This window comes from Leucopleurus acutus (genome assembly GCF_964270905.1).
Source record: "Leucopleurus acutus genome assembly, chromosome: 13".
Lineage (NCBI taxonomy): Eukaryota > Metazoa > Chordata > Mammalia > Artiodactyla > Delphinidae > Leucopleurus > Leucopleurus acutus.
The window spans coordinates 55,645,275-55,933,632 of NC_139155.1; the positions used below are offsets into that span (position 1 = coordinate 55,645,275).

At 40.8% G+C, this 288,358-nt stretch overlaps 4 protein-coding genes and 1 pseudogene across 5 annotated transcripts; 3 read left to right on the plus strand and 2 right to left on the minus strand.

Moving 5' to 3' along the window:
• Positions 1-20,636: 20,636 nt before the first annotated feature.
• Positions 20,637-181,814, minus strand: MYOM1 (myomesin 1). The gene is made up of 41 exons (XM_082852834.1): positions 181,046-181,814; positions 173,678-173,762; positions 165,063-165,309; positions 163,814-163,993; positions 156,685-157,009; positions 135,621-135,761; positions 132,402-132,630; positions 131,593-131,750; positions 120,703-120,795; positions 118,681-118,769; positions 118,506-118,568; positions 114,743-114,907; positions 112,527-112,688; positions 106,036-106,177; positions 103,347-103,546; positions 101,147-101,203; positions 88,265-88,389; positions 83,550-83,733; positions 82,903-83,077; positions 79,194-79,315; positions 77,730-78,017; positions 75,354-75,550; positions 65,165-65,291; positions 61,537-61,721; positions 57,473-57,587; positions 48,012-48,168; positions 45,901-46,007; positions 45,739-45,783; positions 40,399-40,535; positions 38,068-38,212; positions 37,248-37,307; positions 36,881-36,948; positions 33,533-33,646; positions 32,771-32,858; positions 31,748-31,786; positions 31,561-31,666; positions 28,270-28,433; positions 26,098-26,134; positions 25,845-25,867; positions 23,776-23,831; positions 20,637-20,948 (listed from the first exon to the last, which is right to left on the minus strand). Exons 5-41 carry the CDS (start codon positions 156,984-156,986, stop codon positions 20,655-20,657), a joined length of 4,959 nt encoding a protein of 1,652 aa, XP_082708960.1. The 5' UTR covers positions 156,987-157,009; positions 163,814-163,993; positions 165,063-165,309; positions 173,678-173,762; positions 181,046-181,814; the 3' UTR covers positions 20,637-20,654.
• On the minus strand, positions 122,011-123,465 carry LOC309970306 (BTB/POZ domain-containing protein 10-like; annotated as a pseudogene). The gene has a single exon. The product of its transcript is annotated as a BTB/POZ domain-containing protein 10-like (transcript).
• A 475-nt stretch (positions 181,815-182,289) lies between the features above and the next one.
• Positions 182,290-192,364, plus strand: LOC309970719 (myosin regulatory light polypeptide 9). The gene is made up of 4 exons (XM_082853275.1): positions 182,290-182,401; positions 188,260-188,458; positions 188,949-189,110; positions 191,865-192,364. The coding sequence occupies exons 2-4, from the start codon at positions 188,275-188,277 to the stop codon at positions 192,035-192,037; spliced, it is 519 nt and encodes a 172-aa protein (XP_082709401.1). The 5' UTR covers positions 182,290-182,401; positions 188,260-188,274; the 3' UTR covers positions 192,038-192,364.
• Positions 192,365-197,848: 5,484 nt separating this feature from the next.
• Positions 197,849-212,049, plus strand: LOC309970789 (myosin regulatory light chain 12B). Its single transcript, XM_082853407.1, has 4 exons — positions 197,849-197,974; positions 206,846-207,041; positions 210,508-210,669; positions 211,541-212,049. The coding sequence occupies exons 2-4, from the start codon at positions 206,861-206,863 to the stop codon at positions 211,711-211,713; spliced, it is 516 nt and encodes a 171-aa protein (XP_082709533.1). The 5' UTR covers positions 197,849-197,974; positions 206,846-206,860; the 3' UTR covers positions 211,714-212,049.
• A 7,897-nt stretch (positions 212,050-219,946) lies between these two features.
• LOC309970521 (large ribosomal subunit protein eL31-like) lies at positions 219,947-220,252 on the plus strand (the record flags this gene model as incomplete). The annotated part of the gene is made up of 1 exon (XM_082852957.1): positions 219,947-220,252. One exon carries the CDS (start codon positions 219,947-219,949, stop codon positions 220,250-220,252), a length of 306 nt encoding a protein of 101 aa, XP_082709083.1.
• Positions 220,253-288,358: the final 68,106 nt, after the last annotated feature.

Genomic DNA, 288,358 nt, shown 5'->3' on the forward strand with positions numbered 1-288,358 from the left:
TCCATTATATTACTCTCTCTACATTTATGTACGATTGAGAAGCTCCATAATAAACATTTTAAAAAGTTAACGAATAAAGAAAGAAATGAAAGCATGAATGGATGTACATTTTCCCACTTCTGTGCATTTGTTCATTCTATTCACTCCATCTGTTATGTCCTCTTTGTCTCCACAAGTCCAAATACTACAACTTTCAAGATCCACCTGTCTTCTATGAAGTAATCTCCAATTCTCCTAGTTTTAGGTTGATCTTTCTCTACTCTACTCTACTCCTAAAGCATCTTGTTTGCTATTTGTGGCTGAGAAGCAAGGTCTCCTACAATATCTGTTCTCTCCTTCTTTCATAGAAAGACCCTCAATTTTTAGCTGGGCTCATGGTCACTCAGAAAAGATTCCATTTTCTAGGCTTGTTTATGGCTTGGAGTAATCAGGTGATTACAACTCCTCTCACTAAGGAGTTGTAATCATGATTGTCCTGTTGTTCTGGGAAACTTCCTCAAAAGACAACTGACCTATATTCCTTGTCTCTTCTTTTTGCCCTGACCTCTCTCATGCTGTCTGGAATGGGGACCTGATGGCAGGAGCTCTAGCGGCTATCTTGGATCATGAAGACTATGGTCACACCCTAGAAACGACAGAGCAATGAGCTGGAAGGAGCTGGGTTCCTGGGAATTTCATGAAGTAGCTCCTGGACTGGACTCCTTCCTGTGGAATCTTATGCAAGAGGGAAATAGGACTCTATTTTGTTTAAGTCACTGTTATTTTTGGTTTTTATTTTTAAGAGCCAGAGTTATTGCTAACAAACACCACTTTTTCAATAACATTTCTTCTTTGAATTCTATTTAGCTGTGGATATATTGCAGGACAGGACTTTTCTCCTCCTTTGTCACCCCCCCTTACTACCTTGGTCACAGATTACAGAGATGGTGTCAATATTAGCAAGAGCAAGGTCTGTTTGCCAGTGGGGGCCTATGGCTGTCCTGGCACCATGGAACCTGGGACAATGTCCAGTGTTTCAGGGATCCTGCAGAAGGGGGCAAAGGGGTAGGAAAGACCTCAGAGATGTAAAGGAAGAAGAAAAGGGCGGGAGACTAGAAGTTGAAGGGACTCGTAGTGAACACCTGAATGGAATGGGCTCTGTGTGAACTGCAGGATGACTGAACGGGAAAATGAAGATACCTTTCTGTAGTCTCTAGAGCAGGGTGCGTTTGCGTCGGGTTACTGGTAAGATTGTCTTCTCTCGGTGATGGTCACCCGCACAACCCTCTGGACACTGCCAGCAAACTTGCAGGTGACGTTCTTCTCTCTCTCCACCTGAGCTCCTCCTGGGCAGGGTTGATGTTCCACTCTCTTCACATGTAGCCCAGTTCACAGTTCACAGAGATGCTAAATACGTGTTTGACGTTGATGAGTCTGATGATGATTAGCTTTAGTTTTGAAATATCACTACCTGTGGGATATTTTTCCCGTGTTAGAATCTGAAAAGAAAAAGATACCTTGTCCTTTCTAGCTCCCCTCCCCTCCAGGCACTTAAGGTACTTCTTGGAATTTGCCTAAATAAATATACACCCCAAATATGTGTGTTTGTGCAGAAGGTGCCATTCGTAGCCAAGGGGGGCTTTAGCCAAGTATTCATCAGCTTACTTGCTTGATCTTTGTCTATTCCATTCGGAATTTTACTCCCCTCTTTTGGTTAAAAGCAAAACAACCAGAAAACGAGGGACTGTATCTTCCTAATGATTGAATGTTTAATAAATATTATTGAATGAATAAATAAATGAATGAATATCCTAGAGTAATGGAAATAAAAACAAAAATAAACAAATGGGACCTAATGAAACTTCAAAGCTTTTGCACAGCAAAGGAAACCATAAACAAGACCAAAAGACAACCCTCAGAATGGGAGAAAATATTTGCAAATGAAGCAACCGACAAAGGATTAATCTCCAAACTTTACAAGCAGCTCATGCAGCTCAATAACAAAAAAACAAACAACCCAATCCAAAAATGGGCAGAAGACCTAAATAGACATTTCTCCAAAGAAGATATACAGACTGCCAACAAACACATGAAAGGATGCTCAACATCATTAATCATTAGAGAAATGCAAATCAAAACTACAATGAGACATCATCTCACACCAGTCAGAATGGCCATCATCAAAAAATCTAGAAACAATAAATGCTGGAGAGGGTGTGGAGAAAAGGGAACACTCTTGCATTGCTGGTGGGAATGTGAATTGGTTCAGTCACTATGGAGAACAGTAGGGAGGTTCCTTAAAAAACTACAAATAGAACTACCATATGACCCAGCAATCCCACTACTGGGCATGTACCTTGAGAAAACCAAAATTCAAAAAGAGTCATGTACCAAAATGTTCATTGCAGCTCTATTTACAATAGCCCGGAGATGGAAACAACCTAAGTGCCCATCATCGGATGAATGGATAAAGAAGATGTGGCACATATATACAATGGAATATTACTCAGCCATAAAAAGAAATGAAATTGAGCTATTTGTAATGAGGTGGATAGACCTAGAGTCTGTCATACAGAGTGAAGTAAGTCAGAAAGGAAAAGACAAATACCGTATGCTAACACATATGTATGGAATTTAAGAAGAAAAAAAATGTCATGAAGAACCTAGGGGTAAGACAGGAATAAAGACACAGACCTACTGGAGAACGGACTTGAGGATATGGGGAGGGGGAAGGGTGAGCTGTGACAGGGCGAGAGAGAGTCATGGACATATACACACTAACAAACGTAAGGTAGATAGCTAGTGGGAAGCAGCCGCATGGCACAGGGATATCGGCTCGGTGCTTTGTGACCGCCTGGAGGGGTGGGATAGGGAGGGTGGGAGGGAGGGAGACACAAGAGGGAAGAGATATGGGAACATATGTATATGTATAACTGATTCACTTTGTTATGGGGCAGAAACTAACACACCATTGTAAAGCAATTATACCCCAATAAAGATGTTTAAAAAAAATGCAAAAATAAATAAATAAATAAAAAATAAATGAATGAATAAATGATAATAAATCAACACATTTCTATAAATCCTTTCTATATAACCAAGTGATCATAACCTGCTCTGTGTTATTTCTCAGTTACCAAAGGACAAACTGAATGTTTAATCATAATGGTGTATTTATCAATCAGTATTGACCGTATGTCAATTTCAGTGTTAATTAGCGTGAGGAACACCCAAGATTCACCTTACAAACTGAGTAGAAAACACACAACAAAAGAGAATGATTTCTTCTAACATGGAAACATAGTACCATTATAAATGAAATAGGAGCTCAAGGAAGAAATAGCCACATGGCCTGGAGGGAAAAGTTAAGGATTACTTCATGGAACAGATCAACAGCAAAGAACAATTCAGATTGGCTAGGGAACATGGAGGAAACAGTGCTTTCAGGGGTCGGAAAATCAGGAGCCAAGCTCATGGATCTAGGTAATGAGCCGAGGTCATGAGGTTCTTGAGCAGAGGATTAACTGAAAGCACATTCTAGACTACTGGTCTGGTTGTGTTCCCCGAGACTAAAAAGATGCCTTTCTTTCTTGTCATAACTTGGGGCCTGGGCCATTGTGGGGGCCTAATCAGTGTTTGCTGAGAGGATGAATGAATAAATGAATGTCTCATTAAAATAAATGTAATCACCCTCCCTCCTTTATTCCAAGGGGGATACAATAAGTGACATGGTCTCACCTCTCTACCTCCTGTTTTTCTTTCTTTTAAAATCTTCTCTACTTTTCCACCTTCGGATTCATTGCCCACCTTTCTCTCCATCCTTCCCTTTCTTGGTCTGTTGTGAGTCTAAAGTGGAAGCCCAGGAAATGGGATAAAAGGCAGCACAGCACAGGCAGCCTGCTGATTCCTGAGTCCAGCAGGATGGATGGTGGTCATTGCAGTTGTCACCTGGCATTTCCTCCCACTCTGACTCCAGGAAGATGCCAGAGCTATGTTTGCCAAGCCTTACAATACTGCATGTCCTCAAGGTCGGCCTGCATTAATGACATTTTCCAAAGTAGCATCATTTAGTTATCAGAAAAAACATACATTAGGAAAAGAATGTTGTGGCTTCTTCTCTATTCATAGGCATCGTTATTTTCTGACAAGAATCATTTCTTTTTTTACAATCAGTTAATTCAGTTTGCATCAACTGCTTCTTTGTGATAGATGCTGTCAGAATAAATATTGTGAATTAAAAGCTTTGTTAAAGTTAATTAAGTCTTACGATAGAAGACTTAATTTGGTATATATATATCGCACATTAGGAAATGTGCATATATATATTTGGTATATATATATATTTGGTATATATATATATTGCACATTAGGAAATAAAATCAAGTTGGACATTTCCTTTGATGATTAAATACGCTCACATTTATTTTTGCTTTCGTACAAAAACACAGTAAAGCACAAAGGCAAAAAACAGTACAAACTAAGACTCACCCAAAATCCATTAACAGTTTGATATATGTGTTTTTTATCTTTTTTCCTCTGCAATTTGTTTGTATGATTTTAGATTTAAAAAAAGAAGATAAAAAAGGAAGATGCATTTGCTTTTCCAATTACGCAATATATCAATCAATATTGCCACAAAGTGTTCCCTCAGTGGATTACTATAGTTTTCTTAAGTGATCTCCAATTTTTAGTATGAACAATGCTTTTTCATGTTTTGATATTATAAATAATATTGTGATGCACATTCTTAACTCAAACATCTTAGTACATCATCTCTATTTCCTTCTGACAAATTGTTGAATTTCTGTGTCTAAGGTTATATGCATTTGTAAGATTTTCAATCTGTATTTCTGCTTTTTATTCCTTTTTTACAAAACTTTCAGTTATGCTGTAACTTTAGGGAAATAATGCCAGGTCCAGGCAAACTCTGAAGGACCAAACCTTCTGTTTTGGGTGCTCAATATGTCTGCTCTTTCCCACGTAAAAACCTGTTCTCTGGAAATAATCTGAAAAATTAATTCTCCCCTGAGGATGAAGTTTGCGAGGACCTCAGTTGCATAGAGTTGGGAGCAGGGCTGGTCTTGTCCCAGGCTGTGCACTGGTGGGTTGGCCGCACAGGGCCTTTGGCTGAGAGGTGCTCCCTACACACTTACGGAGAGAGATGAGGATGAGGTGTCCCTGCCTGGCTTGGAATAAATCATCTTTCCCGTAGGGTTTACATTTTAATAGGAAGTCCCTTGATGATGGAGTAATGGCTCTCTACTTGCGTGATTTTAGACAGCTCTGAGCAAGTGAGGCGATACATTCTGGGCAAGGTGAGGACAACAACACTTTCTTAATTCTGGAATCTCATTTCACAGATTGTTATCTATTCTATCTACTCACAAGGGGAGGTTAGCAGGAAAAAAACCAGTCTTTGAAATCCCGGATTTAAGGATTCCACTCTCTGAATAATGTGTTGTCCTCTGGCCTACTTACTAAAATGCTTCAATTCCAAATTGTTCTATCTCATTGGGACCCACTGCCCATTGAACACCATTTTCCAAATGTTCTTCTCACCCTTCTTGCCCAGCTCCATGGTCCAACTTGATCACTTCCTGTGAACCCCCACACCTCCATCTCCATTCTTTCTCCAGTTACTCACTGGGCAAAGCTGCTCCATCATAACTACACTTGTGCAACTGAATATTGCAGAAGTTGCACAACTGTGCTGACAGTGTCATCTTAAATATGCGACACATATTTCAAATGGGCCCTTGACACCTCCTGGAAACCCTGCCACATTTTCTGCTAAGATATTTATTTTTTTAAATGCTTTCTCCATGCCCCAAACTGAACTCTCTCTTTAAAAAAATATTTATTTGGGTGCATTGGGCCTTAGCTGTGGCACATGGGCTCCTTAGTTGCAGCAGGAGGGCTCCTTAGTTGCGGCTCACCGGCTCCTTAGTTGTGGCATGTGAACTCTTAGTTGCAGCATGCATGTGGGATCTAGTTCCTGGATCAGGGATCGAACCTGGGCCCCCTGCTTTGAGAGTGCAGAGTCTTAACCACTGCGCCACCAGGGAATTCCCAGTCAGCTAAGATATTTATATCCTACCTTTTTCTCTCTTCAGTCACTAACCCAACCCTCCACCTTCCTCCCGCAGCTTCACTTTCAACTGATGACTTAGCCTCACAATTCGTGAAGAAGATGGAAACGATTAGATGGGAACTTCCTCATCATTTCACCGTTAACTACCTACCTCCGTGCTCGTATTTTCTGCCTTCTGTCCTATTAAGGCCGAGGGGATGTGTCCCTATCCAAGCAGAGCCACACACCTGCTCATGTGGACGTCATCCCGTCTTGTCTACTCAAGGGCATCAGTCTGCACCTTCACTTCCTCCCTCTCTACTCAACCAGCCTCATCAGAATCTTTCCATCTCTGATCTATCATCTTAGCTAACTCCCCCTTTACTCCAAGCCCCCTTCAGCTACCATCTCATTTCTTCACTCCCCCTGCAGAATAACTATGTACTTGACATAATTATCTGTACTCCGTGTCCCCATGTTTTATCTTCCATTCTCTCTGAAACCCACTCCAAGGCTTCTGACACTAAAGCTGAACTCATGCCGACTCTCTGCGCATCTGATACAGTTGACCACTCCGTTTGGGATGAGCAAATGTTCTTTTCTTTTGCCTCCCTGAGGCTCCCAAGTTACTCCTTCCTGGTTGCCTTGGCTGGTTCCTCCTCCTCTTCTGGAACTTACGTGTGGGCATGTGCCAAGGCTCTCTGTTTTTCACTTCCTTCTTTGCTGAGGTGGTTCTCTCTTGGAAGCCCACGGCCGTTGGTAGCATCTGTAGTCCAACAAATCTAAATAGCCTTCTCTTCTATGACCTCTCCTGAACCACAGACTTCATTTGACTTCTTACCCGGCATATCCGTTTGTGGGTCTAATAGGTGTCTCAAAATTAACATGCCCGATATGGGATGATTGATTTCCCTGTTTTCCCCGTTTTTCCTGTCTCGAACAGTCATACCGCCACTCTCCCAGGGGACAGGCCGAAAGCCTTGGAGTTATGCTTGATTTTTCTCTATTTCCCTTAATTCACTACATCCATTGCATCAACAAAACCTTGTCCTCGAAGTATATCTCAGATCTGTGTGCCTCTCTCCATCTCTGTTGCCAACTATAGTCAGAGCTGTCATCAATTCTCTCTTGAGTTGGTGGGAGAACAATTTAACTCCTTTTCCTTCTTTCATTTTTGTCCCTCCTCAATCCGTTCTCCACTAAGCACCCAGAGTGATCATTTAAAAAAAAAATAACTCATGTTGTTTCTTTGCTTAAAATCTTCTGGTGGGGGACTTCCCTGGTGGCACAGTGGTTAAGAATCTGCCTGCCAATGCAGGGGACACGGGTTTGAGCCCTGGTCCAGGAAGATCCCACATGCCACGGAGCAACTAAGCCTGTGTGCCACAACTACTGAGCCTGCGCTCTAGAGCCTGCAAACCACAACTACTGAAGCCCTCACGCCTAGAGCCTGTGCTCCTCAACAAGAGAAGCCACCTCAGTGAGAAGCCCGTGTACCACAACAAAGAGTAGCCCCCGCTCCCCAAAACTAGAGAAAGCCCATGCGCAGCAGTGAAGACCCAACGCAGCCTAAATAAACAAATAAATAAAATCCTCTGGTGGGTTCCCATTGGATTAAGAATAAAGTCCAAACTCCTAACCCCATTCTATATGGCCTGATTCCTACTTCCCTTGCCGACCTTATACTACCCTTCTCCTCAATCACTGTATTCCAGGAACATTGGCATATTTTCTGTTATTCAAACATGGTAAGTGCCAACCTGCCCCAGGGCCTTTGCACTTGCTGAACCCTCTGCCTGGATCATCATATCTAAACCAGTTCAAACCCATTATTCATTGTCCTGTTGTATGTCTTCATGCCTCATTTTTTTCCTTTTCTTTTTTTCATAATTCTTAACTCTAAAATTTCTAACAAAGTATCTTACTCTTAGTAGATAATCAATAATTTTTTTTTTGGAATAAACAAGTGATGCTGCTCAGTGAAACTTGTTCACTGATTGATGCATTCTTTAATATACCTTTGATAAAGAACATGCTTGGGCATCTATCCAAAACTGAGCAGGCTTAAATTTGAGAGAAACGTGAACTGAATTACAAATAATAGACTGGCATCACTTCAGAGTCAGTCCTTTTAAACGCTATATTTGAGATAGTTTCTGCGACTGTAATAAAATGGTAATTGAACTGTCTTCCTCCTAATCTATCCACCTCCCACTGTTGACAAGGCAGAGCTCTGATTCCCCTGTCAAACCAGGGTCCTCTTCGCCCACTGAAATGAAAATTCGTGAAGAATGGGCAAGAACGAAGCATAGACTGGCCACTTACCTGCTCTCTACACCTACTGCCATTTTCTCAATAGCCTGGTTTTATTCACACATGTAGTTCTAATATTTTCCCTTTGTCTTTGATATTCTGAGGGGTCTAGGTGTGGATTTATTTTTTACTTATTTTGCTCATGATACAGGGAGCTTCATCACATATCTTTAGTTATGGAAAAAATTTCCATGCTTTTTCAATAATGTTATTTTGTGTTCTTCTTACTCTCTTCTCTGGAACTCTAGTTCGATGTATTTGGTATTTCTCATTTTAGTCTCTGGGTCTCTTAAAGGATTTTTATGGTTTTCTTCCTTACATCTCTAGTCTGAATTCTGAAGTATTTCTTCCACTTCATTAATTCTCTTTTTAGTTAACTGAGTTTTTTTTAATAGTTCCAATAGATAATCTACTTTTCATGTGTAGGATTTCTATTTGTTCTTTCCTAAATTCATCTGTTCTTTTCCCCATAATATCCTGTTCCTGCTTTCTACGTTGTATTTCTTCCTTTACCTCTTTCAACATTTCAAACTCAATTATTTTAAAGATTCTTTCAGATTGTTCTATTGCCTCTAGTTCTTGGATGGGAATTATCTCTTTTGTTGTTCTTCCCTGGGGTGGTTCATTTCCTGGATGGTTTGTAATTTTCACCTGTGAGCTCATCTGAGGTGGGCGTTGTGTTCCATAAGAGTCCACCTTCCTTGGGTTTTGTAGACAAATTACAGAGAGAGCAGGTCAGCCTCCTGTGGCTTCTCAAGACTGGTTGCCCAGTTGGAATGTCCTGGTCTCTGTTTTACAGATGGGACAACTCCTCAGCCTTATACAGGGAGTCCTTCTTACAGAGGTTAGTGGCTTCATCTTTTGACATGTGTGAAAATCACAGGTTTGATCAATGAACATCTGATGTATGAACATCAAAACCCTGGCTCTCAAATCCTAAAGCTTGTGTCAGGTTCCAGGATCTCCTTTATCCATTCAGCTTTACTCTTGCACACTACTTTGGCTTTGAGTTTTCTGTTCATTTCCAGCCCTTAAAATCTTTTTTTCATTCAACAGATATTTATCGAGTGTGCCAGGCACCGTTCTAAACCCTAGAGAATCAGAAATGAAGAAAATAATGTCTTCGTCTTCAAGGATTTTACATTCCAGAGATTTCTCTTTCTTCTCCCATGCTCTAAATGTATTAAAAACATATTTGTTGCATTATATCCATCATTTCCATGTGTCTGGAGTGTGTGTGTCTATGGGGTGGTGTGGGGAGGGTGTCTTTCTGCAGCAGGTCAGCCTGCTGGAATGCCCAGGTGCCACCCCTCTCCTACCTGTGCCCCTGCAAAGTTGAGAGGATGGTGAGGCTTCTAGCCTACCTTGAAGACAGTGGAAATATCTCTATCCACATTTAACCTGAGAGGCAGCTGAGTATAATTAACAATTAAAAACATGGACTTTGGAGCCTAAATACCTACATTCAAAACCCAGCTTAACCTCTTACTAGTTATGTGGCCTTGGGCAGAAATTTCTCCTGGTGCTTCAGTTTGCTCATCTGGAAAAGAAGTCCAATAATAGTATTTTCCTTATATGCTTATTGGGAGGATTCAATGTGTAAAGTGCTTGGAACAGTTTCTGACATGTTGTGAGTACTTATTAATTGGTAGCTACCATGCAAACATCAGGGACTATTATGGACTGAATTGTGCTCCCCTCCAAATTCACATGTTTAAGCCCTAAGCCCCCAATGTGACTGTATTTGGAGATAGAGCTTTTAGGAGGTAATGAAGGATCATAAGGGTGGGATCCTAATCCAATAGGATTGGTGGCCTTATAAAAAGAGGAAGATAGTCTCTCTCTCTTTCTCTCTCTCTCTCTGTGTGTGTGTGTGTGTGTGTGTGTGTGTGTGTGTATACACACACACACCAAAGAAGGGCCCTGTGAGCACACAGTGATCAGGCAGCCATCTGCAAGCCAGGAAGAAAGCTCTCACAAGAAATTGAATCAGCTGCAACATTGACCCGGGACTTCCAGCCTCCAGAATTGTGAGAAAATAAATATCCTCTGTGTATGCCACCCAGCCAGTGGTGTTTTGTTATGGCAGCCTGAGAAGGCGAATACAGTGATCCAGAGCTAAACCCAGTGCTCTGTGACTAGTAGGTCTTCAAGAGATCTTTATTGTTGCCTGTTTGTTGTATTTTGCTTGCCACCATCTGCGTGCGTCATGGGCCAGGGCACGCTGGTGAGATCCAGTCACCGGTATGGCTGGGCTGAGCTGTAAGCTGGAGCGAGGTAGGGAGCCCGGAAACCAAACCCGGTCTGTTACCCAAAAACTGGGTTCACTTCTTGGTGGGTATGGAGCCAAAAGACACAACCGAGCCAAAGAGTGGGAGAAGGAAGGGTTCATTACCTGCAGCGAGTAAGGGGAACACCGGGGATCTTTCCCAAAGCAGTGTCTCCCCAAACAGCAAACTTGGAGAAGTTTTAAGCTAAGGGTACATGCACATTCATGAAGGACTTGAGCAAAGGAGAATTCAGCATAGAATTAGGGCAAAGGTTGGCAGAGTCCAAGCTTTAGTTGATTGAAATCATGAAGGTCAGAAAAAGTCAACATCATCCCTTGGGTTCCAGTTGATCTAGTGGTTTGAGCCCTTGAAAGGGGTTTAAATTCTGCAAAACAGCTCAGAAAGTGCTTCAGGCTAATCTTTACCATTCAGAACTGGGAGTCTTTACAACTGATTTATTATCTTTGCTATTATAACAGCCTTTGTTCTTTTGTCCCCATGAGAGCATTATTACTGAGACATGTTCAAGGGCGAGCATTATGGCCGGGCTTAGATCACACAATGGCTTAGGCCTAAAATGGCTTCTCTTCTGTCCAAAGTTACATTTGGTTCTTTTCCTGTGCCAACCCCCCACCCTATCTGCTTACAGGTCCAAACCAGGGGATGTCTAAAGTCTCTATGGGGACTATATTAGTTTGTTGGGGCTGCCAACAAAGTACCATAGACTGGGTGGCTTAAACAACAGAAATTTATTTCCTCACAGTTCTGGAGGCTGGAAATCCAAGATCAAGGTATCAGTAGGGTTGGTTTCTCCTGAGGCCTTTCTTCCCGGCTTGTAGATGGCTTGTCTCCTTCCTGTGTCTTTACACGGTCTTTCCTCTGTACCTGTCTGTGTCCTAATGTCTTCTGAAAAGACCACCAGTTATGGGACTTCCCTGGAGGTCCAGTGGGTAGGACTCTGCACTCCCAATGCGGGGGGTCCGGGTTTGATCCCTGGTCGGGGAACTAGATCCTGCATGCCTCAACTAAGGAATCCCCGTGCCTCAACTAAGACCTGGCACAGCATAAATAAATAAAATAAATAAAAATATTTTTAAAAACACACAGCACCAGTTATATTGGATGAGGACTCACCCCAATGACCTATTTTAACTTATTGGCCTCTTTAAAGGCCCTATCTCCAAATGCAGTCACATTCTGAGGTACTGGGGCTTCGGACTTCAACAAATAAATTTTAGGGGAAACAATTCAGCTTGTAATAAGGACAGGATGAACTCTGCTGGACATCTTCTTTCTCTGGGAGCGTGTATTCCAGCTCACTTCTGTGCAGACTTGTCTCCTTCTGGGATGCCTTCACAGTACTGAGTGATTTCTACTCAGTCTCAAAATGGCTAAACCCACCTGCTCATCAAAGCTCAGATAAAAAGCTTCTACTTCTACAAAGCCTTTTCTGAATTTGGTATCTCACCTTCTTCCTATGCTCACCTCACGCTACAGCAAGTATTGCATCCCTCCTCTGAACTCGGATAATAATAGCGTGTTGTCTATACTTTCCTCACGAACTTGTGGCTTGTATTATGGCTTTTCACGTTCCTGTCACTGCATCAGTTAGAAGTAAGCATCCTGAGGGCACATCTCCTGCTGGTTCATCTTTGTATCCTCACAGTCTGTGCTCAATAAATACGTGTGGAAGGAATAAATGAGTAATAAAAATAACAACTAGATTGACCTCTATGTCATATATGGAGTCAAGTATTGAGAAGTTCTTCCAAAACCTCTGATCAATATTTGACTCATTTGAAGACCTTACCTGCTTAGCACAACTTTTGCCACTTACTCAAGGTGAGCACTTTGAAAGCCTGGGTGGAAGAGGCATGAAATTAAGGTGTACCTTTGTACAGGCTGAGGGCTACCTTTAGCAAGAGAGAAGGTCATGCCGTTGTGGTGTGAAATCCTCAAGGACTCATGCAAGAGGTCCACAGTAGAAGTGAACCGGATTAGTTTTTGTGTTTTTTTTTTGCAGTGACTTGTCTAATTTCTGCATAAAACACTTTAAAGGTTAGAGAAGTAAACGCTTTCTTATTTTTTCCCCCATTTCATCTTAAAGGGAGTTTCCAGAGTTTGACTCTTCTTTTGAATGATGTCTTTGTAACAAACTTCCTGTGTTGACAAGGAACGCATTGCATTTCTGTAGCTGTGGCTACCATAGAAATGAGGCGTGGTTCCAAATGTCTTACTATTTTAAGGTCTTTACGCAATTTTCTGAGAGTTCAAGTCCCCTAATTTTTATCATGGGTGTATCTTGATGATATACAACTATAATACAGTACAATACAACTATAATACAATAATAATATACAACTACATCTCTAAATATAAATATATACAAATAATACAATAATAATAATATACAACTACATCTCTAAATATAAATATATAATATACAAATAATACAATAATAATAATATACAACTATATCACTATACTATACTGCGGTAATAAGCATATCAAGTAATGTTTTGTCTTTTGTTTTTTTTTTAACTTCGCCTAGTGTCTTGATTTGTTTTGCTTTAAATTATCTATCAGCAGAGGCCTGAACACTTACTTCAGCCTTGCGGAGGTAAACCGTCCCCTTTATTTTGGTTTTGTATTATTAGGGTGGAAATGGAACCAGTTACCTCTGCATCTCGGCTGTGTCGGAGATCAACCTGCCGCCACTTCATAAAAGTGGTTCAAATGTCATTGACTCCGATTCTAGCAGAACTGGGGACATCCAAGTGTCTCTATTTTATAGGATAGAGTGATTTTAGCATGAGCCTGTTTTAAAACACAAATAAAAATTTTCTATTACTCAAGCTAAATGGTTTATCGTTACACTTTTACGTACAGCTTTTATCTTTCTTTGGTGCCTTGTATTTTAAGGCAATGACCTCCTTTAATACAGCATTAGGAGAGCACAGCAATTTGTTTGAAATGTTAACAAGCATAATGTGGCCTAGATAAGAAACAAAAGTAATATTAAAAGCCTGAGGAGATGTAAAGTGGAGGAAAAGTCCATCAAAAAACGTTTACACAAAATAGTCTATAATTCTTTATAGATATGAAGTTATGCATACAAACTCATAAGAATTCCCTCTCCTTCTGTCTTCTCTCCCCTCCCCTCCCAGCCACCTACACAGCTCCCATCTTGACCTCACCCTCCATCCAGGGAGACAGAAAAAAACCCAATTCTCACCCCAGTTTAATTCTGTGACTTCCGGGAGTGCCCGTGCAGAGGCCAAAGCTGCCTGTGATTTTCCATTTACATCAACATGAACCTGGAGAGAAGGCAGGGGATTCAAAGGCTGAGGGGCAGCCTGGCCACTGGTGTGTGTGTGTTGGGGGGTGGCTGTGAGGAGGAGGGTCTGATCCAGACCTTTGCTAAGTCGATACTTGTTGGATGAGTGAATGAGCAGAAAAGGCGATGTCTTGCATTTTTATTAGTATAAGATAGAGGTAATTGCCTTCGCTTCCAGTTTCGAGAAGAAAACCGTTTATTTTTTTCATTTTCATCATTCTTATCTTTATGTCAACACGGCTGAAACCTCCTCCTAAGATTCTGCCCTAGCAAGGAGTTGATCTCTCCTCTCTCTGCACAGTTTTCTTCTCAGTGAAGTAAAAAGATCCTCTTGGGAATGTGGTCCTGGTTTGTGGTACGGAGGAAGGGGCACTTTTCCCGTGGCGTTCTGGGGAGCGGGGACTGGATGGTGGGGAAGCTCACCAGCTGGTGGGGTCTGTGCTGAAGCCGTCTGAGAGCAGAGGGGGTCCTGAGGCCTGGCTGGAGCGTCGCAGCGGGAATATGAGGCTGTGAAGAGCAGAGGGCAGTGGAGTGGGGTCGATAGTCTATGTGCTGCAGCTGGCCTGGAGGCTTCTGTGGGCAGCTGTGGGCCAGGTGTGTTTGGATCACTGAGATCAACCCAGGAGCAACCAAAATAGAATCTACATAAGAAAACACTGTGATTCTGGGACAGGGCTCCTGGTCTCTGAAAGGAAGCTCTTCCCTCTGACCAGTCCCAGGGATGAGGTGTCAGCGGTGCCACCTTCTCACCCAGCTTAGAACTAGGTCAGGGCAGGCAGGATAGGAGGCTTTCCTGTGATATCATTGCACCCTTCAGGCTGTAGTCCTGCTCCTATAGGTTATGCCCTCCGCCCTTCTTCAAATAGGGAGGAGAGGGAAGGGGGAAACCACAGAAACTTGAGACCAGGGGAGGGGAAAGCTACTTTCATGACTTATTCAAAGCAGGGCGTATTTTGTTGCCAAAGTGTTTTAAATGCAGCTTGGTTGTGTGTTGCTCCATACCTTTTCCAGAATGTAGAAATTTGCCCCTAAGTGGGGACAGCAGGGCGTGTGTACTGTCTCTGGGTGCCCCCAGAACGTGAATGAGCTTTGTCACAAGTATTGTCTTATTATCTCTAATAATAAGACAATAGTAGTAGTCTATTGCCACTAGATTACAATAAAGTATGTAAAGAAATAGTGTGAAACATCACTTAGATCTTAATAACTATGAGCTAGGTCATTTTGGAAACTTTCATGTTAATTTTTTGAAATTTTCATGTACATATATCAGTTGATTCTTCAGAAGCGTATTAAATCATCTAAGACTTTTCTTACATAACTTCATTTCTAAAGCCCTGAGGTAGAGGTCAAAATGCAAACACCTGAAGACATGACATAATAGTCATTGTGTTTCAAGCATGTAATCTTCCATAAAATCTGTGTATTTTATCTAAACGTCTTGCTGTGGGTAAGAGAGCTGGGCCACAGAGTTGGACATAATAAACACTTTGAGACGGCGCCAGTGGTACTATTAATCCATAAATCTTTTTTTTTTTTCACTTGATAGCGGTGGATACTTAGAAGTAGCAAGAACATACTGTTTGAGCAATAACAATGCAATGATACTTTGCAACACAAATGCTATAGTTCCTGTAACTGCCAAAACAGTAAAGAAAATTCCTGATTCTATGATTCAACAGGAGCGTAATTCCTCTATTGTACAAGATTTGCTTTCCTGAGGTAGATATATTGATGCACCACAAAGATGGGAAAGTTTTTGTTTTGTTTTAACGTACAGTATAAGGATTCGTAGTTCCCAGTACTTTAACTCACACTTTCTCTTTTATTTGTTCTGAGAATGCAAGCCCAGTAATCATTTAAGCATCATCCTCTGCTGCTTTCTGGTCATTCATCTCATACTGCTTCCTTCTCTTTCAGTCAAGGCTTTTTGTACCTAATATCTTCTAAAAGCAGTAATTTCTTACCCTACCCGAGCTTTTAGGAAACTCACAATTTTGCCGTAAAGCAACCCTCCCCCCCGCCCCCCCCCCCCCCGCCTCACATGGCTCCTTCTATCTCTGGGCTGCTCCCCTGTCAGAGGACACACCACCCATCCAGCTACTCAAGGCAGAGGGTAGGTAGGTGAGTCCTCCTGAGCAATTCCACCCCAGCCCTGCCCATTTACCTCCGAAACATCTCTCTGGTCAGTGCATCCTCATCTCCTCGGCCGCTGCTCTCATGCAGACACTGCAGGAACCTCCCGAGTGGTCCAGCCCTGGGTAAGGTTGGACTTCTTGAGACTAGAGGGATGAAGGGTTGGCACATTATCCTGGCGGGACTGCATCTATCCCTAAGCAGCGCCTCTGATGGTACTGATGCTGAGGCCTGGGAACCCTAGGGCTGGCCAGGGCCCGGGTGGAGGGAGTACAGGTGCTGGGTACCAGGCCAGGCCAGGGTGCCTCTGGCAGAGGTGCATTAGGAGCAAGAAGAAAATATAAATGAGAAAAATGTACTTCATATTTGCCCACGTATTTGCCACTTCCTCTACGTTTCATTCTTTGTTGATCTGAATTTCCATCTGATGCCACTTGCCTTCTGTCCGAAGAACTTCCTTGAACATTTCTTACAGTGCAGATCTGCTGGTGGCGGACCTCTCCACTTTAGTTTGACAGATACTGTAAAGTATTTTGCCTTAGTTTTTAAAAAAATAAATTTATTTATTTATATTTGGCTGTGTTGGGTCTTCGTTGCTGCGCACGGGTTTTCTCTGGTTGTGTCCAGCGGGGGCTACTCTTTGTTGCGGTGTGCAGGCTTCTCATTGTGGTGGCTTCTTTTGTTGTAGAGTACGGGCTCTAGGCGCGCGGGCTTCAGTAGTTGCAGCACGTGGGCTCAGTAGTTGTGGCTTGCAGGCTCTAGAGCACAGGCTCAGTCACTGTGGCGCGTGGGCTTCGTTGCTCCGCAGCACGTGGGATCTTCCCGGACCAGGGCTCGAACCCGTGTCTCCTGCATTGGTAGGCCGATTCTTAACCACTGCGCCACCAGGGAAGTCCTTGCCTTAATTTTTAAATAATATTTTCAGTCGGTAGAGAATGCTAGGTTGAGAGTTTTTGGTTTGCTTTTTACTTGGCACTTTAAAGATCTCACTCCATGGTCCTCTGGCTTTTATAGCTTCTCATGAGAAGTCTTGCGTTGGTCTCACTTTTGTTCCTCTGTACATAATTTGTCTTTTTCCCTCTGGCTGCTTTTAAGATTTTCTCTTTACCAATGTTTTTCAGCAAATTCATTATGATATGCCTTGGTATTCTTCCACGTCTCTACTTAACATATTCAGTATTTCCTCTGGCTTCTTGAAAATATAGAATATAGTTATAACAGATGTTTTAAGGTCCATGTCTGCTAATTCAATCATCTCTGTCATTTCTGGCTTTGTTTTTATTAATATACTTTTTTTCCTCATGTATCATTTTATTAGATTGTGGACTTCTGCTAACTTAGATTAATGATCATAAAACTATAGCAATGCCATTTCAAGTTACATACCTATAAGCTACCAACAAATAACTTATATACACATAGCTCATCATATTTCAAGCATCTTTTATTGAAATTATGATTACATTTGCTGTTGGGATTGCACTGTGTTAAAAATGACTAAAAATTATTTTGAATTTTCATTATCTGCTCAAATTGCATTAAATTAATAATGAATTATTCTTGATACTTCCATAAAACTTGTGTATAAAGTATTTTTCCCAGTTTTATTGAGATATATGGACATATAACATTGTATTAGTTTTAGGTATACAACATGATGATTTGACATATGTATATATTGTGAAATGATTACCACAATAAGTTAACAACACCTCACATAGTTACAAATTTCTTTTTCTTGTGATGAGAACTTCTACCATCTACTCTCTTAGGAACTTGTAAATATGCAGTACAGTATTATTAACTATTGTAATAATATTTACATGCTGTACATTACATCCACAGAACTTATCTTTAATGTACTTTTCTCCTGGTTATCAATCATATTTTCTTGCTTCTTTGCACACCTGCTGATTTTGATTGGATGCCAGCTGTTATGAATTTCACACTGCTGGATGATGCATTCATTTAAAGTGTGCTGCACTTTGTCCTGACACACTATTAGGTGATCATAGATATTTGATCCTCTGGAGGCCTGCTTTCAAGCTTTGTGAGGGTGTGTCCAGGGCAGCTTTCAGTTAGAGTTAATTTAGCCCCACTACTAAGGTGAGCAACTTCTGAAGCCTCTACCCAATATTCCGTGTATTACATTGAACATTTTCATTCCGGCTGGTGGGGAGGAGAACTGCTCCCAGTCTGTGTGAGCTCCCAGGACTCCTTGTCCCCCCACCTCCCAGGGTTCTCCCGCACTCACAGAGCAGCGCTCAGCCAGAGACCTGTCTGCTGCAGCCCGTGCTCCTCTCTGGGCAACTCTTCCCAGAGCACGGGCTCTAGGAGCGCAGGCTTCAGTAGTTGCAGCACGTGGGCTCAGTAGTTGTGGCTCCTCTCTGTGCAACTCTTCCCTCCATTGCCCTTTCCTATGAATCCCAGCCACTTCAGCCTCCTTGAACTTCAGTCTCTAACTCCTCAACTCAGTGAGACTGACAGGTTCTCTCTTGGTCCCCCTGGCTGGACTGCAGCCTGAACGCTCTGTCCAGGCACCAAGTTGGAGAAATCACAGGTCTTTCGTTACTGTTTCCCTTTCTCTGGGGCATCACAGCCCTGCATGTTCACTAGCCAAACAGTTTTTTTCCACATATATTGTGCCTGGTTTTCTAGTTGTTTATGGTGGGAGGATAATGTCCATAACAGCGATCCTTTGTGGGCAGACACAGAAGTTTCTTGTAGTGTCGTTTTACATTTGCTTCTCTGGGGCCCAGACACTGGCCATTTTTATGGGAACCCTTGGCTTGGGATACCTATACCATGTGGTGCTTGTTGTAAACGTGGACCCCACGAGTGTGCAGTACTGGCTTGAGGAACCCGTTAACTTTGTTTTTCTCCCCAGAACCACTCCCAGGCAGATGGCGAGCTTCAGTAGAGCTTCTCCATGTCAGCTGGTGATATTTTTACTCTCCTTTTTTATTTTTTGTCTAAACCACCTTTTGTGCATCCCAGTGCTGTGCTGAGGTCTTGGTGTGCAGTTCCCCATCACAAACGATCCGAATCCATGCCTCTCATTCTGGCCTGGGTATTAGAACTCCAGCCTCAGGCTCTAGGGGCTACATCTAGGTAAAATGAGCATTTTTGCATTATGGAGTCTGTGCATATTTGATTTTTATGTACTTGTAATGTTCTAGATAATTAAACACTTTCCTTCTGGGTCCACTCGTCCTAGGAGGAGAAGGTCAGCCTGCTCAGGCCGGCACTTTCTGCAGGGTCCAGGGGACCCCGGGAAACATCCACCTGCTGTGTCTGACAGTGGGAGGGCAGCAGCTCACTCCTGCCGGTGGTTGGCGTCAGGGCGATAGTGGGGGCTACAGTCAGGTGAGAGGCAAGTTGCAGTCCTGGTCTTTGCAAAGGAGAGGATGTGTAGGTGCCCCTCCAAACTGTGTGAGGGACTCTGTCGTCCCATCCCTGACCCTTGACAGGACGAAGGCAGGGGTGGCCTTCACAGTTACTCTTTTCCTCCTGTGTTGTGTGTGTGTGTGTGTGTGTTTGTGTGTGTGTGTGTGGTGGTTGGGGGTTAGGGGTAGGGGTGGGGAAGGCCCAAATTCCCTCAAGCAGAAACGCTGCCGCAAGGGGCAGGCCCCAGACCTGGCAGTTCTCTGAACTTAGAGTGACCATCCTGTAGTGTCTTTTATTCTCAGCTGTGGCCTTAGTCGCCAATTCTGGTGCTAGACGCCCCACGCTGTCTTATTATCCTCTGTTGACACATTACATTCGGTGACTCCGGGTATCTTAACAATGGAGGAGACCTGACAGATCGCCTGGTGAGCTACCAGATGCACAGTGACGGAGCAAGTTCACACCTCTGAACTTCAACCGACCTGGGATGCCTTATGTGATTGTGTTGTGAAGGCACTGCTTCAACCAAAAGGAATTTAAAATTCAGAAGACGTGTTACAAGAAGAGGCCAGAAAGGTCACCCAGCGGAGGCCACCCAGCTGGGCAGCTAAACCAGTAAGAAGGAGAGAAGCACTGACGGGGGAGTGGAGGGGTGTGAACTGTTTATTAGGACCCAGAGCTTCCAAATCGCCAGGCCGCCCACAGAACGCACACGGCTCTTGTTACAACACACGACACAGGCTGACTGACTTAATAGCTTGTCTCGTCTGACTGGATGCTGCCGCCTCACTGCGAACCAGGAGAACTGACTGCTGAGAGGCTGGCAGGTCCAGACGGCTCCACAGAACGTGTCTCCCGCCCCCGTTCAACGGCCCTCTGACTTTACCCTGCTCTTTGCCTTAAAACTGTTTCCTAATATTTGCGCTACCAATGTTATTTTCTTAACACAATTTGTAGGTAAAGAAAAACGATTAAAATGTCGTTAGTTGGTGCTTTCTTATATGAATAAAGATTTGACAATCCCCCCCGACCCCCAAAGCCAGCACAAAAATAGGGAGTAGGAAGCACGGAGAGTTCCTCGCGCTCAGCTCGAACCCTTCGCACACATGTAGCCCGAGGCAGTGCGGGGTGGCTCGCCCCCCTCGGCCCACTCGCCCTCCGGTCACTTGGCCTTCTTGTTGCCCTTCGGGCGCTCCTCGGCGACTGTCCTCGCCTCCTCCTCCGGGATGAACACGCTGACGGTGAAGTCGCTGGTCTCCGAGCCGTACTTGTTCTTCACGACCAGCCCATACTTGCCCGAGTCGGACGTTCTGACCCCGCTGATGGTGAAGTAGGCGGTCTTGCCGGCCTCGAACCTGAGGTTGCAGTGCTCGTCCGAGGCCAAGATCTTCTCGTTCTTCAGCCAGGAGACCTCCGGAGTCGGGTCTCCCCACACTATGCAGGTGAGGTTAAGCGCCTGGAAAACAGGTTTCATGAGAGGGGAGGAGATGTATCAGATTAACGATCCAACTTGAAGCGTCCTTCTGGGGGTCGGCCTGACCGGACGGAGGATAAACCTAAACCTCCCGGGCTGGGCTGCGTGTACCTGTGTGAGTTACAGTCTGAAATCACACCTCAGTAGGTTTCTTTGGGGCCTTGGCTTTCTGGCTTTGGGAACATTTATCGTCAAAGCCCCACAAAGGCATTTGCTTCCAGTTCCCATAAACACACAGATGCCTTTTTGCTCTAATGTGGCGTTTTGGACTCTGTCTCAGTAGAGAAATCTCCTCGTTGCCATGATCTCCACCTGCTTGCTTTTGCATTTCATTTGTGTCACTGGGCCCAGCAGCAGAATCCTAACAGCTGCTTCAGATAATGTGACTCATTTTCATATCCCATCTTCCTCATTTTATTTCTCCCCCCAAACCCACTCGAGCTGTTGCAGTTGCAGAGGTGCCCTGCCAGCATGTATTTGTAGTTCCTAATATTTTATTATATTACCAACTGTGCTGAAACCCTCTTATTTTAAAAGATCAATGTTTAGGCCTATAATTTTACTTTATATTTTTGTTGAAATATTTTTTAGATAATCATAGATTCATATACAGTATAAGAAATAACAGATTTTGTATATTCTTTACCCAGTTTCCCCCAATAGTAACATTTTACAAAACTACAGTATAATACCACAACCAGTACACTGACATTGACATAACAGATTTCCCCAGTTTTTCTTGTATTTGTGTGTGTTTAGTTCTATTCAATTCTATCACCTGTCTAGGTTCATGTATCCACAACCTCAGTCAAGATACAGAACCTTTCCATCCCCACAAGGATCCCTCCCGCTGTCCCTTTATAACCACGCCCACTTCTCCCTCCCAAGCTGTTCCTAACTCCTGGCAACCACTAATCTGTTTTCCATTTCTAAAACTTTATAATTTCCAAAGCATTATATAAATAGCATCATACAGTAATGTAACGTTTTGAGAGTGCCTTTTACACTGAGCATAATTCCTTGCAGATTCATCCAAGTTATTGCAGGTATCAATAGTTTGTCCCTTTCTATTGCTGAGAAGTGTGCCATGGTATGTATGTACCTGTAAGGGTCATCTGGGCTGTTTCCAGTGGGGGGCTATTATGAATAAAGCTGCTATGAACATTTGTGTACAGATTTTTATGTGAACATAAGTTTTAATTTCTCTGAGATAAATGCCCAGGAGTACAACTGCTGGGTCATATGGTAAATGTATATTTCATTTGTTTAAGAGATTGCCAAACTGTTTTCCCAAGTAGCTGTATAATTTTGGTCTACATTTCCACCAGCAATGTAGGACTGATGCAGTCTCTCTGCATCTTCACCAGCATTTGTTGTTGTCACTGTCTTTTTATTTTAGCAATTCTGATAGGTGTGTCATGATATTTCATTGTGGTTTTAATTTGCATTTTCCTGATGACCAAAGATGTTAAATTTACTTCACATTTTAAATTCCATTCTTGCATTTTTTTTCTTACCGAAGTCCAGAAATTATAAGGAAAAGAGCTAGGGCTCACCATATACAGGGAAAAGGACAGCCTTCTATCTAGAAGGACCTTATATGATCACTTGTTACCTCTTCTGTAAGAGTATCATTTAGAATTGGGTAGATATTAAGAAATTTGTTTTCTTCCCATGATTAATTAGCACTTCTGACTGAATTATTCTGCAAACACATTTCTGCAAGAAAAATATGACATTGAATTTATTTGAATCAAACTATCGACATTGAATTTATCCAAGCAGACCACGTGTATGTTCCGGGAAACTGTGATTTCGTGCATATTAAAACTTTTATCAAAACTAAACAAAACTCCCATGCACCTTAGGTGTCCAGGAAAACTCTTACCTGTACTATATATTTGAGTTATAGATCACGGGATGCTTTCACATACATTCTCTCTCTTAATTCTCACTACCACCCAGTGAGTTGAATATTTTGAACCTCATTAGGTGAAGAAAATGGAAAATAGAGTTTCAAAACAAAAGCAACCCTGTAGCAGTTGAGCTTAAAGTCAACTGTGGTCCTATTTTCCAGGCACGAAGAAACATAGCTGGATGAACTGACCTCTCATTTAAAGCATTAGATGTGCCCTGTTTATCATCATAGTCCCAGTCACCCATCATACATCTTCATTGCCCTTTGGAGGTGGGAAAAGATGTTGTTCCACTACAAACACCCCTCCTCCTGTGATTGGCATATTAAATTTGTTTTAATGAAACACAGGGATGAAGAAAGTGAATCCAGGTTAGAAATTACGTTCACTGCTCTTCAGAGAGATTCTTATGGATCCAAGAAATACCAGTTTAAAACCAAATGGAAATAAATCAGTTTTCAGCTGAGAAGGGGCCTGTAGAAATTCACAGAGCAGCACGTTTCCCTCCAAAGGTGAGGAATCTCATAGGTCAGCCCATTTTCTACTAGTGTGAGAGGTTGCTTCTTCAATTATGTTCATCACATAGTTATGACTGAACATTTTCTGCTTCTCCTGATGTTAAAGGGAAATCACTTCTGGAAAGAGACTAAGAGGTCTACATATACCCACATCAGACAAACGTGCATCCTGATGCTTGACCTATGAAACATTAAGCTGAGTGGAAAACTGACTGCATTTTGAACCTTGTGTGTGGCTATTCTGAAGTCAGGCGTAAGCAGCCGTGGCATGTGATGAAGATGGTAGGACGCATCTTAAAAGAAGGAACAAAGTCTGGGGCACTGGAACCCCTTCCTAGCGTGGTAGAATTGGGGACAGGAGTGCTCCATGCTTACCTTGCCCTCCTGGATGGTGACCACATCGGGGAGACCTCCCACTACCCGGGCGCGATCTGCAAGCACAGGCATCTCTGGTTAATCACTGAAACGACGAGCGCCAGCAATCACACGCACAAAGCCTCCCAGCGGGACTCATTTTCCCGTTTAGCTTCCCTCTCCTTGCAGTTATTTTATGCCTGCTTTCAATATGCAAAATAAGAAAATGATCCAGTAATTCTGAATGTTCTTCTTCTTCACACACGGGTGCCTCTATCTGTACCTGAAATATCAACTTGAGGTCACTCTGTTGTATCGAGATCTGCTCTGTAACTTTCCCGGCTATTCTCAGCCCTGGCTCTCCTGGAGGCAGAGCAGATCTTGGCCTCTTTCATGGGCTTCTCTCTGATTTGAAAAGGTTGCATAACCGGAGGCTGTGTGCCAGGGAGATCTGGAGGCTGGAGAAGATGTGGGCTTTCCTTGGGGCCTTCCCTAGAGAGCTCCCCTTCCTCATCTCCCGGGAGTTCTTGAGATGCTCTGCAGAGCTCCTGTCTATGGCTGAGGGGACAGGGGGTGGGAAGGGTGCTGAAATCCAGGGCTGACACCCCCCCTCCCCCGCAAGCCTTGTGCTGTGGGTGTGACTGCCTCGGCCCCGGGGACGGATACCTTTCTGTCACTCAGTCAACACTAACGCAGTAGCCGCCACCCTCTCATTTTCAGCCTACGTCAATGAATGTGTAACTCTACCTCCTTATTTCTATCAATACAATCCCTTCTCCAGTAAGTCAGGCCGAATCTTTGAATGAGTCTTAACTGCCTTCTCCTGCCGACTCCATTGCCCTTACACCACTTGTGGGCCCAGCCCATCACCTGGCCCCCTGCACCACCTGCCGTGTGGTATTAGGTGAGTCACGTCGCTGTGTGGACCTCAGTGTCCTCATCGGTGGGGCGGGGGGCTTGCGTTAAACCCATGGACATGAAGCTTCTAAACTCTGCTCCGTGGCATTGCTGGGATTCATCCTGACTCCACCGAAGATAATTCAGCTCTTACCTATTTTATATATTGGGAAGATTTTGTTTGAACTAAGTGTTCTATGCAAATGTTTAAGAACATGGAGCTAGAAGGGCTCTCAGGTCTCTTCCGGCTCTGAGCTGCTGTGGTCCAGAGACCTCTGGAAGGAGCATATGAAGCAGAGGGAGGGTCAGGCTCCTTGTCCACAAGAGAGTTCAAGAACGGGCGAGGCCTGGCTCTGGCTCTGACACGCTCCCATTGTGCCCGGTGCTGGCCTCGGCCTCACAAGCCCCGGGCAGGAGCAGGAGGGAGGAAGGAGGGGGAAGGAGGGAGGAAGGCCTTGCAGGTCAAAGGTGAAAAGTTCCCTTCTGAGTGACCAGGAGCCACTGACAGGTGGACAACTCCACTTCTCACTCTTCCTCCTGGTTCCCTTCCACCCAGCTCAGGGCCAACCCTACAACTTTAACCCTCATCAGTTTTCAGGTTCTGCTCCCACACTGAGAAAGAACCTGAGTTATCACGATGATTCGTCTGTGACTCCTGGGATCCTGTAGACTGAGTTCTAGAAATTTCTGTGTGAAGCACGGTTGAGAGAGGTCAGGAGTCAGCACAGTTTTAGGGACACAGGCTTGACTGCTGGGTCAGGGTCACTCAGCCTTATTTGGCCCCTCAGGAAAATGGGACTACTTGCTGGGGGACCAGCTATAGCGATTCACCTGATACCAAACCTACAAAGTTTCCTATTTTTTCTTCTCTTTAACATATATACATTTTTCTGACACCCGGCACCTGCTGCAAGCGATTAAAATCCTACTGTGTGATTTGCAGCCCAGAGGTGTTTCAAGTCAAGGCTGGGTGCCATTCTCACAGTGTAACCTGAGACCTTCTTTTCACAGACATTCTACTGAAGAGACTAAATGAAAACACATGCAGAACACCTAAGATTTAAAATATAGAGAGAGAAATGAAAGAAAAGGAAAAAAAATGCTTTCACTCTCCTACATCTGCAGTCATAACAGAAAAACAAAAGTTTTATTTTGAAACCACATCAGGAATAAACACGAAGGGGTTTACTTACTTTTCTCCACGATGGCAGCTTGTCTGTGGTTGAGAGAAACAAACACACACACAAACAAAGAAGGATTTTGTTTTAGTGTGACTTCAAAGTAGCCAACCTCGACTGCATTTCATGTTTTTGCTGCTCAACAAAGCGGCAGGAAATGCTGCTCAGACTGCGCTTGCCCGAATGAAAGACCCTCTGACAGCCAATGGGGAGCAGCGCGCATCAGAGACAGGAGTGCCCGTGGCATCGCTGGGAAAGAGGGACTTACTTTAATCTCTGGAATTCTTCAAAGGCTTCGTCGTACGCTTGAAGAGACAAAAAAGAGAAGTTAGAATTTTCTCTCCCAGAACTGGCCACACACAGGGGTCTATTAAAGCTCACATCCTTTAATAGACCAGTGTAGGGCAGTGTAAGCGGTCCAGACAAAATTCAGCTGGCTTTGAATGAGGCTGCGCCCGAGCGGTCCCTCTACAACTTGATGGGCTTAACAAGAGGAGCAAACACTTTCTAGGCAGAAAGCATGAAATAGTGGATTTTAGAAGCTCTCAATTCAGTGAGAAGCCTTCAACCCTCCAAATAGAAAGGGAAAGATTTGCTCTGCCGAAGATGAAGTGGAAAGAAAGGTCTGTTTCAAAAAATGATTGGTTGTCTATTAAGCATCCTGAGCATCAGAAAAGCTTTTCTCTCATTAAATCATCCCTCACGTCACAGCCTCCTAGCCGGACAGTTCTGTGGTCCTGCCCGTGCGTTTGCGGTAAAGGGCACGAGGAATTACTACGATCACAGTGCGGGCCAGTGTGGGCCTGAAGCGATGCTTGTACACTGTGCAGCAGACGAAAAATAAGACAGGGAGACAAGGAAATGAGAGCTATGGAGCTCTAAGATAATTATTTTTTTCCTGAGCCTGCGAGTAAGGCACTTGGAAGACTTCAGGCCATAAAGCTTCACTTTTAAATTTCTCTCACCTGATCTTTAAGCTCCTCTGTGGTCTGGGAATCACAACATTTTATGTCTAGAAAATATGTCCATAATACTAGTTTGCTCTCTTCTTTACAGAAGGGAAAAATAAGCGTAAAGCCAGGCTTAAAGTCTCTAGACCAGCTGGGCTAAGGCAGGCTAGTTGGGGCTGCTTTTCCTGCTCAGGCCACACTAGAAGGCGATGGGCACAGCTGAGCCAGTGTGTTTGGTGCCAGTGGCAACGCTGGTCAGACAATCCAGGACCTTTTTGCTTAAGGGGGATTTGAGGGCGGGGTAGTTAAATGAAGCAAATTTTAAATAAGTTTTGAATGTATCTGCCCACGTCTTGTCTCCCTTTTCTATTGTGTCTCCAAGTGTCAGATGGATCGCAGAAGCAATTCCCCATCACAATCTCTGCAGGCTGTGACTTGGGCACAGTGTGGCTGGGGGACCAAGTCCCTGGGGAGCTGCTCATCCCCACAGAGATCCTTCAGGGAGCCTTTCCAGTCATAAAGGGTGGGGGGGGGGGGAGGAGAGGGGTACTCAGCCCAAAACAACCCGGGGCAGGGTTGAAAGGCTGCTCTCTAAGTTGTGAATCTACTCTGAGGATGAAAACAGGAAGAGTCTTTGCACTTTAATATACGAAGCCGTAGAGGAAAAGTCAGCCCACAGTCTCCTTTGGTAACTTCATACAAACTCCTTCTTTCTTTAGGAAAGAGTAAGATGAGCAAAGTACCAGAAGAGGGAGAAATGGCACAGGGTTTTTAACTTTTTATTTGTGATTGTACATTTTTTAACTTTTAAAATTCTAATTCATAGCTGCATATCACCTTTCCTGTCTGTTCTTAGATGGAAAACTGCCTTCTGCATCTCATTACTTTCTTCTCCATGTCCCTATTCTTTCCAGAGCCCCTCATTCTCCCAAAAGGCTGAGAAATCTGAGGCCACTTACTAACTTCCCTCTGTTCCCCTCAATATTTACCTTTGCTTATTCACATTTACTCCTTTCTGGTTTCTGAAGAACAGGTATCCCTGCTCCTTCCCAAAGCCATTGCATTCACCTCTGCCCCGCAACTCCAAGCTTCTGTTCTTCAGAACCCTGAGACATCAATTATTCCCCATCATTCACATCTCCAATCCTTCCAAATCAACCGATTTCTTGGACTCTATGAACATGCTCGCTTTTCAGTCACCATAAAATGATCCTTTCTCAGTGTTTGTTCTTGCTCAATTGATTGTAAACCAACCTGCCCTTCTCTGTAAGCAGTGCTTTCTCTCCACGTTCACTGTCTCCACTTTACTTTTTACTGATTCTCCACTCATTGAATTTTTGCTTCTACCACCGTGGCTGAATTTAAACTGCTTTATTAAAATCTCCCATCATCTTCCAATAGTCAAGCGTAATGCCCTCTTATCACACTTCATTCTTTTTAAAATGCCCTCATCTCCACAGGAGGTTCCAACCTGCAGAATATCCGTTTACCTTGTCCAGAAAGATCCACTGTCTTCTGGTGTCCAGTTTTGCCATCAAAGAGCTCCATCACGTATTTCCCTTTGTCATTCGGAGTGGGCTCGTTGATCTGCAGCCAGATTTGCTCCCCGGTGACCCCACTCTTAACTCTGTCTGTGTACTTAATAGCAGTCCCGCTGTTTTTATCAAAAGAAAACATCGTAATCATTGGCTTTCATCCAGAGCTTATCTTTACTTTGTCTCTTCTTACTGAAGGTCTTACCATAAAGTTGTACAGACTTTGAAATAACATGGGATCGGCATATGTTCTTCTGCTTCAGAGAAATTATGGGCCCTGAATCACAGAGCGTGGATTCCAAGGCCTGGGGTGGGGGTCTGGCAGTCTGCATATTTCACTCCCAACAGCAGTCTGGGGCCCAGATTGTAGCACCAATACTTCTCAGGGGTATTAATTATCTTTGCTTCCACTCAGGTTTATCTGTAGGACTAAGGGAATCTTTAAAGTGAGAAGGGCAAAGTCCATATTATATTACTGCATATTTCATGCAGATGGTCCGTGGCTATAAATGGGATTTTACAGGCTAGTTAAAAACAGACCTAAAGAGGTTCATTTGGGGCTGACATCTATTGACACACATGGTTACAAAGCTATTTAAAACAAAAGTAAACGTGCACTCAGTAGTACAGCCAAGAATAAATGAAAAGTAGAGCTGCTGTCAGAATGAATGAGGCACTTTCTCTGACCCTGGATGTGAGTTTCCCCATATTCTATAGTAGGTCACCAGCATACCCATGCATTGTATTCTTTACAAGAGAATAAAAGCAAATAGAACCCTTTCATCTGACAGTCTAGAAATGCTACTGTTACAGATGAAGTAAGAGGAAGGCAGAGGTAGTGTACTCTCAATGATGTTAAAATAAACTCTATGAAGAGTTTGTAAACGTGAGGAAGTAAGAAAAAAAAAGCAGTATACAAAACTACTTTATTATGGTAACAATTATGCATAAAGACCGGAAGGAAGTACCCCAAAATGTTCATACTATGGCTAGGAAAACCATGGATGATACCATAGTATAAACTCTTTCTAAGTTGTAATATGATATTAAATATATTTTCTAAAACATGTATTATGTTTGTGGTTGTAATAAACAAAATGAACTTAAAAAAATAAAACCCAAAAAATCTCCACCAAAAAAATTTCAGACTTCAAATAAATATTCAGCATTTTTCTTATATACTACATTCTTTAAAAGATATTAAAATTAAAATGCCATAAAATGTAGGGTAAAGGAACCCATCTGTACACATAGACGTTAGCCTGAGCAATACAGTATATGTCTTAGAGAGTTAGAAAGACAGATAGTCCTCAGCTTTGCTAATGGTAAGTCTGTCTGAGTTCTTTCATCTCTAGCTAATATGCATAGTAGTACCTTTAATAGGTGCTAGGTTTGTAAAGCACTTCACGGTTCACAAAATGCCATTCATTCTCTCATTGGGTCCATCAGTGTTATGAGCTAGAACAGGTATTATTGCTCCTATTTTATATGAGAGAAACCTGGGATTCAGAAAATTAGATGACTTATCTAAGATCCAAGGGAAGACAGGAGCAAAGTGAAGATCCAAACCCGTTTCAAGGTTTTTTTCCTCATCACACCACACACTTACATAAAGACAGGGAAGACAACCAGTCCTTGGTTCCTGACCTTTTAACAGGCACACATGTGTGTGCACACAAAACACGCATTTAGCTGACTAGACCAAACAAAGTTTATGTCTTGTTACTCTGGGAGCAGTTTCCTCAAAACCCAATGTTCTAATTTTTTTGAACATGTATTCTTTTAGAGATGATGTAAAGCCTTTTGATTGATGATTCAATTAATTTATCATCTCATTCTTCAGAGGGATATATTAGAATGTCCTAGATGTCACGGAGGAATTTCCTAGAATTTGATCTATTTTAACTTATAATTACTTTCCTAAAATGTATTCTGAAAGAAATAGAACAAAGGCATGAAACTCCAAGCATTCAAAGTGGAATTTCACTTGTTCTCATTTTTTTTTAAAGAACTCAGGGAATTATTAGTAATGATAATAAATGTAATAAAATACTATTCTAAAACAGTGAAGTCATTTTAGAGAAAACACAAATGACTGTTTTGTGGGACCCAGCTCTGCTTAAATGTTCAGTCTAGACTTTTAATGCAACTTGAACCCGGGGTACTGCCGTGATGGGGCAGGGGCTCTGGAGCCAGGCTGCCTGGGCTCAGCCCTCCACCTGTCACATAGCTGTGTGACCTCAGGCAAGTCACCTCCCTGAGTCTGAGCTTCCTAGTCGCTAAAGTGAGAAGAACCTACTTCGTAGAGTTTGAATATTAAATGAATTCACACATCTAAAGGGCCTGGAGCAGTGCCCAGCGTATTGTAAATGTCCACTGAAGGGAAGATCCTCCCAGGGATGCCACGGCGACCTCCTCCTCAGTGAGGCTCACAAGGACTTCGGGAACTGGCATCTGCTGCATCCCAAGAGTGGACTAAAGGGACATGTTTCTTTGGCAGACTGCTGTCCTCTTTCAGCTCAGGAAATTTCAAGGAAGCACAGAGATCAAGGACCCTGGTGACGGTATAAGTGGGAGACCTGGTTTGACTAAGAAACCTACTTTAGCTCTTGGAATCCCCAAGGAAAGCTTGAGTGAAATCCCTCTATAACTGCGCGAAGGAAGCCTGGATTAGAACAGATCTTCAGGCCCAATCCAGTTCAAATACACATTCCCAAAGTCATCTTGAGATCTCCAAAACCTTCCAAGGAAACATGCTAGTACCCACTCTGCCAACTGCTATGAACAACAACGATGATAAACTCGGGCACTGCTCTAGATCAGGCTTGTTGGGTCATTGGCCATTAATTCATACAACAGGAAATCTGGTGCAATGCTGCCTCAGTTTTGTTCCAGAGCACAGCGTGGCGTAGGAGTGTGTAGAAAGATGGAATAAGAATCTGGCAAAGCATGACTGTACGGAGACAGAGGTCACGTTACTGAGGCGTCTACGAGTTATGATACGTCCCAGATCACAAAGACAGAGGCTTTAAGCCATCGCTGGCCTCACCATGTACGTGCTGAGGGAGAGTGCTAACCTCACACTAAAGGGATGGGCTGGTGCTTCTGTCCTACACTCATCAACACCAGACCCGAGAAGTAAGAAGACGCCTTACCTGAGAGGAACAGAGGGTTGTTGTTTTTCCCAGTCCTTCCCCTGAGTGGAGAAAGAATTTCTACACAGCATTTACGTTGTTATTTACTTACTTGTGGGACCAGTTAACTTTCAGATCATCCACGTAGTAAGTAACAAGAGAGTACAGCCGGATGCCCTCAACTGTGCTCTGGATCTTCAGGTCTGTTGCAGACAAAGCTGCAAGAAGAAAACACATTATTTCAAACACCTGTAAGCCCATCCTGGAGAAGAATGAAGCACTGCCCTGTGAGAACTTACCTATTGTTTTACATACTTCAGCCATCAGTTCTTTAAAGGCTGTGGATAGAGATTCACAAACAAAGTTTTAGCATAAAAATGCTCAATGTCAAGTCACATCTCAAACTGTTAGTCACACTTGCTCTCAAAAACATCCAGTCACAAGGTGAATTTATTGACCAATTGGTAACAAAGAACTTAATTTTTATCAAGTTTCAAAAGATTCCTGCTCTTATTTTGATATTTTTGCTCCCTTGAATTCTTTGTAACTGTCACCATGTTTACATTCTAGAGAAAGAGCCACAATGAGATTTCCAGGAAGCTTCTTGGATTTCGGATTCTCATCTTCCTAAGTCCCAGGAAGGCTTCATTTACATTAGAGGAAGTGTTCTTATCTGTGTCATCAATTCATGATGAATAACCATCTAGGTCCCCTGGTATTTCTCAGCCAATAAACACATTTAGTCCTGCCTCCACAAGGAGTAGGAAGGGAAATCAAAGGCATACTTCTGCTGTTCGTTATCAACGTTGTTAAAGATCTTGTTCAGGAACAAAACTGGAAATGTGGGCATCCCATGTAGGTTTTCGTTATCATGATAGAATTGTCCTCAGTAGTCTCTGGAAAATGGAAGTTGCTTTCTTGCTCTGCTATTAACTGAGAGGCTTCGAGTTTCATATATAATCTTTCTTGCCACCTTTTAGAGAGTGGACTCTTTTGAGACATGCTTTCATGGTAGTTTTTGATCCTGGAACATTTTTCATAGGGTTGAAATAAAAATGATGATTTATATTGAAAACAGACCTCTCGTGGATTGTGGACTATAAATTCTCTGAGGATCAAAACTATACTTCCGATTTCAAGGAAGACTAAAAGTGAAGTATTTTTTAATAAAACAGTAGTTCGCTCAGCTGGAAGGGCAATTAAAACAAAATCTGTGGGCAAAAGATCAACATGACTTCAATCATTCAGCTCAGCCTCACTCAGAATTCTGGTCACCTGTATACAGAACACACAGAATGGACCCCAGCAGTGGGTGGACTGACCTTCATCCACAAGCTTCAATCTGCTCTTATCTTTTCCTCTGTCGTCTTTCAGGATAACTTCATAAATCCCAGCATCTTTCTTTGAAAACTAAGGGGGGAATAGATATACCACATTACAACTTATTGTAGCCTCAGAATATGGTGTTTGCCTCTTTCAGGCCCTGAGATTTATAGAACTGCCATCAAAACACACTGAACAAGCATCCAGCCATGAGAGCAACGAACAGTTCGCACGTGAACTATCCATCATAACCTGACCAGCCAGCAGTCCTGAGTTTTCACCCTCTAAGGCTACAATTGATTTGAGGCTTAAAGTCCTTATCTTTTACTCTGCCTTCATATTAAAAACTAATGAGCACATGTATTTGAAAGGCATGCTCTTTTAGACAAAAAGTAGATAAAAATCTATACTTAAGTGAATACTATGATCGTCTCTGTGCCTTTAGGGAACAAGTTATCATGAGGCTTAAGAGCAAACAAAGAAGGATCCACTTAACTGTCCTGCCACTCACCCATCCATGAAAAAAACTAGCTCAGAGAGGCAAGAATTGTGGTGTCCAGCCAACATTGTTTGGATATCTGACAAATCCTTGCCTATCACAAGGTGAGAGAAGCCTTTGTGTCCTTACAGCTGGCTTTTGGGATGACATCAGGGCAGGGATCTTTGCCCGGGGCTAAGGAACACATAATCTAGTCTCTGTATTTTAGAAGAATGTAGGGTACAGAACTAATACATTACATTTTATACTTATAGTCACCTACCTCTGTTATAAGGAGGGTACATATACCGTCCTTAAAGTCATGCTTTTCATCCACTGATATCTCCCTTTCATCTTTATACCACACAATATGAGTCTCCTTCTTAATATTTGCCACCTAGAAGAAAAACTGTAGTTATACTTCTCGAAATAAGGGAATGCTACTCTTATGAAACTAAATAATTCTCAGTGTAGCACTGGATATAAGAAAAAGCATAGATTTCTAGAGGAATCAATTGAAAGCTATTTTAACTGATAAAGAGTTTAAAATAAAATGGATACAAAAGAATAAACCTAAATCAATAGCATCTTTATTTCCAGCAGAAAAAAAGTTGTCTTTAAAATCACCTGGTGGACAAGAAAACATAGAAACATACATACTAACATACAGAATTAAGTAAAAATAAAAATTTGAAAACCAAAGGAAGATAAATCCCATCAGATTAAAATATAGTCTGTGTCACAAAAACAAATGACTTTATCAAAGTATCAGAATGAGTAAGCCCCAATCTATGGCTAAATATATTTTAAAAGGTAAATGAAGCTTTGTAAATAAATGTGGAAAGGAAATATGTTTAAAATTATTTAATTAAAAAATTTTCCAGTTTTATTGAGATATAATTGATATAATATTGTATAAGTTTAGGGTATACAACATAATGATTTGATATATGCATATATTGTGAAATGATTAACACAGTGAGTTCAGTTAGCAGCCATCAAGTATGGTTTAATAAATTAATTGCTTGGCAATTTTTAGAAACTCATTTAGATCCAATATCCACACATCGTATCATAAATTTCAAATGGGCAAAATGACTTCATACGATTAAAGGGATTTTAAGCTTTATCTACAATGCTTGAACTTTCTATGAAGAAGAGTATATTCATGTATTTCTTGTGTAATTAAAATTATATGAAAAAGTAAAGACTTCATACAAATCAAGAAAACAATCTCAAAGACCCCACTACATAATTGGACAAATGTATGTATGATTTCCCAAAGAGAAAATATAATTACAGAACAAACACATGAAGAAAATGTCTGATCTCATTAAAGACAAGGAAATGTAAGTTTCAAAAAAGAAAAAAAAAATCTCAGCTAATACATCAACATAAGAACTAACACTGGTAACTGCAGTGAAACCAGAACACACAAACGTTCTTTATAATCCTGTAAACTGGTTCCTGGGTTGTAACTGTGTTACTAGGCAACATTGCTTATGATAAACATGCCCCGCAGATGGGAAAGCTACCACTGGACTGGGCGGGACTAGAAATGGACTCCGTGGCTTTGGGCTTCCCTGAATATACTCTTGTTATTCGGACATGATCCCTGCGGGGACCCTGGAAGCTCTGCTTGGGGTGTTGTTACAAGAGGTATTGGCCCCTTGGGGCACGAGGGATTTTTTTTCTTTAAAGCCATGGCATTTCCTGCACCTGCCCAAAGTGGAGCTTGTCTCCTTGCACCTGAGCTGTCACCTGTGGGTGGTGAAGGGAGTGATTCCTGATGTGGACTCCTGCAGGACAGGAGTGCCCAGCATGGCCCTGTAGGCAAGCTGGGGTTCTTGTCCATATTCTTTTGAGTAGACTAGCTCCAAGTGGGGCCCATGGTAGTCTCAGAGTCTGAATGTTTGGCTGCACATACTCCATCAACTCTAATGCAATATGTAAATTGCTAAATGTACATAAATTGCTATAATAATGAAACAAAGAACTGTGGGAGGACAGAGGAAGGTTCATTTTACCCAGACTGAGAAGGGGGAGGCTTTACAGAGGAGATGACTGAGTTGGGCCTTGAAAAAGGATCGTGTCAGAGAAGCTGAAAGAAGAAGGCCATTCGAAGTCATGAATACATAACGAATGAATATTCAGAACCTACTTCTAGGCTCCTGTGGTTGGTCAGGATCTGGGTAAGGGGCTGATTCTCTTGAGGAAAACCTTCAAAATAGGGCTGCAGAACTCACTTCCCAGAAGCCTAGTGCAATAGGAAGCACAGAAAGAAGGACGCACGGACGTGGGGGCCCCTGAGGAAGGGATGGTTTCTGGGGAGGGCAGTGTGAGGAAAAAGTAAGTAGAGGCATGCAGCTGTGGACAGTCAGGAGGAGAGAGAGGCGCTGCGGGTTTTAGCTGCTGCCTGAGAAAGTGTTTTTCAAGAAGCTCTGCCATTTCCTACGAGGCTAAAATCCAGCACTGGTTTTTCCTATACATTTCTGGTAGACCGCTGTTTCTTTGAATTTGTCAGATTTAGCAAAGACTGGAGTATTTGCGTTCTGGCTTTTATAATGACAGCTACGTGCGAAACGCCAAATCTGTGCATCTGCTTTGGGGTCACTGTCCACCACCACAGCCTTCACACTCCAACCTCACCCAGCAGTTCTTATCCAAAAACGTTTGATGACTCACGGAGCTGCACACCATACACTCAGGTACATGATAATTTAGAATGTGATGTGGAACTTTTTTTTCCTAAATGTTTCAAAGGCCTAATAAGATAATTGGTTGTGAGCTGCAAACTCTTTACCAGACCTCTCCCCTCAAGGGAGCACAGGGGTTTCAGAAGCAGCAGCAGAGCTGCCCAAGACTCGAAGGTACTGTTGTGCAAGTCACACAATTTAGATTTTAAAAAATTGCCAAACTTCCACAGAAACACAGTGTGGCTGGAATGATTCTGGAATAGATCTACCACTTAGAATGCAACGAAGATGATGAGAGATTCTCCTGAGATTAATAACTGAAAAAGAGTTGGTGGGTGTGGTTAGTGAGGGACGAGCAAGCAGAGCACAGAGGCTTTTCAGGGCAGTGAAAACGCTCTGTATGATACTATAAGGACAGGTACATGTTTTTACACGCTTGTCCAAACTCATGGAATGTACAACTCCAAGAGTGCACGCTAATGTAAGCTATGGATTTTGGGTAATGATGTGTCCATGTAGGTTCATCAGTTGTAACAAATGTACCACTTTGGTGGGAATGTTGATAATGAGCGAGGCTATGTGTATATAGGGACAGGGGTGTATGGGAAATCTCTGCACCTTCCCTTCAAATTTGCTGTGAACATAAAACTGCTCTAAAAAAAGTGGTCTTAATTTAAAAAAAAAGGAGACTCTGTCCTTATTAAATAGGGCATGAGTAATGAATAAAAACTATCATCTTGACTTCCCATATTTTTATGTTGTTTTATTTTAAATATTTCTTACCAACCAACAGTAACATTGAACAGTAAAGGCACGTCACTTATCATTTTGGTGCAAATAGAGGAGATAAAAAGTTGATCTTCCTTTTCTTCTCACATTCTATTTTATCTTTATTTCCCTTGTATCAAATTATTAGAAATTTATCTACTTCTTACCTTGCATTTCAATAGTACATTACATTCACCAGTCACTTCCCAGCTCAAATACTCAGCGAAATGTGGACCTATAAAATTTTAATAATATCAGCAATCAGCAATATTAATCATGAATGCAAAATTCCAAGCTCATTCTTAAATTCTAAGGTGATTTACATCTAAAGGGAAATTTTAAAAATTCAAGATTTAGTTTTTAAATATTTTAAACGGATACATATTTAATAATAAATATTTTTTCAATTATTTTTATTAACCAGGGCATTATTAACATAAGCAATAATATTCATTTAATTTGTTACGGAAATAATCTTGGAATATTTTGTTCAAGAAATTGAAGCTTTTCTCTTTATTCACTGCCTATGTTTACCTTGTTTCCTGATAAATTCTTGACGCTGGAATTCAGCTTCTTTCTGGAGCTTTTTATAAACTGAAAATTGAAAAATGAGGAAATATGAAATTGAGTTGAGTGGTATACACGTACATGCCAGTCACTGCGTTAAGTGATTTATATTCGTTGTTATAACACTCATACACCATGACCACCCTATTTGTTTTCAGTATTCATAGATGAAGAAAAAGGCTTAGAAAGGTTAAGAAACTTGTTCAAGGTCATGAAGTCAGGAAATAGTGAAACAGCTTTGGCGATTGCAAATGTAGAGACCTGGCCAGCCTTTCCATTGCTTTACCAAATATCACATTTTAAATCTTGGTGATTTCCACACCGGCTTATGACAGCTGTCATACAACCTAGTTCTAATGGATAATCCTCCATTAGATTTGGCATCCTCTACTCTTGCATGTTTATCTTCTTCATTTAAGTAATTTAAAGTAGGTACACATTATAAGATAGTATCGTAGTTTTGTTTCTGAGACATAATACTGTCTTGGTTGTATTGCAATATCCTTCACTGGAGAATTTTAGTAATAAATACTTGTTTATATATGAGATAATTTAAGTGCGGTATTGCCTGTGGGCCAGTGATAACTTTGGTGTCCTTTTAAATCAACTTTCAATTTTATGAAATGAAATACTATGGAAAGTATTAATTGCAAATTGCACTTTGAACATTGGAATCTAATCAAGAAATAATTTTTACTTCCTCCCACATGGTCACTTTCGTGCGATGGCGTATTTGCATTGAAGGGAGTAGCAAAATCTTCCAGATAATGTTTCACAGAACACTTACCATCTCCAATGAGAACAAGAGTAGAATGGCCAGTTGCTCTTCCATCTTGAACCTGGAAAGTATATGTGCCCTCATCCTCATCCTGCAGCTTTTCCATAAACATCTCAATTATACCAGTGTTTCGGTCAATATGCATCTTATATTTCTTCAATGTGACAAGTAAAAGAGAGAAATAAGTGAGATAGATAGGATGACAATAAGCCATATAAAATAAACACACAAACTCCAAAGTATCATAATTTAATAGTTTCTTGTTAACATTATTTTAAGTGAGCAAAGTTTCAAAATCTTGTACACAGAAAAAGGAAAATATTATGTGGAATATATGATGTTGACCAGAACTGATTACTAAAAGTCTGACGTTTAGTTCTTTAAACATAAACTTTTGTTACCCCAAATCACAAAATGTTATCAAAAAGTTGATTTTAGATTCTCATTTTTCTTTCCAGATTACATTATTTTCAATTAACAGAATAATGCAACAACTATAAGCAACATGAGAGAAGTGTTTGTCTCAATCATTGCTATACCCCTGGCATGTAGCACAAGCATGGCTGCATATAGCAGCCAATGTAGCACAAGCATGTAGCACAAGCATGGCTGCATATAGCAGCCAATTAATAAACATCTGCTGAATTAATACACGGATAAAAATGCTTCTAAAGCACTGGAAGCCCATTTGCTCTTAATGAACAGAAATTGCCCTGCTAGACTGTGCTTATTTTATCATCTTCCTCAAGCAACATTTTTTTCAATGTAAAGATAAGTCTTAGTCCTTGGGCTTCCAAGCTCAAGTTCCATAACAGATCTGAACAATGAAGTTTTCCTATAAAATGCCACAGAATGAAGGCTCAGGTCTGGGATCAACTCTGTGGTACAATTCATGCCCTGGAGTTTCCCCTGCAGGGAGCCAGTCTTCAACAGAGACCCCGTTTTGGATTAGCTTGCCCCATACCTTGGCTTGTGTCCCTCATTCCTACCCCTGAGAGTAACCCCATAAACCACTTGAAGGAGAAACTCTATTTCAGACTCTCCTAGGGAACCTGACCTAAGACGGTAATTTCCACCCAGTGAAATAGTATGATTAGAACCAATTGCAATGACAATAAACTGCTCTTCAAGTTCTGTGTGTGTGTGTATGTGTGTGTGTGTGTGCATGCGCCACATGCGTGTGTGAACACATGAAGGGGAGTGCCTCTACACACTTGGGCACAAGTGTTCCCTCAATGGCTGTGGTGGCAGTGATGCCAGCAAGGCTCTTCCTTCCTCTCCACTGGCCAGATGGTGATCATCACTGTGGATGAGAACATTTTGAAAACAGGGAGATGGGCCACAGTGGACCCATGTGTGACTTGTTCCTGCTCTCACACAGTTACTACATGAGTTGAAAAGTAATATACTGCGTATTCTTCTGCTATTCATGTTACTCATTCTCCCTCTAACTAATGAATCCTCAAATATTTTTTAAAAACACATTTTGATGAAAGGGGAACAGGTTGTTAATCATGGCCACAAACCACACCTCTCCCCCATCTTTTTAGTCTCCCATTTACACCCATGAGAAGACAGGTATGAGACAGGGCCCCTAAACCCAAGTTCTTCAGTACCACCAGGCACAAGCCTGATGCTGGCTCTACTGATGTCTGGGGAAGACAGATAAAGTGCACATGTTGTAACTCTAACTATAGAAACTATGTTTACATTAAAAGCAAAGAAATAGTAAATATGATATACATAATCACCTATGTAAATAATACACAAACTGACATACACACATAGAAGTATAGAAAAAGACCAAAAGTATATATTAATATGTATATCAAAAAGTTGTAAGAATTTGTGGTTTGTCTCTTCTGAGTCTTTAAAGTTTTTACAATAAGGATGAATTGTATTTTTAATCAGAAAAGCAATAAGATTTTTTTTTACACTTTTTTCTGAGCCATTAGAACAATTCTTCCATATGAAGAACCAAGACGCCACTGGAGTCTCTGGTGTGAGTATCTGTGTTCAGGCAAGGGTTCTGGCCCCTCTGCCTTCAGTTTTTTTCATAGGTGACCAACTTCCTGATTTGCCTGAGACAGTTTTGTTTGATGACTGTTATCCTGGAAAAATTATTACTAGCATCTTCTTTCATTCTCAAAAGTATCCTAGTTTTGGATAATATGATATAATCAATCTATATTTTCTTCCACACTTTTCACATGTGAAATGATTTAAACCCCCTCACCCCACGTCCAGTGGTTTTCTTAACAACTTATCTGCATTCTAATAGGGGTTTCCCAGCACATTCTACAATGATATGTTTAGAAATCTAAAAAGTGTAAAACCTACCGGCCCTTCAAAAATTTCCTTGTCGTTAAATATGTAGTTGACTTTGGCGTTGCCAGACAGCTTCTCAGCCTGCATCCAAAACCGGACCTGGCCTTTCTCCAAAATTTCAACTGCCAACTCTGATTTAACTGGGACAGCTATGAAAAATAAAAATAAGAGTAGTAGTTATATTGGTAACCATTTGTACTGATACAGACTTTTCCAACAAAGGAAAAACAATGGAAGTGCTGATGTAGCACCTTGCTTCTTTCAGTGAGAGCACTGTAGGGAAAGTTTGATTTTGAGGGACGGTAGAACTGTGTTCTAATCCTGACTGTCATAGATGTCTTAACTATAAAAGTGAGGAAGATGAACTGACCTCCCACGGTCCTTCAGCTAACCTCTGTGACTCTCTACTGTGGCTTTGGTTAGCTTTATTTAGGGACAATAACAAAGTATGATGAAAAGAGTCTTGAGCTGGCCCCAGTAGTTCAAGGTCAGCTACTAACAAACTGTGATGTGAGGCAGTTCACTTTGCATCTCTAGGTCTCACTTGACTCATAGTAAATGGATGGAATTGAACTGAATGTCCTAATTGACCAGGATATTTTCCTGCTCTAATATTCTAAGATTTAATTACTTCAAAATATTTTGAAAAAGAGTTCAATTTGATTTTTTTCCAACAATTTAACTCACTTTGGAGGTTTTTAAAAATGTTTTTAAAAATGAATCTTAAGGGCTTCCCTGGTGGCGCAGTGGTTGAGAGTCCGCCTGCCGATGCAGGGGACACGGGTTTGTGCCCCGGTCCGGGAAGATCCCACATGCCGCAGAGCGGCTGGTCCCGTGAGCCGTGGCCGCTGAGCCTGCGCGTCCGGAACCTGTGCTCCGCAACGGGAGAGGCCACAACAGTGAGAGGTCTACGTACCGCAAAAAAAAAAAAAAAAAAAAAAAGAACCTTAAGAAAGAATTAATTTTGACTACATATATAAGATGAACCAGCTTGTCATTTAAACCCTATCCATCCCAATGGTATACCTGTTGATTTAAGTTCTTAGATCAAGCAAAATTTTTCAGATGCAAATAAGCAAGTCATTATCAAGAAGCTATATTAAAATATAGCGTGGCTTGCTTCACATAGAAAGTAAGGAACCGTGTGATATCTCTGATTTACACCTGTATCACTTAAGCCATTTGAACATGAGTGAAATTTTTTAAAAGTTGGCTGACATCTCTCGAAGCCTGTTTCTAAATTTCTTGTAACTTGAAAATGTTCTCTACAAAGCCTCCTCCAAGCCAACAGATCTGTATCAGAGGTGGCTCCTGGGCATCCTCTGTGGAACAAGATGCTTGTTTCTCAAAGTTCTGTAGTCCTTCACTTCTGTTAGGGGAAATCACCCTTTGCTTTCTCTCAACTATTCTTAAATATATCTCAAAATTTTAGCTATGCTACATTTTAAATTAGAAGCTTTAATTATAAGCTTGGTATAAAGTTGTATGAAATGTACATTAATGTTTTTTGTATTTATCCTAAAACTACCCTTTTCAAACTTCAAGGGATGCCTTTCCTTTGCACTATTCCATATTCATTGTGAAACTCAGTTATAGAGTCATTCCATGCAGAGCTGAAAGGAGGCTCAGACATCACCTACTGAGGGTGTCCCCTGTGAACAGAGAAGGGCCACACCTTGATCAAGGACAGTTATCTACCCCTAAAACCTTGTGCTCCTCACCTGCTAACAAGGCCACCAGAAGTGAATATGGTACCAGAATACACTGAGCCCCTGTGAATAATGACCGCTGCTCGAGAAAGGAGTTCTCTTTCTCCCCTGATTTTACTGATGATGAAACTCAGCCTCGGGAAAGCTTAGTAACATATCTGGGTAGCAGAGCTGAGACCAGGGTTGTTCCCTCTATTCTGTGCTCTTATGGTCCTGGCCATCCACTCTGAAGAACACTAGTGGTTTTCTAGTAAGAGCAGATCAGCAACAGACCCCAGGGCAGTGACAGCAGAGGCTAAGTTTTCTCCCTACAGGATGTTCCTGCTTGCTACAAGTTAAGTCTTGAGGGGAATAGAGAGTAGGATCTCTTCCAGAAACATCTGGAAATCTCACTCTAGGGAATCTAATACCTGAGTGACGCAGTTACTAAGAAGCTCAGCGTGGCGGCAGTGGGGAGGGGACACACTCCCACGCTCTCCTGGAAGCCTCCAGATCCCTTAATGTTCACGGTCCTCTCTGAGTAATGGGGCCATTGTCCGGGGAGCACTGGCCACCAGGATGCACACACAGAAACAGCCCATGTCCTGTCAGACCACCTGGGCTTATGCCCAGGTACCAGCTGTGTACATCTGGTCTAATTACTTAACCTCTCTGTGCCTCACTTGCTTCATCTCTCAAATTAAATCACCATAGTAGTGACCCTGTTAAGGTCATTGTGGAGTTTGATGACATTCTGTTTAAGCACCCTATAAACAGCATATAATAAATTAATATTTTGGTGACTCTTCCTTCAGTTGTTTAAACAACACCCTACAACCACCAATTGTATGTTATATTTACACCTAAGAGGACATACCAGATAGATATAATTTATGTATACGTGCTTGTGTGTGTCTGTACTCATAGAGTATAATATATACAAGTGCGATAATAACCAATGTCTACAAATAAAAAGATATATTATGCAGGATGTTTTTGTTTCTGTTTTTTTTTAGGTGAGAAGTGTATTTATTTAGAGAGATACACATTCCGTAGACAGAATGTGGTCCATCTCAAAAGGCGAGAGGCCTGCAGGATGTTGTTGATACTGAAGTATATCTCCCACCATCCCCCCCATATACCTTGAATTTTAGATATATATATATACACACACACACACACACACAGACATATATATTCAAATAAACTGCCTCTCTACACTGCAATTTAGTATCACTACTGGCAACACAGACTAGGTTATTTTCTATTTTTAGCTTTAGATATTTTTATTTTTTCCTTCTGCTCAGCCCTAAATTTCCTTAGGCTCTTTTCTCTGGCAGTTAATTTGCTCCAGCAAAATATCTGGTATTTGTAGGTTTAAGGCATATGTTTAGTGGTTTTCAAAATATTTTTGAAAACAGGAGAATTTACTGTGCCAAGGGATGAAGGAACAGCACACTCTTTATTATACTCTGTAAGAGACGAGACCAGTTAAGACCTTACAAAATCTCAAGAAAATGGCTTATGTGTCCACATATGCTAAAAGGAAGTGGGTATAAATTGAGAAATTGGATATGCTGCTTTGACCCTATCATCAGATCTCTGAAAATATTCACACAGTGACCTGGCTGATCCAACAGTGGTTGGGGAGAGAAAAGTACTGGAGCTGTGATACTTTAAACATTGCTTCAACGGGTTCACGGGAGCTACCTCCCGTTGGGAGAGTCATACCTGCGCATCAGAGTTTTCAACACATTTTTGGGTTCTCTCTGTGCTGACCCAAATGCCACACCTGATCTCTAATAGTAGGGCACCTGAGTTTGCTGCTACCCCTTCTCCTAGAACCAACAACTAAAGTGATTATGCTCATGCAGAATGAAATATCTCAGCATAAATGACAGTGACAGCGGGCAATTACTACTGGCAAGTCCATATGATCATTGAACTTCAGGGAGGCTGGGCACCTCCAATTCAACAGTAACACCCCAACTTCTCTCATCTCCATCCTCTAAGCTAAATGTAAATGTGTTTGGACCAGCTGTTGCCTAGACACTTTGTCAGTGTTTACTGTCTGACTAGATTAGATTAGTAGGTGCTGCTGTTTCTGTTTCACGTTGTAGACAGTGCGAGCATTCACAGGGTCCAGCTGTGCTCGGCACGGTGACCCTCTCCTCCACTCCCCTCTTCATGGCCCCGGGAACAGGAAGGGAGGACATCAGTGTGACTGGCAGACAGCTCTTCTGCAAGTGGGTTTTTCTAGGTCACTCTTCTGTTTCAATTAACATTTATATTTTCCCTGAAGAGTTCAGGATTAACCAACGCCCTGTTGATTGTCTCTCACAGCCCCTCTATGTCGTGGGTGCTGTGAACAATTACAACAGCCGTTCCTGGAAAAGAAACCAGGCAATGGGGAAATTGGGATGAGGTGCTCAGGTTCACAGAGTACAGAAGAAGGACAGTCCAGGCCAAACCTCTGCCTTCCATACAATTTTAAAAAGAATAACTTTTAAGATACTATTCTTGGTGTAACTTTTCCAGTTTGATGCTGAATAAGCTTACAGACGAGAAACATTTCTCCCCTAGAATTCAGAAAGCCTGCTTTCTGCATTCACACTCCACAGGCACCCCCACTGTGCTTTGTTGAATAAAGTTGGTTTTGAGAACATTCCAGCTGAGGCCAATAGTCACCAACACCCAGCCTCACCATCAAACATGCATTCCTTGGGAATGTGAGAGAGGTCAGACCACTAGTTTTAAGCAGTGTTTATTTTTTAATCACAGCTCTGCTGAGAATTTCAGGAAAGCTGTAGACCTTCGCCCTAGAAAAATGCACATCTACAAACACACAACGTTTTGCCTATAGTTTGGGGTCATAGTTCCCTGGGTTCCTGAAACTCCTGTATTAGTGAAGAAGCTATATTTTAGGGATTAAGGAATGAAAAAAATTCCTGATTTAAAAGAATGAGTGATGCTATCACTCTTTGTTTTTTCAAACTCTAAGGTGTAACTTTCTGGATGCTTCACTGCTTTGGCCAGTGGGTACCAATGGGCAAGAGATCCTATCAGGCCAGTGGAACTTTCTGAGTATCGTTTCAGACTTCTTTCTCTTCTCTTAGGTGACAACTCTGGAATTTAATCTTTTATGTAGAAGGTACCTCATTGAAGGGTTTTTAGATAGTTCATAGGGATTCTTTTTCTGATCAAGGCATCTTTACCTTATTTTCCAGGAGTTTAAAATGTTAGGTACTGTCTTTATTTAGAGGTATGGTTCTTCTATTAAATGTTAACATTAAATTGCTTAGGAAGAGATCAGTTCGCCTAAAAGACATACAAATTAATGTATCCAGGAGATGTGTGTGTGTGTGTGTGTGTGTGTATAAAGTTCCAAAATATGTAGGCAAAAGGTTAAGAATGTAATTGGTCAGCTGTTACACCTATGTAACCCGATAGTGTTCTATGTAACAGAGCATGGGATGTATCTTCTATGTTAGTGTTCTTTGTATCTCTGGAGAACAATGACAAAGATAAAGGCAGCCCTTCGGAAAGTGCATCTGCAGCTACCGATATATGCTCCATTATATGTTCTCAAGAGCCTCTTCTCTCGATCCTGTCAGAAGTGTGTAGCGGGATGGCTAAACTCTGTGAATGTATTGTGGACACTTACTTGGGAACTTGTGTTCTTGGCTGAGAGCAAGTAAACGTTTCAATTCTGTAGGGAGAAAAAGAGAACAATTAGAGCTTGAACTACTAAAACAAAAGTCACTTGATCCTTGGGAATCACTGAGAAATCAAAGCAGACTCGTGAATGAACTGATTTTTCACTTACCTTCCTCATCTATCAAGTAGCTTGACGCTATTCCATCAGTGTCTGTTACATCGCAGGAGTAGATGCCCAAGTCTTCCATCCCGAGGTCTTTGAAGGTCATTTTCGTCCTTCAGAACAGAATAATTTTATAAGAAGAGAGGCCGTGTGGGGTCTGAGGGCCTGCACCCTGCCGGTCTCTAGGCATTTGCACGTCCGCTCCCTTCACGTGGAGCACTTGTTCTGTCCCCCTTGCTGACCTAAAGCCCACTCATTCTTGCTGCTTCTGGGAAGACTTTCCTGACCTCCTCCTATGGGCTGATGGTAACGGGAGGGGGAGCTGGTACAAATCTCCCATCCCCAAGCTATGATGCGTATCGATGCACATCCCAAATAAAGATATTTTTAGCTGATCAACCCTTGCTGGGCAGCCTGAAATTTTTCTTCTTCACAGGGCAGAACCTCCCAATGCCTCTCTTATGTCAACCCTGCACTTCCTGTTTTGGTGGTTATCACATGGCATCAGTATTGCCTAGTTCATTAACTATATACCTCCACTGAATGCCTTTTGGGACGAGATCTGTTTTGTTCACTGTTGTGTCCTCCGGCCTCCATACCTTGTCTAGCACATAATATGGGCCTAATAAATACTTGTGGAATGAATGAATGAATGGGTCAGTGGTCTAGTTCTCTTTGTTTTCTAACTTTGGTGAGTCACATTGCTGGTCAGGGTCTAAGATCACCCAAACATTTATAGGTTAATCAAGGAAAAAAAATTTATAGTTTGATTGTCTTTCCTTTGACCAAAATTATGTTTCACTTCAAGGACCTTACAGCATAGTTACAGCAGAACGTTTTTTAATTATTAACATATTCAGTATTTCCTTGCTGTTTTCCAACAAAATTACTATTTCTTTCTTTTATTTTTGAGTTATATTGGGCTTTTGTAATAGAAATAATACTTAGGAATATTTTGCTTTACTAAATATAATCCAATCTGGTTGGCACTATAAAGATATGAAGCTTGACAAGTAAGGTGAAATAAAAAGAAATCTTGAGGCTGAAAGGAAGTAACAGATCATAAAATTAATCTCCTTCACTGTCTTCTATTTTACAGAAAAAGAAATCCAAGGTCCATGTAATTAAAAGCTGCCCCAGGTCACACAGCCGGCTCCAGGTAGAGCCGGGACTAGAGCTCATCTCTCCTGTGCTTCCCATACAGAGTTCTTTCCAGTACAGTAAGTATTGTGTCACTCACAAGTGGTGGTGAAAAAGCAGAACAGATTATACCCAATCCATTGAATTTACCATAACTTGAATCAGCAAGTTCTTCCTTAACCCCTCCCCATAAGCATCCTCACCATTACTTAAGATTTCAAAATTCTGTAGAATAATGAGAATCATCTTTGAAGTTCACTTTTGTGCCAGTTAAAGCTTTTCTTACATCATAAACGATGCCAACTAAAAACTGCTGCTCGCCATCTGCTTCTACAAGGATGAAGTCATGAGCCACTGCAGTCGCTGACCTTCAACACACCCTGAAAGGAGTTCAGGGTGGAGATCAGGAATGAGGCGCTCTGTGCTCTGGAAAAACTGGCAGAACAGGCCTTCTAGTTAGGTATTTTTCAGGAGAAGATTTTATGAGCCCAGTTTCTTGTATCTTCTCATATCTAGAAAAGCACTAAAATCATTGATGGAGACATCGGCTCCTTGTGACTAGCAGCAAGCTTCTGCCGAAATGTGTGCTTTGATTGCACGTTTCCCCCTTCACCAAAATCACTTCTATACTGACTTTCCTCCTTACCTTTTCGGAGCAGTTCCTCAGAGCTGTCTGAGATGCTGTCTCCTGGGCTATTGTCCTCATTTTGCCCCAAATAAAACTTAGGTCATAACTCTCACATTGCGCTTTTTTTTTCAGTTGACAGTGAGACACATATGAGAAAATACTTTAAATGGACTAATGTGAAAAGTATTTTATAAGGATTGTTATTTTTTAAGGTTTATACTGGTTTTCACTTTTTACATTTCCAGTTATAAAATATTTGTGATTTCATTCTCTTATTTGAAATGGAAAGCGTACTTCATCCTCCTTTCATGAAAAGGAGACCCATAGTTAGGATTGAAACGGTGCGTACTTGTTGCCTTTGCTTTCAACCTCTAATCTTGGAGACTCCTCTGTGGGGACATAATCTCTGGACCAGGTGAACTCAGAATTTGGAGCCATCTGATCACATTCGAAGTTCAAGGAAATGACTCCATCATCATCCACATTTACAACAACTTCTTTGGTTCCTAGAAGATCAAAAACAAGGCACTGATAGTTCCTGGTAGAAGTCAATCACGTAAGAATTCCTTACCTTGGGATCCCTTACTGTAGCCTTAAAGCAGGGCCTTGAGCCTGTGCAAGCAAAAAGCCCCAACTGCTCGCTGCAACTGACAATCCTGCTACAATTCAACTTTTGTGTTGTGACAGAATTAAATGAATGTACCATGTTTCTTAGGTAGTGCTAACACCATGGACAGTACTGTTTGTTCAGGGCTGAAGAAAATTGGTTGATGTGACCCCTGGGACAGTTACTGGATTATGTTGACCATAATAAGAAGGACAAGGCAGCCTTGGGAGAAAGGAAAGTTGAATGGTCCTTATCAGGGCCTAATTCATGACTTTTGCTTCAATATTACCCATATCTAACTAGTCATCAAGAAAGGATAGATAAGAGATAAAGAAACCAAAGGGAAATTGAAGGGGAGAAAGTAGAGGTAGTAAGAACTGCCTATATTCACATGTTCAAAGTTTGTAAATCATTTAAGAATGAAAAAAAACTCCATGGAAACAAATTCTGCTGATCAGGTAATCATAAATTAATCTAAAGATGCCATTCTAGATTAGAACAATAGAAACCTAGAAATGACTGTTATTGAACTTTATGGAAATGAATTTCAAGAGATTCAAATGTTTCAAGATTAGTTTTTGGATTTTAAAAGAAAACAATAAGAATGTTTTGAGGGATTTTTTTTGAGGGTTATAATAAATTACATCTGCATTCAATATAGCAATTCAGAGTGTGTATAGCATATAAAATGTTCACATCTCTGCCTAAATCCAATTTAAAAGGTAAAATGCTCTTCTCAAATTGCCATTCATTCAATTACCAGTCTACACTTAGTTTGTTTCCATACATTAGGAAAAATATATTTAATTTCAGAAAGGTATAGTTTTATTTTTTTTAAAGTATAAAAAAAAATCTTTCAGTAGATACTTCCCAAGTATGTAAGATTTTCTCTTCTAGATTGCATCATTCAATAAAACTTGTCAGGAGAAAAACAATTGCAAGACTCCTCCCAGGCGAAGGGCAAAACAAAACGAGTGCCTAAAGAGTGATTGGTGACATTAGGATGTTGGTTCCTAAGCCTGGCAGTTGGTCTAATTTGTGTCCTTATTGATAGTAGTGTGTGTTTCAACTATAAACCTCCAAAAAGTGATTTTTGACACATAGAAAACTTAGAGAAGACTAATTCTAGGAGATTTAAAAAAATTACTTTTTAAAAAATAAAGGGTTATTTTCACATTTGGCTATATAGATAAACAGAAATAAAGATCAATTAAAGATTTAATTTTTCCTAAGTGAAATGTCTCCCATGTATTACTTTATTGGAAGTCACAGACCATGTTTTATTTCTATTCCCAGTAACACATGACTAATCCTTACATTAGGATTAATGTATAACATTGCTGTATAACAAATAACGAACAAGTTACTTAAGAAAAGACTGACACCTAAGAATGCTGAGGTTTAGATGGTATTATAATACACAGTTAGCATAACTGAATCACAGAGAGTATAAATGGAAAATTTTCTGAATATCTGTATTGTTATAAAGAGGAAAGGAGAAGTAATGAAGTTGACTAAACCTTTCTTGCTATTTACATAATATCTATTTTGGAGGCATGACAGATTGTTCATATTAATCATTCATTGGTTTATTTGTAATCTCTTTAAAAAGGAAGTGAATCATCCATATGCCTGCTGTTTATTATGTTGGAGGTATGACTTAAGTTTACAGCAGAAAAAAATATTGCTTAGCTTAAGAGTCTTGATTTTTATTAAAGTGAAAGATTTGACGTTTCTACAAAGGAGTCATAAAACGGAAAGCATGTGAACAATATAATTAGCTTGGCTTTTCTCTCAATTACATGGATAACCTTTGTACCGTAACACTTCACTCATTTGGAATCTTGCCCAAGACCAAGAAGTAATGAAAACAAGTCTCTAAGAGCCAGTGCTGATGTGACAAAGTCCATGCACTAGTATTCTTGAACACTCACTGGTGAATTCCATAGACCGTCACTTGGAATCTCTACTTAGCTTGAGATGATTCTAACAAGCTTAGTTGGTCAGTTTCTCTCAGTAGATTGAACCCAAAAAAGAGAGGAAAGTAAGAAGCTACTATCATCAGGAAAATGACAGCAGGAGAGGAAGCAGAAAACTAAAAAGCAGGCACAAAGACATTATTTAGTAGAGGGACAAACAGCTCCTCACCCCATAAGACGTCACTATATTGTAACACTGGGCAATAAATAAGGTGGATACTTATGGCTCTGAGTCATTCAGAAAAAGGTAAATGAGATTAAGTATATTGCATCCAAGAAGTATGAAAGGTAGGTACTGAAATGTGTAATCTATTTTACGAGAATTTTCATCAAAGAGTCTTAGAATGAAATTTTAAATAATTGATGCTCTAGCAGTAAATTCTCAGGTAAATGGAACTACTGGGTATTTAAAACAATACCTTTTTCAGGTTTCTGAATGACCAGATTTGGTCCCAAACCCATGCAACTTAGAGAATAGAAAAACCCTGCTTAGTTGTTGTCTCAATTGCCTCAGCTATTAAGAGGAGGATATAGAGCTGCCTCACTGAATTATTCTGGGCAATTAATTTTTGTAAAGTACTTGGAGATCTTTTGTGACATATGAAATGAAACAAAAGATGTTATTTTTAAGTCCCAGGCAATATGTGTGTTTCCACTTTAACCTATGAGTTTTACATCATTACTTTGTAGCTGGGTTCTAATGTAAAAAAATGTAATAATTTATACTTTTAGAAAACAACATGGTATTTTTTGAAAGTCTTAGATCAAAATTTGTGATTTGAAATTAAGTAATTGTCTGGAGGGGCAAAATAAAAAGTAGGGATTAGATGTAAAGTCAACTAGTATCTGAGTGTGCTCATCTGTGCAGCTTTTCTTGATTAATCATATCAAATCAGGACATGGTAGACAATACCTGTAGTGGATAAAAGAGAGGCATGAACATTTCCTCCATTTATGCTCACATAATTGTGGCTATGATGGGTGCTATTTGTTGATTTATTTAAATAAAGGGAAAAAAAGTTAAAACTCTCTTCCATACTTCTGTTTTAAAAATCAAATACTCATTAAGATGAGTATTTGATTAATTTTCAGTTTTCAAAAAGTTGCACTGGTTGTTTATTTTATCAAGAACAGGGTTACATTCTACAAGGGCAGGGCTTTTGTCTTTCATATTTTCCATACATATTTACACATGCCAGGCACTGGACTGAAAAAACAGATTTAAATGAGAAATGTCAGTTTATCATTGCAATGTTTATTTTATTGGAACTAGTCTTATTAAAGCTTAAGCATAACACCAATATTTTGATAAACAGACAAGATAAAAAAAAAAAACCAACAAAGAAAACATTCTAGTCGCAGTGGGTTTCCTACTTATGCTCAGAATTTAAAGCTTGATCTCTTTCCTGACAAACAGTGATGCTGTCAACTGGCTGAAAGTGTCACTCTGAAAGTGATCATAATCACAAGATTTTGAAAAGTAAAATTTACTGAAAATAATTGAAATACTAGTTTTCTAGGCATATTTCTTACACTCCACAAAAATTCTCTTTAGAAAATAATGTTTAGTCAAAATAACTTACTATTACAAAGAAAGAACACAGTTTCAACTGTATAAATATAAAACAAGGTTATTGTCTTAAAATGATTATGGCAACAAGTTATCTTGTTCCCTCTTTGTCACATGAATTACAATGCTAATGCTCTCATATTCTTTCAACATGGCTTTTGAAATTCAAAGCCTTCTGTTACTGTTCAGCTTTAATTAATTGGTTAACATAGTTCTTTGAATAAAAGTGTTTTTGGAGAGTGACTTAGTAGACCAAGTATTTTATAATAATACCTATAATGGGAAATGGAATTGAAGTTGCCTTGGAAAAAAGGTAGACTCTTCCTGCATTCTGGGTTTATATATAGAGGAAGTCATTTTTGGAAAATACATAGATTCATAGATTCCTCTCTGTGTAATAAAGAAGGTAATTATGTTAATCTGGAAAGGACATTTTTTCCACATATTAAAATCTAAGAGGAATTAATAGTGGCGTTCCTTAAATGAAGGGATCCTGGATACATCATGGGCAAAAAATTCTAGTGAGATTTTACAAAAGATACATGACACTGAAATGGATGATTCTTTTTATAAGTGCTCTAGGAACACCAAGAGCAATGTAATGACAGCATTTCTAAGAGGCCCCAGGCTAGTCCACAGCTACACCTGTGGAGATTAACCTGGTGCAGCGTCAGAGTGAAAGGGGTGCAGCTACAACACCCTCAAATTTTCTTTTTAGAATGTCCCACGGCCTGAGTTTTTGCCAAGCACTGAGCTGCTGTCAATCCATGGTTGAACTCATAAATGTCTAAAGAGACACATTCACTAAATTTGACTGAAACATGAGCAGAATGGTTCCGATAGTTAACAGGCAGGCAGCAAGTTTGATGTTCTGCTGTCAAAGTAATGGAATCCCTATGGATATTCTCATCTAGATGAAAGGCCATCTCACTTTCCTGCAGAGTTGAGCTGGGAAAGTGGACCAAAGTTTGTCAGGACTTAGATTTTTCTCAAAAACAACCTTTGAATCTTTTCAAGAATATGAAGAATTCAGTTAAGAGCAGAGGAGATTTGGCTATAGAAAATGAAGGAGATAATTCTGGTCTGAAAAGGAATTAAGAAGAGTTGTCTCTAGTCAGCTGCCCCAACCCTAAACAAATCCTTAATGAGGACATAGAGGAATACTGGATTGCGTGGAATGGCATTTTAATAGTCCCTCCAGGCTTGCCACTACCCCCAGTAAGTGAATGGGTTAAAGTACGGCCCAGGGCTAAAATGAACTTTTGGGAAATTAACTCCAGCCCATAATAATAAAACTCCAGCAAATAATGATTTTAAAAAGAGATAAAATTTAAAAGTGGGAATTCATCTCACACATTTCATAATCTAATGTGAGAATTTTCTCGTATAATTTAGTCTTTTATATCTGCATTAATAGGACACTTTTATAAGTTTTATTCTTTGCCCTTCTCCATGGTGTGCGCGAGTGTGTGTGTGTGTGTGTGTGTGTGTGTGTGTGTGGTGTTTAAAAAAACTGGAGAGTAGGACAGAACAGAAGCAGACAGAAGTGAACAAATGTAATCGGCTGCGTGTAACGCTGAGGTCCCCTATGTGGAAGACAGGACCGCTGGCTGACCCACCAGCGGTCCTGGTGCTACATCAGGGCCTCCACTGGACCTCTCCCAACTCACCCTTCATAACCAGGGCGTTCATTACGAGATATTAGGGTTAGGTTTACACACTGTGGCTGCAAAACAGAGTCACACTCTCTCGCCAAAACATGGTAGCCATTCATTATTTTTTTCATCTATAAACCAGGTACTAGGCTATCGACATATAGAGAGAAAATAAAGTTCCTATTTTGAAGGAGCCCACAATCTAATGCACAGTTCACAAACCTTGAATTTCATACTTGAATTACCCAAGGAGTTAAACAAACAAACAGAAATGAACCTATGCCCAGGCTCAGTCCTGGAGACTCCGATTTAATTGGTCTGGAGTAGTCTAGAATGGAGTCAGAATTTTCAGAAAGTTCCTGGCATGATTCTAATGCAATGTACTGTCAAGGTTGAAAACTACTTTGCTAATGGGTGAAAGAGAGCAGATAGTGAGCAAATATAAGTGAAGTTTTCTAAATTAGCCAGTTGAGCTAATCTTTAATAGTCAGCCTGGCTTCCTGCTTCAGAATCCTTCAAAGCTCCACCTCAAGGCCACTGAGCCTTCTCAGCCCTACCAGGTTCTATAACCTATCAATTTTCAGAAACTGGGATTGGTTAGTAGGTTGTCAACTCAATCCCAGCTCATTATTCCTTCTGGAGCTCCGTTCTTCTAACCTGCCTTGCTCTTGGTGAGAAGTCCTAACTTCCAATAACTCAGTTCCTGCCCGGGACTCTGCCTGGGTCTGGGTTCTCCTGCCCCTCACCTCAGTTCTCCTGCCTGCTGCTGGGTCTCTGGTAAGAACACCTGCAGCCTGTTCTGCCAGTTATTTGTTGCCCTCCAGATCACCTGCCACACCTTGGCAGGTCTCTCTCTTGCCTCCCGTCTGATCTGGTTCACTTTGTCTCCACCTACAGCCCAGACCTGATACAATCAACATAGATACTGTTTGAAAAATATCAAATATCAAGACTAGAAGTGCCTCTCATGTACCAACAAATCTACTCTAAATATTTTCCAGCTTATTCTTCTTACAGGCTTGTTTAGCTACTAGATTTCTTGGTAAGGCACAGCACACTTAGTCCATTTTGATCCTCATTACCAGCACGATCAGACTTTGCAGTAGTGGCTGAGCTACATCTGCTGGCATTTTCGTCAACTTCAAAGGGAGATCGTCACCCTACCAACCCCAGTGGATTAGGTTAACTTTTAACTGGAATTCAAATTGCACTTGAGGTATCTTGTTAGGTGTATTTGAGGTTTGCTGTTACATGATAAGCTTTATTCTCTATCTGAAATTTTAGTAATGTGTTCCAAAAGGAGTTGTTCTTCTGAAATAGCAATCCAAGTTTCATGTTCCAAACCTTGAAACTGATAACAGATCCCATCCCCCCTCCAACCCCGGCCCCAAACATTTTAGCATAAAGTAAATACATGATTAAAAGTAATATATTGGTATTTAATCAAGTTAATAAATACAGACAACCTTAGGCTACATACAAGTTTTTACAGGGATTTTTGAAGCCCTAACACCTGTTTATAGCCTATTCATCTATGGGAAATATTTTGTGAACCTCTAAGCTCTCATCATGCCATGCTGTAAACTGTTTTTCCACCAGCTCATAAGCCCAGTGGGCGGTGACAATGTCACATTACTCTACTTGCAGTGCCCACACAGCACCTGGCATGAAGCAGGTGTTCAGGAAACACATAGTGCAGGAATGAATGTGTCTGTTGCATATGGAACCAGCCTCAGTGTCCTGGGTTTGGGCTCCTTCATGGCGATGCTTCAAGTCAAGCATCTTGACTCTGTGCCTCCCGGGATTTTTTCCTAGGCTTGAGCCAGTGTTTCCCGAGCGGGTTAATCTGCTGCTGTTTAGTCTGCAGCTGCTGCTTGTAGTTATATTCTGGGAATGGAACGGCCACAGAATGACTTTAGGTGCCTTGTTCCAAACGAGTGAAACAAAACTCTCCCCCAGGAGCTCACCAGCAGACTCCTTTCTGATGGTAAAGTTTCCACCGTGGTGGCTTTACTAACATCCTGACTGGCCACCTGCCATTCCAGGGGTTATTGATGAGAAAACAGGAAATCAATTTAAGCTTTCTTTAGTCAATCAGATTTGGGTTCCACTGCTTAAAGGGTGCTTTTAACCTATCAATGACTAGATAGTTTATTTGTGTAATAATCTAAATGTTCTTACAAGGGCAGCCTCACAGTTGGGCTCTTCTGCATGTCTATTGGCACCCTAGATATCTGCACAGTTGGCACCTGAAGGGTCTGATTTCTATAGGAATGTGTGTCCTCATGTCTTCGTGTGTCACCTTTTACCTGGCATTTGGGCTCCTAGCATTTTTCTATTTTCTCATGAAGTTTTGCAAAGAGTACTTATATGAGGTATGGCACTCTCTCCAGACACACGTACCACACTTTGGTACAAGAAGGTCACTGCTGTCGTACCCGGTGCTAGAGGGTAGTTACAGGAATAGATGAAAGCAGTTTATGAAGTAATAGGATGAAAGGGGCAGGTACTTCCTCAAAGGATACATTAGATATTCTTTTCAAGCATCATTAAGTGAGAGCAGAGTTTTCTATGTTTACATTCTTTGCTCATCCTAAAAACAAATATTACATTATATATCTGCTCTTATTTCAGTCTGAAAATAGGAATGGATTAAAGTGAGAGTGCTTGGACTAGAATGAATATAAACTTAAAATAACTGGTTAATACTTTTTTTAAATCTTTTTTCATTTCCAGTGATTTCTTTCATGTAACTTTAATGAACTGAAATTTATAACTTTGAAAAGGAGATTAAATGACAAAATAAGTATTATATAATGATCTGAAACTACTTGCACAGCGAACACTATAAACTTTGTTCACATAACAAAGGGAAAGACTGTCTTTCCTAGTTCAATCATGGCATCTTGAAACTGGGAAGTGAGACTGCCTCAACTCTACAGATCATTCAATTAGGACCGCTGTTAGTTTAATCCAGGGGTCAGCAAACTATGGCTTGTGGGCTAAATCTGGCCCATTGCCTCTTTTCGTACGGCCTGCAAGCTAAGAATGGTTTTTACGTTTTTAAACAGCTTTTACAAATAAAAAGAAGAGGGCTTCCCTGGTGGCGCAGTGGTTGAGAGTCCGCCTGCCGATGCAGGGGACATGGGTTCGTGCCCCGGTCCGGGAAGATCCCACATGCCACGGAGTGGCTGGGCCCGTGAGCCATGGCCGCTGAGCCTGCGCGTCTGAAGCCTGTGCTCCGCAGCAGGAGAGGCCACAGCAGTGAGAGGCCCGTGTACCACAAAAAAAAAATAATAATAATAAAAAAATAAAAAGAAGATTAATATTTCAAGACCTGAAAACTAGTTATAATTCAAATTTCATAATGCATGTAATGTATCATATTACATAATGCATATATCAAGCACAATAAAGTTTTATTGGCACATAGTCATGCTCACTAATTTATGTATTGTCTGTGGCTGCTTTTGTGCCACAGCAGAGTTGGGGATTCTTACAGGGACCATATAACCATAGAGTTGAAAATATTTACTATCTAGCCCTTCACAGAAAAAATTTTCTGTCCTCTGGTTTAATTTAGTAGCTACAATTATATAAACCCTACTTTTGTTTAAGGATCATGCTTGCTACCTGGGCTGTTCCAGCTTCCTCTGTGATGGGAAAATATTCTTGTGGGAATTAATGGCCGTAGTATAATAGGAATAACGTCCCAGGAATGTATGCTTTAAACAGTTGGTCCAGGAAGCATAACTTGATCAAGAACTTCCCTGTTTTTAAGTATGAACCAGAGTAGCCCTGGACCACTACAAACGTGGCTCACCCCTGCCCTAAGGTCCTGGGATGGGGTAAATGATTGTCATGTCCTACGCTCATTCTTATCAATCATTCGTCTAGCATACAGTGATGATTTTGAAAATGAGGAAAAGCATAGAAGTAAGGTTGAATGTTACTTTGGTATCTTACACAGATGAGACTAACGAAAAAGTAAAAGCCTACCTGGACGGGTTTCTGCCACAACAGGCCCAGCAAGGTCAGACGGCTTCCCGACACCTGCCTGGTTTACGGCTCGGACTCGGAACACATAGCTGACACCCTCTTTGAGGCCTTGCACCTGGAAGAAGCAGGTATAGCAGTGATGGGTGCTTTGTGTCATTTGAACAGAAGTGCCCTTCCTCTGTGGTGGCAATTCAATTATACAGCACAAAGGGCACAGGACTTGGGTTCTGAACGTCATTATGTCAAAGACTGTGTGGCTTCAGCTAAGACTTTCTTCTCTCTGGACCATGTGTAAGTAGAGATTTCCAAGATCCGTCGAAACTCAGATGCTGTTTCTTTTTTAGATAATTTAATGGCCACCAGCATCAGAAACAGAAGACTAATACAGGTATGCTTTAAAGGAGTTAGCCACCTTATTCTTTGGTCAAAAGACAAATTACAAAGTGCTCAGGAGAGCTTATATGCTGCCCTTTTTTTCCTGATCCTTTTGAGACGTTCCATGAATAATTTCACATAAAATTTCTGACAAGAGAGGGGAATTACAAGCACGGATCACAGATCATGGATCACTTTCTGTTTAAAAGCATGTTAAAGCACTAGAACAAAAACAAACAAAAATTGTCCCTATAAATATAATACAGCTATTTCTCACTAAACAGACAAGCAGGGACTTCCCTGGTGGCACAGTGGTTGGGAATCCGCCTGCCAATGCAGGGGACACGGGTTTGAGCCCTGGTCCGGGAGGATCCCACATGCCATGGAGCAACTGAGCCCATGCTCCACAACTACTGAGCCTGCACTCTGGAGCCCACAAGCCACAACTACTGAGCCTGTATGCCACAACTACTGAAGCCCATGTGCCTAGAGCCCGTGCTCTGCAACAAGAGAAGCCACCACAATGAGAAGCCTGCACACTGCAATGAAGAGTAGCCCCCGCTCACTGCAACTAGAGAAAGCCCACGTGCACCAATGAAGACCCAACGCAACCAAAAATAAATACATAAATAAATAAATTTTTTAAAACGATAAAATCTTAATAAATAAATAGACAAGCAGTTAACATGATTGTGAATTTTAGTAATTTGTGAATAGTCAAATATATTCAAATTCCAAATCCTCACATTTTCAATCATCAAGAAGATGTTTGCTGAGGACCTATATTATATGTGTACCACCAAGCTAGAGTTACAAGAGCATATGAGAAGTAAAAAACATATATAGTATGTTTTTATACAACAGTCCCACTTCATAATTTTTTGTGACTTTCTTTGGGTTCAGCACAGTCTCATTAGTATTACAAATACTGTCAATATTTTACAAAAATTATGTTTTCCTTTTTAGAACATGTGACTTTTAAAAGCTATATGTATTTTAAGAAGGAGTTTATTACACACAAAGGGCACAATTTTTTCCCATAGTGTTGTGATGGAGATTAACAGCCAAAATGGGATTTAAATCAAACAAAGCTAGAATATACTTATTCAACTAAGCGAAGTGTTTGTGACCATGTATTTAGATGAGCTATGTATTAAATTGTTGGGTTTTTAATCTACTTATTTAATTGTATTGTGTTTATGGTAACAGAATGTCACTACTTATATAGTGATAGCTTTCACTGGAGCTAATGGATTTTTGAAATGAATTTTAATCCGTAAATGAATTTAGGCACAGGCTAAATGCATAAGAGTTTGATGTATTTAAATTCTATGCTTAGAAATAATGCCAGGCAACTGTGGATCTACAGAAAGGAACAGAAACATTTCCTTGTCGTGATAAAAACAGACCAGTTGCCAGGTACCTGCCACATCTGCACCTGCCACTTAGGTAATATGTGGCCGTGAGTCAGATTTCTGCCAACACGGCACAGGAAGTGAATCCACTTCCTAGTGTCTAGTCACTGAGGTGACAGGCACACCCCTCCACTCTTCCATCACCGCAGGGGCAATGACTGCTGGCTTAAAGCACTAGAGATGCATAATCTATATCCCCCACCCCTTCCAATTATTCAGTCCCTCTCACCACATTGTCTCAGCAGATTGTAATTACCAATCAAGAAGGAAGCATGAGCTCTGTTGGTTAAACCTTTTGGTGGATAGTAATGCATCTTTCACTCTCTAGGAACCCCTAGACACTCAGTGCTAATGTGAATGGGGGTGCTTCTGGCAGAAACCGGTTAGGCCATTATGTTCCAGTGCCATGGTGCTAAAATCTCCTGTTCCTGGAGGTATATGTCCTTTCCTCACTTAAATTTGACAGATTAAACTTTTTAACATGCACATTTTTCCTCCATTTCAGGGCTGAAACTTTTCTGAATATGAAACATCTGGAAAAGTGACTCCACATCAAAATGGGTATGGGGCTATAGGACATCTCTACTTTTCTTCTTTATGCCTTTACTGCTTGAATTTGTCATCATAAGCATGCATCTGTTTTATAATCAGAAAAATCAGTAATTCTATTTTTGCTTTAAAAATTGTGGCCAAACTCTAAGGTCATTTCCTTACAGAAAGTTCGTCTCCTGGTTTGTGAGGGGCACTCAACCTCAGTCTCTCTTTCCCCTAAATTTGCCTTTCTTCTTCTTCTTTTTTAAAAAACTGAGTGACATTAACCATTCTTTGATGTGTTTAAACTCCATTATTTTCTCTTCCTACTCATTTTTCCTGGGCTCTTGGTCCCCTTTGCTTGGCTTCTCACTCTCGCTTGGTTTCCCGTGAGTCGGGCTCCTGGGATCCTGTGCTATGGCAGATGGAGGATTTGGAAGTCATGCTGGCCATAAGCACACACCACCATCATCTAGGATGTGTCCGACCTTTGTTTTACATTGGCCTTTGGGGATGTCTTTGTATCTAGGGGCCTCCTGACTTCTCTGGACAGCCAAACAGCACCCTAGGCTCCAGACCTTCCTTGACCTTTTCTCTTCCCCACGAAATGTGACCTTCCTTATCTCCTCATGGTATTGTAAGGGGCTGGAGAGCTTACTGGCACATGGGAAGCTGAGTTAATGGCATGTTGGATATAATGGTTTAAGGGTCATCTCTCCTGGAGGGTACATTTACATCTTTTTATAGGGACCCCAGAGAGTGGCTGCCCTAACCCCAGAGAGTGGCTGACAAATGGTATGGACTTTAGTGGCAGGTTGACAAGAGAAATCTCTTAAACCAGGTATGCTCTGAAAATCCTCCAAGGCCCACGCCCTGGGTGGTGGCATATTCTGCCAACAGATAAGACTGCACACTGAATGCACTGTGAAGCTTCCTGTTTGACTGTGGTCATACAGTCGCACTTCGTTGTACGTAACAAGAACTGGAGTCATATTCCCCACAGTTTCTGAGGCCTTGTTGTAGATTCAGGGTCTCCAGATGCCACTGCTGATAATAGGGGGAAACATTCTTTTGAGATTTCTATTTGGTACTAGTGAGAGAGTCAGTGGCTAGAGCAGAACAGTCTCTGGCAGATAGAGTTAGAAACTGGTTCGGTTGGAACACTCTAGAGGAACCTGGAAGGCAGTGACATGGAGAAGGGTGAGAACAAGGTCAAGAGTTGAGGCAACTCATTCCTCTGGTCCCTGAGAGCTCACGTGAGCACAGGGGTGAGGGGGCAGGGGAGGTAAGGCCAACCACGACTCAAAAGGATCAGCAGTTAAAGGCGTACAGGCATGAACTCTATGAAAATAACACCCTCAAATCAAAAACCACCGGCAAAAAAATTCGAGGTAGGAATGAGAAAGTCACCTTTTGGAGATGGTAACATTTAAGACTGTGAGTAACAAAAATGTGAGGTGGGTAAGTGGAGGCGAGGAGGGACAGAAGAGGGAGGAGGGATCTTTCCTAAAGCCAGGCAAAGGGATTTGGGTCAAATTACAAGCAAATTGTTTTAAGTATCAGAAACATCCCCAAAACCTCACCGACTGCCAAATGGAATCCTACCAGGATCCCAACACATGACACAGGCCAATGCTGAGATGCTCTGCTTTATCTCACTGACTTTAAAGTTAACTTCGTTAGAAGAACCGTTTTTCTTTAAAAAAAAAAAAAGATTTTCTCAAACTGTGAGCATCCTCTTACCTTCAGGTATGTGTTTTTCAGAGCCGCCTCATTGAGTCCTCGCCACTGGTCCTCTTTGGCACTGGTCTCCTTCATGTCCACAAAGTAGCCAGTGACCGGAGTCCGTCCTGAGTGGATTGGAGGCTTCCACTGCAGAACCAGGGAGGTTTTTCTGACTTCACTGTACTTGAGACTGTGCGGTGGTCCTGAGAGGGAAAGAGAGACTGATGCGTAACAATCATAATGGAGATAAGAAAACTCCAATGTGTGTAAACCTAGAACCACATTTAAGGTCTTAAAGCTGAAGCTAATGCTGGTGTTCTTCTTCTGTAAAATCTACTACTCCCATGGAAACAGGTATTCTGTGCTCATTTCATATCAAGTTTCCTCAACATCTCTGTATCAGCCTATTAAGACCCTTTACGGGCAGCAAGTGGTTAAGGCCAGTTCAAGGTGCCCTCCAGCAGCTGGATGAAGCCTTGCCCTCAGGCTGTCCTCAGGCCTGTGTTCCTCACCTTTTATCATAACAGTTTAATTTGGTTGCAGATTCAGTTTCAGATTATTTTTGGATGACAATCTGAAAATACCCCGCAATCTCAATTATGACGAAGAAAGCAACTCTCTTTGATGGCTTATGAATATAGAAAAAAATATATATTGCAAAATATATATCCCTCCCTCACTGGAGGGATACCTTTCTCGTAAAGCATATATCCCATATAGGGGTAAAAACAAACTACAATTGTGGTTACAAAGAACTTTCACCAAAACAAATACAATCAATCCCATGGGCCCTGAATCTATGCTAAACCCTATCAGGTATTTTACATTCTTTTATCTCACCCATCCCTAAAACAATTAACAGAAAGCTCAGAGACACCAAGGAACTTGATCAACCTGTTCAGGAAGGAAGCCAAATACTTCCTGTGTGTGCTCTTTGCACTCTTGGGCGAGTCCCATCTACTCACTGATGGCCTGCATCTTTGCATGACTACCAGCTGCTATGAAGGTGATATAGTTATTTATTTTCTTTCTTTTTTTTTTTAAAGGATATAGTCAGATTTGCAATTTATTTATTTATTTAAATTTATTTATTTATTGGCTGCGTTGGGTCCTCGTTGCTGTGCGCGGGCTTTCTCTAGTTGCGGCGAGCGGGGGCTACTCTTCGTTGCGGTGTTCAGGCTTCTCATTGCGGTGGCTTCTCTTTGTTATGGAGCACAGGCTCTAGGCACGTGGGCTGCAGTAGTTGTGGCTTGCAGGCTCTAGAGCGCAGGCTCAGTAGTTGTGGCGCACAGGCTTAGTTGCTCTGCAGCATATGGCACCTTCCTGGACCAGGGCTTGAACCCGTGTCTCCTGCATTGGCAGGTGGATTCTTAACCACTGCACCACTAGGGAAGTCCCTTTATTTTCTTTTCTCTTTCCTCTTTTTTTTTTTTTTTTAAATAACAACTGGTTTCTAACCAACCATCAAAAGCACCTGAACTGACTCACAGTGGCCTGAGAGCCAACTACAAGCGCAGACTCCATCATGCTATGCTTTGGCATTTTGCAATTGATCACTGTGTTTTTTGGGCCCTTTTCCTCAGCTTAATGGTCACTGGCAATGAGTCATCCTTGTCTCCTGATGATGCCTTCTGTGGAAATAGGTTTAAATAACACCAGTACCTTACCCTGGTGTGGAGTGCTCTGTTTTGCAAAGGGCTTTTATGACCATTGTCCTGTGTCATCCTTAGGAGCCAGAGAGGCATCCCAACAGGTAGCACCAGCACTTTCTTCCAGAGAAGGACCACTGTGCTGCTGCTTCCTACCCCCTCGTGTCTTGGAATGAGCAGACTTAGTTTCCAACCCTAACTGCCACTTATTGCCTGTGTGACCTCCTGGGTATCATTTAACCTGAGTCTGTTTCTTCATCCAACAAAATGTCCTAAATGCTCTCACCTATCATAAAGCTTTCTTGACTCATGGCTTTCCCAACACTTCTCAGTGAGTCAAGGGTGAATCTGGGAAAAGAGAGGCCGTGGGCATGGAGGACTGCCCCGTTCACTTTTCCTCTGAGTTGGGAGCACTCACCCTGCAACCTCTTTTGCTAACTATATCTCTGTCTATCAAACCATTTTCCACAGGTCTGCTCAGAATTTCTTGGTCTGTCGTCATTCACATTTTAACTTTATTCAGGAACTGCAGTAATTTAAAAACAGACCCACTTTTGTGTAGGTGGCAGAAAGAACTTAAGAAATACCGCCAGCTTCAAGAAGGCGAAAGGAAAGCCACTGTGTTTGCCTCTTGTATTAACTGAAGGTGAGTGAACTCTTGAACTTCTCTTGAGTTTCTCTTGTAATCTTTTTATTCACACCTGATAGAGATGTGATGCAGATGGACACTCACTAAGTGAAGGCAAAAAAGATGGTCCTCCAAATGCACTAAGGTTTCAAATAGAGGAAGTGGGTGGCACTGGGGGCATGGCTGGATCCACCCAGGGTGCCCAGTGTGGCCTGGTGTTCTAACATGGTTGGAGCCAGTGCTGTAGCTGTTGTTATACAAGCTGAATATCCAACCCAAGTGGGAGAATTTAGTCATTCTGTGGCACTAAAGTATTTGGGTGTTTGAAGTTAGTGCCACTGGAAGCACAATAAAACCATCCACTAGGGACTTCCCTGGCAGTCCAGTGGTTAAGACTCCGCCTTCCAATGCAGGGGGCGCAGGTTCAATCCCTGGTCGGGGAATTAAGGCCCCCCATGCCGTGTGGTAAGGTCAAAAATTAAAAAACAAAAAGCAAACAAAAATAAAACCCCATCCACTGACTATGTTGCTAGTCTGACTCTTAATGACTTAGTAAATTTGTTAGTATTCAGTCTTTACATTTGTTCACTGTTGTAACTGTGTAAGAGTTAAAAGCATAGGTAATTGTTTCTGGCTTCTCCCCACTTTCATTCCTGCCCCATCAACCACCCTCTATGACAACCTCCAAAGGAGAGCATTTCCAGTCCGGTTCCAGGATCTTTATTGTGATGCAGAGTTGAGAAAAAGCTGACATAGACAGAAAGGACTCAAGAGCTAAGTGGAGAGATATAAGAGGCAGGAGGCCAGGACTGAAGCCCTAGGCAGGCATGTTAGGTCCCCTGTATGTACAGTGAAGAGCTGGGAGCAAGGGAGGAGGAGACCACAGGGAGGAGGCCACAGAGGCTGGGGCTGAGGAGACAGGGGAGGGAGGCTGATAAATGAAATGCTCCAGAGCAGTGGGAGAATGCACAACCTGGGAGTGCCAGAGGACATTTTTAAGAAATTTTGCTGGCGGATGTGAATTGGATGCCCTTTAATGGCCTTGAAGAAGACAAGCAAAGATTAGAATTCCTTTTAAATAATCAAGTGGCATTCAAACTGTGTGCTTCCGTCCATCCTACTCCATGCAGAGGCTGAGCTATGGGGACTCTAGGATTTATTTGGAATATAAGAAATTTATACTCAGTTTTATATTGGTACCTATTGTTTCATAGTACTGTAGAAATATTTAATGTAAACACAAGGGGCTGAGAGAATTTGTCTCCCTTAGAAGCTGTATATATATACCACTTAAATTTAGTTCCAGGCTGTAGGTTCCATTGGAAGAAACTCTGAGCCTTAGTGCTGAGACACGGTCTTCCCGGTTTACCTGGAACAGCAATGGTCCACTCTTCACATGTGAAGCTTGCGCTTACTGCCGAGGGTGCTCCCAAGCCAGCGATGTTCATGGCTGCCACTTGGAACTGATATACCATGTTCTCCTTCAAGTTGCTAATCTGCAACATGGACAATATCATGGATAGTGAACGTTTCAGGTTTGTTTTTCTAGTGGTTCAACGTCTTATTTATTTATCTCCTGTGTTGGACATACTCTAGGGTGACCCCCCAATGAGTCACACCCTTTTGTAATCTCCCCTCGCATTGGGGTGAAACCTGAGACTTGCTTCTAGCCAACAGAACATGGCAGGGGTATTGGAATATGAGTCCTGTGATTGTATTATATCATATGGCAAAGGAGGAGGGATATTTCAGATGTAATTAAGATCCCTAATCAGTTGATTTTGAGTTAATCAAAAGGGAGACAGATTATCCTGGGCGCACCTGACTATGATGTTGTGATTTATAATAAGACATATATATTTGGTTTTTGTCCCCATTCCTGGCACAGAGCTCCTAAAACACTTGGAATTTCCTAAGTGATGAGAGTTATAAAGTATCTTTTGTTGTGTTAATGAGGTGACTTTTGGAAAGCACCTAAGGATGGGGACTGGTTGCCAAGGGAACAAATCATGTGATTAGAGGGTGGGAACTTTTGGCCTCATCCCAGACCTCTGGACCTCCGGGGAGGGAAGATGGGCTGGAGATTGTGTTCAATCACCAATGGCCAATGATTTAATCAAGCGAGTCCATGTAATGAAGCCTCCATAAAACCCCAAAAGAGCAGGGTTCAGACAGCTTCCAGGTTGGTGAATACATGGAGGTGCTGGGACAGTGGTGGTCTGGAGAAAGGATGGAAGCTCCATGCCCATTCCCCATATCTTGACCTATCAATCCCTTCTATCAGGCTGTTCCTGATTTATACCTTTTATAATAAACTGATAATCTGGTAAGTAAAATGTTTCTCTGAGTTCTGTGAGCCACTCTAGTGAATTAATCAAACTCAAGGAGGAGGTTTTGGGAAATTGATTTATAGTCTGTTGGTCAGAAGCACAGGTGACATCTTGGACTTTCAACTGGCATCTGAAGTGGGGGCAGGGTTATTCTTGAGGGACTGAACCCTTTACATGTGAGACCTGAGTCTATCTTCAGGGAGACAGTGTCAGAATTTAGTTAAATTGTAGGACACCCAGCTGGTGTCTGAGAAGTGTTGTGAGTGTGAAGTAGTGTAAGAGCAAAGGAGAAACACACAGGAGGGAAAGTGAGTTTTTCCAAAGGACTGACTTAATCAGATAGAAACTCTTAAAATGGGGTTTGGGCCCTGCCTAAAGAGAAACACTGTCATGATGGCCTTGAAGAAGCAAATACTGTTTTTCAAACTGCTTAGCCACTCACATTTGGAGAAGGACAGCCTCTAGGAGCTGAGGGTCTCAGACCTACAGCTGCAAGGAACTGAATTTTGCCAACAACAGTGAGCTTAGAAGAGGAACTCGAGTTCCAGATGAGAACGCAGTCCAGCTGAAACCTGGTTGCAGCCTTGTGAGACCCTGAGCAGAAGACCCAGCTAAGCCGTGCCTAGACTCCTGACTCAAGAAAACTGTGATACCACAAACAGGGACAGTTTGTGGTAGTTTGTTACACAGCAACAGAAAACGAATGCATGTACAGATGAAAATTAAATGAATTCTAATCTTGGAATCAAAATACTCAAATTCTTGTAATATTTCTGCTCTTTACTGAGTGATCTCATATTTTCTATATCCCTCAGTATGAACTGGGTTGTTGTGGGGGGAAATATATGTAGTAAAATAATAAATGTGAAAACATTTGCAAAATAGAAATGATGGAATGTACTAATGTGAAAAAAATCCATGAACTAGGCTTTAAAAGAGGAGACAATGAGTAGAAGGATGTGCTCTCACTCCCTCTTGCAAGAACACCAGAATGACAACTAACTGCTGAACAATCATCGACAGGAAGACACTGGAACTCACCGAAAAGATACCCCATATCCAAAGACAAAGGAGAAGCCACAGTGAGATGGTAGGAGGGGCGCAATCACAATAAAATCAAATCCCATAACTGCTGGGTGGGTGACTCACAAACTGGAGAACACTTATACCACAGAAGTCCACCCACTGGAGTGAAGGTTCTGAGCCCCACGTCAGGCTTCCCAATCTGGGGGTCCGGCAATGGGAGGAGGAATTCCTAGAGAATCAGACTTTGAAGGCATGCGGGATTTGATTGCAGGACGTCAACAGGACTAGCGGAAACAGAGACTCCACTCTTGGAGGGCAAACACAAAGTAGTGTGCACATCGGGACCCAGGGGAAGGAGCAGTGAGCCCATAGGAGACTGAACCAGACCTACCTGCTAGAGTTGGAGGGTCTCCTTCATAGGCGGAGTGTGGCTATGTGTCACCGTGAGGACAAGGACACTGGCAGCAGAAGTTCTGGGATGTACTCCTTGGTGTAAGCCCTCCCAGAGTCTGCCATTGGCCCCACCAAAGAGCCTGGGTAGGCTCCAGTGTTGGGAGCCTCAGGCCAAACAACCAACAGGGAGGGAACCCAGCCCCATCCATCAGCAGACAGGTGGATTAAAGTTTTACTGAGCTCTGCCCACCAAAGCAACAGCCAGCTCTACCCACCACCAGTCCTGGCCATCAGGAAACTTGCACAAGCCTCTTAGATAGCCTCATCCACCAAAGGGCAGACAGCAGAAGCAAGAAGAACTACAATCCTGCAGCCTGTGGAACAAAAACCACATTCACAGAAATATAAACAAGATGAAAAAGGCAGAGGTCTATGCACCAGATGAAGGAACAAGATAAAACCGCAGAAAAACAACTAAATGAAATGGAGATAGGCAACCTTCCAGAAAAAGAATTCAGAATAATGATAGTGAAGATAATCCAGGACCTTGTAAAAAGAATGGAGGCAAAGTTCAAGAAGATGCAAGCAATGTTTAAGACCTAGAAGAATTAAAGAACAAACAAACAGAGATGAACAACACAATAACTGAAATGAAAAGTACACTAGAAGGAATCAATAGCAGAATAACTGAGGCAGAAGAATGGATAAGTGACCTGGAACACAGAATGGTGGAATTCACTGCTGTGGAACAGAATAAAGAAAAAAGAATGAGAAGAAATGAAGACAGCCTAAGAGACCTCTGGGACTACATTAAACAAAACAACATTTGCATTATAGGGGTCCCAGAAGGAGAAGAGAGAAAGAAAGGACCCGAGAAAATATTTGAAGAGATTATAGTCAAAATTTTCCATAACATGGGAAAGGAAATAGTCAACCTAGTCCAGGAAGTGCAGACAGTCCCATAGAGGATAAACCCAAGGAGAAACACGCCGAGACACATAGTAATCAAACTGGCAAAAATTAAAGACAAAGAAAAATCATTGAAAGCAGCAAGGGAAAAACAACAAATAACATACAAGGGAACTCCCATAAGGTTAACAGCTGATTTCTCAGCAGAAACTCTACAAGTCAGAAAGGAGTAACATGATATACTTAAAGTGATGAAAGAGACGAACCTACAACCAAGATTACTCTACCCGGCAAGGATCTCATTCAGATTCGATGGAGAAATCAAAAGCTTTACAGACGAGCAAAAGCTAAGAGAATTCAGCACCACCAAACCAGCTCTACAACAAATGCTAAAGGAACTTCTCTAAGTGGGAAACACAAGAGAAGAAAAGGAACTGCAAAAACAAACCCAAAACAATTAATAAAATTGTAATAGGAACATACATATCGATAATTACCTTAAACGTGAATGGATTAAATGCTCCAACCAAAAGACACAGGCTTGCTGAATGGAAACAAAAACAAGACCCATACATATGCTGTCTACAAGAGACCCACTTCAGACCTAGGGACACATTCAGACTGAAAGTGAGGGGATGGAAAAAGATATTCCATGAAAATGGAAATCAAAAGAAAGCTGGAGTAGCAATGCTCATATCAGATAAAATAGACTTTAAAATAAAGAATGTTACAAGAGACAAGGAAGGACACTACATAATGATCAAGGGATCAATTCAAGAAGAAGATATAACAATTATAAATATATATGCACCCAACATAGGAGCACCTCAATACATAAGGCAACTGCTAACAGCTAGAAAAGAGGAAACTGGGCTTCCCTGGTGGCGCAGTGGTTAAGAATCTGCCTGCCAATGCAGGGACGCGGGTTCGTGCCCCGGTCCAGGAAGATCCCACATGCTGCAGAGCGGCTGGGCCCATGAGCCGTGGCCTCTGAGCCTGCGCGTCCGGAGCCTGTGCTCTGCAACGGGAGAGGCCGCATCAGTGAGAGGCCTGCGTACCGCAAAAAAAAAAAAAAAAAAAAAAAAAAGAGGAAATTGACACTAATACAATAATAGTGGGGGACTTTAACACCTCACTTACACCAATGGACAGATCATCCAAAATGAAAATTAATAAGGAAACACGAGCTTTAAATGACACAATAGACCAGATAGATTTAATTGACATTTATAGAACATTCCATCCAAAAACAGCAGATTATACTTTCTTCTCAAGTGTGCACAGAACATTCTCCAGGATAGATCACATTTGGGTCACAAATCAAGCCTCAGTAAATTTAAGAAAACTGAAATCATATCAAGCATCTTTTTTGACCACAGCGCTATGAGATTAGAATTCAATTACAGGGAAAAAAAACACGGACACATGGAGGCTAAACAGTATTTAACTAAATAACCAAGAGATCACTGAAGAAATCAAAGAGGAAATCAAAAAATACCTAGAGACAAATGATAATGAAAACAAAACGATCCAAAACCTATGAGATTCAGCAAAAGCAGTTCTAAGAGGGAAGTTTATAGCTATACAAGCCTACCTCAAGAAACAAGAAAAATCTCAAATAAACAATCTAACCTTACACCTAAAGGAACTAGAGAAAGAAGAACAAACAAACCCAAAGTTAGCAGAAGGAAAGAAATCATAAAGATCACAGCAGAAATAAATGAAATAGAAACAAAGAAAACAAGAGCAAAGATCAATAAAACTAAAAGCTGGTTTTTTGAGAAGATAAACAAAATTGATAAACCAGTAGCCAGATGCGCCAAGAAAAAGAGGGAGAGGACTCAAATCAACAAAATTAGAAATGAAAAAGGAGAAGTTACAACAGACACCGCAGAAATACAAAGCATCCTAAGAGACTACTACAAGCAACTCTATGCCAATAAAATAGACAACCTGGAAGAAATGGACAAATTCTTAGAAAGGTATAACATTCCAAGACTGAACCAGGAAGAAATAGAAAATATGAACAGACCAATCACAAGTAATGAAATTGAAACTGTGATTAAAAATCTTCCAACAGGGCTTCGCGGGTGGTGCAGTGGTTGAGAGTCCACCTGTCGATTCAGGGGACACGGGTTCGTGCCCCAGTCCGGGAAGATCCCACATGCTGCACAGCGGCTAGGCCTGTGCGCCATGGCCGCTGGGTCTGCGTGTCTGGAGCCTGTGCTCCGCAACGGGAGAGGCCACAACAGTGAGAGGCCCGCGTACCGCAAAAAAAAAAAAAAAAAAAAAGATTTTCCAACAAACAAAAGTCCAGGACCAGATGGCTTCACAGGTGAATCCTATCAAACATTTAGAGAAGAGCTAACACCCATCCTTCTCAAACTCTTCCAAAAAATTGCAGAGGAGGGAACACTCCCAAACTCATTCTATGAGGCCACCATCACCCTGATACCAAAACCAGATAAAGATACTACAAAAAAAGAAAATTACAGAAAATTCACTGATGAATATAGATGCAAGAACCCTCAACAAAATACTTGCAAACAGAATCCAACAACACATTAAAAGGATCATACACCATGATCAAGTGGGATTTATCCCAGGGATGCAAGGATTCTTCAACATATGCAAATCAATCAATGTGATACACCATATTAACAAACTGAAGAATAAAAACCATATGATCATCTCAATAGATGCAGAAAAACGTTTTGACAAAATTCAACATCCATTTATGATAAAAACTCTCCAGAAAGTGGGCATAGAGGGAACCTACCTCAACATAATAAAGGCCATATATGACAAACCCACAGCAAACATCATTCTCAGTGGTGCAAAACTGAAAACATTTCCTCTAAGATCAGGAACAAGACAAGGATGTCCACTCTCGCCACTATTATTCAACACAGTTTTGGAAGTCCTAGCCACAGCAATCAGAGAAGAAAAAGAAATAAAAGGAATACAAATTGGAAAAGAAATAAAACGGTCACTGTTTGCAGATGACATGATACTATACATAGAGAATACTAAAGATGCCACCAGAAAACTACTAGAGCTAATCAATGAATTTGGTAAAGTTGCAGGATACAAAATTAAAGCACAGGAATGTCTTGCATTCCTATACCCTAATGATGAAAACTCTGAAAGAGAAATTAAGGATACACTCCCATTTAACACTGCAACAAAAAGAATAAAATCCCTAGGAATAAACCTACCTAGGGAGACAAAAGACCTGTATGCAGAAAACTATATGACACTGTTGAAAGAAATTAAAGATGATACCAACAGATGGAGAGATACACCATGTTCTTGGATTGGAAGAATCAATAGTGTGAAAATGACTATACTACCCAAAGCAATCTACAGATTCAATGTAATCCCTATCAAATCACCAACGGCATTTTTTACGGAACTAGAACAAAAAATCTTAAAATTTGTATGGAAACACAAAAGACCCCGAATAGCCAAAGCAGTCTTGAGGGAAAAAAGCAGAGCTGGAGGTATCAGACTCCCTGACTTCAGACTATACTACAAAGCTACAGTAATCAAGAAAATATGGTACTGGCACTAAAACAGAAACATACATCAATGGAACAGGATAAAAAGCCCGAAGATAAACCCATGCACCTATGGTCAACTAATCTATGACAAAGGAGGTAAGGATATACGGTGGAGAAGAGACAGTCTCTTCAATAAGTGGTGCTGGGAAAACTGGACAGCTACATGTAAAAGAATGAAATTAGAACACTCCCTAACACCATATACAAAAATAAACTCAAAATGGATTAAAGACCTAAATGTAAGACTGGACACCATAAAACTCTTAAAGGAAAACACAGGAAGAACACTCTTTGACATAAATCACAGTAAGATCTTTTTTGATCCATCTCCTAGAGTAATGGAAATAAAAACAAAAATAAACAAATGGGACCTAATGAAACTTAAAAGCTTTTGCAAGCAAAGGAAACTACAAACAAGACAAAAAGACAACCCTCAGAATGGGAGAAAATATTTGCAAACGAATCAACGGACAAAGGATTAATCTCCAAAGTCTATAAACAGCTCATGCAGCTCAATATTAAAAAAACAAACAACCCAATCCAAAAGTGGGCAGAAGACCTAAATAGACTTTTCTCCAAAGAAGACATATAGATGGCCAAGAAGCACATGAAAAGCTGCTCAACATCACTAATTATTAGAGAAATGCAAATCAAAACTACAATGAGGTATCACCTCACACCAGTCAGAGTGGGCATCATCAGAAAATCTACACACAACAAATGCTGGAGAAGGTGCGGAGAAAAGGGAACGCTCTTGCGCTGTTGGTGGGAATGTAAATTGATACAGCCACTATGGAGAGCAGTATGGAGGTTCCTTAAAAAACTAAAAATAGAATTACCACATGAGCCAGCAATCCCACTACTGAGCATATACCCAGAGAAAACCGTAATTCAAAAAGACACATGCACCCCAATGTTCATTGCAGCACTATTTACAATAGCCAGGTCATGGAAGCAACCTAAATGCCCATCAACAGACGAATGGATAAGGAAGATGTGGTACATATACACAATGGACTATTGCTCAGCCATAAATAGGAATGACATTGGGTCATTTGTAGAGACGTGGCTGAATCTAGAGACTGTCATACAGAGTGAAGTAAGTCAGAAAGAGAAAAACAAATATCGCATATTAACGCATATATGTGGAACCTAGAAAAATGGTAAAGATGAAGCGGTTTGCAGGGCAGAAATTGAGACACAGATGTAGAGAACAAACGTATGGACACCAAGGGAGGAAGCAGTGGGGGTGGGGTGGGATGAACTGGGAGACTGGGATTGACATGTATACACTAATATGTATAAAATGGTCAACTAATAAGAACCTGCTGTATGAAAAAATAAATAAAACAAAATTCAAAAAAAAATCCATGAACGATAAATAATCCTTTGAACATTAAAAATGCTTAATAAATGGAGGTACTGATGGAACCAGCTGAGTTAACAAACTTTACCTACTGTATGATTTAAGCTAAGACAAATCTGTATCCATGATCCAGTCTACACCTGATTTTATCATGAAGCTGGGTATCCATAAAGGGAAAAATAATTTGACCCTTATTTCACATCATACACAACATTTATAGGGGAATTAATAACTTAAATGTAAGTGGCCAACTGTAAAGCCTTTAGAATATAATCTATATAGCATGGTCCCAGCTGGGGTCATGGCTTTCAGGATTCCTGAACTAGAAGGCATTTCTTAAAAAAAAAAAGGCACAGAAATCGCTAATGACAAAGCAAATGTTGGTAAATCTGACTACAATAAATTTGACAAGAAAATAGGTGTAGTTCACCGTAAGGAGAGGAAAAGTCTAGCCAATGAGACGATATAGGCGACTTACATAGCCAACAAGGATTTATGCTCAAAATATTTAAAGAACTTCACAAGGCAATAAGAAAACCCATTAGAAAAATGGGCAAAAACCTTGTTAGGCATGCTATGAAAGATTTCAAAATGGACCATAAACACAGGAAAAGATGTTCAGACTCATTTGACACCCAGATTGTCGAAACAGGAAAAGTGTGAACACACCAAGTGCTGGAAGGATGTGCAGCATTGGGAATTCTCATACTCTTCAGAAACACAGCAGAGAATTATGTGGTGAAGTTGGAGATAAACAAGACTCTCTGGCCTAGCAATTTCACTTGTGGGTAATAACCTAGAGAAACTAGTGCACATATGTGCCAGCAGGCATGTACAAAAATGTTCATAGCTAAATTGTTTGATATGGCTTACAATGCCCCATGTCAATCAATAATTGAATGGGAAGGTCTACTGTGAGATGGTCATATAATGGAATACACAGCAATAAAGTCAGAGCTACTTGTACCAACATGGAAGAATCTTAAAAATAAAATTTTGGGGCTTCCCTGGTGGCACAGTGGTTGAGAGTCCGCCTGCCGATGCAGGTTGGGGAAGATCCCACATGCCGCGGAGCGGTTGGGCCTGTGAGCCGTGGCTGCTGGGCCTGCGTGTCCGGAGCCTGTGCTCCGCAACGGGAGAGGCCACAACAGTGAGAGGCCCGTGTACCGCAAAAATAAATAAAATAAAATTTTGTTTTATGTATTCTCAGTATGCGTGTGATATTTCATAAATATTATATGTTAAGTTAAAAGAATGTGACATTCAGTTGGGGAAAGCACCATTCCCCGGGCCTCACCCTGCTCTTGCTCTCACAGCTTGGGGTTCTGTGAGGGAGGGGTGGTGACTTGGGTCTAGCTGACGATGCTGCAAAGAGGGGAGCCAGTAGCTATGGTAATAGTGAGACCCCTCAGGTGCTCTGAGGTGGGCCGAGCAGTGAAGGCCCACGTGTAGCAGGGAAACTCGTGGGTGGACACGTGAAGTGCCCCTTTGTGGCTATCAGAGCACTATGACAGGGGCCACTTCGCAGAGGGCAAGCTGAGTCTGGCCATCGGGTCCATGTCCCTTTATTCTTCGTGATTTGGACATTGAAAGTTAAAAATCCAGTCATTTGGATTCCGGGACTCTTTAAAACTAGTTGCATATTGTTACAGATACTTTGTGAGTTAATTTTTGTAAAAAACATAAGTTTTCATAAAAAGTATATATTCCATACTAAATATTTGAAGAAATTATGTTTATGTGTATAAATCAGAAAATACACATACTGCCTGGTTAGCCAAAATATTTCTATTCAGCTTTGTATATTTGTCACAAAAGTCATGTCACTGCAGGCAAAGGACACTGGAGAAATGACAGGAATCATTGACAAGGTGCTGAGCATGTGCATGTATGTGCATGTGTGTGCATTGTGTGCATGTGGTGTGTCAACAGACATATGACACCCCGCACTACTGAGGGTCACACACTTACCTTATATGCCTCATCACTGACAGCTTTGATGTTGGCTTCTCTCCATCTTCCTGGTACCCCGTCAATTACTTCTCGATAGTTCACATAATAGCCCGTAATTTCAGCCCCTCCAGTCTTATCTGGTTGCTTCCATCCAAGAACCATTGAGTCACGAAAACTTTCAAGACAAGTGATATCATAGGGTGGAGATGGTGCCGCTGTTGCAATATGAAGAGCTCATGAGTGGACAGAAATGCTTCTATGATTCTACCTGCATCAAACTGTCTCATTGGTGACACGCATGAGGGCACTAGGTCCTGTGGTGTAAAACTAAAACGTGACACCAGTAAGTAACTTAGCATCGATTTGGTATGTGAGGAAAAAAACTGACACACAGTAAAAACTGCACCACAATAATTATTCCAAAGATAAAAAGAACCTGCCCCCTCCACTCCCAAGGAGGAATAAGTTTTGAGATACTAACAGCAAAATGTTAGTATTTCTAACAATATCCTGAAAATATAACTAACAATATCCTGAAAAATGATCTGTTCCCCATAAGAAGAAATATTTTTCCCAAGATATATATTTTTGTTTCTTTTTTCAATACTTTATGTATCTTTATTGATTATTTTTCATCCTACTTTGTATATCTCAACTCTAAATTTTAGGACAGAGGTACACGCTACCTCTTCATCCCTAAAGCAATAGCATGAAAAAGTAAGATATTTTTGTTTCTTTATGTGGTTTTGTTTTCATTTGCTCCCTGAGGAAAATGACATATGTATATCAATTTCTGCCTTGATTTGCTTATTAAGAATTTCTATATATTTCCAAACAGTTAGCATTTCACCACTCAGGTACATGTACCCTTGTGAGACCTTACAACTATATAGGTTCTGTCTATACACAGAAAAAAAATCATATACTGGAGCTCAGCTAAATGCCATGTTAAAAATCTTTTTTAAAAAACAGGAACGATCAGCCATGTGATTTTTCTCTTAGTATAATACATTTTGCTGCATTATTTTAAACCTGATGCTGGATTATTATTCATACGGCACAAAATACTACACAGCTGCCACTGTGTCTATTAGTGCTTAATCAGAAAAATATTTGGATGTTGTTTTAAAAGTCTTTCTTCATTTATGTGGATTTGTTGATGAAACTTTCACTCAACTACTGAAATTATGTTTTTTTGACAAAGAAAGAGAGGGTGGGGTGGTGGAAAGAAATCCACTAGATGTGCAATAACATTAAAAAGAATTTTCTGAATATTTATTTGGATTATCAGAGATAAAGGAACTATCTCATTCTTATTCAAAAAGATTCTCAGAACAATAAAGATTTTAAAAAATAAAATACGTTTTTTCTCTCTTTACCCCATCACCAACCTCCTTCATTCTTTACATTTTAAAGAAAAGCTTTCTTACTCTCTCTCTCTATTTCAGAGCAATGTTGAATATAAACTCTCAAATGAATACCCTATCTCATCTTGAGTTGAAGAGGCAAATAAAGGTGTCAAAAAAGTAGAGAAGGGCTTCCCTGGTGGCGCAGGAAAAAAAAAAAAAGTAGAGAAGGTTACAGAAGTTAGGGATGGGATATACATAGGGGATGGGTGAGAGGCAAGATATGATTTACCAGTATATGCTTAGCATTTCATTATTATTTGATAAGAAAAACATTGCCTCCTAGAATATATAAACCACAAATACCAAATATCCTAATCAGAAAATTCTGATTACTGATAATTAGTCTTTCTATTCTAATTCTAATTAGGTAATTAGCCTTACTGATAAATAGTCTTAAGTAAATCAGTTCTGGGAATGTGGATCATATATAATAGAATATGTGATTATAATGCCCTGTTAAACTTTTCATGACAACTCAAAGAGATATTGTTTCTTATGTTTATTTGAATTAAATGTGAAGGTAATTTGAAAACCTGAGGATGAAAAACAGAAGTTAATAACTATGATCCTGATAAAATGTTACTTTTTTGTGAAATATTTTTCCTATCCATTTATTAACAAACAGATATTTTGAAAGACCTCCCATAGGCTATGAGTATCAAATCCTTCCCCTCTCATATCTAACTCTCTCAGCAAAATGAGGCCAAAGGTGTGTCTGCTTGTTAAACCAAAGAGACTCTATAACCAAATTACTTTAAATATTCTATTGTCATTAAGCACAATGAATTATGTGTCAAAGCCAAACCCCTATAAAATTACTTTCACAACTCATTAAACAAAAGTATTACAAATGGATAACTGAAAACATAAAATTAAGAATGAACACTGATGAAAGTGAACACAGATGGAAGAAGGTGATCTGGACAACGAGTGGTGAGGACACTCATGGAAACAGACAGGATGCTTTTACTGTTTCAACTCTCACCTAGATCCTTCTTCTTTTTCAAAGGGTCGGACTTACTTTTCCCCTTAACAGCTGCTTTCTGTAGTGGTGGGAAAAGCTCTTCCTGAACTGTTTCACTTACTTTACTCACTTCTGTTTGGCCCAGGTTGTGAGAGCTACTGGGTAGTGAAGGTTTGTTAAGTTTGCTACCAAGCAAAGCATCTTTCTTAAAAGTTGGCTGGGAGGTGTCATGCATGCCTCCCCTGGAGTCTGTTAGTCCACCTGGTGTATCACTCAGTTCAGGCCACACAGCTGGAGACACTCCTCCCCCTACAATTGCCAGATAACAACAGAAACACTTTGAACCAGGACACAGTACAGAGTGCTCTTACTTCATAGAACAAACGAGAAAAACATTAGCACCACAAACAGAACAAAAGCAATCTTGGTTTAACGGAAATCACTTGGCTTTGCAAGAAATATGGAAAGCATACATTTCACATAATTACACCAAGGAAGCATTTCAACATTTCCATATTTTCAAAATAGAAGAAATGAGAACAAAAAAACCACAGACAGAACAGGAACCATTCTGATTTGCAGGACCCAAGTAAATATAAGAACAAGCACTTCTCAGACATTTCTTGAGAGAGCTCCATTATTCAACAGAATGGGGGAAAAAAGGACCATAAAGTGCACAGGAGACAAACATTGAAGATCTTGATTATATAACAATTAGAGTTATGTACCTTACTGATATAGTAATGGTCTGTACCTCCCAACTTCAAAGATGCATGTTCACTATGTCCTTATAATACAAACATATTCTAAGGAATGTTAAGAAGTAATATGGGGTGCTAACTGAAGATAACTGATATTAAATAATCTTTCTCTTTAAATACATGCTACTACAGCACAGATTTCAATTTAATTGCCCTGAAATACCTGGGTCCCTTTCCCACCTTGAGATTGGAAGGTACATCACTGTACATACATATAATTACTTTATTACTGGTTTTATTCTGTTGGTTACTTTGCCAGCAGAGATGAAACATATCAAGCAACCACACACGTCTCGCACAAATTTTAGCAGTTTATAAAAAGCAGGTTAATGTGCTGTTACTGAGAACAAGCCAGGCTGTGCCACAGATGAAACGGCTTTTAGGTGTGAGATGCCCTGTGTTACGGGTGATGCACCGCCTCATGGAATCGGGTGGCACTTCATACTCCCGGATGAGCACGAAGTTAGAATGGAGATTCACACAATGGGAAATATCTGAGGAAACTTGGACTGGTGAAGATGAAAGGCTACAGATGCACAGAATCTGGATAAGTGATGAAGATCTGTAAAATGACAGCTATGGAAGGTTAGAGGTCACCTGGAGTCAGAGACAATGATCATCTGAGGATGGAATCATCGAGCAATACTAGAAGTTTTACACAATTTCTGAAGAGGATGGTACCTTTCGCTGTAACTTAGAAAAATTCATTTTTCTAAGGACTTACCAATAGCAGCTTTTACTTTGATTGCTTCTGAATCTTGTGAATATTCACTAAGTCCAGCTGCGTTAACTGCTCTGACCCGGAAAATATAACTCTGACCGGTAGTCAATCCATGACAAGTAAACCTGAAAGGAAAGAAAGTTTTAAAAAAACTTTCCCAGGAGGAAGGTTAGGGAAGTTGATTGTTAGCTTAATGGAATCATCTGGCTTTATGAGAATGATTCATTTTTTAAAAGGAAGAAGAAGACGTAGAGAGATGCAGGTAACATATGTACATTAAACAAGAAGGCACCTCAGGCAATTTTCTAAACTCACTCTGTCAGACGATGAGGAGTCTTGGTTATCCCCTGCACAAACACCTACCCTTTTGAGCCTACGTGTGCTTATCAGTAAAATGGAGGTAATAACGCCTACACGTTAATTTTTGTGTGAAGATTGACCATAAAGTATATATAGCACCGGGGGGCGGGGAGGGATAAATTAGGAATTTGGGATTAACAGATACACACTACTATATATAAAACAGATAAACAACGCTTGTTTATCTATTTGTACTGTATAGCACAGGGAACTATATTCAATATCTTGTAATAACCTATGACAGAAAAGAATTCAGAAAAGAATATATATTAAACAGAATCACTTTGCTGTATACCTGAAACATTGTAAATCAACTATACTTTAGTTAAAAATAAATTTAAAAACTTTAGCAAAAAAGTATATATAGTACCTATTACGGGGCCTGGCTATAGGAGGCATTTAATAAATAATAGGTGGTATTAATAACACGATTAATGACTATTTCAGGGATATACTTATAGCTGTAAGGCACTGGCTGCCTTAGTCATAGAGGCCTACTCACTGCCTCCCTGCATGCCATGGAAGGTACAGTTACTTGAGAAATTGACTCCAGAATTGTCATTTGCATTTAAGGGTCCAATAATGAGGTGCGAATCCATGGGCAGTTTGACACATAAAACAACCCCACTCTTTAATAGCTATTATGGCTATAAAGAAAAACTGTCTCATGAATCACTGTAACATTCTAATGCATCCTGAGGACTGTAAGCAGAGGAAATAACTGGTCTGCTAATGACTCTATCACTATTAGCATGTTGAAATACTTAATAAGGGCAGTCATAATGTAGGCCAGCTCAGTTCAGTAAACATTTATTAAGCACTTCAGTGTTCCAGACACTGAGCTAGGTACTGAGGATACAAAGATGAATAAAAAATGGTGCCGGCCCTTGAGCAGCTCCGTTCTATTTATGGAAAGGCAGACTCTGCCTTACCCTCCATGAAAATTTCTAAATAGTCCCCAGAAAATGTGGGGAACTCAGAGTAAACGTGAAGTACACAAACAGGCTAAATGAATCTCTTGCAAAACATATTGCCTTCTCCTGTTAACTGGTTTGTCTTCATTCTCTCCTGTTCTACAAAAGGAACGACTCATCCTCTGGGGGTCCTTGGACATAGAAGTGGCCAAGTCAGAAGCTGCCTAACAAGCCTGCTTGACAATTGGGATGGGGTGAGTCTCCTCTGAGATTGGTCCTAAATCAAAAGAGACTCAGAATTTGGATGCAGGCCAGAATCCATCATCAACTTGCAAAGCTGGTTGATAAAATATTCAAAAGCAAGAAAAAATAACCCTCCTCACATTAGAAACAGACACAAGGAGACAGTAAAGTATTCTGAATGTCTTTATTTTGGTGTTTATATCTCCTCAGCACTGGATTTAACCATATTGATGTTCAAAATTTGTAAAATGTTGATACTTTTTTCTGCTCATTTAAAATGTCTGCATAATTTATGACACTGGACAGCTACATGAACAAGAATCAAACTGGACTACTTTCTCACACCATATACAAATACAAACTCAAAATGGATTAGACTTAAATGCAAGATCTGAGACCATGAAAGTCCTAGAAGATAGCATAGGCAATATGCTCTCTGACATTGGTCTTATAATATTTTTTTGGCTCTGTCTCCTCAGGCAAGGGAAACAAAAGCAAAAATAAACAAATGGGACTACAGCAAATGAAAAAGCGTTTGTACAGTAAAGGAAACTATCAACAAAATGAAAAAGCCACTTACTGAATGGAAGACGTAAGCAAATGATATATCTGATAAGGGGTGAATATCCCAAATATAAAAAAAAAACCTCATAAAACTTAACATCAAAAATCCCCCAAACAACCCAATTAAAAGATGGGCAGAGGATCTGAATAGATATTTTCCCAAAGAAGACATACAGATGGCCAAAAAGCACATGAAAATATGCTCAACATCAGTAGCCATCAGGGAAATGCAAATCAAAACCACAATGAGCTATCACCTCACACCTGTCAGAATGCATATTCTCAAAAAGACAAGAAACAACAAGCGGTGGCAAGGATGTGGAGGAAAGGGAACGCTCACGCACTGCTGGTGGGATGTAAATTGGTACAAACACTATGGAAAAGAGAATGGTGGTTCCTCAAAAAATTAAAAATAGAACTACCATACCATCCAGCAATTCCACTTCTGGGTATTTTTCTGAAGAAAACAGAAACACTAATTCAAAAAGATACATGTGTCCCTATATTCACTGCAGCATTATTTACAATAGCCAAGATATGGAAGCAACCTAAGTTTCCACTGATAGATGAATGGATAAAGAAGATGTGGCATATATATACAATGGACCATTACTCAGCCATAAAAAGAACGAAGGCTTGTCATTTGCAACATGGATGAACCTAGAGGGTATTATGCTAAGTGAAATAAGTCAAAAAGAGAAAGACAAATACCATATGATTTCATTTCACTTCTATGTGGAATCTAAAAAACAAAACAAATGAACAAACGTTAACAAAACAGAAACAGACTCATTGATGTAGAGAACAAACAGTTGTTTGACAGAGGGGAGCAGGGTCAGGGGTGAGTGAAATAGGTGAAGGGGATTAAGGGTTACAAACTTCCAGCTACAAAATAAATGAGTCATGGGGATGAAATTATAGCACAGGGAATATAGCCAATAATATTGTAATAGCTTTGCAATGCTGGCAGATGGTAATTAGACTTATCGTGGAGATAATTTTGTAATGTATAGAAATATTGAATCACTATGATGTGCACCTGTAACTAACATAGTGTTGTAGATCAATTATACTTGAATTTAAAAAATAATAATAAGGGACTTGCCTGGTGGTCCAGTGGTTAAGACTCTGTGCTTCCAATGCAGGGGGCACAGGTTTGATCCCTGGTCAGGGAACTAAGATCCCACATGCCACGCAGCATGGCCAAAAAAAAGTAATAAATAAAAATAAAATAAAATGTCTGGTTAATTTACGTTCGCTAGAGCCTATTAGATCCTTGAAATCTAGTATCACACTAGGTATTAAAACACGAACAGAGGGTTAAAAAGGACAAACAGCATACAGGGAAAGAATCAGAAAAGAGCTATGAAATGATCTCTTACCATAGCTGGCATTGTGTGTTTCTAAGTGTTTAATATCACTAGTAATCCTTTTTTCAAATGTATGGCTGTAGACATGTTCAATTTTAAGTTCATCTGGATATTCAGAGCATAATGTTTTTAATAATCTCCCTGTGTTTGGTGCTTGTGCTGCTGTTTGGGTCCATGTCTGTGGTCCTTTCCTCAGCCCCTGTGGCTCCAGTGTCATACCCCCACTCCCCCCCCCCCACCCATCCTGCATATTGCGGTTACCTTGTGCCCTTCACGGGGTTGTTGTTGCAGGGCTCCCACTTGCCAGAGCCAACAATACTTGACTCTATGTAGTATCCGACCAGCTCCTTAGCATCTTTGGATTCCTCCCACGTAACAACAACTGATGTGTCTGTATTTCTGCTTGGGATGATATTGCTCGGGGGCTTGGGGATGTCTGAGAAAAGAGGGAAATGATGGTCCAGCCCAATGTGGTTTAGAAATTCATTCTTATCACATGTGCACAGACATGCACACACATATATAAATTTTACACTAGTAGTCACGTCAAACACACAGTTCTTTTATAATATATTTGTTAAAGCAGAAAGTTTTTAAAAATATGCTAGTTTGGGAGTACAATGAGAAACTAAACACCCAGGAACATACCAACCCCTTCCAGAAAAAAATACATTAGCAATACTGTTGAAACTCCTGGAGAAGTGTACTTTTCATAATAATTCATAATAATGAAAAATTTTAATGTATCAGTCAAGTACAGTCATCAATTACATTAATAATATGAAAAAAGGATGTCATGATTTTTACTTTTGAATATATACATATTCCAATAAGATTCTTGCTTTGGAATCCTCTCTTGAATTGAAGTTAAATAAGTTTACAGTGGCTCAAGCAAACTCTATACTTACCAAGTTTGTCCTCGACCATGGTCACTTCCGTTGCCTCGGAGGGCTCACCAATTCCTGCTGAATTGGAGCAGCGGACTCGGAACCGGTAGGATTTCCCCTCAGTCAAGTCAAACAGAGCAAAGCGGGGAGACTTCACAGGGAGCTCCATGTTCACCTGCTGCCAGTTTTCTGTTCCTGCATCACACTGTAGCCAGAACAGTGGAATCCATTGAAAGCACAGAAAGAATAAACTGGAACTCTAAGCCAGGCATCTTGAAGTTCGTTTATCTGCCAACAAACTACTACCTGTTATGCAAGCTGGACTGCAAAAGAGATTTGGGGGAAATGGGGTATGAAACATCTGAAGTACACAGGATTATCTAAATCAAATATGGCTGTATTGTTGAACAAATATGCTGCTTTAATACTTCACTTCCTTTTTAACTAAATAAGATCATTGGTCTACTTACAAAAGTCCTTAATTTATTTAGATGATAGTTTGGGGTCAGATACTTTTCTAATTCTTAGGGTAGGTAATTAAATTTAATATGCTATGTTAGATACTTATACTTAAATTTCCATTATGTTGTTATGAACTGTGTTATTTTAATTGTGTTTTATTTAATGTCTTATAACATCATGCAGGTCTGTGCTCATATACCATCTCCTCAGAAAGGCCCACTTGATCACCCTCCTTCCATTACCAATCTGAAAGCTTTATTTGCTCCTTTCCTATCTCTCTGTATCCCTTACTTACTCTGCTTTATTTTTCACCAAGACACTTAGCAACACTTGAAATTAAATTATTTATTTGTCGTCTCCTTCATTGGAAAGTAAATTCCAGTGAAACAAGTTCAGGGAGCTGTCTTGTTCACTGCTATACCCTGGAATTGTTATCTAGCACATAGTAGATAATCAACCATTTTTGTTTCTGAATTAATAAATTTTTCTGAATTCTGAATGCATAAAGTTAGTGTAAGATAAAGAAAATGTTATTTTTTTGCCCATATTTTAGAATAAATAATGGGGAAAACCAATTTAAAGATATTTTATCCTTGAAATTAAATTGATCTACAGTGACTTTGAAATCCCTGAAAGAAGGATGTGGTGTGTATTTGAGCTTAGGTACAGAATACAGTAAGAAAACTATCAGCAGTCTTCAGTAATCCTTTTTCCCTACTATTATAACTTTCAGCTCTGCCCAAGGTAGCAGAAGTGACTTTGCTCCAGAACTTCTGAACAGTTTTAAGAGACTTTTCTGGAAATCCAAACCTTGTGATAGACTGACCAGTTGTCAAGAATGATAAATCTGGGGGACAATAAGTTTATTGGTACATCACTCAGCATAATCTTCATTGACTTGAAATGAGAGGCAATACGGTATGGTGAAAAGAACTCAGAGGCACCGATTCTGGTCCTAGCTTTGGTAACAATGAGATATGTGATCCTGGGAAAGTCACATTAGTGTCATCATCTGTAAAATAAGCAAATTTGACAAGCTAACCTCTGAAGTCCCTTGCAGTGCCTTTTATGATAATGTGTCAGTTGTGTGTGGGAGGGTAGAGAGGATAAATTCCCCCGAACAGTCAATCTGCTCCCCACTGATGGACAGAATTCTCCCAGACTTTTTATCCTTTAGTTTATGGCTTTGACTCATTTTGACATTTTCTCCCTTAGGGAACACATAAACATTTATCAGTCATTTACACTTTCATAATAAAAATAGTAGCCGCATTTCAGTGTCCTAAGAACTTTACCCCATTGTAACTCTTTAATCCCCTCAACTGTGCTCTGAAGTAGGTACTGTGGAGGTAATACTGTGTGATTACTGAGGTTTTCCAGAGGAGACTTAGGCTTGGGAAGGTTGAAAGGCAGCAATGTATAAGAGCTGGATATATGGACCTGAGCCAGACTGCTAGGGTTCAAATCCTAGCTCTGTCTCTTCCTAGTTGTGTGATCTTGGGCAAATTATATACCCCATCTATGCTTCAGTTTCCTCATCTACAAAATAGACATAATGTAAATGAAAGTATTTCCCTCATAGAATTACAGTAAGAATTAAGTGAGTTAACACATGCAGAGCTTAGAACAGTATCTGGTCCTTGTAAACATTAGCTATTTTTATTCCTTTGATAGAAACAGAGCTACCAAGTAATACAATCCTTGCCTCTGACATGACCAGACTTCTGATAGGGGAATGAGAGAAAGAGCTGAAAACAATTTTTCTGGAGAAAAATTGGGGGGCTGAAAAGAACATAGTAGGATGGAAAGGTTGGGAGTGCTGAGACCCGATTTATCTAATTCCTCTCAATATCAACCATTTCAGAGCTCACAGACATGGCATAACTGGTTGCAAGCCTGTCACCATGACAGGCAAGTTCGTCCTTTATGTGCAAATCCCAGGTAAAGAGTTCCATGAAGAAATGCAAGCCCAGGGGTAACCAAAGAGGCAGCACTGCTGTAGGCGTGAACATCCTGGGGATGGAAACTCGCCACAGAACGAGAGCATGGGAACATCTCCCTTAAGAAAGGTCAACGTATTAGATAGAAGTGGTTCATCAGAGATAATCTGAGACTTGGCTCAGGAGAATGGTCTAGCATTTGGACAGTTCCTCTGTAAATGTGCCCCAGGTCTCTGGATGTGTGCTGCTCCCTTACTACCTCAATGTCCTGTCCCTTTTGTCTGTCTGTGGTGCCTGTACAGGCCTCTTTACCCATGCCGCACTCATAAATGTCCCTTCTGTTCCATACGAACAGGTGCAGTGCTGGAAGAACATTTAAATTTTAACCTGGCTCACGTATTTAGGCCTGGAAAAGTGACAGACTTTCGTGGAGAAATTCATGTTTATGTGACCAGAGGAGATGCTCAACAGAAGCTAAAAGCTGACTCATCTCAAGAAAAGGCCTCGGTAGTAGGTTCTTACTGTCCCATTATTCTAAGAAAGATGGTAATTGCTGTCACAGAGCTTATTCAGAACCGTCTTCATGTGGAGCATTTCAAAAGGATTCACTGGGGAGGGTGTATTAAACACCACAGGAAGTGAATATTTATCACTCTTAGTCTTGTCCTCTATTAAAAAAAAATAAGGGAAAAAATTTTAAATCAAGAATGCTACTCAAGTTATGTTTTATTTGAAGCTAATATCTAGAAAATATAAAAATTAATAAAAATATAAATTTTTAGTATTATTTTGGTAAAATCAGAATTTCTTTGAAGACGTCCATATTACACGTTGAAGAGATGATACGCTTATTGTTACCAATTTGTTAGGGATAAGAAGCAAGTGAGGAAAGCTCCTAAAGATGTGAGTTAAATGTCCTCATCAAAGAAAAGTATAATAATTAATAAAGGGAAACCACAGACCCTAGTGTTTTTAGCTCCAGTATAATTTTCTCAAGAGCTGCTAATTAGAAATAATTAAAAGGCCATAAAGATAGTCGAATATTGCTTTTACGTTGTTACCTAATTTGCAGATGTTTGCCTACGCCTATATTCCTATGATATCTATTCTCTTGTAATAATTGTCAGGGAAGGTGATCTAATAGGTGTTCTGAAACTGAATGATCAGAGTAGCATTAAAGGTAAAAGAGAGGACTTTAGGAAAATTAATTGAGCTCCATAACATTTTTGCAAAAAAAAATGACCTTTTCTATGATTTTTCTATGAAAGCAAAATGTAAATGATACCTTAACATGCTATCACAGAATTTTATAAAAATAAAATATAACAAAAAAGTACAAACAGTTGTTTCATTCATTGTTATTCTAAGAAGTGGTGCATAACTGCCAATAAAAATGTTCTTACAGACAAGATAAGATAAACTTATTTTAATTTTTTTCAATTATATCCTAATCAAAACCTTCTTAACAATGGATTTGGAACCTCAGTTTCAGCACATTCTCTTTAAATGCCCTTTTCCAGTACCAATGACCCCTTTAGGCGCGGACTTCCTCCGCCCACCCCGGGCCCTGTGCCTTGCCTGGCAGGTGCTCCCCTGTGCACTTGCAGCTGGGGTAGCTCCCCCAGATAATGTCTTGTCCAGGTCTTGCTTTTCTCCATTTTCTCAGCATAAATACTTATTAGAACTCCTCTCCAATATGGGTATAGGATAGATTCACATGTAATTCTCATCATTCCACCCATTTTAGGCCTTCATTGTATGCTGCCCTCTCCAAGATAACTACAATATAATTGTAAGATATTTGAGGGAAAGAACTAGCCCATATCTTTCTTGATTGTAACCCCTGACCCCACCCTCCCACCGGCACTTAGAGTAGTGCCAGCCAAGCTTGAGGGAGCATGTAAGGACTTTCTGTCTTCACTCTCGCAGCCATTTGAAAGTATTGTAACTTCTATTCCTCTCGCCCATCTACCCTTCCTGCAGAAGGACAAGTGCAGAGAGATGAAAAGGCATTTCTAGGGCAAGGGAGACAGAAAAAGTGTCGAGAAAACAGTGTCACAGAGGCAATCTACAGTTTCAGGAACATTTCTCTTCTTAGAAGGCTTATGAGTTGGGGTCTGTGGACCTTGTAGGAGTCTATGGGTAACCCTCAGGGATCCATAAACCCCCTGAACTTTAAGGCAAAGTTCTGTGTGATACACATTTTTCTATAGAAATTGTTTACAGTTTATAAGAGTTTAAAAAGTTCAGGACACAATAGAAATTTAATCTCTACTTCCTTAAAGAAATCTTGAAGAAGTGTTAAGAGGTATAATGTCGATCCCAGAGTCTTACCTTTTCTACAAAGTAGAGGATGCCCTCATGGCCACGCTGACGGGGGGGCTTCCAGCTCAGCACCACGTAGCTCTGTGTGGCCTCGATGACAGAGAGGTCTGTGGGGGGCCCGGGAACAATACCCTCTGAAAAACAACAGGGAATAGTGAGGGGCACACACTTGGGAAGCCCAGGGGACTCAAGAGTCACAGAGGGAGGAAGAGCTAATTACTGCTCCACAGTAAAAAGAAGTACCTTGTCTCTAAAATTCTTCCTAAAACTTTCATTCATTCATTCATTCATTCAAAGCCACAATTTTACTTTCTTTGCTTGACAATTTTAATTTCCTTACAGTCCTGAAAAACAGTAGCAATGACACAAGTTATGTTTTCTGCACATCTTACTTTTTTAAAATAAATTTATTTTATTTTTGGCTGCGTTGGGTCTTTGTTGCTGCATGCAGGCTTTCTCTAGTTGTGGTGAGTGGGGGCTACTCTTCATTGTGGGGCGTGGGCTTCTCATAGCGGTGGCTTCTCTTGTTGTGGCTGGCAGGCTCTAGAGCACAGGCTCAGTAGTTGTGGCACACGGGCTTAGTTGCTCTGTGGCATGTGGGATCTTCCCAGACCACGGCTCAAACCTGTGTCCCCTGCACTGGCAGGTGGATTCTTATCCACTGCGCCACCAGGGAAGCCCTTCTGCATATCTTAAATCAGCTTTTTGACAGAATATCTTTTCAAGTATGCTTGGGTGGCAAACAACCTTGGAATATAGAAACAGTATATCCTCTAGGTCAGAGAGTTGTTTCTGACCAGAATAGTAAAGATAATGTCTTTCTCCAAGAAACTTTGAGTAGGTTGGTGAGCAGCTCCCTTGTAAGACTGGGGTTTCCTAAGGGCAAGCTTTCTCAGCTGTGACGCAGATCTCTGCATGGGCAGCGTCCACATGTGTGGCTCCACATCGCCCTGTGGGGCTCAGGGAAGCAGGGGGACCAGTGAAAACATGAAGCTCATGCTGTCTGCTGTGCTGTGGGTAACAGAGCCCTTTCTCTCTGACCCGGGAGTCTCATGCCTTTTGTCAGCATCTATGAAACTGCTATGAAACTTGATGGCTCGTAAGTAGGGTGAAGTTTTAGACCCTCCACAGTTCTTGACATTGGAGTGGCCCTTCCATGTGAAACAAGTAAAATAATGAGGAAAATATATGAAATGACCATTTATAGACATTGGACATCAGTCATCATAGGACAATGATACCCCATAGCTGGAAAATTAGATGAGCCCTACCACTGTCCCAGCTTACTGTCTGGAGGGAGTTTCAAGGCAGCAGCTCAGGAAGAGAAACCCAGGTGGAGCCTGGAAGTCTCCCTGAGTGGAGAAGAAGCTGTAATTCCAGGGAGGGCAAAGTGTGCACAGAGAGAGTCATGGGGAGGAAAAGGCTGCACAGAGAGAAAGGCTTCAGAGACTTGAGAGGGTCCCTTTGGAATATTCACCTTAGTATTGATCAGCACATGCATACAAGGAAAGCACCTGAGGCCGGGAACACCCACACAAAAGAACTGGAGAGAAAAATTCTCAAAGCTCTCAAAGGACCTGGGAGAGTTCACCCTCCCACCAGCCAGACTGGAAATCTCCTAACTCATGGGGCATCCGGTAGAGTACTCAGAAAAGTACTACCTCTGTAATTCAGCCAAATTACGGCTACACTAAAGGCTGCTCTGATTCCACCAAACAAAAGCAAACCTTGAAAGAATCAAATTGTTTCCCCAGAGCAAAGCTCAAGAATATTTATAGACATAAAAAAATATCCAGCACCACACAACATAAATTCAAAATGTCTGACATGTCATTAAAAAAAAAAAAAGGAGGATCTAGGGGAAGATGGCGGAAGAGTAAGATGCGGAGATCACCTTCCTCCCCACAGATACACCAGAAGTACATCTACACGTGGAACAACTCCTACAGAACACCTACTGAATGCTGGCAGAAGACCTCAGACCTCCCAAAAGGCAAGAAACTCCCCACGTACCTGGGTAGGGCAAAAGAAAAAAGAATAAACAGAGACAAAAAGATAGGGACGGGACCTGCACCAGTGGGAGGGAGCCGTGAAGGAGGAAAGGTTTCCACACACTAGAAGCCCCTTTGCGGGTGGAGACTGCGGGTGGTGGAGGAGGGAAGCTTCGGAGCCGTGGAGGAGAACGCAGCAACAGGGATGCGGAGGGCAAAGCGGTGAGATTCTCGCACAGAGGATCGGGGCCGACCGGCACTCACCAGCCCGAGAGGCTTGTCTGCTCACGCACCCGGGTGGGCGGGACTGGGAGCAGAAACTCGGGCTTCGGTCGGAGCGCAGGGAGAGGACTGGCGGAGTGAACACAGCCTGAAGGGGTTAGTGCACCACGGCTAGCCGGGAGGGAGTCAGGGAAAAAGTCTGGACCTGCCGAAGAGGCAAGGGACTTTTTCTTCCCTCTTTGTTTCCTGGTGTGCGAGGAGAGGGAATTAAGAGCGCTGCTTAAAGGAGCTCCAGAGATGGGCACGAGCCGCGGCTAAAAGCGCGGACCCCAGAGACGGGCATGAGACGCTAAGGCTGCTGTTGCCGTCACCAAGAAGCCTGTGTGCGAGCACAGGTCACTATCCACACCCCCCTTCCGGGGAGCCTGTGCAGCCCACCACTGCCAGGGTCCTGGGATCCAGGGACAACTTCCCCAGGAGAACGCACGGCGCCTCAGGCTGGTGCAACATCATGCCAGCCTCTGCCACTGCAGGCTCGCCGCGCACTCCGTGCCCCTCCCTCCCCCTGGCCTGAGTGAGCTAGAGCCCCAGAATCAGAGGCTCCTTTAACCCCGTCCTGTCTGAGCGAAGAACAGATGCCCTCCGCCGACCTACAAGCAGAGGTGGGGTCAAATCCAAAGTTGGAACCCCGGGAGCTGTGAGAACAAAGAAGAGAAAGGGAAATCTCTCCCAGCAGCCTCAGGAGCAGCGGATTAAATCTCCACAATCAACTTGATGTACCCTGCATCTGTGGAATACCTGAATAGACAAGGAATCATCCCAAATTGAGGAGGTGGACTTTGAGAGCAAGATTTAGGATTTTTTCCCCTTTTCCTCTTTTTGTGAGTGTGTATGTGTATGATTCTGTGTGAGATTTTGTCTGTATAGCTTTGCTTTCACCATTTGTCCTAGGGTTTTATCCGTCCTTTTTTTGTTTGTTTTTTTGGGGGGTTTTTTTACTTAAAAAAATTTTTTTTTCTTAATAATTATTTTTTTATTTTAATAACTTTATTTTACTTTATTTTATCTTCTTTCTTTTTTTCTTTCTTTCTTTCTTTCTACTTTTTCTCCCTTTTATTCTGAGCCGTGTGGATGTAAGGCTCTTGGTGCTGCAGACAGGAGTCAGTGCTGTGCCTCTGAGGTGAGAGAGCCAACTTCAGGACACTGGTCCACAAGACACCTCCCAGCTCCACGTAATATCAAATGGCGAAAATCTCCCAGAGATCTCCATCTCAACACCAGCACCCAGCTTCACTCAACGACCAGCAAGCTACAGTGCTGGACACCCTATGCCAAACAACTAGCAAGACAGGAACACAACCCCACCCATTAGCAGAGAGGCTGCCTAAAATCGTAATAAGTCCACAGACATCCCAAAACACACCACCAGACGTGGACCTGCCCACCAGAAAGACAAGATCCAGCCTCATCCACCAGAACACAGGCACTAGTCCCCTCCACCAGGAAGCCTACACAACCCACTGAACCAACTTTAGCCACTGGGGAGAGACACCAAAAACAACGGGAACTATGAACCTGCAGCCTGCAAAAAGGAGACCCCAAACACAGTAAGATAAGCAAAATGAGAAGACAGAAAAACACACAGCAGATGAAGGAGCAAGATAAAAACCCACCAGACCTAACAAATGAAGAGGAAATAGGCAGTCTACCTGAAAAAGAATTCAGAATAATGATAGTAAAGATGATCCAAAAACTTGGAAATAGAATAGAGAAAATGCAAGAAACATTTAACAAGGACCTAGAAGAACTAAAGATGAAACAAGCAACGATGAACAACACAATAAATGAAATTAAAAATACTCTAGAAGGGATCAATAGCAGAATAACTGAGGCAGAAGAACGGATAAGTGACGTGGAAGATAAAATAGTGGAAATAACTACTGCAGAGCAGAATAAAGAAGAAAGAATGAAAAGAACTGAACACAGTCTCAGAGACCTCTGGGACAACATTAAACACATGAACATTCGAATTATAGCGGTTCCAGAAGAAGAAGAGAAAAAGAAAGGGACTGAGAAAATATTTGAAGAGATTATAGTTGAAAACTTCCCTAATATGGGAAAGAAAATAATCAAGTCTAGGAAGCATAGAGAGTCCCATAAAGGATAAATCCAAGGAGAAACACTCCAACACACATATTAATCAAAACACATATTAATCTCCAAGGAGAAACACTCCAAGACACATATTGTCAAAAATTAAATACAAAGAAAACATATTAAAAGCAGCAAGGGAAAAACAACAAATAACACACAAGGGAATCCCCATAAGGTTAACAGCTGATCTTTCAGCAGAAACTCTGCAAGCCAGAAGGGACTGGCAGGACATATTTAAAGTGATGAAGGAGAAAAACCTACAACCAAGATTACTCTACCAGCAAGGATCTCATTCAGATTTGATGGAGAAATAAAAACCTTTACAGACAAGCAAAAGCTGAGAGAGTTCAGCACCACCAAACCAGCTTTACAACAAATGCTAAAGGATCTTCTCTAGGCAAGAAACACAAGAAAAGGAAAAGACCTACAATAACAAACCCGAAACAATTAAGAAAATGGTAATGGGAACATACATATCAATAATTACCTTAAATGTAAATGGATTAAATGCTCCCACCAAAAGACACAGACTGGCTGAATGGATACAAAAACAAGACCCATATATATGCTGTCTACAAGAGACCCAGTTCAGACCTAGAGACACATACAGACTGAAAGTGAGGGGATGGAAAAAGATATTCCATGCAAATGGAAACCAAAAGAAAGCTGGAGTAGCAATTCTCATATCAGACAAAATAGACTTTCAAATAAAGACTATTAGAAGAGACAAAGAAGGACACTACATAATGATCAAGGGATTGATCCAAGAAGATATAACAATTGGAAATATTTATGCACCCAACATAGGAGCACCTCAATACATAAGGCAAATACTAACAGCCATAAAAGGGGAAATCGACAGTAACACATTCATAGTAGGGGACTTTAACACCCCACTTTCACCAATGGACAGATCATCCAAAATGAAAATCAATAAGGAAACACAAGCTTTAAATGATACATTAAACAAGATGGATTTAATTGATATTTATAGGACATTCCATCCAAAAACAACAGAATACACATTCTTTTCCAGTGCTCATGGAACATTCTCCAGGATAGATCATATCTTGGGTCACAAATCAAGCCTTGGTGAATTTAAGAAAATTGAAATTGTATCAAGTATCTTTTCTGACCACAACGCTATGAGACTAGATATCAATTACAGATCTGTAAAAAATACAAACACATGGAGGCTAAACAATACACTACTTAATAACGAAGTGATCACTGAAGAAATCAAAGAGGAGATCAAAAAATACCTAGAAACAAATGACAATGAAGACACAACGACCCAAAACCTATGGGATGCAGCAAAAGCAGCTCTAAGAGGGAAGTTTATAGCAATACAATCCTACCTTAAGAAACAGGAAACATCTTGAATAAACAACCTAACCTTGCAGCTAAAGCAATTAGAGAAGGAAGAACAAAAAAACTCCAAAGTTAGCAGAAGGAAAGAAACCAAGATCAGATCAGAAATAAATGAAAAAGAAATGAAGGAAACGATAGCAAAGATCAATAAAACTAAAAGCTGTTTCTTTGAGAAGATATACAAAATTATAAACCATTAGCTAGACTCATCAAGAAAAAAAGGGAGAAGACTCAAATCAATAGAATTAGAAATGAAAAAGGAGAAGTAACAACTGACACTGCAGAAATACAAAATATCATGAGAGATTACTACAAGCGACTCTATGCCAATAAAATGGACAACCTGGAAGAAATGGACAAATTCTTAGAAATGCACAACATGCCAAGACTGAATCAGGAAGAAATAGAAAATATGAACAGACCAATCACAAGCACTGAAATTGAAAATGTGATTAAAAATCTTCCAACAAACAAAAGCCCAGGACCAGATGGCTTCACAGGCGAATTCTATCCAACATTTAGAGAAGAGCTAACACCTATCCTTCTCAAACTCTTCCAAAATATAGCAGAGGGAGGAACACTCCCAAACTCATTCTACGAGGCCACCATCACCCTGATACCAAAACCAGACAAGGATGTCACAAAGAAAGAAAACTACAGGCCAGTATCACTGATGAACATAGATGCAAAAATCCTCAACAAAATACTAGCAAACAGAATCCAACAGCACATTAAAAGGATCATACACCATGATCAAGTGGGGTTTATTCCAGGAATGCAAGGATTCTTCAGTATATGCAAATCAATCAATGTGATGCACCATATTAACAAACTGAAGGAGAAAACCATATGGTCATCTCAATAGATGCAGAAAAAGCTTTCAACAAAATTCAACACCCATTTATGATAAAAACCCTCCAGAAAGTAGATATAGAGGGAACTTTCCTCAACGTAATAAAGGCCACATATGACAAACCCACAGCCAACATCGTCCTCAATGGTGAAAAACTGAAAGCATTTCCACTAAGATCAGGAACAAGACAAGGTTGCCCACTCTCACCACTCTTATTCAACATAGTTTTGGAAGTTTTAGCCATAGCAATCAGAGAAGAAAAGGAAATAAAAGGAATCCAAATCGGAAAAGAAGTAAAGCTGTCACTGTTTGCAGATGACATGATAGTATACATAGAGAATCCTAAAGATGCCACCAGAAAACTACTAGAGCTAATCAATCAATTTGGTAAAGTAGCAGGATACAAAATTCATGCAGAGAAATCTCTGGCATTCCTATGCACTAATGATGAAAAATCTGAAAGTGAAATCAAGAAAACACTCCCATTTACCGTTGCAACAAAAAGAATAAAATATCTAGGAATAAACCTACCTAAGGAGACAAAAGACCTGTATGCAGAAAATTATAAGACACTGATGAAAGAAATTAAAGATGATACAAATAGATGGAGAGATATACCATTTTCTTGGATTGGAAGAACCAACATTGTGAAAATGACTCTACTACCCAAAGCAATCTACAGATTCAATGCAATCCCTATCAAACTACCACTGGCATTTTTCACAGAACTAGAACAAAAAATTTCACAATTTGTATGGAAACACAAAAGACCCCAGATAGCCAAAGCAATCTTGAGAACGAAAAATGGAGCTGGAGGAATCAGGCTCCCTGACTTCAGACTATACTACAAAGCTACAGTAATCAAGACGGTATGGTAGTGGCACAAAAACAGAAAGATCAATGGAACAGGATAGAAACCCCAGAGATAAACCCACACACATATGGTCACCTTATCTTTGATAAAGGAGGCAGGAATGTACAATGGAGGAAGGACAGCCGCTTCAATAAGTGGTGCTGGGAAACCTGGACAGGTACATGTAAAAGTATGAGTTAGATCACTCCCTAACACCATACACAAAAATAAGCTCAAAATGGATTAAAGACCTAAATGTAAGGCCAGAAACTATCAAACTCTTAGAGGAAAACATAGGCAGAACACTCAATGACATAAACCACAAAAGATCCTTTTTGACCCACCTCCTAGAGAAATGGAAATAAAAACAAAAATAAACAAGTGGGACCTAATGAAACTTCAAAGCTTTTGAACAGCAAAGGAAACCATAAACAAGACCAAAAGACAACCCTCAGAATGGGATAAAATATTTGCAAATGAAGCAACTGACAAAGGATTACTCTACAAAATTTACAAGCAGCTCATGCAGCTCAATAACAAAAAAACAAACAACCCAATCCAAAAATGGGCAGAAGACTTAAATAGACATTTCTCCAAAGAAGATATACAGACTGCCAACAAACACATGAAAGAATGCTCAACATCATTAATCATTAGAGAAATGCAAATCAAAACTACAATGAGATATCATCTCACACCAGTCAGAATGGCCATCATCAAAAAATCTAGAAACACGGGCCTTCCCTGGTGGCGCAGTGGTTGAGAGTCCGCCTGCCGATGCAGGGGACACAGGTTCGTGCCCTGGTCCTGGAAGATCCCACATGCCGCGGAGCGGCTGGGCCTGTGAGCCATGGCAAAAAAAAAAAAAAAAAAAATCTAGAAACAATAAATGCTGGAGAGGGTGTTGAGAAAAGGGAACACTCTTGCACTGCTGGTGGAAATGTGAATTGGTACAGCCACTATGGAGAACAGTATGGAGGTTCCTTACAAAACTAAAAATAGAACTACCATATGACCCAGCAATCCCACTACTGGGCATATACCCTGAGAAAACCAAAATTCAAAAAGAGTCATGTACCAAAATGTTCATTGCAGCTCTATTTACAATAGCCAGGAGATGGAAACAACCTAAGTGTCCATCATCAGATGAATGGATAAAGAAGATGTGGCACATATATACAATGGAATATTACTCAGCCATAAAAAGAAACGAAATTGAGCTATTTGTAATGAGGTGGATGGACCTAGAGTCTGTCACACAGAGTGAAGTAAGTCAGAAAGAGAAAGACAAATACCATATGCTAACACATATATATGGAATTTAAGAAAAAAAATGTCATGAAGAACCTAGGGGTAAGACAGGAATAAAGACACAGACCTACTAGAGAATGGACTTGAGGATATGGGGAGGGAGAAGGGTAAGCTGTGACAAAGTGAGAGAGTGGCATGGACATATATACACTACCAAACGTAAAATAGCTAGCTAGTGGGAAGCAGCCGCATAGCACAGGGAGATCAGCTCGGTGCTTTGTGACCACCTAGAGGGGTGGAATAGGGAGGGTGGGAGGGAGAAAGATGCAAGAGGGAAGAGATATGGGAACATATGTATATGTATAACTGATTCACTTTGTTATAAGGCAGAAACTAACACACCATTGTAAAGCAATTATACTCCAATAAAGATGTTTAAAAAAAAAATGACCAGGGAATTCCCTGGTGGTCCATTGGTTAGTGTTCTCACTGCTGAGGGCCTGGGTTCAATCCCTGGTCAGGGAACTAAGATCCCAACAGCCATGAGGCACAGCCAAAAAAAAAAAAAAAAAATCACCAAGTATGCAAAGAAGCAAGAAAATACAACCCATGATGAGGAGAAATATCAATGATACAGAACCAGAAATGTCACAAATGATAGAATTAGTAAACAAGGACGTAAAGACGGTTATTATAAATGTATTCCATATGTTCAAGAGGCTAAAGATTAAAGATGATAATTAAAGACATGGAAAATATAAAAATAATACATATTAATTTCTAAGATGAAAACTACAAAGTCTTTTACAAAGAATACATTGCCTGGAATTCACAATAGGTTAGAAGCTAAAGAGGAGAAGAATAATAAAATTAATGACATAGCAGTAGAAAGTAACACAGAAAGAAATGAAACACGGAAAGAAAAAAAGACTGATAGGAAAAATGAGCACAGCATCACTGAGCTTTGGTTTCAAGAGGCATGTAATTGGAGTTCCTGAAGAAGAGAAGAGAGAGGGGAGTATAGAAAAAAAATATTTGAAGAAATAATGTGAAAAACAATTTCCAAATCTGATGAAAACCATAAATGCACAGATTCAAGGAACTTGCAAACGCCAAGCACAAGATATGAAGGAAACTACACAAATGCACATCATAATCAAATTTCTAAAGCCAGTGATAAAGGGAATATCTTAAAAGCAGACATGGGAAAAAAATACATTACATACAGAAAAACACAAATAAGAATGACAGGAAAAAAAATGATAGCAGTCATTCTTACAGTGCAGACCTATATTACAATGGACCAACCTCTAAAGAAAGACTGTCAACCTAGAATTCTATAGCTGGTGGATATAGTCCAAAAATGAAGACAAAATACAGACTCTCGCAAACATACAAAAAATAAAATAATTCATAACCAGCAGGACTGCACTACAAGAAATATTAAAGGAAATGCCTAAAAAAAAAAAAAGGAAATGCCTTAGGTGGAAAGAAAATCACATCAGATGGAAGTCCACATCTACACAAAGAAATAAAGAACAACAGAAATGGTAAAAATGTGAGTGAATACTGAAAACTTTCTTCATACTTTTAAAATTTCTTTGAAAGCTTTGTGACTGTTTGAACCAAAATAATAACATCGTATCGTAGAGTTTATAATATATAAACAAATAAAATACATAACAACACCACCATGGCTAGGAGGGGTAAATGGAATGATACTGCTGTAAGTTCTTATACTACATGTGAAGTAGGATAATATTACTTGAAGGTACATTGTCATATGATGTATATTATAAATTCCAAACTACTATAAAAGAAAAAAATAACTATAGCTAATAAGATAACATAGATAAAATGGAATAACAAAAGATATTTAATCCAAAAGAATGTAGAAAGAGGGAAAAGAAAGCAAACAAATAGATGGAACGGATAGAAAACAACTAGCAAGATGGTAGATTTAAATGCAGCCATATCAATAATCACATGAAATGTAAATAGCTCAAACACCCCAATTAAAAGGTAAAGATTACCAGACTGCATAAAAAGGCAAGGCCCAACTATATGCTGCCTACAAGAAACATGATTTAAATACAAAGACACATAGGTTAAAAGTAAAAGGAAGGAAATCATATGTCATGCTAACACTAATCAAAAGAAAGCTGGGGTCATTATATTCATACCAGACAAAACAGATTTCCAAGCAAAAATGTATTACCGTGGATAAAATGAGTCACTTCCTAATATTAAAGTGGTCAGTGCATAAGAGGATATGACAATAAAAATGTTTATGCATCTAATAACAGAGCTTCAAAACACATGAAACCAAACCTGATAAAACTACAAGAAGCATTTAAATCCACCATTTAGTTGGAGATGTCACCACTATTTTAACAATAATTGATAGAGGGGCTTCCTGGTGGTACAGTGGTTAAGAATCTGCCTGCCAAAGCAGGGTACACAGGTTCAAGCCCTGGTCCGGGAAGATCCCACATGCCGCGGAGCAACTAAGCCCGTGCACCACAACTACTGAGCCTGCACGCCACAACTACTGAAGCCCGCATGCCTAGAGACCATGCTCTGCAACAAGAGAAGTCACCGCAATGAGGAACCCACGCACCACAACGAAGAGTAGCCTCCGCTGGCCACAACTAGAGAAAGCCTGCGTAGCAACGAAGACCCGACGCAGCCAAAAATAAATAAATAAAATAAAATAATTAAATAAAATAATTGATAGAATGAGTAGATAGAAAATCACGAAGAATAAAAGACTCAAATGAAATCCCAGCAGGGTTTTTTTTTTTTTTTTAGAAATTGATAAGCTGATTTTAAATTCTACATGGAAATGCAAAGACTTAGAACAGCCAAAACAACTGTAGGGAAAAAAAAAAGATTAGAGGACTTATACTACCTGATTGCAAAACTGTGAAGCTTTAAAAAAAACATGAAGCTTATAAAAGCTACAGTAATCAAGACAGTGTGGTACTGGTGTAGAGAAAATAAAATTGACCAATAAAGATTCCAGAAATAGATCCACAAATATACAATCAATTGATTTGGACAATGGTGACAAGGCAATTCGATGGGAAGAAAATAATCTTTTCAACAGATATTGCTGAAATAACTGGAGAGCCATATGCAAAATAATAATAATAACTTAGACCCTTAATCCACACAATAGACAAATAATTAATTTGAAATGGATCATAGATTGAAATATAAGAGCTAATGCTATAACATGTCTAGAAAAAAAGGGAGAATATCTGAATGAACTTGGATTTGACAAAGATGTCAAATATGATGCAAAAATGGCAAATAAGCACATGAAAAGGTGCTCAACAGTATTAGGGAAGTGCAAATTAAGACCACTATACACCTACTATGAAATACCACCATGGTACAAAACACCACTATGCACCAATTAGAAAGGCTAAAATTAAAAAGACTGACCATACCACGAACTGGTTACAGTGTGGAGCAGCTGAAACTCTGGACTACTGCAGATGGGAATGTAAAATGGTACAACCATTTTGGAAAACAGTTGGCAATTTCTTTAAAAATTAAACAAACATCTATCAGATGACCTATCCATTCAAACCCTGGGTACTTATCCAAGAGAAATGAAAGTGTATGTCCACAAAAACACTTAACAAGGAGGTTCATAGAAGGTTTCAATGGTGAAGGTATAAATAAGTTGGAATAAACTGATACATGCATCAATATGGATAAATCTCAGAATAATTATGCTGAGTGAAAGAAACCAGACAAAAATGAGTATGATTCCATTGATCTAAAATTGTGGACAACACAAACGATAGTGACAGAAAGCATGTCAGTGATGGCCTGGAGATGAGGAAGGGGCAGGAGGGAGGTATTACAGAGGGGTATGAGGAAATTTAGGGGTGATGTATATGTTCATTATTTTGATCACGGTGATGGTTTCACAGGTGTTTGCACATGTAAAATTTATCACATTGCTCATTTTACAGACATGCAGTTTAGTGTATGTCATTATACCTCAATTAAGCTTTAAAAAAAAAGCGATTCTCTGACAACATAAGTTACTTCATGATCTCCAAATATTTCAGAATGTTCTTTCCAAAACACTTAAATAATATACACTGTAGCCTCATAACAAAAGCCAAACTGCATAGCAGAGCACTGGCAATACTATCTGGGGAAAACGTGGTTTTTACCTGTCGGTTCCTCCTCAGTGACAATGATCTGTCCAGTCCAGGGTGCTGAAGGGCGACCTGACAGAGATAAATACAAAAATCAGAAACATTCACAAATGCAGTTCAGCTGCACTGAGAAATTGGTAAACTGGCCAGATTAGTCCCCAATGGGTTTGTTACTAGTTTACTTATGTACCTTCTTGGTGAGTCTTAATCAAGCACGCACATGGTATTTTGGGGAGAGGGGGCATAGTCTCTGTTCTCAAACAACTCACAGTCTGCTAGATTCCACGTTTCCGGAACTGTACTGACACAGGCGAGGTAAGCAGACTGTGTTCATACACTGTTCCCCATGTATCTCCTGAAACACATAGGCTCTCTCACCCTTCTTGAGAGATAGCATTTAATTGGGAGAAACCTTTCAGGAACAACTGTAAGCCGGGCTGTTATTTATGTCATAATGAAGATGAAAGGGGAGAGGGGCGCTGATCCTGCAGTAAAGCTCAACGAAAGAGATTTCTTTCCATTAATTTTGAAAGTGTTATTTACAAAGGAAAGCAGTTTAGATCCCGAGTAAGGAAAATGAGTGAGACAGGCAGTATAAAGTTAAAGAGGAAATTCATTTCTGTGATATCAGAAAGACATCAGAAAGAGAGAATGATTCAACTCCTGCTTCAAGTGAGGGACTTTTCACCAAACTGTGTGCAAAAACAGAAAGGTGATAAGCAAGATAATTCATTTCCAATCCCAACAAATCTTACTTTCATTGACATTTATTAAAGAGGAGTAAATGAAAGTATGAGATGGAATTAGGAAAGAGGGAGAGAAGTTGGACAGTGGGTGAAAAGTGACTGGAGAGTAATCAGGGAGCCTGATTAGAAAAGTCTCCAGAGAGAAGGTGACATTATTTTACTTAGATTTTTATGATGCCACTACATGTACTTAAGGTCAAGAATAACACTGAAAATGTTATAAATGGCATAGACCAGTAGTCCTTAACTAGGGTGATTTTGCCCCCCAGGGACATGTGATAATGTCTGGAGACAATTTTGATTGTCATGATGGGGATTGGGGGGGAGGGGGGGGTGGGGGGACCATAGGCATCTAGCGAGTAGAGGCCAGGGATGCTGCTAAACATCTTACAATGCACAGGACAGCCCCCTACAACATAGAATTACCTGGCCTAAAATGTCAATAGGGCCAAGGTTGAGAAATCTGGTATAGACTGAAATGTGAAATTCCAACAATTCTTTTAATGCCACTTTAAGGTCCCTATTATTAAGGATGCTGTATTGGTTCCTATGAAACAAATGCAGAGCATAATTCATGTACCACAATATTTTTTTTTAAAAGAAGATGTTGGGGGTAGGAGTTTATTAATTTATTTTATTTATTTTTGCTGTGTTGGGTCTTCGTTTCTGTGCGAGGGCTTTCTCTAGTTGTGGCAAGCGGGGGCCACTCTTCATCGTGGTGTGCGGGCCTCTCACTATCGCGGCCTCTCTTGTTGCAGAGCACAGGCTCCAGACGCGCAGGCTCAGTAGTTGTGGCTCACGGGCCTAGTTGCTCCGCGGCATGTGGGATTTTCCCAGACCAGGGCTCGAACCTCTGTCCCCTGCATTAGCAGGCAGATTCTCAACCACTGCGCCACCAGGGAAGCCCCATGTACCACAATTTTGACATTGAGACTTGGAGGCTAAATATATGAAAAGATTATTTTTGACTCTAACACAGAAACCCGAGTACAGATCAGACACGATGTGTCGTAAATGTGTTTTTCCTTTGACATAAAGAAATTCACAGTGTTGAGTATTAATGCTCTAAGGGATAAATTCAAGATTAAGAAAACTACCTTACAATTTTAAGAAAATGAACCAGAAAGAAAAGTATATTTGAACTGTGCTAATAAAGTGAAAAAAAAGCTCTCCAGCCTTTTGGTTTTCATATTTCATTTCAAACACAATGCCTGTAACTCAGTCAAATAAGGCAAACTTTTCTGAATCAAATAAAAATAACATAAAATAAAGCCCTTAGTGAACAGATGAGTCAAAAAACAAATACTTTTTTGTTTTTGTCTTTTTTTCCCCTGGATTTTTCTGATCAGTAAAGGATTTCTTATTCTCTTCTCCCTCTAGTGGAGGGTGGAGAAATAACTTTGCAATAGGATCTATTTCAGGCATATAAAAAATATTCAAGATGATCCTGAAAAATGAAAAATGCTTACTTTTAAGTCTAGCTTTCTCAGCTGGATCCAGAGCAGCCACAGGCTCGGAAACACGAGAGGGGAGACCTATTCCAGTTTTGTTCACAGCTCGAACTCGGAATATGTAAGAACGACCTTCTATCAATCCAGTGACTGGGAAACGAGCAAACTTCACAGGTGTGTCATTGCACTGAGACCAGCTGTCTGTGCCCACCTCACACCTAAGGGAGAGAGAGTGATGGACAAAACAGAGAAAAACAGAGCTGGAGGAATCAGACTCCCTGACTTCAGACTATACCACAAAGCTACAGTAATCAAGATAATATGGTACTGGCACAAAAACAGAAATATAGATCAATGGAACAGGATAGAAAGCCCAGAGACAAACCCATGCACCTATGGTCAACTAATCTATGACAAAGGAGGCAAGGATACACAATGGAGAAAAGACAGTCTCTTCAATAAGTGGTGCTGGGAAAACTGGACAGCTACATGTATAAGAATGAAATTAGAACACTCCCTAACACCATACACAAAAATAAACTCAAAATGGATTAAAGACCTAAATGTAAGACCGGACACTATAAAACTCTTAGAGGAAAACATAGGAAGGACACTCTTTGACATAAATCACAGTAAGATCTTTTTTGATCCATCTCCTAAAGTAATGGAAATAAAAACAAAAATAAACAAATGGGACCTAATGAAACTTAAAAGCTTCTGCAAAGCAAAGGAAACTACAAACAAGACGAAAAGACAGCCCTCAGAATGGGAGAAAATATTTGCAAACGAATCAACGGACAAAGGGTTAATCTCCAAAATCTATAAACAGCTCATGCAGCTCAATATTAAAAAAACAAACAACCCAATCCAAAAATGGGCAGAAGTCCTAAACAGACATTTCTCCAAAGAAGACATACAGATGGCCAAGAAGCACATGAAAAGCTGCTCAACATCACTAATTATTAGAGAAATGCACATCAAAACTACAATGAGGTATCACCTCACACGAGTTAGAATGGGCATCATCAGAAAATCTACAAATAACAAATGCTGGAGAGGGTGTGGAGAAAAGGGAACCCTCTTGTGCTGTTGGTGGGAATGTAAATTGATACAGCCACTATGGAGAACAGTATGGAGGTTCCTTAAAAAACGAAAAATATCATTATCATATGACCCAGCAATCCCACTACTGGGCGTATACCCAGAGAAAACCATCATTCAAAAAGACACATGCACCCCAATGTTCACTGTAGCCCTATTTACAATAGCCAGGTCATGGAAGCAACCTAAATGCCCATCGACAGACGAATGGATAAGGAAGATGTGGTACATATATACATTGGAATATGACTCAGCCATAAAAAGGAACGAAATTGGGTCATTTGTAGAGACGTGGATGGACCTAGAGACTGTCATACAGAGTGAAGTAAGTCAGAAAGGGACAAACAAATACCGTATATTAACGCATATATGTGGAACCTAGAAAAATGGTACAGATAAACCAGTTTGCAGGGCATAAATAGAGACACAGATGCAGAGAACAAACATATGGACACCAAAGGGGGAAAATGGCGGGGTGGGTGGTGGTGTTGGGATGAATTGGGAGATTGGGATTGACATATATACATTAATATGTACAAAATAGAGAACTAATAAGAACCTGCTGTATAAAAAATAAATAAAATAAAATTCAAAAAAAAAAGAATCTTACTAGATTTGTAAAGAACGGTGCATTTACATAGAGGGATACTTTTACAAAGGTAGATAGTTATGTTTTTAATTAAAATACAGATGCATATTTTTTTTTAAAGAATATATCTAAAACTTCACAGTTCATCATTATTCAATGATGAAATAACTTGGAAACATTTAGTGTACAGTTAAATAAAGTATAATCTATCATAAATATTTCTCTGGTTGGTACTGAGCCCAGTAGGCATATACTAACTTACTGCTATAAATATTAAGTTTAATCCACCTTGGTACAAACCTGTCATACTACAGCGGCATAGATTATCTGCCCCTAGTGGTTTTTACAGTCAGGGTTTATTACTCAAAAACGGAAGAGAATTGGAGCAACTATCTGAAAAGAAACTAAGTCAGACAATAATGTATTTAGGTCAATAATCTAAATTTGTTTCTAAATTGGCCAAGCTCACTGGATAATTCATATGTAAGACCCATTTACTATAAATATAAAGCCCCTAAGCTTTGGAGAATGTAAACAGCAACGATTTGTAGATAAAACAGTTTAATACTATGGATATTTGTTATTTCTTTGTCAAACTTGAATCCTGTGATGTAAATGAGATTTTCTTAGTATTCTTAGAGTACTATTCTTTAAATTACTTAATATTCTTAAATTACTGACATACTAATAATATGGACATTAAGCATATTGAATACCAGCTATTTCATTTCTAAAGTGGCCTCTATTAGGTGAACAAATTCATAATATTCTCGCCAAATTACTGACTTGGGTTGGTAGTACAATTCAAGGATTATCTTTGGAATTTAGGTAAACAGGTAGGTATGTGTATATACATATATATATATATATACATACACACCAGACAGAGACAGAGACACAGAGAAAAGAGGGAGAGGAGACCAGTAAAGAAAACACTTCACCTAGAAATGGTGGGAGAAATCAAGCATGTGTCTCTATGGCCAAATCACTCTAACTGAAGTTAGACTAAGTACTAACTTATCAATAAAATATCCCAGAATAGGACTCCCTCCATCCACAGCCGGCTGTTTCCAAGAGATGATGATATAATCTTTGTTGGCATCCAAGGACACCACATCCAAGGGAGAGGCTGGGGCTCCTTCAATCTCTGCATCAGCATCTGTGGGGATACAGAAGGATCCTGTTAACCCTCTCAGATGTGCTCTGTCAGCCCCAAAGGCCAAGGTCTTAGTGCAGACATTTCTTACCACACCACCGCAGTGGCTATATCTTTGGCCCCAGTCGAGCAATCTTCAATTTTGTAATTTGCTTACCAAAATAACAATGTGTGCTTTTCACCATCAGTACAAGGAACATTACACTAGGAAGGGCTCTGAAAAGGACCCATGACCTCTGCCTCATGGCCCTTGCCTGCCCAAAATGTTCTAAAAGAAAATAAATAAGGACATGTTGAGGACTGCTATCAGAAAAGTCTGATGTAAGTTATGTCAGGAAGTCTGTTCTTAAGATAATTATTGTGCAGTGTTACTCGGAAACTATGAACGGCTCCAAAGGGGAACAAACAGCCCCTTCTGTTACCTTCTAGATACATCCACAAGAGAAGAAGAACCAAGAAGCTTTGCCCATCCCTATGCTGGGACCACCATTTTGGAAGAGAAACAAAAACATTCATTTTAATTAAATGTTTGTTCCCAAGCTGAAGATCCTTGCGAAAGTAACTCTGATGAAATAGCCACATGTGAGCTTAGTTTATCTGAGTTTAGTAAAAGTCCAAGACTATACAAGAAACAGAGTTCAGTGACTGTTCATGAAACGGGATCCTCTGACAGTGGGTCCCCTCAGCAGTGTATGCACAGATAAATTAGTAACACAGGGGTGTTTTTAGGAGGAAAGGAAGGGGAATGAAAATAACCCCATAGTAGCCTTTTAAGTGAAAATGATTAAGATAAGAGTCACAGTCCCAAGGGGAGGGGAACCACATTTGCCAATTCCACTTGACATCTGGTCAACCCTTTAACAACCGGAATTAGTAGGAGAGGAGGCTGAGACATGTAGGAGCCACTCACCCAGCGAATACACTCTTGTTGACTGAATAATAAACACTTTCTTTTCCTATGATCTACTCTTCTGTAACTCTTATAAGTTACTGAAACATTTGCTAACAGGGCTGTGCATTGTCTGTGAAGATCTTAAATCAGTTTGGTTTTGAACATTCTGTTTCTTGCCCCATGAACCGGCATGAACCCATGAACCTGCAGGATAATATCTCCTGCATAAGTGCTATAGGAGAGTGTAACCAAATCATCATGCCTAAAACAATGCAGAATTCCTGCATGCCACACAACGGCAAATGGGCATTTTGGTGGGGAGAAACTTTTTTCCTTTTAGGCTTTCAGAGCACTGGATGGTGGGGAAAAGGTCTGCTGATGGTGAAGGTGGAGCAGAGCTAGGATGGAGGTGGAGATGCTGAAGTTAACAGACCTAGTAGCTGCTCAGCTGCGAGGGGGACAGCTGGCAACCTCTAGCCATGTCCCTTTTTAGCAAAAAGCCCATAATGTAACAACCAGCAACGTTGGTGTTGATAGATAAATCCATTGTATGTAACAGAGCCTGGCAGAGAGCAGACATTTAGGGAGCCATTTCTCAGCATTTCTATAAAATTGCTTGGAATATGCCATTTGCCATGTGGACTTGACAATCTTTCAAAACACGGTTCTGTATAGCAGCTGCTGGAAGCCAAATCCAAATACCATGCTGTATTGCTTCACACTTGTGCTCTTGGCTCCCAGCAGCTGCTACAGAGCGTCTGGCCCACAGTACCCACGTGGGCAACGTCAATCCTCTTCTTAGCCTCTGCCCTTCTCCCAACCCTCCAAATAGTCAAACTTTTTGTATCTTTGATTAATTAGGCCAAAGATTAGCCTGCTACTCTTTATATTCTGACGTCTGACACAGGCTATTTAATAACTTTTATCAAAATGTAAGTAATTTTATTGTTTATCTTTATTATAAAAGTAGTGTCTTCTTGTAACATATATGTAATAAAAAATACATGTTAGAATCCCTCTTAATTCCATAACTCAGAGATTACTAATACTAAGAATTTGCCTAGATTTTTTTCCCTATATTTATAAACTCAAAAGTAATGTTTTTCACAACAATGTAAATCAACTATACTCCAATTTTTTAAAAAAGTGATTGTTTTTTAAATAAAAGTGGGATTGGACTATATAGTTTCACGTAAACTGGGTTTTTTTTAATATATTTTCATATTAGTAAGTATACATCATTAGTTTTCATTACTGTGCAGTATTTGTGTGTTTATATGGAATATCTATTATACTTTATTTTCAGTTCCCATTGGTGGATATCTAGATTCCTTCCATATTTTCCCCCAAACAAACATTTTTTTCAGCTTTGTCCACTTAAATTCCCAGAACGAGAATCGTTGGGAAATGCGCACTGTTGATACATAGTGGCAAAACACCCTGAGCAAAGCTAAACCGATCTACACTCACCAGCAATGTGTGGGAGTGCTGGCCCCTCCATTCCTTCATCCCAGTGGATTTTAAAACCTTGTAAATCTTTTCAGTGTGATAGATTAATTTTATTGCTTTGATTACTAGTGAAAACTTTTTCATAATTTATTTTTCATTTGTAATTCTTTTTTCATGACATTTATATTCCATCCTTTATCACTGTATCATCTTTCTTTCCTCCCTGCCATGTGTGTAGGAAGGGCAGGAAAGAATATATAAAAGTCTAGAAGAATATGTGATAAAATGATAACTTCAGGTATCTCTGGATGTTAGACTTACGATGGCTTTTCTTTTTTTCTTATTTATATTATCTAGTTTTTCAGAAAGAACACATATTATGTATGTAATAAAAAACTGGCCAAATATGTACAGCTCTGGAATGTGTTTCTGCAGACATATGGTGCTTTCTACACTGATCATTCTGGTTCAGAAGCTATTTTCTAAGCAGCAAAATACCAGAGCTCTAAAAAATGCATTGAAATGGCCTCATGCAGCTCAAAGTTTAAAATAAAAAACACCATAAAATGTCACTTAAAACACTTTGGCGGTTTCTCAAAAAGTTAAACACAAAGTTAACATACGACCCAGCAGTTCCACTCGTAGCTATCTACCCAAGAGAAGTGAAAACCTAGGTCCATGAATAGGAACACAAATGTTCATAGCAGCATTATTCGTAGCAGTCAGAGAGTGGAAACAATCCAACTGTCCATCAACTGGTGAATGGACACACAAAATGAGGCATATCCATACAGTGCAATATTAGTCAGCAATAAAAAGGAACAAAGTACCAACATAAAAACCTCAAAACATAGGCTCAATGAAAAAAGACAAAAGTAGAAGATCACATATTATATCCAGAAATGTTCAGAAAAGACAGTTTATAGAGGCAGGGAGTAGATTAGTGGCTGTCTGGGGGCTAGACTGGGGATGGGAGTGGGGAAGGGGCACAAGAAGTCTCTTTGGGGTGAAGGGGATGTACTAAGCTGGATTGTAGATGGTGGGTGCACAGCTCTGAATATTCTGAAAAGCACTGTCCACTTAGCATGGTTGACTCTTATGGTGTGTAATTATATCTCAATAAAGATTTTTTTAAAAGAATCTAAAATATATCATTTAAAATAAACTTACAGGGGAAATCTTTTTCTAAAAGTTAAATTCACAACTCGATTTCTGAAATTTGTCTTTGCAATTTTGTCTTCCCCATGAATCTTTTCAATCTTCTCACATCAATATCTGATACATTTTAGAATCTTCCCTTATTTGTGGATATGAAAACTGGCTTAATGATAAATTTCAATCCCTTCCCCCTGTCTGTGGTTGGTCATCTGAAGTCTGGCCTCAACCTGCAGAGAGCCACGACTCTGGAGGTGGGCACTGAGAAATGTTGCTGAGGAAACCCTGGACTGTGTCAGAGTTCCCAGAAAAAGTCCACAAAGGGAATTCTCAAGACATAACTTAAGTGTTTCTTGAGTCATCAGAGATACTCTTTGGTTCAGGTCAGACAGAGCAGAGGCAAAGACTCTGTTTGCTTTCAGTTATCATCTGGCCAGGTCTATCCAGGTGCTTTGTTTAAACAAACATACTTGCTGATAACTTCCAGGGTGTCCATTTTTACTGCAACTGACCCAGAGGGCTACCCCTCTTTTCCCCTCACAAGATCCAATTTTTCCCAAATGCTTTTGTGCAAGAGGAAGTCTGCCCCATTTATCAGCTGGCATAGATATTCGTGCATCTTTATCAGTTGCGAACCTGTAGCAGAATTCAATGATCATTTGTTATTGTTCAGTACTGGTGTGGTATATAGACTGCTGTCTCTCCCCAGTATCCATTTCTCCTGTTTCCTTTTAGTACCAGAACCCCTGAGCTTCTGCAGGTAACATGTTGCCCAGCTTCCCTCCCTGTGGATGTGTGGTAGAGTGTTCACCATGCAGAAGTGATGTGTGCGTCCCTGCATCTCTGCCCTTCCCACAGGCTGGAACAGGAACACAGGACAGCACCACGGGGGCAGTGGAGCAACAACATAGATGGGAGCCAGGACTCTGAATGACTGAGTTGAGCAGAACCACCTGGACCACCTTCCTACCTCTGGATTGATGGACATAAGACAGAAATAAACTTTTTTAAAAAATTTCATTTCAGCAGCTTAACCTATTCCCTAATTAAAATCCTGGGTTAGCCATCAGAAGGCCTGTATCCTAGTCCCACTTCTGCTTCTAACTGTGAGGCTTTTGGTAAATCATGTTACTTTCCTGAGCTTTAGTTTTTGCATCTTAAAATTAAGGGGAGGAATTTCCCTGGTGGCGCAGTGGTTAAGAACCCGCCTGCCAATGCAGGGGACATGGGTTTGAGCCCTGGTCCGGGAAGATCCCACATGCTGCAGAGCAAATAAGCCTGTGCGCCACAACTACTGAGGCTGTGTGGCACAATTACTGAAGCCCGCGCGCCTAGAGCCCGTGCTCTGCAACAAGAGAATCCACTGCAATGAGAAGCCCATGCACCGCAATGAAGAGTAGCCCCCACTCACTGAAACTAGAGAAAGCCCGCGCACAGCAACGAAGACCCAATGCAGCCAAAAATAAAAAAGTAAATAAATAAATTTATTAAAAAAAAATTAAGGGGAATCCTAACATTTTTGTGTGCCTTAGACTCCTTTGGCAAAGTGGTAAAGAAAACCTAGAGGGCCCTTCTCAGAACAATGTTTTTAAATGCATAAAGTAAAATAAAATACATGAGCTTACCAAAGAAACTAATTATACTGAAGTACAGTTATAATCACAGACCCCTTGGGAGTCTGTGGACCCCAGTTAAGGACACCTACATGACCTCTAAATTTCCACCCTCATCAAAACACCTAGGAGTTTATGGTTCTATTTAATGCACAAGAGATAAAAAATTAGCAAGTCTACTTGTATTGTTTATGTGTTTATTTTCTGTATATTGTGACGTTTTGACATCTTAAAAGCCTTTCTGGGTGGGGAGAGATTTTCTGCCCCCATCTCTGGGGGCTAGCCAATTTTAACCCGTCCAGAGCTCACCTCCTCCATCTGGCCCATGTACCCCAGGAGGAAATATTCCTCTGCCTTAATCATCTCAGCACCAGGGACCAGACAACTAAGCACGACCCCTGTAGCTTAGGGTCTGCTGAAGTTGTTCACACCAGCCAATCCTGAACTGTTTACCCCACCCTGCCATGCCTTTTCCACGGGAACTCCAATACAGACTGCGGTCTAAGCTCTCCCTCTGCCTCTTCTGCCTCCTGACCAACCAGTAGTGCCTTTGCTTCCCCATGTGGCCCTGGGTGGTTCTCTAGCACCTATGAGTATAATACACTCTTTTCCTGAGCCCCTCCTCTGTCTCCTCGTGTGGCCACACCTGACTGACCATCACGTAAAAGAACACAGAGCACTGCCTTTGTGGCCTGGAAGTGTTCATCGTCTTCCAGATGTGCTAGTATCTCATGTAGAAATAACATTCCCACTTGTACATGTCTGACCTGTTAGAGACATGGCTGAGAAAAGAAAGACTCCTAAAACCAACAGTTATAGTTTGTCTTAAGGATTCAGTTGTAGCATCTTGTTTCCTAGTTCATTAAAACTAAAGCTATAAAGAAAAGGCCTAGAATGAAGTAATAAATTTGCTCTCCAAAACAGATATTCAAGAGTGAGTCCCCATCACTCTTTTATTGTAGCTTCTTCAAACTGAGATGGCTTTTTGCATCACTAGGATCTAGCCTCTCTACTCAGACACCTACAGAGCACTGCTCTGGAGGCTCATTGAAGATGAGGAAAGTACTGACACTAGTGACAGTAACATAGTCTGGAAACTGGTCACCTTCCATTCCAACTGGTGCCTTCAGGGTTAAATTTTTACATTGGCTCTTTCATCTTTACCAAAAATATGTTTGGATAGATTGACATGGCCTCGGTGTTTTAAATATTCTCAGATGTTCTGCTTTTTGCTAGGTCTTACCTCGAACAAAGACGTAAGCGCTGTATTGTTCATAATATTCTCCCATTCGTACGTGGATTGTGTAGAGACCTTCATCTTCCTTGTTGAGATGAGAAAATGTTAGTGTTGCCCGATCTCCACTCCAGTGTGTTTGCACCCATTTTGATGGAGAAACAGGAGCCCCTGGGGAACAAAAGTAAGCAAATTAACTGATTTCTTTCTCTATTACTCTCTTCTTCCTCCTTCCCCTCCACTCTTCCCTCCCCCCAATTCTCTTTCTCTCCTCTTCTTCTATATTGAAAGCTATCTGAATATTAGAGGACGTCTGTAGGGCTTTGAGTCATTCTGCCATGTTTATATTGGTTAAAATGTTAGAGCAGAAGTGAGGGGACCAGGGCCAGATACATAATCTGCAGGGCCCAGTGCAAAATGAAATTACAAGACCCCTTGCTCAAAAAGCAGAGGAAAAAAACACAGTCAACGTACTAAAATATAAGGCTTTGTCCTCTAAAAATAGTTTATTACTTATAAAACATAATAGGGTAATACAAATTGCAAAAACTAATATTTTCATGCCATAATTTTACATACAAAAATAATACTTTATTAATGTGATACGTTGATTGATAATACGATATTTTTTACTTAATTTTCTGCAAATTCAGTTATTTTTAGTAACTTCATTTTAAATTGATATAACTGAAAGCAACATCAGTTACTCTTTGCAAATGCAAGATCATAAATTAGTTTTGATTTTTTTAATTTTAAGAAGGATCTTTCTGCTGATGCAACTATTAATGCAGCTGTTAGGAGTATTACATAGTCATAGTAATATACAGCTTTATACGTTATAGTATTATATGGTTATGGTGCTATAAAGTTAACATTGGGTTAATCTTATGATAAACTATTTCAAAATATAAATTTTAGTACTCTAGAGCTGACGATTCTTTTTTTTTTTTAAACATCTTTATTGGAGTATAATTGCTTTACAATGGTGTGTTAGTTTCTGCTTTATAACAAAGTGAATCAGAGCTGACAATTCTTGAGGAACAATTTTTTCTAAAAAGATTTAACTCTTTATACAAATAGTTTCATGTAAGTCTGAATTTAATTTTAAATGTAAATTTACATAATTGCATCCTAATGTTTTCTCTTACATGTCCTGTAACTTGTGGTCATACAAGAAACTGAAAATGACTTCATGATATGTATATAATTCAAATGCCTGTTTATGCATTCTCTCACTGTATCTTTGATTATGAGGAAAATTTAATTTAAAAATTATCTTTCTTGTTAATAACTGCTTCATCCAAAGTTTCATATGAAAATAGTGTTCTTTTTCATTGAATGTGACAATCTTTAAACTTAATTTTTATTTCCAAGCCTGTGAATGTTTGCTTTGCAATGTTGTGGCAGTTTTCATAACCAGAGAGTCTAAACTCTGAAGAATACTAACTGCCTTATGTGCCTTACTGCAATGTCTATGTACATGCTTTTATTCTATAATATCTTACGGACAAAGTTTACTGCGTGATTGCTGGCAGTTCCTGTCACGGTGCTCAGGCGAGGAAGCTCATATCTGTGCAGATGCCACAAATATGCATTCTGGGGGCGGATGGGCAATCTTGGCTCCCACGGTGGGCGCCCACACTGCCCCACGTGGGACCCCTCTTCTCCTCTAGGGCCACGCCGTCCAGCAATGTTGCTGCTGCTGCTGCTGCCATGACTGGTTTCACTCTGGGCCCAGGTCCTGGTCTCAGCCATGGTCTTGGGATGGCCCAGACTGCCCGGTGCCCACACATGCACTGAAGTTCAGGCCAACTGCATGGTGAGCATGCTGACCACCACCCACCGTGCCTGGGGACCAATGGGCCTGCTCCATAGTCCCATTGGACTTCACTGGACTCCGCTTTATTTTACCAAATAAAATTAACTTACAAAATGGATATACATCCACCTTGCAAAATGAGAATACAATTTTTTGTAATCCTTTCCCTATATTACTTGGTGATAAGAAATTATAATCTCCACAAATATATTGCGAAAGTTCTGCTACTCTGATATATGTATAAAAGCTTTTGTAACATCCAAAAGGTTATGTCCTCTAACGTTCAGATTCTGCCAGCTCTGATAAAGAGAACTGCAGTCTTATGGACATTCATGCTCTGGGGCCAAGCCTGGGCTGTGACCGTCTCCAAATAAGAACCTAGTGAGAATTCATTAGTAAGGCTCACCATTTCGGTACCACTGGATCTCCGGCTGGAAATGTTTAATTTCAGGAGTGATAACTACACGGCAGCCTAGACTCAACGTCTCGCCTTCTCTCCCGAAAGACACATCAAACTTGTCATCAAAGTGGATCTCAAACTTGGACGCATAACCGTAAGGGGTCACAGCAACTGGGCACAACAAAAACAAACATCAGTAATTTACTTTTTGTCATCAAAGAGACACAAGCATTTTAATAAGCACAGGCAGAAAGCAATCACAACAAACCTATCAAGTGACTTATCTGGGCAAAAATTAAGTCTTATAAAAGAAGTATGTAGCATATTCACATATATCATTATATTGAAATGGAAATTCTGTGTATGGAAATTCTTGCTTCATTGGTCAGATAAGCTAAATGCTTATTTTTACTATTATAATTAATAGAATTTAAAAGGTCAGGTTTAACGCCTTACATAAAATGTAAATGAACACCACATTTAGCTTCGACTTAAATATAGCTGCAATATATGCACATTAAAATGTTAGATTCTGAGTTCGTTTAAACTTTACTGCTTGTACTCTTGCAACAAATAGCCATATCGATTTCTCATAAAAATAGAGTTTTTTAGTAAGTGGCTTCAGCTTCTTGGATGATCTGGGTTAAAAAAATACAAGAAATATCAATGGGAGAAAACAAAGTTTAAAATACCATTCTTAGAAATATCTTATTTATAGATCGAGTCAATACCTGCACCATAAACTCTCCTAGGTTTTATTTTCTCTTTTCTCAAAGGAAAGGGCCTGGGAAAATAATGACTATTTTTTGATGGCTTCCTGCATGCCAGGAACTTCACATTTGACATGTCATCTAATCCTTGCAAAAACTCCATGGCATAGTTACTAGTTTTTCCTCTCTTTCAGGTGGGGATATAGAAGTTCACAAATATATATAGCTAATGCAAAGGTTTCAAAGGCATCATGTGTGAAACTGAAATTCAAATGTATAACTGCCCAACTCTAAAACTTAGGCCCTTTTTCTCCTATTTCAATTCTCTTCCTAAGACCTCTTCGAATTAATTTGAAAATGCAAGCTAACATTTATTGAGTTCACCTTGTGCCAAGTATTGTTCCAAGTGTTTAATATCTATCAACTCAATTAAGTCTCATAATAACCCTATCAGGTAAGTACCATTATTATTCCCATGTTATCGATGAGAAAACAGCAGCACAAGGAGACTAAATAACTGCCCATATGCACCCTGCAGACCCAGGATTTACACTGGCAGGCTGTTTCCAGAGTCTGTGCTCTCAACCAATACACGGGGTTGACTTGACTTTGTGTGTCCCCAGGCAACCACTCACCAACAGGGAAATGACTTCTCTTTGAAGTGTGTGTCCCATCTGCCCCATTTTTATATGATGATGTCCCACTGAGATCAAAACGCAAAACAACTTGAACAGATCTTGTTTATTTGGAAGTGGGGCTGGTTCCAAAGCTGCCTCAGGGAGTAGAGATAAGGGTTATAGGGAGGGCCTGGTTTAGGTCAGGGGTTGGCATATCTGTGAGCCAACTCTGGATTGCCTCCTGTTTTGTACCATGAAGAATGGTTTTTAAATTTTTTAATGGCTGAAAAAAATCAAAAGAAGGATAATATATTGTGACATGGGAGAAGTCATAGGAAATTCAAATTTCAGTGTTCATAAATAAGGTTTTATCTGGATACAGCCATGCTCATTCATCTATCTATTGCTGATGGCTGCTTTTGTGTTACAGTGATAGAGTGGAATAGTTGTGACACAGACCCACACAGCCTAAACTATTTACAATCTAGTCCTTTACAGAAAATGTTTGCCAATCCCTGGTTTAGAATATGGTTGGTATTAGAAAGACCAGGTTACAAGTCGCTATTCTACCATTATGCGTGGTCTTGACCCATGACTTAATCTCTCTAAATTGTTTCCTCATCTGCATAGCACAGATAAAAAGGCACCCAGTTCATAAGCTTTGGAGAGCATTAAATGAATCAATGCATATAAAAAAATGTCCTAGGGGACTTCCCCAGAGGTTCAGTGGTTAAGACTCTGAGCTTCCACTGCAGGGGCATGGGTTCGATCCCTGGTCAGGGAACTAAGGTCCCACATGCCGCACGGAGCAACCAAAAAAAACAAAACAAAACTGCAAATCACCAGTAAAGCTGGCGGTGCTGTCTCCCAGCTCAAAAAAAAAAAAAAGTCCTAGTACGGAGTCTGGCACAACTGATCAATACATATTAACTACTAGAGCAGAACCAAGGGCACCTAAACTGATACCTGGCACACGGTAGATGTTCAATAAATACTAGTTGAATTAATGAATAAGAGCCCTCCGTTCTCTATGTTGGGAACAACTGCACTCAGTTCAGAAGCCAGAGGAGGCTCTGAAAGATTAAGAAGTCAGAGAGGTTAGATTGAGCTGGGCTTTCAGACTTTGGCTTGATGGAGAAGAGGGGAATGGAAAAAACATGGATGATGATATAAAAGTGGGACTAAACAGGATACGTGTGGAGGATTGTAGAACGACCAATAGGGCAATCTTGGGGACATTGGGGATAAGTCATAGTTTCAAATTTCCCAGTTATTCTATCTCAATATAAATCAAATGATAGAGAAGGACATGATTTGGGATATGTTCCTTCTTCACTCTCACCCATCATCCCCTCTTGCCCAGGGGATTGATACCAATGATTACAATTTAGAATATTAAAATTAGGAGGCATTCCATGAAGTCGATGGAGTAGGTCATCTATAGACATCAAACTAACTAGTTAGGTGAAAAATTGAACCATGGGAAAGTATTTTCATCAACCATTTTTAAAATTACCACTTATTTTTTAATGTTTGGAAAATAAGAAGTTCGGGCTTGACTACTGTTTTCAGTCTGAACAGTGTAAGCATCCAATTACTTGAACAACAATAAGGATTTTACTTTTATTGCCACCCATGAAAAGAAGTTCTGATATAGATGAAATGATTGAAGTTCACAAATTTACAAATTACTATGGATCAGAATATTGTTAATAATTTGTTATTAAACAACATTTAGACCTCATTAAATTGCATTTCATAAATTAATGTATTTATTCATTCATCATCAAATACTACTCTACATCAGGTGCTGGGTTTAAAGATAAAAGGTCCAGCCTTGCCTTCAAGTGTCTCATGGGTCAGTGGGAGAGAACAGTTAACAGTGTCCAGTGAGATAGATGCTCTTATGAAGGTGCCACAGCTTCACTGGGGGCACCAAACCCTGAGTGGGTGGGGCCTGGGGTGGCAGTGGGGTCAGACATGGATTTCTCAAGGAGTTGATACTGAACTAGATATTTAAAAATGAGTAAAACTGCTCTGATATAGTCCAGACTGTGTGTCTGTGTGTCTGTGTGTCTGTGTGTGTGTGTGTGTGTGTGTGTGTGTGTGTGTGTGTGGTTAAATCACTCTGCACAGATTTGTATAATGATCTTTCTCAATTTAAACACAGAAAGACTTAAAAGCATTTTAAATGCTTTTAAGACTTAAAACCATTTTTAGCCTGTCACATCTGGGCATTAATAAGACCAGAACAAAGCAATTATATGCAGAAAGAGAATATAGTAACCAAAGAATCTGAAAAAATAAAACCAATCACAGGTAGCATTACACACATACTAGCATATATTATAATATAGACTATATATTTATTTCAGCATTATGGAATAGCTTATTATGCAGTATTGTACAGAGATGACACAGCAAATATACTTTTAAACTTACAGCTGAGGGGCAAGGTGGAGGCCCCCGCATGGAAGCGAGTCTCATCAAACTCTCCCTTATATCCTAGAAGAGAAAGCAGAAAAGCATGCCAACTGTTCCTTGACTTTATTTTTTAGCAGTGAGAATAAATTTTTTTTAAAATACACTTTGAATAAAACAAGTTCAGCAAACCTACTCTTTACCACAACCGAAGCATATGCTGAAAGCTCTCCTTTAACATTCATCGCCGAGGCCCGGTACTGAGCGGTGTCTTCAAAATCACATCTGAAAGAACGGATGGAAATGAGTGCCCAGTGCAGTGACACTCCTGGTACAGTCGTCACTCAGCATCCGCGAGGGATTGGTTCCAGGACCCCCATGGATATTAAAATCCGTGGATGCTCAAGTCCCTTAAGTAAAATGGTGTAAAATAGTCGGCCCTCAGTATCTGCGGGTTCCGCCTCCTCAGATACGGAAGGCCGATGTAATTGCTAGCTGTTTCATCAAGGATCTCTTTGCTAACAAGCCACAGGGCAAACCACTGACTGACACATAGCTCTTTGGCACTCCTGATAAAGCTACTCTCTCTGACCCAGCACCCTGTGGTGTGTTATACAGGCCAACAGATCTATCTACCAACAGCTATAGTCCACCGTGACCCTAGCCTGGGTTCATTTAAAATGTCCCCCCCCAAAAAAGTCAACAAAGTGTCAAGCATATAAATTACAGTGTGAACAGTGTGATGAAAAATTGTTCTAAGGTTGTATCAGGAGCAGAAAACGTCCAGCCATGTACCTTTGGAGAAGGTAACACCCTGAACACCTTGGGGCCTCCCTCAGGGTGGGTTTCAGTCTGGGGGGCTACAGGGTGATGAAAAGACAAAGAAATAGCCTCTCCTTATAGACGCCCACAGACTCCCTGAGCCACAAAACGGATCCCGGTTAGTCTAATGTGCTCTAGCCTCAAAGTACAAATAAGTTATTTAACTTTCAGTCCTCCTAAGGTTCAGGCCCACAGAACAACGCAAGAAGTGCCATTTGGAAGTTCCTCTAAGTTATAATGCAGATTGGGATGCTGTTAATGGAGTAGAGAGAGAAGGACCTCACACAGAGATGAACAGGCTAAGATTTCAAAGAAGGCTGTTCTGTGTCTTCTCACTGCCAGTGTTCGTGCTCTTCATTGTTCCTCTGGGTTTAGTTTCATTTGCAATATCTTAATTCTTGTTGAAATCTACAGACATCAATAGAACCCCAGGAGGGTCAATACAGTTGCCTTTCCCATAGCTATTTAATTATAAAGCAACCACATAGCTCACTGCCGCCTCAGTAGAATCTCCGACTGGCAGAATGGATGTAACTTTAGGAAGGGGTCAATGCTTGGCAAAAGCCCCAGAGTCCCAGGGTTCTTTCTGCTTGAAGCCCAGCATCACCTGTGTCAACTGCTCTGACCTGAGAAGGCTATGAATCTCTTGAGATCAGAATGACGTAATTTATTTTTACTTTGACATCTCAGCATGTCATGGTTTTATTTGAACCGAAAATGCTGGCAGCTTGTTTAACTTTTCCATCCACATAACTAGGCTTGGATTTCAAAACCACATTAGGAGACACGATAAACCTTTGAAAACTTGGAAATTTTGATATGGATTCTGCTTTCAAATTTTGCTTTTGATTTTGCTTTATAAACATCCCAATGTCAGGCTCTGCGTCCATCTACAGGCTGACAGGGTGGGCACATAGTTTCCCACAGTTCCTGGTGAGCTGAAGGAAAGAACAATTTCTCTAAGTACAGCTTACTTTCAATGTCACCCACCCCAAACTTCATTGGCCTTTACTGATTAAAGGCAAAAGTGTATAGTGATGGCATAGATTTGGAACTCTGAAAGGATAACTGAATATAAATGCCTATTTATGTAACTTATTTTCTTACTAATGTCTAAGAAAACCTCTCCAGTATATAAAAGGATAAATAGATACAAATGAATTTTTCCTCATCGTCTTTGACTAAATTCAAGTAAGATCACTTTGGGAGGTAACGTGGGCTTGGTAAGAGTGTCATGCTTATCGCTCTTCGGTGTGCACCAAGAAGCAACGTATGGGACTGTCCCCTATCCTGATTGCGCTGCATTGGGAGGAAAAGGGGACAGTCGTTAACTGGAGCGCAAATTGCCACCCTAAGCAACTGCTGGGCAACACACACAGACCCTGATGTCTCTTACGCGTTTATCTCCAGAGTGTGCATTCCATATCGGCTTTCGATAATATACTTTCCAGGGTTTGCATGGACGTCTATTGGCACCTGGTTTTTATACCTGTGAGACAATGGAAACAAGGTGAAGTAAGTTGAGGTGTAAATAGATTCATGATTAAAAGCAACACACACACCACTGTTGTTCTTGAAGGAACACCTGTAAACACAGCACTGAGGTCGGTAGTGGGGTCTGCTCAATAAATGCAAATAAAACACATTATAAATATTATAAAACTTCTTTTTCTTAACATTAAAACAATGGAATTTTATTTTGATGAAAAATGAGTTTACAATCATTTAGTAAATGAAGAGCAAACATTTCATTTTCCTATCCCATAACTCGAAAAAAATCATTAGTGAATAAATATCTGTGAACAGATTAAGGGTAAGGCAGACTGGATAATAAACCACCTGAAGTTCACATTCTCTGCATGCGACTCACTTGAAAAGGATGAAAACGGCACTGGAGATAACTGATAAGATATGGCCATTGAATCTCATCCTAATCATTCAAATAAGCCCAATGATACTCATTTTTTGCTCATCACGGGCAGCAAACTATACACATTTTACTGAAAGAATACTTTGATAGAAGCACTTATTTAGATTATATTGTGCATCACAATTATTAAAATGGCTTGAACAGTTCCACTCAACCACCATATATAAAGTGCAACTACATAATATTCTACATTTTATCTGGGGTGTGATGAATATCAATCTAGACTGAAAGTACCCCAGCTGCCAATTTCCACCACTTCTGAAAAGATCTAGATGTGTGAAAAAGGACTGTTCCCCCATACAAAGAACCAATTTCACAAACCTACTGGTAAACCAATACACTTATATAACTGGAACCTCAAGATGCTAGAATTGTAGTCATTTAAAAAAACATTCAGGGCTTCCCTGGTGGCTCAGTGGTTGAGTCCACCTGCCGATGCAGGGGACGCGGGTTCGTGCCCCGGTCCGGGAAGATCCCACATGCCGTGGAGTGGCTGGGCCCGTGAGCCATGGCCGCTGAGCCTGCGCGTCCGGAGCCTGTGCTCCGCAACGGGAGAGGCCACAACAGTGAGGGGCCCGCATACCACAAAAAAAACAACCAACCAACCAACCAAACAAAAAAACCATTCAGCCATCCAACCATTTTAAAAACCATGGTCTTTGAAAAAGTTTACACTGCAATATCCTAAACACTGTTCTGTGCATCTCACAATGAAGAGAGTGGCCTTGCAGTGCAGGATGAGGAGAGTGCAGCGTCATTGTGAAGAGTAGCACGCTATGGTTTCAAGGAACATTACCATCACAGCATCGGATTCTGTGCGTCAGGATCGAGGTCATTGTTGCTAGAAGGGGGATGGATAGGGAAAATATCGAGCTCATCCACTTGAGGAGTTGGGTGCATGACTACCAGCTGGTCCTGGGGAATGTCAGCTGCAGCTGCTGCAAGGTTGGTGATAGATTTACTTTTTACACACTGAAAGTCTACACACCACCGCTCTTTCCTTCTTCCTTCTCCCAAGACATTCGAATAAAGGGTCTTTGGACATAGTTGTAAATCACTCCTGGGCAGCCCCCAGGCCTTTTCTTTTACTTTTTTCTTTGTAGGTTGGACAACCTTTTATTCCCAATCTAATCTTCTTAAGACCCCTCTCCGTCAAAACTGATTTGGCCACAACTCTGTTTTCAATGTACTTGAAAAATCTATATAATTTTGTGCTATAAATAATTTGTGAATATTATTCTCCCATCTGTGGTGAATACTCTTCAACCCAATCAACCACATCATCACCTGTAAGCACCACTATGTGGCATTCATGGTCCCCACTCTGGGCACTAGCTACCATGAAAGGCAGAGTCATTTCTTCCAGGTAAAATTCGAACTGTCTACGGGCACCATCATTTGATAACTCATGCATTAGGGCACTGAGATCTCTACATTTAATAGTAGTATATTCAAAAGAGATACAAAGAGAGTCGCATGGTTCTCTCAGTTCAGGAATAGATATGCCATCGGGACAATGGATTATTCCTGTTTTATAGTAATCCAGAATAGCTGGAAACACAGTAGAGCCAATCCCCTCTGCCACCTCGTACGCTCCCTTCCCGCTGGGACATGTAGAGTTATGTTCCCTGCAGACCCAAACATCCTGCCCAGCACTGCGTAGGGCTGAGCAGTAAAAATGGATGGGGCTACAACAAATTTAGCGTTATCCACTATTAGTGTCACTCGTTCTGACGTTCTTATATTCCGACCTCCTTCTTTTGCATGTTCATACACAAACACCATTTCCCCAGATGTCTTACAGCTACCATCTGAACTTGACTGCCTACTGTTTCTGCTGCTGTTCCCAGCACTGCTCCTGGAACCATTTGGAGATGCTTTTTGAGGATGAGGACTGCTTGGACGAGAGGAACTGTGATCTTTTTCACGTTCAACATGGTGCTGTCGTGTTGAAGTAACATTTCTAATACAAGGAATGAGCTGAGATTCTGTTCTTTCGTGAGATGAATCTTGTGATCTGTCACTTGACCTTCGTCTATCTCTTGATCTCTCGTTGAGAGAGATCAAGTCACCATGTAGACTCATTTTGGTGTGGGCAACAACTCCTTTGGCAACATGTGGGGGAGTACTTGAATGTTTATAAAGTTTACGATGTCTACTATTCAATTTCCAATCCCAGTTCTCTGGATCACTGGAGTTACTGTCAAAAGGATGAGGCCATCCTGCCATCCCACTTCAAGCTTCCTCACATTGCTGCTCTGAAAGCACACATGTAGCACCCATAACCTGTAGTCCCCCTTGAGTGTCCAGGCACAGGCCTGGGCTGGCGACACCTCCGCTTCCTCCCCAGCTGGATCCCTCCGGAGGTGTCTGTGGCCGCGGATGCTCTGGTGGCTGCGGCTACAAGAGCCTCCCCAACGGGTTGCAGGCCGGCTCCCAGGCTGCTTCTCGCCTAAAACTTCTTGACGAATGTGCTTTCCTCTCCTCCATTACAAAAATTACGTTCAAGAAGTTGGCCATTCACAGCAATGTGGTTGAATCTTGCATGTGTAATGTCGAGTGAAAAGAGCCAGACACAAAAGAGTATAATGATTGCTTTTATGTAAAGTAGAAAACCAGAAAAGATTAATTAATGCTTCTAGAAGTCAGGAGAGTGATCCCCCCGGAGCGGGGCAGGGGGGATTAAGGAGACATCCTGGGCGCTGAAATTGCTTGGTTTCTTGATTTAGGTGCTGGTTACCTGCGTGTATGCAGTCTACAAAAATTCATCAGAGTTCTACATTTATATGGGATACGCACTTTTTAATGTGCATATGATACTTCAATAGAAGATCTAAAAAAAAAGAAAACAAAAACTTGCCTATTGTTGACACAACAGAGAGGAAGGCTTTGAGTGTTTTTTTTGTTGGCTGTCTGTGTAGGATGAAAGCAAAACATTCTTCCCACTAACATTCTTGCATGTTGTTCAAAACCTTGTCATTGCATTGAAAGCTCATTATATTTGTTTTACTCTTTTGTGAGTAAGCATAGCTCTCCTCTTGGAAGAACTTAAAATATCAATCATGAAAGAAAACTACTGACAAATAGGAGCTGAACGATTCCCTTTCTCTGACTGGCCATCCTTGGTGAAGCCTCTCAGCCATGAGAGGCTGGCGCTCCACGGAGGGGCCCCTCCTGAGACACTGTCTCCTGAGTCTGCAAGGGGCACCTTCTTCACCACGTCCTCAGGCTCTCAGTAGCCAGTGGCTATGGTGCTGGACCAGGCTTTTCTGCTTAAGCCATTTTCTGTCCCAAAGAGGAGCTGGACTTCATTTGATTCCCTTTAGGACACCCCACTTCACTTGTGCAGACATCGCAAATAACGCTAGTAACCATAACGGACACAGAGTGTTTACTGTGAGCCAGGCAAGTGCTTTAAATTCAATCCTCACAACAACCGCACGAGATGGTACTACTTTTAACATAGTAAAGTAGTAGCATTTTCCAGAGGAAGAAACCCAGGCATGGAGAGGTTAAGTGTCTTGCTCCGGCTCTCACGGCTAGAACAGCAGATCTGGGATTTGCACCCAGGCAGTCTGGCTCCTGACAACATGGGATGCTTCCACTTTCCAGCTGTTCTCTATTTAGCTGCATTTTATTTCTTCAGATTTCTGGACATGGTTATAAGGAGGTTTTGGAGCAGGGAAAGTTGTGGAAAGGGAGAGAAAGAAAGGAAATAATCTTCAGCCAGTCCCTACCTCTTCCCAGCTTGTACACTCATACACACACACACACACACACACACACTCACACACACACACACACACGTGCATCCTATGTCCCTAAAATGCATCATTTTTTATACTTTAAAAAATGTACCATTCTCCTTCTCCACCTAGCAAAATCCCAACTCGTCCTTCAAGGCTCTGATCAAATGTCACTTCTTCAATAATCTCTCCCTTGAAATCCCGTACGATATCATTCCTGCCTGTCCGCATTGGTGTTACTTGGTTCAAATGGAAATATATAACATTTATCAAATTATGGTTGGACAAGTGTCACTTCTACTAAGGTGTGCGTGCCTTGAAGCTGGGGATTGTGTCTGATCCCTACTTACTTCTATTGCCACTCTCAAGGAAGTAGGCATCACAGGCAAATATTAGGCACTCAGTGTTTGCTAAATTGGATTGAACAGAGTTATCGGGTAACACCATAGATTTAACTGTGCTTCCTGATTTGGGGCCGAAGGAACGGAGTTCTGATAAATCCATCCTTCATGATATGGATAATTTAAAATAAGTGCATGTGAAGAAGGTGTGTTGAGGCTCTTTGTGTCCTGGTTCCCTAGGATGTGAAACGGCAGGGTGGACTGGCTTAGGAATCGCAGCTGCATAGCAGGTGTAGGGGCACAGCCTTCTGCCCCACCCTTGGGAGCCATCCCTAGCTGTTTCTGACAGCTCAGAAGCAGCCTCAGTTAGCTCTCTCCCCACAGGGCTCCAGGCAGAGAGGACTGTTTGATCAGAGATGGCATGTAAAAAGAAATCTGCGGCCGCTCCTAATCTGGAACATTCCTTGCTTTGATGAATGACAGGGTAGAACATGTTAATCAGCATGTTCTCCTGACTGAATTGGTTTAGGTCATTTCACACTTGACTCAGAAGCTCCCTCTTGCTCAGTTTTCTCCTTTGCTGTGGTGTTTTCAGTATTTCCTTCTAACATAAGAAGAGAAATATGACACCCAATTCTGTGTGGCAGGTGCTACTTGACCAAACAACTGAGTGACACTCTATTTGGCTTCTGACCAAAAATGTTGTTCATATTTCTATAAAGTTTGAATTAAAACAGCATTTGCAGCTCCCAGGCTTTCTTCACTTTCCTTGTCCTTCTGTCCAATCCAACTTAGCACCTCAATGCCTTCCCCCCATCCCCTGACCCCCAGCTAAACAGCCATGGCTTCTCTGTCTCTGTCTCTCTCTCTGTCTCTGTCTCTGTCTCTGTCTCTCTCTCTCTCTCTCTCTCACACACACACAAACACACACACACACTTTGAGAAGCTTCCATTCTCTCCACTGGAACGCCAATGTCAGTGTAAGAAGCATCTGTTTTAAAGCTGCAGACATGGATTAAATGAGGAAGTGATTCAATTCTATTCTCCAAGGAGTTCACCTAGCTAGGCGCTCAGGTTCAGAGTCATTTGCGATTGGCTGTCTTCACCATCAAGTCAGGGGAAGAAAGGAGGATTTGAGGCCTGCTCTGTATATGCTTCGCAGTTCGTTACTTCTGGAAAATGAAATTCCAAACTGGTCAGTCACCAGCTAACTTTGGAGAGTTAGCTACACCCTGGGGTTATTTGTCAGAGGGTTTCTGAAATTCCTGTGAACATTGAGCTGTACACCATTTTCCTTGTCATTTTCATGTAGAGTCTATGAACTAGTTAATGAGCTTCTGTTACAAGTATTTCTAGAATAATACTCTTTATGTATGTGTGTAAAATACACACTTAATTCCTCCAGACAAATGTCTGTTTGGACATTGGGCTGACTTTGATAAGAAGGGATTACAGTGAAAGCTCTTTGGCAGTGTAAAGCATGGTCAAACAAAAGGGCTTCACTCTAACTTTTCTCTATCAGCAAATAATGCCTGCCAAAATGATCTTTTCATGTTGAATGCCCCTACAAGTGTGGTTGCTACTTAAAATGCAATCCTACTGTTTTGAATAAATAGCTGTTACTTTAAAAACCAATTAGCTGAGAGAGAGCTATTCCATTAGCATAGAATTTGGACTTAAATAAATAAGAAAAATCTAACATAAAATCCCAAACCCTTATACCTGGGAAGTAATTATAAATAATTTTTAACTATTTTAAATGCAGGCTGTTTTCCTAAGATAATATGATAGTAATTGCTAAATTTAAATACATTGTGAATAACTCTAATCTTGTAAACAAATTCAATACATGATTCTATCATGGAATTTGTGAATTCACATAATTTGCAAAAATAGATTAAGGTGTTTCCAAATCTCTGGACTCTTCCTAAGATAGTACTATTTTATTCCCAGGTTTTGAACTCTTATCATGCTTAATGACAAATATGTTTGTCTATTTGACAGTGACTTCAGGGATAATGTGAAGAATTTCAAATATGTATTTTTAAGTGTCTTGCGTGAGGATCTAGCCCAGTAACCACATACACATCTGAAAACTTGGGTATTGAGTGACCATTAGATTAATACTAATCCTCAATAACACTAACACATTGCTCCAGGGAGTTTGTGTGAGTCTCCCTGCAGATTACAATCCAGGCTTCCATTGAAAAAACTGATTTAGACTCTGGGCTCGAAATGCAATTAAATCTGGCTCTTTTTTAAAAAAAGGAAGTGTAAAATTAATGCAATTCTCTCCTTCTCTTAAAGAGAACTTTTCTCCCTCATTTCACATAGTTTTTACAATTTGACTGGGCAATACAGGCATATGGTTCAAGGACCAGAAAATATCAGGGTGCCCAGGAAACATTCTCCTTCCTCAAACCTGTCTGCTTTCTGCCCAGCTCCTTCCCACAGCTAACTCTTCTCCTTAGATTCTTACATAGCCTTCCAGAGCTTCCTTATGCAAGTAATATGGATACAAACATAAATGTTTTTCCTCCCCTTTTAAACCAATATATAGCCTATTAAACAAGTTATTATATAAATATAGCCTATTAAGTAAAACAGCTTTGGTTTTTCACCACATATATATTTCTCCTTCTCTGTTGACAAGCCCTCCTCCAGGATGGCCTGCTTCACTGTGGTGGTGCAGCAGCGTCATCTACAGCTAACTTTTCTACTGGACGCAAAGCCCACAGGCTTCCTTCTGCTCGGAAAGTGAGCTCAGCGCCTCCACACCGGGCCCTGATGAATGATGGGCGCGCCTGTCAGTGAGCGCTCCCTGGCTACCCTCTAGATTCCATCCAGACGGATTTAGTCAGTACGCGGGGTTGGCCAAAGAGCAGCTGCTGTGTGTTGATATCATTTGTTAGACCTCAGGGGCTTCCATGACCTGAGGCTGCCCAGTGGAAACTTGGAACTGAACCCTCTTTGGAAAGGAGTCTGAGGGAGCCAGGTTCCAGGCACACATGCCTTCGAGAGCTAAAGGCTTCAAGCGGAGGCATCACAACTGCCCGCAGCAACATCACACACTTATTTCTGTACTTTCCCTTCTTCTATTCAGTAAGGTCATTCTCAATTATTTCTTTCATACTTATACTCAGTGTCAGGCCCAGGAAGCTGCAGCTGGGTACCAAAGAGGCATAAATGCCAGCAAATTAGTCACCACCAACCGTGGTTCTTGCTAGGTCGTGGATTCCCTGCTCATTGAGGGGAAGGATGCTCACTGAAGATGGCACACTCTGGACCAGCAGCTTGCAAAGTAAATTAGAGCTTCATTTCATGATTATTTTTAAAAAGGCAACGTACCCAGCAAGCTATAATCAATCCGACATGGAAGTTTACTCTCACAGATGGATTTACCTTGAAACCAGTGAAGCTCAAGTTTCAGGGTCTCTCATCAGCATGCGTCCCCACAAGGCTCTGTGCCTAATGCATATGACTTAACTTTATATTCTTTTTTGTAAAAGTGCTCCTCAAATTGTATAACTCTTATGCCCCACAAAACCTGGATCTGACCTTATTTATTGCCACAGCCAATTTTCAGTTATCTGCTAGCTGATTGTCCAAATTTCAGCTTTACCCAGGGGCAAATCTTGCTTGCTAAATAAGGTGAACTATTTTCTTAGTGGTCCACTGGTTCTTTTGTTTTCATATTTACTTCTCACTTGACTTGCAAGGCAACAGGACTTTCTGTGAAATGGTCTGATCCGTCCCTACTGGGAGAATTCTTGATACAGAATGGATTTGACTTCTCCAAGCACAAAAGGGGTCACGAGAACTAGAGAAGGTTTGTTCCAGTCAACGGACAGCCTCCCAAACAGCCTCCCAATCGTTCCTGAGACAAATCTTGCCTCTGTGCCTTTGTTTTTGATTCAAATGAACCCCTAGGCCATAAAATTCATACGTTAAGGAAATAAATACTTCAAAGCTAAAGGTGCAAGATTTGAGGGATCAATCATACTTCTTCTCAGCCCCATTAGTGAAGATAACAAAAAACTGACAGTATGGGCTTCCCTGGTGGCACAGTGGTTGAGAATCCACCTGCCAATGAAGGGGACACAGGTTCGAGCCCTGGTCCGGGAAGATCCCACATGCCACGGAGCAACTAAGCCCGTGCGCCACAACTACTGAGCCTGCGCTCTACAGCCCGCGAGCCACAACTACTGATCCCGTGTGCCACAACTACTGAAGCCCACGTGCCTAGAACCCGAGCTCTGCAACAAGAGAAGCCACCGCAATGAGAAGGCCGCGCACTGCAATGAAGAGTAGCCCCTGCTCGCCACAACTAGAGAAAGCCCGCACGCAGCAACAAAGACCCAACGCAGCCAAAAAAAAAAAAAACCAAAAACTGACAGTATTTCTATTTTCCAATTTGACTGGAGTTTTACGGGTTGACAATTTAGTCATCTCATATTTTTTCTGTGGCGTTTTAATATTTTTTGTTTGTTTTTTTTTAACATCAACATATTTACTCATTTGCTTATTTTTGTTTGTTTTTAAATCGCTCCTTTTTCAGCCCACAAAGCACTATGTAAGGAGTTTAATCTCTAACAGAATTAGAGCTCTGCCTTTGTAGAACCCTATTACTCTGGCTTAGTAACACCATCAGTGGTACATGGCATGTTTGTATTCTAGTTGCTGAGTATTTAACGGAATAAATAAATGCTTAAGAAATTAATATTTACCTCCTAGAGATTACTTTGTATTCTTTTGAAAATCATCTTTAACTCTGATGTTTAAAAATCAGGAAAACAGAGATAGGACACTGTGTAATAAATATATCTACTTAAGGACTCCAATGATTCGTTTATTGGTAGTACATTTTAATTCATGAAAGATGAGAATTTTTTTTACTCATCAAGTAATTTTTTTTTTTAAACATCTTTACTGGAGTATAATTGCTTTACAATGGTGTGTTAGTTTCTGCTTTATAACAAAGTGAATCTCAAGTAATATTTCTTGGAGCTAAAAATTTGTTATTCTTTACGTATTTCTATAGGAAAGTTTGGATTTTTTCTGAGGTGGGAAATAATCAGTTTTTTAAGAGGAAATGTCCCTTTGATAGGCCAATTTGTGCAACTCTATAGGTAGAGAGAAAGGTAGGCAAAGATGGACTGATTCCTAACTTACTATAGTATACTCTTATGCTTTTAAAGCTTGGAAATTGATTTTTTAAACTTCATTTTCATCTAAATATGTTCCTACATTTCTCATCTTTGTTTACTATAAATTATTTGCCTTGGTAATATAGAGCTGGCTTTGGTTTCATTCTCTGGTTTTCAAACTCAAGAACCCTAGAAAGAGTTTACATACAAGAAAAACTGTAAGTAAATCCAATATTACCACAGGCAGATTGATATCACGGGTGAATTTTTAAAAAACACAACTCACCACCTGCTCCTTAAGAATAACCTTAGCTAGCAGTTTATCTTGTCAGCCACCTCCATTATGCTAGCCAGGTGTCCAAAGAACATTAGAAATAACAGAAAAGAGAGGAAGAGACAGGCGCTCTTTGGGTGACAGTGTTATTCTATGAAGTGTTTATACTGTGACATAGGGCATATTTACCACCACTCCCGAGGATAAGGGAACTGCATGCAAAATACCCCTGTCGGAGAAGAAGACGGAAAACACCTTTTAAAACTGGCTCACAATCCTCTTCAGACTTCTGCTCTCTGTGGCAGACATTCATGCCGTATGATGGGAGAGTTCTGAGTTTAGGGATCACAAAGTCATTGACAATTGCAATAGGATATATAATGGACGGAAAAAAGGGGAGCTTATTCGTTATGGAACAAAAATTTCTTCAGGCCCCATAGTCGTAACAGCTCCCTCTATTTTTTGGCTTTAGAAAACACATTAAGACCTCCACTCATGTGAGGAGTAGAGATGGAGCCCTCTGGGTCTTAATTACGTTTAAAAAGGCAGTATCGCTTCTCATCACAAAATGATACCAAATAAATATGCTGACTAAATTTTAACACTTTATATAAGATAAAGATCCATTTGTATAATAGGATTATAAAGCATCATAATAAATCGTAATGGATGCAAGACTCTTCTTTCCTTCCATACATGTATTTTTTCTTCACTATTTAAAAAATCTACTCAAATTTGTAGATGCTTTCACTGACTCTTGCATATTCACAATGTCACATGTTTTCATAAGAGGTAAAATTAACTTTGAGTAATCGATTCTATGAGAAATTTTCATAACGATAGCATACCATGTGAGACGAGGTTCTGGCCAGCCGGCTACAGAGCAGTGTAATTTTACATTTTCTTTCTCCCAAACAGTGTGGGAACGAGGTTTAATGACAAATTCAGGAGCATGGAGAAGACTATCTTCATTCAACTTTTTATGATATGCCTCAGTTTCTTCTAACTGAAAAAAAAATCAACATATTATGAAATCAAAGTAACATGTGCTACAAAAATGTAATGTAGAAATCAAAATGATCATTTTTTTCATTTGCAGCCTTACTTTTGCATTCATTTCAAACGAATTCCCCTCACCCCTTTTGAAAACAGACACATCACTTAATTTTTAACATTGTAAGCCTGAGCAACATATTTTACTTCTCTAAGGTGGATTTCTTAAGGTTCTTCAAGAACTTTAATTTCTATAGAAACTAAAATTTCACAGAATTTAAATATTAAGTGTGTCTTTCTTTGACCTATACATTTTGATGTCTTTTTCCTTCTTTTGTTTCTCCGCAAGACCACATATTTCTTCATTTGAAGCTAATTAATCTATATTAACACACACATATACAATGTTACATGCATTTCTACTTTTTAAAATTAATATTTATTGGAGTATAGTTGATTTACAATGTTGTATTAGTTTCTGCTGTGCAGCAAAGTGAATCAGTTATACATATACATATATCCACTCTTTTTTAGATTCTATTCCCATATAGGCCATTACAGAGTATTGAGCAGAGTTCCCCCTGCTATACAGTAGGTCCTTACTAGTTATCTACTTTATACATAATGGTAGCATTTCTACTTTTGTAAGTTATCTTTTTTTTACCGTTTTTTTCAGTGACAGGTGTTCTGCCTTTTCTCGAATTGCAACTTTCCTCGACTTCTCAAAACCTTCCTCCTGGTGAAGCATGGACGTGGACTGTTCGGATACTGTGAACTGCTTGGCTGCCGTGACTCCTTCCTCTCTAGCAAGGAGATTCCTCTGGGCTATGTAAGCAGCAGCTTCTTTAATTCTTTCTTCTTCCGTGTCTGTAATTCCACTGACATGCACTTGGCTAAAATATAATAACAGCGAAATATGGATATTGCGGATGGCAGTGATGAGATAGCCCAAGTTTACCAAGTTCAAGGTGCCCGACCTCAGATGCTGTACACTGTGCCCAAAGAAAACCTGACATAGAAAGACCTGGTAAATAGGAGCTAACTCTTCACACATGGCAGTGATCTTCACCTTAACCAACAATGATAACCACAATAATACTACCTATTCCGGCTGTGGTGCCTTGACAAGTGCTTTTTACATACATTGTCTCATTTTTCCCCACAACAACCCTTTGAAGTAGACTGTACCCTCTCTACTTTAGAAATACGGCAACAAGACACGGAGAAGTTAGATAACTTGCCCAACGTCATTTCTTCGGTTTCCTTAGTGTGTTTAAATACGATTTAGTCTATAAAAAAAGATTAAGTTACGACTTCCTTCCAGAAAAGACGATATTGTGAAATGACAGACAGTTGTGTGGCTGTGATTCTGATTTTCGACCATGTGCTTGATCTGGATTCTGTAACTCAGATGATGTAATGCATTGCCCAGAGGTGCTGCACGCAGAAATAAGTTGTACATTTACGTGAGATCCTTAAGCCTAGTGGGTTTCCTTTCCATGATAATAAAGGTTGTGTGTGTGTATCTACATATTTAATATGACAGCCTTACTTTGTGCTTACACACAGCCCTGTTGTAAAGAAATGATCAAACTCACAGCTGAAGTGTCGATGCTGACAAAAGTGACTTGTTTTTACTCATAATTGATGATGATGATGGCAAGTGAGTGGTTACATCCCAAAGTGCTGTGCCTAATATAGTAGTTTATGATAGAATTTGTGCTGTGATTTAGTAATGTTTAAAATATTTGGATTATTTTAAAACTCCTTCAATACCTTTGTTGTCAATCCTATTACATGTTTCAGTGAGGAGTATGTTGATTATATTGAAGATTCTCTCAAAATTGAGTCTCCTGAGACCTCTTAAGACAGAATTGTACATTTGTTTTCCTTATAAGAAAAATTACTTCAAACTTCAAGCAAACACTGCCATTGTGTTTGCAAGTCCCTGGCACCTGAATCTATATAGTTTGCTGACGAGTAGGACGCAACATTTGCACAAGTTTGGAATTTCTCATGGAATATTACTAAAACATCTGGTAGACAAATTAGTCCGCCTTGCGTTTTACTCAACTTAACGAGTAAATTTTAATTTCTTTTCCCTTCTCTCTATCTCTCCAAATATTAAAAAGTAGTCTCTACCAAGGAAGTTATCTGCTATAATTTAGGGGGAGAAAAAGGAAGATGGAACATTTTTAGCTTAGTATTCTGACATAATTACCTCTAACTTTTCTTTTTGAATGAGATAGGAAGTGAATGAATTAATAAGTGAATACAAAACAAACGTCATGAGAATCTACTTGGAATTCTCTATAGAGGCTAATATACAATATAGAGATTTGAAATGAGGTTTGTAATATGATTCAATATGTATAGTAATGGATTATATTCAATGATAGTCCGGCCCCAAGTTGAGACAACTCTAAGTGAAGTTCACATACCCTTTAACAGTGGATGTGCTAACATAGCTCTAGAGGGCAGAATGGAGTCATGGTTTCCCTGCCTTTTCCATTTGTAAATAAGGTAAACCTTGGGGAAAAAAACTGTAATTATTTCACAGGAAAACTCAAGTACACTTAAAAATATATTTTTGACCCAGGACAGCAGGCACATTTGCCTTTAAGTAAATATAAGTGCATGTCAGTGGTAACCCTGCTATAATTTGTGTACAAGAGCAAGAATATGATACTAACATCAAAAACACACTACTGGGCTTCCCTGGTGGCGCAGTGGTTGAGGGTCCGCCTGCCGATGCAGGGGACGCGGGTTCGTGCCCCGGTCCGGGAAGATCCCACATGCCACAGAGTGGCTGGGCCCGTGAGCCATGCCGCTGAGCCTGCGCATCCGGAGCCTGTGCTCCACAACGGGAGAGGCCACAACAGTGAGAGGCCCACGTACCGCAAAAAAAAACAGTCAAAGGTATAAAATGAAAAGCTAAAAATAGAATATTGTTTACCCCCTTACCTTCCTAAGTAGGTTCAGAGCAATTATGACATTAGCCTCCAAAACAATTCAGAAAGGAACCATCACAAAGCAGTAGAAAGAAAAAATGGAGGGAAACAGAAGTTGGTTGCCCAAAATTACACCCGCATTATTGCCTAGTGATTTTCCTGAGAGCACTTGCCTGGAGAAGATGACCTCATTCTGAACCATCTTAGCTCTGTGAATAATTCTCCATTCAAAGGAAAATAAACAGGGAAGACTCAGAAAGTTCCTGTTAAACTTTAAGTTGGTGTCTTGGACAAGTCTCCTTTCAAGATTCCTTTGTATATATTATCATTCAAAAAAATGTTTATATTATAAACAAATTTGGCATTACACAGACTGGTGATTTAGTGATTATTTTGTTTGAACTTTACCTCAAAATAAATAGTAATCTATTTTACATTTAACAAACATAAGCCAGGCATTATTATGGTGCAATTCTTTTACTTAGTCTACGTTATCTAAGACCTTTTTTTTCTTCATAATGAATATTAATTAAAACCACACTGGCAACCAATCTACCTAAACATATCCTCTGATTTTTTTTTTTAGTTCACCCAATATTTTATAGTTTTAACCTTTCTTTCTACTCTAAACATAGTGACTATATATAGAGTCGAAAAACTAGCATCCAATACTCAGCTTCTAATTTCAACTAGTTACATAATTAGAAATAAATTGCTGATCATCCTCTTTTGTCATATAGCCATCCTATGTGATGGCAAACAGTTTTACAATGAACACATCTCCCTCCGTGCATGGTTCTGAGGTTCCACAGACCTTTCTCAACCAGTACATAGTAAGTGCTCAATAAATGACAGCTGCTATTGTTATTACTACCTGACAGCATTTACTCTCCACTTTCTAATAATCAGATCGGGAGAAAATCCGTACATACCGTCCTGAGAAAATGGGCACCATGTAGTCACTTGGCAGATTTTCTTTCTTCTCTGCAGAGAGAAGGCTTTTCTTGGCTCTCTTTGTCTGGGGGCTCAACTTGGATGAATAATCTTCTAACATCAGACTGGAATCTGTAAGTCTGAAAAAAAACACCCTAATGTTAGTCTATAATTTAGAAAAATGCTTATAAAAGGAAGTTTTAAGTTTGAGGACGTTTTACAGAAACCTAGACGGCTAATGTTATAATCATCTTTTATCTTTAGAGCTAGCGTGAGAATGACCTCATATAATGCACTCTATCTAGACACAAGAGAAAAATAAGTCTATAGCAATTTTTAAAAATTGCAGTATAACTGCTTTACAATGCTGTGTTAGTTTCTGCCGCACAGTGAAGTGAATCAGCCATATGCATACACACATCCCCTCCCTCTTGGACCTCCGCCCGCCATCCCACCATCCCACCCAAGTAGCCCATCACAGAGCACCGAGCTGAGCTCCCTGTGCTATACAGCAGGTTCCCACTAGCTATCTATTTTACACATGGTAGTGTATTTATGTCAAATTTCATGGCTTTTTCCCCCTTAAAATTTCGAGGGAAAGTGGCAGTGCTTTGGTAATAGTTCCAAATACCCTTTGCTGTTAAGTTAATGTTGGAAATTTAGGTGGTCTACATAAACGTTTTGGATACATTGTGTATCCAAATGCTTTCAGGGGATTGATACAAAAGCAGATTTTCTGTATTGGGAGCCCAGGCAATTCTGATGCAGGGCCTCTAGGTTCAACTTGAGGCCTTTATGTAGTATAGACAGACTCCGTCTGAAAGGACACTGGGTTCATCAAACAATAGAGTTAATACACCTTGTGTGAACACACAGCGTCGAGTGACTCAGAAAATTACAGGTTTGATAAAGAACACTTTCCTAGTGCTGTTGCACACAAAAATCCACCCACCCATGCACACTGGTGCAAGTGTACACTTGGAGGTAGTTATTGTTCTAATAAACCAAAAAATGTGTTAGCAGAGTGGAAAACATGACAGCAGAGATTGCACCTAAAGAAAAGAATTGATGAAATTAAAAGGACAACCTTAATCTATATAGTTCTTGAATGAAATGAAGTGCATTTTCTTTCAAATGTATAGAATTTGGCATAAATTTCAGAAGTTCATGGACTCTGAAGAATCCATGGGCTCAGGCTAAAAGCCTCTCGTCTACATTGTAATGAAAGATAGTCACAATAGGAAGCTGTACAGGAACTCTCTGTACTATCCTTGTCATTTTTCTACAGACTTGAACTGATTCTAAAATTAAAAGTTAATATTAAAAAGGTCCCTGGTGTAGAGAAAATTTGAAGAGAAAGTGAAGCGTGTGAGTGGTGTGGCATGGAAAAAGCCAGCTGCCCAGTTAAAACAGCAAAACCTTCCAAAGTGTCCAAACCTTGATCGTTTCCAGTCTTTAAAAAGCATTAGCAAAAGCAAAGAGATTACCTAAATCAAAAGAAGACAGCACATATACAGAGTACAAAATGGATACATAATAATGCAAATAATCTTATCTCCTGCTAAGCAAGTAACACAGACCTGCAGGGCTTCTAGGAAGTACAGGGGGTGCAAACGTAGCCTGAGAGTATAGGGTGGGCTACTGTTTTTAATTCCTGGAGTGGAGTTGTAGCACAGAAATGGCAAACCTTTTCCTCTCCCACTAACTACCCCCTCCCCCAGGGTGAATATCTAGCTCTTATTCTATGATCAGCATTAATGCCAAAGGTTAGAACCTTGAAATCAAACTTGTGGATTGGTTACCAATTGGAAGGCTTAGTGAAATTTGTTCCTGGCTGGCTGTTCCAGGCAGCAGCAAAATGATTGCATTCTATACCCCTAGCAGGTTACAAAGTACAGGCTGTGCTAATACAGGTCTAAGTTTAAAGTGGTATTTTCCTTCACTCCTTTAATTCCATTACTATACAAAATAAAATTAATTATGGAGTCTGTTTCATTTTTTTCTATTTATAGAACATTTGCATTTTCTAATTTTTCTCCTGTTTTTCTGTTTTTGCTCTTTTTACTTTCATTCTACTATCTGCAGTCATATTCTCATAAGCTCATATTTTCAATGTTTATTTATATCAAAACAGCTGTGATCTGTCATTCTTTTTCTTGTACTGTCGTTCCTTTTTTTCTGTCATTTTCCCTTTAAGATAAACCTTTAAAATGATTCACTTATGACATAGAATGTGTCAGAATGTGATTATTCCATTCTCACAAGTAAGTCACAGCAGATGATTTTTAATAGTTAAACTTTATGGTAAAGATTCATGGTACTATCATCAGTTTTCAAATAATATTTCATTTGGAACAAAAGCCTTCAAAAAAAAGCATTATGATTTATATATTATATAGTATTATTTAGAAAATCCAAAGTATTTAGAAAATATCAAACACTTGTTATGCTCTCTAAAGTTTCTTCAAGCTTTTGAATCCTAACAAAAAAAGAGTGTGTGAAGGATTAGATGTTAAAATACTGTGCCAACAGACTATTTGGTAATGCTAAGTCATTTATCGAAGTTAACAAACAAAACTAAATCAGAGAAACAAAGTTTTAAGGAACTGACTATGCAATAATCAGTGTAACTAATTATTTGAAGGAAAGCCATGTCTATTTTGTTATGACCCAGGAACATTGAAGTCTAACATCTTACTCTATTGAATTTTAAAGTCAAATAATGTTTTTAGAGGAGTTCAATAGAATATGTAAAATTTTAATTTCTTTTTTTAAATTTAAATTTCTTTGAAGTTACATCAAAGAACTAAATAAGGGCTTGCTAACCTCTTGGGCTTTTAGTTGTATCTAAATTTTGAAAATAATACTCTGTCTTATAAGTCAGTTTCTGAGTAGACACTTAACTTGATATGTATGGATCAATTTGGGTCTTTTAACTATTAAAACTATATTTAACAGGACTTCCGTGGTGGTGCAGTGGTTAAGAATGGTTAAGAATCCTCCTGTCAATGCAGGGGACACGGCCTCGACCCCTGGTCCAGGAAGATCCCACATGCCACAGAGCAACTAAACCCATGTGCCACAACTACTGAGCCTGTGCTCTAGAGCCGGCGCACCACAACTATTGAGCCCACGTGCTGCAACTGCTGAAGCCCATGCACTCGGTGGCTCCGCAACAAGAGAAGCCACCGCATTGAGAAGCCCGTGCATTGCAACGAAGAGTAGCCCCCACTCGCAGCAACTAGAGAAAGCCCATGTGTGGCAACGAAGACCCAACGCACCCAAAAATAAATAAAAAATTTTTAAAAACCCTAAATTTAATGTTCTTTATGTCTTGAATCTTTCTGAACTTCAATTTATGAAGGCAGGGAAACTAAGCTATAGGTAAGGATTGATTTGCGTGTGCATGGGTGCACCCATGTGTCTGTAACTGTGTCTAAGTACATCTACCTGTACTCTGCTACTAATTGTGGTATGTCCTCTTAATATGTCTAAAGTTAGCAGAATTTAAAGAAATATCATGGTGTGTATGACATCATCACACCTATGACCAGCAGCACCACAGAGAAGGGATGTAGCTCAGGTACAGAAAGCTCTTTCTGGAAATGTTCCAGGGACTCAGAAATAGACTTGCACCTCCATCCAGTTCAAATACTGAACAACAACAACAACAAAAACAACATAACCTTCCGCTCTTACAACTTCATAATTATTCTTAACAGGAATAGCAAGAACAAAACTAATTATAGAATCACAGAACTGGAAGAGATCTCAGGGATATTTATACCACACTCAGTTTATAGATGTGGAAGACCTGGAATATCTTTGTAACTTGCCCAGGTTCATACAGCAAGTTGGTAGGTGAGCTAGGACTAGCATCCACCTAGGTTAGTGCTCTTTCCACTACAGCAGTAGTCTCTAACTTTTGTGACTGAGTCCTCTCAATCCAAAAATATTGGGGCATGCCACCTGTTTATTTATAAATTCTACACATACACTGCTGTATAAATATTCTCACTTTATGAAATATTCACTCAACAGAAAAATTTTATGGGCCAAATTTGACTTTTTAAAAAATACAGAAGTGCTCATATTTCTTCCTACACTTCCATGGCTTGCCTTCATGGATTCGCCACTTTGGAAACCACAACACCATGTCACACTTCCCATACTGACTCTGATGTTGATTTGCTATTCCTGAATTTATTCACATCCATTGATTTATTCACATCACAGTTCAATTAAAGATAAAGCATTAAAAAACTCATTAAACTTTACATGAAGTAAAATGCTAGTTCTTTAAAGTTATGTTGTCCTAGTTCCCCAGGATGAGTAACTTTATTCACACTTATGTTAAGTATGGATCTACTTAATGGCTATACTATTTTCTAAAAAAATTATGACAACCTATCAGCATGTTTCAGAAAAAATCATCGGTTGTAGACACCCATCCCTATATGCCTACGGTTATATTGTATTATTGGTTTCCCTCTCTATCTTTCCCATTGCCTATGACTATTCAAGGAGGGGGATGGCCTAAGTTACCTTTGTATACTCAGTACTGTGTGCACTGCCTGATAGTGTTCAATAAACTTACTGAATGAAGTGAAATCAAGATTCATCCACCTGTAATCATATGCTATCTCAGTGATTCTCAACCCTGACTTGCCATCAGAATCAGCTGGGGAGCTAATAAAAATGACCAATGCAGAGGTGGGACTTCTAGTATGGTGGAGTGAGCAGTTCAGCAGTTTCTCTCCCCAAAAAGCCATGATAAAATTGGATACAATTGCCAAAACCAACCCATTCAGGGCTCTGAAAATCAACCAAAGGCATACACTACACTGACAAGTGGTTATTCATAAAAAGATACTGAACTTCAGGTATGAATAAGTGGGAGTCTGTGTGACATTCTTGCCTAGTCTTTCACCACCCCCTAGCTCCCAGCTCAATCCATAAGGTAGTTCTACCAAGGTGGGAAAAGGTGAGAAAATCATAATGTTCACTGCCAGAGGGGTTGACTTGATTTGGAGCAGAGCATGATAAACCTCCACAACCAGCAACATTGTAACATGAGCCACCTAAGTGGCAAACAAACAAGGGAAGACCAGCAGCTCAATCAATCTCAGGATGCAATCACGGTTGGAGCAAGCAGAAGACTGGCAGGTCAGCCTGAAATTTAACAGGAAGATTTGAAAAATAAGACCACCATGGAGGGACTTCCCTGGTGGTGCAGTGGTTAAGAATCCACCTGCCAATGCAGGGGACAGGGGTTCAAGCCCTTTTCCGGGAATCCCACATGCCACGGAGCTACTAAGCCCATGTGCCACAACTACTGAGCCTGTGCTCTAGAGCCCACATGCCACAACCACTGAACCCGTGTGCTACAACTACTGAAGCCCACGCGCCTAGAGCCTGTGCTCCACAGCAAAGACAAGCCACTGCAATGAGAAGCCCACACACCACAACAAAGAGTAGCCCCTGCTCGCGGCAACCAGAGAAAGCCAGCGCACAACAACGAAGACCAACGTAGCCAAAAAAAAAAACGACCACCATGGGGGCCATCATAAGCTCTCCATGTGCCTGAATAGAAAAAAACTGGAGAGGGCTCAGGTTATCCACACATCATTGGTTAACTGTAAACCTGTGTACATGTGCAGAGGAGAAACAAGAGAGTCTAGAGGTAAGCAAATCCAGGGCATACATACTTTAAAATTACCTGAATTTCAAATGTGCTCCCCAACACACATACAGATCTATTGCCAGAAGATGGAACCTTTACTGTCTTGAGATGTTTGAGCACAGTGTCTGACCATTCATTTATTGGCCATTAATCTATGCAAATACAAGGTGATCCCTATGAATTCAGGCTTAAAAATGAGAATGACAATTTTTTTAAAAAACTAAAACAGAGACATCAGCAGTGCTAAGTAAACAGATTCTATAAATGTGTTTAGGCAAGTAATTAAACAAAAACAAAACAGAGCAACAACACATTTAAGGAAAAATTCAGAATCCAGAATTACTACAGTATATTATCTAACGGGTCCCATTTTCTTTTTTGGCTGTGCTGGGTCTTTGTTGCTGTGTGTGGGTTTTCTCTAGTTGTGGCGAGCGGGGGCTACTCTTTGTTGCGGTACATGGGCTTCTCATTGCGGAGGCTTTTCTTGTTGCGGAACCCAGGCTCTAGGCACGTGGGCTTCAGTAGTTGTGGCTCGTGGGCTCTAGAGCGCAGGCTCAGTAGTTGTGGCACACAGGCTTAGTTGTTCCGTGGCATGTGGGATCTTCCTGGGCCAGGGATTGAACCTGTGCCCCCTGCACTGGCAGGCAGATTCTTAACCACTGTGCCACCAGGGAAGCCCCCAACATGTCCCATTTTCAATTACAACAAAAATTATGAAACATGACAAGAAATAGGAAAGTGTGACACACACCAGCAGAAAAAATCAGTAAATAAAAATTGTCTCCAGGTGCAGCCTGATGTTCGATTTAGCAAACAAAGACTTCAAAGCAGTAATAAGAAATAAGTTCAAAGGCCAATAAAGGAAACTGTGTTTAAAGAATTAAAGGAAAGTATTATAATAATGACCCAAAAAGAGAGAATGTCAACAAAGAGATAAGAATTATAAAATAGAAGCAAATGAATATTTTGGAGTTTAAAAGTACAATAACTTAAATGAAAAATTTATTAAAGGGACTCAACAGATTTTATATAGAAGAATTTAAAAAATCAGTGAATCTGAAGATAGAAATAATCTAATAAAAAAACAGAAAAAGAATAAAGAAAAAATCTTAAAGCCTCAGAGATCTGTTCGACAACATCAAACATACCAATATATGAGTCATGGTAGTACTGGAAAGAGGAGAGAGAGAGAAAAGGTAGGAAAACATATTTGAAGAAATAATGGACGAAAATTCCCCAAACTTGATGAAAATATTAATCTATGGATCCAAGATACTCAACAAACCCAAGTATGATACTCACAAAGAGATACACATGTAGATATATCATATATAGTCAAACTGTTGAAAGCCAAAGTCAGAGAGAAAACTTCAAAGCACCAAGAGTAAAATGATTCATCACATACAAGAGAACAATGTATTAATGATTCACTTCACATCAGAAATGATACAACCCACAGGCATTCGTATGACATATTTAAGTGCTGGGGGAAAAAATAAATCAAGAATTCTATATTCAGCAAAACTATTACTCAAAACTGAAAGCAAAGACATTGCCAGACAAAGAGCGAGAGAATCCATTGCTAGCAGACCTGTCATATAAGAAATGCTAAAGCAAATCCCTCAGGTTTAAAGGAAATGACACCAGACAGTAATTTGAATCCACACCATAAAATAAAGAGCACCAGGAAGTAAATAACTGGATAACTATATAAGCATATTTCTATTTTCTTAAATTCTTTGAAAGACATAAGATTACATAAAACAATACTTATCACACTGCACTGTTGGGTTTATAACATATATAGTTGTAAGGCATATGATAATAGTACAAAGGATAAGGGAGGAAATGGAACTATATTGGAGCAAAGTTTCTAAATTTTACTGGTATGAAGTTAATATAAATCTGAAGTAGATTGTGATTAGTTAATATGTATATTATAATTTCTAAAGCAATCCCTTAAGAAAATAATAAAAAATAGAGGAAAGAAAGAAAGGAATTAAACGGTACACTAAAAATATCTATTTAACACAAAACAAGGCAGTAAAGGAGAAACAAATGAACAAAAGAGATATGAGATATGCAGAAAAAAATTTAAAAACTGGTAAACATAAGTCCAACCATAGCAGTAATTTTATTAAATGTGAATGGATTAAAAACTCCAAGGAACAGCAGAGATTGTCAGAATGGATTTTTTAAAATCCAACTATATGCTGCTACAAGAGCCACATTCTAAATTCAAAGACACATATTGTTAAAGTAAAAGGATGAAAAAGATATACCATGCAAATAATAACCATAAGGAGCTGGAGTGGCTATATTAATATCAAACAAAATATACTTTTAACTAGGAAATATTACTAGAGACAAAGAGGGACATTTCATAATGATAGGAAGGTCAATTCCTCAAAAAAATATAACAATTATACATGTACATGCATCTACCAACAGAGCCCTAAAATATATGAAGCAAAAAATGACAGAATTGAAAGAAAAAATAGAAAATTGAAAATAGCTGGAGATTTCAATACTCCACTTTCAATAACTGATAGAACGACTAGACAAAAATCAGCAAGGACATAGGAGACTTGAATAACACTCTCAATCAGCTTGATACAACTGACCTTTCTAGAATACTTTACCCAATGACAACAAAGTACATATTCTTTTAAACATTCTCCAGGAGAATTTATATGCTAACTCACAAAACAATCTCAATCCATTTAAATGAATTTAAACCATACAAAATATATTCTCTGATAACAGAAAAATTAAGTAAAAATCTACAACAGTAAGAAATTTAGAAAATCCTCATATATCAGGAAACTAACAACATACTTCTAAATTACCCACAAGGGAAAAGAAATCACAAGGGAAATTAGAAAGTATTTTGAACTACATGAAAACAAAAACACAACATATCAAAATTTATGGGATAAAGCTAAAGCAGTTATTAGAGGTAAGTTTATAGCTTTAAGTGTCTATATTAAAAAAAGAAGAAAAGTCTCAAATTAATAACTTAAGCTTTCATTGTAAGTTAGAAAAAAATTAAATATGAAGCAAGTAGAAGGTAGATATAATAAGATTAGGGAGGAAATCAATAAAATAGAAAACAGAACAACAATAGATAAAATCAGTGAAACAAAAGTTGGTTCATTGAAAAGATCAAGAAAATTGACAAACCTTTCACTAGATTAACCATGAAGAAAGAGAGAAGACACAAATTATCAAGAACAAGAATAAAAGAGGAGACCACTACCAACCCCACATAAATTAAAAGGCTCACAAGGAAGTATGATAAATGCACTTATGCCAAAAATTTAGACAACTTAAATGAAATGGAAAAATTCCCATAAAGATTCAAACTACAAAAACTAACTCAAGAAGAAATTAAAAATCAGAACAGATCAATAACAAGTAAAGAAACTGAATTAGTAATTTAAAATCTTTGCACAATGAAAAGCCCAGGCCCATATGGTTTCACAGATGAATTCCATGGAATATATAAAGAAGAAACAAACAAATCATTTACATGTATTTTCAAAAACAGAAGAGAAGGGAACACTTCCCAACTTATTCTATAAGGCCAGTATTACCTGATATCAAAGCCAAACAAAAACATTATAATAAACAAACAAACAAAAAAAACACAGACCAATAGCCTTCAAGAACACAGGTACAAAAATCCTTCACAAAATATTAGTAAACTGAATCCAGCAACATATAGCCAAGTGGTATTTATTCCAGGAATGCAAGGTCGATTTAACATTTGAAAATCAATCAGTGTAATATACCATATTAGCAGAATAAAAAACAAAAAAATGATCACCTCAATAGAGGCAAAAGAAGTATTTGACAAAATTCAGCATTCCTTCATGTTAAAAACTCTCAACAAAAGAGGAATAGAAGGGAAGTTCCTCAGTCTGATAAGGACCATCTATGAAAAATCTAGAGCTAGTATCATATCTAATAGTAAAAAATTAAATCCTTTCTTCCTAAGACAGTAAGGGAACAAGGGTGTGATATTTGCTCTTGCCAATTCTCTTCAACATTGTACTGAAGTTCACATTATACTGAAGAATAGCCAAGGCAATTATTAAAAATAAAATTGAAAAAATTGGATAGCAAGTCTACCTTTAGTTATGGATGATATAATCCTATATGTAAAAAATGCTAAGGAATACACACACACACACACGCACACACACACAAATGCTACTACTAATAAATGAGTTCAGCAAGGTAACAGGATACAGAATCAAAACACAAAATCAATTATACTTCTGTTTACTAGCAATGGACAATACAAAAATAAAATTAAGATAACTCCATTCACAATACTATCAAAAAGAATAAAATATTTAGGAATAACTTTAATATAGAAGTATAACACTTCTACATTGAAAATTACAAAACATTATGATAAGTGAAAGAAAATCTAAATAAATAAATATCCCATGTTCATAGATTGAAAGAGTCAACATTGTTAAAACACACATTTTTCAAAATTGATTTACAGTTTCAACATAATTCTTATCATATTGCCAGCAGACTTTTCTCTTTGTAGAAATTAACAAGGTGATCTTAAAATTTATATGGGAATATGAAGGAATTACATAGGCAAGATCTTTTATTTTATTTTTTTGTAGAAGAGGAACTAAGTTTGAGAACTTACATCTACCAATTTCAAAACTCTTTATAAGGCAATAATAATTAAGAAAGTGTGGTGCTGGCATAAGGACAGGCATACAGATCCATGCAACAGAATTGAGAGTCCATATATAAACCTTTTTACTTATGATCAGTTAATTTTTGATAAAGGTGCTAAGGAATTTAAGGGTGAAAGGATAGTCTTTTCAACAAATGGTGCTGGGACAATTGTATATCCATAAGTGAAGGGATAGATTTAGAACTTTACTCAACATCACATACAAAAAATTACTTCAAGCAGCCGCATAGCACAGGGAGATCAGCTCGGTGCTTTGTGACCACCTAGAGGGGTGGGATAGGGAGGGTGGGAGGGAGGGAGACGCAAGAGGGAAGAGATATGGGAACATATGTATATGTATAACTGATTCACTTTGTTATAAAGCAGAAACTAACACACCATTGCAAAGCAATTATACTCCAATAAAGATGTAAAAAAAATTTTTTAAAAATTAATTCAAAATGGATTATTTCTAAATGTAAAGTAAAATTACAAAACTCAGAAGATAAGGGAAATTCTTTATGATATTGAGTTAGAGTTCGTAGATATAACATGAAAAGCATGATTAAAAAAGGAAAAAAAGTGATGAACTGAATTTCATCAAATGTAAAAGTTCTGGTCTTTGAAGGACACTGTTAAAAGAATGAAAAGAAGTCACAGAATGCGAGAAAATATTTGCAAACATTAATAAAGGAATTGTATATAAAATATTTAAATAACTCTAATGATTCAATAATAAGTAGAAAAAAATCCAATTTAAAAATGGGCAAAAGATTTGAGCAGGCATTTCACCAAAGAAGATACACAAATGGCTACCATGCACATTAAAAAGATGGTCAGTGGGCTTCCCTGGTGGCGCAGTGGTTGAGAGTCCGCCTGCCGATGCAGGGGACGCAGGTTTGTGCCCCGGTCCAGGAAGATCCCACATGACACGGAGTGGCTGGGCCCGTGAGCCATGGCCACTGAGCCTGCACGTCCGGAGCCTGTGCTCCGCAACGGGAGAGGCCACAGCAGTGAGGGGCCCGCGTACCACAAAAAAAAAAAAAAAGATGGTCAACATCGTTAGCCATTAAGAAAGCACAAGTTAAAACCACAATGAGACCCCACTACACACCCAAAAGAATGGCTATAAAAAATAAGACAGAAAATAACTAATGTGGATAAACTGGAATCCTTGTACCTTAGTATGTGAATGTAAAACGGTATAGCTGCTTTGGAAAAGAGTAGTTTCTTGTAATGTTAAACATAAACTTAGCACACAACCCAGCTGATATTTTAGAATGTGCAAGAGAAGGTTCACTTCAAACAGAAAGCCTTAACTTTCTGTCATAATTTCATTTATTCAACAGAAAACTTATTTAGTATCCACTGTGTGCACAATAGCGTGCTTGAAGCTGGGGTGGGAGGGGGATATGAAGATAAATTAGATAAATTAATGACCCCTGTTAGGACTTCTCTGGTGGTGCAATGGTTAAGAATCTGCTTGCCAATGCAGGGGACATGGGTTCGAGCCCTGGTCCGGGAAGATCCCACATGTCACAGAGCAACTAAGCCTGTGCGCCACAACTACTGAGCCTGTGCTCTAGAGCCTGTGAGCCACAACTACTGAAGCCCGCACGCCTATAGCCCATGCTCCGCAACAAGAGAAGCCACCACAATGAGAAGCCTGTGCACCACAGCGAAGCATATCTCCCGCTCTCCCGCAACTAGAGAAAGCCCGCGCGCAGCAACGAAGACCCAACGCAGCCAAAAGTAAATAATAAAATAAAATTAATTAATTAAAATTAAAAAAGACTCTTGTTTTCTGAGAGCTTTACCATCTAGTAGGGGAGTAAATGCTACCAGGCCTGATGTGTTGAATTATGTCAATCATGGAAGAACTGATGGAAGGACAGAAGGAAAGCAGGCAGATAAACAGAAAGATTAGAGCAAACAAAAGCTGAATTCACAGGCTTGGAGGCAATTTCTGTCTGGGGTTATCAGGGAATCCTTTGTGGAAGAGCTGGACATTAAAAGATGGGTAGGTCATCCCAGGATGACACAGAGATATGTGCAAAAGCTTGAAAACAGAAGTTCCATTTTCATTGCTGACTTATCTATGTGTTGCCATTAGACTTTACCGAGTCGCCACAAAGGAGCTGAACTCATTTTTATTATTCTAACAATTTTCCTTTAAAACTACCTCTTCATATATATTTACAACCTAGCACTGCTGCGTATAAACAAAATGCTCAGCTGTTTCCCAGAAGGGAGGAAAGGGTGGTGGTTTTACTGAACTATGGGTCAGCTTCTAGAAAACTGTCCTTCTTGACTGTCTTTGGTCATTTGGTCAGCCCCTCCTCCTCAGGGCTTCTGGGATCTGAGGGTCCATCTCTTTCATCTTCAGAACCCCCTGGAGGGTCAGAAACAAGCACTTGGAGTTTGCAGTCTCTTTTCTCATTTCTGTCTTTCTATCAGCTGCATTTTTCCCTGTTGCAAAACTTGAAAGACTGTATTTTCCCTGGGTTTTGTGAAAGGTTGTTTTGGGTCTACTTTTGATATACAGCAGCTTCGTCCTATGCTCCTCCTTTGGTATGGGTATCATGTCAGCCTCAACACTTTCTACTGACCTTTTGATTCTCCTGTTTCCCAATCTAAACACTTAAGGAACTGTCAGGAGAACATCAAATTAGTGGATAAGCAGGAGGCTTTGAGTCCTTTTTTCCCTAGTATACTTTCCAGAAAAGGTCTCTTATAAGATACAAGCACGAATTTAGTTTGATCAACATCATCCTTGAAATTTACTGACATGCAGTATCATAATAAATAACAGTCCCTTGGCCTTTCTTTCTGTCTTTGCATTATTTACCTTATAGTTATCCTGTTTTCCTCTCTATTTCAGTCTCTCGGCATAAAAATATCTTTTTTATTTTTATTTATTTTTAATTTATTTATTTAATGTATTTATTTTTGGCTTTTTTGGGTCTTCGTTGCTGCATGAGGGCTTTCTCTAGTTACGGAGAGCGGGGGCTTCTCTTCATTACAGTGTGCAGGCTTCTCATTGTGGTGGCTTCTCTTGTTGCAGAGCATGGACTCTAGGCACGCAGGCTTCAGTAGTTGTGGCTTGCGGGCTCTAGAGCACAGGCTCAGGAGTTGTGGCGCACGGGCTTAGTTGCTCTGTGGCATGTGGGATCTTCCTAGACCAGGGCTTGAACCTGTGTCCCCTGCATTGGCAGGCGGATTCTTAACCACTGTGCCACCAGGGAAGCCAAAATATCTCATTTTTAGTTTTTAAAAAATTTTAGTTACTTAAATAGTAATATAACCACAATTTTTCTTCTATTTATTGCCTTATTGTTTTCATTATTTAAATTTCCGCTGACAAGTAACATTTTACTCTCCTTTTTAGTAATTTGCCACAGCTAATGTATAGATAGACATGATCTAAAAACAAATACCGGGGGCTTCCCTGGTGGCGCAGTGGTTGAGAGTTCGCCTGCCGATGCAGGGGACACGGGTTCGTGCCCCAGTCCGGGAAGATCCCACATGCCGCGGAGCGGCTGGGCCCGTGAGCCATGGCCGCTGAGCCTGCGCGTCCGGAGGCTGTGCTCCACAACGGGAGAGGCCACAATAGTGAGAGGCCCGCGTACCGCAAAAAAAAAAAAAAAAAAAACAAATACCGGGGGGTCTGAACCACTTCTCAACATGAATGTTAGAATAGTCATGCTCTAGAAAAAGCTAATGGGTTAAACACTGAGAGACAAATCTTTATGGTTATCACATACACCCTTCAGTTTCTATCCATTCCTGGCTATTTTAGAAATTAATTTAACCCGACTGAGTGAGTATGGCCCATTTTTAAGCAGAAGTGAAAGAGTCCACTCTATATTTCCTAGATATATTATGCAGGACACTTGACCATAATATCAGGAGATGCCTTATAGAGTCTAGGTCTGTGGACTGAAAATTGTCCAGGGTTAGTAAAAGTTAGCCTTATTAACTTATTTATAAGGCAGCCCAGAAACCCATATTCCACCCCACTCTGAGGATGGTCGCTAGGGTTGACTAGACTTTGCATGAAGGTTAGCTTCCTCATTTGAGGTGCTCCTGCTATGTCCTGTTTCATCTAGAAAGGCTGCTGTGGAAAAGGTCAAGCCTGCAGCAAGGGCTCCTTGGGCTCCCACAGCTCGGAGAGCTCTGCGGGGAAGCTCAGTTACACTCACTGCTCGGCCAGCAGTGGACCGAGTTAACATGTTACCTCTGAGCGATGGGAGGTAACTGCATGGCCCTTCCTCCACCTCTGGCTGCTCATTCTATTCCCACTCCATGAGGGGACATGTCTTCCTTCTCACAGCCTGATTCACCTGCCTATGGAAGATTAATGCCATTCTGGGGGTATCTTGTATCATCTAAACTTTAATTTGACCTGCAAAAGAGCCTGATGAATAGTATTTTCAGTGTAGAAACAAAGCAAATGAAGCAGAGAATGAATCACGTCTTTCTGGGCCTCAGTGTATGTTATCTGTGGAAGGAGGGGCTTGAATTAGATGAGCTTGTGGTCTCTTCCTGCCATTCCCCAATTCTATGGATCTACAAATTGCCAATTGTAGGAAACTGGTATCACCAGGAATGATACTCCCAGTCCTCTCTCCGCAAACAAGTTGCAGGTTTACAGCAATGAGAGTCGGAGATTGATGCGTGGTGAAGGCTTCTCTCTTTGGACGCAGCGTTTATTTTGGGGATTCAGAACACAACTCAGTAGTTGCCTTTTAAAGAAGGAACTGGCAATAAACCTGTCCATTTCTGGGCAGAATAAAAAAGAATAACTGGTTTCTGCTTTCATTAGATGTTTCCCCTGATCTTCTCCTGTCATATAGGAAGTAATATGACTCATCATTTTCTTAGTACTTAAATTCTGGAAGACAAATCCCAGAATGTTCTATTTGCTACCCAGAAACTTATGGTGCCTTTTCCTTATATATAATAGTTAAATCTTTCTTTAGAGAAGAGGATATATCTTAATCCTTCTTACCTATTCTATTTTTTATTGCTTCCATAACATTTATTACCTTTTAGCATGATTTAAATTCATTGTCCTTTTTATTATGTTTATTGTTTACGACCTATCTCTCCATGCTCCAAGAGGGCAGGAATCTTTGTCAGATTTATTCAGTAATTTATCCCAAGCACCTAGAGCAGTGCTTAGCACACAGGAAGCACTCAGTAAATATTTACTGAATGAATGAACAATACCTAAACCTCACTAAACGGTCCCTATGTGCCTGCTATTATACTACACACCTTACATGATTATCTCTTTTAAGGCTGCCAACATGAACAACAATCATTTTCCTCGTTTTACAGATGAAGAAACTGAGAGTTTACAGGCATATCCAAAGTCGCAAGTGTAATTGCATGTAAGTAAAGGCTTGTTTGACCCCAAAGACTATCCACTTGCCATTACGTTAGAACATCTAGAAATGGAGATATAGAAAATGGACACTAATCCGATACCCATAGCTGAGGTCAAGACACACAAATGTCCACAAGGCAGCAGACTTCTTTGGTAGCATCTTTTGAAACCACACTGGGGTGGGAAAGGGAGCAAGTCTTCAGGTCCCCCTCAGTCCCTGCTGTAATCAGATCCATCAATAAAAGACAGGGGTTTGTGTTTTGTGGTCTCTGTTTTTAGCATTGGTATCTTCTGTGAGAATTACAACTGGTTTGAACATTAGCACGTTCTTTGCAAAGTCTAGAAGTTTCAAAAGAGGTTATGATCTGGGTAACAACCAAGGGTCAATCAATGTGACAATGTGACATGAGTGTAGGTAAGGGGCACAATTTAAGGTTAGGCACGGTGCCCAGGGCAAGTCACTCATGTTTCAGTTTTCTTATCCCCAAACTGGTGTCTTCCAGAGCCCTTGTGAGTCTCAGGTCTGATTCTAAGTGACAGTTAAAGAGTGTGTAAGGTTCCAGGTTTGGCATTCATAATGCCCCTGGGATTTTCTAGCTATTGTTTCTACCTATTGTTCCCTGCTCTAAATCTTGGTTTCTCCAGGAGAAGCAGGGGAAAGAAAAGGAAGCATAATGCAAAACTACACATTGATGCTTCAAGAAAAATATGGTAGCCATGTAGTCAAGGGGAGTTACTGGGAACTTGTAGAAAGGGTGGGGGACTTGGGGTAGGTTGGGGCGCTCAAGTCACTCTTCCACTATTTGTTAGTGTAAGGTAGAAAAGTCATTTAATCTCTTTGGTCTCCAATTCTCTCATTTTTTTTAAAAAATATTTTTTTATTCTTTGTACATTTTTTGTGCTATTTTTAAAATTTGTTTATTTATTTATTTATTTGGCTGCGTTGGGTCTTTGTTGCTGCGCACAGGCTTTCTTTAGTTGCGGCAAGCAGGGGCTACTCTTCGTTGCAGTACACAGGCTTGTCATTGTGGTGGCTTCTCTTGATGAGGAGCACAGGCTCTAGGCACGCGGGCTTCAGTAGTTGTGGCTCGCGGGCTCAGTGGTTGTGGCTCATGGGCTCTAGAGCACAGGCTCAGTAGTTGTGGCACACGGGCTTAGTTGTTCCGCAGCATGTGGGATCTTCTCAGACCAGGGCTCGAACCCATGTCCCCTGCATTGGCAGGCAGAGATTCTTAACCACTGCACCACCAGGGAAGTCCCTCCAATTCTCTCATTTTAAAAATGAGGATAATAATTTCTACTTCTCAGAGTTACTGTAAAGTGGTATAGAGAATGCTATGCTGAATGGTATCATATGGGCTGGATTTTAATCTGTTTAGAATCAGACAATCTGATGCCTACCATTACCACAGAGGGTTGAGGGGCCCATCACCCAAGAACTGTGCTGTGTTGTTGTCTGGTTTCTGGAAGTTATTCATTTCTACTTATCAAGTATAACAAAATATTTCTTTTTTACTCCCATCTTACTCAAAAGAAAGGATGGCACCCTGATTTCCATATACCACATTCCCTGTAAACATCTTCCTTATTTCATCCTAATTCCTTAGAAAGGGATCCTCAGGTCACACACTGGGCTGTCTGATATTTATATGTAGACTTTTTAGTGCAGTGGTTGTGACCTTTGTTGAACCACAGAGTTCTCTGAGAATCTGATAAAAGCTAGGGTCCTTCTCAGCAAAAAAAAAAAAAAAAAAAAATTTCATCTGCGCCTAATTTTGCATATAATTTGAGATCATCCAAAACTCTGTTGAAACCTACTCATGGACAGAGGCTAAAAACCCTTGCCTAATCGTTACGAAGTGGTCATGAGTACCATTTCTCCCTTCATCTCTAATAGTATTTGTGAATTACTAACATAAAACAATAGTCTTGTATCATTTTGTTTTCCTGAATTACTTTCTTTAATTTAGTTTTTTTTTCTCACTGTGACTAAGAACAAAAGCATTTAGAATAAGCCTTCCAGAATTTATTTTATAACCCTTGGCTCAGAATGCAATTGGTAAACCAATCTGAGCTAAAAACCACGCTGACTCTGAACAAGCCATTGTTCTTAAGTCTTAACTGAGGTCAGCCAAGTCCTGAGGACGTATAAGTCTCCATAGTTTCCACTTTACTACTGGACATCTAACTACAAAGCAGAGGCTAAAAATAGATCAAGCCTAGTGTTCATATACACTCCACAGAATTGCATTTCCAACCCCACATGAGTTTTAATCAACAACACTCTTTGCAACCAAAGAGAGACTTCATTTAGCAGGGAAAAGTTGATCCACTTTGAAAAAGTTAAAATACAACCTGAAGGAATTATGAAGATTTTGAAATGTTCAAAGAATATCATTTGCTCCTGTTAGCTCTGGGTCTAAAATAAGAAAAACTAAAATACCCCTGGGATTAGGTTAGCTTTCTTTTCTTTTACATTGCATTACACAAAGGAGAAAATATTGACATCCTCTTCCCTTTCTTGTTTCTAGGTCTACCTTTCTACTAAGTGGAGTTGTTCAAACATAGCAAGCCATTAATAAATACCTACTTACCTACATAAATACTTATAGAGCAAGAAGGAAGATGTGAGGTCGAGTATAGATAAATAATTACAGTTCTACTGCCTACAGAAAGTTTATTATCTGAGGCTCTTTATAGTTAAAATGTCTGTCTTCCAAAGATAATATAGAGCAAATGTTTTCTGGATAAAATATAAAGATTCTCAAAATTTCAATTACTAATGTTAGATATAATTTATCAGATTGTAAATAAATATGAATATTGCATCTGTGGTTAAAAAAAGAATTTGTATAAAATTAAAATAATTTTAACAAAATTTAGCAATAGAGTTTAAGAAGTAAAACTCTTTGAATTACAGATTCATAAAACTCTGTAGCCTCTACAGCATTGGGGGAATGAAATAAGTACACAAGGAGTTACCTTAACAACTGTATGGTAATAAAAATACCCATTTTCTACATTTTCTATAGACTTGGCACAGACAGACCAGGAAAATGGATATTTAAAACATAATCCTCTCTATTACAGGACAGCTGTTTCCTAAATGAGGTTCTTAAACATATGTATGGGACGTTCTTCAGGAGAACGCAATGATACTGTCACATAGCATGGTGCTCATTCCTATTTCCTTTGGAAGGCAGGTGTTTGAAACAAGAGCTAAAAGAAGTGAGTTCACCTCCTCACTGACAATATTTCCATATGTGCAGCTAATCTGAGGTCTTTATGAATATCCCCTGGCACACATGACCCATGAAAGTGAGATTGTAAAACAATCCTGTTCCATTTTAAATGGAATTTCAGAACGTTGCCATCACACATTCCAGGTAAACTCCAGAGACTCTGGTACTGAACATGCAGAAGCTCCCAGGAGGTCAATGTCAGTGCCCAGGAATCACAGCCGTGGATCAGGTACTGCTTAAACCCACAGGGATTCAGGCATTTCTGCCTTCAGAAACTGTCCTTACATACAAGCCACCATATTATTTCCTCAGTAACTTTTTTAATTCCCAGAAATAAACACCTTCTCCAGTTGCCTTAACAGATATTTTGTGGACTTAAATTTTGTAAGACAAAATTATATCTGTTTAGAACAAATAATTCAACCTATGCCAGATGGAGGAGGTTTGAGGCAGCAGGTGATTACTGATCACATAGCCCAGGAATTTTTAGTTTTGAAGTTCAGCAATTCTTTCTGTGGACTATAGATAGATGTTTAATAAAATCACATGAATCTTGCAAGTGTGTTTTAATCCCCATGACACATTTTGCTCTGGATATGGAGAAAATAAAAATTGGCTTGGACTGAGAAATAATCTGCCCAGCATTTATCAGGCTGGAACAACAAACACAGAGAAACCAAGCTCAAGGTTCACAGGAAATGTGTCTCCCGGGGACACTGCTGCAGTAGAGGGTTGTGATAACTCCCTCTTTGAGTGACTACAGGCTCACCGAGAAACTTTCTTCTCTAATATCAAACATTAATCAGTAGGCTTGCTGTTTGAAATTTTATCAGGAAGAATGAGGTATTGCCTTCTTGTGTGGAGGAGTTGCTGTTGACAGAGAAGCAGCCTCAGTTCCCAGCCCAGGTGCTGAGCTCCACATAAAAGGTTTCTAGATACAACAGTCCTCACTTATCTCAACTTGACTGTTTCCAAAGCAGCAGGACACTGAATTCATTTTTCAGACCAGACCTACATCTAAGCTCCACGCTTCCTAGAATCCTACTGAAACTCTCTTTTCCTCTGGTGTGTGGTCTCCCTCATTGCAATGGGTTACATCTAATTTTGTCAGAGTACAGTTTGCTCCTGGTATTCTTAGGCTGACTGAGATAGGGCCATGTTTTTATAAAATGCCCTGGCTAAAGAAAATATTTGCTGCTTGAATAATAGCTCGGAATTTTAACCTTGGCTTTCATATATTGAAAGAATAGAACACATCTCTGCTGTAGTTTGGGATCCTGTGGTCTGTGAATTTCAAATTCTATTCTCATCTATGACTTCCCTGGTGGCACAGTGGTTAAGAACCCGCCTGCCAATGCAGGGGACACGGGTTTGATCCCTGGTGAGGGAGGATCCCACATGCCACGGAGCAACTAAGCCCGTGAGCCACAGCTACTGAAGCCTGCGCACGTAGAGCCCATGCTCTGAAACAAGAGAAGCCACCACAATGAGAAGCCTGTGCACCACAACGAAGAGTAGCCCCTGCTCGCTGCAGCTAGAGAAAGCCTGTGCGCAGCAATGAAGACCCAACACAGCCAAAAATAAATAAATAAAATAAATTAATTAAAAATAAATAAATAAAATTGGAAGTTAAGACTCTGCATGAGCATTTCTTTAAAAAAAAAAATTCTATTCTCATCTAGGTTGAAATGTTCTCAGGACGAGGAAACCTGCTGTGAGTATTGAAATGAGGTTTCCTGGCTCTGCTGCTGCTGAATATTGAACACGACTTGCGGCAAAATATCTCTGCTTCTAGCAATATCGCAGATGGCAATTCAAGCAAGACATCCCAGGGTGGCTGTGAAGCTTTTTGTGAAACTCAGAGAAGGAAGGTAAAGGGAAATCGTAGACATAAGTCCCAGGCCTCCCAAAACATGGCCTTGCTCCATACCTGGTTTAAAGGTAGGGCTGCCAGTAAGAAGATAAGAAAATGTGACATGGGGAAGTTATTCAGAGAACGTGGCTTTGCCCTAAATTTGTAAGGCTGCTTTGGACATACCCGAGGGAGTAGCCATAGTCGTAGGCTGAGGCAGCCTTCTGACTGACTGCAGATGAGAGGGCAAACTCGGAGGCCCGGGAAGCCTGCTGCTGGTAGGACGCGGCGGACGCCTGGCTGAAGGCCTCGGACTTCTGGCGGTGGGCAGCGGAGGAGCGGCTGCTGTAGGCAGTGGAGCCATGGGTGTAGATGGCCGAGCTTTTCTTCTCCTGCTGGTACTGGCTCATGGTGGTGCGAAGGTTTTTGTTGTGGTAGCTGCGATCATAGTGCTCGTGAAGTTTCTGATAAAAAGGCAGAGACATCATGTGCCCCCAGGGAACCAGGCAATCTACAAGAAAGCAACAGTTTGGGGGTGAACTATTAAGGAACAAATCCAACAGAACAAGTCATCTAACCCAACATGTAAAAATTAATACTCTTTTATCTGTTCCAAAGAGTAAGTGGAAACTGATGTGAAGGTTAGTTTAGCTGGTTACTCAATAAATTCCTTGCTTCATAGCCCAGATGTACCCCCTCCTATCATTGTATTGTCTTCTCCTTTTTTTAAATACCTAGGAGATCTTTACAAAGTTTCCCTATTGTGCTTTTTCCTTAGACTTTTCATAGCATATATTTCTAATTTTTTGGCATTTCATTCCGACAGGGGCTTCATCTGAGAGAATATGTAATGATGGAGAGTCTGCGTCCAGCCAACGTGGTTTTCATTCAACAAATAATTACTGAGAACCGATTTTGAGCCTGGTACTATTCCAGCACAGGAAATACAGAGACGAACAAAACAAACAAAATCCCTGCTCTGATAACCCTATATACAACCTTATGATCTATTGCAAGAGACAGACAAATAGAGAAAATAAAGTGTAAAGTATATTAGAACCTGCTAAATGCTATAGAGAAAAATAAAACAGGAAAGTGGGATGGGATGCAATTTAAACAGCATCATTAGGGATGATGATGATGACTGAGCATGAAAGTGACATCTGAGCATGAGAATATCTGGGGGGACGTATTCTGGTTGGAAGACCATTACAAAGGCACTGGGGTGTGAGCCTGCCTGTTGTACTCCAGGAATGGCAAATAGGCCAGTGAGGCTGCATGGAGTGAGGGAGGTGCAGAAAGAGGTATAGAAGATGATGTCAGAGAGTGGAGGGTGGGGAGGGCAGATAGTGTAGTATCCTATAGGTGACTGTAAGGACTTTGAATTCTATTCTGAAAGGGCTAAGGAGTCACTGGAATGTTCTGAGCTGAGAATCACTCTTGCTGAGTTTGAGAATAGACTGTTGAGAGACAAGAGTGAAATCCAGGAGACCAATTAGAAGGCTGTTATGGGCTGAGTTGTATCTCCCCCCCCAAATTCATATATAGATGTCCTAACCTTCAGTACTTCAGAATGTGACTGTATTTGGAGATAAGATCTTTACAGAAGAAGTGAGGTTAAACTGAGGTCATTAGGATAGGTTCTAATCCAATATGACATGATTGGCATCCCTATAAGGAGAGGAAATTAGGACACAGATATGTACATATACAGAGGGAAGACTGTGTGAAGACACAAGAAGATGACCATCTACAAGCCAGGAGAGAGGCCTCAGAAAAACCAGCCCAGCTGACACCTTGATCTCAGATTTCTAATCTCCAGAATCATGAGAAGATAAGTTTCTGTTGTTTAAGCCACCCAGTCTATGGTACTTCGTCATGGCAGCCCTAGCAAATTAATATAAAGGCCACTGCAACAGTCCAGGCTAGAGATTATAGTGGTAGCAGTGGAAGTGTGAGAAGTGATCAGACTCTGCATGCTTTGCAGGCAGAAGCAATAGCATTTGCTGAAAGTTCTGGATTAGGGTGTGAAAGAAAGAGAGGAATGAGAGATGGCTCCAAGGATTTTGCTTGAGTAATTGGAAGACCAAAACTGCTATTAACTGAGATGAGCCAGGAGTGTTAAGAAAAGAGCAGTTCAGAATGGAAGAACAGGAGACTGGTTTGAGACATTCTACATTTGAGATACCTGCTAGACACCCAAGTGGAGAGATTAAGTGATTAATCTTAAACTTAATTAAGAGATTAAGTTGGATATTTGACTCTGGAATACAGGGTAAAGGTTCAGGATGGAGACCTACATTTGGGACTCACCAGCATTTAGATGCTATTCAATGCTGAAAAGAAAATCGATGAGAATGAAAGTCCTAGGATTGAACCCTGGAGGATGCTTATATTGTCATATAACAAGCTCTCTCGAATTTCACAAATACTTCAAAAAGGTATAGTGTCAAGGCAGAAAAATTCCATTAAGAATATGAAGGCTTCTAGTCTTCCTACATAAGGCAGCAAGAAAGTCAATCATCAGTGTAGCAGTTTGCATTGTGAACATGACCTAACAGTCCTACTGAAAGTCAAAAATAGGTTTGCTTAGCATAGAGAGGGGAAACTTCAGACTGCATTATCTTTCTTGAAAAATCTGTCCACTGACAGAAGCGTATCAGCCATATTGACAACCCTGGATGAAGTAGTGGTTTGATGGAAGCCCCCTCTTACATTTTTTTTTAATTAATTTATTTATTTATTTTGGCTGCATTGGGTCTTCGGTGCGGTGCGCAGGCTTCTCATCGAGGCAGCTTCTCTTGCTGCAGAGCACTGGCTCTGCAGCAAGAGAACTGGCTCTAGGTGCGCAGGCTTCCCTGTGCCACCAGGGAAGCCCCCCTCTTCCATTTTTAATGCTTTTGTGCGTGTCCTAAATTTTTTACAAGTGAAATTAGTTGTAATAAAATTTTCAAATCTTTTAAAAAAATTCTAAATGAGGACTGAATCCTTCTAAACTTGCCACATTTTCTGTCAAGTTTAAATCTACTTTTTAGGACTTCCCTGGTGGCACAGTGGTTAAGAATCCGCCTGCCAATGCAGGGGACACGGGGTCGATCCCTGGTCCAAGAAGATCCCACATGCCACACAGCAACTAAGCCCGTGTGCCACAACTACTGAGCCTGCGCTCTAGAGCCCCTGAGACGCAACTACTGAGCCCACGTGCCATAACTACTGAAGCCTGTGTGCCTAGAGCCAGTGCTCTGCAGCAAGAGAAGCCACAGCAATGAGAAGTCCGTGCACCACAACAAAGAGTAGCCTCTGCTTGATGCAACTAGAGAAAGCTCGCGCACAGCAACGAAGACGCAATGCAGCCATAAATAAATAAATAAATAAATAAATTCAAAAAATAAATCTACTTTTTAGAAAGCCTTTTAAAGTACAAGACAAGCTTGCTCTTCAATTCAGTTCCATTAAAAACAATGAGATAAATATAAAAACAGTTTCTAAGATGAACTGAAAAGCTGTTTCCCTTTTATTATTACTTTATGTTTTATTGTCATTAGTCCTGCAGATTTCCAGGCCAAACCTCAGACTTAATAGATGAGGATCTTTGGTGAGAGCGGGAGCAGGAGACTGAATTCTACACAATTTCTCAAAGTGTTTCCAATGTACACTGAAGTTTGAGAAATGCTTGCCTTAGAAGATAGGAGTGATTTTAAGGACAGGTAGAGAATAATATTTCAATGGATTTTAAATGACTAGTGTGGAGAAGTTTTCAATTTTTTGTGTTTTTATTTCAACACCTAATAAAAATTTTCACCTCTTAAAAATTTTTTTTAAAAATCTACTTTTTTTAACATCTTTATTGGAGTATAATTTCTTTACAATGGTGTGCTAGTTGCTGCTGTATCACAAAGTGAATCAGCTTATACATATACATATACCCCCATATCCCCTCCCTCTTGTGTCTCCCTCCCACCCTCCCTATCCCACCCCTCTAGGTGGTCACAGAGCACTGAGCTGATCTCCCTGTGCTATGCGGCTGCTTCCCACTAGCTATCTGTTTTACATTTGGTAGTGTATATATGTCCATGCCACTCTCTCACTTTGTCCCAGCTTACCCTTCCCCCTCCCCATGTCCTCAAGTCCATCCTCTATGTCTGCATCTTTATTCCTGTCCTGCCCCTAGGTTCTTCAGAACCATTTTTTAAAATCTTTTTATTTAAACTAAAGACTCAGCATGTATTCCCTAGAGAAGAAAATCCAGCAAACTTCATTCCAGAAATATTTATGTTAGGACTCATGGAAGATATCAGTCTACATGGCATTTCTCAAGAGGAAGAAAATAGCTACCAGCAAGCAACTTTGCTTCAACCCTTAAATAGATGGCTATTTTCTGTTCTAAAATATACAGGATGATGATCAGGTGTAATGAATTATTATTAGACACATTTTTATAAAACAAAAGGGTTGAATATATAAATATAGAAGTATATGATCAGGCATTTATAAAGATGTTTGATAAGCTTCTGTACTGATACATACTACACTGCAACACAGCACATGTTATTTGAATGATGTCCAAATAAATAGTGAATGACCTTCCTGTGTATTATGTTATAAGCTAAATTCAGAACCCAAATAACTTGAAATGCTGTTATTTTCACAAAATAAACTCTTTAAATGTCTTGCCTCAATTCTATTTTCCATTCGCTTTATTTCTATTTTCCCCAAATACGTTTATTTTTAATAATACTTAATATTCCAAGCACAGAGATAATATATTACAAGTAAACAGGCTTTGGCCTTATGTCAACTCAGCTGGTTGACATAGCTCTGACCTCTGGAACAAAGGTACAACTACCTTCTCCTCATCAAGTAAGTGAGGATTATCCCCAACACATGACAGCTAGAGTGCATTGGGAGGAAAGATGGTTTGGTTGTCTTCCATTCCTTTAAGACCTGTGTTTTTTCCTGAAAATAATTTGAGAATTTAGGAAGAGACAGTAACTCCATAGTTGTAACTGTGACATGATACTTTGTACAGGCATTAGAGGCTGAAAGCTGATAAAAATTCTTCACAGAAAATACTAACTTTAGGATCATGATGTGGGGCTCTTTGTTGCCTCTGAAATATTGCTTAACCATTTTCCGATTAGAAATACCCAATGTACCCTTACATTCATCCACGTGGCACTGTCAGAGCAAAATCACTGAATTAGAGACTAGTGACTTCAGAGCTAGTTTACTCCTTTTGATCTAATATGTAATCAGGGAGTATTGTAGGCGTATGGAGGATAGAAAACACATGATTTCCTGTTACCTTACCCATTCCAGGTTTCAACCAAACCACTGAACTGTAACTTGGAAAGAGTACTTGACTCACGCTTACAGTTCTATCTGAGACAGCTATTATCCTTTTATAGTTCCAGGAACAGTAGCTTAATTTTAAAAGAATCCACTCATCTGAGAGAAGAGCTGTGCCAGCACAAACTGGCACCCTGCCGCTCGTTTTCCTTCCCTGGAGCTCCACTTTCCTATTTCTCTGCTATTCCGACATCTCTCTGAGAAAACTGCTGAGCTCAGAAGATAGAAAGAAACCACACACACTGCAGTGCTGTTGAGCACATAAAATATCAAGTGCATTCTTCTGCCTCAAGGTCACACTTACCAGTTTCCAAAGGAGTGATGGTGGTGGAAATGTTCCGTGACTGTGGAGCTGGATGAGAGAATGAAAAACCCACGTAGGTTGAATCCAAGAAAATGTTAAGAGGCAGGGCTAAAGACAGGACCCTGGGGGCCAGTTCAAAAATAATGCATGTGGTCAGGCTGTAGAATGTCAGAGCCACACAGCCAGCCTTTTATGGCCAAGAGGGCAGATAAATATAGCACCAAATGGGGAGGGTAGTCCTAAACCAAGAGGAAGAAGGAGGCCCTGGCAGGTAGCTGCCTCAGTAATTAATTACATTAATGCCAGTCAATGGCTCTGGCCTGATTAAACCAAATGTAGGATTTTTATTTGGCTATAAGAGCTATTTTCAATATAATTTTATCACAGGATATTTAAAAGCATAATGGAAAGAGTGGTTTGTGTTGAGAGCTAAAAATAGGTGCAGTAATCTGATTCCCAAAATGGACTTCATGGAATTTTAATGCCAAGATATGATTCTGGATGCGCTGTTCATAACCCATGTACAATACATTTAAAAGACACAAGGTGAAAAAAGAACATGAGGCTAACTAGAGACAAGCAAGTAAGAAATGGGTCACACATGGTGGAAATTTTGGCTTGATGATCACCATTTCTCTCATTTCAGGAAAATTTACAAAGTAGGTTATAGCTTCAAGTTTGAATCTTTGATTCCCTATTCATTAACTAAAGCCTTTACGAAGCAACAGGTTTTATCTTTCCTAAAGTCAGAGTAGGGTCAGTCTATCTAACAAGAGATTCTCTTTCTTTGTTTTTAGAATATGTCACAGATTCAGAGGTGGTATAACCTGGTGGCAAGAGTCTGCACTTTGGACTCAGACCAGACCTTGATTCTAGGCCACCGATGGCATTTAATAGCCAGGTAACTCTAAGCAGAGTATTTCTCCTTAAGTTTCATTTTCTTTCTCTATAAAATGGGGATAATAACATTCAAATTAGGGGACTGCTATGGAGATCAATGTGATAACGCAGAGAAAGCACTTAACCTAGTGATTGCCACAAATGAAGACTCAGTAAATGTCAACTATTGTTACCGATAGTAATAACTTAAAAGCTCATTGTTTAGATTATATGTAAGGAGAAGGTTATGTCCTGATGTGATATTACATCGACTAAATACAGATCCACTTGTATCTACCAAAATATTGAACAGACCCAATATCGTAGCTTACTTTCTTGATGATAACTACAGTTAAGACTGTTGAGAACCTATCAAGTGCCAGACACTCTGATAGGCACTTTATACACATTATCTCATTTAATTCTCATATTGCCTTCTATAGCTGAGGAAACTGAGGCTTCGAGAGGTGAAGTCATTTACCAAAGAGCACACAGCTAGGAAATGACATAAATGCAATTCATTCAGAGATATTTGGATTCCAAAGCCCATGCACTTTTTGTCACGGATTGCCTTATCCTCCCTCCAATGATACTCTGTCTATAAAAAACTAGATATTTTCAAATGGTCTTTCAAGTGCATTACAGGTCCCCACTCATAACTTAGGGTCAGCTTTTGAGCTACCCAATCAATGTATGTAAAAGAATGTATTCCACTTAGTACTGATCAAATTCAACCCAGCATTTGTTTATCTAAATGCACCTCTAGTCAGTGTGCATACGTACATTTTTGCTGTCAGGAATCCATAGGAGAATTTTCCAAGCTTTACGTTCCCAAGTACCCATTTGTTCTCTAAACATCCAATACAGAATGGCAGTGGTTCTTCCGAGTTTTATCCATCAGCCATTGGAATGGTTCCCAGTGAGTCATTTCTCTAGAGAGCATGGTAAGTTGCTTCAAATCTCCTTGAAATAGAAAGAGGAAAAATAAGCAAAAATAAGAGATATAAATCATCATAATACAAGCTAATATTTAATAAGCATTTGCTATATGCCAAGTATTAATAATGCTAACTACTTTACAGTATTTTATTTGACCATGATACACACATAAAAACATTTCATGGATTATGAAATTAATTTAAGAGAGAGATTAATATTCTTAAAGTCACACAACTAGAATGTGACAGAAAATTCAAACCTGGATCTGTTCTACACAGAGCCCAGCCTCCTTTATATCATACTGTACTGCCTTATAACCATTTAACTCTGTGTGTGTGTATGTGTGTGTGTGTGTGTGCAGATAGATACATACATACATAGATAGTCAGATAGATAGATAGAGTGTGCCATATGCCAATAATGTCCACTAGAAGTAAGAACTCTTACCAAAGAAGAGTCTTAGTTATATTTCCCATGTAACAGACAACTATTAGGTCAAGATTTACTGGCTACAAATATCAACACATTAAAATATTTACTGAACTTTCATCCCTGTTAAGAACGCAAAATGAGAGAAGTCCACACACATTTGTGGAAAAACCAAAATATCATTTATTCATTGACGCTCAGGATCCCAGTGAAAGCCAAACAGTCTATTTCAAACAAATGTACAGTAAGATTTGGCAAAAGAAGTAGAAGCTAGACCCAACCAAGTCTCCTAAGTGATCTTTCTGCTGTAGCATCATCTGGATTCAGCCTTTTCTAACAACATATTTATCCAAAATATAAATATCCAGATAATAAACTACCCACTGTGTTGTACTGCATAATAAAACTAAAGATGAAAAAATTAGTTGGGCTTTGACAAATCAATAATTGTGATTTAATCAAATTGCCTTAATCATGATGCCCTTACACATGTGTAATTATTCTGAAAACTTAATGGAATGCTAATCTACTGTTAATTTCAAATTTCCCAGAAAACCACCTAATGTAAAATACTTTTTAAAAAGTGTATAACTATATAAGTCTGGAAATTTAAAAAATATTTGCTTCCAGAATTACAATTAGTTTTTTTCATTTATTTATTTACATTTGGCTGTGTTGGGTCTTCGTTTCTGTGCAAGGGCTTTCTCTAGTTGCGGCAAGCGGGGGCCACTCTTCATCGCGGTGCGCGGGCCTCTCACTATTGCGGCCTCTCTTGCTGCGGAGCACAGGCTCCAGACGCGCAGTCTCAGTAGTTGTGGCGCACGGGCTTCTTTGCTCCGCGGCATGTGGGATCTTCCCAGACCAGGGCTCAAACCCGTGTCCCCCTGCATTGGCAGGCAGATTCTCAACCACTGCACCACCAGGGAAGCCCAAGAATTACGATTAGTTTTTTAAGAAAGCAATTTTAAAGTAGATACATCTTCTCTTCATACTAACTGTAAGGGTATTAATATTTTTATGCGTGAAAAGATGAGCTTAACTAACTGTAGTGTATGCTAAAAGCCAAAATAAATGTATAAATTATATTTAGCCACCTAACAATTTTTGTTTTACAGAAGTAGAAACAGTAGCAAATCATTTTTCTATACATGAGGGAATAAACAAAGATATATTCTTTAGAAATAAGGTAAACCAAAGCAAACAAAAACTAAATTCCAACTCAAATCAAGAAAGTTTAAGTTGCTGGGGAGTTTAGTTAACAAATAAAACCCATGTATCAATAATACAGAAAAAGAAAGACCTGTATTTAGTCACTTTAATTCATAAAGCATTTATTGAAAACCCACTAATGTGTCAGGCCCTGTGTTACGCCCTAGGGTCCAGTGGTGACTCACTCACGTCCTCAAAGTAGCCACTGTGTAGTTGGGTAGACAGAGATTACTTAAGAATAACTGTGGTACAGGGCTTCCCTGGTGGCACAGTGTTTAAGAATCCGCCTGTCAATGCAGGCGACACGGGTTCAAGCCCTGGTCTGGGAAGATCCCACATGCCGCAGAGCAACTAAGCCTGCAAGCCACAGCTACTGAGCCCGTGTGCCACAACTACTGAAGCCCGTGCGCCTAGAGCCTGTGCTCTGCAACAAGAGAAGCCAGGACAATGAGAAGCCCACACACCACAATGAAGACCCAACACACCCAAAAATAAAAACAGACAAATAAATTAATTTTAAAAAAAAGAATAACTGTGGTACAATGTGATAGGTGAAATGATGAACACAGCACATAAGAAAGAATGTGACTGGTTGTTTTATATGTACAAAGCAAAACCAAAAGAATCCTTCTCCTTTAAAAGACAGGAATTAAAGGAGCAAATCTAATATATCACTCATTGCTCACCTATTATGCAAAGCACATGCTAGGTACAGGGAAGCAAAATGACTGACACGGGCCCTGTGGTCAAGAATTTCTAAATTCTAAGAATTTTCTCCAATACAAATGCTTTCAACAGAAGGCAAAGCTCAGCCAGATTATTCAGTGAGCTCTTCTAAGTTGTAAATTAATTGTATCCTTCCTATCTCAGAGTTGCCTAATTAAAAAATATATATGTATATTTATATTGGCACTTGGCATCTAGTCCTGTTGTTCATTGAGTGACTTTGAAAAGTCATTTCCCCTCTCTGAAGCTCCATTTTCTCATCTATAAAATAGAGAGTTCAACCAGATAATCTCTAAGGTGTTTTCTAGCCTGAATAACTGTGCTATGAATCCAAAAAGCAGCTGTTTTTTCTTGCCTGGTTTGTAAGCTGATTAGCAACATCCTATGTTGAGCAATTTTGAGGGGAATAAAATAAATCCTCCTTACTCCAAGAATTCTGCTTCTACCTGCTAGCTCATGTCTGAAATGCTCTCTCCTGAGAGTGTCGTTTTATGGATTTAAGTCCCTATTATACTAGAAATTATCCAGAAAGATGTTTCAGCGTGTAATCAGTTAAGTCCTTGCGTGACGGGCCAGAGTCTCAGATTTGTTATGAGTAGAGTGGTGGGAAAGGAGGCAGAGGGGAGAGGTGATCATTGAAAAGAGCTAGAGGAGGGGGCTAGGACTCTTTTTTTTTTCTTTTTTTTTTAAATTTATTTTTGGTTGCGTTGGGTCTTCATTGCTGCGCGTGGGCTTTCTCTAGTTGTGGAGAACGGGGGCTACTCTTCATTGCAGTGCGCAGGATTCTCATTGTGGTGGCTTCTCTTGTTGTGGAGCACAGGCTCTAGGCACGTGGGCTTCAGTAGTTGTGGCACACAGGCTCAGTAGTTGTGGCTCATAGGCTTAGAGCACAGGCTCAGTAGTTGTGGCACACAGGCTTAGTTGCTCCACGGCATGTGGGATCTTCCCAGACCAGGTATCAAACCTGTGTCTCCTGCATTGGCAGGCAGATTCTTATCCACTGCACCACCAGGGAAGCCTGGGACTAGGACTCTTATCAGAAGCCAAATCTCACCTAGTTATTAAATGAGCTCGATTTAAACTAGATGAACTAGATCTAGATCTAAAATTAGATCTAGTTCTAATTTTGCCTGTACCCGGGCAATGGCCAAATTAAGCCGATGCAGTCAATGCCTTGCATCAGGACCTACAGGCTGTGAGGGTCCCACGTGTGCTCCCATCCAGGCTAGGGATAGGAGAGAATTGCTAGGGCTGACAGCCGATTCTGAAAAAGGACAATCCTGTGATGTGCAGCACTGGCCGCGGAGCTGGTGGGATAAGGCCCCACCCCCTGCTCAGATCCCTACCTACCACCCTGTCCCCCAGACTAGACTCCAGGCCACCAGGAAGCAGATGCATAATTCCACAGTGGCCTTGGCTTTCTGCAGCATGCTGCACTTGTGGCTGCAGAAATGGAATTAATTTCTGTTCTTTACCAGTTGCTCTATCTCCCTCTCCTCTTTTTTTTTTTTTTTTGCGGAACGCGGGCCTCTCACTATTGTGGCCTCTCCCGTTGCTGAGCACAGGCTCCGGAAGCGCATGCTCAGCGGCCATGGCTCACAGGCCCAGCCGCTCTGCGGCATGTGGGATCTTCCCGGACCGGGGCACGAACCCGAGTCCCCTGCATCGGCAGGCGGACTCTCAACCACTGCGCCACCAGGGAAGCCCCCTCTCCTCTTCTTAATTCCCTCCCCCATCACAAGAATCTTCACCTTACTTATCCAAACCCTCTTCCTCTGTTTGTATTTTTTAAATATTTAGTGTCAAGAACTGTGAAGGCATATAATGGATATTATTCAGCCTTAAAAAGGAATGAGATCCTGATTCATGCTTACAACATGGATGAGTGTTGAAGACATCATGCTAAACGAAATAAGTCAGACACAAAAGGACAAATATTGTATGATTCCACTTACACGAGGTACCTAGGGTAGTTACATTTATAGAGACAAAGTAGAGTAGGGGTTACCACGGGCTTGGGGAAATGGGAATAAGGAGTTACGTGTTTAATGGGTAGAGTTTCCATAAGGGACGATGTAAAAGTTGTGGAGATGCATAGTGCTGATGGTTGCACAGCAATGTAAATGTGTTGCATGCCACTGAACTGTGCACTTAAAAATGGTTAACATGGTAAATTTTGTTATGTAGATTTTATCATACACACAAAAAAACTATGAAGACTAAGCTTTTTTACCCTGCTTACAAGCTAACAAGTTAACCTACAGTTTCCTTGATGCTGACAAGACATGGGACTCCTGGGTCAGAGTCAAAGGACTCTGCTACTCACAGCAATAGCAGAAGCCAAAGCACCAGCATATTCTTCACCAGTGTGACAACCCCACCCGCCCCGTTCCCCCAGGGCAACATGAAGAGGCCCAGGTGACACCAGCACACACACTGGATTGCATCATGAGAGTGGAACTTTGAGCTTAGGGAACCTGAATATTTTATAAGGAGCAGTAAGCATGCCTGCTCTTTGCTCCAGAGGCAGCCGTTCTCTTTATTATACTGGAGAGGGGGTGTGCCTGCCTTTGCCCTGGAGGGAGATACTTTCTCTATCTTCAAACATCCCTGAAAAGATAGCCTGGAACAAAGGGAAGCCAGAGGCTTGCTTGCAAGATGTGCAGAAACATGACAGACCCATGGAGAATTGTCTCCCAACAATCAACACAGGTTATTTTTACAAAAACAATAACTTTTTTTTTAAAGTGAGAACCAGACTAAAGAGTAACAGACATGAATCTCCAGTTTCAATTTATTTTTAATTTCTTTTTAACAGTTTTATAGAAGAAAAATTTATTGTACATACCATAAAATTCATCCATTTTGAGAGTAAAGATCACTGAATTTTAGTAAATTTATACAGTTGTGCAACCACCACCAAAATCCAGTTTTAAAACACTTCCATCACTGGAAAACTTCCCTCATGCCAGTTTGCAGTCAGCCCTTGGTCACTTCCACAACCCAGGCAACCACTGACCTGATTTCTGTCCCTACAGTTTAGCCTTTTCTAGAAATTTCATACAAATGGAATCATATAATATGTAGACTTTTGTGTGTTTTTTTAACCTCGCAAGATGTTTTTGAGATTCATCCATGTTGTTGCATGATTCAGCGATTGCTTCTTTTTACTGCTGAGAAGTACTTCATTAAAAGACACAGCATGTTTTGCTTATCTGTTCATCAACGAAGCAACATTGCATTGTGTCCAGTTTGGGACTAGTATGAATAATGTCACCTTGAATTTTTAAATCTATTTTTCCTTATATAGTTAACCAAAGTTGGTGTGATAGATAACAGAAGTATCAAAACACTGACAAAAAAGTATTGCTAACACTTATATAGTACTTCCTATTTGCCAGGTGGTATTAAAAATGCTTTATATGTATTAACTTCTTTATTCCTGACAACAATTTATAAAGTAGATACTATTATTATAATACCTTTTTCATTAATGAGAAAAACTGAGTATAGAGAAGTTCAGTAACTTGTTCCAGGACAAACAGCTAAAATGTGTTAAAGCAAGGATTCAAATTCAGATAACATATATCCAGAGTTCATATGTTAACCAGTACATAATATTCCCTTATAATTAAAACAAACCAATTCTGACAAAATTCTATAGCTTCCTCACCTCTTTTAATATTGCAGACACCATTTTCATATCTGATGCAGGCACATGTCTCCAAGTATTAATTAATTATGTTCTGTGTTCCCTTGTTCTCTCTTTCATACCATAAGAGCCCCCTTTCCTCTCCTAGTCTACACTGAAGCAGAAACAAAGATGCAAAAACACAACAAATCACAGTTTCAGACTAGTAGTTTCAGATACAAGCTTACAGAGCTAGCTTTTCCTATCCTGCTCACTAGATAAGACAGCCTAGAAAAAAGGAGAGGGAAAAGGCAGGGTAGTTACTAGAACAGGAAAGCAAAGATCAAAAGAAGGGCTGGGGTGATCCTCAACCTGGAAGGAAGTGGACCTTTGATGAAAAGAGCAAGGGAGCAGAGAGAGAAAGACAGGGAATAATTTTCTTCAAAAATGAACTCAACTTCGGAGACACTAAGTGAAGGAAGCCAGTCACAATGGACAAATGCTGTTGTATGATTCCACCTATATAAGGTACTGGGGTCAAATTCAAGGTAGAACAGTAGTTGCCAGAGACTTGGATGGTGGACTGGAGGAAATGGGGAGTTATTGTTTAATGGCTAGAAAGTTTCAGTTGAGCATGATGAAAAAGTTCTGGAGATGATGGTGGTGATGGCTGCACAACAATGTGAATGTACTTAATGCCACTGAACTGTGCACTTGAAAATGGTTACGGTGATAAATTTTATGGTAGGCATATTTCACCATAATTTTAAAAAATGGATTCTTCTGATTCGTCATTGTTCAGCATGGACAGTCCACCATTCAGCAGTCCTGGACACTGATAACCCCACTCCCCTCAACAGAGATGCAATACTTGGCCACCTGGTGGGGGGAGAAGAGCATGAAGGGAGACCTGTGCCCCTCCCACGGGAGAACTCAACAGTCCCAGTTGGGACTCTCTCAATGAGGGCAGCAATGGACACAACATTATCACACTTGGTTCTCATCAGTGTGTACACACTACGTTCTACTTTGTCTAACAATTGATGAATGCATTGTACTATTTCACCATAATTTGTTACCTAGTCTCTAGGTGTTGGCCACATGGATATTTCCAGTTATTCACTAAGACTAGAAGTTAGAACCAAGAATTAGGAGCATCTTCATTTTCACCTCAGCTCTTTTACCACATCTATGTGTGTGTGCCCTTCAGAGGCAGCCTTTTAACCCCTCTGGTTCTGTTCTTTCATAGTTCTCCTAATGGAGTGGGATTGGAAGAGTGGTTCTCCATCCTGGCTACACATCAGAATCACCTGAGGAGTTTTTAAACAATCCTCAGGCTCAGGCCATATTACAGGACAATTAACTCTGAATCTCTGGGCATGGGAGAATGAGTGTTTCTAAAAGCTCCTAAATGATTCTTATATGCAGCCCTAGAGGAAAAATAATCTCCTAGGTCTATTTCGGTACTAAAATGATGAAATCCTCTGAATTAAAAAGGGAGCTATAAATATTTTATAGAAATAAAGTTTTCCTTTCAATTACCTCCTTGGGAAGTATTTCCCCAGAAAGGAACTACAAATTGGAGGAAATGTTTCGTGAGAGTGCTATTTGGAATATTAGGCTAATCTATAATGCCACCTACCAAATATGAATGCACTCTTTCTTCATTGCTCCATCAACACTGGAATGTACAATTATATTTCAGCAAGTTTAACAGATGTGAAATATATCTCATAGCTATTTTTAAATGCATTTTTAAAATTCATGGTGAGGCCAGACATTTCCTTCAACATAAGCTATTTGGTTTTCCTCTTGTATGAGCTTCTTTTGACCTTTGACATGGAGATTGATTATTTTTCTTGAGATCATTATTAATCTGTTAATATAATAATAAATAAAAATTTTAAATAAGATAAAATAGCTACCATTAAACCTCCTGTGTACTAGATACTATATCACGCTTCACACATAGTATTTTATTTATTTCTTACAAAAACCCTACAAAGCAGTTATCATCCCCAAGTTATAAATGAGAAAACTAAGTTTCAGAGAATAACATTAGACAAGTTAACCAAGGTCACATAGCCAGCAAATAGTAGAGCTGGGATTTGAACCCAGTTCCATCTGGCTTTAGTGCTCCATTCTCTTCCCTGGACAGGAAAGCAGTTAATGCCTGCTCTGCTCACAGCATCTGCTGATATTCTGCACCGTGTGATTCCTACTCTATGACCACAGGTGATGGGTCATTTCAAACCCAAAGGTTACTGATGTATATCCTGGCAGCAACCTATGATATATAGCCTGGGCCAAAAAGGTGAGTCAAGCCAATCACATTCCTAGCTTACAAATTTGATTTTGGAAATACTGAGTGTCAATACACTTACTAGAAGGACCAAAAGTCAAAAAAGCCTGAACCAAAAGATGCCAGGGGTGTATCTGGGGTCAGAGAAGCCATGGCAAGCTGAAATTATGAGGGACCAGAAACTAAAATTAGCAGCGAAAGGCAGTTGGTAGAGAGAAAACACAGTAGATGCTCTTAAAGAAGCAGGAGGTCACTCAGAGAACAATCATTCGGCCCATGAGAGAGAAACAAGAGTCAATCCCTCAAGTTACTGAATCCAAAAAAAATGGTTCTGAAGAACCTAGGGGCAGGACAGGAATAAAGACGCAGATGAAGAGAATGGACTTGAGGACACAGGGAGGGGGAAGGGTAAGCTGGGACAAAGTGAGAGAGTGGCATGAACATATATACACTACCAAATGTAAAATAGATAGCTAGTGGGAAGCAGCCGCATAGCACAGGGAGATCAGCTTTGTGTCCACCTAGAGGGGTAGGATAGGGAGGGTGGGAGGGAGACGCAAGAGGGAGGAGATGTGGGGATATATGTTTATGTATAGCTGATTCACTTTGTAATACAGCAGAAACTAACACACCATTGTAAAGCAATTATACTCCAATAAAGATGTTTAAAAAAAGCATCTAAATAGAGAGAATTACTATTAGAATTAATATAGTAACAAAAAAGACTTTATTCATTGTTATCCCCTGCCTTGGACAATAATTTTTATTGGCTTATATATCCAAACAAGAGCTAACCTGTCTGTGGCTAATCTGGTCACCTCAACTACCTATGTCCCAGGAGATTTTTCAGCAGGCCATACAGAAGTTTGATAACATTCATCTGGCTGAGTTTCAACACAGGACTACTTTCATCATTTAACCACTTCCTAAATCTCCCTTATTTTTTTCTATACCTTTGCCCCAGAGTTCTTAAATAGGTTTACAGTTTTAACATAGGTTTACTGCGCACACATGACATGTCTGGCACTGTGCAAGGTACTGGGAATACAAACAGAAGAAGGTGCTCTTGGGAAGTATGTCTACCTTCTTATCATAGTTCTTCCTTTGTCCAGCAGTAACTAACGAATTGTGTAGCACACAGTAAGACACCGAAGAATACTGACTTTGGGAAAGCCCCTTCAAACTTGACCTCTGGCTCGTCGACCTGTCAGGGATTCCTGGGTAGTGCTGCCAGACCAGTGCTTTAATGCTTTACTGAATCAGCACTTGGGGGACAACGCAAAAGGAGGTATTCTGTGTTAAATGTTGACATGTTATATGAAATGGAATCTGCCCATAGAAATTACTTTCATTTACCATTATTTCTCCAGGAGAAAGAAGAACTCAGAATCAGAAGTTACAATACACTTACAGATGGCTGGCAAATCAGTTATTTTCCCAAGGCACTAACTTCAGTGGAATTAGGAAGTCTGCACAAGACCTTAGGGTCTCTTTTCCTGGGAAAAACAAAAAAAATAAGTCAACATTTGGGGTAACTATTCGCACTCCAAATTATTAACACAGTCATTCTTATCAATGATTAGCATGTGTCAACAATAAATACTCCTGCCTTTTCTATTCCCCAGAATATGACCTTGGGCAGGTTATTAACCTCTCTAAGCTTCAAGTTCCTCATCTGTAAAATGGAAATGACGGTAACTACTCTGCAGGGCAATGACTGAGAGTTAATAAAACACGTAGCCGAGTGCCTAGCTCTGTAAATATAATAACAATAACAATTCATTAGTTTGTTAAAAGTATACACTGAAAAACTTCTACTTAGCTAGTGTAAAACTAATATAGGATATGTTTACAAGTGAGTTGGAAAGCAAGTCAAACAGACATGAAAAAGCAGAGAACAATCAAAAATGATCTAATATTTTTGAGCGCAATAGGACGTTAAACGTGAGGTTCATGATATCTCAGAATTTTGGCAGACATCCCAGAGGCTGAGAATATTAGTTGTCAGAATATCTATTCAGGACATGTTCCAAGACTGTGAAATCAATTTTGTGACCCTTAGTTAATGTTCCTCCTCAGGAATTATAAGAGGCAAGATCAGTCTCTAGACCTGAGAGTTTCTAGAGAGACCAGCATCCAGAATTCTTTGGAGAGAGGTGTCAGGATTTTGCTCATCCATTCCACACACATTGTGTAGGGAGTGAGTGATTCTTCTCACAGCACTTTGAATACACCTTCAGCAGGTAACGTTGCTGGAGGAAAGCATACTGCCGGTCTAATTATTGTCCCATGGTAGGCCATTTGTCTTTTCTCTCTGGAAGTTTTTACTATTTTCCTTTACCCTTGATGTTCTGAAGTTTCACTGTGATGTGACTTGGCATAGATTTATTTCTATTTTTCCTGCTTCATATTCAGTGCACTTTCAACGCGAATAACGATTTTTTGACTCTCTTTCAATACTGGGAAACTCTTAGTCGTTGTCTCTTTTAATACTGTTTCCCATCATTCCCATTTTTACCTTGTTCTGGATTTCCCATTAAATATACAATGGATTGTCAAAATATATCCTCCCTGACTCTTGACAGCTCTTTTATACTTTTATCTTCTTGTCTCTTTGTGCTGTTTTACTGAATGCCTCTGTACTGTCTTCTAATCCACTACCTCAAAACGTCCAAAACTGTAACTGTCATTTCCTACCGTCACCATACCCCACACTCCAAACTACTTCTCCCCCATGTTCCTCATTTCAGTGATTGTCAGTGTCATCTGTCAGAAATCCCGATTCTTCCTTCTCCCAGGCTATTCCTCTGAACTATCAGAGCAATTTTAAAATAACACAATTCTGCTCATATTAACCCCATACTTAAGACAGATCAGTGGTATCCTACTGACCTTCAGAAAATGACTTAGAGGCCATTTGGGATACAGTCTCTGCTTACGCCTTTAGCCTCATAGTTCTACCATTTTTCCCTTATATTCTACTTTCCAGCTCTTCATTCAGTCAATATGTATTTTTACTTACTGAGTGCCTGTAATGTGCTAATAATAATCACTGTTCTAGGTCTTGGGGATACTTCAGTAAACAAAGAAGCCTAAAAACCCTGTCTTCATGGAACTTAATAGGGAATATGTTCTGGTTTACATTTTAAAGGATTACTCTTTGGCAGTGTGGAAGTACCACATAGGGGGACGTGGAAGTAAGGAGACAAGTTAGAAGGCTATTGCAAAAATCCAGGCTTGAGAGAGGTTACCTTGCACTAAAATGGTAGTAAAGTTGGTGAGACTAAGTCATATTCCAATATATTTTGAAGGACTTAACCAATAGGTATGTGCTAATAACTGTTCTAGACCCTGGAGATACTTTGACTGAAAGACTGGATGAAGGTCATGAAAGAAAAAGCGGTGGCATAGATGAGTCAAAGGTTTTTGACCTGAGCAACTTAAATGATTGAAATGCCATTAACCAAGCTGGAGAAGACGACAGGAAGAGCAGGTTTTGGAGTCTGAAGGTTTAGATACCTGGCAGACCTCCTCTTGGAAATGTCAAGTGAATATTTAGATACGTGAGTCTGGAGTGCAGGGCAGAGGTTTTGGCCAGAGATACACACTTGGGAGTGATCAGTGTCTAAGTAGTATTTAAAGCCATGAAAGTAGATAAGATCAGCTAGGGAAGGAGTGTCGACAGAAAAGAAAAGAAAACCAAAAAAAAAGAAAAGAAAAGAAAGCCACGCACTGAGTTCTGGGCTACACTGAGGGATTAGGGAAATTAGGAGGTATTGGCAAAAGAGATTGAAGAGTAGCCATAAGGAAGGAGGAAAACCAGGAGAGTGAGGCATCCTGGAAGCAAAGAAGAAAGTATTTCAAAGGTGAGGGAGCGATCACTCTGGCAATTGGCCATGATGACATGGAGGTCATTGGTGACCTTGATAAGCGCTTGTTGGTGGAGTGGCTGGGAAAATAAGCCTTATTATAGTGAGTTTAACAGAGAACTAGAGCCAGTGAGTATAGGTGACTCTTCTGAGGACTTTTATAAAGGGGAACAAAGAAATAGGACAATAGCTGGAGGAGGAAAGTGCATCAGAAAGAGGGGTTTTTTTTGGTGTTTGTTTATACTATAGCAGTTTTCTATTGCTGCTATAACAAATTACCACAAACCTAGTGATTTTAAACAACACAACTTAATTTTCTTACAGTTGTGTAGATTAGAAGTCCAACTTGGGTCTCACTAGGCTAAAATCAGGCTGTCAGCAAGACTATGTTCCTTTTTAAAGACTCTAGGGGAGAATCTGTTTCCTCGTCTTTTCTAGCTTCTGGAGTTCATCCACATTCCTTGGCTCCTGGCCCCCTTCCTCCATCTTTAAAGCCAGCAATGTTACATCACTCTGAACATTCTTCCATGGTCACATCTCCCTCTGATTGTCATATTCTGCCTCCTTCTTCTACTTTTAAACCCTTGTGATTACACTGTGCCCATCGTGATAACACAGCATAAACTCCCTATTTTAAGGTCAGCTCATTAGCAACCTTAATTTCATTCTTAATTCCTCTGTTATGTAACCTAACATAGTCACAGGTTCTGGAATTAGGATGTGGGGAGCCTGCCATACATGCGATACATTACAGCTTACTTGTTGATGGGAATAACCCAATAGAGAGAGAGAGAACCTGATGACGCTGGGGAGGGCAGAATTGTTGGAGTGACATGAGTGAGCAAAGGGAGGAACTGGTTTTCCATAGGAGCAAGGAGGGTTCCTCTCAATTTAACAAAAGAGGAGTGAGAAGACAACAAATGGGGACACATGCTGGCTGGTGGGTAAATGTGGGTGGTGTGGGAGCTTGTGGGAGTCATTTTTTTTCTCAGTGACTCAGAAGCAAGGTCATGGACTGAGAGCAAGGATCGTGGGAAGGTGTTGAAGGTGTGAGAAGACAGAAGTTATAAAACTGACATCGAAGAGATTAGGAGCATGAAAGAAATAGAGAAATGTCACGAGTACCTAGGTAGCATCAAGGGCCCACTTGACGTCTGTTGTCATTATTTAAAGTGTGCCCATTCAGCTTGTTTCCTCCAGCCAGGTAGACAAAACATGGGTACATTAATTAGCTAGGTTAGGTTAACTGCTCGACAAACTCCAAATCTCAGTGCCTTAACCAACCAAAGTCGATTTCTCACTAAGAAATGTACATGGACTATCTCACCTAATCCATACAATGGTTGAATAACATGAATACCATTATTATGCTCTTTTCCAGATGAAGAAACTAAAGAGTTAATTGTAGCAAGCCTAAATCATAATTTTTGTTTTAGGTATTAGTTTAATTTGGGGGTATTTTTAAAAAAATTTTTGCCTCATAAGATTAATTCAGAAAATGTAATTTGGTCACTATACTCATTCATTAACAAAATATTATTAGAATCAACTATGTTAGGCTATGTATTTCAAATTATGAACCATAATATTATATTAGGAATCTTCGTCTTTTAGTAGTTGGAGCAGCATTTCTTCAGTTAATTACCAGAGCCCAGTAACTTATTTTCTAGGTAATTCTTATTTCTTATTTTGGTTTGGTTTATTCATATTCTCTCTTCTTGTATCTTGTTTAATATTTTAATTTTCCTAAGCATTTATCTATCTTATTTTTTCAGATTTACTAGTATGGAAGTAATAACTTTCTTCAAATATTCTGAATTCAACTTCACATTATTTTTTTAATATCATTCCTGAATTTAGAAATAATTGTGATTTTATTTTAAATGCAATTCTTTATGTAGAATTTTCTATACCCTTTTAATATACTACTTGTAGTTTTGGCGCTTTTAAGCTATTAACTTTAAAGTAAATACAGATTAACTCAAACACCTTTACTTCATTTAAAAGAAAGAAGCTCCTCCTCCTGTTTTACTGAATTAATGCTAATTGTTACATTCTATTTCATGTACAGAGAATTAGAATTCCACTTATGTAGGTAAAACCAGAACGTAAGCCATGTCTCTTAACATTCAAAAATTTCTTACATGCAATAAAAATTGCAAGTGATCATTACAAAATTATTGACTTAGGTAGTAAACACCAAGGGTCAGTTCAGCTGTGCTTCTTTGTTGTTTGGGTATGGAGTTCCCCTCCTTGGACCAAAGAAGAGAGCGCAGCATAGTAAAATTAAATGTGGGCTTTGGGCCAGGACACTTACTAGCTATGTGCACTTGAACAAGTAACCAGTTACTGAATATTTATTGGCACCCATGGATAATTAGGCCCTTTATTAGGAGTTAGGGGTTCGTGAACAAGAAACACTGGCCTCTGTCCTTCTATCTTACCCCTGGACAAGCAGAGACATGAGTTATAACCTGGTTCTTTTATTGTCTTTTGGCAACATATGCAAGTCACTAAAGTATTTAAGCCTCGGTTTCCTAATCTGTGAAACAGAGGTGATAATACTTACCTCACAGGGTCATTGTAAGAATTAAATGAAAAAATGCTTATGTACTAATTAAATGCTTATGTACTAATAAAAATGCTTATGGAGCTTCCCTGGTGGCGCAGTGGTTGAGAGTCCGCCTGCCGATGCAGGGGACACGGGTTCGTGGCCCGGTCCGAGAAGATCCCACATGCCGCGGAGCGGCTGGGCCCGTGAGCCATGGCCGCTGAGCCTGCGCGTCCGGAGCCTGTGCTCCGCAACGGGAGAGGCCACAACAGTGAGAGGCCTGCGTACCGCAAAAAAAAAAAAAAAAAAAGCTTATGTACTAATTAAATGATAAAAATGCTTATGTACTAATACCTAGTACATAAGAGGTATATAGTAACTGTGTGTTCCTTTTCTTTCTCTCTGTGCTTTTTTCTTTCTTTAGATCTGATCTTGGGGTGGGGGGGGGCGGAAAAGAGCCTTACCTTGAGGCAGGAGCAATAGTGCCCTTTCAGTGTAATTACAGCACCCCCAAATAATTGCATACTATATAGTCTGAGTTCCTGAAACATGGTTTTTCCCAGCCTTGGCACTACTGACATTTTTGGCAGAATAATGCTCTGTTGTAGGGGGCTGTCCTGTGCATTGTGGGGTGTCTAGCAGCATCCCCGGCCTCTACCCACTAGATGCCAGTAGCAGCTCCCTGGTTATGAAAATCAAAACTGTCTCCAGACATTGCCAAGTGTTCCCTTGGGGGAAAGTCACCCCTGGTTGTGAACCTCCACATTAGTGGATCATAAATTCACATGTAGTAGGTCTTGAGCATTTTAAAAAATTAAATGGCATAACGTTGACAAGAATAGAAATCTTAGAAAGTATTACAGGCAGTCAAGTATTGCTTAGTGATATAAATTTCTTACTGTGAGTTGTCAAAAATTTGAAAGCCACTGTACTCAGTGAAAACTTTCATATAAACTCATTTAATCAGAAAACTCTACAAAATAAGGACAGATGTTATCCTCTGTTTTACAAATCAGAAAATTGACTCTCAGATCAGTTGAATGACTTGCCCTCAGGGTTACTCAGTAGGCTAAAGGAAAGATGTGAAACCCATCCCAGGTCTCTAAACTTTTAATGACAAGGTGTAAAGGAGATTGTCACCTGAGGGCAAAGATCTCCCGAAGGGTCCACAAGGGAAGAGATATTAGAGTGAGAGGTCTTTGGTGGTGGGTCCAATCATTAAAATTTAATATCAAAATGTTAGATGGAAATTTGAATAACATTTTATCAAGATATTATTTTTCCACACTGCTAACCTTTGTATACCCACAGTTAATTGGGGAATGAATAAATTAATGAATGAACATGGACCACACAAATCCCTGTGCTCAGTCAGCCAGGCCCTCTGATCACCTCCAGACAATCAGGCAGGCTGCTCCCTTTGCCTGGAATCTCCCTCTCCTCTCTTTCCCCGCTGACTTCTAGAATCAGCTCTTCAGTAGTCCTCCGAGGGACACTTTCCACAAGTCCCCAGACAGGCTGATCTCCTCTTCTGTGCTCCTTCTATAAACCTTACCAAATTATGCTGTAATTTTCTGTTCCACGTTTGTTCCCTGATAACTCCCTGTGCCTTTACTCCCTCCCCGTCATCCCAGAGGTAGAAACTATGCTCTATTTCAAAAACCAAATAAACCACAGCACTCACCACAGTGCCTGGCAATGCAGTTGCTGTTTAATACCTGTTGACTGAATGGAAGGAAAGCAGACAGACAAAGCAATTATCTGATACTATAGAAGCAAAAGACTGTTGCTGCTCCCTGCCGCCCTGAGGGGAAAACTATACCGTCCATTTCACCATATGCGATGACAGCAGTGGGAGCTCTAGCGCCCCCTGGTGGCAGGTGGAGGTGTGAGCACTGCAGGCGGCTCGCCCTGGGTCCAAGCCAGGCTCCAAGAACCATCTGCAGTCCCCCGACTCAGCCACCTGGAGTTTGTGCCCTCACTGCCTAGTCTTAGACCCTAAACTGTCCTCGCTCTGTGTCCCCACCTTTGGTGATAAGACTCACTTAGGACCCCTGTTAAACTGATGGCTTCCCAGGACCCGCCCTGCAAGATTCTGATTCAGCGGGCTGGAGATGAGGCCCCCAATATTGTGTATTTTTAACTAGTACCCCAAGTGATTCTCACTACCAAGACTGTTTGGTAAACTAATCATCTTCGTTTCACTCACGCTGTAGAATTAGGGCAGTTGTTTATTTTTCAGTGACTTTACCTCCAAGTGAACTTGGGAATATATTATTGGTTAAGAGACGAAATGCTCCTGAGGTCCTTGAAGGTGTAGCTTATTCGTATTTCGAGTATATTATCCTGCAGCCTTTACCTTCCAAATGCTCCAATATATTATTGGTTAAGAGACGAAATGCTCCTGAGGTCCTTGAAGGTGTAGCTTATTCGTATCTCGAGTATATTATCCTGCAGCTCTTCCCTTCCTTGTCAGCAGCAGGGTGACTCGAGTGAGGGCGCTTTCGAGAGCGACCCCAAACCTCAGAACTGTTCCGGCCACGTGAGCCACACCAGGCACGTAACTCCGGGGCCAGGATGACCCTGGAGTGGCATCGGCCCCAGCCCACCCCTTCCTCCGAGGGGCAGGAGTCTGGACGCAGGAAGACAATCGGGGAGGGCTTTCCTTTAACAAGACGCACGGGCTGAAGCGGCCCGGGACAAGGAGAGCAGAGCACAATAGGCCCCACTTTCTGGCCCCCTCTCCACCAGGCGCACGCCCGAACCACAGTCAGAGGCGGGGGCGAAGTTAGGAAGCTCCCGCTGCTGGTCACGCGTCTTCCTTTCGAGCCGGACGCAGTCAGGCTATCTTCTTCATGGGGTCTGAGGGGCTCTGGTGGGAAACAAAACCGCGAACGTTTTTGAATAGGGAGGAGGTCTTCGGCCGCCCGTGGCCTGAGGAAATCCTTCTGGGACGAATAAATAGTGGCTTCTTGTCTGAGGGCCCTCGGCACTAGACAATGTTTGCTTCTGTGGGGAGGGGCGGGACTCTTCATAAAATAACACGGTACACAGAGATCAAATCTTTTGTCCAAAGGCGTCCTCTCGGTGTACGCGGGCCGCTCGGGGACCTGCAGGCCGACCTCTAAACCTCCTGAGTCACCCTGAGGTGAGCCACACGCGCAGGCGCACGACTGCTCGGCGGCAGGGGCGGGGCTTTCTGAGGCGGGGCGAAGGCCAGTCACGTGGGCCGCGAAGCCCTCTCCGCGATTTCCCTACAAGGACTTGGGCTGTTGGGCCCCGCCCCTGGCCGGGCCCTGGAATGTGCGGAGGGGCAAACCCTCAGGACAGAGTCAACCATTTGCTAAGAGGAAAGGGGGGAAGAAAAGCTTACATTGTAAGAAGAGGTATTAAAAAAAAGGAAAACTCAGTCATCAGACCCGGCGAACCATTACACCTTCTTCTACGTTCTAAGTTGCCCGCTTTACACGTCCTTCCCATGCACTTGGTCAAAACTGCGCCCTTTGAGCACAGCGGCAACTCCCCCGCTCCGTCGCCCTTCCATTAAGCCAGGCTCACACTGTTAGCAGAGAATGGTGACTCGCTTCCTTCCGGTCCGCTAAGCGGAGGCCGGAAGAGTTGTTTGCAGCGTCTCTGGGAGTGGAAGGGAGTTTGTAGCGGCAGTCAGGGCAGCGAGGGGTTCCCTGAAGCGTTCGAGTTCTCGCGGCTGAGCAGGGTGAGTGGTGCTCGCGGTCGGGCGCGTGAGGCCCATTTCGGGGCGCATCCCCTCGGGACGGCTTGGGGGGAGCAGTGGCGCTCCCCCGGCGCCGGGAGCGCACCTGGGCAGGTGTACCAGCCGGTTCCCGGGTTTCGAGCCCCAGTGCCAGCTCCAGCATCGAAGGCCGCGGCCGGAAGCGGCCCAGACGCCGACTTCGTTCCTTTGCCCAAAGTAGGAGCTCGGGAAGTGTGGCTTACTCTGCTGGCGCCGCGAGCTTGAGCGACAGCAGGCCTGCGAAACCCGAGCCCAGCGGAGCTGACTCTGGGACTAAGTTTAGTTTATAACGTAAACTTGCCCGATTCAAGAGAGTTTGCGCAAAAACTGTGCCCAGTGCGCCCCCCTCACCCCCCCCCCCGCGCTGCATCTGTTGTTGCAGCTGTGTGGCTACGTTTAGTGGGAATAACCACCTCAAATTAGCGACTTCCTCAGCTCAGTGTCCACTTTTGTAATTAGAGTTTTATTTTTAAGTGATATTTGGACAAAGAGGAGTTCGGGGTTTAGTTTGCGGCTCCAGAAAAACTCCAAAATACAATACCGTGTTACTCTTGGATGGAAACTCGGGGTTAAGTCAATTTCCCAAAGTGTTTTCCTTTTAAAGTAGTCGAATAGGCTTATCAAAGAGTGTATCAGTTCTTTACAGAACTTTGAAACAGAAATAAGCGTTAGGTTGAGATTTTAACTTAAGTGCAAAAAGTTTTATATCTAAAGGTGAAGAAAGTGAATATTTCCTAAGATTACTACTGTTTGTTTCATGTTCTGGAAGCCTTTTTATTTAAAGCTTTTTATTTAAAAAAGTGACGCTTTACTGGCAAGTGAACCACGACAAAGAATTGCCTTTGTCAAGTGCTGAGAACTTTTTGGGTGTGGCAGTCTAAGGGAACTAATCCTACCTTCTACCGGAAGTTTGCATAGGAATTGAAAAACTTGTTTTAGTTGGAACGGAAGCACCAGCCTGAAAATGTACTTTTAAAAAGCCGTGGTTAGCCCCCCAAAATTACATATACTTAGCTTTGAAAAAAGAAGTGCATTGATTAAATGAGACGGTAGATTTGGTAAGCAGATACTACGTGCTCTCACATTAAGAAGTGTTTTCTAAAATGGGAGTTTTTCCTTAAAGAATATAATCATATTTCCAGAATACTATCAATTTGAGTGTTAGTTCTGTAGAAAAAGTCTTAGGATTAGTTTCCATTTATTACCACTACAAACGCTGGACTCTAGGATTCTAACTAGAGTAATCTAATGTAATATTGGTATGGATTAATCCCATTTTATAAATGAAACCAAAGTATCTAGAAATTCTGAAAAATCTTCTGGTTGCCCTTGATGTGTGGGGAAAGCCTCTTTGAGGATCTTTATTTTACATTTCCCCCATCACTTAATCTAGTCTAACATCTTCCTTACATAGTTTGTATCCCTCTTGTCATAACCCTGAATGATTCTCTGCCTATTTGATCAAGCTAAAAGGATAAATCTAGAAATTCATTACCACCAACACTCCCTTTCCCTGATTAAGACAAGATTATACTCCTTCAGGTCTGTAAACTGAATCTCCTTGACTGAATCTCTTCTATATATTTAATAGAAGTTGGCTCTGCGAGTCTGTGGGTTTTCAAGTTCCATACAACATATAGCCCTTCACACCAAAGATCTTAAATTAAATGCTTCAAAAATAGACTCTAGGGGCTTCCCTGGTGGCGCAGTGGTTGAGAGTCCGCCTGCCAATGCAGGGGACGCAGGTTCGTGCCCCGGTCCGGGAAGATCCCACATGCCGTGGAGCGGTTGGGCCCATGAGCCATGGCCGCTGAGCCTGCGCGTCCAGAGCCTGTGCTCTGCAATGGGAGAGGCCACAACAGTGAGAGGCCCGCGTACCGCAAAAAAAAAAAAAAAAAAAAAAAGACTCTAGACTATAACTTAGGATGAGTGAGGACATAACTCGGAAATCTCAGGTGCCTTCATGGCAATCTTCCCACCCTAAATAAAGAATAGTTACATTGATGAATAAAATATTTTCAGTTTTATTTTGCCCTAGTTCATGAGAGTTGTATGTTTGCTGAAGGCTTGTTACATGCAGAGGGTTATAGGTTGACTCGTTTGGGGAGGGTAAAAGTGGACAGCATACTAGAATCATAGCAAGGAGGACAATGACAGTATCTGTCATCAATGATCTTCTCCTTCGGATCATAGCACTGTTCCTCATTTGGCTCCCTCTCCGCCAGTGTTTATTCCACCCATACTTTCAGTTTGGTAGGGGAAAATAAAAAACACCCTTTCCTTATTTTGAAATAACTGACTGCAAAGCTGAACTCCCTGTCACTATAAGGATCTGGGTTTCTGGTGGGAGATAAACTCACAGATCAGAATCCAACCTCCTTGAAAAAGTAAAGGCCCAGGTAGTAACTTGCCCAACGGTATACTACCAGCTTTTGGTAGAATTAACTACCCTAATTTGTTAGAACTAAGACTAACATTTAAGTCTCTTAATTCTAAGGATGTCTTGTAGCTTTTAGGATTTTTCAGTCTTCTCCCCCCGCCCAAATCTTTTAGAAACAAAGATCTTTTCTGAACTCACAATATTTGATAATCATGTACCACCTTTGAGTTATTTTTCATTTTTGTTACGCATTGTTTTAACTTGAGAGCCATACTCCTGGAATGAAAACTGTGTGACTCATTTCATAAGTTGAACCAATCATCTCATTTCTTTAAAGTTGCCCCCCCAACTATATTTTAAGCTCCTTGAAGATAGCACACCTACCTTACATTTCTTAATTCTTAAATAATAATCAGCACTCATGACATTTAATGCACATGAATGTAATTCTGCTGATCATATTAAAGGTTGATGGTTAAGTATCGAATGAGATAAAGAAAAATTCTGTGAGACCACTGTCAGTTCTGACCCCCAAAAAACCTTTATAATGTTTAAAAACTATGTTAGAATGCATTTACAAATTGAAAGAATGCATGATTTTAAAAAGGCTAAATAGGGGACTTCCCTGGTGGCACAGTGGTTAAGAATCCGCCTGCCCAGTGTAGGAGACACGGGTTCGAGCCCTGGTCCAGGAAGATCTCACATGGCCGTGGAGCAGCTAAGCCCGTGCACCAGAACTACTGAGCCTGCCCTCTAGAGCCCATGGGCCACAACTACTGAGCCCTCGTGCCACAACTACTGAAGCCCATGCACCTAGAGCCTGTGCTTCGCAACAAAGAGAAGCCACCGCGATGAGAAGCCACTCAACCCAATGAAGAGTAGCCCCTACTAACCGCAACTAGAGAAAGCCCGTGCGCAGCAACAAAGACCCAACACTGGCAAAAATAATAAATTTATTTATTTAAAAAAAAAGCAACTGTAAAAAGGCTAAATAGGAAATATATCAAAATTCAAGAAGTGGGTGTGTGTTACTTTATAATCCAAACTAAGTTTTAAAAAGGTGTATAGAGGACCCGCACCAAATTGAGTATTATGAGTTTTTTTGTTTTGTATTTTATAATTTTATTTATTTATTTTTGGCTGTGTTAGGTCTTCGTTGCTGTGCGTGGGCTTTCTCTAGTTGTGGCCAGCGGGGGCTACTCTTCGTCGTGGTGTGCGGGCTTCTCATTGCGGTGGCTTCTCGTTGCACAGCACAGGCTCTAGGTGCACAGGCTTCAGTAGTTGTGGCTCGTGGGCTCTAGAGTGCAGGATCAGTAGTTGTGGCGCACGGGCTTAGTTGCTCCATGGCATGTGGGATCTTCTCAGACCAGGGCTCAAACCCATGTCCCCTGCATTGGCAGGCGGATTCTTAACCGCTGCGCCACCAGGGAAGCCCTATGAGGTTTTGTAGATTAAAAAAATCAGTTTTATCAACCATTTGACCTATAATTTTCATCAGTTTCTTTGTTCTTAAAATAACTGACATTTGCGTGTCATTAGGGGAATATAATGTAGTCAAACAAAACAGACTTTTTAAAGATGTGCTTTGTTTTGCAAAGACATGGCATACCTAAAATATTAAAGAGACGTGGACTGGTAAATATATGCCACTCATTGGGTCTCAACTGCTAACCCAAGTCCTGGAGTCCATTTAAGAGATGGAAGAATAATACATATATGTTATAACTCCTTGTAGTTTTTAAAACTGCATTTAGAATAGAGGGGGACATTACAGTTCCATATAGTTTAGATAATAGTGGGATTTACTGCATCCAGAGGTGTTACAGAGTGAAAATATGCATTCATAAAAGGGTGATTAAAGGAAACTTGGAAACTAGGGAAGAGTATATATCATAACTGCTATGTCACGTAGAGTGTATCTTACCAGCAACACATTCCAGTGTATCCTAGGAGTGCTATATTTAATGGACTGGAATTTGTGACTCTCCTTTGTGGAATTTCCTTCTAAAATCTGAGAACAGATTTAGCTTAAAAAAAAGAAAATCTGAGGCAGAGTCAGAGCTTTTCTAATTATTTCCATAATTGAATTTAGCCTGGCTGATGTGGTGTAATCAAGGAAAGAATGTAAGTAATAAGTTTTTAAACTCATGTGGAGCGTTGTGTTCTAAAGTCACTTTGCAGTACTGACATCTAGGTAGTACTTCATTCTTTGCAATCCACAGACTTATTTTTAGAGTAAGGGCATAGTGTTTTGCTACATCATAGTTAAATGTTGTTTTCAGAACGTAAGCTTTAAAATTGTTGTCCTGGTCAGAGAGTGAAATCAGTAGTGCCTATTTTAGACCTGCTTCAAAGAATATAACTGAATACAGTGTCTCAGTCTTGTGTGTTAGAGGTTTTGCAGACTGCCATTGCCACCTCAGCTCTGAAAGATGGTATGGTAAAATTTTATTATCTGATGACTGTGGGATTTTTAACTTCAAACAAACTTTTATAGTATTAAAGATTGTGTTGAAAGGAAAATTACCTCTTCATCTTAGGTATTATTAAACATTATTTTTAACTTAAATTTTACAGGGATAAATTTAGATTAGAGAGCAAAGGTAGTTTCTGTACCTCTTAAAATGCTTTCTAAAACTTCTTAAAAACTAAAGTGCTTTAAAAATTTTTATTGTGCTCTGGTTTTTGTTTCGAGGACTTAGTCACCTCAAGTGATTTAGCTTAGCTCTGTGCAACAAATTGGTTAGGATAGAGTGGAAATATTTACAAAACTTAATTATTGATGAATTACCTTTGGAGTTTTCTATACTTTTTCAGTTAGCCTTTTAACAGATATCTTTCCTGAAGTACTTTGATTCCAGGAGTGAGGGTGCGATAAGAAATGTTAGTTGCGAGTGGAAGAATGGTATTTGGCAGTAAGATTAGGAGATGAAGACCTGTCCCATCAGTTAATCCTCCTTCCTTCTTTTTGTCCACCTTAGAATGGGAGGCTGGTTTCAGCTAGGGCTGCAGAAGGATAGACCTGTTGAAGATGAGCTAATGTCCCTCAGTACTCCATAGCACTGATGTACAGAACCCAACATTTTTTGTTTCTTGTTTTCTGTATTGTTATTAAGTAGTAGATTGGGTTATTGGTCCTTAATCAGCTGTCCAGTAGTACTGGGGACAGGAAATCTTGTTGATAATGCTCTGAGCTTTGAATTAATGTTGGTCGTAGTTTCGTCACAACTACTAAGGATGAGTGAACTCAAAGCATGAGTCTCGTTTTTCTCTTTGTAGATTGAGTCTCTGCATAATGGTATCGATTAGTTGAGAGAGATTTTTGCCAAGTGATACTATCCTGTGGAATAGTCTTTAGACACGTCTCTAAGTGGCTCAAACGTATCAGGAAGGTTGGTTCAGTTTACTTTTTGTTATTTCTTGTATTTCCCTTATTTGTTAGGATTTAACCGCCACCATGTCGAGCAAAAGAGCAAAGACCAAGACCACCAAGAAGCGCCCCCAGCGCGCAACCTCCAACGTGTTCGCCATGTTTGACCAGTCACAGATTCAGGAGTTCAAGGAGGCCTTCAACATGATCGATCAGAACAGAGATGGTTTCATCGACAAGGAAGACTTGCATGATATGCTTGCCTCCCTGGGTACTGATCAGTTTTAACATTAATAAATCAAATAGAATTTCTATAACACCTTTTATATTTATTTCTTAAGCCAATCTAATGATGCTTTGTGAAGCCAATCTAATGATGTTACAGTTCACTAAGATTCGAAGTCTGGAGCATTGTTTCCCAAAGCATGGTCCCCGGAACACCTGCAGATTTCTGGCCAAGTTTCAGGGTTAGGCTGGGGGCCAGCCACGTACGTGCATGCACTGCAAACACTGATCTTGATTGTGAGAGCAGTGTTATTCCTCCTGACATCCAGTGGAACAGCACACAGTCTCCACACTCTTAATACAGATCCTATTCATTGAGAAGACATTTTTCCGAATAGTTTTGCTATCTTGAATGCAAATAGCAAACTGTTTAAATGACCCTCTTTCTTGTCAAAATGTTTACCATGATGAATTGTTGATGCGCTTTGTGGTGTAATTATCACCCTCTTAAAATTATGACCCTCTTTTTTGTTTAGGGAAAAATCCAACTGATGAGTATCTGGACGCCATGATGAATGAGGCTCCAGGTCCCATAAATTTTACCATGTTTCTCACGATGTTTGGGGAGAAGCTAAATGGCACCGATCCAGAAGATGTCATCAGAAACGCTTTTGCTTGCTTTGATGAAGAAGCAACTGGTAAGTCTGAGGTAACCTTTAATTAGCAAGTGATTTAATTTTTGGTTATGGCAACTAAAATATATAATAACTTGAAATATGATGACATATAATACCCTCAGGTTTATACCATACCTGAGGTTTGGGGGATTTGGGGGGACAGGTTTTGCCTATGGCTTGTTAGTCACTCACTTCACTGCCTCTGCCCTTAAATATTTAATTTACAATTTAATAGGTATATTTGAAACTTCTTTAGGAAACTTATGTTCCTCCTTTACTAGAATACTTCCACAAGGGTCAGATACTCAATAAATGTGTGTCAAACCAATATCTTTTACTGGAGCAATCTTGGAAAAGTTTAAATTGCTGTAGGCGGTGACACCAGTACAATCCTATGTTTGTTTATCAGGTACCTCTCGGCTCTGAGAGTGTTTAGATCTGGTACCTAACCTCTCCCTCTGGAATCAGGTGCCCCGGTTTCATAATCCTATTCTGCATAATAGCTGTGTGATTTCAGGCAGAGTTACTGAACTTCTCTAAGCCTCTGTTTTCTTATTTGTAAGATGGACAGTAATATTACCTACCTCAGGGTTGTTGTGAGGATTAAATGAGGAAATGAGATAGTAGCTTACTGCCTGCATAGAGTGAACTCTCAAAGACACCCAAAAGGTTAACTAAATACATGCCCGATAAGGGGGTAACTCACATAGCAAGTTTTTGAGAAGGAAGGCACACCCTCTGGTTACACAGTCCAAGCATAATTTGGGCATGGAAGCATAGTCTCCCCACTCTGGCTTTCAAGACTCTGCGCGATAGGGCCTCATTTGGCCTGTTCAAGTAGACCACCCTCAACTCTTCCTAACCTCCTTCCAGACTCCTCCATGCGTTGTTGCCCTGACTCACCTCCACCATTTCTGCCTCTGCCTTTCCTCCTTATACCACCTCCTTCCTCCTTCCCCTTGAAATCAAGACTCTGAACAGCTATTTCTGGAAGGGGTAGGGAAGGGGCAGGCAGAAGAGACCTTTTTCCTGCTAAAAACATTTGTGTATTGATTGAATTTTTTACAGTCAATGGGTATTACTATTTTAGTGGAAGGGAATAAAACCATAAAAGAGTAAAGTGTCTTACTTATTCTTCAAAGTCATCTCAATGGTCACTTTCTTTATAGAGCCTTACCTGTGTTTTCATACTATTTTCTCCTGACCTCTGGGAGGACGTAAAAGTTCTCCCTTTCCCCCTCCAAAGTATTTTATGTATGTCTCTACTGGCACATACTCCACCTAAGCTTCTACTTTAGTTGTGTGCTTCTTTTTTTTTTTTTTTTTTTTTTTTGCTATACGTGGGCCTCTCACTGTTGTGGCCTCTCCCGTTGGGGAGCACAGGCTCTGGACGCTCAGGCTCAGCGGCCATGGCTCACGGGCCCAGCCGCTCCACGGCATGTGGGATCTTCCTGGACCAGGGCACGAACCTGCGTCCCCTGCATCAGCAGGTGGACTCAACCACTGTGCCACCAGGGAAGCCCATGTGCTTATTTCTAATCATCACAGTCTCCCTGATCCCAGGATAATAGCTGTGTCTTCACCAGCATTCCATTCCCATCTTTGTAAGCCCTCCCAGCTCCTACCACAGTCCCTTGCACATAGTCAATGATGATTTTACATGATAGTTGAATGACTTGGCTGGAGATGAGGATTTATTTCTACAAGCTAAAAGTCTAAGATTTGGAGAACTTTTTTTTTTAATCTAGGATTGAATTAGCAAAAACAATCCATAAATCTAGAGTTTCTTTTGTGAACTGACCTTACACTTTAAACTCATAGGAAATATATTATCAATGTTTTAGCTTAATTTCACATACAAGGAAGTTGTCAGATTTTTCTTTTTTTACTTTATGAATTTCAAAATTTCTGTGCTTGAATGGTCATTTATTACCTTTGGATTACTGCATTAGTGGGTCTCAATCATGATAGCTCGTGGGATTTACTTGGGGAGCCTTTTTAAAATATCAGTAACAGATAATAAGTCACGGGTGGCCTCTGGGGTTGTTTTGTTTTGAGCTCCCTGGATGATTCTTATGGGCAGTCAGGCTTTATGAGAACCCTGCTTTCACAAGTCCAGAGTAGAAAGCCTTCCTCTCAGCTCACCACTGTAGCCCCAATGCCTATCCCAGTGTCTGCAATGTAGTTAATGCTCAAATATCTACTCAGTGTTTTTGCACATCCTGGGCCTGAACATATTTGTTACTGAATCTAAAATTAGATTTGTTTAGAAAAATTTTTTTAATCTCATTTTACATATAAAGAAAAAGAAGGAGGTAAAGTGAAATGCCTGAAGTAACATAGCTTGTTAAAACTGGACCTCAAGACTTCAGTATTCTTTCCACTGAAGCACTTTATTGATGTTTATGATGATTTTAGTATATTTACTCGTAGAATAAGTGTGACCATGCTACTTTAAGGAACCATGAGGCTTAGATTCCTTAATCATACTTTATGGCTTGTGGTTAGGCATAGGCTTAGCCACTGTTATTGAGATCAGGAGATGGATGTCGGGTGAGGTCAGTAGAGCAGAGCAGGTTAATGTCACTAAGCAACAGGGCATTTTCTAGGCAGCTGTCTGCTGAGGCTGACTTCAGCATGTCAGGACCTCATATTTCATACATTTGCATGCTTCTAGTTCTTAACATATAGCCCATGCTTAGTCAAGTGTAGATGCCCCTTGCAATTACTCCTCAGAGTAGTGTGTCTTCTGATCCCTGGTTCTTTTCTCTTTAGGCACCATTCAGGAGGATTACCTGCGAGAGCTGCTGACCACAATGGGAGATCGGTTTACAGATGAGGAAGTGGACGAGCTGTACAGAGAAGCACCTATTGACAAAAAGGGGAATTTCAATTACATTGAGTTCACGCGCATCCTTAAACATGGAGCAAAAGACAAAGATGACTGAAAAGAACTTCAAATTCCAGCCAAACTTTCCTTGTTGCTACTTTGGGTATTTCTGAGACTTTCTCTTAGAGCCTATTGCATGCCCTTAGCTTTACAGCTTTTGCCTTTCTTGTTGTATTTATTCTCAACCATTTGGGGCACGTGCATCTCTATAATCAGACTGGAAATGGGACTTTTTGTCATTTTCAGAATAGAAAATAGGGTAGTTTAACTTACCCCTACCTTCCCCTCCCCCAATAACTGCAGTCTACAAAGAGTCGATATATTTTTTCAGAGAAAGTTATTCACTCAATTTTTTCTGAACCGTAATTAAACTTTATAATAGAAACTTACTTGTTTAAAATTTCTTTATTTACCCAAATTGGCTTTGTTGGTCTTGGTTGTAATTTTTTATTTATTTATTTATTTTTGGCTGCGTTGGGTCTTCGCTGCTGTGCGTGGGCTTCTCATTGCAGTGGCTTCTCTTGCTGCAGAGCATGGGCTCTAGGCACGCGGGCTTCAGTAGCTATGGCTCGAAGGCTCTAGAGCACAGGCTCAGTAGTTGTGGCGCACAGGCTTAGTTGCCCCGCAGCATGTGGGATCTTCCCCGACCAGGGCTTGAACCCATATCTCCTGCATTGGCAGGTGGATTCTTAACCACTGCGCCACTAGGGAAGCCCTTGGTTGCAACTTCTAAAGAAAGGTAGTGGGAATTCCCTGGCGGTCCAGTAGTTAGGACTCCACCTGCACTTTCATTGCCAAGGGCCCGGGTTCAATCCCTGGTCAGGGAACTAAGATCCCACAAGATGCGCCTGCGGCGCAGCCAAAAATAAAGAAAGAATGGTAGTGGGGCAAATCCTAGAAAATAATATGGTTGTTAGACCTCCCCCTTATCCTGCCAGTTTTCCTAACAATCCTACTCCTCTACTATTCATTCTTCCCCCTTTTTAAAGAAATCCAATTTTAACTGCCTTTGTTGAGTTTCCTGCACTTTGCCTTCCAATTTTAAAAATAATTTCCTGTAAAATTTACATGTGTATGATAGCTTTGGTAGCTTTAAATCCTAAAGTTTAACATACCTGCCAACATGACCCCATATCTGTTCTCATCTTTTGTTCATAACTTCTTGTCATTTAAAGTTAGACCAAGCCACTGAGTGTAATTTTAATTTGTCCTAATTTTTAAAACAATTTTAGCCCCAAAGGTTCTATGGAATGCTTCTACCAAAAAGGCGGATTTTTTTGTATTGTATTTCAAAGTGTTGGAAACACAATATGGTTTTTGTTGGTTTGTTTTGGGTTTTTTTGTATATAGTTTCTTTTTATCACACAGTCCTCATTGAAGTACTGTGTTTATTTATGCAGATTCACATGAGTTCATTTGTTAATGTTTGACATTCCTGACCTGCCCGTGGTCAGAACAGCTGAAGCTACATGCCTGGGAAAGTGAGGTCATTATTTCAATCCTAAAAATAACTTCTGCTATTTGCAGGAATGCAGGACAGTTTTAAGAGTTAATCAGGAAATGGCAGACAGTTTCATTCACTTTGGGCTTCAAAAATCTGACTCTCAAGGATTCATAAGTTTAAGAAAGATCTTGAAACAGTGGGGGGGAAAGTTGGGTGAAGAGGGTTGACAATTAACCTGTGAAGATGAATAATTGATAATTACTATAACTTTATGTTTTATACTACTATTAACAAGACTGTCCTTGGACAAAACTGTTACCTCGTTGAATATGCAATTACTGAATGCCTTCAGGGCAGCAGACCTTTACACTCAACGGGATAGGTGAGCTAGATTCTTCAACCTCAGGAGACCAGCTTAAAATAGGAGTAGGACTAGTAACAAGGCTGCTCTTGGCCCTTTCAAGATTAGAATCTTAGCACCTGCCTTAACTCTGCCTTTAATGTGTTCCTGAATTTTGTTCAGTGGTTTAAGCAAAGTACTTTTTCCAGGGTATAGCCATGATGCTGAAATTGTTGAACTAAATTTACATTTCAACTGAAAAAAAAATAACTTCTGCTTTGTTAACAAATTTCCAGTCAAGAACAAATAACATTGTTTCTGTACTGAAAAAAAGGTAGCCTCATCTACTAAAATTATCTCTTGCAGTATCTCCACTTCCATTTCAGATAACTGCTCAAAGAACCAGCCGCCATTAGAAACAGTGGATAGTCTCTTCTGAATGAAATGTCTCCTCATTTAGTAATAGCATTCTCTATGTAGTAAGTAGGCTTTGCTTAAGTAAAGCTGATTGACAGTAAAAAGCTAAAGCATCTACTCCAACAGTGCATCTGATAGAAAAACTGGTCTCCACGATGAAAACCAGACTTGAAACAAACCATTTCAAAACCAGCCTAATGGGGCAGCCTCCTTACCCACCTGCTTATGATTACATTGTCATTTGGACTCCAGGGCCCAAATTTTATTTGATCAAGGAGCCTCTATGACTGCACGAGAGTGGGAATTTATGAGTGCTACTGGGAAAAAAGGGAGCAGGCCCAACTATATGAAAGTAAAAGCAAATTCTGGAAAGGAAAGGCAACTATTTTTTTTTTTTACGAAGTATGACGGGGGAAAGGACAGCAAGAGATGTACTAGACTTTGAGAAGTGCAGGCAAGTTGTAAGAAGGATCAGATAGAAGATGGTAAAAGAGCTTAGTAGATAGAGCCACAACAGTGTTATGGAAACCAAGTGAATAATTTCAAGAGTGAGGAAGTTAGTAGTGTTAAACCACAGAAAAATCGAACACAGGAAAATTTAAATGAGGCCACTGGATTTGGCAAGTCGGTCACTTCTGCCAGAGCTGTTAAGGTAGTTTTGAGTGCAGAATCCATAGTGTAGCAGGAGACACGGACAACGCCTGGGTTTGGGGGTCAGGCCAGCTGCATTTTAATCTCATTCGTGCTACATCATGGCTTTATAACCTTAAAGTTATTTAACCTCGCTCGACCTCTATTCATTTGTAAAATTGAAGTAATGCTCTGGCTCATAATAGGAACATAATCTATTAATATATAAAGCAGCATTTTTGTGATTAGGAGCAGTATAGGTTTTAGAGCCAGCCGTGGTTGAGTGAATAATGCCTGTTATTTGATGAGCTTTGTGTCCTTGGGCAGGTGGCCCAGCCCTAAGTGTCAGTTTCCTCACCTGTTTAACAGGGACAATACCCTCCACGTTTGTTGTGAAAATAGAAACACTAAAGCTAAATGGGTCTGGCACACAGTAGGTATTCAAATACTGGTTATTCTGTTTACCAGCAGGGGCTGTTGGGCAGTGAGGAGAGGCTTGAAGGGAAGGCAGGACCAAAGAGCATTTTAGAGATTCAAGCCTGTCTGTAGACAGAGGAAGAAGGCAAATGAGTGTAAGCAAATGAGTGAAACCAAAGGAATGATGTGCAGGAGCTAGGAAGAGATAGAACCTAGATCACATGTTGTAAGATTATTCTTAGAAAAACAAAAATGGATACTGCTCCCTCTGAAAACAGGAAAGGGTAGGTGATAGGAGTTTAATCATAGTTGGAGATTAAAAGCCGAGGTTAGGAGAAAGGTCCATAGTGGTTTGATAGTAAATTGTCTCAAACTAGAATTTAATTAAAGGGTTGTTATGAGCATTTAATGAGAATATACATAAAAATGTGTGGTACCAAGTAGATCCTCAAATAGTTTATTTTAGATTTCCTGAGTAGGTCCAATATGCCAGAATAGTTTGTGTCTTTCTAGATCCTTAAGTGTACAATTTCTTGATTGCCCTGCAACCCTGGTTTTTATCTTTGCTGTCCTGAAAGGCATTGCTGAAGCTAATCCCATATTGAAGAAACAGCCAGTTTTCCCAAGTCCCTGTATCTTTTTATCCTAGGTTTATATGTGCCTGCTCAAATAATAGACATCATAACTTCTCTTTCACATTTATCTACATACATCTTGTAGTTGTAGTGAATATACACCTTGTTTTTTAGTTTAATGTATCTTAAATTGTCATGTTTTGGCATACCCACCATTTTTGTTTTGAGTTTTAAGTATATTACCTTTTTTTAAACCATTCTTTTTAATGACCACAATAAACAATTATCTGGTATTTAGATATTCAGCTTTTCATTAATATTAAGTTTTTCTTTTGAATCTAGAGAGAACACTATACCCTAGGATTATTTTTCTATAACAGTGCTATCCAGTAGAATTTTCTGTGATGATCGAAATGCACTCTGTGCTGTCCAATAAGGACACTAGGTCACATGTGACTATTGAGCACTTAAAATGTGTCTAATATAACTGAGTTTTTAATTTACATTTAAATAGTCACATGTGGTTAGTGACCACTGTGTTGGAAAGCAGTTCTAGAAACAAATATGGAGATCAAAGTCAAAGTACAGAGTGTCTCAGCTATGATCTTAATTAAGGTGGCCAGGGTGAGGGCTTATGGTATAGTAATAGACCATACTTAGAAGAGCTCTCTGACAAAGACCTCAGAAGCCAAAATGTTCTCAGGAGTGGAAAAATATTTAAATTATTGGACCAAAGGGCAGACTACAGCTAAGGAAAAGAGTAAATATTTTAGAACCAGATATGATTTCTCAGCAATTGGTTTCAAACTCCATTGAGAAAATGCATTCAGTTAAGGACCTTGGGGCAGTGCTAACTCCGAGGACCACGTTATAAGCATCACCTGGGGCTTATTAGGAATGCAGATTCTTGCCCCACCCTCGACCTACTGAATCTGAATACCTGGGGCTGGGCTCCAGAATCTTTTACGTAGCCCCCAGGTTTTTCTTATTGGTGCTACTGTTTTAAGAACTACTGCTAATAGCGTGTTGAACACATGGTTCCTACCATATAGGAATTCCTGATCAAAGATATCTAATTTCTCATCAAACTTTTCTAGAATATAAGACTGGATTATTCGTTCATCTCCCTGCATCCCGCACACGTTCAGGCAATCACAAGTGCTCAACGAAGGTTTGCTATTAAGTTGACTATCTTCCATTATCCGGAAATAGTAGTATCTATCTGTAATATTCCAAGGTGAGGGAACTTGAAGGTTATGGGCACAAACAATATCTAGAACAAAAATTGAAATATGTAGCTTCGTGGTTTCGTTTTGACCAAGAGCATTATATAGTGTGTGCGCGTTTGTGTGTGTGTGTGTGTGTGTGTGTAAATCTGCATTGTCTTTAACGAACCAAAGGAAAACAAATAACTTGAATAAAGCTTCCCTGTGGTTGAAAGGGGAAAACGTCACCAGCCTTGGCCTGCTAAGGGCGTAAACCTGATAATCTGAGGGGTAAAACGGGAGGGGCAGAGGTAAATGATAGAACTCGGTCTGGGCGTGCAGTCTCTAAAGCACGCGGAGACCGCTCGGCCGCAGCCCTCTTACCTTCCCCAGTGTGGCGCGGGACGGAACCTAAAAAATTGCTCGTTTTATCTGAAGTTCAAGTGTAACCAGGTGAGGTCTACTTTTACCTGCTAACTCGGGCAGCCCTGGGTGGGCGGCGCCCGCAGACCCCCAAACCTCGAGGGCTCGCGCCCGCCCAGCCGGGTCAAATTCCAGGCCGGCCCCGAGCCGGCCCGGGAATGCGGAAGGGCCACGGGACACGCCGCGAGCGGCGGGGGAGGAAAGCGGGGAGGAGAGCGGGCCGCGGCGCCCCGGCCGCGCTGCGCCTGCCTCAGACCGCACGGCCCGAGAAACACCACGAAAACCCAAGCCGTGGTCGTCGGCCCCAGCCTCGCGCCCAGGTGGACAAGGTGGACTCGGCCTCGAGCGGAGCGAGAACCGCAGCGCATCCCTCCACCCAGGGTTGGATCCCGCCTCGACTTCCGGTGCGACTTCCGGTCCGCCTCCCGAGGCAGGAAGTGCGGGTGTCGCCGCTCTAACGCTACATCCCAGCTCCAGTTCCGCGTTCTTCGCCTCGTTCGTCTCGAGCAGGCAGTCCGGCTTCTGGTGCTGGTGTCCGGCCGCGGTGAGTGGCGTTCGCCCCCCGCGCGCGACACACCTGGGGCCGGCCAGGTGCCCCGCCCCTCCGACCTCTCGCCGCCGCCAGACCCCGGCCAGTGTGCCGGCCGGCCGGCCGGGGGGCGGGCGGGCGGGGCGGGGCGGGGACTGCGGGACCTGTCGGTGGGGCAGGGAAGGTTGGCGAGGAGGTCCGGCCGCGGCCAGCCCAGCCCTGGACGTCGAGGGTACGGGAGGCTGGGGCAGATGGAACCGGGCTGGGGAACTGCCCTGCTGGCTGAGTCGGCCTGTCCCCTGCGCTGCGTCACCCGACGGCTTCACACACCTGGCGCCTCGGCGGCCGCAGCCCCGCTCCCCGCCGGCCCGGTCGGTGGGTTTGGGTGTCTGCTTAGCCCACAGGGCTGGATGCTTTGGGGGCACAGGGGTCCGCTGGTGCGTGGTTCTTGCCCGGAGCGCCGAGTTGATACCGGCTAAATGTAACGATTTCCAAAGGAGTTGTGACTCTTCGCAGCACCTTGCATCTTGTAAAGATTTACTTCATTCGTGCTGACTGAAGAAGAGGACAAATAGCAAAAATCAGGAAAGGTTTTCTGAAAAAGAGAATCGTGACCTCATTGAAGGCCTTGGACTTAGCCCTGGTGGGGAGAACTTAGTATTTCTGGCTGTATCTGTGGTAGGAGGTAACAAGACCAAAAGCTCAAAAGGTGTGAATTGTGTCGTGTGAAAAGGAGACCAGCCCGAACGGAACAGAACTGTAATGAATAATAGTTGGAAATAGGTAGATCAGTGGGGCCGTTTCACGGATGTCTTGCAAACTTGATGAGAAATGAAAGATTATGTAAGAGACATTCGGGAGTCATTTTGGATTCTTCACTAAGGGAGTGAGATGAAGAAAGGGGTGTTTAGAGGATCAGTTTGGCAGCCTTGGTTTCGGACGGATTTGCAGTGGTCCTTTGGTAAGAAAAGAATTGTAGCATTTTAGAATTCAAAAGAAACTTATAGGTTATCTTTCGATTTATAATTGAAACCCAGCGAGGTGAGATAATTTGACCAAGGTCACTTGAGGGGTTCACCTGCTGCCACCCATTTTCTCTGAGCATTAGGTGGACGTTCCTCATGGTTAAGTGCACGGCTTCTTGTTTGTTCTGGCTCTGTTGAATAAAACAGCTTCTGTGATGACCTACTCGATACGCATTTATGCTTTAATGAGACTCAGTGTGGAAAAGAGGAACTGCAGCTTCGGAAGGACAGGTCCCAGGTGAGGGTTGCTGGGCTTAGGAAAGATAAAAGGACTGGGCTCCCCTAAATGGAGCCGGTTGTCCCTCTCCCAAGATTCGAAGACAGCATATATCTAGGGATGATTTTCATTGCCGGCAGCTTTGGGGTCTTTCTTCCCCGTTCCGCACTTTAGATGTGGTGGCTTTGCTTCTTACCCCAACCAGCTCTCCACATTTTCATGGTGGAGAAATTCTGCCGCCTACATGCAGGATGTTCGGAGCTAGTGGTGCAAGCTCTGGGCTAGACTTCCTGAGTATGATCCTGCGTCTAAGCTCTACGTTTTTCTAGCTGTGGCTGTAGACAGATTATTTTTTCTCTTTGCCCTAATTTTTCATTTGAGAAATGGGGATAATAACAGTGCCTATGTAATAAGTTGTTGTGAGAATTACATATATTAATACATATGAAATGCTTAGACCAGTGCCTAGCACATATTTAGCACTCTTATTAGTACTCTTTGTTCCAGGTACTTTTTGTTCTGGATTTCTTGGGAAGAGTCCAGTGGAGTTTATGTTGAACCATGGGTAAACCATAGAGAAAAGCCATATTTTGTGGAGTCATATCCAGGGGGTGATGGGAATGTTGAAGAAGGGGTGACTCTGTTGCACTTAAAAGAGGAACCCACAGAACTTGGAGAGAAATCGAATAAAAGGAATTAAAATTTGCTAACCAGGAATAGAAAATTTCCCTACACAGTGCAAACTTGGCTGTGGCCCCTTTGAGGTTTTAAAAATTCTTTGGCTATAATTCTGAAATAAAGGCATTGCCCTATTGAATATTAAAGATGCCAAGGAAACACAACGGCTTTATTAGTTTTCTGTAGCTATATAACAAATTACCCCCAAACTTAGCACCTTAAGAAAACAATAAAGAGCTTCTGAGGGTCAGGAATTGCAGGGCAACTTAGCTGGGCAGCTCTGGTCTGGCTCAGGATCTCCTGGAGTTGCAGTCCAGATGTCAGCTGGGTTTGCAGTCATTTGAAAGAGGATCAACCTCCAAGATGGCTGACTCACCTGGCTGGCAAGTTGGTGCTGGCTGTTGGCAGGAGGCCTCAGTTCCCTGCCACATGGACCTCTCCGTGGAGTTGTGTATAGTACCCTGTAGACCTGGTGCTGGCTTTCCCCAGATTGAGTGATACGAGAGAGAGCATGGTAGAACTGGCAACATCTACAATATTATGACAAAGTCACACTCCATTATTTTCACAATATCCTATTAGTTATGAAGGGTGGCAGAATATGCCACCCCAAGATATGCCACTTTGGCATGAAGATTATTTTGAGCTGAAGGCAATTGAGAAGAAAGCAGACACAAGAAAGGCTCTTTGCCCTCCCCCAATGTGCCTAAAAGCAGGACACACATTTACAAAGGTGTTCTTCTTTCCCTCTCTACCAGGCAGGACAAAGGTTACTCTCTGGAGACAACTTTAGAATCTTAATGGAGAAGGCAGTGACTTAAATCTACAAGAGAAGCCTTACCCTTGTTTATACTGTGCTTTTTAACCTTCCATACCTAGCCTCTCCCCTCCACACATGCCTTTCTTCTTTTGGCTTCAGCTGAAGATGATATTTAAGCCAGAGTTCTAAGCCACCTCTGAGAGTTGGATTTTCCCTGGGTATCTCCCCATGTATACATGAGGTATACGTGTTAATAAACGGTGTGTTTGTTTTTCTGTTATTAATCTGTTATTACAAGGCATCAGCCAAGAACTCAGAACCATGGTCAGTGCCTTCTAAGTGTTCAACTCAGTGGTTCTCAACCGTCACTATATATTGGAATCACCTGCTGCATTTTAAAAATACAGATTCATAGACTTCACCTGTAGACATTCAGTTTCAGTTGTACTAGACCAGGACCTGGACATCACTTTTTAAAAACTTCCAAGATGGGACTTGCCCTGGCAGTCCAGTGGTTAAGACTTCGCCTTCCAATGCAGGGGGTGTGGGTTCAACCCCTGGTCAGGGAGCTAAGATCCCACGTGCCTCCTGTCCAAAAAACATAAAAAACAGAAGCAATATTGTAACAAAGACTTAAAAAAAAAAAAAAAACTTCCAAGATGATTCTAATGTGCAGCCAAGATCGAAACCAGAGGTTAACTGTTGTGAGAGCCATATTTACCCGCCATGTGGTAGCAGCACCTAGCTGACTTAGATGTTTCCTAGGTAGCTAACAGAATATGCTCCATGAGCATCTTTTCCAGGCTTCCAATAAAGCCATATAGGCTGGATGAAGTTCACAAGCAGTTTCTGCTTATTAATGATTATAGTGCCCATGTTTTGATTTGCACATCAGTATAGCAGGTGATTTTGCAAAAATTTAGATTATGACCTAAATATGTTGACACCACAACTACCTATAATACCGGTATTCCTATATCCCTGCCCTTCTTTAACCTCTAAAAATACTACATATAACCTTTAGTTCACTCTACATCAGAAATATACAAAAATAATGAAATAAAAATTTTGAAGAGGAAGTAAGACTTTTGTTTATTCCCGTTAAGGCTTATTTGTTACCTTATATGCTGTGTTCTAAATGGATATTTTTTGTAACTAAAGATGGGGTTTGGTGGGTTTTTTTCCTTTAATATTTATAGGTCAAGTAGTAATTTCACAGTCGTACGTAAAGATTTCAAGCCTTTACCCAAACCAAAGCCATGACTGATAGGAAATACTGCCATGTGATAAACCCAATTGCACGGTTGCAGGGAGGGCCATTCATATCTTATTTTCTTCCCATTCCACTGTGCACTTCTAGTCTATACATTGGTTTCCTCAGCATAGTTTGAATTTATTTGAAAACAGAGTTTCACTAGGAATTAAATTTAGAGGAAAGTAGCTGCTCAGAAATCAGTGTTGGACTATATTGGTAAGTACTGAAAGTTTAAGAAATTTTTTGTGGTAAAAAAAATAACTAGCAGAATTGTATGAGGTAAAAAAATATATAGGTGAAATCACCTTTAACAAATGGCGTTGCGTTCTAGCTCTGCCACCAGGTGACCTTGGGCAAGTTGTTTAATAACATATTCTGATATTCAGTTCCTCCACGTGTAAAGCAGGCATGTTGAATTTAGTGCACCCGAGTACCTAGCGTAGGAGACACTCAGCAAATGGTAGTAGCCGTAAGTTGAGTAGACTTTTAATTCTCTCTGGTCCTAAGGCATTTGGGGGCTAGAAAAATAGCGAGAACAAATACATGAGTTAAACTGCATGGTGCCTTGGGCACATACTAGTACCAATAGTTTGGTGTTGCTGAAGGAAAAGTACAAAGCAGAGAATGGCTAGCGATGAGGCTGAAAGGTCATCCTAGAGCAGGGAAAGGTGTGTGTGTCATGCTCAGGAACTTGTACTTTGGCCTATAGGCAGTGGAGAGCCGACAATTTCTCAAAAGGGAATGATATGGTCGTATTCATGTTTTACACACCTCTGGCTGGAAGATAAAGGATAGTCTAGAGGGGACCAAAAAGCAAGGAGGTTGGTTAGTTGGTCAATGAAATATTCTACACAAAGAGGTGATGAGGGCCCAGCATAGGGTGGTGGCAGAAGAATGAGGAAGATGAGCAAGTCTGATGAATATTTAAGAGGCAGGCTTGGTTCATCAGTGAGAGGGATGAGTCAGGGATGACTTGCATGTTTTTGGCTTGGTGAGGGCGTAAACGACGGTGCCATTAACTGACAGGAAACAGAAAGTTGAGAAAGTTTAGGAGGGGAAGATAATGAATTTTGTTTCTAACATGTTGATTCTGAATGTCTGGGATATCAAAATGGGTGCCTTTCACAAGCACAATTGGCTGTTTGATTCCACAGCTCAAGGGAAGGGTCAGCCCTGAGGATACAGACATGGGAGTCATAGGTGTTGTCAGAACAGTGAGAGCCGATGAGATCATCCAAGGAACACAGAGTGAAAAGAATTTAATAAGCCATGGACTGTGAGAATACTCGGAAACGTGAATATTAAAGTGAGTGGAGAAGATAAGAGCCTAACAAGAAAATGGAGGAGGACCAGGCATAGAAATAGAACTGAGAGGAGGTTGGTGTCACCGAGTCAAATACAGCATTTTACTGAAACTAAATGTGATCTTCAGGAGTCTCCCTTGTTAGAGTGTAAAGTCTTAAAGGCTGGGAACCTTGGGCTCTCGTTCCATTGGGACAGTTCATTTCTACTGTTACAGTTCATCAAGGCCAAGAGTTGTTGAGGCCTGAAGAGAAGAGGGATAAAATGGTGTCAAATATAGCAGAATGGTCCAAGGAGACTTAGACCAGGTTTGACAATTGGAAAGCACTTGCAAATAGAGAAGAGAAAGCCAGATTGTGATGAGTGGGAAGTGAGAAAGTGGAGAAAGCCAAGATATTTATCTCAGAAGGTAAGGACAGAGAGCGTGGTAGTTTCTTTGGGCGCCAGAGTTCTCTTTAGATTGACTGTTTTGCAACAACCTTGCCTCACTTTTCAGCTGAGGTTTTATTATCAGTTGATATTTTCTGTGTGTACTTTGTATATTTATATACAAATATAAATGTGCACTGGTTTTAAATGAAGTACAGAGAAAACGTAAACTGTTTTTCTTTTTAAAGAGATCATGGTGTCATTTCATTGAGCCATACCTGCTCTGTAACAGGTTTTGAGTGGCGGCTCAGACTTGCTCACGGTATAATGGCTTTTCTAGCCTTACTGGGTTACCTCCTCATTCTCGCTCCCAGGCATTTTCCGTCATAAAGATCCTTGCGTCTGCAGTCTCTTCTTGGCATCAGCTTCTTGGAGAACTCCAACTAAGTTTCAAAAATGTTTAAATAGAATATACTTTCGGGTTAGCTGTAGCGTTTGCATGAAACAACTGATTATTTTTTTAAAATAAAGATTTTCTCTTTGGGAGGTTTTTCTAAATGACTATTGCAGACATAGTTTGCTGATACTGAGGGAGAGAACTAATTCTTGGCTTCAGATCTACTGTCTTTTATATCTTTTGAATCTTGAAGAAATAGAATCATAGAATTTTTAGCATGAGAAAGAATTTTAATCCAGCAGTTTTGGAATGTGAGGAAGAATTAAAGCAGAGTCAAGTGCCTTGCTAGTGGACCACATTCTGTCTCCAATTGAACCTTCAGTATAACTAAGGTCACATGACTAGCTAGTTACAGGAAGGAGAAGAAATTAACATTTACTCAGGCCATGTATGCCCGGAGGGGAAGGAGTTGAAATGTTAAAGTAAGGACTCTAAGGCTGATGTGCTTCAAAACTGCAAACAGGGCTTCCCTGGTGGCGCAGTGGTTGAGTCCACCTGCTGATGCAGGGGACACGGGTTCGTGCCCGCGTCTGGGAAGATCCCACATGCCGCGGAGCTGCTGGGCCGGCTGAGCCTGCGCGTCCGGAGCCTGTGCTCCGCAATGGGAGAGGCCGCAACAGTGAGAGGCCTCAACAGTGAGAGGCCTGTGTACTGCAAAAAACAAAAAAAAACTGCAAACAAACTAAAACAATGTAGGTTAAAAGTCCAAGACCGGAAGTCCGGGAGACCCAGGTACAGAATTCCCTTGCCCAGCCACTGCCCTCACCAGTCACCTGCTTTCACACTGCGAGGCTGCAGAGTTAGAGAACAGTCCCCAAGGCCACCCTCATTTCTGACACCACCAATTCCAAGTTTCGTTCCCCAAGACGACCCTCAGGTTCAGTAATTCGCTAGAACTTACAGAACTCACTGAAAGCTGTTACACCTATGGTTATGGTTTACTGCAGTAAAAGGATTCAGATTAAAGTCAACCAAGGGAAGAGACTTGTGGTATGGAGTCCAGGAGAATTCCAAATGCTTAGCTTCCAGTGGTCCTTTCCATGGGCAGTGTTGACCTCTCCTGGTAGCAAGGCGTGGCGGTGAGCATGGAGTATGGCCTGCCAGAGAGCTTGCTTGACCCTTCATAGCCATAGTTTTTACTGCGGCTCTGTCCCCTAGATACTGTCCCCACTCCTAGGCTGACTTCAGTCTCCAGTTCCTCTAGAGGCCAAGCTGATTAACACCTGACCCAGAGCCCCCATGATAAGTCACATTGTTAGACTCTCTGGTGTGACCCAAGACCCCAGATATACCAGGCAGAACATTCTAAGAGCTTAGAGATTACCTCCCAGGAGCTGAGGACAGAGGCCACACCTCTCTTACAAGGGCCATTTTTTTTTTTAACCTAGGTATTACCTACCTCATAGGGCAGTTGTGAACATTGAATACGAAAGACAGTGGAGCAAAGAATTATTCTGATGTCCATGGGTTTTCAAGAAATGGTGAAGCTGAGATTCAGACTCAAGATTTTTCTGATTCCAAAGCCAGGAGTATTTTTGTGTTGTATTTATTTACATCATTTAAAACTGCAAATAATGGAATGAGAAGGGAATTCCCTGGCGGTCAGTGGTTAGGACTCGGAGCTTTCACAGCCAGGGCCCGGGTGTTCAGTCCCCGGTTGGGAAACTAAGATCCTGCAAGCCATGTGGTGGCCCAAAAAAAAAAAAAAGGAATGAGAAGTGTCCATTCTTTTTGACATTTAAAACATTGGTGGCTTTCAGTAGAGTATCGGGCCACCACTAAAGGTGTATTACGGAGAATTGAGGAGTGATTGGGAAGATGAGAAAATGGAGAGAGTTGAGTAGTAGAGTACTATTCTAAAAGTTTTGTCAAGGGAAAGGGGAAATGAGGATGTAGCTAGAAGGGATACAAGACTAAAGATACATTTTGATGATTTTTTTTTAAAAAAATATTTATTTATTTTGGCTGCACTGGGTCTTAGTTGTGGCATGTGGGATATTTAGTTGTGGTACGCAGGATCTTTAGTTGCAGCATGCGGATTTCTTAGTTGCGGCATGCATGTGGGATCTAGTTCCCTGACCAGGGATCGAACCTGGGCCCTGCCCTCTGCATTGGGAGTGCAGAGTCTCATCCACTGGACCACCAGGGAAGTCCCATTGATGTTTTTTTTTAAATGAGAGCCTTTTGAGCATGTACCTTATAGTAACTATACTAGTCTCTTTGCATATGTTATCTCATTTAATTCTCACTTGCATTAGAGTAGATATTGTGTTTCGCTGTAAAACTGAGGGCCGAGTGAGGTTCCCTGGTTTTCAGACCATTTTTTGGAAGAAACCAAGGCTCAGAGAGGTTATGCAATATTGGTAGTAAAATGAAGTTAAAAGGTGTACCTACTGCATAGGATTGTTGTGAGGGTTAAATGGGACAATCCTTGTGAAAGTAAGATGTCCGCTTTGGAGCCTTTCTCTTTAGGGGAGCCCCCTGCCCTCATAACAGTGCTTGGCACGTAGTAGCACTCGGTAAATGCGATCTATTGCTATGTGCTTTAAAACTCATTCACATTTAATAAAAATGAGGTTCGTGAAGTTTGGGATGAAGCCACATCAATAATTTCTATTCTGTTTCTTCAAAACTGCTTTTGTCCTAGCTGTTTAATTGTGACATTGGAAATAAAGTTTATATGTATATTCCCACCCAAATAAAGTAATAATTCTACAATACATTGAAATATTTTTTCTCACTAACTTTAGGTGTTGTGAATTCTTTTTTTTGCTTTATGTTTTTATGCATTCTGTTTTGCTTTATGTTCCTTTTTAACTCTAGGATTAAACCGCCACCATGTCTAGCAAAAAGGCAAAGACCAAGACCAAGAAGCGCCCCCAGCGCGCAACCTCCAACGTGTTCGCCATGTTTGACCAGTCACAGATTCAGGAGTTCAAGGAGGCCTTCAACATGATCGATCAGAACAGAGATGGTTTCATCGACAAGGAAGACTTGCATGATATGCTTGCTTCTCTAGGTAGACTTTTATGTTCTTAATATTCCCCAAAATAATTAGCGTTTTATGAATTATTTTTTGTGTGATGTACAGATATTAATCTCCTGGTCTCAAAGGCCTCTTGAGAGATGTTGGGTGGGAGGCACCATACTGAGGCTTGGCCCATCATAAGAGGATACGCCTTCAGGGGTGGGGACCTGGCTGCCACTGTGGCTAGGCAGGCTTCCATTCCTGTTAGCTAAATATGATAGGTCTACAAGGTGAAAAGCCAGGGGACGACTAGATGGCAAGATACCAGAATCTTAAACAAAAAGTGTGGACAATAATATAATGTATTAAGTAATAAAAGTTGAGGACAGGTTATATGACAGAGGTGACGGTCATAAGTGATAACGACCATCTCAGGGAGGAAGGGCAGTGCTCCTAAAAAAAGGGAACACAGGGAAGGGGGCTTCCACAATTTATATATTTTTTTTATAATTAAAGAAAATAAAATGTAAAGATAGAAGATTTATCGATTTATTTTTACACATTTATTTAGCTATAGTTGATTTACAATATTGTGTTAGTTTCAGGTGTACAGCTTCAGATTCTTTTCCACTGTAGATTTATTACAAGATATTAAGTATAGTTACTTGTGCTATGCAGTAAATCCTGTTGTTTATCTATTTTTTGTATAGTGATGTGTATCTGTTAATCCCAAACCCCTAATTTATCCCTCCCCCCACAGCTTTCCCCTTTGGTAACCATAAGTTTGTTTTCTATGTCTGTGAGTCTGTTTCTGTTTTGTAAATAAGTTGATTTATAATTTTTTTTTTAGACTCCACATACAAGTGATATGTAACATTTGTCTTTGCCTGCCTGACTTACTTCACTTAGTATGATAATCTCTAGACCCATCCATGTTGCTGCAAATGGCAATATTTCATTTAAAGATACAGGATTTAAAGCAAACATAAACTGCCCTTTGTCATTCTGGCTATGTCGGTGTTAATTTACTGTTCCTTATATGATTTTCTTATTTTGACCTTAAGGAAAGAGGGGAAAGTCCTCCATGTCCTGCCTGAATTGGCACTGATTTTACAGTTGGAAGAAAGGAGTATCAAGTCAGGGGGTTCTTGGTAGGCCAGAATGACGAGCAGGGAAGGGGGCACAAGTCAGGGATGACCCACAGGTAGGCTCTGCACTCTAACGTTTCTGTGTCTGACCATGAGCCAGAAAGGGCAGTTCAAGGGCCAGAGGACAAAGAGAATTTTGTTACCTTTTTCTTTTTAGTAACCACATGATTTTGTTCGTCTCTGTTATTTTTTTCTCCTAGTGTGTTATTTTGAAATTTTTTAAGCCTATAAAAAGTTGAAAGAACCGTGTAATGAACACGCATCCATCCTTTACTCAGATTCACGAGCTGTTAACATTTTGCAACATTGCCTTTATTCAGAGTGAGAGTTGAGTCAAGATACTGATCTGACTCGTTGACTTGCAGGTGGGGTGGATCCCAGTGTTTTCCACACTCTGAATAGCTAAGTACTAAGTGTCCTTTGGGGAGCAGGTCACTACTGAAGAAGGCCACCAAGGAGAATTGCAGGCCTGAGTTGTATTACAAAGATCAAACACTCAAGCCTATCCCCTGGTCCTAGTAGATGCTCAGTTAATTTTTGTTGGATGAATGAGTGATGGTAGAGTAAGAGACTTTTGGGAACTTCCATTTTGGGGAATGCCATGCCTTTAGAGATACATATTTACCTTTTAAATCAACAAATTATATTAGATGCCTTGAATGGGTCCATAGGTGCTTAGCCTAAGCCAATTCATTTTAAATCCCTGTGTCTTTTTCGTACCCATGTTCTCTTGACATCTTTGGGTTACACTTTTTACCCCCAAAAATTGCTGCAAGAGAATCGGGTTAAATCTGGAGGTAGAAAAGTAGTCCTTTTTAGCTACTTTCACTAACTCGAAGAATCTTGAGATTAATTTTGGGTTAATTTTGTATCGATATGTTGAATAGGTCTAATGAGTGAAGGTTGTAATGCAGGAAGACAGATGCCAACTTGGCACTTAAATTTCACCCAGATTCCTGGGAGTAAAACTTACATATGAACCATAATTCTAGATTTGACTGTCATTAGCACTTAGTTGGGTATAACAGTGAGATGCTGACATGGATGCTCTTTTCATGGAGAATCATACAAACTTAATGTTGGAAGGGACCTTTCAGATACCAAGTTTAACTAGACCATTAAACCCTAGACAGTTTCCACCTTGTCCCAGGGCACACAGTCAGTGGCAGAACTGGGATTCAAACCCACTATTCCAGGCCCTTCATTCAGTGCTGCTTTTCTGCACCATGTGGACCTCACACATGCCAGGACAAAGAGAAGCTCTTTGTTACTCCCACCATATGTGGCCATTCCAGGGGAATTTCTCCCAACTTCGAAGGGGGGGTCAGGGGAGTTCCCTCACCACCATACCAGAAGAGGGAGAAGTGTCCTTGGTTGGAACTGAGATTAAGGTTTCCCATCATGAACAATACTAAACAAGACTATATTTCAGCAATACAAGTAAACAGCATCTGGGGATATGTCTGACAACCAAATAGAACATAACATTGTTTAAAATGAGCTCCCAGGGACTTCCCTGGTGGTGCAGTGGTTGAGAATCCGCCTGCCAGTGCAGGGGACACGAATTTGAGCCCTTGTCCAAGAAGATCCCACATGCCACGGAGCAACTAAGCCCATGTACCACAACTACTGAACCTGCACTCTAGAGCCCACGTGCCACACTACTGAAGCCCGCGTGCCTAGAGCCTGTGCTCCGCAACAAGAGAAGCCACCGCAATGAGAAGCCCGCGCACCACAATGAAGAGTAGCCCCCGCTCGCCGCAACTAGAGAAAGCCCATGCGCAGCAACGAAGACCCAATGCAGCCATAAATAAATAATAAACAGATTGATTAATTAATTAATTTTAAATAATAAATAAAATGAGCTCCCAGTTCTAAACCAACCTAATAGTTTCAACTTAAATGACCAACTTATAAATAAATTGAAGCATAACAATTATAGGCAACTTACTGCAGTTAGAAATATGAATATTTAGATTTTTTAAACAACCAGTATTGAAATGCCCTGATGGGTCTTTAATGTTATCAGCATTCAAGATGTAGTAATGTGGCATTACCTGGTTCATAGTTTCATGTGTGTGTTTTATTTTTAATGAAAAATAGTGAAGGGAAAGTTGCAGGAAGTATCAGTGAATGGACAGTATTCAACCTAAGCCCAGAATGCATTTTATTTATGATGTATCAAAGATTTTTTTATGTTGTTAAAAATTGTCTTTTTTAAAGTTCTTAATGTAAGTTAATTGAAATATTAGTTTTGTGTGATGGTGATGTAACTTTTAAAAATATGTTGGGGAACATAACAATAACAGAATAATTATTTATTGAAATGAGTTCTTCGTCCTTAAATGTTAAAATGTGCGATTTTCTAGGGAAGAATCCAACCGATGCGTACCTCGAAGCCATGATGAATGAGGCTCCGGGGCCCATAAACTTCACCATGTTCCTTACCATGTTTGGGGAGAAGCTGAATGGCACAGACCCAGAAGATGTCATCAGAAACGCTTTTGCTTGCTTTGATGAAGAAGCAACTGGTGAGCACTCTTTGTTTATGCCCAGCCTCATTCCAGACTATGTGAAACACTTTTTAGGGAATGAGAAAGATTAGCAAAATATAAATTTTTAAAAATGAGTAGAGGGAAACTATCATTTACGATAGGACAGTCGACCAAGAATGGCTAGAACACAGGGTAGGTCATAAAGCTACACGGTTTGTGGTGTTAATCTTTGAATCTGGTTCTGAGCTTCCTGGAAGCCAAAGGGAGAATTTTCTTTTAAATAGTGTTTCTTAGACAATATACTGCTTCAAGAAACTTTAAGTTTCACCAGAAAGTATAGTTAACTAACTTGGACAATTAAAATCTTCGGGTTTTTTCCCTTATTATTTAAAAATGTGTGAAGAAAGCCCTGCTGTTCCGTTTTCTGATTTCTCTCGTTTTCCCCTTTGCTTCTGCGTTAACCCGCTGCTCAGCCACGCGCATCGCCTCCTCACATACACCTCGCATCCTCCTTCCTGCTTCCCCCTTGCTACCTATTAAAACTGCACCGTCCTTCGTGCACGTTTGGTCTTGGCAACGCTGCCCTTTTGTTCTGGGTATCTGCCTTTTTTTTTTTTTTAATATCTCTGAAATACAAGGTATTTTTTTTCTCCTCTGGAAAATACTCGCTTCAAATTAATTTTGTAAGCGTATGATCTACTAACTGACTTTATAAATGATTTAATCTAATATTAATAAAGAACTCTAAAAATAATAGTAAAAGATAAGGTTATGGTTATATATTGCTTTATATTGTTCAGGTAAATATGTATGTTCTGAAATATCTTGTAAGATTGACGTAGTTGAGAACCAAATCATTAAAGTGCCGGGAAGTGTTTGCAACTCCCCTTTTTCTGCTGCCTTCCAGGCACCATTCAGGAGGATTACCTGCGAGAGCTGCTGACCACGATGGGAGATCGGTTTACAGATGAGGAAGTGGATGAGCTATATAGAGAAGCACCTATTGACAAAAAGGGGAATTTCAATTACATTGAGTTCACGCGCATCCTTAAACATGGAGCAAAAGACAAAGATGATTGAGAAGAACTTGAGCTAAGACTTTCCAATTACTTTGTCTTACTCTGTTTTATTTCCCAGACACTTCCCCCCTCATAGACCTGTTGCATGCAACTTAGTTTCACAGCTTTGCCTCTTTTTCGGTGTATTTATTCTAGACCTTTCTGCCACTTAGCACTTGTATAATCAGACTGCAAATGGGGATGAGGTTGTAAATTGTATTGAGAAAAAGCATTGCGAATAAAAATCAACAAATGTGAAAGCCCAGGAAAATATATCCGGTATTTCTGGTTTTGCTGGATTTTTACATTTTTATATAATAAAAATGCTATTTTGAAATAAAGATTACGCTGACTCAGATGTAATATAATGGAAAGTGGAAATAACTGGTAGTTGGGGGTAGTCCTTTTTTTAGATTTTCAAGTTCGTATAATTCAGATTCCATAGTAAAACTGATTGTTCACATGTATGGGACAGTGTTCTTCAGTATAAGTTAAATAACATCATTATACAGTAAAAACTGGTTGTACCTTAGTTTCTTTCATGCTTCTGGTAAGTCAGATGTTTAAATTATTGAATGATAAATATAGAATGTATCTGAGAAAGCACTGAATGTTTTACTGATTTGAGTCTAGGAACATGAGGCAAAATTCTGAAGAAAAGAATAGTTATTATTGAACATTTACAGTGTGTAAAGCATTGCATGTAGACGATTTTCATTGACTCTTCCCAGCACCCTTGTGGGATAGAATTTTATTAGCCCTGTATTTCAAGGGGAAGAACTGAGCACCAGGGAGTCAAGTGATTGATCTGAGTCTCTGTCAGAGCTGGGACTCCAGGCCAGGGCACCCCACTCCAGAGTGTGGATTCTGGGACCACTGTGCTGTCTCTGAAAAGCCCCAAATGCCTAAAAGGTCAAGATATTTCCATTACATTCTAACATAGTTTTGTAGTCATTATTGAAATTTAAAATAACTTGGGGACATTGATTGTTGGGACAGAATTTCAGAAAATTCTATCCAGGTGAAAAATAGAGGACCAAAGATTATAAGCAATATAATCTTCCAACCGCCTTCAGTTGGAAGGTGGTTCACATAGTGTAGAGTGTAGACTGGATGGAAGGTCTGAAAACCATACAGACAAGGCTGCTATGAGCTCGCTTAACATCCTCAAGGCCAAGCAATATGAGAAGTAGGAGAGAAAAACATAAAAAAAGAAAAAAATCCATTTAAAAAAAGAGTTTCCCAACGTTGTTCAACACCTATTCCCTCTTGATATTCTATCTCCTTAAAATCGATGCATTTACACGTCGTTTAACATTTGTGCTTCCGAGCTTGCTGTGGTAGGCAAATCCTTGCTATCAATTAATTTTTCTAGGTTTTTCATCATCTTTAAAAAGAGCAGTTCCACTCTCGTGGTCTAGTAGAAGAGAAGTGCTTTGCAGTTCATAAGAGCTTTCGCACTTATGACCTAATCCTCACCGCCCATGAGGTAAGTAGGGCAAGTAATATCCCTGCTTTTCATATGAGAGCTGAAGTTTAGAACAGCCAAAGCACCTGTCCCGAGGTCCCACAACAATAAGAATCCACATCTGGCTCCCTTTTCTACTTCCAAGTGTAAAGTCACATGCAGTGTCAAAACCAGAATCACCGTGTGTAGGAGGAGAAGGGGAAGCGTACTGGGATCATCTTGACTGTCATTAACAAATACTTACCAGTCACCTGTTATGTGCCAGGCACTGTTCTCTGTTGGGGATAACTGGGGGGGCAGGACAAACAAGGACGCCACCCTCCTGGGGCTCAGCTCCTTAGTGGGAGATCAGGAAGGCACCTCTAAGTATCGTGGGACACAGAACTTGAGCAAGTGCAGAGAGGGCCTCTGAGGTGAGATCTGAATCATGAGAAGAGGGTCCCCGTGTGGAGGTCAGGGAGGATGTTCCACTCACAGGGGACGGTCCTTCCAAGGCAGGTGCTGGCGGAAGCACTGGGAGAGCTCAAGGGAAGGACATAAGGATGGTGTTTGCTGCGTGGTCTACGTGCAAAATCCGGGCTTTGGGCAGGGAAGAAATGTGAATTATGTTTTAAAAACTCAACCTTGCTGCTGAGTATAGAATGGAGGGCAAGAGTAGCAGCAAGAAGACTTCCAGTTAGGAGGCTATCACTATGGTCCAGGCAAGTCAAGAGGGTGGCTTGGTCTCCAGATGGTCGCACAGGTGGCTCTGCTGCCTGACCTATTTACTCTGTTCCAGCCTTTTCTTGTCACCAGCTCTCTGGCATCATTTTAACTGCATTTATTCTTTTGCTCTGCTTAAAGGCAGATTTGAGAAGATTGGGAGGTTGAAAAAGTTTTCAAGATTAAAAACAAGAAAAACTGTCTCTTGAATGCCTTATGTTGACCTGACGTAACCCATTCTGTTTCATCCATGGTATCTATAAAGAGAGTAGTGGAATCCAGCATGTACTATAAGGCACCTCAGCTAGGACCTTTTTCCTCTCTGGTTCAATAAATATTACTGATGATGATGAAGACTCTATTTTAGTATCTTTCCTTTTTTGAGAACAACTTAGTAATGATCTCTAAAATTGACAATTGATGCCTTGGCCAACACAATTGGAATGTGTGTTTGTACTCAGGTATTTAAAACTATGCTGAATGGTTGCTCTGTACTAAGCATGTACACTACTGGCCTTTGAGGTAGGTTTTTGTTTTCTTTTGTTTTAATTATCCTTGTTCTACAGATAAAGCACTGAGGCACAGAGAAGTAACTTCCCCAGGTTACACAGGTAGGAACCAATGGGACCATAATTTGAGTCCAGTCAGTCGAGCTCCTGAACCTGCCCTCTCAGAAAAGTAATTATTGAAAGTAACACCACTGGTTTCTTACCATTGTACAGGAATTTTAAAAGCATTCATTATTGCATTTGATCCTCAAAACTCTAGGAGGTGGATAAGGTAGGCATTATTATCCCATTTTACAGGTGAGAATACTGAGTTATAGACGTTATCCCACTTGCTCAACTTTATATATAAAGTACACAGTGTCTGAGCTTGACTAGCTTTTAAGCTTTTTGAGTGTGGGTGCTTCTCATTAAACCTATAATTTCCTAATTAGATAATACCTGTAGCCTGATCAACATCTTTTTCTCATTTATAAATGTATGTATACTATATATCATATATATGAAAGCCATTAATATTTATAAAATTGAAATTATGTTTAGTTATACATTTAATGAATCATCTTTCCTGATAAAATAATTGCATAAAAATGAAGTTTTAAATTCAGCATATATATGAATAAATACTTGAATAAGAATTTTCTTGATTGTAATTTTTTTAACATTTTAGTGTTTTTGAAAACAAAATGTCTTACAATCAATGTATATATTCAATAGTTTATCCTTAAAAATAATTGCATCAATGTTGCATCTCAAAATTGAAAGGTCTAAAAAAAAATGAAGGGTCTTAAAAGATAAAAAACATTATTTGGAATATACATATATAAACTACTGAAAGATCTGGTGTGAATAGGCTCTGTCATCTGGGAAATATGAACGAGGATGAGAAAGTTTATCACATACTGAAATTTTGGGGAAAATTTTCTTGGACAGAAAAATGGGGAAGATTACAAATTGCATACATCACTCTGTACTTAATCTCGGGTCAATCGTTTTCAGAGCAGGCGATGTTGTCATATGCACTCTTAGAGACAATAACTAGAAGGGTCACTAGATGGCACTATTATTCTTAGTACTGTAGTAACCTATTCCGTAGTGAACTTGAGAGTGACAAAGCATGAATAATCAGAGAGCATTAGTCCAATAATGCTGTAACTTTGTCAAAATTGTTTCTTAAAAGGAAAGAATTGATGATAAAGTCTGTTACAATGAAATTCATACTATTTTGTGAACCCGAAAATGCAGGGAGCGATCTCTAGGACTCCTTTTTACAACGCAGCATTCATTTGTTCATTCATTCAATCATTCGTTCACTTACAAATATTTATTGAGTGTTTTGAAAGTGCCAGGATCTCAGTGAAGCTCTGGTTATTTTCACACTGAAGTAATGACTTCTTTTTTCAAGTAAGAGCGCAGGCTTCGCACTAGTAGGACCTGAATCCTCCACTTACTGGGTCATCTTAAGTAAGCCCTTATTATAACTTCTGTTTTTGAGATAAGAAGAGTAAGGCACAGAGCCAGTGGCTGTGGATGGAAATACTTTGTAAAATCATGCTTTCTATATGAATACTATTACTACCTCAAAATGTCGAGGACTATGTCTAGTAGTAGTTCTATTTACATAATAGACTATTAAATCACACAATCTAAGCTTATTAAGATCAGCCTCGGGACTTCCCTGGTGGCGCAGTGGTTAAGAATCCGCCTGCCAATGCAGGGGACACAGGTTTGAGCCCTGGTCCAGGAAGATCCCACATGCCGCGGAGCAACTAAGCCTGTGCACCACAACTACTGAGCCTGTGCTCTAGAGCCCATGAGCCACAACTACTGAGCCCCGTGCCACAACTACTGAAGCCTGCGCTCCTAGAACCTGTGCTCCGCAACAAGAGAAGACACTGCAATGAGAGGATCGTGCACCACAATGAAGAGCAGCCCCCGTTCGCTGCAACTAGAGAAAGCCCGCGTGCAGCAATGAAGACCCAACACAGCCAAAAACAAAAGTAATTAATTAATTTAAAAATATATATATATGCTAAAAAAAACATTATTTCAAAAAAAAAAAGATCAGCCTCAACACAAGTGACCATGAGACAGTTTCTCAGTGCAGCACTTCCCTGCCTCAATATATGTCTTGGAAATACCATCAGAATCAAAACGAAGCAGATCCGAAGTGTTTTGGCAGAAGGATACTAGAAGTGTGTTTGGGGTGTGAACGAATGGGTGTGTTTATATATAAAAAATTGTTTCAACGCACCTTGCAGGAAGCCAGCCTCATCTCTTACCAGCCTCACTTCTCCTGCAGTTGGTTTTGTTCCCAGTGCACAGTACTTCCTTTCAGACGCTCATTCTGAATGAACATGATGACGATGCGTATTTACTCCCGGACGTTGCTAACCAGCACAGCAAAAATAAATCTGAATACTTTATTCACATTTTGTAATAATCAGGGTGTAAATTGACAAGGGCTCATTTAGGAGGTTGTGCTCATTGTACTTTACTCAAGTTCCCTTTTTATGTGTGATCTGTTTATTCAGTTCTTATTTATGGAAGTGGATATTACGTCCGAGTGTTACGGGTGATACAGAGATTCTGATTCTGTTACTCGCCATAAGTGTTATACTGCCCAGCCCTTTGGATGCGAGTAGTAAAGGTTAGGTTCTCCTTTGGCCAGAATCCCAACACAACTGTGCTCTCTATCTATGCTGGAGCCACTGCAGCTGATGTCCTAACAGCTCACTGAGGAGGTCAAAGATGGTTTTCTAAAAAATGCCTCCTCTGACAGTGACGCTCCCATCTCAGAACTACCATTGTTTGCCTTCCCGTCAACCACTCACATAGCTAAGAACTCAAGCAAACACATGAAAAAGAAAAGCCTCTATTTAAAGTTTTATTGAAAATATTCAAGATTTCCTGCTTCTTTTAGGGACAGTGAAAGAAATCCAGTGTTTTATCCATGTCAGGTCCCTACCAGATTATAAACAGTTGAGAGGAGGGTCCACTTGCTGAAAGGTGCCTTGAGAGAAAAACTCCCATTTCTCGGATTCAAAGAGGAAGCCCCCTCATCTCTAAAGTCTCCCTTGAGGTGTCGCAGCCAGTGGGCGCATCACAGCCTCCCACTCCAGGCTCTTTTTAGCTTCCACAGCCGCTGCCTCACCCAGTTTATCAGGCAGCAGGATTGGCTGCTCTACCCAACTCCAGAGCTTTCCCTTTGCTTTAAAATTGCCCTTGAATTCAGCTCCCTTCCACTCCCTTTTCCCCACACAGTATTTTTACACCTTTGATGCCCAAACCTTGAAGGTAAATACAAAGACAGGCATCTGTAAGCACAGAACGATGCCCACATTCATGGGAATAACAGCAATCGCAAAAAACAATCATGATGGCAAATTTTAATCAGTGACTCTGAGAAACTTCCCATGCAAGAAAGATTTGTGCCCCGGCCTTGCTCTACCCTCATTTCATGTCTTTTTTTTTTAATTTTACATTTTCATTTTTATTTATTTATTGGCCGCCCCGAGAAGCATGAGGGACCTTCGTTCCCTGACCAGGGATCGAACCCATGCCCCCGGCAGTGGAAGAGTGGAGTCTTACCCACTGGACCACCAGAGAGGTCCCCCTCATTTCAGGTCTTAGTTCCAGCTCTAAGTGTTTGCAACAATCTCCTTCCTGAACTGTATCACATTCGTGCAACTTTTTTTTCTCCTACCTTGTATGTGAGCCTGGCCATTTCTTTCCCTGTTAAAGAATCTACGGCCCCGACCTCTTTATATAACGTCAACCCAACTAGAGCAGGAACCTGCCCCTATCTAAAAGTCTGGCCATGCAGAGCCGGCAATCCGTGAACAGCAGTTGACGGGCTGATCCAGAGCAAATCCCTCATGTACTCCTCAGGGAAGGGAGGAAGGCAAACCCATTGCCAGCCCACGATGGTCATGATGGAAAGATGTGCACATCCAGGCTGGCCCTTCAGGCTGATGGGGCTGGCTGAGAACTGAGTGAATAAAGTGAAATGGAAGGTAAATGGATGCAATCCAATTATTACAAAGAGGGAACAGGCAAGGTTGCTTTAAAGAGACGAAAACTGAGCATTTCTATGCCCTCCACAAGGAGGGGGTTGAAATGTTAGTATTCCTGCTCGTCTTTTCTCTTTGGTGTTGATCCATCCTTTGAGGCATATGGTTTTTGTTGTGATTTTCTTCGTTTTTACCACCTGTGTTCCAGATGTCTGTCAACTTCATCATTTTGCTGCTTTGCTTGAAGATTTCAAAACAGACCTCAATTTTGAAACTCTTCTGTGGCATATTTCTCTTTTAGTTGAAAAGATGTGTTTGATTTAGAAAATACGAAGACATTGCCCTACTTTCTTGGCATTGGGGCTAAATTGGAAGTAGGCAGCAAAATGGGTTACCTCCTGACTAGTGGAAGAGATGCTCACCACAGCCGTCTGCTGACTGCGGAGAGGCAGCAGCCGGGATGGTGCAGGTGAGGCCAAGTGCATGTCCCCAACCTTTGTGCTTCATTATGTCACAGACGCCAGGAATGGCAAGAGGATAAGGAAATCTGTGGCCTCAGTTTAAAACAGAGTCCAGATAGAGTCCATACCCTATTGAGAAATCAATTCAGTACATGCGTGTGTTCTACATGTGCACAGGTGTATTCATGCCAACATAAATGCATCAAACGTCTCTGGCAAGACATACAGGAAGTTGGTTGCTGTAGAGGTGGGAATTTGGAAGCCATGGGCCAGGGGTAAGAGGGAGACCTAATTTCGCTGTAAACAATTTCTTCTTAAAATTTGGAACTTGTGCTTGTATTTCCCATTAAAAATTAAAACATTGGATAATCATCATAACAAAAGAATATATTCTACGAGACTGGGCACACCTAAAAGTAGTCTTCTAAAGCAATTTATCCCTTTGCATGAGGAATAAAGTCCTAGCTGTCACCTCAGTTTGAAGGGAGATTAATGTGGCTTGAATATTTACTATGGTTTTACTGCAGAGATGTTTAAGTGCCAACGATGTGTTACCACGTAGGCAAATGGCTCTTGAATCCAGATAACCGTGCTATGGAAAAGACGGTGGGGATTTTGGTGTTTGTGTCATTTGGGCTTGGATTACACGTTCCTTCCCCTGTTGCTGGGAGGCCCATGTTCTTGGAAGTAACTGAACTAAGGCTGGAATAGTGGGGATTGAGAAAATGAATGACTTGGAAGAAGATACTGCAGCAGCAGTTTGTGGAGACCCTCTTTCTGCCCCCTGCTCAGACATCCAGGGCAGGTGAGACATCCAGATGCACAGGACCCTTTGGTTGTGTCATCTTGGTTCACTCCTTGCTGCCACCACTAGACGGGCACTCATCTGTTTCCCGGGACACGGTTCTAGGGCTCTCTCCAATTCCTCCCAGGGTCTCCAGCATGATTCCTTCTCTCTCTTTGCAGCCGGCGCAGAACAAATAGACCAGTGAGAGGACAGAACGCAGATGGCATATCTCTCATATAAGTTACCTATTCAGGTTGCTTGCTTACTTATTCATTTAATAAACATGTATGGATTCCTTTCCAACCCAGGCAGGGCAGGATGGCTCCCACAAAGAAGGGTGGTGAGAAGAAGGGCCGCTTCACCATCAACGAGGTGGTGACCAGAGAATACACCATCAACATTCACAGGTGCTTCCATGGAATGGGTTTCAAGGAGCGTGCCTCTCGGGCACTCAGAGAAATCCGGAAATTTGCAATGAAGGAGACGGGGACTCCAGATGTACACATTGACGCCAGGCTCAACAAAGCCATCTGGGCCAAAGGAATAAGGAATGTTCCATACCGTATCCTTGGGCCGTTGTCCAGAAAGTATGATGACGATGAAGATTCACCAAACAAGCTCTAAACGTTGGTTACCTACGTACCTGTCACCACTTTTCAAAAATCTACAGCTCGTTGATGTAGATGAGAACTAAATGTCGATTGGCCAAGAAAGTTATAGAACGGCCCAAACCAAAAACAAACAAACAAACAAAAATGTATGGAAAACCTACCATAGGCTGAAAACTTGCTCTGGAGATGCAAGACCTCAAGAAGTTCACAATCTAGTGGGAAAGATAGACTTTTTTTTTTTTTTTTTAATATATGATTGCGATAGTCTGATGAGTGTTAATGTAACCTAAGGCCAAGGTAACATAGGAGCATTTACAAGGGCATCCAAACCAGACTAGGGGTGGTACCGATCACATAGGTGACCAAGTTGGGACTGGACGGGCGTGCCGGAGTCTGCCTGTGGGCCCCATGGGAGACGGGGACTGAGTGTGTTATTGCTGGTTGGTGACAGGAGAGTGGCTGCTGTGAGGGGTGTAGGGCATTTCACGATGAGATAGTAACATAAAATGAGAAATGACCACAGCTCATCAGGAACCGCAAATTGCCGGCATGGCAGAAACGTAAACTCTGAGACAGGGTAGGGAGTATAAAGGGAAGAGGAGGGGCTTTACATGTCTGGCTAAGGCATTTTTGAAAGGATCAAAGTGGGAGAATGACAAGACTTAACAAGATATGCATTTTCAAAGATAATTGAAAGCGGTAGAGGGAAGGTATTGGGGTGGGAAATGTTAGAGGTGGGAGACCAGTTAAGTGGCTTCTGTGACGTTTCAGCCAAGGGGGGGATGAGGTGGTGAAGGGGGGTGGCAGTTACAGGAAAAGAGAAGAACAAAGGTGAAATCAACAGCAGGGGCAACTCTGTGACCTTCCTTCCCTGACACAACGGGATTAGGATGTCATTGCAGGTCTACCTGAAAGGAGCTTAGAAGAAATGACCAGACAGTATCCAAGCACGTGTCAGATCAATGTCTAGGTAAGTAAGTAGCTCAAAGTTAACTAAGAAGAGGCAGGTAAGGGATAAAGCCAGCTGGGATGGAGAGTGTAGGGAGAAAGGGCAAGCAGATAGATACCATGGGAACCTGCTTTAGTGGGACCCTTGCAGCTGGTGAGTGATCCAGAAGCCCTAAAGGAACCAATACGGAACACATCTATGGGTGTGGGGAGGGGTCTAGGGTCACTTACCTCCTGACTTGGGTCACTGGGTGGGTGGAGATACAGCAGTGAAATGTAGAAAGTTCAGGAAGAAAGACTTTTGGGAAGAAGATAATGAGTTGAGTTTTGAGCTTTTTGGATTTTAGATGCTTGATGGCCATCTGAGCCACATTCACTCTGGAAAGCATCTAGGTAATGCAAGAGATGTGATGGAAGCTAAGAGAAAAGAGTCTCAAGAAAGAAGAAACAATGAAAACGTCCATTGCTTCAATGAAATAAAATAGGTGTCCATCTGATTTGACAAAAGGAAAGTAACCAGTGACCTTAGTGAGAATGTTTTTGGTAGCATGGTGTTAGAAAGTAGATTACCAGATCACCTCCGCTGAGGACCTAAGGGAGAGAAGAGAAGGTTGTTGCAGTGGGAAGTCAATTTGATGCAAAGTTTACCTCCAATCAGGTGACCAACCGTCCCTGTTTGCCCAGGACTGAGTGGATTCCCAGGATGCTGGACTTTTAGTGCTAAGACTGAGAAAGTCCTTGGGCAAGCAGAACAGATTGGTCACCCTGCCTTCAATCCCACTACCAGAAAGGCTGTCCAAGAGTTCATGAAATAGGCTCAGATAAAATGAAGATGCTTGGGACTTCCCTGGTGGCACAGTGGTTAAGAATCGGCCTGCCAATGCAGAGGACATGGGTTTGAGCCCTGGTCTGGGAAGATCCCACACGTCGCGGAGCAAGTAAGCCCATGCGCCACAACTACTGAGCCCGCGTGCCACAACTACTGAAGCCCCCGCACCTACAGCCTGTGCTCTGCAACAAAGAGAAGCCACCTTAATAAGAAGCCCGTGCACCACAACGAAGAGTAGCTCCCTCTCACCGCAACCAGAGAAAGCCCGCGTGCAGCAATGAAGACCCAATGCAGCCAAAAATAAATAAATAAATTTATTTAAAACAAAAAAAATTAAGATGCTTGAGGGAATTCCCTGGTGGTCCAGTGGTTAAGACTTGGCACTTTCACTGCTTTGGGCCCGGGTTCAATCCCTGGCTGGGGGAACTAAGATCCCACGAGCCGTGTGGCGTGGCCAAAAAAAAAAAAAAAATTAAGATGCTTGAATCACAAGGTTTACTGAATAAATTTAAAACGCACAGCAAGAAACAAAGGGAAAGAGATGAGGGATGCTATCACCATGAGGATAGGGTACAAGTTGGGTGTATGAGCCACAGCTCTCTCTCTGTCTGTCCCTGTCTGTCTCTCTCATCTTCATTCCCTGCTGCCAGTATGGTCACAAGGTCCAGAGTTGAGGGTGAGCAAGGGGACTCAACAGACTGAAAGTATCTGGAGCCAACACATGCTTACTCCTTCCAAGAGATGGAGGGACAAGTAGCTTGGACACAACTGAAACTCACCAATAAGTTGCTGAAAAGCTATGGATTTATCTGTGTATCTTGGGCAGAGGTTACATGTGGCATAAGGATGATACATGATCCGTGCTTTATTAATGTTATAGGTTTAAGTGGTCCTTCTATCCCTTCCTATCTACAAGTAGTGCTCTGGTTTGTTCCATCCTTTTCGTCTATGTTTATCAAACATATGCTCTGTTTATATTTATATTTAACAGATTTCTAACTTAGCACATTTGCTATCATTCCTCAATATGTTTTATGAGTTTCATCTGTTATTCTACTTGTTTGTTTCCCTTGTTATTTACAGCACAATTGAATATTCTCAAATAACGTGATAAAATCATATTATAGAAGTGACAATAGCACCAGTAGACTTTTCATTCTCGAAACTTGGCTGTTGTGAAAAAAGAAAGAAAGAGTATTTACTAGAGGGATTTAGATAATCGCAAGAAAAATTTTTTTCAATCAACTGAAGTCACCAAGTCAGAACATGAGGTGTTTCAACCAGAGACATGAGAAGTTAATGGACGAAGCATGATCCTTGGGAGAGTATAAAAGGATGGAGTCCAGATCAGGTGGAGCATTGGTGGGAGAGCTCATCCTCTTAGACTAGAGGGGAGAAGGAATAATAGTGGACAAGACGAGTGTGTTTCCAGTGGTGGACTGGGTTTACCATTATGTCTTAGTTTTCTTGTGAAGTAGCTTGGCCATTAAACAATTATTTCCAGGCACTGGTTGATTTACAAATATTTACTTTTTTTTAAGGTGTGGTGGCCTTGTAATGTATCGATGTGGCTATGCTGAACTACTTTCCCTAGAATTTCATTTCATGTATATTTTGGGTTGTGGTGGGTCCCAAGGGAGGTTCTTGTGAGATTTGGAAGGCAGACAGGAAAGGGCAGCCATTCTGTAGCTCACACACGTTGCTGCCAATGTGCTGACTCACCTCATCAGCATGAAGCAGCAGCGGCACCGGCTCTACTTCCCCTGAACCAGGTGCCTGTGTTCAGTTCCATGAGGAAGGGCAATGTCAATCATCATGGCTTTCAGTGTGTCCTGGGTTGCAGCACGTCTTGATCTTCCTCAATTTACATCCATTTTCCCTTCGTAACTCCCCACCATCTAGACTCCAGGCTCCAGTATCAGTGAGAAGACTTACAGAGATTGTTTAACCAGTCCCAACAAATGTGTAAGGCCAAACTCCTATAATATAATCTCCGGAGACCATGCTTGAGTTTATGCTAATGACATGACTCAGGACAGGGGCCGTTCACGTCAGAAAGATCAGCCTTATGATTAGAGGGTTAGGATTTTGAGCCACATGATATCAACCCAACATTTGACCTCCAGGGAGGGTGAGGAGGGCTGAAGACTGAGTTCAACCACATGGCCAGTGATTCAATCCATCATGCCTACAAAATGAAACCCCAATCAAAGCTTTGCACATGGAAGCTCTGCTGACTTTCCTGGTTGGTAATCCTGTATCAATGAGCCAGGAGAGTGATGCTTCCTAAGGACATGGAAGCTTTGCATTCAAGACCCTCCCGACATTGCCCTGTGTGTCTCCTCATTTGGCTGGTCTTGAGTTGTATCTTTTATCATAAAACTGTAATCATAAGTATAGTGCTTTCCTGAGCTCTGAGTCATTCTAGCAAATTATTGAATCTGAGGGGGTAGTGGAAACCCGTGAATTTGTAGCCAGTGGTCAGGAGCATGGGTGACCTGGGGACCCTGGACCTTATGGCTGGTGTCTGAAGTGAGGGGGTGTCTTGTGAAGGAATGTGCCCTTACACTGTGAAATTTAACCTAAATTCAGGTACTCAGTGTTAGGATTGCACTGCAAAGAGAAAATAATATAGTAACCTCCCATGTGGGCATCACCTAGCTACAACAGTAATCAACTCATGGCCAATCTTGTTTCATCCGTAACCTCCACTGTGGGATTACTTTGAAGCAAATCCCTGTTGTGATAGGATTTCATCCATAAATATTAAAGTAGATATCTCTAAAAGACAAGCCTCTTCTTTCTTGCTAATAACTACAATACCATTAATTTATTTTTAAAAATGGATTCCCTAATATCATTGCATACTAATAGTCAGTGTTCAAATTTCCCCTATCATCTCAAAAAATTTTTTTATATCTGGTTTGTTCAAATCCAAACAAGTCCCCACATTGCATCTTGTCAACAGACCTCTTAATCTCTTTTCATCTGTAGGTCTCCTTATCTCTCTCTCTCTTTTCTTGCAATTTATCTATAAAAGATACTGAGTGTCTTTTCCAGTAGAGTTGTATTCTCAAACTTTAAAGTACACACAAATCACTAGGGGATTTTTTTTCTTTTGCTTATATAAATGCATTTTTAATTTTTAAAATTCTTAAATAATTTTTATTGGCGTATAGTTGCTTTACACTATTGTGTTAGTTTCTGCTGTACAGCAAAGTGAATCAGTTATACATATACATATATCCCCTCTTTTTTGGATTTCCTTCCCATTTAGGTCACCATAGAGCACTGAGTAGAGTTCCCTGTGCTACACAGTAGGTTCTCATTTGTTATCTATTTTATGCATAGTACCAATAGTGTGTATATGTCAATCCCAATCTCCCAATTCATCCCACCCTCCGCCTAGGGCATCTAACTTTAAAAGTAGATTCTGCTTTAGAAAGAAAATTTGGGGGCTTCCTTGGTGGTTCAGTGGTTAAGAATCCACCTGCCAATGCAAGGGACACAGGTTCGAGCCCTGGCCTGGGAAGGTCCCACATGCCGCAGAGCAATGTGCGCCACAACTACTGAACCTGCACTCTAGAGCCCGTGAGCCACAACTGCTGAGCCAGCGTGCCACAACTACTGAAGCCTGCGCACCTACAGCCCGTGCTCCGCAACGAGAGAAGCCACCACAATGAGAAGCCCGTGCACCACAATGAAGAGTAGCTCCCACTTGCCACAACTAGAGAAAGCCTGCACAGCAACAACGACCCAATGCAGCCAAAAATAAAAACAAACAAATAAATAAATTTATTTAAAAAAAAGAAAATTTGTTGTGGGGCCCAAGATTCTGCATTTTCAGCAAGCCCCCAGGTGAAGTGGATGCTGCTGGTCCATGAACCACACTCAGACTAGCAAACTCTGGAGCTCTCTACAGTCTGGATTTTGATGATTGCATCCCCATGATGTCATAACCATGTTTCTCTGTCCCCTCTCAACTGGTGGTCAGGCCATCTGGATGAAGGGGAAGTCCATTGTGTGTAAAGCAACCTGTTGTGTAACTTTTAATGCTCCTTCAAAAATGTATACTTAAGGGCTTCCCTGGTGGCGCAGTGGTTGAGAGTCCGCCTGCCGATGCAGGGGACGCGGGTTTGTGCCCCGGTCCAGGATGATCCCACGTGCCACGGAGCGGCTGGGCCCGTGAGCCATGGCCGCTGAGCCTGCGCGTCCGGAGCCTGTGCTCCGCAACGGGAGAGGCCACAACAGTGAGAGGCCCGCGTACCGCAAAAAAAAAAAAAAAAAAAAAAAAAAATGTATACTTAAGCAATCTGAAAGTTTTCCAGTAGTATTTTTCTCACCCTCCCAACCCTTTTCTATGTTCTCTCCCATTTAAAGTTTATGCCCAATGTATTCCAATGGCACTCAGTAAAAATACTTTTTAGGGAAAGGAGGGAATATATCCAGTGGTTGTAAAGTTGGAGGACATACCAACATGACATGGAAGACAGCCTAGATTAGGCGGAAGACAAGAAGAGAAGCAGCTGCAAGACTGACTTGGGTAGAAGTAAGGGCCCTTGGATAGGGGAATGAGGCTGGGTGAGGCTGGGTGATAAGAGTGGGGCAGAGGTTGTGAAGATCCGTTGCACACAGCCATTCTCAAAAGCCAGTCCAAAATCCCAGAAGCACATGCGGGCTTGCTAAAAACAGTTTCCTGTTCTGACACATCAAATCAGAATATCTGGAGAAAGAGCCTTGGAATATGCTTGGCAGGCACCCTCTGGAGACTCTGATGTAGAGTGGGTCTAGAAACCACTGAACTATATCGGATGCCACACATTGCTGTATGTGTGTGTGTGTGTGTGTGTGTGTATATATATATATATATATATATTTGCCATCTTTCTTGCCAGTGAATGCTCTGAAGTACTCATTGACCAACTGCTAGGTAGCCCTAGGATAAAATATCACCTAGTGCTTTCATTCTTGGTGGGCACGTGGTTGTCTGATTACTGATGTCTAATTTAATGACTGAGACATTAAAGCCCAGTGGTTAAGAGCTCTGACGAATTTAAACTCTGAAAAGTGTGGTGTTTACACTCCAATACATGCCACCATTCCTATATCAATTATGCTAGATTTTCAGATTAATTAGATGACCATAGAGTTGCCAGGCTCTGAAGGAATTGGACTTCAGACAAGAAAAATGGAAATAAATTTTGTAAATTATTTACAAGTTTCACTACTCTGTTTTCAGCCAGACCTCACCAAAAAGAGAAAAAAAGTAAAGACAGAGGAAGCTTCTAGCACAACGGCGAGGGTTTGCTGGGCTATCATGGGCTTGACCTTCCTGTCTCATGGGCTTGGCTGTCTCACACAGCTCTAGCTGGCAGCAACTTGGTTTGGTTGTGAATATTATCCTTATATGGGCTGAGTCATCCGGAGGCAAACATGGACTTGCAAGGATTTGAGGGACCCTCCTTGTTAGAATGTTCACATTAGTTCCTCTTTCAGCTACACATGCCAACCACACATGCTGCTTCATCCTCTGCCAGTAAGATTCCTTTTCCTCTTTCCTTGGCCTGGCCATTTGTCACTTCCTTCTGATCTTGCGTGTTTCTTTTCCTTTGTCACATCTGGCCCTCATACCAGTTCAGCCTGCTTCTAATCCTGTGTTTATTGGCATTCCCAGGCATTTTCAGAAAACGTGTAGTGTTTCTGCTGCATTAGAACACTGAGGTTACAGGAGGAATTGAATTGAGGATGTTGATTTTTTTCAATACAATTACTCTTCAGTTAGCGGGTCCCGTAACACCAGTGAATTTTAAAGCCGGAACAAGTTTTACAGATGCTCTGAAAAGTACTAACTGTTTTCCCCTTGAGCCCAGATGACATTTGGGCAGAAATGGAATGCCAACTTTTGTCAATATTCTAAGGCAATAACATGTAGGGGGTGACTCTGGTGTCATCTTCCCACCTCCTTACCCACTGGGAAGTCATAGAGTACATTCCACGGCCAAGTTGAAATGTTTTCTGAATGATTCACTCTATCCTCTCCCGTTGGGTCATATATCAAGAGTAAGAGGAAGGACTCAAATCAGACTCCTTAGGTTCGAATCTCAGAAATCACTACTGTACCATTTTCCACAAAAATGTAAACCTCTTTAAGCCTCATTTTTATCATCTGTAAAATGGGGATAATATTAGCACCCACTTTGTAAGGATGTTGTGAGCATTGATTATTATAATCCGTGGTAAACCCTTAGCATAGCGTCATTATAAGTACTCAAGACACTTCAGTCACTAATATTTTTCCAAGGTTTGTTGATAAATATTCTGCCTCATACCACAATATTATCATGAATTATAATGTCATTTTTGGAAAAAATCTGTTGTCAAGAATGTGATCACTGTGAGAGGAGAAGACTAAAAACAGAATCAATGAATCCAATTAAACATGTCATGACTTTTGATATTATTTAGTCCAATATGTTCCTTGTTTATACATCTTCTAGCCTTTTAGGCACATAGACTGGCATCGTAGGTTGATCTGGTAACGACTGCCGTGTGCCAGAAAAAGGACTAAGTCATATTATCCTGATATGAGTTGCCACCTACGATCATCACAGGAGAATTTCAGAAAGTCGGCTAATTTTAATCTTCTACTTAAAAAGAAAGTGTCACAACAGCAAGCATTTGTTCGATTCCAACTCTGATTCTATATATCCCAAATCATTGAGTGAGGAAAATGTCTTTTAAATCTAAAGTAATAAAATGCACGTGATAAAAGATTCACAGAGTAAATAAGGATGTAAAAGCAGAAGGAAAAGTTTCCCTACCCCTGCCTCCTTTCCACTCCCAGAGGAAATTAAGACCGACAATTATTTGTTTATCTTCCCAAACGTTTTGTAATGCACATTCGGGTTTATATCCTGGAAGCTCTGTAGTTCAGTTTGGTCTCAGTGTTCTGACAAATTCTGCTATTTGGCTTCATCGTTGGCCTGTGGAAGACTGAATAGTCAAATGCCAACTTACTGTCAGTCCTGGCACGCTTAGTCTTGTGGGTGATCAATTAGCATCTACATCAGGGGGTCTGCAGTTTACCACCTTCCAGCCAAGTCCGGCTTCTTTTCTGTTTTTGTAAATGAAGTTTTATTGCAACCTATCACACCCATTTGTTGAGGTAATTGTCGATAGCTGCTTTTAAACTAGGTGGCAGAGTTGAGTAGTTGCAATAGAAACTGGCCCTCAAAGCCTAAAATACTTCCTGTCTGGCCTGTTATGGAAAATGTTGTCCATCTATGATTAGGCTATCACCATAGCTAACTAATCAGCATAAGACCGTCCATCCACACAAGGCAAGTCATTGATTGTTGTCATCTGAACAATCACTTTTAAACATAGGAGCATTCTAGATGTAATTTAGAGAGAACTGTCACCCCAAGTGTTTTATGTTGAAATTCTTTCAGTTAAAGTATAAGTTTGAATTTACCATTGCAAAGGAAAAATGTTGAAATAACCAATGTAAAAGCTGTTAAGTTTGTGAACAAAAGCCATCATTTAGAATTTTCAAATAGTTAAGTAAATGAGACAATAGATCATCAGTGCAAATACTAAGACAGAGTTCGATAACTTTAGGAAAGATTAAAAAGTCCTTTTTGAGTTCACAAATGTTTATTTAAAAATTAAGTATCAATACAAGGACAGCAATGGAGATCAGAGTATCAAAATTCTAGTATCTGTAGACGTGTTTGAAGTGAATGAACAAAATAATCCTTAAGAATTTTAATTATTTGTTATTTAATTCCAGTTGGGCCATGATCATTTCAAGAAAAAATAAATTCATTTGGGAATTCCTCACATCTTCTAAAAATGAATCAAATGCAGAATGTTAGCTTTGTTATCAGTTCAGACTTTCCAAAGAAGAAAAACTCCAAAATCACATGTAACAATAGCCATCTATATTTAGACATAAGAAAGAATGTATAGAAGTATATATTTAGACATAAGAAAGAGTGTATACAAGTATAAGAAAAAGGAGGGACCTCAAATTTTGTTCTCACTCTTCTAATTCAACAGGGCAGACTCCATGGATGAACCCTGAGACCATTACCTCAGTGAAATAAGCCAGCCACAAAAAGACAAATACTGTATTATTTCATTTATATGATGAAGTCCCTAGAGTAGAGATATTCACAGAGATGGAAGTAGAACCGTGGTTGCCAGGGGCCGTGAGGAAAGAGGATTGGGATGTTATTGTTTAATCAGTTACAGAGTTTCAGTTTTACAAGATGATAAAATTCTGGAGATGGATAGTGGTGATGGTTGCACAACAATGTGAATGTACTTAAGGCCACTGAACTGTATCCTTACACAAATGGCTAAGCTAGTAAACTTTATGTTATGTGTGTTTTACCACCATTTTAAAAAGATTCTATGAGACTACTTTAAGAAGACAATCCTTTACAGCTTTAAGTCTATCGAACTCAAAAACTTAAACAGAAGCTTGTTGAAATAACTCCTATTCATTGCCAACCATTTTCAATAACTGAAGTAAAAAGATTCTGGAAAGTTGACCAATCTATGAATCTTAGGCACAAAGTTCCTTCTAGCAAGCATGTTACTGAAAAATGACTTCCTGAATTGTATTCTACTGTGATGAAAAAAGGAAGGAAAGAAGGAAGGGAGGGAGGGAGGAACGAAGGAGGGGAGGGAAGGAAAGATGTCATTAAAGATGCCGGTTGAAAGAGCTATTTACCTGTTGGAAATGTGCAATACAATGACCACAGGAGCTGCTCACCAGCTGACCATGCTGTGGAACCACTGTTCATGTACCATGATGGCAATCTTTAAAGATGTGACTAGTACAGTTTTAACAGTATTTGAAGTTATAAAAATAAGTCTGGAATGAAGTTCATTCTATGATGGTATAATCTGTTCCAGTCTTAGTTTTAACTGAATACTGATTTTTAACAGCCCTCCTTTTGGAATTCAGCCAAACTATGAAGTTGGTGTTGAAACATATATAAAATCATGTGTATTTTTTAAATGTACATGAGTGAGACCAAAGTATTCATGCTATATTTATTTTTTAATGAGTCATATACCTTGGATATCCTTCCGTATCAGGATATACCACCCCGAGGTACTTATCCAAGAGAAATAAACCCTGTGTCCACACCAGACTTGTAAACTGACATTCACAGCGCCATTTGTAACAGCTCCAAACCGGAAACCCCACCCAGTGACTAGCAACAGGTGAATGGCTAAACAATGTGTATAGCCTTTGTACAGTGGAACACAAACCAACAATAAAAAAAAGAATGAACTATTGATACAAATAACAACATAGATGAATCTCAAAATATTTATGCAGAGTTAAAGAAGCCAGACAACAAAGTGTATCTACTGTTTAATTCAATTTATATAAAACTATAAAAATGCAAACTAATCTATAGGAAGAAAAAGGGGACTGGGAATGGGGAGGAAGAATAAGGGAGGGAGAAGTTACAGAGACACAAGAAACTTTGGAGGTGACAGGTATCTTCACTATTTTCATGTGGTCACGGTTTCATGAGTTTAGACTGTGTCAAAACTGATCAGGCTACAAATGAACTTATCTACAAAACAGAAATGGAGTTATAGACGTAAAAAATAAATTCATAGTTACTGGGGAGTAAGCAGGGGAGGGATAAATTGGAAGATTGGGATTAACACGTACACAGTACTATATATAAAATGGATAACTAATATGGACCTACTGTGTAGCACAGGGAACTCTACTCAATACTCTGTAATGGCCTATATGGGAAAAGAATCTAAAAAAGAGTGGATATATGTATATGTATAACTGATTCACTTTGCTGTACACCTGAAACTAATACAACATTGTAAATTATATCCCAATAAAAAATTTTTAGAAAACTGATCAAATTGTTTAAATATATGCAGTTTATTATATGTCAACTATATATCCATAAAGCAAAACAAAACAAAACGAAACAGAAAACGTTTTAGGAGTTGGTAGTGTGGTTACTCACACGTTCCACAAACCGACATTTGTCAAGCTTTTAAAAAGTAATGATTTTTATATCTGTTGATGACATTAGCCATTTTCAGTAAAGTGTGGCAAAAATTTCCTTAATTTTGTTCCTTTTTTAAAAAAAAAACTGTATGTGATTTTTAGCCAGATAGAAACCTTACATTTTTATCAAATTAAATGCATGTCTTCTATGTTTTTGGCTTGTGCTGTTGTGCTCTGCTCAGAAAGAATCCCTACTTCAAAATTATATATTTACAATTTTCACACACTTTTTTTTTGTTTTTTTTGCAGTACGCGGGCCTCTCACTGTTGTGGCCTCTCCCGTTGCGGAGCACAGGCTCTGGACGCGCAGGCTCAGCGGTCATGGCTCACGGGCCCAGCCGCTCCGTGGCATGTGGGATCCTCCCGGACCGGGGCACGAACCCGTGTCCCCTGCATCGGCAGGCGGACTCTCAACCACTGCGCCACCAGGAAAGCTCTCACACACGTTTTATTCTAGCATTTTTATTGCTTTATATTCTACATAAAATTCTGTCTTGAATTTAGTTTGGAATAAGGCAGAAATTGAAACTTATTTTTTTCCCCTAATTACTTAGCTGGTTAAATTAACATCATTTATTGAATAATCACTCTTGTCCCACTCTTGAGATTTTTATCATCTCAAAGTACTTAATATTTGGGGGGGGGCAGTGGTGGGAGAAGCGGAGGAGCTTCACCTGGGGCCTCAGGCTCTCATGCTGGTGGCCCTGGTGGTGGCTCTTTTTGCTGTCCTTGGGTTAAAACTCCTGCACCAAAATTCATTACACTTTACTGGCAGTAAATACTCTTGGATTCTAGCTGCTCTCCAGTTCAGAGTAGATCCATGAAGCTCTTGCTTCTGACCCAGGAAAAATGTAGACATTTATTTCCCCCTCTTCATCTCTGCTCCATCTGCTGATAGCCTCTCCCTGGCACCCATGCCTCACCCCTACCGATGGAGGAACAAAAAGATAAGTGAAACACGTGGGTTAGGAAAACCTGCAGTAGGGAAGTAGGGGCTTCAAATACAGCTTTCTGTGTCTTTCTTCTCTTTGTTTACTTCATTTAATTTGCGGGGAGATTCCGGGACCTATCTTCACAAGTTTTTCATCTTATTCTAAAGTCTCCTTCAAATATCCCTAGATAGAGACAAAATATTTCATTGCAAATCGTTTGGATAAATTTATCAGAATAAGAAAAAACCATCTCTTTATGGCCCCCATGGCCCCCTCCTGGAAGCTCTGGTCATCCAGGCTGACATCTCATGACTCTTACTTGTCTGAAGATACACAATTAAATTTTTCTTAAGAAACTAATTACTGGATCATTTATAAAATTAAAGTTTTACCAAATGTAATAACATCCTCTTCTCTTGTGCTGTGGGCTGTTTCTCAGCTCCTAGCTCTGCCAGTTATGGTGATCCGTAAGTATTTTTACTCAATAAATAAAGACATTTATGACACTTTAAAATAGACCTTCAGGAACGCTTCAGAAACTATTTTTCCGATGGATTTTATCGCATTATACTCATCTTTTGTATTTTCCTCCTTAGACAGCCATCTCCTAAAAAAAAAATCAGACTGGCCTGTAATGATAATCTGGCTCATTTCAAAGGCTGGATTCGAGTGCTAATACTAGTAAATATAATAATTATAACTAACATTTATTGAGCCCTAACTAATAATAACCCTTGCTTAAACACAGGTAAGCACTACATAGAAGTAGAGATATTTATTTCAAAATTAGACTCCACTTTAGCATGAAAATGTCCTTCCTTTGCTCCCCCGCCCACCCCTGCTTTTTTTTTTTGTCCGCACCCAGCTGAATGTGGGATCTTAGTTCCCTGACTAGGGATAGAATCTGCGCCCCGTGCACTGGAAGCACAGGGTCTTAACCACTGGACTGCCAGGGAAGCCCTGCCCTCCTCTTTTTAATGGGACACACATTCCGCCCCCCAAATTATAATACTGGCCTCAGCGCCCAAACAGCAGTCATATATTGCTTACTCACTTTCTTGCCCACAATCCTGAGGAGATGCACAAAATTGCACCTTCCTGTTGTGTCTCTCTGCTTCTCTTACCTCTACTACGCTTTGGGTTGGTCACACAGATGTACCAAAACGTGGTTGGTGACCACAGCGATTTGATTTTTCACTAACATTGTTCAGTAGCTTTGCTTTTTTTTGGGTGGTTGGGTAAGGCTGTCACTTTATATCCATATTTTGGATGTGTAGAGGTAGGCAAAGCTTTTTCTTTTCTTTTTTCACCCTTTATCCAGAAAATGTAAATTCTCAGGGAATGTATTGGTCATTCTGGTTTTCATTTGAATGCCCACCCCGGTCATGAGAGAGGAGTTGAAGTCTTTGTTTTGTCTCAAACTCAGGAATCTCAATTTACAGGAGATTGAATAGCAAGCAGAGTTGTGATTAGTTCGAGCCTTGCAATGGTCAACCTTGATCTGGGGAGACTTCGTACCTCTGTGAGAGTAGAAGCAGGAGGGCAACTCTGCTCCCTGCTGCAAGCCAGCTCCTGCACCTTGCGAGCTCACTATGAAAAGACGTGGCCTTTGGGATTGACATATATACACTAATATGTATAAAATGGATAACTAATAAGAACCTGCTGTATAAAAAATTAAAAAGAAAAAGACGTGGTTTTTCAGCATTTGCCTATCACTCCTAATTCTCATTTCTAGAGCAAAACATCATTTTGTGTCAACCTGAGGTTTCATCTCCAGTCGTGAGCATTCTGATTTTCTTTGACCACTCTGGAATGTTTGTATTTGTTTTTAAGCAGTGTCAAAAAATATTTGTAAAGAGTAGTTTAAAGGGTGTAGTGCAGTGGGGAAATTATAGATTTTAAATAAATATCAATTGTCATTTTTGCTTCAACCATTTGGTCTTTTTTTTTTTTTTTTTTTTTTTAACCATTTGGTCTTTTGATGTTATAGTTTTACACCAGATCAATGGTGAATTTGATCTTTATCATTCACTACAACACTGCAGGCAGTTTGTATCCAAGTGCTTCTTAAGCTTTTTTATTCAAGTCCCAGCTCTCTGACCCTAAGAGGCTGGGGATAGGGTCACTGTCTGCAAGAGGCACAGCTGTCTCCACTGCCATCTCCAGCCCCCTTAGCTTCCTTTAGCAAGTTGGAATTTTCTCCATGCTCACATCCCCACACCGCGAGAAGAGATCTGCTCTAGGTAAGTGGAATCACACGAGGTCAGCCAATGGCCGGCTGGAAACAACATCAGAATTCTGGACCGGGCTGTACCCGATTTGGAACTCCCCTACCCCCAATCCACTAGCACACCATACCAGGCACTCCCTTTGGAAGACGGTTCATTTTCAACATCCTTTAAGTTGGTGCTTTGCGACTCCACAGTAATTGCCCCCAAACTTTAAAAAAAAATCCATTTCAAGGTCTGCTTTTCTCCCTAAAGTCTTTATACTCAACTCTGCAATCTTCCTGCATTTATTCTTTAGTGTTAAATAAGAAAAAATAATGTTTCAATATGTGTATTCTTAGATGTTATAGGCTATACACCCATTTTGGTGACTACGTAAAGGTAGGCATTGATTCCAAGTAAAAGCAGTGAGAAATACAGCAGGTAGGGAACATAGACCTTAAGACTTAAAAAAAAAAAACAAAAAAAACAATGGCCCTCTGTAATGCTTTTCCTCCTTCCGTGTAGTTTTCTCTGATCTCTAGAGCATGCCAAAAGTTCAAGCACTAATAAACTATAAAAAGAGAAGCTGAGAAAAATTCCCCGTTTAGAAGAGAGGTATTAAATGAAAGGTCTTTCACACAATAATTTTGAAGAAAACACAGTGAGGAAGGAAGATAATAAGAGGATTTTTTTTTTTTTTTTTTTTTTTTTTTTTTGCGGTACGCGGACCTCTCACTGTTGTGGCCTCTACCGTCGCAGAGCACAGGCTCCGGACGCGCAGGCTCAGCGGCCATGGCTCACGGGCCCAGCCGCTCCGCGGCATGCGGGATCCTCCCGGACGGCGGCACAAACCCTCGTCCCCTGCATCAGCAGGCAGACTCTCAACCACTGCGTCACCAGGGAAGCCCAGTAAAAACTTTTAATAGCTATGAGGCCATTATTCAACATATGTGAAGTATGATGTTTTTCAGGAAGTGGTTATTTAACAGAGACCTAAATTGATTGAATTTTCAGGTGCTTTTGGAGCAATTCCCCAGAGACAACATCAAAGTGGCAAAGTGCAACGGTCGGTCACTTGACCGGGGGCCAGGGAACTAGACTTCTCCTGGCCCGGTCACCAGCTTGCTCAGCCACTTTGCCTAAGTCGCCTGGACTCTCGATTTCTGGCCCTCCATTTTCTTACTTACGAAAAAGGGGTCACAACTCTAAAATTATGAGACTATACAATTTTGAATTTTATAAACACTCTGATTTGCTGTATTGGACAGTTAACTAAGGAAAAGGTGATTAAAAAAATATAAAGATGTACATGGTAAAAAAACAAAAACTTCAAACAGCACAGAAAGATATAAAATGAAATCTCCCTCTGCACCAACTTCTAGTCCCCTACCCTATATTGACCAAATATCCTTAGTATAATTACCTATCCTCCAAGAAATTTTTATGCAAGGATCAATGTATATGTATATAGACTTTAAAATGTTTACACAAATGGCATACTGACTACTGTTTATATTTTGCCCTTTTTTTCCGCTTAATAACATATCTTGGAGATCTTTCACATGAAACATACAAACTTACCTCATTCTTTTTAACAGCTGCACCGTTATTTCATTGTTCATCATAATTTATTTAATCAGTTTCCTACTAATAGGTTTCTGGGTTATTGCCAGAATATGTCATTGCAATTAATGCTGTAATGAACATCTCTCTATGCATATAAAGAAGCAGACTTTTGCAAATATAATATATACCTTAGGTAAATTTCCAGTAGTAGAATTACCAGATCAAATGATAAGTGCGTTTTAAATTTTGGTAGACTCTGAAATTACTCTTCCTAAAGGTTTACCAATTTATCTTTCAACCAAAGCTGTGTTCAAGTGCCTATTTCTTCCTACCCTTACCAACACTGGGCATTACCAATCTTTTACATTTTTTGTCAGTTGTACATAAAAATATGGTGAGAGGTAGATTTGAAGGTCGGAATTAAATGATGTAAGATTATCGATCTTTATGTATTTCCTTGTATTTAGCTCAACAGAGAGGTTCCTTTCATCTTTGTTTGATGTTTTGCATTTATCAGTCTGTTGATTTAATTCTATGATAACTTTGGAAGTTTAACAATTAACCAGATTTACTTATGCTGCTAAGGACCATCAAGACCCACCTTCCATTTGCATTGGGTTTCAGGCCCTCATTTAATTTCAGAAAATTTGCCCTAATGCGGCCATCTTCTGCGATTTAACTGATACAGTTGAAGACACAATGGATACTTCACTCGCTACATTGTGTCCTGAGACTTGAACAGTGAGTGACAGGGCAGCTCCCAGAAAACCCAGGTTAAAAGGAAAAACAGATCATGCACTGATCTGTTTAACAGATTTCTCAGGTTCAAATCTCATTGTAGATTTTCTCTCTGATCTAGTAGAGTTCATCCTAACAGCTACTTGCTACTCCTTCAAAAAGGGCAGAGTGCCATACTTTATCTTGATATTGCTTCAGGCAAAAATATGTGTTGACTATCACCTATGTTATTTTGCATCTAGCTTCCCAGACTTCCGTGAACACAGTTGGTAGGAATATGTCTGTTTACAGAAAGGAAAAATGACACTCAGCAACGACCAGGGATGAATTCAAAGGCATTACATTGGGGTACAACTGAAATACAGTTTCAGACTTGACAACCTTCAGTGCTTTGAAAGTTATCACACACAACTAACTTGCACTACTCCCGTAAGAAAATTCTAATAATCTCTAGAAGTTTTTACAACTTTCCTTTGAGCTACAAAAATAAGCATCTATCTGCCATGAACAAAACTCCAGAGTTCACCGATAAATGCTGTGTGTCGTTTAAGCCCTCTGAAAAGTATCTGAGAGTATATATGCCACAGGCATGGTTTTTAAAACAACCACAGTGAAACCTGGGAAAGAAGAGATAAAGGAAAAGAGAAGAGACAGAGAAGGAAGGAAGGAAAGGGAAATGGTGAGGGTGCAACTGAAGAGTGCAAGGTCAGCCAGGGGTCAAGGGTGAGAGGGTAGAATTATTTTCAAATTTGTGTTGGTCCAGCCTAACTTTTTTCTCCAGTTATACAAGGTCACAGGTGTCGATTTAGAAGGTTCTCTTAGGACATGATGGAAGAAATTTTCACATATTGAGGTATGGGGAAGTCATTCTGGCTTATACCAGACTTGGCTTGAACTCTCTGTTCACTAGAACAGCCTGTGTTATGGCCTGTCAAGCACACATTGTACATCTGCTTTAACCATTAAAGAAAAGAATGCTTTTAAAAATCAAAATGGAGTAACTATGGTTCAGGCATCCAAAATGGAGCTAAGTAGCCATCGTGGGTGTAGTTTCAGACACATTCCTGCATCACTGGGAACTTGAATTTTCTGAACTGTATCAAACTCAAGGACACCACCAGCCGTTTTCAAAACAATATCTGCTAGTTGCTGCCAGCTGCAAACTTATGGTCTCAAGGTCTCCCCTTGTAACTATGCAACCATTTTGGATCCCAACTAATCCTTGCTTAACGAGTGCCCTTAACTTCTTGCCGGCTCCAATCCTAATGCTTGACAAACAGCTTATGTAACTTTGTGGGTTTTGCCTACATATCCTCTCTCATTTTGCGGTCTGGAGGGACACGATTCAAGTGCTTCTTAATCTGTGTTCCCCACACTATAGTCTTCAGTCTGGCGCAAATAAAGCTCTTTTCTATTCCTATTGTTTACTGATTATTTGCATCAACAGACGCCTACCAGTATTATTAGAGCTGTAAAATGGAATTCATATTACTATCAATATATTTAGAGAACACTTGGAATACATGCTAACATATGGAGAGAAATAATCACTTTGGGGAATATGGAGCAGAGGTACTTTTACCTATGCTCTCAATAAGTAGAATTCAAAACCCTGGACATTATGTATGAAACATATAAGAAAATTCAGAAGTGGAGAGGAGAAGGTGGACCACTTAGGGACCTCGAGACACAAGGAACAACAGGTGGTGAGTTCCCTGGTTTGCTTTTTCCGTCACATAGCCAAGACTTGGAGCTGAAGAAGCTACCAAGGCAGAAGTACCAACAGACACAGACAAAAACAGCAACAACAACAAAAGCCTGTTCTTTCCAGTCAAAGGACCAGGTAAGGAGTCGCCTCAGAAGACAGAACACTTTTAGAAAACAACCATTCTGGTTCAGTCAAACACTCTAGAACACATACTGTGTTCATGGATTGGAACACTCACCATAGTACAAGCCCTAGTTCTTCTCGAATTGATATACAGGTGTAACACAATCCTTATCAAAATCTCAGTATGATTTTTGTACATATAGACAAGATTGGCCTAAAATCTATATGGAAAGGCGAAGGAACTAGAATTGCTGAAACGATTTTGAAAAATAAGAATAAAGCAGAGGGACTCAGGTTACCCAATTTCTATCAACAGTTGAATTGTTAAAGAAACAAAATGTGGCATATTCATACCATGGAATACTATACAGCAATGAATGAATAACTACAGATACAGGCATGAGATGAATGAATCTATTAGAATTATCTAATTTAGGGTGAACAAGCCAGACACAAAAGACTATACATGGTGTGATTCCATATATATAAAATTTTAAAGCAGGCAAATGTAAACTATATTATTTAGGGGTAAATACTTAGATGGTATTTATCCCTAAATAATATAGTATAATAATGTATAATAGAGTATAAAACAAAGCAAGGAAATGGTTTCCATAAAAGTCAAGAAAGTAGTTACTTCTGGTGGGAGGACAAGAGATATGAGGGGGTTTCTGGGGGTGTTTGCAGTATTTTCTGTATTTTATTTCTTGTAATTATAGAAAGTGTGCTTTACACTAATGTCTTAAGCTGTACATTTATATTTTATGCACTTTTCTATATACATATTCCACTTTTTCAGTGTAAAGTTGCTTTGTTTTTTTTTAAATTTATTTACTTTGGGCCGCGTTAGATCTTCGCTGCTGTGTGCGGGCTTTCTCTAGTTGCCGTGAGCGGAGGCTACTATTTGTTGTGTTGTGCGGGCTTCTCATTGAGGCGGCTTCTCTTTGTTGCGCAGCATGGGCTCTAGGTGCGCAGGCTTCGGTAGTTGTGGCACGTGGGCTCAGTAGTTGTGGCTCGCAGGCTCTAGAGCGCAGGCTCAGTAGTTGTGGCGCACGGGCTTAGTTGCTCCACGGCATGTGGGATCTTCCTGGACCAGGGATCAAACCCGTATCCCCTGCATTGGCAGATGGATTCTTAACCACTGTGCCACCAGGGAAGTCCAATGTAAAGTTTCTTTTTAAAAAAGATTGCTCGTAGGCTTCCCTGGTGGCGCAGTGGTTGGGAGTGTGCCTGCCGATGCAGGGGACACGGGTTCGTGCCCCGGTCCGGGAAGATCCCCGCGGAGCGGCTGGGCCTGTGAGCCATGGCCGCTGGGCCTGCGCGTCCGGAGCCTGTGTTCCGCAACGGGAGAGGCCACAACAGTAAGAGGCTCGCGTACCACGAAAAAAAAAAAAAAAAAAAAGATTGCTCGTCTTCTTGGGAAGGATAACTTGTATGAATAGAAGAGGAGCAAAGATAGAAATTAGGGAGAGGAGTTGAGGTGGAAGGTTGCTACTGCAATACTCTAAGTATGAGATGACAAGAAGCAGGACTAGGGGCTTCCCTGGTGGCGCAGTGGTTGAGAGTCCGCCTGCCGATGCAGGGGACACGGGTTCGTGCCCTGGTCCGGGCAGATCCCACATGCCGTGGAGCGGCTGGGCCCGTGAGCCATGGCCGCTGAGCCTGCGCGTCCGGAGCCTGTGCTCCGCAACGGGAGAGGCCGCAACAGTGAGAGGCCCACGTACTGAAAAAAAAAAAAAAAAAAAGAAGCAGCAGGACTAGGACATTAATAATTGGGATGGATGGAGAAGAGCAATTAGAGAAGACTGAAAGTAAATGGAGGCGGAGGAAAAGTCAAGATGTGGTAACCAGTCTCTAAAGACGGCGCCTAACAAATCACACCCCCGGTAGTGTCGTCCCACATGAATTCTGGGATGGTCCGTTAAAACTGAAGGAATGAGATAGGAGTGACACTACCTGACTTCCAAGGCTAGGTCAGAGGAAGGTTTGCCTGGGTCTCTTGGAATGAGAACCCAGCTCTCATACTGGAGAAGTCCAAGCCACCCAGCTGCACTCACGGCTAATAGCCACACCACCTGCAGCCACACGCAGGAGGTATCTTGGGTGTCTAGTCCAATAGAGCCACCAGATGACTGCAGTCCCAGTCAATATCTGACTTCACCTAACACAACCCACAAGTAGTACCCGCCTGAACCCAGTTAACCCACAGAACTGCAGAAGATAGTAACAAATTGTTATGCCACTAAGTTTTGGGGAGGTTTGTTACACAGCAATAGATAACCAGAACACAAAGATAACCCAATAGTTTGGAGCTTGGGGGACTGGATGAATAATGATACCCTGACTGAGACAGACAGTGTGGAGAAAAAGTAGGTTTGTGTCAGAGAAATAAGTTTAGTTCCGGACTTTGAGATGCCTGTGGAACATCTAGATGTAGGCATCCAGTAGGCATTTATTTCTAGTGACAAGCCTGAAGCCCAGGGAAGAGATCTGGTCTGAGGATAGAGATTTGGAAGACATTTCAGCCTATCGCCGTAAGAGTATAGGACCTGCCCAAGAAGTAGGACCTACTCCTTCAAAGACTAGTCCTAACATCACCTCCTCTAGAAGAACCCAGGGACACTGGTTTTTAAATGCTAACTCTTTCCCAGTAATTTAGTAGTTCTTTGAACCTATCTTTTCTATAGTCCTTACCATACTTCCCTATCATTATTTATTTACATGTCTGTCTTCCCTGATAAATTGTGATGTGATCCAAGACAGGAATATAACTTGATCATCTGTCTCATCGTCCTGGAAAGCAAGAAAACCTTCAATGGATAAATGGAAGAATACATAAATGAACAAAAGAATAAATGAAAGACCACCCTCATCTTATACAGATAAAAGTCAAATAAACACATTAAAGGGACTTCCCTGGTGGTCCAGTGGTTAAGACTCTGCACTTCAACTGCAGGGGACACAGGTTCAATCCCTGGTTAGGGAACTAAGATCCTGCATGCCATGCAGTGTGGCCAAAAAAACAAAACAAAACAAAAAAATTAGGAAACATAAACATAAAAATGAATAGGTATTCAAATGTAAAATAGATAGCTAGTGGGAAGTAGCCGCATAGCACAGGGAGATCAGCTCCATTCTTTGTGACCACCTAGAGGGGTGGGATAGGGAGGGTGGGAGAGAGACGCAAGATGGAGGAGATATGGGGATATATGTATATGTATAGCTGATTCACTTTGTCATACAGCAGAAACTAACACACCATTGTAAAGCAATTATACTCCAATAAAGGTGTTTTTAAAAAAATGAATAGGTATTAGTTGCTAATATCTTACTGAATAAGCTGATTTCCTACTAAGATGAAATTAGAAAATAGTGCAGTATATGAAGACAGAACTGAAAAGAATGTGTGTTTAGTATACATTTCACTCCTCTTTTGGACTTACTGCTTCCAGGGACTATTTCTAATTACTGTGCACAAATTTATCTATCTGCTACTTAATCAGGAGAGATTTTCCCACTAGGTTTACAGATTAAATTTTGAAGATACTCTTCTTTTTGTATGAATTGAGTAGTAGTAAATACAAAACAAAATAGAGAATGTCTTAAGAGTTTGTGAATTACAGAGCTCTGTGGGTTTTTCTCTTTACCCAATAAAAGACTTAAAATAAATAGCTTTGGGTACTTCTTTTATAGAACAATATTGACTATTCCAGGAAGTTATTAGGACCACCTACTTTAAAACCTTTGATCTTTATACCACAGAGTGTAATGTATTTTATTTAACTCAATAAAGTATAATTGATTTATTTAGATTTTAAGTAGAGTCTGTATAATAATTCAAATCATATGCCCATAGGCTACCCTATAATTTTTGTTTCCTATCCTTCTCATGAGCAAAGAAAACAGCTGTGTTTATCCATTCGTGGCTGACAAAATCCATTTGTTGGTATTGTACTATCGAAGTTACAAACGCCAAGTCTGGCAGCGTTTTAATTTCGAATTATCACATGTACTTGAATGAATCTTTAGAGAGAGAACTGCCAATTTTGAAGGGCTACTGAAAGTACTAAAATATTAATTAGACAGGAGGTCTGCCAAGCACTTGGAAAGCCCAACTCTTTTCACACATTACACACTAGACCTAGGAGATTTGGGGAATTTTTTTGTTTTTTTGTTTTTCTGTGGCTTTGATCTCGGGTGGCCTCAGCCTGCAGCGGCTTGAAGCAGGGTTTTGGTTCCCCGCCAGTGATTGAGGTCGGGTTGCGGCGGTGAGAGCGCTGAATCCTAGCCACTACACCAGTGGTCAGTGACAAGGTCCTGACCCCACGGCTTTGCAGAAAAAAGAATTCCCACAAAGACGGGAAGTCATGAAACAAGTAAAGTGTTTATTAGGAGGAAAAAGAGTACGTGTGGGTAGACACATGGGCGGACTCAGAGAGAGAGTTGTGCCCCCGTGGTAGTTTAAATCACTTATATGGGGCATTTCTTCCGTGTTTCCTTTGGCCAATCATCATTTTGATTTGCTTGGTTCTGAGTCCATATTTGGTAGATCTCAAGAAACTCCCATGTGTGCACGCGCATCTCTTAGCCAAGATGGATTCCAGCAAAGAGGCCTATGGGTAGATTGACATCACTCTGCTTTTGGCCTCCAAGGAGCTGTATAGTCGGGAAGGTCTCCTTGACTTCGAGAATGAGAAATATGTGGTGTCTTATCTTTTATCTGGGCAGGGCCTGGTCTCCTCAATTATCCTGCTATTATGGAGTTTCTGTCCACAGGGGACGAACTCCATCTCCTCAACTTGGGGCCCGTCTATCTCCTGCCTCAGCTTAAACGACACGAATTTATTTTCTCACAAGTCTGGAGGCTGGAAGTCCAAAATCAAGGTGCCAGAAGTGCTGATTTCTCCTGAGGAAGATTTGGGGAATGTTAACAATAGGAGAATATTACTTACTCAGAGACCTTTGAAATCTGAACTGCTGAAATCAGGAGTAGCTAGAGCTTCATCCAGGGTTAGGGGTTGTTGAGAAAGTAGAATAAACAAGATTCTGTATACTGTTCAGTGATCACTATCACAGAAAACTGGCCAGACTTTTTTTTTTTTTTTTTTTTGCGGTACGCGGGCCTCTCACTGACGCGGCCTCTCCCGTTGCGGAGCACAGGCTCCGGACGCGCAGGCTCAGCGGCCATGGCTCACGGGCCCAGCCGCTCCGCAGCATGTGGGATCCTCCCGGACCGGGGCACGAACCCGTGTCCCCTGCATCGGCAGGCGGACTCCCAACCACTGCGCCACCAGGGAAGCCCGTGGCCAGACTTTTGATTGGGAATTTGGAAGAATGGAAAAACTACTCAAGATTCTAAAGAGAGCCCTAAAAATGATCTAATTTATAAAGACTCGGCTTCTGGATTATTTACTCCTTCGATAAATGAAGTGTCTCCTGGAGTTGCTGACCTTCCCATCTCCAGGAAAGCAGCGTCCTCTTGACCAGTGGTGCTTCCTTTTTTTAAATCAGGAAGGAAGCTCCCTGCACATGCTTTACCATCGTCCGTGATGGGACTTCTGCCAGTCTTACCACCCCAAACCTGTCTCCCCTTAAATCCTCCCCAGCCTCACATCATGCCCACTCCTATTTAAAATCCTGGCTTAGACCGTTGTTTCTTAAGCCTGGCTACAAGTGAGAATCATTTGAAAAAACAAAGTAAACCTAATGACTGGGTCCACCCTCATGGAGTCTATTTTAACTCCAAGCACCGGCTAGTGTTAGCACTTCCCCAGGTGACTCTCATGTGCAGCCAGCGTTGAAAGACTTCAATCCCGCCTCCTCTGCCCCAACCCCGCCTCCTCTGCCCCAACCCGTCCGCTGCCACTCCCCGACTTCACATCCACCTCTGAAGCTCCTGCACCACATTCCACAGCGGTCCCGGCATCACCTCACCTCTGAGTCACTTCCCGACTTCCCCAGGAAGAAAAACCCTTTGTCCTCGGTGCCCCGTTATGCACTCAGCCGAATTCCATCAATGCACCTGGAGTTAGTTAACGAACTTTTCCCTGGACGCGTCTCTGCTTCTGTTGGACGGTGAGTTTGTAAATGTAGGGTTCAGTCAATAAGCGTTGCCAGGAGTAATGAAGGACAAATAAAAACTACTTAGAGAACTCCATCTTCTCTCGTTTAAACCTGCAGAATCCCTTGGGGGAATAGTTCCAAGATTGCTGGTATTCCAAAGACCCATATATTCTCCAGATTCCCCACAGCAGATCTGTCCGTGGAGATAAGTGAGAGGGGGTGGGGGAGGGAATGGCCAAGGCTTTAAAAAGGCGCCTTTAGGCCCAACTGCTGGAACATACCGTCTTAGGGTCTTTGCAGTCCATTTTGGTATTCTGGAAATAACAGTAAGAGAATGGCTATGTACCAGCCACTGTTCTAAGATCTTGTTTTTTCCCCAGCTTTACTGAGGTATAATTGACAGATAAAAATTGTATATGTTTACAGTGTACAATGTGATGCTCTAATATATGTAAACATGGTGAAATGATCTAGCTAATACATCATCTCCTATAGTTACCTTGTGTGTGTGTGTGTGTGTGTGTGTGATGAGATCTATTCTGTTAGTAAATTTCAAGTATTCAATACAGTAGTATTAACTGTGGTCATGATGCTGTATGTTAGATCTCCAGAATGTGTTTATACTGTTTGACTGAAACTTTGTACCCTTTGACCAACATCTCCCCATTTCGTCCTCTCCCCAGCCCCTGACAACCACCATTCTACTCTCTGCTTCTTTGAGCTTTATTTTTTAAGATTCTGCATATGAGTGAGATCATGCAGTATTTGTCTTTCTGTGTCTGATTTATTTCGCTTAGTATAATGGCCCCCAGGTTTATCCATGTTGTCTCAAATGACAGGATTTTTTTCTTCTTTTTTTTTAAGACTGAATAATGTTCCATTGTGTATATAAACCACATCTTCTTCATCCTTTCATCTGTTGATGGACATTTAGGTTTTTTCCACATCTTAGCTATTGTGATTAGTGCTGCAGTGAACATGGGAATGCTAATTCTGACTTCGGTTTCTTTTGGATATATACCAGGAAGTGGAATTGCTGGATCCTATAGTAGTCCTAGTTTGTATTTTTCTGAGGAACTTTCATACTGTTTTCCACAGCTTTTGGACCATTTTGTAGTCTCACCACCTGTGTGCAAGTGTTCCAATTTCTCCATATCCTTGTTAACACTGTCTGTTGTTTTTCTTTTTGATAAATAGCCACTCTAACAGGTGTGAGGTGATGGGGCACTGTGGTTCTGATTTGCATTTCCCTGATGATTAGCTAGATACTAATAATATCCTCATCTTATAGTTAAAGAAATCGACAATAAAATCTAACCTGTTTTACTTCCTATTTGCAACAACCCTGTAGAAGAGTGAAGCTCAGGGGTCAAGCAAGGTCAAGCAAGGTCCCAAGGCTAGTAAGTGGAATCCAATCAGCTCTGATTCTTACTTGTTGAAACGTTGGAAGCACTGCTCTACAGATTTTAATAACCCCTATGTCCATGAGATGCTTTCGGCTGCAAATAATAGAAAACTACCATCCAGATCCATTTAAACAATGAAGAAATGTGGTTTTTTTCATAAAAAGAAATCTGCGATAGGTTTACACTGGGCCTGATCTGCAGGTGGTGCTTCTGCTTCCTTCTCTTTCTCTGCTCTTCCCTCCACATTGGGTGGGCTTAATCCGGGGGTTGGGTCCTCTCACCAGATGGCCACAGAAATCCCCGGCATCACATGTAGTGACGACAACAGGCTTTTTGCTCATTGATCATTTCCAAGGGGGTGGCATAGCCATGGTCAAATGGAGGAATAGAATGGGTGTTGGAGGGCCAACTGCTGTCTCCATCACTCTTTTTGTTTGCAGTGCACGTTTGAATTTTCAGAATTCTTTCATGGTGGTTATTGCTTTTGATTTTCACAACAACCTATGTGAAATGTGAGTTTTGGGTTGTCCTCAGTGGTAGTTTTGTATGCAGGAAAAGATTAAATTTTAATATTAATATTCAGTATCTTAAAGTACACTTTAATGGTTCCTTATGCTTTTAAGTTTAGCTTACACATTATATTCTTATAAATCTAACAAATTTGGCAATTATTTCAAAGAGATCATTAATTAAAATGGTCCTATTTATAAGCATAATCAAATATTTTAGGACTTTTTATACTGTACCTATAAATTTAATATATATCTGATTTCATTAAATAATTGTCTGACTTAAAAAATAAAACCTTTCTTACCTGTGGGGGGAGGGATAGTTAGGAAGTTTGGGATTGACATATACACATTGCTATATTTAAAATAAATAAACAACAAGGACCTACTGTTTAAAAAAAAAATGGAGAGGGGACAAGAGAATGACAGATGAGATGAGACTGGCCATGTGTTGATAATTCTTGAAGCTAACTGATGGATTTGTAGGGATTTATTACACTACTCCTTCCACTTTTGTGTATGTTTGAAATTTTCCATAATAAAAAAGTTAAAAAAATAAATAAATAAAACCTTATTGAACACTATATAATTCTCTTTTTTTAATTTACTTATTTTGTTTACTTTTTAATTTTTGGCTGCATTGGGTCTTCATTGCTGTGTGTGGGCTTTCTCTAGTTGCAGCGAGCGGGGGCTACTCTTAGTCGCAGTGTGCGGGCTTATCATTGCGGTCGCTTCTCTTGTTGTGGAGCATGGGCACTAGGCACACGGGCTTCAGTAGTTGCAACTCTCAGGCTCAATAGTTGTGGCTCGCAGGCTCTAGAGCGCAGGCTCAGTAGCCGTGGTGCACGGGCTCAGTTGCTCTGCAGCATGTGGGATCTTCCCGGACCAGGGATCGAGCCTGTGTCCCCTGAATTGGCAGGTGGATTCTTAACCACTAAGCCATCAGGGAAGTCCCACTATATAATTTCTTTTTTGAATTTTATTTTATTTATTTTTTTATACAACAGGTTCTTATTAGTCATCAATTTTATACACATCAGTGTGTACATGTCAATCCCAGTCGCCCAATTCATCACACCACCACCCTCACCCCCCCACAGCTTTCCCCCCTTAGTCTCCATACATTTGTTCTCTACATCTGTGTCTCAGTTTCTGCCCTGCAAACCGGTTCATCTATACCATTTTTCTAGGTTCCACATATGTGTTAATATACGATATTTGCTTTTCTCTTTCTGACTTATTTCACTCTGTATGACAGTCTCTAGATCCATCCACGTCTCAACAAATGACCCAATTTCGTTCCTTTTTATGGCTGAGCAATAGTCCATTGTATATACGTACCACATCTTCTTTATCCATTCGTCTGTCGATGGGCATTTATGTTGCTTCCATGACCTGGCTATTGTAAATAGTGCTGCAATAAACATTGGGGTGAATATGTCTTTTTTTTTTAATTAATTAATTAATTTATTTATTTATTTTTGGCTGTATTGGGTCTTCATTTCTGTGCGAGGGCTTTCTCTAGTTGCGGCAAGCGGGGGCCACTCTTCGTCATGGTGCACGGGCCTCTCACTATTGTGGCCTCTCTTGTAGTGGAGCACAGGCTCCAGATGCACAGGCTCAGTAGTTGTGGCTCACGGGCCTAGTTGCTCCGTGGCATGTGAGATCTTCCCAGACCAGGGCTAGAACCCATGTCCCCTGCATTGGCAGGCAGATCCTCAACCACAGCACCACCAGGGAAGCCCACATGTGTCTTTTTGAATTGTGGTTTTCTCTGGGTATATGCCCAGTAGTGGGATTGCTGGATCATATGGTAATTGTCTTTTTAGCTTTTTAAGGAACCTCCATACTGTTCTCCATAGTTGCTGTATCAGTTTACATTCCCACCAACAGTGCAAGAGGGTTCCTTTTATTCCACACCCTCTCCAGCATTTGTTGTTTGTAGATTTTCTGATGATGCCTGTTCCAACTGGTGTGAGGTGATACCTCATGGTAGTTTTGATTTGCATTTCTCTAATAATTAGTGATGTTGATCAGCTTTTCATGTGCTTCTTGGCTATCTGTATATCTTCTTTGGAGAAATGTCTATTTAGGTCTTCTGCCCATTTTTGGATTGGGTTGTTTGTTTTTTTAATATTGAGTGCATGAGCTATTTATATATTTTGGAGATTAATCCTTTGTCGATTCATTTGCAAATATTTTCTCCCATTCTGAGGGTTGTCTTTTCATCTTGTTTATGGTTTCCTTTGCTGTGCAAAAGTTTTTAAGTTTCATTAGGTCCCATTTGTTTATTTTTGTTTTTATTTCCATTACTCTAGGAGGTGGATCAAAAAAGATCTTGCTGTGATTTATGTCAAAGAGTGCTCTTCCTGTGTTTTCCTCTAAGAGGTTTATAGTGTCAACTCTTACATTTAGGTCTCTAATCCATTCTGAGTATATTTTTGTGTGTGGTGTTAGGGAGTGTTCTAATTTCATTCTTTTTCATGCAGCTGTCCAGTTTTCCCAGCACCACTTGTTGAAGAGACTGTCTTTTCTCCATTGTATATCCTTGCCTCCTTTGTCATGGATTAGTTGACCATAGGTGTGTGGGTTTACCTCTGGGCTTTCTATCTTGTTCCATTGATCTGTGTTTCTGTTTTTGTGCCAGTACCATATTGTCTTGATTACTGTAGCTTTGTAGTATAGTCTGAAGTCAGGGAGTCTGATTCCTCCAGCTCTGTTCTTTTCCCTCAAGACTGCTTTGGCTATTCGGCGTCTTTTGTGTCAACATACAAATTTTAAGATTTTTGTTCTAGTTCTGTAAAAAATGCCATTGGTAATTTGATAAGGATTGCATTGAATCTGTAGATTGCTTTGGGTAGTATAGTCATTTTCACAATATTGATTCTTCCAATCCAAGAACATGGTATATCTCTCCATCTGTTGGTATCATCTTTAATTTCTTTCATCAGGGTCTTGTAGTTTTCTGCATACAGGTCTTTTGTCTCCCTAGGTAGGTTTATTCCTAGGTATTTTATTATTTTTGTTGCAATGGTAAATGGGAGTGTTTCCTTGATTTCTCTTTCAGATTTTTCATCATTAGTGTATAGGAATGCAAGACATTCCTGTGCATTAATTTTGTATCCTGCAACTTTACCAAATTCATTGATTAGCTCTAGGAATTTTCTGGTGGCATCTTTAGGAATCTCTATGTATAGTATCATGTCATCTGCAAACAGTGACCGTTTTACTTCTTCTTTTCCAATTTGTATTCCTTTTATTTCTTTTTCTTCTCTGATTGCTGTGGCTAGGACTTCCAAAACTATGTTGAATAATAGCGGTGAGAGTGGACATCCTTGTCTTGTTCCTGATCTTAGAGGAAATGCTTTCAGTTTTTCACCATTGAGAATAATGTTGGCTGTGGGTTTGTCATATATGGCCTTTGTTATGTTGAGGTAGGTTCCCTCTATGCCCACTTTCTGGAGAGTTTTTATTATAAATGGGTGTTGAATTTTGTCAAAAGCTTTTTCTGCATCTATTGAGATGATCACATGGTTTTTATTCTTCAATTTGTTAATATGGTGTATCACATTGATTGATTTGCATATGTTGAAGAATCCTTGCATCCCTGGGATGAATCCCACTTGATCATAGTGTATGATCCTTTTAATGTGTTGTTGGATTCTGTTTGCTAGTATTTTGTTGAGGATTTTTGCATCTATATTCATCAGTGATATTGGTCTGCAATTCTCTTTTTTTGTAGTGTCTTTGTCTGGTTTTGGTATCAGGGTGATAGTGGCCTCATAAAATGAGTTTGGGAGTGTTCTTTCCTCCGCAATTTTTTGGAAGAGTTTGAGAAGGATGAGTGTTAGCTCTTCTCTAAATGTTTGATAGAATTCACCTGTGAAGCCATCTGATCCTGGACTTTTGTTTGCTGGAAGATTTTTAATCACAGTTTCAATGTCATTACTTGTGATTGGTCTGTTCATATTTTCTATTTCTTCCTGGTTCAGTCTTGGAAGGTTATACCTTTCTAAGAATTTGTCCATTTCTTCCAGGTTTTCCATTTTATTGGCATAGAGTTGCTGATAGGAGTCTCTTAGGATGCTTTGTATTTCTGCAGTGCCTGTTGTAACTTCTCCTTTTCATTTCCAATTTTATTGATTTGAATCCTCTCCCTCTTTTTCTTGATGAGTCTTGCTAATGGTTTATCAATTTTGCTTATCTTCTAAAAGAATGAGCTTTTAGTTTTATTGATCTTTGCTGTTGTTTTCTTTGTTTCTATTTCATTTATTTCTGCTGTGATCTTTATGATTTCTTTCCTTCTGCTAACTTTGGGTTTGTTTGTTCTTCTTTCTCTAGTTCCTTTAGGTATAAGGTTAGATTGTTTATTTGAGATTTTTCTTGTTTCTTGAGGTAGGATTGTATAGCTATAAACTTCCCTCTTAGAACTGCTTTTGCTGCATCCCATAGGTTTTGGATTGTTGTGTTTTCTTTGTCATTTTTCTCTAGGTATTTTTTGATTTCCTCTTTGATTTCTTCAGTGATCTCTTGGTTATTTAGTAATGTAGTGTTTAGCCTCCATGTGTTTGTGTTTTTTACATTTTCTCCCCTGTAATTCGTTTCTAAGCTCATAGTGTTGTGGTCAGAAAAGATGCTTGATATGATTTCAGTTTTCTTAAATTTACTGAGGCTTGATTTGTGACCCAAGATGTGATCTATCCTGGAGAATGTTCTGTGTACACTTGAGAAGAAAGTATAATCTGCTGTTGTTGGATGGAATGTCCTATAAATATCAATTAAATCTACCTGATCTTTTGTGTCACTTAAAGCTTCTGTTTCCTTATTTATTTTCATTTTGGATGATCTGTCCATTGGTGTAAGTGAGATGTTAAAGTCCCCCACTATTTTTGTGTTACTGTTGATTTCCTCCTTTACAGCTGTTAGCAGTTGCCTTATGTATTGAGGTGCTCCTATGTTGGGTGCATATATATTTATAATTATATCTTCTTCTTGGATTGATCCCTTGATCATTATGTAGTGTCCTTCCTTGTCTCTTGTAACATTCTTTAATTTAAAGTCTATTTTATCTGATATGAGTATTGCTACTCCAGCTTTCTTTTTTTTTTTTTGGGGGGGGGGGTATGTGGGCCTCTCTCTGTTGTGGCCTCTCCCATTGTGGAGCACAGGCTCCAGACATGCAGGCTCAGCTGCCACAGTTCACAGGCCCAGCCACTCCGCGGCCTGTGGGATCTTCCCAGACCGGGGCACGAACCCGTGTCCCCTGCATCAGCAGGCAGACTCTCAACCACTGCGCCACCAGGGAAGCCCCCAGCTTTCTTTTGATTTCCATTTTCATGGAATATCTTTTTCCATCCCCTCACTTTCAGTCTGTATGTGTCCCTAGGTCTGAAGTGGGTCTCTTGTAGACAGCATATAGATGGGTCTTGTTTTTGTATCCATTCAGCAAGCCTGTGTCTTTTGGTTGGAGCATTTAATCCATTCACGTTTAAGGTAATTATTGATATGTATGTTCCTATGACCATTTTTTAAATTGTTTTGGGTTTGTTTTTGTAGGTCCTTTTCTTCTCTTGTGTTTCCCACTTAGAGAAGTTCCTTTAGCATTTGTTGTAGAACTGGTTTGGTGGTGCTGAATTCTCTTAGCCTTTGCTTGTCTGTAAAGCTTTTTATTTCTCCATCGAATCTGAATGAGATCCTTGCTGGGTAGAGTAATCTTGGTTGTAGTTTCTTCCCTTTCATCACTTTAAGTATATCATGCCACTGCCTTCTGGTTTGTAGAGTTTCTGCTGAAAAATCAACTGTTAACCTTATGGGAGTTCCCTTGTATGTTATTTGTTGTTTTTCCCTTGCTGCTTTCAATAATTTTTCTTTGTCTTTAATTTTTTCCAGTTTGATTACTATGTGTCTCAGTGTGTTTCTCCTTGGGTTTATCCTATATGGGACTCTCTGCGCTTGCTGGACTTGGGTGGCTATTTCCTTTTCCATGTTAGGGAATTTTTCGACTATAATCTCTTCAAGTATCTTCTCTGGTCCTTTCTCTCTCTCTTCTCCTTCTTGGACCCCTATAATGCAAATGTTGTTGCGTTTAATGTTGTCCCAGAGGTCTCTTAGGCTGTCTTCATTTCTTTTCATTCTTTTTTCTTTGTTCTGTTCCACAGCAGTGAATTCAACCATTCTGTCTTCCAGGTCACTTATCCGTTCTTCTGCCTCAGTTATTCTGCTATTGGTTCCTTCTAGTGTAGTTTTCATTTCAGTTATTGTATTGTTCATCTCTGTTTGTTTGTTCTTTAATTCTTCTAGATCTTTGTTAAACATTTCTTGCATCTTCTCAATCTTTGCCTCCATTCTTCTTCCGAGGTCCTGGATCATCTTCACTATCATTATTCTGAATTCTTTTTCTGGAAGGTTGCCTGTCTCCACTTCATTTAGTTGTTTTTCTGGGGTTTTATCTTGGTCCTTCATCTGGTACATAGCCCTCTGCCTTTTCATCTTGTCTCTCTTTCTGTGAATATGGTTTTTGTTCCACAGGCTGCAGGATTGTAGTTCTTGCTTCTGCTGTCTGCCCTCTGGTAGATGAGGCTATCTCAGAGGCTTGTGCAGGTTTCTTGTTGGAAGGGACTGGTGGTGGGTAGAGCTGACTGTTGCTCTGATGGGCAGAGCTCAGTAAAACTTTAATCCGCTTGTCTGCTGATGGGTGGGGCTGGGTTCCCTCCCTGTTGGTTGTTTGGCCTGAGGTAACCCAACACTGGAGCCCACCTGGGCTCTTTGGTGGGGCTAATGGCGGACTCTGGGAGGGCTCACGCCAAGGAGTACTTCCCAGAACTTCTGCTGCCAGTGTACGTGTCCCCACAGTGAGCCACAGCCACCCCCCGCCTCTGCAGGAGACCCTCCAACACTAGCAGGTAGGTCTGGTTCAGTCTCCCCTGGGGTCACTGCTCCTTTCCCTGGGTCCAAATGTATACACTACTTTGTGTGTGCCCTCCAAGAGTGGAGTCTCTGTTTCCCCCAGTCCTGTCGAAGTCCTGCAATCAAATCCCACTAGCTTTCAAAGTCTGATTCTCTAGGAATTCCTCCTCCCATTGCCAGACCCCCAGGTTGGGAAGCCTGACTTGGGGCTCAGAACCTTCACTCCAGTGCTTGGACTTCTGTGGTATGTGTTCTCTAGTCTGTGAGTCACCCACCCAACAGTTATGGGATTAGATTTTGCTGTGATTACGCCCCTCCTGCCGTCTCATTGTGGCTTCTGCTTTCTCTTTAGATGTGGGGTATCTTTTTTGGTGAATTCCAGTGTCTTTCTGTCGATGATTGTCCAGCAGCTACTTGTGATTCTAGTGTTCTCACAAGAGGGAGTGAGCCCACTATATAATTCTTATAAATATGATATGTTAAATTAAACTTTTAATTTGTTGAATGTGAAGTTCTCTTAAATCAGCTCTGGATCTAAACTTATGTGTCTGAATCAATTATGTATTTGTACATCTTAAATTGGATTTACAAGGCAGTTACTATAATACTTCAGTCATCTTATAACATGACAAGTATATAAAACACCAAACATGTACAAATTCCTTAAGGCAAAAATACAAATACCATGAGTTTTGTTTCCTCAAATCTTCTTGGGGTTACAAGGCACTTCCCACTCAAGCTACAATTTTCCCGTGTAGTTATGGCTTGAAGTTGTATAATCACCAAATATTTCAACCAGGATGCTAACTGAATTCTTACTTGTGAGGAACTGAATTCTATTTGCAGTTGCTATGCCAATAACTCCTTAACTGCAAGAAAGCATTAGCCAAATGGGTCAAATAGCCCAAGACCAAGACTCCTCTGATTCTTGCCTTGGAGGAATCTGCCGGTTCCATATCACTTGATTTGATTTTGCATCTCTTTGGCTCTTAAATATATATAATAGTATTTTCTTTTTTAAAAAAATAAATTTATTTATTTTTTTGGCTGTGTTGGGTCTTCGTTGCTGTGCATGGGCTTTCTCTAGTTGCAGTGAGCAGGAGCTACTCTTTGTTACGGTGCACAGGCTTCTTATTGCAGTGGCTTCTCTTGTTGCAGAGCACAGGCTCTGGGCGTGCGGGCTTCAGTAGTTGTGGCACGCAGGTTAAGTAGTTCTGGCTGATGGGCTTAGTTGCTCTGCAGCATGTGGGATCTTCCCGGACCAGGGATCGAACCTGTGTCCCCTGCATTGGCAGGCGGATTCTTAACCACTGCACCAGCGGGCAAGTCCCTATAATAGTATTTTCACTGACTCTCAAAAGAATTTTGAATTTGCTTTGATTCTTACATTCTTTCTTATTCTTATACTCTCTTAACTCTTGTGGGCTATGAAAGTGATATCCATTTGAATTCTGTGTTTGTGACTATTGATATGTAACTTCCAAGGTAATTCAACTGACATGCTTTGTGCTAGTCAAGTTCCCTGGAAATCATGTGGTTGGGCTGTCAACTCTATGGGGTCCTTTTCTCTCAGAACAAGCCTTCTACGTCCAATGACTCTTGCTCCTGGCTAGAGAACAGTCCCACCCAACTCACATAGCTTGCCAGTGAAGGGATCAGCACCCTACCAAAGTGATTTGAAAATTGCTTTAAACTTAAAACATCTGAACAGTCAGCAACCCCAGAAAAACATTACCTGAACTGAAGCAGAATCTCTTGAAAATACAGCTGCCATTGACCCCTCCCTCTGATGGAATTTCCAGTTTGGGAGAAGACTGATCTTTAGCACCAGGAAGAGCAAATTCAGCTACCATTAGCATCAGAAAGTCTAATAGAACCTTCTGTAATTTCCCATTGAAGCCTAACCCCTCATCTCTTTTTTTGTTAAGTTGGTGTATAAACCTTTACCTCTGGCTATTCACTGAGTTACTCATTATGAATATTCCCATGTGCACTTGCCATCTCTCTTGTTAATCTGTCTATCATCAATTAATTCTCAGGCCCCATGACCATTTGAACTTAAGTGGTAGAGGAAAATTTTTCCTACTGAAAGTTTTGGGCATGAGGATGGGATGGTTGGGGCTCCTGCTCTGGAAATGGTAGCTGAGATCCCAGGACATCTAATCAAGCCAGCAAAGATAAACTCACCACTCAAATTCCTGTATCTCTGTTCAGGGTCCAGTTGAGTGAGGGTGTTAAGAGACTTTCCGTGTCTTTTCTAAAAGGGATTTTCCAAACTTTAGATTTACAGGAGAAAACTCTTTTTTTTTTGTTTTTTTAAAAAATTGAAATATAGTTGATTTACAATGTTGTGTTAGTTTTTGCTATACAGCAAAGTGATTCAGTTACATATATATGTGTGTGTGTGTGTGTGTGTGTGTGTGTGTGTGTGTGTATATTCTTTTCCAGATTCGTTCCCCTTCGAGTTTATTATAAGATATTGAATATAGTTCCCCATGCTATACAGTAGGACCTTATTGTTTTTCTGTTTTATATATGAACAGAATATATCTGCTAATCTCAAACTCCTAATTTATCCCTCCCTCCACTTTCCCCTTTGGTGGCCATAAGTTTATTTTCTATATCTGTGAGTCTGTTTCTGTTTTGTAAATAAGTTCATTTGTATCATTTTTTAAAATTCCACATATAAATGATATTGTATGATATTTGCCTTTCTCTGTTTGACTTACTTCACTTAGTATGACCTAGGTCCATCCATGTTGCTGCAAATAGCATTAATTTTTTTATGGCTGAGTAATATACCATTGTGCATATGTACCACATCTTTTTTTTTTAACATGGTGACTGACAGCTATTCTTTATTTTATTTATTTATTTTTTAAACAGCTTTATTGGAGTATAATTGCTTTACAATGGTGTGTTAGTTTCTGCTGTATGACAAAGTGAATCAGCTATCCATATACATATATCCCCACATCTCCTCCCTCTTGCATCTCCCTCCCACCCTCCCTATCCCACCCCTCTAGGTGGACACAAAGCACTGAGCTGATCTCCCTGTGCTATGCAGCTGCTTCCCACTAGCTATCTATTTTACATTTGGTAGTGTATATATGTTCATGCCACTCTCTCACTTTGTCCCAGCTTGCCCTTCCCCCTCCCTGTGTCCTCAAGTCCGTTCTCTACATCTGCATCTTTATTCCTGTCCTGCCCCTAGGTTCTTCAGAACCATGTTTTTTAGATTCCATATATATGTGTTAGCATATGGTATTTGTTTCTCTCTTTCTGACATACTTCACTCTGTATGACAGTCTCTAGGTCCATCCACCTCACTACAAATAACTCAATTTCATTTCTTTTTATGGCTGAGTAATATTCCTTTGTATATATGTGCCACATCTTTTTTATCCATTCATCTGTCAGTGGACACTTAGGTGGCTTCCATGTCCTGGCTATTGTAAATAGTGCTGCAATGAACATTGTGGTACATGACTCTTTTTGAATTACGGTTTTCTCAGGATATATGCCAGTAGTGGGATTGCTGGGTCATATGGTAGTTCTACTTTTAGTTTTTTAAGGAACCTCCATTCTGTTCTCCATAGTGGCTGTATCAATTTACATTCCCACCAACAGTGCAAGAGGGTTCCCTTTTCTCCACACCCTCTCCTGCATTTATTGTTTGTAGATTTTTTGATGATGACCATTTTGACTGGTGTGAGGTGATACCTCATTGTAGTTTTGATTTGCATTTCTCTAATGATTAGTGCATCCTTTCATGTGTTTGTTGGCAGTGTGTATATCTTCTTTGGAGAAATATCTATTTAGGTCTTCTGCCCATTTTTGGATTGGGTTGGGTTTTTTTTTTTTGATATTGAGCTGCATGAGCTGCTTGTAAATTTTGGAGATTAATCCTTTGTCAGTTGCTTCATTTGCAAATATTTTCTCCCATTCTGAGGGTTGTCTTTTGGTCTTGTTTATGGTTTCCTTTGCTGTGCAAAAGCTTTTAAGTTTCATTAGGTCCCATTTGTTTATTTTTGTTTTTATTTCCATTTCTCTAGGAGGTGGGTCAAAAAGGATCTTGCTGTGATTTATGTCAAAGAGGGTTCTTCCTGTGTTTTCCTCTAAGAGTTTTATAGTGTCTGGCCTTACATTTAGGTCTTTAATCCATTATGAGTTTATTTTTGTGTGTGGTGTTAGGAAGTGTTCTAATTTCATTCTTTTATGTGTAGCTGTCCAGTTTTCCCAGCACCACTTATTGAAGAGGCTGTCTTTTCTCCACTGTATATTCCCGCCTCATTTATCAAAGATAAGGTGACCATATGTGCATGGCTTTATCTCTGGGCTTTCTATGCTGTTCCATTGATCTATATTTCTTTGTTTGTGCCAGTGTACCACATCTTTATCCATTCATCTGTAGATGGACATTTAAGTTGCTTCCATATCTTGGCTATTGTAAATAGTGTTGCTGTGAACATTGGGGTGCATGTATCTTTTTGAATTAGAGTTTTCTACAGGAGAAAACTTTTTGATTAGAACTAGATCTTTGGGTATTATGACTTTTCTTATAAATAGCCATTGTGTCCTGTCCACCCATCTCTGTCTTTTGTGTTTTTGTTTCTCATAAGGAGAAGAATCAGAGGGTGGAACACAAGCATAGGTCCTAGAAGCCTGTTGTTTAAGCTGGCCTCACAGAAAAGTGAATTTATAGTTTTTACCAGACTGGTGTCCACTTAGACAAACTGTGATGTGGATCACCAGTGAACTGGGTGGGGTTCTCCTTCTGACTTAACTTTACATCCTGAGAGCCTGGCTTGGATCCAGAGAGCATCTACCTGCCGGGGGTGGGGAAGGGTGTGTGTGCAGATTGTTGGGTCTGTCCTTAGAGGCAACCAGTCATCAGTTTAGGGGCTGAGACTTGAGATACACAAGCAACACTCTCTACCAATTGTTGCCTGCTCTGAGGAGGTTTGTCTAAGTCTGAATCCTAAAGGATCACAGCCTGTAAAGACCCTTGTCATCTCTTTTCCCATTGCCTGTGTAGTGCTAAGATTCCCGTCTTGGTATCACCTGCCCAGTACCATGGATGAGTAGGTCTGTGATCAGAGGTGTGTGCCTTTTATAGGAGATTGGAGACATGAATACCTAAAGAGCACTCTTACTGCCTGAAGCAGTGGGGGTCTTTGATTTCTTTCTCCTTGGCTCTCTTTGGATATGGAGGCTGCATCTTCTGCACCCTCTTTGGGGGTGCCTCTTGCACCCACACTTAAGCCATTAAAAAAAGCTTATTGGAATAAGTATACTCTTTGAAGTTGAGTTAGGCTCCCAGGCTTATTTGTTTGGAATGTACTACTTGGACTGGAAGTTCTTCCTAACTTTTTTGGAGACCCTTCTGTTCTCACTACTTGCCTGTCACTGTCACTTCTCAGTCGACTGAAACCCTCACCCCTTCTGCTGACCACATGCTTCACCAGTACGGCCCTAACTTATTGGCTTCTTATTGGTATGATTTTGCAAAGGATAGTTTGGAACTTCGATGGCCCCTTTGGGAAACTTACACCTCCCCAAATTGGCTCCTCTAAGACCTCTCCGTTCCTATTATCTCCGTTCCTCCTCCATCTTTTCACCACTTTCAAGGTTCCCTTCAAGCTCCTTTGCTATGTCCCCCTTCAGACTCCTACCTCCTCCATTCCCCTGCCCATCACTGCCAGACCTTTCCCTTCCTCTCTAGCCTCTCATCTCCCGATGGTCACTCGAGCTTTAGGCCCCCTGCCCCCATTAGGGGCTCTTGATGGACTCGGGGATCCCCAGAAGGAACCACCTGAAGGTATAAAGGCTGATTGGAAACAGACTGGAGACTTTATCCAGATAGCTCCTTAGTCCCTTGCCTAAAATAAAACTTAGTCCACAGCCTCCATAAGATTATATGTCAGGGCAAAAGAAAATCTTAAAAGTCTCTCCCATAAGTATTGGTGGGAAGTTTTAACCCTCATATTGAACAGATAACCTCAACTTGTCCCATTTGCCAGAAACACAATTTGGATAAAATATAAAGTGAAGCAAAGATAAGATGTAAACTTTATGTAAAAACAAATGAGCTTTGTGTTACTGTGTTTATGCCTGACTCATGGTAAAATTTTAGAATAAAAGACATAAGATCTCTATTTGCATCTGCCTGTATGTTTATGTGTGTATTTATGTCTAGGTGATATTTTCCTATCTGTGGATGGCATTGCCAAATTCATTTGTAAAATCCCTTAAAGGAGCTTAATTCTAATTAACTTATAGAGAGGTAATAAGCAGTTATATAAGTTCAAATATTCCTAATGGTCCTAGAAGTGTTGGAACTAACCCATATGTTTTTCAAGTTCAAATAATTTGGGTGAATCTCTGGTAAATAAGACTGTTTTGGTATTGTTGGTTTATTAAAAATAGGTATGTTGGGCTTCCCTGGTGGTGCAGTGGCTGAGAGTCCGCCTGCCGATGCAGGGGACACGGGTTCGTGCCCCGGTCCGGGAAGATCCCACATGCCGCGGAGCGGCTGGGCCCGTGAGCCATGGCCGCTGAGCCCGCGCGTCTGGAGCCTGTGCTCCGCAACGGGAGAGGCCACAGCAGAGAGAGGCCCGCGTACCGCAAAAAAAAAAAAAAAAAAATAGGTATGTCTTCTGAGTTATCAGCATTAATCGTTCATTTTATTCTACTTGGGTTTTCTTGTCAAGTAAATTTATACTATATCTGCTAGATGTTGAAAATTATAAAAAACATAACTTCAACTTAAAGAATAAAGTACAAGTAAAGGTGCAATAAAAATGAAAAAAAAAACGTATTTACATTTTTTGGGTTTTTTGCTTTTGTGATTTTCTTTTTCTTCTGAATACTTGCCTAGCATGCATGTGTAGTAAGATTAGTTAACAGGAAAATAACTTGAGATGATGGCTGACTTTGTTTAAGGTCTTACGAAATTTTTGTAAATAGTCCAAGCGTGATTGTTAAGAACACAGATATTAAATGCATATAATTGGGATAACAGTTTTATAAATGGACTTTTCAGCAATAATTACGTTTTGTAATATGTCTGCCTTAAAATAATTTCCAAAATCGTTCTGGTGACTTGCAACCTTAGCGTTAGACTAAGATAAGCAATAGATATTCATTAAAAATCTAGACCGTTTCTATGCAAGAAATTCCTGAAATATTCATTATTAAACATAAGTTAAAGTTTATATACTTTTGGCTTCTTATTTTTGCAGAGACAAACGGTATTCGGGTCTATTAATAAACATGTTCTTTTTGCCACAGTGAAGAATTGTATTATGAGGAAGCATATAAAAATTGTGAGATGGTATATTCCTAAACTTTGCTATTCTGCTACAGAATGTTGGCTTTCTGAATTAAGTTCAGAATTTTCTACTTAGTTTTCTGTAAAAGTTACTAATGACAAAACTTAATTGTGATCAATATATGTAAATGAAACTACTAGAAATAATGAGTGAAGGGAAACAATTTCGTATGAAAAGTATGCAAGGAGTACAGGATGTGTTTTTGTTAAGAAAAAAAAAGGAGAGCGATTTTGTCTTAAAATGACTGGCTGTGCCAGACGGAGAACGAGTAGGGCAAAACTTGAATGGATATGAAAAGTTGTAGTGTTTGTGGAAACGGAATTTTATGTTGCATGGTCAAAGCTGTCTAAGGATGGATGGGTTTACATACAAGGTTTTCAAAAATGAGTTTTAGGGCTTCCGTGGTGGTGCAGTGGTTAAGAGTCCGCCTGCCCATGCAGGGGACACGGGTTCATGCCCCGGTCTGGGAAGATCCCACATGCCGCGGAGCGGCTGGGCCCGTGAGCCATGGCCGCTGAGCCTGCGCGTCCGGAGCCTGTGCTCCGCAACGGGAGAGGCCACAGCAGTGAGAGGCTCGCGTACTGCAAAAAAAAAAAAAAAAAAAAAAATGAGTTTTAGTGTTAATATACCTAAATGTAAAACTAGAGTTTAATTTTCTCTTTCTGTTAAAATGACCACGTTTTTATGGACTACTGGTCTGCTCTTAACAGGAGATTATAAGAGGTTTTTGTTTTAACCTTTTAAGTAATCTGCCTAGGAAACAAAGATTCTGTGTGTTAGAATAATTTCCTCTGTTGTCTTTATCATGCCCTTGATTATTTGAGAAAAGGAAGTCTTTTCACTTTCAAAACAGCTGTTTGTCTTGTAGTTGCCTTACCTCCTACACTGACTTTTGAAGTTTTTGATTGTCACTTTGGTTAAATACATAACTAAGTATTGTTTCACAGTGATCTCTGAACATATTTAATCAAGTGTTCAAACCTTTTGACATTTCAGACAACCTTAAATATTTTTGCCTTTTGAAAAATCAAATCCTAAATGAAATCTTGTTCTTAAACTGACTTTGAGATTTCCCAGAGGCTCCCCTGGAAAATTCCAAAGGGTTTGCTCTTTCACCTTGTAAAAAGAGAAATGTTAAAAATAATTAGGTTTATTTGATATGTTGAATTGTATGAAAAGCTTTGTCAAATATGGAGAGATGCTTAACCTTCCCTAGGTTATATTTGTATGGGTAAATGTTATTAATATAAATATTTGAGGAATTGTATGAAATTCCTAGAAATTTGTCAGTGTCCATGACGCGTCCTGTTACTGCCTTCACTGGTAGCAGACAACAACCACAGTATAATGTTATCAGCCATAATTCCGGTTATTTTTTTTAATGATGTATGTCACAAACACAACGAAATTTCCTTGTGAAAATGCATTATTTTTATAGTGAAGTCTCATCAGACCTTTACCCATGGCCATTTTAAGTTTTTTGTCATTTGCAAACAATCATTGTTTTACTCTCATGCTTCCTGAAAGCTCTTCCCATCAGCTATCAGCCAAGGTGCTTTTCTTCAACAACAGGGGTATCACAGAGGAAATTTTCATCGATGCTTCTAGGTTCTTCTGGCTGGCCGAGAATTAAATTGATGTGAGATAGATTAACGGGAGAAAATCAAACAAAAGTTTAATAACATTTGTACATGGGAGAGACCCAGAAAAACTGAGTGACTCACCAAAATGGCTGAAACCCTCCCCTTAAATACCGTCCTCAGCTAAAGACAGAAGAGGATGTTGAGGATGGAGCGTCAGTTATGGGAGGCTACCGGGAAAAGCACAGTAAACAAGGGTAAGGTGGTGATGCAGATTTAAGTCTTTGCCTTTTCCACTGGTAAGTTTCTAGAGATTTGGTCATCTTCCTCTTCTTGGTGCAATGAGGGAGACACCCTTACAAAGGGAGATTTCCCTTACAAATGTCAATGTTTCTTGCAAAAGGGTAACTCCTACTTGGTTTTCAGAGTTGTCCCCACACCTGCTGTTTCTGAGAAAATAACCAGCTTAATAGGCCAAAGAGACATATTTTGGGGTGTCAAATTCTGCTCCCCGACAGGGCCTGTCTTGGAGATCTATGAAAAGGAGTACATAAGATGCTCTGGGGTACAGGCTCCTGATGACATTGCTTAAATAACTTTGAGATAATACCCTGGAACTGAGTAAAGATTGCCAGAACTGTAGTGGAGAAGCTGATGAGTTCATAAAACGACCAACCAAGATCAAGCAGAACAAGAAATAATTACATGGAACTAAATGAACTGATGAAGGAGAATCATGGCTTTTGTTTGTAACACTGCTGTTTGTTTAATGTTGTGTACCCTGGATTCAAGGAACTCCTTTCTCTTAAGTTATCTATAACGCATGACAATTTAACAGATTATACTTTTGTTTTGTTTTTTGCGGTACGCGGGCCTGTCACAGTTGTGGCCTCTCCCGTTGCGGAGCAGAAGCTCCGGACGCGCAGGCTCAGCGGCCATGGCTCACGGGCCTAGCCGCTCTGCGGCACGTGGGATCTTCCCGGACCGGGGCATGAACCCGTGTCCCCTGCATCGGCAGGCGGACTCTCAACCACTGCGCCACCAGGGAAGGCCAGATTATACTTTTGTAAACAGAAATGTAACATGTATCTTTCTCTCTGCCTGATTCCCTCCAGAATTCAGAAACTGTAATTGAGTATTCTTATTTTCATAGAAATATAATTACTTACACGAGTGTAATAAGAATCTTTCTCCCTATAACAGGACATAATTGGAAACACCAGTTATATAGCCAAGGCTTTGACTGGAATGTCATATTTAAGAATGATGTACGTAGAATCAGACATGAAAGACATTTTTAAGGAACTAAGATGAGTTTACGGAGTCAGTGCTTACAAATCTCTCTTGGAAACACCAGCCTGGTTTATGGAGTTCCCAGGCTTCCAGGTGAGTGAGGAAGATCACTTCCTGGCTGGTGCAAGAATAGGATACTCTGGGAAACTTGAAAAAAAAAGAATTCACCCAGATCTATAGGTACTGCAGATGAAGTGTTGTGGCAAGTTCTTAGCTTCCTGCCATTGAGAGGCACTTAAAAGCCCAATCTGAGATTCCTCATGAAAAGTTCCAGCAAAGCAAACTTTAAAAGGCCTGTCAACTGAAGAAGAACACACAACCTAAAAGTTGTGAGTTATGTTTTCCTTGGGGACCTTACTGAACGAGGACAACAGCCCGGGAGACAGCCTCTCAGATAGCTCTAAGGATCTGTTCCAAAGAGGTGAGGGAGGAGCCAGGATATATAGGAGCTTTTGCTGAGAGACAAAAACAAAGAAACCATGTAGTCGAACATCAAAAGATGACTGCTAATCACAAAAAACAGATATCTCAAGTTAATGATTTTAGTGCTTTTCTACCTATGAGAAGATTCAAGAGTATGGGCTTACTGAAATTACTCCTTTGATGTGCATCTTAACTATCTAGGGCCAGTATCCTGTTTTTCTCCATCCTGAATTCCCCTCAGGGCACACCATGGTGGGGGACAGGGGAGGGATGGCTGCGGTGGCTGATGCCTTGATGGTGGACAGCGGTCATTGTTCACTGGAATGGCAGGCAGGATTCCCTTTCACGGGCCTATGTGGTCAATTACCATTCTTGCTGCACTTATGTAAATAATAAGACCAAATTTAATGAGATGACTTATTTTGCAAACAAAAATAATCTTACTTTGATTATCTTTGACCAAAAGTGTGTGTGTGGGGGGGTGACTACAGAGATAAATTTCATTTGTCAGTGCAAATCTGTAACCCATCCTGTGACTGATCAAATTCTAGTCCTGTTCACTGCCTTTGAGGCTTAATTATCTACCTGTGAACTGGACTGAACCTGCCGTTGTGCACGTTTTGTCATTCCTTACCAAATTCTCAGTTCTTTGAGTTTCCTTCCGTATCAGGCTACAACACACCAAGTTAAATTTCCAATTTTCTCCCACCCTTCTGACTTGGTGTCACCAGAAACTAAACCTCGACCACCCAGGTCCTTATTGGTGCACTAGGTTGCCTTGAAGTTGCCCTCTTTCTGAAGCCCTGCATGCTGAAGCTTGATGACTTGATATAAACCTCAAGAAATCATCACCACAACAGTCTGGGCTGTGTCCTCCAGCTTCTGCTCTGGGAAATGATTATGACTGATGTCCATGCCATCACCAAAAAAACATCCAAACTGCAAACGAAGAAATCTGCCAGGTTGTCACTGCCATCCTGACCCCACCATCTAAAGGTGTTCTGAGTCCAACTGAAACAGGAGGAAAGGGGCAGGGCACAACCTTTAAAAGAATGACATAAACTGGTTAGAACCAACTAAGTCCAAGATGGCGGAAGATTCGACTTCCAGTAGACCTTGAGTCTCATTATATGCTCACTGTAATACATTAGCACATGCTATACGACACATCTACAGTTACCATGACAGTTCCAAGGCTGACCATAAAAGGTCAAAAAGTGGGTGGTGGCCCAATTCCTGGAAATCCCCACCCCTTCCCCAAAACAGCTGGAATATTCCTCTCACTCATTAGCCTATGAAATTACCCACCCCTATAAAAACTGACAACCCCATACCCTGGGGCCACTCTTGCCTTCTGAGATGGCCCACACTCTGTCTGTGGAGTGTGTTTCTCTCTAAGTAAATCCACTTCTTACTGTCACTTTGTCTCTCACTGAATTCTTTCTGCAATGAGACATCAAGAATCTGAGCTTCATTAAGTCCTGAGACCAGGTGTGAGCTCAGTTAAAAGACCATGGGTTCAAGTCCCAATCTGAGTTACATGGTTTCACAATGTTTAGAAATCTTGACTGGCTACACCTTGGACTCAAAAACTGGGATTATAGCCTGCTCCCACCATTAATCTTTTGTTTTTCTTTCTGTTTCCATAGAAATACCCTTTATTAAATGCCCTGGACTGGGAGACTCCTTCAACAAAATGTGGGGCAATGCGTTTAGATTTGGTTTTTTTCTTATTCATTTGATCTATGTCCTTTCCCTTTGTAGATCTCTTACCTCACAACTTCTAACCAGAGTCTTTTCTCCACGGTAATCAACCCAGCTCCTTGTTTGTGAAATATGCCTACACAACAGGACAGTATCATTCCCCCAGCTAATTTCCTGCCTCCCTTCTCTTCCATTTGCTCCATTTACTCTTTTGGCCCCTTTGCTGTTCCTGAAACCTGCTAGACACACCCCTGCCTCAGGGCCTTTGCCTTCGTGTTTTTGAACCCAAGTCCATGTGCCTGACCCGCAGTGAGGCCAAACAAACCTAAACTTCAGAGTTTAGAGCAGAGAAAGGGTTACTGCAGGGCCAAGCAAGGAGAACAGGTGGCGTGTGCTCAAAAGACCCAAACTGCCTGATGGTTTTCAGGGAAGAGTTTTTAAAGACAACATTTGGGATAAGGGCTGCAGGGTGCATGACCTTCTTCTGATTGGTTAGTAGTGAGGTAACAGGGTAGTGCTGCAGGAATCTCAACCATCAGCCTTCTGGTTATGACCAGTCCGGGATGTCAGCACGTAGTCACCATCCTCTACATGGGTGGGGGCCTTAGTTCCTGCAGAACAACTCAAAGATATGTATCAGATAGTTATCCCTTGAGGCAGAACTACGACTCCCTTTTATCATTGAACCATTGTTTCTTGACTGCTTTTCCTTTGTTTCTGCATTCCCTAACTTCCCTAATTAGTAACTGCTTGAATCTGCTCTTTGAAACTCAGGGAAGGCCTAGGAGACTAAAGCCTTTTCCTACAAACAAGAAACAGGGTGGGGAGGGCGCTGCAGGGTCCTGCTCTGTTTCATTCCCTCTGCCCTGAATCTCTGGAACTTTCTCCCTGACATTCTCCAGGTCTTTACTCAGATACTCAAACATCACCTTAGTTTTCGAAAACGCTTCACTGACAGTCTTATATAAAATAGTCACTGTGACAAGTTGGGTTTCCTGGAGGCAGACCCTGAGACAGAGTTTGGGGGGTAGGGGATCTGAGGGGGGCATCTTGGTGCCTACCACCCATACCCCCACCCCTGTTGTAATGAAGCTCCATGAGGGCAGGGGCTTAGTGTCTAATAATCACTGATATATCACCAGCACTTAGAATGCTGCCTGGTTCAGAATAGGGCTCATTGTTGGTTGAATGAATGAATGAAATAAGGAAAGAAAGAAAGAAGGAGATTGGAGACTTGATTAAGACTATGCATGAAACGATGCTTTAAAAATGTTCTCCAAATGGGGCTTCCCTGGTGGCATAGTGGTTAAGAATCCACCTGCCAATGCAGGGGACACAGGTTTGATCCCTGGTCCAGGAAGATCCCACATGCTGCAGAGCAACTAAGCCCGTGCGCCACAACTACTGAGCCTGTGCTCTAGAGCCCATGAGCCACAGCTACTGAAACCCACACGCCTAGAGCCCAAGCTCCGCAACAAGAGAAGACACCACAATGAGGAGCCCACGCACCGCAACGAAGAGTAGCCTCCGCTCTTCGCAATTAGAGAAAGCCACGCGCGACAACAACGACCCAATGCAACCAAAAAATAAATAAAAAATAAATAAATAACTTTATTCTTTTAAAAAGTGTTCTCCAAACGAATAATAGAACTCCTTCAGTGTTTCATCATGAAAATGTCTTCTTTAATTTCCCCACATCTGTTATCTCCTGGAACCATGTAATAACAAAATGATGGTGTGTAACAACCAGAAAAGAAGCATTCTCTTCAGTCAGATTTTGTTTTGGGCAGTGTCTTAGTCTGCTCAGGCTGCCATAACAAAATACCATAGACGGGTGTATTTAAACAACAGAAGTTTAATTTCTCATAGTTTTGGAGGCTGGAAGTCAGGGTTAAAGTGCTGGCTTATTCAGTTCCTGGTGAGAGCTTTCTTCCAGGCTTGCAGGCAACCGCCTTCTTGCTGCATCCTCACATGGCCTTTCTTCAGTGCATGCACATGGAGAAAGAAAGATCAATTTTTCTTCTTATAAGGCCACTAATCCCATCATGAGGGCCCCACCTTCATGACATCATCTAACTCTAATAATCTCCCAAAGGCCCCACCTCCAAATGCCATCACATTAGGCATTAGGGCCTCCAAGTATGAACTTGGTGGGGAAGGGGGACAAGCATTCTGTCCATAACAGACAGGCTGCCTGGCAGAGTGACAGAGTACTGGACAGACCATCTGAAGACCCAGATTTTTAGTGCCAGATCTGCTACTGAATGACTTTGACCTTGAACAAGTCAGCTTTCTTAGATCTCAGTTTCTTCACCTAAAAATAAGGTAGTTCAAAAAGATAACTTCCAGGATCTCTTCCAGCTATCATATTCAGTAGTCTCCTTCATTCAGGCCCTTGGACTGTACACTTATGTGATATTTTGCCTAGCTGTCTGTAGATACTTCACTAGAGAATAAAAATCCCCCAGGGCTATTTGAAGAATGTGTTTGGGTAACATACACCATGAGGAGCTGAAAGAGACAGTAGGGGAAAACTGGACAGGCAGTGGCTGAAAGCAGGCGTCAGGGCAAAGGATACATCTAAGAGACCACATGTCAGCAACAGGCCAGCTCCAAGGCTTGGCATCATCCCAGGGCAGTGGAACCAGATGAGCCCATCTAAAGCTATATCTGTGTGAAGTGTGACTGTGTCATCAGATGTACTGGGACCAGAAAAAGGGTATTGTTCTTTGCTTATTACCTGCGTTAATCTCTCCCAGATTCCTTCCTCTCACTGTAATCCCTACGAGAAGAGTTGTTGGTACAGAGTAAGCACTCAATCAATGTTTATTAAATAAAAGTTATCAGCGTTGTGACAGAAGCAACATTTATACATTTGTTTTAGAAAGTAATCACTGCAAGAAACATATTATTTTCACATAGGAACCAGTAATCACATTCTATCTCTATCTATCTACTATCTAGCCAGCTAGCTAGCTAGTATCTAAAACAAAAGTTTTGTGAAACAAATCTTGCTAGATAAATGTGTTCTGGCATTTTAATCTTCTGTTTCCTTTTGAAAAACATTCTGGCTCTGACCTACTGTACTCATTTAGCAACCTCCCAGGGAGGGCGGGAGGGCAGGGGGGAGGGAGTGGGCCCCCAGTGGTAGGTGTGATGGGGTCACCCCCAGCTGAAGGTGGAAGCCCCAGGCTGGCAGAGCTCAATGACACAAGTCTCTTCCTACCCTCCTTCATCCTGACCTGAGTTCAGCCGGGAAGCTGAGCATTTTAACGAGGTTTCTTCATGGATTTGCCTTTAGGGAATGAATGTGCCGATCAGCAGACAGGAGTATCTGCCCCACTGATATTTCTATCAGTTAATTGATATCCTGTTTTAATTAATCATTTGATCTTAATTGGTATTCTATTATAGACACCTCTCTCTTGTGACTTCAATTAGTGTGAGTCGGAAGCTCAGAAACTGTTCACTTCTGGATGCCCTGACAATGTCATATTCTGCAAAGAAAGGACCCTAGACTGCCCAGAGGGCAGCCAGTTCTGTGATGCTGTGAGGGCAGCCTATTACTTAGAGCAGTTTACATAGACAACAAAGATCTTTCTGGATACTGGCGCTGACTTTATTGTGAAATCCTTTGTAAGTCTCTCTGTTTACCCAAATAAGAGTTTTATAGAGACGACAGGCTTAAAGTTTGCTTTACAGAATTCTCTCAGAGCGGTTGTCTTTGGTGGGGGGAACAATTATGGGATCGCTTTCAGCTTATTCGTACATAACACAGATAAGTCTCATGTCTCGGATCATGAGTCCTTGCCCTTGGGGTCTATAATAAATCCAACCCCCGGGGCAAGCTAGCCCTAAACAATATAGCCCCGTGTGCATGTGAAACAGGAAGGAAGGCAACAGGGCACAACCTTTAAAAGAATGACATAGCCATAGCACGTGACAAAAACTGGTTAAAACCAACTAGGTCCAAGATGGCGGAAGAGTTGACTTCCAGTAGACCTCGAGCCTCATTATACGCTCACTGTAATCCATTAGCTAAATGACATACCCACCAGCGCCATGACAGTTCTGAGGCTAACCATAAAAGGTCAAAAAGTGGGCAGTGGCCCAATTCCTGGAAATCCCTGCCCCTTCCCCCAAATAATTGGAATAATCTTCCCACTCATTAGCCTATGAAATTATCCAGCCCATAAAAACTAACCATGTCGTATTCTGGGGCCTCTTCCTTCCAAGATGACCCACACTCCATCGGTGGAGTGTGTTTCTCTCTAAATAAATCCACTCCTTACCTATCACTTTGTCTCTTGCTGAATTCTTTCTGCAATGAGACATCAAGAATCTGAGCTTCATTAAGTCCTGAGACCAGGTGTGTGATCTCCTGGGGTTCAAGTCCCAGTCCGAGTTGCACGGTTTCACATATGCTATTTAAGACTGCATGGCAGTGCGATAGGGCTTTACAGGTTCCAAACGTGTGCAGGCTCACTTGTTTCTTGAGGAAGTTAGGAGGGGCGGCATTGCAATGTGGATCTGAAGGCTTACTGCACCCAAGGTCCCCTACTCAGTAAATGGAAGAATGAGGCTTTAAGCTGCAGCCTTCCTGCCAGTGGGTCAGCTCTCTTTGTACGGTTTCACATTAACACTTGAACATGTTGGTCTTTTTCTCGAGGGTTCCCAACCTTTACGATGCCTGGCATGCTCTCGAATTTGTCCCAACGTGCTGAAGACCTGCCCCTAAGCCTACCCATCCTTCCAACCATGCATTTCCTATGGTCCACATGGAAAGAAAGAAATCTGCTGATTCAGCAGAATGTAAGACGCGCAGCTTACACCTCCCACTCTGGAAACCGTTCCCTTGGCTCTTGCAGTTAGAGGGAGCCATTTGATCCAAAGACTTACGTAGATCGAATATCTGCATGGACTTTACATCAACACTTGATAAAGCAACAGAAGGAGTTCACCAGGAGTGAGCACCACCCACAGCCTACTGGAGAGTTAATATAAACACGCAACACACCGTAAAGAACACAGAGTTAGTTTTTTGGTTTTTTGTTTTGTTTCGTTTTTGGCCGTGCCATACAGCTTGTGGGATCTTAGTTCCCCAACCAGGGATTGACACCGGGCCCTCTGCAGTGAGAGCACGGACTCCTCTAACCGCTGGACCGCCAGGGAATTCCCCAGAGTGAGTTCTTGTGCCGACTTCCAATTTCTGTTCACTAAAGTTAATCCAGGAGAGTCTTCTTTGTTATATGACAGAGTAGAACAAAGTATCCTCTGTCCTTTTAATTTTTCTTCTGTCTCAAGGTTCTGTTCAGCTACTTCTTTGTGTCTGTCTACGAAAAATGCACTGTGTTTTCCTCTCCTCTCACACACAATACATCTGACTCCAGATGCGTGGGTTTTTTCCCACACCGACTGATTTTCTTGGCACCAGCTGGGTATCCTACCGTTCACTTCACTTCTTTTTTTTTTTTTTTTTTTAATTTATTTATTTTATTTCTGGCTGCATTGGGTCTTCGTTGCTGCATGCGGGCTTTCTCTAGTTGCGGCGAACGGGGGCTTCTCATCGCAGTGGCTTCTTTTTGTTTCGGAGCACCAGCTCTAGGCACTTGGGCTTCAGTAGTTGTGGCACGAGGGCTCAGTAGTTGTGGCTCGCGGGCTCTAGAGTGCAGGCTCAGTAGTTGAGGCGCATGGGCTTAGTTGCTCCGCAGCATGTGGGATCTTCACAGACCAGGGCTCGAACCCGTGTCCCCTGAATTGGCAGGTGGATTCTTAACCACTGCGCCACCAGCAACGCCCTCACTTAACTTCTGAATCTCAGTGGAGTTAGTCCAGGTCCCACAGGTTAAGGGCTCAGTCCCACAAGACTGCCCCCATCTCAGATGCTAATTGCAAGGAGTAGGTCTCTAGGTCCCCACAACTTCTGTCCAGCTTGGCTACAAATCAGAGGTTCCCATGACCCTCTCCTCCGGCTCAACAACTTGCTACAGTAGCTCACAGAACCCAGGAAAACAGTTTACTTACTACTGCTGATCTATGATAAAGGACATTTCGAAAGATACAAATGAACAGCCAGATGGAGAGGTACACAGGGCGAGCTCTGGAAGGGTTCTGAGCCCAGGAGCTTCTATCCCCTTGGAGTTGGGGTGTGTCACCCTCCAGGCATGTAAGATGCATTCACTGACCTGGAAACTCTCCCAACCCCATACTTTGGGGATTTTTATGGAGGCTTCATCACATAGGCATGACCTATCATGAACTCAATCTCCTGCCCCTTTCCCCTTCCAGGAGGATGGGAGGTGGGGCTGAAAGTTCCAAGCTTCTAATCTTGACTTGGTCTTTCTGGTGACCAGCCCCCATCTTGACAGTATACAGGAGCCCGTCAAGAGTTGCTTCCATATTGGCACAATATTGTAAATCAACTATACTGCAATTTAAAAAACAAAGAGTTGCCTCATTAGAACACAAGATGCTTGTATCACCCAGGAAATTCCAAGGGGTTTAGGAGCTGTGTGTCAGGAACCCAGTCAACGACCAAACATTAGGACAAAAGATGTTCTAGTGCTCTTATCATGTAGGAAATTATCAGGGTTTTAGGAGCTCTGTGCCAGGGACTGGGGGCATAGACCAATATATTTTTTTTCTATTATGTCACAATGTCCTACTGTCGACTGTTGAAAAATTGTTTCCTTATGTCCCTAATTGTCCATCTCGGTTTACAACTGCTCAAAGTGTAGGTTTTAAGTGGTTCATAAACTACTCCGGTGAAGCTTTTGTAGGAAGCCTGCCTTCCTTCCTCCTGCCTGGGAACCGGCTCTCTGTTTCCTGCCCTGCAGCTCTTGGCCTCTCTCTGAGGCCTCTCTCAGCCACCTCTGAGCTTTGCCCCAAAGTATAACAGGATGGACGTTTGTATAGTCTTCTTGATGTGGGGAGAATTGTGTAGATGGGGCCCAAGCAGTAAGTGGCTTTCTTCACCATCAGTCCTGAGTGCCTAGTGTTTCCTCTGCACCCACGACGGGGGCCCGTTTTGCCAAAGTGAAGTGAGACGTCTGTTTACCCTCTGGCCCTGAGCCTCATGTACACAGCACCCCAATCTTCTTCCTTCAGCCCCTGTCTGGACCAAAACTGGGTTACAGAGTGGGGAACCCATGAATCTCATGTTGCCATCTCACAAGGAATCTCTTGGGACGGGACTCCTTTGGTGTGTGTTGCCTGCGATAATTCGCATTTCTCTTGGTTAGTGGAGGCTCCCAGGGGAGGGAAGTTTTGAGTGGAACTGAGAGGGGCCGTGAGGCTGTGTTCTGCCTGGGAGACATCCTGCCACACTCAGGTCAAACAGCCTGAAGAAATGCCAACAGATAGCTGCCAGGTTTGGGGTGAAATTAGTTTGAGAACTGTGAAAAGCACAAATCTAATTTATCTTACTTTTTTATTGAGTAATAATTCTAAATTATGTCTAACCCTATAATTCTAAAGATCACTGAAGTGTGATTTGTTTTTGTTTCATTTTGTTTCTTCATTGGATTTTTATAAACAAAACAACAAAATAAAAGAAAACAAAAACACTCTCTCACCAGACCACATGGTTCATTATTTGTGGCCATAAAATTCCTGTTAAGGAGAAAGACTCTTCTGCTTGGGATGATTTTTAAACGTTCTGAAATGAATCATGATGATGGTTGCAGAGCACTGTGAATGTATTGGGTTGGCCGAAAAGTTCGTCTGAGGTTTTCTGTATGCGTGTAAGGAAAAACCCGAACGAACTTTTTGGCCACCCCAATACTTAATGCCACTGAATTGTCCTTAAATATGGTTAAAATGATCTGTATAACTGAATCACTTTGCTATACACCTGAAACTAACACAACATTGTAAATCAACTATACTTCACTTTAAAAAAAAATGCAAAAAAAAATAATGCAGAGAGATATAGCTAAAAAATGGTTAAAATGGTAAAAATTTTATACATATATTATGCAATTTAAAAAACAAATTTTTAAGGGAGAACCCCAAGGTAGGGCAGAGATCTTCGAACTCTCTTTGAGCATCTAGAAGCCTTAGGAGATGGAAACAACTTAGTATAACAGAAAGAATCTGGTCTTTCTGGGCACAGACCTGGGCTCACAGAGAGGACCCACCCTCGCTGGCTGTGACCTTGAGCCAGCTATCAGTGTCCTTGGATCTCAGTTTCCTATAGTTAAGAAACAGGTACTACCTACGCAGTAGGGTTTTTGCTAGGATTAAGTAAAGTAAGTGTGGGATGTAGAATATACCAACTAAGCTACTCTTAACCTCTAGAGCTTTTTTTTGGTTGTGCGGCATGTGGGATCTCAGTTCCCCTACCCGGGATTCAACCCAGACCACAGCAACGAAAGCCTGGAATCATAACCACTAGGCCACCAGGAAACTCCCACCCCTAGAGCTTTTAAAATCTATTCAGGCTCAGACTCGACCACCCTTCTAAGGGCCTGAGAGTGATGCCTCCTGTTGTTCCCAGCAGGCTTTCACACCAAGTATTAGTGTGAAGCTCCTTTCTTAGTTTAGTGCTTCTGTGTTCTTGCTACTTTTTGCCGTTATCTGCGTTGCACTTATCCTGATAGAGAAGCTCGCTGCTCCCATCTGTCCACACCTACTGGCACTTAACAACACGCTGGTCTTTTATATTAGTGCTGTGGTCGTTGCCTTTTCAGATTTACTTGTTGTCAAATCCTCTCTTTGCCAATTTGGTGATAATATCATGGAGGCAAGAAAGGAAGGTGTAATCAGCTCTGCAGGAGAAGGATACTCCTGCCTGGGAGTAGCCGCCCTGGACCGCTGGCCCAGAATAGCTTGGGGTCTCCATACTTTGGAGTTGCCTGTTTCCCTGTGTTACCAAGGAACACACAGGGTACTTCCATCTCCCCTCCATCCTTCTTGTGACTTAGAGAAATTCCCAGATTTTTTAAAGCATTCTTCCCTGATGATAACAACTTATATTTTCCCATACAGAATGACCACTTTCTCTAAAACCTGCACTCCTTGAGGGTTATTAAGTCATCCCTTTAGAAATCTTGTAGGTTAGGTGGAACAATTACAACCACGTAACAGATGGCTTCACAAGACAAGAGGAAACTACCCAGGATGGAAGGCTGATCTACTGATTTGTTTAACAGATATTTACGGAGCGCTGTTCTGCGGGCTTGGCCTGTACTGACTGTGTGATCCTCATAGTAACAACATCAATCTCATTTTATAGATGTGAACATGAGTCACGGAGAAGTTAAGTCACTCACTGCATTTGGACACACAAGTAGCGGGTGGCACAGCAGTCAGATGCTGGACCCACCGGCTTGTTACTACCCAGCCTCACTGGGTGCCCAGCTGGGAATACCAGGGAGACAGCTGGAAGGGCCCCACCTCTCTCTACAGAAATGTACCGAATCCCAGCTGCTACATGAGAGAGAGAGACTGCCCTTTACCTCCTGCTCCCAAGTCCCATAAGGAAAACAGAAAGTAAGTGCTTAATATAACTAAATAATGGGACTTTTGACTAAATACCACGCTAAAGAATAATATTCCACTAAAAGGCATGAAAACAGAATTTTAAAATAAGGAGGTAGAATGATTTATCCCAATGATCTCATCCCCAAGGCAGAAGGAAGGTGGAGAAAAAGAGATCGCCACTGCTTAGCTTATTAAACAGAGTTTCTAGAAAGCAGTATCTGATTACCACTTCCTCTAGTTGTCTTGGTAAGTGAATTCCTGCACAAAGGAAAAAGAGAGAAGGTCATCGAATCCAAATAACTTCAAACCAACTCCTAAAGCAAGCCTGGCAATAACTCTGCTGCCGGAAGCTGAGCCGGGCTCCAGAGAGAGGAGCTCAGCTGGGTACCGCCCAATGGGGGCTGCCGGGGTCAGCCAATAGCAACACAGGACGTCCAGGGACATTTGCATGTAGGATAAACAATGAATAATGTTTTTTTAACAAGTACATCCTTATTGTTTATCCATTTACATTTCACTGGGCGTTCTCTGTTTTTTCTGGTAACTCTACTCCCAGCACTAAAAGAAGCGTGCATGGTGTAATTTCTCCTCCGTGCGTTAGCCTTCCTGCCTCGGTATACCCCAGCAGAGCTAAACTTTTTTCACTGAAGAGGAAAATTGTAGTTGAAATGGTGTAGGGAATTTAAACATATCTGGTAGAAATCAAATCAGGATACAGGGGCGTAGAGTGGACTTTATTAGTGTTCTTTCTTAGTAGTGGGGGGGAAAAACAAAAGTTGTGCAAAAAACGGCAGGTCTCGGAATGAAGAGAACCGGGGTTCTAGGGGCCCTACCTTCCAGTCAGCTCCCCTGATTCCCACGGCTTCTGTCCTTCCCCTCTAAACTTAGATCCTGGAAGAGCTGAATTTCTTTCACTTGGTGGCAGGCGCTCACTTCGTGGAGGAGACTTGAAGAAAAGAAGTAGAGATGGGAGGATTTGCGTATGTTTGTGCGACTTGCAGGTCGGCAACAAACTATAGCTTAATATTTAAAAGTGCACGTTTATTTAATTAAAATAACCAGGACGCTGCTTGGGAGAGCTCCGGAGACGGGCGCGAGCCGCGGCTAAGAGTGCGGAGCCCAGAGACGGACATGGGACGCTAAGGCCGCTGCTGCCGCCGCCAGGAGGCCTGTGTGCGAGCGCAGGTCACTAGCCACACGCCCTTCCGGGGAGCCTGTGCAGCCCGCCGCTGCCGGGGTCCCGGGATCCGGGGACGGCTCCCCCGGGAGAGCGCACGGCGCGCCTCAGGCTGCAGCATCACGCCGGCCTCTGCCGCTGCAGGCCCGCCCTGCACTCCGTGACCCTCCCTACCCCCCGGCCTGGGTGAGCCAGAGCCTCCGAATCAGCGGCTCCTTTAACCCCGTCCTGTCTGAGCAAAGAACAGACGCCCTCCGGCGACCTACACGCACAGGCGGGGCCAAATCCAAAGCTGAGCCCCTGGGAGCTGTGAGAACAAAGAAGAGAAAGGGAAATCTCTTCCAGCAGCCTCAGAAGCAGCGGATTAAAGCTCCACAATCAACTTGATATACCCTGCATCTGTGGAATACCTGAATAGACAACGAATCATCCCAAATTAAGGAGCCCTGTGGATGAAAGGCTCTTGGTGCTGCAGCCAGGACTCAGTGCTGTGCCTCTGAGGTGGGAGAGCCAACTTCAGGACACTGGTCCACAAGAGGCCTCCCAGCTGCACATAATATCAAACAGCAAAAATCTCCGAGAGATCTCCATCTCAACGCCAGCACCCAGCTTCACTCAACGACCAGCAAGCTACAGTGCTGGACATCCTATGCCAAACAACTAGCAAGACAGGAACACAACCCCACCCATTAGCAGAGAGGCTGCCCAAAATCATAATAAGTCTACAGACACCCCAAAACACACCACCAGACGTGGACCTGCCCACCAGAAAGACAAGATCCAGCCTCATACACCAGAACACAGGCACTAGTACCCTCCACCAGGAAGCCTACACAACCCACTGAACCAACCTTAGCCACTGGGGACAGACTCAAAAAACAACAGGAACTACGAACCTTCAGCCTGCAAAAAAAAAAAAGGAGACCCAAAACACAGTAAGATAAGCAAAATGAGAAGACAGAAAAACACACAGCAGATGAAGGAGCAAGATAAAAACCCACCAGACCTAACAAATGAAGAGGAAATAGGCAGTCTACCTGAAAAAGAATTCAGAATAATGATAGTAAGGTTGATCCAAAATCTTGGAGATAGAATGGACAATAGAATGGACAAATTGCAAGAATCAGTTAACAAGGACCTAGAAGAACTAAAGATGAAACAAGCAACGATGAACAACACAATAAATGAAATTAAAAGTACTCTAGATGGGATCAATAGCAGAATAACTGAGGCAGAAGAACGGATAAGTGACCTGGAAGATAAAATAGTGGAAATAACTACTGCAGAGCAGAATAAAGAAAAAAGAATGAAAAGAACTGAGGACAGTCTCAGAGACCTCTGGGACAACATTAAACGCACCAACATTCGAATTATAGGGGTTCCAGAAGAAGAAGAGAAAAAGAAAGGGACTGAGAAAATATTTGAAGAGATTATAGTTGAAAACTTCCCTAATATGGGAAAGGAAATAGTTAATCAAGTCCAGGAAGCACAGAGAGTCCCATACAGGATAAATCCAAGGAGAAATACGCCAAGACACATATTAATCAAACTGTCAAAAATTAAATACAAAGAAAACATATTAAAAGCAGCAAGGGAAAAACAACAAATAACACACAAGGGAATCCCCATAAGGTTAACAGCTGATCTTTCAGCAGAAACTCTGCAAGCCAGAAGGGAGTGGCAGGACATATTGAAAGTGTTGAAGGAGAAAAACCTGCAACCAAGATTACTCTACCCAGCAAGGATCTCATTCAGATTTGATGGAGAAATTAAAACCTTTACAGACAAGCAAAAGCTGAGAGAGTTCAGCACCACCAAACCACCTCTACAACAACTGCTAAAGGAACTTCTCTAGGCAAGAAACACAAAAGAAGGAAAGGACCTACAATAACAAACCCAAAACAATGAAGAAAATGGGAATAGGAACACACATATCGATAATTACCTTAAATGTCAATGGACTAAATGCTCCCACCAAAAGACACAGATTGGCTGAATGGATACAAAAACAAGACCCATATATTTGCTGTCTACAAGAGACCCACTTCAGACCTAGAGACACATACAGACTGAAAGTAAGGGGATGGAAAAAGGTATTTCATGCAAGTGGAAACCAAAAGAAAGCTGGAGTAGCAATTCTCATATCAGACAAAATAGACTTTAAAACAAAGACTATTAGAAGAGACAAAGAAGGACACTACATAATGATCAAGGGATCAATCCAAGAGGAAGATATAACAATTGTAAATATTTATGCACCCAACATAGGTGCACCTCAATACATAAGGCAAATACTGACAACCATAAAAGGGGAAATCGACAGTAACACATTCATAGTAGGGGACTTTAACACCCCACTTTCACCAATGGACAGATCATCCAAAATGAAAATAAATAAGGAAACACAAGCTTTAAATGATACATTAAACGAGATGGAGTTAATTGATATTTATAGGACATTCCATCCAAAAACAACAGAATACACATTTTTCTCAAGTGCTCATGGAACATTCTCCAGGATAGATCATATCTTGGGTCACAAATCAAGCCTTGGTAAATTTAAGAAAATTGAAATTGTATCAAGTATCTTTTCTGACCACAACGCCATGAGACTAGATATCAATTACAGGCAAAGATCTGTAAAAAATACAAACACATGGAGGCTAAACAATACACTACTTAATAATGAAGATATCACTGAAGAAATCAAAGAGGAAATCAAAAAATACCTAGAAACAAATGACAATGGAGACACAACGACCCAAAACCTGTGGGATGCAGCAAAAGCAGTTCTAAGGGGGAAGTTTATAGCAATACAAGCCCACCTTAAGAAGCAGGAAGCATCTCGAATAAACAACCTAACCTTGCACCTCAAGCAATTAGAGAAAGAAGAACAAAAAAACCCCAAAGCTAGCAGAAGGAAAGAAATCATAAAAATCAGATCAGAAATAAATGAAAAAGAAATGAAGGAAACAATAGCAAAGATCAATAAAACTAAAAGCTGGTTCTTTGAGAAGATAAACAAAATAGATAAACCACTAGCCAGACTCATCAAGAAAAAAAGGGAGAAGACCCAAATCAATAGAATTAGAAATGAAAAAGGAGAGGTAACAACTGACACTGCAGAAATAAAAGAGATCATGAGAGATTACTACAAGCAACTCTATGCCAATAAAATGGACAATCTGGAAGAAATGGACAAATTCTTAGAGAGGCACAACCTGCCAAGACTGAATCAGGAAGAAATAGAAAATATGAACAGACCAATCACAAGCACTGAAATTGAAACTGTGATTAAAAATCTTCCAACAAAGAAAAGCCCAGGACCAGATGGCTTCACAGGCGAATTCTATCAAACATTTAGAGAAGAGCTAACACCTATCCTTCTCAAACTCTTCCAAAATATAGCAGAGGGAGGAACACTCCCAAACTCCTTCTACGAGGCCACCATCACCTTGATACCAAAACCAGACAAGGATGTCACAAAGAAAGAAAACTACAGGCCAATATCACTGATGAACATAGATGCAAAAATCCTCAACAAAATACTAGCAAACAGAATCCAACAGCACATTAAAAAGATCATACACCATGATCAAGTGGGGTTTATTCCAGGAATGCAAGGATTCTTCAATATACGCAAATCTATCAATGTGATAAACCATATTAACAAACTGAAGGAGAAAAACCATATGATCATCTCAATAGATGCAGAGAAAGCTTTTGACAAAATTCAACACCCATTTATGATAAAAACCCTGCAGAAAGTAGGCATAGAGGGAACTTTCCTCAACATAATAAAGGCCATATATGACAAGCCCACAGCAAACATCATCCTCAATGGTGAAAAACTGAAAGCATTTCCACTAAGATCAGGAACAAGACAAGGTTGCCCACTCTCACCACTCTTATTCAACATAGTTTTGGAAGTTTTAGCCACAGCAATCAGAGAAGAAAAGGAAATAAAAGGAATCCAAATCGGAAAAGAAGAAGTAAAGCTGTCACTGTTTGCAGATGACATGATCCTATACATAGAGAACCCTAAAGATGCTACCAGAAAACTACTAGAGCTAATCAATGAATTTGGTAAAGTGGCAGGATACAAAATTAATGCACAGAAATCTCTGGCATTCCTATATACTAATGATGAAAAATCTGAAAGTGAAATCAAGAAAACACTCCCATTTACCATTGCAACAAAAAGAATAAAATATCTAGGAATAAACCTACCTAAGGAGACAAAAGATCTGTATGCAGAAAATTATAAGACACTGATGAAAGAAATTAAAGATGATACAAATAGATGGAGAGATATACCATGTTCTTGGATTGGAAGAATCAACATTGTGAAAATGACTCTACTACCGAAAGCAATCTATAGATTCAATGCAATCCCTATCAAACTACCACTGGCATTTTTCACAGAACTAGAACAAAAAATTTTGCAATTTGTATGGAAACACAAAAGACCCCGAATAGCCAAAGCAATCTTGAGAACGAAAGAAGGAACTGGAGGAATCAGGCTCCCAGACTTCAGACTATACTACAAAGCTACAGTTATCAAGACGGTATGGTACTGGCACAAAAACAGAAAGATAGATCAATGGAACAGGATAGAAAGCCCAGAGATAAACCCACGCACATATGGTCACCTTATCTTTGACAAAGGAGGCAGAAATGTACAGTGGAGAAAGGACAGCCTATTCAATAAGTGGTGCTGGGAAAACTGGACAGCTACATGTAAAAGTATGAAATTAGATCACTCCCTAACACCATACACAAAAATAAGCTCAAAATGGATTAAAGACCTAAATGTAAGGCCAGAAACTATCAAACTGTTAGAGGAAAACATAGGCAGAACACTCTATGACATAAATCACAGCAAGGTCCTTTTTGACCCACCTCCTAGAGAAATGGAAATAAAAAGAAGAGTAAACAAATGGGACCTAATGAAACTTCAAAGCTTTTGCGCAGCAAAGGAAACCATAAAGAAGACCAAAAGACAACCCTCAGAATGGGAGAAAATATTTGCAAATGAAGCAACTGACAAAGGATTGATCTCCAAAATTTATAAGCAGCTCATGCAGCTTAATAACAAAAAAACAAACAACCCAATCCAAAAGTGGGCAGAAGACCTAAATAGACATTTCTCCAAAGAAGATATACAGAGTGCCAACAAACACATGAAAGAATGCTCAACATCACTAATCATGAGAGAAATGCAAATCAAAACTACAATGAGATATCATCTCACACCAGTCAGAATGGCCATCATCAAAAAATCTAGAAACAATAAATGCTGGAGAGGGTGTGGAGAAAAGGGAACCCTCTTACACTGTTGGTGGGAATGTAAATTGATACAGCCACTGTGGAGAACAGTATGGAGGTTCCTTAAAAAGCTACAAATAGAACTACCATATGACCCAGCAATTCCACTATTGGGCATATACCCTGAGAAAACCATAATTCAAAAAGAGTCATGTACCAAAATGTTCATTGCAGCTCTATTTACAATAGCCCAGAGATGGAAACAACCTAAGTGTCCATCATCGGATGAATGGATAAAGAAGATGTGGCACATATATACAATGGAATATTACTCAGCCATAAAAAGAGACGAAATTGAGCTATTTGTAATGAGGTGGATAGACCTAGAGTCTGTCATACAGAGTGAAGTAAGTCAGAAAGAGAGAGACAAATACCGTATGCTAACACATATATATGGAATTTAAAAAAAAAAATGTCATGAAAAACCTAGGGGTGAAACAGGAATAAAGACACAGACTTACTAGAGAATGGACTTGAGGCTATGGGGAGGGGGAAGGGTAAACGGTGACAAAGCGATAAAGAGACATGGACATATATACACTACCAAACGTAAGGTAGATAGCTAGTGGGAAGCAGCCGCATAGCACAGGGAGATCAGCTCGGTGCTTTGTGACGCCTGGAGGGGTGGGATAGGGAGGGTGGGAGGGAGGGAGATGCAAGCGGGAAGAGATATGGGAATATATGTATATATATAACTGATTCATTTTGTTGTGAAGCTGAAACTAACATACCATTGTAAAGCAATTATACTCCAATAAAGATGTTTAAAAAAAAAAAAATAAAGAATGTAACAAGAGACAAGGAAGGACACTACATAATGATCAGGCATCAATCCAAGAAAAAGATATTACAATTATAAATATATATGCACCCAACATAGGAGCACCTCAATACATAAGGCAAATGCTAACAGCTATAAAAGAGGAAATCGACAGTAACACAATAATAGTGGGGGACTTTAACACCTCACTTACGCCAATGGACAGATCATCCTAACAGAAAATTAATAAGGAAACACAAGCTTTAAATGACACAATAGACCAGATAGATCAAATTGATATTTATAGGACATAAAAAAAAAAAAAAATAAATAACCAGATATTTTAGCTATTATATCCATAATGTAAGTGCCTGCTGTTTTTGTTAAAAATAAAAATTACACACGTCTGTCACTGAAGAGAGCTGAGAGAAATGCGAGTCAGTCTCGCTCTGCCTCTGGTTAGTTCCCAGCGGCAGGTGTTTTTCCCAACGTCAGGTTCTTCACGTTTGACACGCAAAGCTGGAGCAAAGCTGGAATGAAGATCTTCGAGGTCGCTTCCTGTTCTAGAACTCTTTGACGTGACAGTTCCTCAATGGGCTTTTGTTACGTGCAGGAATTTCGTAACTCAGAAAAGGGAATTAACATGGCTACTTAGCTAGTTTCAGCTAAGGGACAGAATAGCTCCAGCTTTACTACTGAATAACCACCATATAAAATGAAAAGGACTGAACCTTAGGCTTTAAAAAAAAAAAATCCATGTTAAATAATAGTGGCATTCATTCTCCTGCACTAGCTCAACTTGCCTGAGGAGCAGTTGTTAAAAGGCAGTCGCCTCCAGATCCTTGCACCCCAGCCTCCTTTTAAAAGAAAATTAACCCTTTTGAGTCCTCAAATAAGCCGTCACATTCTAAGCGCGAAAGGAGTAAGAAACGATCATCATAAACTTTCCACCCCTAACTGTCTAAGCAGGTTTGGAGGATTCTGAAATTACTCCTTTGGGGGCCATTTCCCAGGTGTGAAAAGATCTGCATACAATTGCTGTGCTTACTTGGTCACTATCAGTAATCACAGTGGGCCCCAAGCTTCCATCGAAAAAGTACTTAGATCTCCAACCGATGACTGTCATTGGACAAGCGATAATTCTCTTACCCACATTTATATTTTATATCTTGATTATTTAACTCTAAATATCAAGAAGGGCCATTAGTAGATGACTGAAATTGGTAGAAATCCTATAACTCCTGTTTATTTTCAACTATGAGTCTTCATTGCTGCGCGCAGGCTTTCTCTAGTTGGGACGAGCGGGGGCTACTCTTCGTTGTGGTGCGCGGGCTTCTCATTGCGGTAGCTTCTCTTGTTGTGGAGCAGGGCTCTAGGCACACGGGCTTCAGTAGTTGTGGCACGTGGGCTCAGTAGTTGTGGCTGGCGGGCTCTAGAGCGCAGGCTCAGTAGTTGTGGCACACGGGCTTTGTTGCTCTGCAGCATGAGGGATCTTCCCGGACCAGGGCTCGAACCCATGTCCCCTGCATTGGCAGGCAGATTCTTAACCACTGCACCACCAGGGAAGCCCCATAAGGCCTATTTAAATGTGGCCAGGCAGGGACTTCCCTGGCAGTCCAGTGGTTAAGACTCTGCGCTCCCAACGCAGAGGGCCCTGGGTTCAATCCCTGGTCAGGGAACTAGATCCCTCATGCCACAACTAAGATCCCTGTACACAGTAATGAAGATCCCGCGTGGCGCAACTAAGACCCAGTGCAATCAAATAAATAAATATTTTTTAAATGGCCAGGCATAGCCAAATACAGCTGAGTTGCATATTCAAACTTCTAGAGAATCTAAACTTAAAAACTTTTGTTTCAAAATTCCAAATCTTAGAAAAGTATATATTTATTGAGGTATAGTTGGTTTACAACATTGTGTTAGTTTCAGGTATACAGCAAAGTGATTCAGATATATATATCTTTTTCAGATTCTCTTCCATTATAGGTTATTACAAAATATTGAATATAGTTCCCTGTGCTATACAGTAGGACCTTGTTGTTTATCTATATTATATATAGCAGTTTGTATCTGCTAATCCCAAACTCCTAATTTATCCCTCCCACCCCTTTTCCCTTTGGTAACCATAAGTTTGTTTTCTACGTCTGTGAGTCCGTTTCTGTTTTGTAAATAATTTCATTTGTATCATTTTTTAAGATTCCACATATAAGTGATATCATATGGTATTTGTCTTTCTCTGTCTGACTTACTTCACTTAGTATGATAATCTCTAAGTCCATCCATGTTGCTGCAAATGGCAAAATTTCATTCTTTTTTATGGATGAATAATATTCCATTGTATATATGTAACACATCTTCTTTATTCGTTCTGCTGCCCCTGGACACTTACGTTGCTTCCATGTCTTGGCTGTTGTAAATGGTGCTGCTGTGAACATTGGGGTGCATGTATCTTTTCCAATTAGAATTTTCATCTGAAAATTATATTTTTAATAGCACTTTTACTTTATTTATTTATTTATTTTGGCTGTGCCCTGCTCAGTTCCCTGACCAGGGATTGAACCTGGGCTACAGTGGTGAACACACAGAATTGTAACCACTAGACCACCAGGGAACTCCCTTAATAGGACTTTTAAAAGTTACTAAATGGCAAATGAAAGACTTCAAGTTAGAGAAACTGGATTACAGTGGCATTAATAATAATAAAAATATTATGATGATGATTCTGTATTATAAAAAAGTTTGGGTCTTAAAGCATCCCTTTCTTCCAGTAACCTGACATACTTAACAATATGCTGCATTCCACTTGTCCTCATGACAATAAGACCTATGGATGGCGGAAACTATTATAAAGGAGCAGAGAGACTTTGGGATCACTCTAGCTATATAGCAGGGCTCAAAACGCCGGGGAGGAACTTCTCTCTCTATTTTCCTTATGAATCAATATGGATAACTAACCAAGATAAATTGGTTCCCAAAGCAGATCTAGGGTAGCTCTCTACCCAGCTTGAATTCAGCAAATAATTGGCAACTCTCCTATATTCTTTTCCAACTCTACCGTGCTTAACATCTGGCTTGGGATAAAAATATCGTTAAGGAGAGTAAGCTCAGCTCTTTCCCCGGACACTCCGGGCGGAGAAGCGCATTCTTTGCCTTCCTTCATCTGTCGCCAGGTCTTCCTGTGGAGCCAGGTTTCTGTCTGATCATCCCCGGGTCCCGAGACCACTGCGGCAGTCCTAGCCCTCACCCAGTGTGCTGAGGGGCCCTCCCAGTGCGGGCACCGGCATCTTCCAGCAGAGGCACTCAGGCATCTGTGACAAGGGGCCAGGCTACTGCAGAGGCTCCCTGCTCTGCCTGCTGCCAGAGTCTCCTAGGGCCACTGCCTCTGGTTAAAGGGTACACAAGAGTTACTGAGACCACTCCAAAAGGTCCTCGAGTGCCAGAGCCTGGGTCCCGGATTTCCTCTGTGCCGTGCTCAGAGCTCAGCCCTTTGCCTCTCAGGCCAGAAACATCAGAAAAATGGTGTCCTTTTGGTTCACTTCATGCAGCCACTTTTCAACACTTCTGTATCACGCAGGGTGTCTCCAGATTCTTCCTTGGCTCACCCTGGGGAAAATCAGCCCTTTCCCCCTTTGCCTCTCCCTCCCTCCTTCTCTCCCTCTTTCCTCCCCTGCTTTCCCTTCTGAACTTTCTGTTTCTCTTTCTCTCCTTCTGCCCTGGCTAAACTTCACACCTCACTTCCCAAGCCTGGAGCCTGTCAGAAGACCCTTACCTGATTTTCTAGAGCCGCACTATGGAATAGAAATATAATATGAGGCACGTGTATAATTTAAAATTTTCTAGTAGCTGCATTTAAAAAAAAGTAAAACGAAACAGGTGAAATTAGTTTTAATAACATAATTTAACCCAGTCTATTCAAAATGGCATCATTTCAATATGTAATAAATATAAAAACAGAGGTATTTTACATTCTTTTTTTGGTTTTTTTTAGTTCACCCTTTTATTTTATTTGTTATTTTTTGGCTGCAAGGGGCTTGCGTGATCTTAGTTCCCCCACCCGGGATTGAACCCGTGCCCTCTGCAGTGGAAGCGCAGAGTCTAACCACTGGATCACCAGGGAATTCCCTTTTACATCCTTTTTTTCTTATGAAGTTTTTGAAATCCCGTGTATATTTCACACTTACAGCACATCCCGATTTGTTCTTGCCGCCGTTCAATGCCCCAAAGCCCTCTGTGGTTGGTGGCTGCCATATTGGACAGTGCACGCATGGAGATTAATGTGTCTGCCCCAGTGCTGCTGTGGCAGAGATCGAGAATTACCTCCCCACATTCACTTTCCCCTTTTAGTTTAATATAGAATGCCAATTTGGGACGTTTATTTCTCAGACTCCCCTGCGTGGCCATGTAATCAAGTTCAGGCCAGTGAGATACAATATCCAGTACCGCTAAGAAGTCTCCTTATGGGGCAAAAGCATGTATTCTTTGTTAACTCTACCCATGTTGAACATCTGGCTTGAGATAAAAAAAAAAATCTTTAAAAAGTGAGGGTAAGCTCAGGTTTCCTCTGGAGCTCTGGGGTGGGGAGAAGGGCATTCTTGGCCTTCCTTCATCTGTTGTTATGAGCCTTGGAATGCCGTCATGGAGCTGTCATAGCCCTGGGCTGCAGGCCTGTGGACTCCTGTGTAAGCGAGAAATAAACTTTGCCTTATTTCAGCTATTGATATTTTGAGCTCTTTCTGGGCCTAATCTTAACTGACGCACTTCTGTAAGGTTGTTTTAGCCAACAACAAAATCAGTCACAGCAAGTAGCAGAAGCCTGGGAAAATCCTCTGTGGCAATGCCCTCCCCAGGGTTTTATCTTACTGTGGTCCCTCCTCCAGAGATGTTCTAAGTGTCTACACTCACAAAGACCCTTTTGACTCACTGAATAACTTCGATAAGGGAGTGGTCTCACAGCTGGTTAACAGCCTCATTGAAAAAGAAACAGGGGCTTCCCTGGTGGCGCAGTGGTTGAGAGTCCATCTGCCGATGCA

Bases quoted from the DNA above. Each gene is read 5' to 3' on its own strand.
- LOC309970789 (XM_082853407.1), top strand. From the start codon at position 206,861: ATGTCTAGCAAAAAGGCAAAGACCAAGACCAAGAAGCGCCCCCAGCGC. The intron at 207,042-210,507 runs GTAGACTTTTAT...GCGATTTTCTAG, and splicing joins TGATATGCTTGCTTCTCTAG to GGAAGAATCCAACCGATGCG. The intron at 210,670-211,540 runs GTGAGCACTCTT...GCTGCCTTCCAG, and splicing joins CTTTGATGAAGAAGCAACTG to GCACCATTCAGGAGGATTAC.
- MYOM1 (XM_082852834.1), bottom strand. From the start codon at position 156,986: ATGATGTCTCTGCCTTTTTATCAGAAACTTCACGAGCACTATGATCGC. The intron at 135,762-156,684 runs GTATGTCCAAAG...GTTTTTTTTCAG, and splicing joins GACTATGGCTACTCCCTCGG to ACTTACAGATTCCAGTCTGA. The intron at 118,770-120,702 runs GTAAGAGACATC...CCGTTCTTTCAG, and splicing joins CACACTCTGGAGATAAACGC to ATGTGATTTTGAAGACACCG.
- LOC309970719 (XM_082853275.1), top strand. From the start codon at position 188,275: ATGTCGAGCAAAAGAGCAAAGACCAAGACCACCAAGAAGCGCCCCCAG. The intron at 188,459-188,948 runs GTACTGATCAGT...TTTTTTGTTTAG, and splicing joins TGATATGCTTGCCTCCCTGG to GGAAAAATCCAACTGATGAG. The intron at 189,111-191,864 runs GTAAGTCTGAGG...TTTTCTCTTTAG, and splicing joins CTTTGATGAAGAAGCAACTG to GCACCATTCAGGAGGATTAC.